Raw genomic sequence first — 248,709 nt, 5'->3', positions numbered from 1 at the left:
AAATAAAGAAAGAAGAGAAGTGAATGGGAGAATGAAACCAAAAACAAGGAGAAGGAATCAAAGGCATAATAGCCAAAATGTGAAGGAACCTGAGAGTCCAAACTTACCATTTTATTAATTTTATTGTTTTGTGGGGGTACTGGGGATTGAACCCAGGGATGCTTTACCACTGAGGTATATGCCAAGCCCGTTTTATATTTTATTTTGAAACAGGGTCTCACTAAGTTGCTGAGGGTGGACTTGAACTTGGGATCCTCCTGTCTTAGCCTCCCAAACACTGGAAGAGGTTTGTAGGTGTGTGCCACTGTGCCCAGCACAAACTTATCATTTTTTAAAAGGAGGGAAAGAGAAAACCATGAAGAAAGAATGAGGAAACCTGGCACAGTAGTACATGACTGTAATCCCAGCAACTTGGGAGGCTGAAACAGGAATATCACAAATTCAAGGCCAGCCTCAACAATCTGGCAAGGCTCTAAGCAATTTAGTGAGACCCTGTCTCAAAATTAAAAGGGCTGAGGATATAGCTCAGTGGTAAAGTACACCTGGATTCAATCCCCAATTTAAAAAAAAAAAAGAATGAAAAAAATATTGGTTCTATTATGTGCCAGGTGCTTTATTTACAATACACTTTTTTTTAGTTGTTGATGGACCTTCATTTTATTCATTTATTTATATGTGGTGCTAAGAATCAAACCCAGTGTCTCACACATGCTAGGCAAGGGCTCTACACTGAGCCACAACCCCAGCCCTACAATACACTTTTTATTGTCTTTTTTTTTTTTAACATCAATAAGGAAGGTGGGGAGAATAGAAGTTCATTGGATTAGACAAAGGGGAATAAAGGGAGGGGAGGGGGGATGAGGGGGTCGAGAAAATAAAAATTAAATTTAATTCTTTTTTCTAATGTGTTCTTTTTAGTTATACATGACAGTAGAATGCATTTTGACATATTATACATACATGGAGTATAATTTCCTATTGTGTTTGTACATGATTTGGAGTTATGCTGGTTGTGCATTCATATATGAACATAGGAAAGTTATGTCCATTGCATTCTACCATCTTTCATATTCTCGACCCCCTCATCCCCCCTCCCCTCCCTGTATTCCCCTTTGTCTAATCCAATGAACTTCTATTCTCCCCACCTTCCTTATTGTGTGTTAGCATCACATATCAGAGAGAACATTCAGCCTTTGGTTTTTGGGGACTGGCTTATTTATTCAGTCTTTACAGCAACATTTTGAGGTGCATATTAATATTTCAGTTAACATGTGAAGACACTAATAATCACAGAGGTTAAAATGCTTTTAACTTTACTTATTTTCTTGTATATGATTTTGTATATAATTTTAATTATTTATTTTTGGGGATTGAACCCAGGGTCTTAAGCCTGAGTGCTCTGCCACTGAGCTACATTCCCAGCCCTAAATTATTTGTCAAAAGTCGCCAGTATAAGTGGTAGAACTGAGATCCAAGTTTATGTTTATTTGATTCCAACACTGTGTTTAGAAGAAAAAAAAAGAAGAAAGGAAAGAGAAAAGAGGAGGGAGAAATAGATTATCTAGGACCTACTACTGATTTGCCTTAAACTAGCTGTGACCCTAAAGCAAATTATGCCATCTTGTGGTACTTCCTCTTATGTATTGACCAAATGAGAGATTAAATGTAAAGTCAAGTCTGGCTTTGATGATTTATGGTTCTATAACAAAGAGGAATTAGAGGGGGACATGAGAAAAAATTTGTAAGTAGAAAAACAGATTTTGAAGAAAGAAAGGGAAGGAAATGAATTGGTGCTGGGAGCCATTAGCCAAGTAGGTATGACAATTTCCTTGCCAGCGTACCCCATGTTGCTGACATGTTGCAGTGACATTGAATGTAAGTGACCTTGCTCAAGGACCAAGGCAGATTAGGGTGTTCCCGGTTTTAAGATAATCGTGTTTAGGGCGTTCCCAGTTTAGGTTCCAGGTTTAAGGTTTAAGATTATTCCTGCTGGGAATAGGGCGTATCCTGCTGCCTGATTTCCCCTTGAGTTCTCACGGGATTCAGACAATATATTTTGGAGATAGAAGCCCAGTGGAGGTGGATTTGGGCAGAGAACGTGGATTTGGGAAGAGAACGTGGATTTCCCCAGAACGTGATTGTAGACGGCTGGTGTGAGTTCGGGAATAAAGAGTTGCTGTTTGAATCTACAAGCTGTGTGGTGGCTCGTGATTGTGTGCCCAGCCAGACATTGGCATTTGGTGGCCCGTACGGGGAACTTCTGAAGCTTAGAGGTAAGTGAAATTTCTCACCCTTGAGGAAGAGAGAAAGAATGGGTGACCAATTCAAAAAACAATGTGTTCTCGTTTTGATATATTTTGTTTTTATTTCAAGTTGCCTGTTCCTAGAACTTTCTCAGGCAAACTGGGGAAAATGGTTGACTCAAGGTTTGAAGTTATTGGCCTCCGAGCAAAAGAAATTGTTAGAGGAAGGAGGCACCCCAGTGAGACCAAGAACAATTAGGGCATATGTTGATACAATACAAAAATGTAGCCCATGGCTTTTTAAAGACAAATTATTAAGTATATCAATGGGACCATCATGGTATCCTGTAGAAGAATTTTTCCTCAACAAGAAAGAGATGGCTAGTTCTGTTTACTACATTTGTCTAAGATCTTGGTTTTTACAGACATCTGATTAATTTACAAAGCTAAAGTGTTAAAATATCAACCACTAAATATGAAATCAAGTACTCTTTACTTATTAAGTCCCATAAGGTAATATATTTAAACATTATGTGTGTTTTCATAAATTGGTAAATGGAAAAATGTTTAATATTGCTTTGTGTCTGTGTCTTTGCTAAAACAAGGTTACTAAGAGTTAAGATTCTATCATGTGTAATTTATATACAAAGAGTAGAAAAATTTTCAGTTGGGTTTCAATTATAGTATTATAGTATCATAAAAAACATGAAAGTCTTTCATCTTATTAAAGTGGAGTAATTTGTCCAAATCAGAAATTTTATAAGAGTTGTCTCAAAATGTGAATTTATAAAAAGGGTTAACGGTTAAAAAAGATAGAAAAAGATTCAAGATGTGGAAATATATTTTAATATAAAAGGTTAAAGGAAAAAAATGTTTTTAGATGAGATAATCTCTGTGTGGTAAAGTAAAAAGTTGTAAAATGCCATTTAAAAAAATTTTGAGGAAACTAGACTTACTTTAAAAGCTTGAGAAAAGAAGAAATAAAAAAAAGATTTGTACATGACAGATTGAGACAAAGCTTCTCAATGGAGTTAAAAAAAAAAGGCCTTTGGTTGAAGGGCAGCCATGTAAACTAACATTAAAGCGATTTAAACAGAATCTAAGCCTCGTTTAAAAGAGTGAAGTTGTAGGTGGTGAAAAAGTACATTTAAAAGTACAGTATAGATGATAATTAAAAGACTTTAAAAGGTTAAATTAAAGGTGGTTAAAATGCCTTCATGATGGAGGAAAGAAGCTTAATCTTAAAGGCATTACTTTAAAAAAATTGGAAGATAATAGGATAAAAGATATTTAGATAAAGAAGATTAAAAATTTAAAGTGAAAAACTTTAAAGACAGAAGTATAGAAAGTTAAAAAGAAAAAGATAAACAAGATGTAGAAAGATTAAAAAATGTAGGAAGACAAGAATTTTAAACCCACAAAATAGGAAGAAAAAAAACTAGGAGGAAAAAAAAGCAACTAAGGGTGAATGTACTAACCTTAAAGGAAAACTAGAAGATGATCTTTAAGGGGTATATATGCCCCAAAGATAAACTTAAAATAACCCTTTTTACACTAAACTTTTTAAATTTGGATTCATAAGGGCTTAGTGCTGTGGAAAGACATATGTATCCAAAAAATGTACATAAGCCTAAGGTACTTTGGAAAGATATTCTAACAGGACAATGGAAAGGTCCTGACCCAGTGATTGTCTGGAGTCAGGGTTTTGTTTGTGTGTTTCTACAGGGAGAACAGCAGCCGATTTGGATTCCAGAGAGATTAACTAAAACAATTTCTACAGATCGAAAAGAAGATGATTTGACTCAAATCCATAACAGCCGATATCCAGAACTCCAGCTTGGCCATTCTTACATCTGCGACAGTGATTAACCAGTGATGCAATTTTTATTTCCTTGCCAGCGCACCCCATGTTAATTGTGGTAGTGCTGGCATATCTTTGCTGATGGTGTCACCAGTGATGCAATTTTTCCCAAGGAGCCGTCAATTGGCTTGGTGTCGTGGCATTTCTGTATCCTCCTCCCTTCTGCTAGTGATGGTCTAAAATTTGGGGGCCAATGGCGTATGCTGGACCGGTAGTCAGTGACGGGTATGATCCAATTGCAGTGGTATCAACCTAAGACAGGAGGCTGACGCCTAAAGGTCAGTTTTCCGATGACGGGTAAGAACCATATGTTGAATTGGACAACCTACCAGGCACGGTCCATAAGCCACATTAACCTCACTCCCCCACTGGCACCAAGGCCAAATTTGGGGGCCAACAGAGGTGAGGCAAAGAACCTCACCCCCCCACTGGTGCATAGACCTATCCACAAGTATGGCTGTATGCTGGACCGGTAGTCAGTGACGGGTATGATTCAATTGCAGTGGTATCAACCTAAGACAGGAGGCTGACGCCTAAAGGTCAGTTTTCCGATGACGGGTAAGAACCATATGTTGAATTGGACAACCTACCAGGCACGGTCCTTAAGCCACATTGCTTGTTGTTTAATTAATCAGAAGGGGGGAGATGCTGGGAGCCATTAGCCAAGTAGGTATGACAATTTCCTTGCCAGCGTACCCCATGTTGCTGACATGTTGCAGTGACATTGAATGTAAGTGACCTTGCTCAAGGACCAAGGCAGATTAGGGTGTTCCCGGTTTTAAGATAATTGTGTTTAGGGCGTTCCCAGTTTAGGTTCCAGGTTTAAGGTTTAAGATTATTCCTGCTGGGAATAGGGCGTATCCTGCTGCCTGATTTCCCCTTGAGTTCTCACGGGATTCAGACAATATATTTTGGAGATAGAAGCCCAGTGGAGGTGGATTTGGGCAGAGAACGTGGATTTGGGAAGAGAACGTGGATTTCCCCAGAACGTGATTGTAGACGGCTGGTGTGAGTTCGGGAATAAAGAGTTGCTGTTTGAATCTACAAGCTGTGTGGTGGCTCGTGATTGTGTGCCCAGCCAGACTGCGGCATTTGTGCCCAGCCAGACTGCGGCAAATTGGGAAAAAAAAGATTTTTAAGAACAAAGAGAAAGAAGGAGCAGATGTGAGAAAGAAGAGAAAGGAATAGAAATGGGAAAAGAAGAGGGGAAAGTGGAAAGAAAAATAAAGGTCTCCATTAGGAGAATTGGGATCCTAGCCAAAGCAAGAAGATGTACCCACAGAACAAAATACTTTGTAAAAAGAAGTAAAAGCTGTGACCATGTGTAGAAAATATGATATCATAGGGTTGGGGATGTAGCTTAGTGGTAGAGCACTTGCCTAGCATGTGCAAACCCTGGGTTCAATCCTCAGTACTGGGAAAACAAAAGCATAGAGAAAATTTTAAAGAATCTACAAACAAATTATTAGAGTTTAATAAAGTCATTAGAAAAATTTGCAAAAATCAACATATAAGGCAACAAAAAATAAGAAATATAAATATGTGTGTGTATATAGTTTTTAATTTTTATTTTTTCAGTGCTGGAGATGAAACCCAGGGTGTTCTGCATGCTAGGCAACCACTCTATTTCAAGTCTAGAGGAATAATTCAAAATATAATTCCAAAATATAATTTAAAAATAATTATCACTTGAGAAGTGTGAAAAATATCAAATACTGAGGTATAAATATAACAAAACATGTATAAATTCTGTATGAAGTAAATTATAATTTACTGAGTCACTGAAGACCTAACATAAATGCAGAGATAGATCATGTTTATAGACTAGAAGACTCAAAACCATAAAGAAGTCAATTATCCCTAAAATGATTTATTGATTCAGTACAATTCTAATCAAAACCTCAACAAACTTTTTAGTAAGCATATGGAATTGACACACAGACATTTCAAAATTACATGGAAATTCAAAAGACCAAGAATAGCCTTTTGAAAAGGAATAAGGTGGAAAGACTCACTTTATCAGATATCTATTCATAATTAGAAGACCATAATAATTAAGATCATATAGAGTATTAGGGTTGTAGCTCAGTGGTAGTATGCAAGAGGACCAGCATTCAATTACAGCACCAAAAGCAAAGCAAAACAAACAAAACTGTATCGTATTGGCACAGATAATACTGCAACATAATCCAGAGTCCCAAAACAGATTCACACATATATGACACTTGATTTATGATAGAATTTTCACTTTTCAACAAAAGAGAAATGACACATATTTCATTGATGCTGTGACAATCGGATATTTATAAGAAAAACATAAAACTAAACATCAGTTACATGCCTGTAATCCCAGCAACTCAGGAATATCACAAGTTTGAGGCCAACTTCAGTAACTTAACAAGGTCCTAAGCAATTTAGACCCTGTCTCAAAAAAAAAAAAAAAAAAAAAAAATATATATATATATATATATATATATATATATGTATATATATAAAGGGCTGGGGATGTGGTGCCTTTTGGGTGCTAAGAAATCTGTTTTTCTACTTACAAATTAAGTGCTGTGGGTTCAATCCCTGGTACCAAAAAACAATGTTTTTTTTTCGTTTGTTCTTTTTGATAACAGGGATTGAACCCAGGGGCACTTAACCACTGAACCATATCCCCATCCCTTCTTATTTTGAGACAGGGTCTGGCTAAATTGCTGAGGCAGGCTTTGAACTTGCAATCTTACTGTCTTAGCCTCCATACCCTATGGGATTACAGGCATGCACTACCATGCCTGATTTGAGATTTAAGCTAACACTTCACAAAAGAGGAAATCCACAAGGTCAACAACAACAACAAAAATTTTGCTCATCCTTATTGGTAATCAGAGGAATGCAAATTAAAGCCATGATGAATATCATGTATACATCAGAATTGCTAAAATTAATGTATGAAAATATCAACTGTTGACAGGAATATGAAGCAAAGAAACTCTCATGAACAGGTAATGAGAATACAACTGGATAAAACACAAGGTGAAAGCAATTCACTCTCATGTATATAGCAAATACATACAATACTATTATATTTGTATCTTCAAAAGCAAAAAATTATATTATTAATGAATGTATACTGATCTGGGAAAACTAATAAGAAAGATAAGGAAGTAATTGCCATAAAAATAAGAATACTACTTACCTCTGATAAGGAAGGAATAGTGTATGATTGGGGAAGGACAGACAGATCCTCTGGGAAGGACAGACAGATCCATCGAGGCTGTGTAACCACCACACAGCCTCGATGGTGGTTATTCCATTTATTAGTATTTCTGTAAGTATGCATTATACTTTGATTTGTTGCACTTACCTTTGAGTATATTATATTTCACAGTAACAGAGATTTTAAAGAGCATTTAACTTGCCAGACCTGGTTGCACAACTATAATCCCAGCAACTGAGGAGGGGTGAGGCAGGAGGATTACAAGTTTGAGGTCAGCCTGGGCAACTTAGTGAGACCATCTCAAAATTAAAAAAAAAAAAAAAAAATAACAAGGGCTGATGGTGTAGTTCAGTGGTAGAGTGTACCTGAGTTCAATCCCCAGTCTCTCTCTCTCCTCTCCCCACCTCTCTCTCTTTCTCTCTCTCTCTCTCACACACACACAGACACACACACACATACACTCACACACACATACAGCATTTAATTCAACACCCATACATAACAAAACTCTTAGTAAACTAGGACTAGAAGGGGGCTTCCTTAACTTGTAAAATAAAGTTATTCAAACATACAAACAATGGCTGGAGATACAGATCAGTTGATAAAGTGCTTGCCTCACTTGCACAAGGCCCTGGGTTCAATCCCCAGCACCACAAAAACAAAACAAAAACAAACAAACAAACAACAACAACCCCACCACAACAAAAAACAATATAGCAAATACTAATAATTAATTAATTTAGTAGTGCTGAGGATCAAATCTAAGGCTTCATGCTGCAAGCACAATGCTTACTGGGAAAATATGGAAGCACTTCCTTTAAATAGGGGAGAAAAAAAAAGAGAGAGAAGAGAAAAACCAGGAACAGAAACAAGCTTATTACTGCTTGTATTCAACATTATACTAAAGGTCTGGGATAGCACAAGAAAAGGAAATTAGAGGCATAACATTGGAAAAGGAAAGGCAAACTGCTATCTTTTGCAGATGATGTGATTGCTTTTATAGAAAATTCAGTCTACAGAAAAATTATTAGAAGAGAGAGCTTATCAAGGTTGTTGACTCTAAAATCAATATTGCCAATCAACTTCATTTCTACATACCAGCAAAAAGCACTTTGAAAATGTAATCTTGAAAAAAATAACACTAACCATAATAAAAAATCAAAATAGTACCTAGGAATAAATGAAAGAGAAGATGTGTATTATCTGGATGCAGAAAATTATACTTCACTGAAAGATATTTAAGAAGACCTAAATATGGGCTGAGGCTGTATCTCAGTGGTAGAGTACTTGCCTAGCACAGGTGAAGCCCTGGGTTTGATCCTTAGCACCCACATAAAAATGAAATAAAGATATTGTGTCCACCACCTACAACTAAAAAAATTTTTTTTAAATATATATAACAATTTATCTTAAATGGATTTTGGGTTTAATGTAATTCCAATCAAAATTCTGTGTAACTTGACAAGTTGATTCTCGTATAGAGCAAGGAATAAGAAGTGACAGGAGGCCGGGCGTGATGGTGCAGGCCTGTAATCCCAGCATCTTGGGAGGCTGAGACAGGAGGATTGCTAGTTCAAAGCCAGTCTCAGCAAAAGTGAAGTGCTAAGCAACTCAGTGAGACCTGTCTCTAAATAAAATTCAAAATAGGGCTGGGGATGTGGCTCAGTGGTCGAGTGCCCCTGGATTCAATCCCCAGTACCCACTAAAATAAAAAAAAGAAATGACATGAGTATATTGGCACAGTGGTATACTATGGGAAATATCTATATCTATTTTAAAACTATAGAAATTTTGTTTGTGTTTGGTTTGGTTTGGTGCTGGCAATTGAACTTGGGGCCTGTCACATGCTAAATCACATACACTGCACCAAGCTACACTCTAGCTTACTCTATAAAATTAAAGAAAGTGCAAACTTTTAACAGGTAACCAATGGAATAGATTAGATTATCCAGAAATAGACTCTCTGTACATATGGACCTTGGACCCATAACAGAGAGAGCAAAGCAGGTCAGGCAGAAGAAAGGGACTGGTTAATAAATCGGGCTTGGATAATTGATTTTCTAATATTAAAAAATGAGAAATACACACACAAAAAAACCAATTCTATATGGATTTAGGACTAAAGTATGGAGAGCAAAAGCTTAAAGTCTTTTAGAATTTCTGATAATTTAAATAGATATCGTGTAAAAATTGGAAGTTCCCAAATATCTTCACAAAGGAGCTGATTATTTGCAACATATATAACTGTTAAGAGATTAGTATCCAGCAAACCTGGTGACACATGCCTAAAATCCCAACTACACCAGAGGCTGAGGCAGGAGAATCACAAGTTGGAGGCTAGCCTCAGAAATTCATTTTGAGACCCTGTCTTAAATTTAAAAAAAAAAAAAAGGACTTAGGATATAGCTCAGCAGTAGAGCACTTGCCTAGCATGTGTAAAGGACCTGGGTTCAATCTCCAGTATACACACACACACACACACACACACACAAAGTGTCTGGAATATATTTTAAAACCACAAACCAATAAGGAAAAACAAAAACAAAAGAAAAAAGAAAAACCCAAATGACCAGGCATTTCCCAGGAAAAATTTAAAGCTAATAAGCATATAAAAAGAGGCTCAACTGCATTAGTAATTAGAGAAATGATCAACAAAACCAAAATGATAGACTATTATATATTTACTGGACTGATAAAATAAAAATAAGTAGTCTAAAAATACAAGTGTTGGAGAGAATGTAGGTCAATGAGGATTCAATGATTGATGGAAGGAGAGTAAGTGGAAAACAATTTGGCACTCTCTCTCAAGATTATTATTCTTATACTTCACTTAGCAGTCCCACTCTAGAAAAACTCTTGCATATGTGCAGGAGAAAAATGCAATGATGTCCATAATAACATAAAAGGAAATAATTTATAAATCTACAATAGAAGAATAAATTATGTCTGGTATAAGCATACAGGTGACATATTTTATTTCAGTCCATGAACTCTAGATAGATGCAAAAATATGAATAAATCTTGGAAACATATTAAGTGAAAAAACAAGTAAATATTCCGTAAGACTACATATAACGCAATGTCATTTAAAAAAATTTTTTTAGCTGTTGATGGACCTTTATTTTATTTATTTATATGCAGTGCTGAGAATCAAACCCAATGCCTCACATGTGTGAAGCAAGCGCTCTACCACTGAGCCACAACCCCAGTCCCAATATTTTTTATAGAACTTGAAAGTAAGACTGAACAACATATTGTTTAAGCTTGTATCAATTTGTGAGAAAATTATATTATTAAAACAACAAAATAAGACTGGGGGGAGTGCCATCATCTCTCTGGAGAGTAAGCCTTTGTGAGCCACCTCCAATCCCTTGCCTGGAGCATCTGGAAGCCCCAGGTCTGCCCTAGGGGGTTGCAGTCTGCCCCCTTCCTGACAGACTGGAGGGGATGGGGGGATCCCAGCAGTAGGATGGCATTCCCTTCACCCTAGTTGCCAAACAGTACCCCCACCCTCTGGACTTTCCTCCTCCCTCCATCCCAGAGGGCTCTGCACTTCTCAAACTCTTTTGATCTTCTGATTCCTCTTGGGTTGAAACAGACCAAGTCTTCCCCCAGGCATCCAGTTTGGGGGTGAGGGGGTGCTGTATTTTTTTGACACGCTTACCTCCCACCTGTTCTTCCCCCATCCCATGCTGCCAACTTCTAACCCCAATAGTGACTCTGTGCTTGTCTGTTTAGTTCTGTGTATAAATGGAATATTGTGGAGATGATCCCTCTCTGTGCCAGCTGGTTTCCCTCCCCTCCTTTTTAAAAAAAATTTTTTTTTTAGTTGTAGAGGGACATAATATCTTTATTTTTTATTTATTTTTATGTGGTGCTGAGGATCTAACTCAGTGCCTCAGAAGCAGTAAGGGGCCTTTGATTAAAAACAAAAAACAACAAACATACAAACAAAAAACTATTAAAAAGACAATAAAAAGTCTTTTTTTTTTAAGAATTCAAGGCCAGCCTCAGCAAGTAGTGAGACCCCCCAGCAATTTATTTATTTATTTATTTTTAAGTTTTCGGCAGACACAACATCTTTGGTTGTATGTGGTGCTGAGGATCAAACCCTGGCTGCACGCATGCCAGGCGAGCGCGCTACCGCTTGAGCCACATCCCCAGCCCCAATAAAAAGTCTTAAAATAACAAAATGGTAAAAAAAAAAAAGTTTGGGGATAGTAATTATAGAAAGAAAATAGGGGATGGGAGGATGAAGGAATCCTATGGATGAAAGTCACTGGCAAACTTAGTCCTTGAATTAGGCAGTGATCAAAATCATAGAGCCAGATAATAGAATGGTGGTTGCCAGAGGCTGAGGAGAGTACAGCAGTACTGGAGAGTTATTGTTTAATGAGTATGGAGGGGTTTTTTTTTGTGGTGCTAGGGATTGAACCCAGGGCCTAGTGCATGTATGCAAGGCAAGCACTCTACCAACTGAGCTATATCCCCAGCCCTGGAGTTTTAGTTTTATAAAATGAAAAGAGTTGTGGAGATGATGGTGATGTCTTTACATTATGAATGTATTTAATACCACTGAACTGTACACTTAAAATTGGTTAAAATGAGCTGGGTGTGGTGATGCATACCTGCAATCCTAGCAACTTGGGAAGCTGAGGGAGGAGGATTGCAAGTTCGAGGCCAACCTCAGCAACTTAGTGAGACCCTGTCACAAAATAAAAAACAAAAAGGGCTGGGATCTAACTTAAGGTAAAGCACCCCTTGGTTCAACCTCCAATGCTGCATATAAAAAAGAAAAAAGAGAGGGGGAGAGAAAATTTATATTGCTATTTGCTTTATGTATACATAAAGAAACTCTGGAAGAATACATAGAAATGAGCCACATTGAGATCAGGGATGAGAATTGGAAGGGAACTGGGTGGGGTGAAAACTTTCACTCTATACCTTTCTATATATTTAAAGCTTACTTTAAACATGCCAATGTGTTACCAGTTATTACCAAAATAATGAATTTTGAAAATTAAACTGTTTATATTTGAGTTGACCAGAGAGAAAGTGAAGGAATGGTGGGGAGGAAATGTAGAGAGGGCAAATGGAAGCCATCTTCTGAGAAAGCTTTGCTGTAATGGGAAGCAAAGCAGTGCAGATGCTGGAGGCAAACACATAGCTGAGGAGGATTTTTTTTTCCAAGTATTTATTTTTTAGCCGTAGTTGGACACAATACCTTTATTTTACTTATTTATATGTGGTGCTGAGGATTGAACCCAGGGCCCCGCATGTGTGAGGCAAGGATTCCACCACTGAGCCATGACCCCAGCCCGAGGATTTGTTTTAAGGTGGGAGAAATTACAGCATGCTTGCATGCTGCTGGCAATAATCAAGTCAGGAAGAGAAAAGTGGTGCTGCAGAAGAGGGAGGGACAGTCACTGAAGTAATATATTTGAGTGGGTGACAGGGTCTAGAATTCACATAGAAGGAGCAACAGGGCTGGGAGGTGGTGGTAGAAGTGGAAAAGATTTTCTCTGCTTTTTTCTATTTTTTTCAGAAAAGAAGCAAGCAAGATTAGCTGAAAGGGAGAAGAGTTCAGGACATTGGACATTGAAGACAGAAAACAGAAATTCAACTTGACAGATACTAAGATCCATACCTGAGTCCAGAGGTGATGATAATGATACCATAGAGGGCTGGGGTTGTGGCTCATCAGTAGAGCACTTGCCTAGCACATGCAAGGCCCTGGGTTTGATCCTCAGCACCACATAAAAATAAATAAATAAAATAAAGGTATTGTGTTCAATTACAACTAAAAAAATCTTAAAAAAAAAAAGATACCATAGAGTCAGAGGACTACCGGGGATTGGACCCAGGGCCACTCTACCACTAAGCCATGCCCCAGCCTATCACTCTATATTTATCTCCCTAACTAAATAATAAACTCTACAAAGGCAGTGGTGCCTTTTTTTTAAAATTTAGGGGTGGTGGGGGGGTACCAGGGATTGAACCCAGAGGCTGAACCACATCTCCAGACCTTCTTATTTTTATTTTTTAAATTTTGAGACAGGGTTCTCACTAAATTACTTAGGGCCTCGATAAATTGCTGAGGCTAGCTAGGACTGAAGTCCTCCTGCTCTGGCCTCCCAAGCTGTTGGGATTACAAGTATGTGCCATCATGCCCAGCTGTAAAAGGTGTTTATACTAAAGTGACTATTCATCTGATAAATGTGACTGGTCCACATCAGTCATACAATGAGTTCACTGAAAGCATATCCTCAGGATGCACTAGGTTCACTGGACCAAGATGTGGCAGATTTCACACAAAACTACCTCACATGGCTCCATGGTCCCATTCCCATCTAATGTGCCACTGGGAGACACTGAGAGGATGGCTCACTCATTTGGTATTTGACCTCAAAAGAAGGGCTGTCAGGGACAGGCAAGGAGGAGGACAGTCATTGCAGATGCTGGTCAGAATAGCAGGCTTCCTTCCGGGAGGCAGCAGTGCCAGGCTAATGATGGTAATAATGCAGCATAGGAAGGGGGAGAGCCTGGAGGGGTGTGCATGTCAGCAAAGACTCAACTGAAGCTGTAGGCAGAGATCAGGGAGAGCAGGCAGATAGACAGGAAATTCAAGATAAGAGCAGAGGAGAAAAGGAAAAGAGTTTAGAGTAGGCAAGGGTCCTAGAAGGAGTTCACTAAGCAATAAATATTGAGTATCTGCCATGTGGCATGGTACTGTAGTTGGTAGTATAGGGTGTAGTTGGGATCTAGGGTGAACAAGAAAAATGAAGTCTTTGATCTCAAGCATATGTGGGAACAGACATTAAAGAGATATAAGATCATTCCAGAAAGCAATGGGTCTGAAAGACAATGAAACAATGATGAAGCAGAATTTGGGGACCACGTTAGATTTTTTTTTATGTGTGTGTGTGTGTTGTGGTGTTGGGCATTAAACTCGGGGCCTTGTGCATGCTAGACAAATGCTTTATTACTGAGATATGCCCCCAGCCCCCCACTTTAGATTTGGAGTAGAGATCTGAATGGCAAGAAGAAGTCAATCAGGTAAAGATGGAGAAAGGGGTAGCAAAATATTTCAGGAAAAGGGACTCAAAGTGCAGGGTTGTTAAGAAGATAATTTCTGATGTTCTAGAACAGTAAGAAATCTGATTTGAGTCAGGTGTGGTAGCCCAGGCCTGTAAACCTAGGTAATTGGAAGGTTGAGATGGGAGAATCACAAGTTCGATTCCAGTTTGGGGTACTTAATGAGACTATTTCAAAATAAAAAAAATAAAAGAGCTGAGGCTGTAGTGCAGTGGTAGAGTGCTTGCCCAGTATATATAAGGCTCTGGGTTGATTCTTACTACTTGTCCCCAGCCCACACAAAGAAGTCTGATTTGTCTTTGTGTATGAATGGGAGTACAAGTTGGTGGGCTTCTCCTCACAAGGTGTTCAGATTTATTCTAAGTATAATAAAAAGCCACTTGAACTTTTAAACAAATAAAAGCATGATATGATTTAGATTTTTGAAGTATTACTAATATTGTGAAGACTAGTTTGTAAAGGATAAGGGCAGAAATGAGGGACCAGTAAAGAAGCTACTGTGATATTCCACATGAAAGTTGATAGCTTGGATCAGGACTATAGCAACAAAGATGAAGAAAAGGGCATGAATTTAGGACATATGTTGGATGCAGAGCCCATAGAACTTGCTGGGGAACTAAACTAAAGGAAGAAATCAGTGAAAAAAAAAAAAAAAAACCATCCTAGGTTTTTAACCTTAACTAGGAATTGTCATGTCCCCGCATAGGGAACACTGGGAGAGCAATGGATTGTGGGTGGGAGCATTCAAGACATCTATTCCAGTCACATTAGTTTTTCATGGCTATTAGACATCCAAGTGAAGATGTCAAGTAGGCTGTTGGATAAATGTGTCTGGTGCTCCGGATATAAATTTAGAACTCACTGACATTTACATAGTATTTAAGCCCTGGGACTGGATGAGATCACTGGACAGAGAATGTAGAAAGAGAAGGCCAAGCCCTAGAAGGCTCCAACGTTTAGAGGCCAGAGCTGAGGAAGACTAAGAAAGAACAGCCAGTGGATGGCAACTAGGAAGAGTGCAGGATCCTAGAAATGCAACAAAGACAAACAGGGTAACATAAAAGAAGAGTATGGGGCATGATAGGTTGGGAGTAGGGCTAGGGAAGTCTACATTTGGTAGAGAGTTTAGGGAAGGCCTGCCAGAAAACACTGGAGCTAAATGAAACTGGAATAAAAAAGGTGAGTCATTGTGAAATGTCAAGGAAAAGTATTCCAGATAGTGGGAACAGCAAACGTAAAAGCTCTGAGGTAGATTCAGTTTGTCTTCTAGATCAGATCCACTGAGGCTGAGACATAGAGATCTTTAGGGAAGAAAATCAGATACACCCAGGGACCAGTTTTATGCGGCCCTGTAAGTCGCAGTAGGGAGTTTGGATATTGTGAGTACTGGAAAAGCCAAGTAGAGTAATTGGGACCTGATCCACTTATTTTAAAGATCATTTGGGTTGCTTCAGGGAGAATGCCTTGTAGCAGAGTCAGCGATAAATAGGAGATACGCTGTTGAGATACTCCAATGATGTTGTAGGGTCTTTTCCTCAATCCCTCTCTGCACTATATCCCCACAGCCTTGAGCTCGGCCCTTCTCTACCAGGGGAAACATAGAGTTGAGTACTCAGGAATATTGGGTGACTCAGAATCTCAGAACTACCTGGGGCAATCGTGTGTGTCTTTGGAGTTCGGTGAGGGGCGGGAAGCCCACCATCAGAACCCGAAGAACTGGAAGTCGTTCCCCTTCAAACCCTCGCTGCCTTCTCCAGTCCTCCACCCTGAAAACTCTGGTCTCCACTTCTGCAGCGCGGCAGCAGGAGGGTTAACCCGTGAGTGGCCTTACAGACAGGAGGGGGAGAGGCGGAGACCGAGCCGTAAAAGCCGCGCCGAGCACAGCCGAGCTGAGTCGAACCCAGCCGAGGAGAGCATCTCCTGCCGCCACCGCCCAGCGCCCCGGGCGCCCGCCCCCCTCCGGCTCCAGCGCCTTGCAGCGGGCCAAACCTCCCGACCATGCCTCGTGCCCCACCTGCTTCTACGACCCCCCAGTCCGGCGTAAACTCGAATACCTGCAGTCGTCTTATCTCCGCACTAGGCATGCAGGTGAGTGAAGGGGACCCTCACGTCCCCACACGGAGGGAGCCCAGCCCTACCCTTCCAGGCCCTTTTGCACGACCCTCGTCGCGCCCAAGCTCCAACCCCCAAGAGCTGGCTCTCCACCTTGCCCTCCATTCCTTTGCTGTCCGGACTCCATCCTGCTCTCCCTGGTGCAGCAGTCATCGTCCTCGCGGCTGCTTCCATTCAGCCTTTGGCTCTGCCCGCGGGCTCCGGGCATCTTTCTGCCTTGGGTCCCCTTTTCGCTTACGGCACTCCCTCCCTTTGCCGACCACCTTTTTCCTGGTTTTCCCCACTCCCACCGCTTTCCAGCCCTGTCCGGGAGCGGGAGCCCGTAGGATGGGCGGGATTAGGTGCAATGCTGGGGATGGGGACCGGCTCCCGCACCCCAAGGCTCCCGCCCCACCCCCAGCTCCTCTCTTGCGCACAACAGGTCGGTGAGGAGCAGGAGAGTGTGGGGGTGGTGCGCCAGCCGGGGTACTGCGGCCTTCCTGGAGGGGGTGACCAAAGGGGTATGGGGTGCTGGCACTGGAGTTGACTGTGGTAGGGAATGCATCAGGCGGAGGGACAACTGGGTCCTGGAGTCAGGTGGCCACAGATGAGCCCTTCTCCGCTCCACTGGTTTCCTCTACCATTGCTCCCTTCCCTCCTCTAGCCTCATTCTCCCCACCATGGACCCAGTCCTCTCACTTCTATTCCTTATCCCTTTTCACCATGCCCCAGCCCTGTCTCCATATCCCCTTAAATTCGAAGAAACAATTTCCAACTCCTCCATCTTTGCTGTTCCCTGTTTCTCTGTCCCCCAGTCCCTTCCTCATTATGTCTTCTGTATTCAGTTTTCTCTCCTCTCTCACTTATTTCTCTCTATCCCTGATCTATCCATCTTTCTCTCTCCCTTCCCCTTCTACTCTCACTTCTCTGACTGTTTTACCTGGACCCTTCCTCTTCCTCTTCCTGCCCCTTGCCTCTTTGCTCTGTTTCCCCTCCCTGACCTTTTATCCTATCCTTTTCTCCCTTTAGCTTCCTCAGCATTTCTGGTCTTGTGTACCCACTCTCTCCACTTCTCTCCCCAGTCTATTCCTTTTTAGGGCTGCTTGCTCTCCCTTACCCTGCACTCAACCTAGGCTTAACTTCCTTTTTGTCTCTCTCCTCTCTTTCCACTCTTGACCAGCCTTCCCTCTCCCAGCCCTTCACCCACTTCCCATCTCTCCCCACTGTCCATTACCCCATTCCCTTGCCCATACTTGCTTATCTTATTCCCTTGCTGTTCTCCGAGGGTATTCAATGTCCATATTTTAAAACACATATATCATATCTTTATTCACTCTGGGGAGGCTGCCCCCTGGATCTAACACCCTCAGCTCTGAGAACATGCCCCTCTTTCAAAACCAACCATCCAGATTCTCCGAAGACTCTACCCAGGAGAGCTACATTTGAGGGGGTGGCTTCTTCTCAACTCAACCTCTCTTTAGAGGGTACCTATGCATTTGGATGATTAAACATTAAGAGCAAAATTATATTCTGTAGTTTTTCTCCCACCCACCTCTCTTTCCTTCTATTTCTCCCTCTCTTCCTCTTTCTCTCCTGAAGATGCAGATGACTCCCAGGGCAGATCATAAGAAAAATGCCTGGGACTACAAGTGGGGTGGGAGGGTTGGAAGGCTCTCCTGTGCAAACACACGCACATATTTGCTGGGATTGCCTTCCCTTCCCTCCCCCAACCCTGAGACTCCCTCCCTAGCGGTAGGTGCTCAAGGAATCACAAGGTTCTTGGCTCTAAATTAAGATCCAAGAAAAGCCTAAGCTGTGGGCAGAGGAAGTGAGAAGGAAGGAAGCCAGAGAAGAAAGAGTAGACCTTGGGGCAGGGAGGTAACAGGGACCTGGGAAGTTGTGGATGGGGCTAGGGGCTAGTGAGGGAACCACTTTGGAAGGTTCTCCACCCCCACCCCCCCCAAACGAATGTTAAGCATCAGCGGATCCTGGAAGTCAGAAGCATGTCTTGCAGCCATTCACCCTGGGAGGGGAGATGGGAATAGAACTGGTAGATGAATGAGCTGGGGAAGTAGGGCTGTGGTGTGACCACCCTTTTTTCCCCCAGTAAAGGCTGAAAATCTGGGTCACAGCTGAGGAAGACCTCAGACATGGAGTCCAGGATGTGGTAAGTTTGGCCCAGCAGGGGGAGCTTGGAGACCACTTTCCCTGGGGGCCTGTCCCTTTCCTACCTAGGCCCATCCATGGCCTTCCATCCTGGGACCTAGCCCCTAAGACAAAAGGGAAAAGAGGCTAGAGTTTTTCCAAGGCCTGCCTGCTCTCAGAGAAACCTGGAGGGAGGCAGCCTGGGATTTCTAGTGTGAGCATGTCCTCACCCCTACACTGGCCTGTGTCTCACCCATTTTTCTCTCCCTTCTTGTAGGCCTGCTCTGCTGCTGTCCCATGTCCTTCCTCTCTGGCCACTGCTGTTACTGCCCCTCCCACCGCCTGCTCAGGGCTCCTCCTCCTCCCCTCGAACCCCACCAGCCCCTGCCCGCCCCCCATGTGCCCGGGGTGGCCCCTCAGCTCCACGACATGTGTGCATTTGGGAGCGGGCACCTCCACCAAGTCGGTCCCCTCGGGTACCAAGATTACGTCGGCAAATTCTGCCAGGCACTGCGCCCCCTGCCACCCCATCAGGCTTTGAGGAGGGACCTCCCTCATCTCAGTATCCCTGGGCTATTGTGTGGGGCCCCACAGTGTCTCGAGAGGATGGGGGGGACCCCAACTCAGTCAATCCTGGATTTTTGCCCCTGGACTATGGTTTTGCAGCCCCCCATGGGCTGGCTACTCCACATCCCAACTCAGACTCCATGCGGGATGATGGAGATGGGCTCATCCTTGGAGAAACACCTGCTACCCTGAGGCCATTCCTGTGGGGGCATGGAGAAGGTGAGGAGGCAAGAATAGTGGGGATATGAGGGGTGGGGAAGCTGGTTGAAGACTCTAAGGGAGGCCTTATCTAAGTTTTTTCAGTGAATGTGTCAGGCTGTATCCTGGCATGGATGCAGAGATGAAGATGTTTTCTGAGCCCTCAAGGAATGCAGGTCCATTGAAGACAGATGTGTAAATACTCAGGGATGAGTCAACATAATAAATGCTCTAACAGAGGCAGAAACAGCCTGTTGTTAGGAAAATAGAGAAGTAAGAGAATACATATGCCAGGGGATTAGGACACCTTCAGAGAATTGACATCTGAGCTGGACCTTGACACAGGGGGAGTATCCAGATAGAAGTACACCACAGTGAAAAAGAACGAAAAGAGTGATATCTTGGCTCAGGGAGTGCCAGTAGAGGGATGGGGCCAGTGGTATAGGGTCAGGAGAGGGCAGAGACTAGGACACCTCCACCCCCTAATTTCTATGCAGAGAGGTAAGTTCTCTCTGATATTGGTTCCTCATCCTAATCACATATACATGTAATGTTAGGTGAAATACATTTGGGAAAGTGGAAAATAGCTGAGAACTTGGGAAAGTTGGTGATAAGAATAAAGAGGGAGGCTTCAGAGAAGCAGAAAGAGTTGAGCAATGTGGGTTCATACGTCAATACTCCTTAGTCTAACCCCACCCCAACTGCCTCTTGGCTCCTACCTCCTCAGGCCTCCCTACAACTTTCTCCCCACCCCAATCAGGTGTGGACCCCCAGCTCTATGTCACAATCACAATCTCCATCATCATTGTTCTTGTGGCTACTGGCATCATCTTCAAGTTTTGGTAAGCTGGCGGGGAGAAGGTTGATGGTGGACGGGGACTGAATGTTTGCAAATACTTGGAGGCTGGAACAGGGAGGGGACAAGAGCAGCAATTTTGCTGGGGTTGGGGTAGGAAATAGTAAATGAAGGCAAGACCTTGGGAAAGGTAGTGATTTGAGTAGGAGAAAACAGTGAATCAGTGAAGATTCTTTCTTACAGAGAAGTTCAAGGATATTGGGAGGAAAGGGGCATTATTTATGTGTACTGGGGGCTTTGAGGGGACATTTCTCCAAGACACAAAAAAGTGATCCAGGCTACAAGGCTCTTTCTTAGGGCTACCAGGCAGGAGGAAGAAAATCTGGAGCTTTCTTTGCACGTATTTAATATTGGGTCACTCAGTCCTTCACACTTTACTGAGAGAATCATTAGACTCAGGTGTCCATGTCATTAGCTGACTTTGAACTAGAACTAAATGTGCCACATGCTGTGGAGAAGAGAAATTGCTTTTCTCGCCATGTATGGGGGAGTGGGCAAATTTAGGGTGTTCTGTGTTAGTGGGGAAAAGGATACTAATCTTGTGGATCCGGATCAGTTTGGGAGCATGATCTACATTCCTGAGCCCCCTGGGAATGGTTTTATGGGCCTATAGTTCCAGGAGATTTAGTATAGGGAACTGTCAGAGGCCAGTTTCTTTACTGTAGGATGTTGGAAGTCCCTGGAGAGGCTAGGGTGACCTCTACAGGCCCAGAATGGGGGCTACTTGAGTGTGTGAGAGGACCTCTTTTCTTCCCATGCACCAGCTGGGACCGCAGCCAGAAGCGGCGCAGACCTTCCGGGCAGCAAGGTGCCCTAAGGCAGGAGGAGAGCCAGCAGCCACTGACGGACCTGTCCCCAGCTGGAGTCACTGTGCTGGGGGCCTTCGGGGATTCGCCCACCCCCACCCCTGACCATGAGGAGCCCCGAGGGGGACCCCGGCTTGGGATGCCCCAGCCCAAGGGGGCTCCAGCCTTCCAGTTGAACCGGTGAGGGCAGGGGCAATGGGATGGGAGGGTGAGGAGGGAAGGCAACTTAGGCTTCCAGAGCTGGGATGGGGGTGTTCCCTAGGTGGGTAGCCTGGTCTTTCACAGCCCTTGGCTCTCTTTCTTAGTCTGGTCCAGGCCTTCCTAAGGGGGACCAGGCCAGCTCCTCTCTAGGGCGGGCCCTTCCTTCTCCCACTTTCTCAGGCTCTGTGTCCTATTCTCATGCTGACCTTTAATTCCTACTCTGCCCTCTTAACCCTGAGCCCCTTTTCTGTCTTGAACTTCCCCTTCAATTGTGGCCTACCTCTTGGTTCCTGACTGTGCCCTTTCCCTCTTCCTCTCAGGATTCCCCTGGTGAATCTGTGATGCCCCCCGCATGTTGGGGTGCTGCCAAGCAGGAGGCCAAGGGGCCTGCATAGCCGCCATCCACTGAGGGTGGGGCAGCTGGGGCCACAGGGGCTCCGGGCTCCTGCCCTTGCACACCACCTGGAACACTCACTGGCCCTATGGGCAAGCATACCTGCCCACCCTCCTGCAGTTGGGGGTTTCACATACTTGTGACTTTGGGTCCCCCATCCCTACTCTCGCACACTCACATGAAAGCCTTGCACATTCACCTCCACCCTCATAGGCCACTGCACATACTCATGCTCCTTATGGCCACTCTTCTGTACCCTCTCCCCATCCACATCTCTTTGCTCAGCTGACTGCTCACACTCTCCCTCTTGTTTCACATTTTCTCTCTCCCTCCTTGGCTCAGTCACTGCTGAGTCCATGTTTCATGCACACCTCACCTCTCCTGAGCATTTCTGGCCCAATGTTGTGGCTTAGTGTTGCGTACTCACTCTCTGCTCATGCCCACTGGTCTAGTTTTTGTGGCCCCTGCATGCTGCCCAAGAGGTGGGTGGGAAGTGAGCTGGGGGCTCCTCATGCCCTCATCTGTCATGGCCCCATCCCATTCCATGTAATGAGTTTCACTGTCTTCTCATACCACTCCAAGGGCGCTGGTATTACCCGGAGGGCTCCCCTACAGGAAAGTGGGTAGTGAAGCCCCACTGCTAATTCTGTTATCTGAGAGATGGATTTTGGGGAGTTGCCTGCTGCACTACATGAGAAAGGGACTCCCAGTTGCCCTTCCCTCCCTCCCAAGTCCCTTTTGTCTTGTCTGTCCTGGCTCTGTGTGTGTGTGTGTGTGTGCATGCGCGCGCGCACGCGCATGTGCCTCTCTGAAATTCAGAGCCCCAGAGCCAGTTCTCCACTTCCCAGCCTCTCATAGGGCCTCCCTCACTCCACCTAGGCTGCCAGGGACTGGAGCCAGCTGGTTCAAGGCCATCCGGAGCTCTGCCTCCACATCTACCCTTTCCTCTCCTTTCCTCCCTCCTTCATTTTTCTCCTTTTACCTTCTGCCCTCTCCCTCTCCTCAGGTCCTTCCCTACTTCCACCAGTTTTTCCATCTACCTTCTTCCCCTCTTACCTGGCTCCTATGCTGTGATATATATTTTTGTATTATCTCTTTCTTCTTGTGGTGATAATCTTGAATTCTTGTGGGATGTAAGTTTCAAAATTTTCAAATAAAGCCTTTGCAAGATACTTGAATCCCCTGGTTCTGCCTTATCACCGCTGCAGAGAGGAGGAGAAGGGGGTGGGCAGGAAAGAAGAGTGAAAATAAGGATGAGGTGGAAAATTCTTCCAGGCTGGATGTGATATGGCCTGCCTACCTAGAGCAGGGGACGGATGAGGGTTTTAACTTGGGACAGAATGAAAGGAAGGGAAAAGGAACTGAAGGGAAAAGTCCTCAGGAGCACCAGTGGAAGAGAAAAACTAGAATCAGAAGCGTGGCTTGCTTGTTCCTTGTCAGTGAAGGTCAGGAGACACCAAGAGAAAGGAGAGAGAAAAGGGCAAAAATTATGTAGGAGGAAAGGCAATGGACTAATCCAGAAAAGGAAGAGAGAGCTTCTAAGAAAGATGGAGGGAAAGGATGAAAGGAAAAGAAAAATGGAGCAAAGGAAAAGGAATGTAACTGAGCCATAGGAAATATAACTGCCCTGCTTCTTTTATTTTCAGTTTTGCTCCCTAACCTGCCCCCACCCATAGCTGCCCCCCAAAAGCTGTGCAGCATTAGAAGCCCTGTGGTTAGCTCATTAGCTTTCCCTACTCTGCCCTCTCTGAGAAAGAGGGACTGCTGGGGTGTGGGGGTGGAATCAAGGGGTGTGTTTGGGGGAGGGAACACAGGCTGCCCAGCTGGGATCAGTCACCTCTGAGGCCCCAATTCTAGGTTTGGCTCTTGTAACAATCCTATGAGAGCCCACACATCATCTTCTCAGCTGTTGCTAGGCTCTGTTGCCATGGTAACCACCCAGGTCCCATTCCCCACCCCCATCTGTGCCCCACCTGCTCCCTGGAAATAGGGTAGCCCCAGGGAGGTTAGGAGATAGTGTAGTATACAAGAGGACAGTGTGGGCTGCCTAGGACTGTACCTGCCTCCATGTGTTTATCTTTGACACTAGAATTGGGAATGCATATGTTAGTAGGTATGTGCTTTAGGTGTTAGAGAGCCTCCCTGAGTCCCTGCAGCATATAACAGTGATTGTGAGGAGGAAGAAGTCTGTTTCTCCGGACTGGAGCAGAATGTATGTTAGGGCATCAAACTCCCTCAAAAAAGACTGCTACAGGGAAAAGAAGCAAACAGGGGCCTGCACTGATGAAGCAGAGGTGCAAGGCAAACAACCTTCTGAGGAGGGCTGCATCAACCCAACCCCCCACCCCCACCCCAAAAGATCACAACATGCAGCTAATGGAAGAGAGAGGGCTGGATGGAACCTGAGGGTACAGGTTGAGGTGCTGATGGGATGTGAGGAATCTGAGGAGGCTGGGAAAGTTACACCTATGAACCTTTTCTGCTTTCCCCATAGGAATCCAGTTCTTGGGGAGTGGAGGGAAGAGCACTGGCACAGAAAAATACTTGTCTCAAGTGCCTGGAGAGCTTACTGGGCTCTCACCTTCAGCAACTGTCTCCCTTCAAAGGGACAGTGTGACCCTGAAGCTCATCCATATGCAAAAGGCACACATGAAGGCCCCTAATGATGAGGGAATTAATTATCCCCTGATTAGACTGCTGTTTCCCTAAATTTAAATAAATTAAAATATACCAGCAAGACACTGGAAATTCTTACCTGTTCCCTCTCCCTAAATGCTACCTTACCCATGGAAAGTCACATGGCTGGAAAGAGAGAAGGAGACATCCTAGATTTCTAGATTGTTCTAGAAGAATTAACTCAGACTAAGTCACATTGTCATGCTAACCATGAAAAGGCATGAGGTGCCGGGCACTACCATGCATGCCTGTAATCCCATCAATTTAGGAGGCTGAGGGAGGAGGACAGTAAGTTCAAGTTCAGCCTGGGAAACCTAATGAGACCCTGTTTCAAGATAAAAAATAAATAGGGCTGGGGATATAATCCAGTGACAAAGTGTCCTGGGTTCAATTCTCAGTACAGCAAAAAAAAAAAAAAAAAAAAAGCAAGAAAGAAATGACATGAAGTATGAAGTCCTGGGGAACAGACCCTAACAATTCTCTCCTGTAATTGAAACAGACTATGGGGCCTTGGGAGGACCTCAGAAGGCTGCAAGTAATAGAAGATTCACAAAACAAGAGCCATATGGCTTTTTGGGGAATTGAAAGGTTCTTAAGGCCACACAAGAGAGGAACCACTGGAAAAAGCATCTCATCACCATGCTTTCTTTGCCTCCTGGGCCATAGATCAAAGGACTTAGCCAGGTTTCTCCTAAGCATGTTTCTGGAATGCTCACCATTGTGGCTCAGACCTAACCAGGGAATGGGGAAGCCCCCAAGAGGAGGAATCTCTCAGAGCTCAGGGTGTGGAAGTGACTCAAGATGGAAAGAGTGTGCCAGCTGGAGAACCCATGGCTAAAATTAACAGCCCTTCTCCCCCATGCCCATTTATTGCTCTAAAGCTTTGCTCTAAGGAGTTAAAAGCACTTAAAACTTGCTTCTTAACAACAAGGGCAGGAGCAGGGTTGACAAAGGCATTTAGGTTCTGAAGTAGCTAGCTAATTATGTACACAGAAAAACAGGAGAACCAGAACTTACTGAGATTACTATTATTTTTCCACTTTTTTTTTTTTTATTTTTTTTTTTATTTTAGTTTTCGGCGGACACAACATCTTTGTTTGTATGTGGTGCTGAGGATCGAACCCGGGCCGCACGCATGCCAGGCGAGCACGCTACCGCTTGAGCCACATCCCCAGCCCATTTTTCCACTTTTTTAAATGTAATTAACCATTAGAAAGAAATTAATTTTGATACATGCTACAACATGGATGAATCTTGAATACATGCTATGTAAAAAGTCAGACACAAAAGATCACATATTGTTTGATTCTTTTCATATGAAATGGCCCCAAATAGGCAAACCCATAGAGAGAAAGTAGATTACTGATTGCCAGGGGATGGGGAAAGGGAGAAATTGAGAGTGACTGCTAATGGGTAAAGGATTCTTTTTGGAGAGAGAGGGAAATGATCAGTATTAGTGCAGATGGTTGCACAAAATTGTGAATATACAGAAACCACCGAATTGTACACTTTAAAATTGCTGAAATGGTGAATTTGATAATTTAAAAAACAAAGATGCTGTGGGAGCATTTAAAACATTATGATGAAATATTGATGGGCTGGGGGAGGGGCTAGGGTTGTGGCTCAGCGGTAGAGTGCTAGTCTCTCACGCACGGGACCCTGAGTTCGATCCTCAGCATCACTTAAAAAATAATTGAGTGAAATAAAGGTATTGTGTCCAATTACAAAATAAATATTTTAAAAAATATATTAACAGGCGTGGTAGCCCATGCCTGTAATCCCAGCAGCTTGGAAGGGTGAGGCAGGAGGATTGCTGAGTTCAAAACCAGCCTCAGCAAGAGTGAGCTGTTATTTCTTCCACTTTTTTATACCAGCCCAAAAGTCAAAGTTTCGTGAATCAGTCATCAATAACCCATTTAGCAGCCAGGCATGGTGGTACATGCCTATAATCCAAGCTACTGCAGAGGCTAAGGCAAGAGGACTGCAAGTTTGGGGCTAGGCTAGGCAATAAAGAATGTTTCAAAATAAAAAGGACTAGGAGGGTAGCTCAGTGGTAGAGTGCCTGCTTAGCATGTTCAAGTTCATGGGTTCAGTACCGAATAATAATAAAACCCAGGCAGGACACACCTGACCCTTTAAGTCCTCCATCTTACCAACTGTTGCTAATTAACAGACACTCGGTCCTGAGCCTAAAAAAATGTGATAAAGGGAGTAGACACCTTTAAAAAGATTCAAACTACAATTATAAACTAAAGATATACATCATCTATTTAAATATTTAAATGTTTAAAAGCATCCTTTGCTGCTGCTTATGATTGGGGTTGGCGGACAGGAATCACTTAAATCTTCAATCTTGTTTTTTGTAAAATGGGCATTATAATTATTTGTTAGGGTTTTTTTTTTTTTTTTTAAAGTCAGAAAGGGCTCATTACTGTTAATAGGGTGGACCTCAATTCTGCTTCAGCTAAAACAAAGCTGAACCCAGAGGGATTCTGAGCAGATCATGGTACAAGCTTGTGGTAACGCTCATTTACTAAAGTAATATTTATTCAGCATCTATTATTCTACTCTTCGTTCAGCAAAGTGTAGTTTCTTCCCTGGGGAGTTGACAATCTTGTTTGAGAATCACGTACAAAAACCAATTAAGATAGCATTAAAACTAAATGCTGTGGGCTGGGGATGTGGCTCAAGCGGTAACGCGCTCACCTGGCATGAGCGGGGCGTGGGTTCGATCCTCAGCACCACATAAAATAAGATTTAAAAAAAAAAAAACCAACAACTAAATGCTGTGGGAATTCACCTTTTTTGCGGGGGGAGTGCAATCAGGGGAGTTCATGTTAGATTTTCATAATGAACTGTAACTCACTTTGCAACAAACGTTTACTAACTGCTTAGTGTCAGAATCTGAGGCTAGAGCAGTCCACAATTTGAAGTCCTTGCCCTCACGGCCCTGGTACCTTAGTGGGCAAACACTTATAGCAAAGAGTGTTACATTTAAAAGAAAAATGGGGTTAAGGGATCAGATGTTGGGGAAGGCAAAGAGAAGACCAAAGCAGAGTAAGGAGTGTGGTCAGAGAGAATGGGTCAGATTTCTATGGGCCTAAGTAGGTACCGTGGACAACTGACACATCCTTATCCTTTCTCAAAGCATTAAGACTATCTTGAGGATATTGGGCTACTAATCCACCCTGAGGGAAAGGAATCGGGACCCTTTTAAGAAGCTATATCTCCTCTCATACCTTGATGCATAATTCATGAACCTGTCGTGTTTCCACCCTCCCACTTCCCCAGAAGTCCCTTCCGGAAGCCTGGTACCGCAATTCTGAATGTTCAGCTTCTGCCCTTAACAGGACCCGCCTTCACTTCCGTTATGGCGTCACATTCACTGAGGGCTCTGTTCCTGGGCAGAAGCCACTTCCGCCCCTACTTGTCGTAACTTCCGCCCCGAGTATCCTGGAGCGCAATCAGCGCAGGATGTATTCGGGACGCTCCCGGAAGTGACTCGGACTTTACACTCCCCCCCCCCCTTTCCTCATTGCCGCTCCCCCTACCTAGCTATTTCCCTCCCTCCCCCCTTTTTCGTTTCCGGCGCTCCCGCCTTCTCTCCGCTGCTACTCCTCTCTAAGCCTGTGGGGGGAGGGAGGGGGGCGTGTAGGAATTGGAGTTCCCGGGAGCACGAGCTGCAGCACCACTTCCGGGTAAGTGTTAGGGAGGGAGGGGGGCCACCCACTGCCTCGCGCCCCCGCCCTGCGGGTGTCTCGCGCGCATTCCGTGCGTGTGAGTGTGTGGGTCTGTCTCGCGCTTGAAGTGCGTGCCCGCGCGCTCCGCCTCGCGTTCACCCTCCTCCTTTGCCCCTACTGATCCTCCCACCCCACTCGGCTCCCTCCTTTCCCAGCAAACGCCGCCCCTCCTGCGCTCTGGCTCAGGCTCTGGCGCCGCCGCAGCCGTCGCCGCCGGGTGAGTCTCGCGCCGCTACAGCCGGCGCGCGCCTAGCTCCCTGCTCCTCCCCCTCCCCTTTTCCTTTGGGGGGGTGGGGGGGTCCACGGTGTGACTGTACGTGTGTCCGTCCCGGAACCGGAAGTGGTTATGGAGGAGCGGGCGATGGGGAGAAATGGGGGGGCTTAGGGGGCGGGTGCCTGTCTGGTGGGTGGCAGAGTTCAGCTCCCTGGAGGGGAAGGAGGGACGTCCCAAGGAAGGGTCTTTGAGGAAGGAGTGGGGGGTGACATCAGGAGAAAGCTCCCAGGGGCTGTCTCAGGGGAGCGAGGGTTTGTGGGGCACAACTGAGGTCTCCAGTAGATAGACCACTGTGCAGGCTGAAGGAGGTACCTCTTGGCACAAGGCCTTTGGGTAGGCAGGGGGCGAAGTCCTCGTAGCCCAAGTGGGGGAGGCTAGAGGAAGTGGCTGGGCCTGAACTTGGCCCTGTGCCTGACACAAGGGCTTGTGCATCCCCCAGCCCTCAGCTTTGCCTTCTGAAGCCACTTCTCAGGGGCAGGAATCCTCCTTCTTTCCCAACTCTTCTGTTTTCTGACCCCTGATTATTTGTGGTCCTAAACGAAGAAGAATCAGCGTCTGAGTCTAGGAGGAACCCAGATGCTGGTGATAAGAGTTCATCTAGGTTCCTGGGAATTAGATTTATTACCCTTGTATCCACTTAGTAGGGGGTGGCACTGAACTCCTGTTACTCTGTCCTTCCATCATTTAATTGTTGGTTGTGGGGTTGGCCTGCCTTCCATACTGACTACTTACAGTCAAAAGAGTTCCTGAGGTTCTTCACAGTTCTGCACCCTTACTGGCTCCTGTAACCTAGACAATTTGTTTACAGAAAGTTCAGGAGCCCTGGAAAGGAGAAAGAATAAGACGACAGGAGGAAGAGAGAGAGAGGGTAAGAAAATTTTGGGTTAATGACTTTTCTCGTTTAGGGGGAGGAGTCATAATTTGGAGGAACAATGTGACAGATTTCTTTAAATAATAGCAATTTGTAATACTGGTGTTTGGTGGGAGAGAGATCAGTTATTTCTTGAGGGTGCCCAAGAAGTTTCAGTGTAAAAAGTTGGCACTTACCCCGGTTACCTTCCATTGCCACTAGTACTCAGCTGGAATGAACTATGAAATTGTTCAAGTGAAACTACTGAATAGTGTTGCATTCTGTCCAAAGGAGAAATTTATTCTGCTTTAGGGACACAAGAGCCCTAATTGCCAATATAGTCTTATGGTATAGCTTATGGAATTGCTTTCCTGTATTTGGAACACGCAGAGCTGAGGTTAGAGTGGAGTTCCTATCCTTAATATTCCAGTGGCGTGTTTGAAGTGAATCTGTTGAGTAATTAAAATTTGTGACATAGGGTTATTTGAATATGGTGTGGCAGAGTAAAGTTTTCAGGAAAAAAGCTGCTGCTTGGGTAGTTTGAAGTAAAATGGGTAAAACTGTATGAAGTAGACTCCAGAAATAAACCTGGGAGAATTCATTGTATGAGACCTGATGGTAATAGAATTTTAGGTATACTGAAAATGGCAATGTATGGACTCTGAGTTTTGAGTTAAGAGTTTATAAAATTAGAGGGTTGTGGGTTTTTTTTTTTTCTTTTTTCTTTTTTATTTTTTGAGGTGCTGGGATTAAACCCAGGGCCTCAAACATGTTAGGCAAGTGCTTTACCACTGAGCTACATCCCAAGCCCTTTTTTAAATTCTGTTTTTGAGACAGACTGTAAGTTGCCAGGCTGAACTTGGGGTTCTTCTGCCTCGGCCTCTGAGTAGCTAGGATTTGAAGTCTTTGCCACTGTGCCCAGGCAAGCAATTGATGTCTCAAGAACTAATTCCAAGCTATTTTATAATATTTATTTTATTTATTTATTTTTTAAATATTTTTTTAGTTGTCAGTGGTCCTTTATTTTACTTATTTATATGTGGTGCTGAGAATCGAACCCAGTGCCTCACACATGCTAGGCAAGCACTCTACCACTGAGCCACGACCCCAGCCCCAAGCTTTACGCATTTTTAAAACTTTGTTTTATTTATTTATTTTTGGTGCTTGGGATTGGACCCAGGACCTTGGGCATGCTAATCACAAGCTCAACCGCTGAACTTCCCACCCCACCCAGTCTTGTATTTTGTTTTCTCACATTTCCCACATCTGTCATTTAGAGTATAATAGGCACAAGGAGAGGACCACAGTATTGTCCCTCCTACAATGGTTCATTGGTACCCTGGGTAGATGCTGCTGGCTGAGATTGCCAGCCATGTGGTGGTTGTGTTTGTGTATTATGGTATGGTGGTCTTTCCAAGTGAAATTGGGCTAAAGGCATTCCAAGTTATTTTGTAATTGAAAATGTGCACCGAGTAATAGTAGAAAAGCCTAAAGTCTACTAGGATGATCTCCCCATTTTTTTTCTTTTTGTATTTCTGGGAATAGAACCTAGGACCTTGGGCATGCTAGTCTAACTAAGCTACACCCCTATCTCTGCAGTGGCCCTTCTTGAATGTCTTTAGAACCTTAGAGAGAGATTCTGTTTCCTTATTGAGAAGAAAATGATCCTGAGCTAATATTGTAAACTTGGTGCAGTTGTATATTTTGATATTGTTTTTCTTAATAGAGTGTCTAAGTTTTTTCTGGAGTTGAATTAAAGTTGATTTGTTTTTGAGTTGTCTTGATACATCTTGTAGATGATTACTAAGCTGGAGGCTATAGATCTGTTATTTTTGGTAGTTCCTTTGTAATTATATGGTCTTTATGTAATTTTCACTAATTGTTATTAACAGTCTTCATCAAGTGAAAGTATTTCTCTGATTCTCTTCATGAGTTTTTCAAGGTTACATTTGTTAAGAGAATGTTATTTTCTTGGGGGAAAAAAAATCACGCTTTACTTTTAAAACAGTGAAAAACAGAAGTAAGTAGTGGGAAAGAGATGGTGATCTTCACAGTATCTGCCAAAACCACATGCTGGAGGCCTTGACACCTTTATTCCTTGATGATTGGCACTGTGGAAGGATATGATCAAATGGACAAAACTCTGATGCAAGATACAAGTCCTACTCTGTGTTTCATGGATATTACTTAATAATGTCTCTCTTTCACCTCCGTAGTTCTTCCAAGATTTCTTTTGAGATTGGAAAACTAGGAAGAGAAGTACTAACTTAATTATAATAGGCCTTCTTATTAATTGAATAGTTGAGGCTTAGATACAGTAGTGAAATTGAAATTAGAACTCAGATTTTCTGTGCAGCACTCTTCTTTTTTCCATCTATTAGAATAGTTTTCCTTTGTTCTGTGGAATGGTAAGAGAAGCTTTCCTCTTCCTTCCTGGTCTAGGGTAAATTAGATCTTTTTTTTTTTTTTTTTTTATGGTAGATTAGGCATGGTGGTACATGCCTGTAATCCCAGTGATACGGAGGCAGAGGCAGAAGGATTACAAGTTTGAGGCCAGCTTTTGCAATTTTGACCCTATATCAAAATCAAAATAAGGGCTGGGGATAGCTCAATTGGTAGAGTGCTTGCCTCACATTTATAAGGTCCTGGGTTTAATCCCCAGAATAATAAATAAATAAATAAATCTTAGATATATCTTAGGGGGAAATACTTCTGAGTTCAATCCCCAGTATGGGGGGGGGGGTTGGGATTATCATCAAAACTGGCACTCTGAGGCTGAGTATGATGGTGCCCCAGGTATTTGGGAGGCTGAGGCAGGAGAGTCACAAGTTCAAGGCCATCCTGGGTACTTTAGTGAAACCCTGTCTCAAAAAAAGGGAGGGGGTGGGGGATGTAGGTCATTGGTAGAGCACTTGCCTAGCATATGAAAAGCTTTGGGTTCAATCCCCAGTAACGCTATAAACAAAAATTACAAACAAACTGACACTTTGTGTGGAGGTGAATTTTTCCTTAAATAAATGGACTTAAGGTTGTAAGAATATTGATGTGTACTTGTTTACATATTAGGATGGTTTGATGAAATTTTCTCCATGAAAGAATAAAAGGATAAGAAGCGGGCTGGGGATGTGGCTCAAGCGGTAGCGCGCTCGCCTGGCATGCGTGCGGCCCAGGTTCGATACTCAGCACCACATACCAACAAAGATGTTGTGTCCGCCGAGAACTAAAAATAAATAAAAAAAAAAGGATAAGAAGCAAAATGTACAGTAAACAGATATTAGGTGATCTAGCCCCAAAGCATCCTTTTATACAATTCCGGGGAACACCATTTACATTGTATTCTAGCAACAGTCTTCATTCTTGGCTCTATTGCTGATTTCATTTTAAGGTTTACTCTATAGTTAAGTCAATTCTATCGATAGAATGGTAATGTAGTGTTTTGCGTTATCATTTTGTAGTAATTATTGCTTGTAGTTGGGAGAGCAGTACTGTTCATGTGTCCCCTTTGGGGCTGTCCTATATATTAGAAGTCCCTTAAATCCATGGTCTTATCTTGTCCCAGGACCAACTCTGGTTGTGACCTTCAGCTTCGTTCTCTTTAGAACCCAAACAGAAATAGACTGGGTATTCAAGAAATACAGGAGCCTTTGCGGGCTGGGGTTGTGGCTCAGTGGTAGAGTACTTACCTAGCATGCACAAGGCACTGGATTCAATTCTCAGCACCATTTATTTATAAATGTAAAATGAAGATATTGTGTCCACCTAAAACTAAGAAATAAATATTTAAAAAAAAGAAATACAGAGGCCTTTTATTTTTCTAGTGAAAGTCTGGATTTTTATTTATTATTTTATTTATTTTTATGTGGTGCTGAGGATTGAATCCAGTGCCCTGCATGCCTAGGCAAGCGTGCTCTACCCCTGAGCCACAACCCCAGCCCATCTTTCTTTCTTTTTTGGTTGAAGATACACATAATGCCTGCAATACCTGTATTTATTTATTTATTTTTTATGTGGTGATGTACTGCTGAGGCTTGAACCCAGTGCCCTGCACGTGCTAGGCAAGCACTCTACCACCAAGCTACAACTGCATCCCCGAGTCTGGACTTTTTTTTTGCACTGGGGATTGAACCCAGGAGCACTTGACCACTGATCCACATCCCCAGCTCTGTTGTGTATTTTTTTAGAGACAGAGTCTCACTGAGTTGCTTAGCACCTTGCCATTGTTAAGGCTAGCTTTGAACTTGCTATTTTCCTGTCTTAGCCTCCTGAGCCACTGGGATTACAGGTATGCACCACTGAGCCCATTATTTTAATATAAAGTCTGGACTTTTTATTCAGACTACATTATTCCAAAATGAGTTATGTTGGTAGCCAAGTGAGGTTTCACAAGATGTAGACAGAACATGATCTTGAACTGCACGTCATTTTACTGTTAACAAAAACTTAAATCTTAAAAACATTTATTAAGAACTGCCTGAATAATATTCATTCATTCATTCATTTAGTCATTTTGGGCTTACAGGATTGAACTCAGGGACATTTGACCACTGAGCCGTATCCCCAACCCTGTTTTGTATTTTATTTAGCAACAAGGTCTTACAACAAGGTCTTTAGTGCCTCACTTTTTGCAGAGGCTGGCTTTGACTTGTGATCCTCCTGCCTCACCCTCATGAGCCACTGGGATTACAGGTGTGCGCCACTGTGCCCAGCCTGAAAAATATAATTTATTTCTGGAAAGATTCTAAATTTTAGTTTCTGAATTAAGCCTCAACACTGCAATGTATACTTCAGTTATATGGTTTTGATACCTTGCAGAACCCCTTTCCTTACCTAATCTTGGATGCCTGTGTTCAGATCCCTGCTCTGCTATTTACTGTTTGATTCTGTGCCTCTAGTTTCCTCATTTGAAAAATCAGGGTTGTAGTACCTTCCTTATAGAATTAAGGAGATTAAATAATGTTAAGAGTTGTAAGGTGCTTCAAACACTACATTGGATACAATAAGCATTTAATGAATATTATTGATGATGACCATGGTGGTGATATTGTCTCCCACATCACTTTGTATGCCCTGTTTATAAGAGCTTACAGGGTTCCCTTCAAAACTCAGAGGAACCCTCAGAAACTCTGCTTGACCTGAGCTACCTAAAGGGCAATACAAATGAATGTAATCTTTGGGAGGAGGGGCTTGTTCATAGGAGTTCTGTATAGGTACATTCTTATTTTCAGGCTTTCAGTTTCTCCCTCCTAAATTTTCACATCTTTAATGCTTTTACTTACTTGATTGATTGATTGATTGATTTTTTTAAGGTAGGGTCTCACTATATTGCTTAGGCTAGCTTAGAACTTTTGATCCTCCTGCCTCAGCTCTCAAGTACCTGGAATTACAGGTGTGAACCACCACACTTGGCTACTTCCTTGATTTTTTTTTTTTTTTTTAAATCAAGAAGAAATTATAGGGGCTGGGGATATAGCTCAGTGGGCAAAGTGCTTGCCTCGCATGCACAAGGCCCTGGGTTCAATCCCCAGCACCACAAAAAAAAAAAGAAGAAATTATATATCAGACCTTTCTTTTACTCTGTAGCCCAATTCTCTACTTCATTCCTTCTGTTCATTACCACTGTTGCCTCTTATCCATTTAATTTTTCTCAGCTAAAAGCAGCATTAAACAGGGATTTGTGGGTTAAGGTTTGTGTCTCTAGTGTCGTTGTCAAAACCTATATGTATAGAGTCCACTGATATTCAAGTCATTAAATATTATAATTGCACCTGGTTGATGAATCCTATATCAGGGACAATTAGGAGACACAAATGTAGAATATGTGATCTTTCCAAAAAGTTTTGCAAGATTGGACCCTTAAACTGTGATTAGATTGAGTACCCTTTAAAGCTAGGCTTGGAAGTTGTAGGATATCACCTGTATGGGAAACTGTTCAGTTTTGTTCTTCAGTTGGCCCTTGGTATTTGTATTCATCTAAAAATGTTATGTTGTTGCTGACATGCACTATACAGTTAGGCCTAAGAAGATGTGTTTGTATTATAAACACACAGCCTTATTTTTCTTGTCATTATTCCCTAAACAATATAGTGTAACTACTATTTACATAGTATTTATATTGCATTAGGTGTGCATTCTGCCAACCTAGGTTATATGCAAATATTATACTATTTTACAAAAGGGACTTGAATGTCTGTGGATTTGAGTATTCATAGGGCTTTGAAACCAATATCCTGGGAGTACTTTAGAAAATTGGTACTTTATAAAGTTGTTCTTTATTTTATAACTAAGGAAACAGGATTTGCCTATAGCCCATCCTCTGTCATTTAATGTTGAGCCTTATTTGTGTGAAACTGTTTCATATTTGATGCATTCCTCTCTGTTGCTACATTTTAGAAAAAGTTGGCTGAACCAGGCTTAACTGGCAGTGTGTCAGTCAAGAACAGTTTGAACATAGTGATACATGCCTGTAATTCCAGCTATTCAGGAGACTGAGGCAGGAGGATCATAAATTCCAAACCAACCTGGTCAACTCTTTGAGGCCCTGTCTTAAAATAAAAAATTAATAGGGCTGGGGTAAAGCACTTGTGGGTTCAATCTCCAATACAAAAAAAAAGAAAAGAAAAGAAAAAGTATACTGAAATAGAGTTCTTTTCTTTGTATTTATTTTTATATAAATGTTTTGTATGAAAAATGAGGGTGCTAATAAGAGCAAAAATTGTGATCATCCTTCTGGAGAAGGATAAAGAACCAAGCTATGTTTAGAGCAATATTCTTTTGGCTTTGACTTCTTTGTTGGAGGTCCTTCCAGTTACCTTACTACTTGAAACTCAGTTTCTATGCCTGTCTCCCTTGTATCTCTTCATCTTTTTTACATAACTTCACTGTATCCTCAGTCATTGCAGTGTATGTCACACATCTTCCTTCCCCTTCTGAACTTTGATTGCTCTTGGCTCAGTGTAGTGGAATGGTGATAATTTTTTTAATTGACATTGTACATATTTATAGGGTACAGTGTGATAATCAAATACCTGTACATAATATGTGATCAAATCAAACCTGGTATTTCCCTCTCCTTAAGATTGATCATTTCTTTGGTTGATAAAGTATACTTTATGTACATATATACACACACACACACACACACTTGGGATTGAACCTGGGGGCGTTTAACCACTGAGCCACATTTCCAGCCCCTTTTATTTTTTATTTTGCATCAGGGCTTGCTAAGTTGCTGAGGCTGGCTTTGAACTAGCAATCCTCCTGCTTTAACCTCCTGAGCCACAGGTCTGTGCCTTTGCGCCTAGCAATAACATTTTATTTACTCCTGCTGTTCCTCACTTCTTTATTCCACCAATCTCATACTCTCTCCTAACTTGCCTCTTGTGAGATTGCACCTTTTCTGGTCCAGGATTTTGGGAAACTGTTCTTGACTGACACACTGCCAGTTAAGCTTTCCTAGAGAAAGTGATCAGAGAGAAAATAGGTGGTGGGATGCCTGGATTCTCTCTCCATCTGTGACTTGACAGTGTAATTCTAAGGGATTATTTTCCCTGCTTTTTCTTAGTGTTTTAAGCTTAATCATCACCTGCATACAGAGAAGAATTTGAAATACAAATAGTAGTCTAAATCTCCTTAGGTGGAAATCTGTGTTTTACTGCTCTCACCAGAACTTTTTAAAACTGGTAGTTCTTTGGTTCACACTGCTCAGCTCAGATTGTTTTATATCCAGTGAAACACCACAGATGTCGTTTAACTTTGGGGGGATCAGTGTGATGGTGTCCCTATATAGCCTGATAACTCAAAAAAGTACCTTGGTTCTGATTTCTGCCATTTAACTCGTGTAGTTTCTTGGATATGTTGTGTTCTTGTCTAAAAACTTTTTAAGCTGAGCAGAACTCTATATTGATTAGAAATCTTAAAATTTTTATTTCAAAGGATTTGGATGTAAGGGAAAAGGGGAACAGTGGTAGGTTCCTTGGCTATTTTCAAGCCAGTCAGTGGTTTGCTTTTTGTGACCTTTCCCTCTCTGACTTCATTTCTCTTCTTGTCAACAAAGGAAAATAATTCCAATTCTGTGTCTTTGGGGCTTGGCAAACATTCTGTCATTCAGTGGATGTGTTTAAGTTTTGTCACAAGCATTAACCAAGATAGCCTCTTTTGGGTGGGGATATAAAGCTGAGTAGCTCCAACCAAGGCAACTAGTATTTTAGACACTAATGTCTTGATTGCTAATTACCAGCCAGGTGATCAGGTGTCAAAGAAGAGACTACTCTTCTCAACTACTACTCCTCAACTCTCTTCTATTGGTAAGCTTCTGCAGATTTATTCCAGGGAATAATATGGTCTCTCTCTCTTTCTTCAGGTAGAATGGAAGAATCTCATTTCAATTCTAACCCATACTTCTGGCCTTCTATCCCCACAGTCTCAGGACAGGTAAGTGATGTTTTCTGCTGCCCCTCATTAAGTACTTTTTTTCAACTAATGAGTAAAGTTCTGTTACTGAGTAAGTAGGTTCTATTACTGTGGAGACTGAAGCAAGACAAGTCACATGCTGTTTCACTGCATCCTCAGTCACTGAGAATTATATACTGTTTCTCTTTTGGCTGCTGTCTGGAAGCACAAAGATATTAACTTCTTATTCCTTGATCTCTAAGGAGGAATGAGACTGAAAAGTGTTTATGGAACAGGCAAAATTTAGACTCTCAGTCTGAAGAGGGTGCTCCTCTCCCCTCTCCTTTCCTTTCAGATTGAGAACACAATGTTCATCAACAAGATGAAGGATCAGCTGTTGCCAGAGAAGGGCTGTGGGCTGGCTCCACCCCATTACCCCACCTTGTTGACAGTGCCTGCCTCAGTGTCCCTGCCCTCAGGCATCAGCATGGACACAGAGTCCAAGTCAGACCAGCTGACCCCACACAGCCAGGCATCCGTTACTCAGAATATTACGGTGGTCCCTGTGCCGTCTACAGGACTGATGACTGCTGGTGAGCACCTCTGCTCTTCTCCAATCTGAGGTGTTGATCTTCCATGATCAGTACCCCAGGCTGGAGGGCTCCGAGGACATGGGGAGTGGGATATGTGTTTGATTACTCAATCAAATTTTTATTAAGTGCCTACTGTGTGCCTAGCAATGTGCTAGGCATTGTGGGGGATACAAAGAAGTAGAAGATGCGGTCCCTGCCTTTGAGGAGGTGACATTCTTTCCTTCTCTGAATCAAGGAGTCTCCTGTTCTCAGAGGTGGAGAAGAGAAGGGAGTCAATCAAGGGGTAAATCTCACTGTTACCAGGGGGGTGGGGACAGGGGTTAGGAGACCATTATTCTTCAATAGGGTTTGGGGTTTCCTGTATGTACTATGGGATGGGGTGGTGGTGGTGAGGGGTTAATAAGACAACAATTTGGGGGGATAATATGAAATAGGATTAGGATTAGTACTGAACAACATGACACCATCTTCTTTTTTCCCCCCCAATCTTAGGTCCTGGTTTGGTAATCACATCCCCCTCAGGCTCTCTCGTGACCACAGCCTCATCAGCTCAGACCTTCCCCATTTCGGCTCCTATGATTGTCTCAGCTCTTCCCCCTGGCTCACAAGCCCTGCAGGTGGTCCCTGACCTCTCCAAGAAGGTAGCATCAACCCTAACTGAGGAAGGAGGCGGAGGTGGTGGTGGAGGTGGCAATGTGGCTCCCAAGCCCCCCCGGGGCCGCAAGAAGAAGCGGATGCTGGAATCAGGACTGCCTGAGATGAATGACCCTTATGTCCTCTCCCCTGAGGATGAAGATGACCATCAGAAAGACGGCAAGACCTACAGGTAGGAATCAGAGCCAGGAGCAAGATGGGGTGAGGGTCATTGTCTCAGCTTCCCCTATGTCTTGCTCTGATCAGGCTCTATACTCTTTGACAGCTTTACTCCTCAGAGTCACTTGCATGTCAGATGTTCTGTCGTGGGGTAGGAAGGCAGAGCTGCTGGCACTGCTCTAGTGGCTCTTCCCCCAGGATGCAGACCTCTTTTCCCCCTTCCTTTTTAACTCTGGTTATGGTAGTCATCAGCCTTGACTGATTTTTGAGTAACAGGAGAGTTTATCTCTTGTACTAATGCTTTAGACTGGGTTTGAGACTCTGCAGGGGATTTTTGGGGTTTTTTTTTTTTTTTTTTTTGGCCTTCTACATTCCCCATTTCTATTTTTCCAAACAAACAAATCAACAAATCCTTTTTGGTAAGCACCTAACCTAACCTGTGTACCATCCACCAGCTCCTGTACCATGTTTGAGCACTTGAGTCCACCTGTTCCTGCATGGTTAGGATGATGGGAGGGGTCTACATAAAAAGGTGGGAGGAATAGGAAGCCTCCCCCTTTTGAAACATATGTTTATAAAATGACTGTTTGCTTGTTTTTTAATTTTGGACGTAATTTAATCCTCTACTTTCCCTTAAGTTGTCCATTACCAAAAAGCTTTATATTCATATTTGCATGTGGTACTATGCAAAAATAATTACATAAGTAAACTCCCTGCCCTTTGAAAGTTGAAAATCTGTTAATACTCTGAGAGCTATCAGGGTCCCTAGTGGGTTTGGGGAGTTTGGTTCCAATATGCAGAGTGGGATAACCACTATCAGAGCTTTGATGCAGACAGGGGCATATGTGCATGGCTGGGAGATTGGGTCTGTCCTTAGTGTACCGAGATGGGCAATGTTGTTCCCATTTTAGGAGCGAAGGGAACTGCGGCACAGGAAATGGACAGAGCCTTGGGCTCATGGATTCAGTTCCCGGCTCCACCACGAACTTGCTGTGTGACCCTGGGCAAGTCCTTTTCCCCTCTCTGGGCCTCAGTTTCCTCATCTGTAAAATGGGGAGAATTCTGTTTATAACTCCCATTTGTTTGGGAGTATATATCAGATAAGCTATGAAATGTTGGGAGCTTCAATAGAAAGATAAGAAATAGTCATTATTTAGCATTTATTTTTATTGTATTGTATAATTTTACTATGGAGAGTAGCCACAACTACAGTGTTTAATTTCCTTTTTATGCATGGAAATGAGAGGAGTGTTGCTATGCAGAAAGTATTGAGCACTGCAGAATTCCAGCTCATAATCTGAAAGTTCATTGCAGCTTTATTATTACAGGTGTATCCCACTTTATACAATAAAAGTGTTCCTGGAAAATGTTTACATCATATCATATTATAAAGGTACCTGACAAGTTTGATTCATTTAAAGGCATTTTATATCACTTCATTAAATGAAAAATCCCTTTTATCATGTAGAAATTCAGATTTTTGTGTTTATTTAAAATGAGGGCATTATGACATGGAGATGAATCTATATAAAATGTAGGAATAATGGGAAGCACTTCTGACAGATTGGAATCCTCTGATTCTGATACAGTTCCTATGTTTGTTAGTTTTTTGGACCCACATTAAAGCTATCTCTGAACTTCCCAAACTCTATATATTAAAAGAAATGTGAATATATAGTTGGAAGGAAGCCTGTTAGGACTTTGTGTACCCTCAGAGATTTTCTAGAAAGACCCTACACCCAATTGACTAAAGAGAACTCTGAAGAATGATTGTATCCTTGGTAAACAAAATTAATTCAGAATCTTAGAACTCTGAAGTTGCAAAGAACTCTTCTTAATCACAAAGAATCCCAATTTTGATGCAGCTGTGGGTCAACTACCTCCATTCCAGTGATCAGTAGCGTTTGACTGGATACTGATGGAATTAGGTTCTGTTACTCTGGGCTAGACAACTTATCTTTGTTGTCATCTGTTAAATGGGAAAATTAGTCACACCCTTATTTATCATATGCAAATGTTTTGAGGGAAAAATAGAGTATTTGAAATTATTTTGAGCATCTTGGGATGAGAATTCAGAGTAGTTACTGTAACCAAGGCATTGTATGCTCCAAGGACATCATTCTTACTGTGATGGGTGTGAATAGTGCCCCTTGGAGCACCCTGTGATGTTGAGTGCTGGCGTTTCCATCCTCTGCCATCTGCTCTCCTGAATCAGATTTCTTTTCAGTCACCCAACACCCTGCCTCAGAGGATCTTTACCCTTTTATTTGGCTTCATAAAATTTTAGAGTTGGAAATAAGAGGTTGAATATCCTTATCCAAAATTCTTAGGACCAGAAGTGTTTAGATTTTTATTTTTTTAGATTTTAGAATATTTACATATATATGATGAGATATCTTGGGGATGGACCCAAGTCTTAACATGAAATTTATTTGTGTTTCTTATGTACCTTATTTGCAGAGCCTGAAAGTAATTTTATACAGTATTTTCAGCCCACATTTTGACTGTGACTTGTTACCTGAGGGTGGATTTGGAAATTTCTATTTGTGATGTCACATGAGTGCTCAGAAAGTTTTTGATTTTGGAGCATTTCAGATGTTTGGATTAGGGATGCTCAGTATATACTTTAGTAGTCACGTGGGCCAGTCCCTTCACCAGGCAGATGATTGTCTAGCCTCTGCTTGAGTTTTTAGTGTCAGGAATCTTGTCTTAGGTCAGCATCATGGCTTTGTAGTGAGTAACTGCCTCTTTACAAATTACTTGCTTTCTGAAACTATGTAAAACAGGGGTACTATTTGCCAGGTGTTTGTGAAGAATAGAAACAATGTGTCTGAATTATAGTATCAGGGATAACACCAAATGGCAAATATTATAATCATCATCATTATATATAGTACCTTTGAGATTGTTCACTCTGTGCCCAGTCCATTATTTAATTTTTTCAGATTCTTCTCTAATTGGGAACTTCAATGAAGGGCGATATTTTCTTCTTTATAATTAACTTTTAGGGCTGGGGTTTTGTCCATGAGGCACTGGGTTCGATGCTCAGCACCACATAAATGTAAAATAAAGATATTGTGTCCACCTAAAACTAAAATATAAATATAAAAAATTAACTTTTACACTAAGAGTACAGTTGTGTGTTGAATACCTTCACACAAATTAATGAGATACTTTACTTGAATTAAAATGAACATATTGGCTGGGAATGTAGCTCACGCAGTGCCATGGGTCCGTCTGGGGTGGGGGGTGGGGACATGCTGTTCTACCTGACTTGAGAAATTTTAGCAGTCAAGGGAAATTATCTTGCAACTTTAGTACTGTTACTCCAAGTGACACTGTGCCCATTTGCTAACCTCAGTTTTAGTGAAATACTTTGTAGCATAAGCTCATTCATCAGCACTGGGGCTGTTAGCATTAATGCCATTTTATTACAACTTTGACTATACTGGGTGTTTGCTGGTCCTTCTAGCAGCAAAAACTAAATCCCTGCATTTTGCAGACCAGAAAATTGAGGTCTAGCTGGAGATGGTGGTGCACACCTGTAATCCCAACAACTTGGGAGCCTGAGGCAGGAAGATTGCAAGTTCAAGGCCAGCCTCAGCAACTTAGTGAAGGCCTAAACAATTTGGCAAGACCCTGTTTCAAAATAAAAATGTCTGGGAATGTAGCTCAGTGGTAAAGTGCTCCTGGGTTAAATCCCCAGTAATAAAAACTATTGTCTATGCCCTGTAGACCATGATGATTATAAACAGAACTTTCCCCCTTCTCGTGAAGTGATTGAGCTTTTCAGATTAATAAACTAAAAAGTCAGATTTCTTTCAGAGTTACCAAGTAAGTAGAAGAAAGGACATTGGGCATTAATTATTGGAATTTTAGTAAAATCCTTACTATAAGGACTAAACTAACAGTGATAAAAATTTTTGTCTGTGAAACTTGATGTTCTTATCTCAGTTATCCTCTAAGAAATTCTGAAATGGGAAAAAAAATGCAGCAATCATCACCCCACCTCATCCCAAACCCCTCTTGGGCTCTAGCTCAATGGTAGAGTGCTTGCCTGCAGGCATGAGGCACTGGGTTTCATCCTCAGCAACACATTAAAAATAAATAAATAAAATAAAGGTATTGTGAAGATACTGGAATGAATAAGTAAATAAATAAATGTAAGGTGGGGAGTACCCTGAGAAGAGAGCTTGCCCTAGTCACCTGGCTTCCCAAGCCACCCTTCTTCCTGCTAGCTCAACTTTGGGCACTAGTGAGTTTTATACAGAAATAACAGGGTTCCATATATCCTTATTTGATACTTTTGGACAGTGTCAGAGGAAGAGAAGGATCACCAATTCCGGTTGATGATGAGTGAAAGCACACTGGGTACTGTTGATGTTACTCAAAGTACAGACATTAGCTTCATGTGCTAGGAAAGAAGAAAGGTTTAGCATGGGAAAATCTGTTTTGCAGACTTCTTCTCCTAAAGACTTGAGGAGTACAACCTATTCCCAACAGTTAACTTATTGCAAAAGTGGTTCTTGCTTGATTGCCAGGAGGCTGGATGCAGGGGATAGATGATTGATGGAATGTCAACTACAGGGTAAAGGCCGGACATTATATGGTTTGGAAAAGCCCTCCAAATAATTACTATACATCCCCACCCTTATCCCTCTAGGAATCACTGCCCAAAAGGAAGTAGGAAAAATCTGAGGGAAGATAATTATCTGTGAAGACAGGCTAGAATCTAGTCAGTTGTTCTCTTCATTTCCATCTAGATGGGTTGAGGAATAATGAAGGACAGACATTAAATTAAAAATGGAGAAGTTGGGGAAAGGAGTTCATTTAAAGCTTGAAATCAAATGACCTGATATTTCTGGTCCAGTGAAATTCACATTCACCCAAATCCTATAATAGTTTTTTTGTCTTACTAGGATTGAATTCTATTTTTTGTACAGTCAGGAGTCCAGTCATTCAGGAAACATTTACTGAATATTTATAATCTGATGGATACTATTAGAAGCTTAGGCTATAAAGATGAATAATAACAAGCTCCTACTCTCAAGGGTCTCACAGATACAGTTGGAATGTAAGATTAGATAGGTGGGCTTCTCTTGGAAGTTAAGGGGAGGGTTCAGCAATGGCCTCTTGGTGGGGAGGATTCTTTCTAACCATTGCCCTCATTTGGCCCAGGTGCCGGATGTGCTCACTGACATTCTACTCAAAGTCGGAGATGCAGATCCACTCCAAGTCACACACCGAGACCAAGCCCCACAAGTGCCCACATTGTTCCAAGACCTTCGCCAACAGCTCCTACCTGGCCCAGCACATCCGTATACACTCAGGCGCTAAGCCCTATAGTTGTAACTTCTGTGAGAAATCTTTCCGCCAGCTCTCTCACCTTCAGCAGCACACCCGGTAAGGCTGCTATTGCTTTTACTCCACCACCTGGCTGTGAACTTGTCCCCAAGGCCATATTGCTTGAACTGATTACTCTTTCCATGTGTTTTTTTCTTTTTTAACCTTTCCCTTTGAAATATTTAAGTCTCTCCTGTTATTGTCTATGAAAAATGAGCTACATGTCTTAGCAGTGTGGGGGTTCTCAAAATTTGTGGTCTCCAATTCCAAAGTCTGGAACAATTTTTGTGGTTTCTCTCTATGTCTGTGTTTGGAAATCTTCTGCAGAGAAGGCCCTGCTTTTACTATATGCTTCAGTTCAGAACCAAGGTGTGCATTCAACTTCAGGTCCATGGGGAACAGGCGATATTGGTCTTTGTTCAGATTACTATTTGGAAGCAGGGTATCTGTGGTGAGTGTGTAAACTTAGGAGAAAGCCAAGGGTTTTGAGACTGACTTGTTTTAAGGTTACCAGGAGCCATGGGTTGCTCTTCATCATCTCACTGCCATTTTAGCCACCGACTTAGGATCAGCAGCAACCTAGATTTGGGTTTCCTCTTCATTAGCTTCTCCAGGCCGGAGCGTGTTTGGGAGGAGGGAGGAGGGGGTGCTTTCATCCGTCAAGCAACATCATTTCACCCAGCAGAGAGCTGAGCCCGAGGTGTCGAACTGCTTCCTCCTCCCCCTTCCCTCCTCTCCTCTCCGGCAGGATCCACTCCAAGATGCACACGGAGACCATCAAGCCCCACAAGTGCCCGCACTGCTCCAAGACCTTCGCCAACACCTCCTACCTGGCCCAGCACCTCCGTATCCACTCGGGGGCCAAGCCCTACAACTGTTCCTACTGCCAGAAGGCCTTCCGCCAGCTCTCCCACCTCCAGCAGCACACACGGTAAGGGAGAGTGGCGGGCTACTGACCCCGCCCCGCTGGCATGCCCTCCCCACCCCCGCCCCGGACACACACAACAACCCGCATGCGGGGGGCGGGGGAGAGACCTTCCTGGAGGAGAACATGACTGGAGGACATGGCTGGCATCTGAAAGAAAGAAGACCAAGCGGCAACATTGGAGACTCAAGTGGATGTTAAGCAAACCTTTCTGGGGCAAGGGCTATGCTGGGGAGATACATTGACTATATGATATTCCCTAATTGATGGGATGAAGAGACACACCTGGAGCAGAAACAACTTTTCTTTCCTTTATTTCCCTCTGAGAAAAATACCCCTGCGTGGATCTTGCAAGATTTCCTCCTTGATGCCAAAGCAGAGGCATTTGATTGGAGAAGAGCATACCTCTAGCCCTCAGGGCATCAATTATGAATGGGAGATATAATCAGACATTATCTGGCACCAGCCTGTGACACCCACAGCAACAAGCAAGGCTCCAAGGAATACCAGGAGTAAAGAACAAAACATGTACTAAATATTACACAGAAATGGCACACAGAAAATGAAAAGGCTCCTACTTCATAAGGATACGCACTGTTTATCTCGTGAATCTGGATTTAGAAGGAGATCTGCCAACTGGAAGAGCTGATGGTCTCCTTCGGTGATATCTCAAGTTGAACTGCAGTCCAGACTTAACTGGCCATAGTCCATCTCACTGGCTTCTTTAGATGTGATATTCCCATCTTATAATGATATCTTGCTTTGAGGAGTCAGGCTTTCTTCATTAGAGACATATTCTGTGATATTTTTGAGGTTTTTATACCAGAGGTCCAGAAAAGCGCCTGGTCATAGGGATGGTTATGAAGTCCCTGATAAGGAGCAGGTGTCAGTATCCTCAAGTCCTGGGCTCATCTTAGCAAAGGATCCTGTGGCATTTGAGGAAGAGGTCAAATTGCTACTAGCCTAGGTATTTCCTGACATCAGTGGGCTAGCCAGGGGAAAGTCCCTAGGAGTTTCCGTAAGTTTTCATTAATACTACTGTTGCTTTCTACAATCAGCTTAACTGCTTTTCTTTGATACCAGAACTTCTTTGGAAGTGATACTGAAGTCTGAAGAGTTTCTGGCTGTAGAGTTGGGGCCAAAGAAGTATTATAATGTTTTTCTTTGCTATTGATTTTGCCTTGTTTCTAAATATTTATTAGGACAGTTACTGTAGGAGCTGAAATGTATGCGAAATTATGAACTACCTGTTTTCGGGGAGCCAAGGCCTTAGTCCCTGCTGCCCCAGCAGAAAGGGGGCTACCTTGAGCTGAATGATGTAGGCAGTGCCTGGGAATCAGGCATTGCAATCTGTTCCTGTTAGAGAGGAACTAAGGCTGCTGCCTCCTGCAGGCTCATCTGATGCGCTTCCTCAGGAGGGAACCTAATTTATGCTTGGAGGATGTCTTTCTCTAAGTGGCCTTGCTGATATCCATTTCTTTCTTTTCTCATTCTGTACAGAATCCACACCGGTGATAGACCATACAAATGTGCACACCCAGGCTGTGAGAAAGCCTTCACACAACTCTCCAATCTGCAGGTAAATGTTCTTATCTCCATGTAAGACCTTGAGTGTGAGATTAGGGTCAGAGCACCATTTAACTAATACAATGGTTCTCCAACTTTTCAGAACTGTTTTACTCTAAAGAACTATTTAGAGGGCTGGAGTTGTGGCTTAGTGGTAGAGTGCTCGCCTAGCAAGCATGAAGCAATGGGTTTGATCCTCAGCACCACATAAATGTAAAATAAAGATATTAAAAAAAAAAAAAAAGAACTACTTAGAGCTGGGGCTGCAGTTGTAGCTCAGTGGTAGGCACCTCAGCACAACATAAAAATAAATAAAGGGTATAAAAAAAAAACATTAAAAGAAAGAAGCTTTCATGTTTCTTTCTTTTAAAAAACAAAACAGAACTACTTAGGGGCTTGGTGTGGCCCAGTGGTGGAGCATTTGTCTAGGATGCTCAAGGCCCCAGCACTGCGGCAGCTGCGGGGGGGGGGGATTTAAAATTACCGAAAAACCCAAAGAACTTTGGTTTATGTGGGCAATAGCTATATATGTAAATATGAAACCTAGAAACTTGAAAAATATTTATTAATCCTTTTTTTAAAAAGTATATAAACTTGGGGCTGGGGATGTGGCTCAAGCGGTAGCACGCCTGCCTGGCATGCGTGCGGCCCAGGTTCGATCCTCAGCACCACATACAAACAAAGATGTTGTGTCTGCCGAAAAAAACTAAAATAAATAAATAAATATTAAAAAAAAAAGTGTATAAACTCATTGCATGTCAACATAAACACTATTCCAAAATCCTTCAGAAGGAACTTTGTGGGAATAATGGCTTTGTTTTACATTTTTGCAAGTTCCTTTAATGCCTGGCTTAACTGAAGCTGGGAATGTATGTTCACATCTGCTGCATGCAGTCTGTTGCAATGTTATACATCATGTAATCTCTGTACAGTCATGAGAGAACAAGAGTGAAAAGACACTATTTTGATACTAAGGGCTCCTGAAAAGGTCCTTGTGTTCCATAGAGATCCCCATATCTCACTTTAAGAACTGCTGTAAGAGGAAGAACAGGTATAAGCCATCATTCTAACTTGCAAATTCTGATACGTGCTGTACGAAGGTATGCTTCTGCCCTGAGCCTCTAGCTTGAGAAGTTCTATTTGAAGCAATTTCCATTGCCTTCATGTGGAAAGTGAAGTTGGAAGCCTGGTACCCACCTCACAGTTTTCCATTCAAGTTAAGGAGGCAGGAGGGAAGAGCACAATACACTCATTACCCATCTGGTTTCTTCTAATTTTTCTCAGTCCCACAGACGGCAGCACAACAAAGATAAACCCTTCAAGTGCCACAACTGTCATCGGGCGTACACAGATGCAGCCTCACTAGAGGTGCACCTATCTACGCATACGGTGAAGCACGCCAAGGTGTACACCTGCACTATCTGTAGTCGGGCATATACATCGGTGAGTGCTGTCTCTTCCCTTGACTTACCCATAGCCCTGTAAGACATCAGTTCACTCTACTTCTTCTTTCTGGCCAAAAATCTGTTCCAACAAATGTAATTCAGAAATAATTAGACCCATACGTGAGGATATAGGGGACGCCTGATCCCCTAAACCTATAAAGAGTAATAAACAATGATTCTTCATTTACTTACACATTAGGTAAAATAAAGCCAATTGAAATGTTAAGAGAAAGATTTAGGTAGGTATTTTCCATTAGACTCCAGAAAAAGGTTGTGAAGTTGCTTGATTGAAACATATTTGAGAAAAATGGCAACTTTTCCCTCTTCCAGTTGAATGTCCACAGTGACTTTTAAAGGCGCCCTTCCTTTTTACATAGCAGTGTGCACTGAAAGTGCCTGTTCCCAGCTCCAGAATATCTCTGTATAAAGGTACTCTTCTGAACAGAGTAAGAGCCCAGGATGCTTGTTAACAAGTAATCTCTCTTCCCTTTTCATCCCTCAATTTTTTACCATTTCCCTCAGGAAACATACCTTATGAAACATATGCGCAAACACAACCCTCCTGATCTCCAGCAACAAGTACAGGCAGCGGCAGCAGCAGCAGCAGTGGCCCAAGCTCAAGCTCAAGCTCAGGCCCAGGCCCAGGCCCAGGCCCAAGCCCAAGCCCAAGCCCAAGCCTCCCAGGCATCACAGCAGCAGCAACAGCAGCCACAGCAGCCACAGCCACCACACTTCCAGTCCCCTGGGGCAGCCCCCCAGGGTGGGGGTGGTGGGGACAGCAACCCCAACCCTCCACCCCAGTGTTCCTTTGACCTGACCCCTTATAAGACGGCGGAGCATCATAAGGACATCTGTCTCACTGTCACCACCAGCACCATCCAGGTGGAGCACCTGGCCAGCTCTTAGAGATCCGTGCTGCCACCCATTGGGAATAGGAGAAAGAAGTTCTGGTCTCTTTCTCCAACTCCTCTTGGGAAAAGTCCTTTTCTTCCGTGACAAGCCTTGGCCACCATCTCCTTGGGCCTCAGGCACAGCTTTCCTTTACAAGATACCATCATTATTTTCAACTCTTCTTCAAAAGGAACATCAGCCCTCCTGATTTGCAAAGGATTCTGAGCTGATTGTGTCATCCAGCAGCCCCCCTCCCAAGCAAAGCTTTTAAAATTGGGGGTTGGTGCTCAAGGGAAGGATTTGCTGTGACCTCACAGAAACTTGTCTGGTGTGGGCACTTACCCTCTCCCTCATCCTCCAAGTTCAGGCTAAAAGAAGACTAGAGGCTGGTTCTCCAGATAACAAAGAGAAGGGAGCTCCAGATGCAACCAGCCTCCTGTCCTATGCTTGCCTGCAAAAGAATAGAGGTGTTTTTTTGTTTGTTTGTTTGTTTTGTGTGCCCCAACCCCTGAGAGCCATTTTCTTCTACATGATCTCACTTCACTTCCTACCTACTGCTGGTAGAAGATGATTTGGGTGGGGATTAGACCTCCTTTTATTTGTAAGGGGGCAAGGGCTTAGATGTGATCCCCAAGGACCAGAGATTTCCCAGGTGGTCAAGGATGGCTTAGAAGTATGGGTTATGGTTTTCCTCAGAACCTCTCGCCCCATACTCTGTCAACCAAGGCCCTGTACTCTGTCTCCCTATCTGATCCCCCAAGGAGCTATGAGAACTTAGTGTTCTCTGTGAAACCCCCAGAACAAATGTGTTGCAGAGAAGGGAGTGTTCAGGGTAGACAAAAGGACTGGACTTAGCTCCCTAGGTGCCACGGTCAGACGCCAGACATGGATTTATATATAAATATATATATATAAATATATATATACCCGCTCATCACGGCCATCTTTGTTGTAACCATTTCTGTGTTTATAAATGCATTATCTCTGAGAATTTTCATATTTGATGTTTTGTTTATTTTTGTCTTTTTTTTCCCCCTCCACCCTGTCCTCTGGCCACAGCATTTTTATTTTCATTTAATTTTTTTTTTTTTAAATCATGACAGATTTCAGAAAGAACACTTAAGAAATCAGGAAACCAGTTGTTATAAAGCAATTTAAAAATGAAAAAAAAAAAAAAAAAACCTTGTGTACAAACCAAGGGATGTTTTTAGAACATTGTATAGAAATAAATTCATGTAAAAGGATCAGAGGCAGTGAGTGGAGCTACTGGTGTGAGCGAGCGAGTATGAAAAAAGTATTTGGGGAGTTGTTCAAGGGCAGTACTAAGGATTTACTCCATAGTGTGTGAAAAATGAATACTTGTGTGCTGAGGCTCCATGTGTGTGATTCCACTGCTTCAGAAAGTTTTGGTTCTATTCAAGTGGAATCTTTGCTTATGAAGATCTGTCATGGGGATTGTATCCTCTAAATAGACAAAAACAAGATTTCAGTTATGTGTTAACATCTCTGTTCCCTGTCTAAAAAAAATGGAAGCAGACTTTGAAAGGACCTATAACTGCCTGAGTCTCCCCAGTTGCTCTGTTCTAAGACTTGTGACACCAAAAACCAGAGGTTTGCAGTAGTGGGAACCATAACAAGTTAATGGGTATATATGATGAACAGTATAAAACACAATTGAGTGTCCATAATGTAGTGGTTATCAATACACCTCACAATGCAGGATGGTTAATAGCATTGGGGAGTAGGAAATCATCTGGACTTCCCTCACAGACTCTACTATTGACCAGTATTGAGTTAGATAACTTTCAAGAATACTTTCTGAAAACGTTTTAGTTTCCTTTACTGAAAAAATGACCAAGCTCCCATGTCTGAGAACCGGTGGTGTCTGTGTCTGCTGGCCCACAGTACTCATTACGTACTGGGATATAAATAAATAATCCCCACTTAACTTTGGGATTGGGCATTCAAGATAGTGTCTCAATATGCAGATTGACACTAATGAATGTTTTACATACAACCAAACATGCCACTGTTTATTAGCTTCCTGAGTATTATTTTTTTCTTTCCCACCAACTTTAGAGAAGCTCCTGACAGCCCTATTTTCACGAGTATTGGAACTAGAATCTACTCTAAAAGCTCCTATCCCTCACCCACTCTTTGCAATGACCGGATGAAGTAGGTACTATGGCATTGTATAGAGAAGTAAGTAGGCACAGAGATTAAATTATTGAAGAGCATGACAGAATGACGTATTTAGATTGCTGTTAACTTAGTGCCTGCTCACTAGTAAATCTCACCCTTCACATTTGGTCTAAGTTGTGTGGCTGAAAATCGTCATATTAAAAGCCTGCCGCGCTGGATGCAATGGCACACACCTGTAATCCCAGCAGCTCGAGGCTGAGGCAGGAGGATTGCGAGTTCAAAGCCAGCCTCAGCAAAAGTGCGCTCTAAGCAACTCAGTGAGACCCTGTCTCTAAATACAAGAGGGCTGGGGATATGGCTCAGAGGCTGAGTGCCCCTGACTTCAACCCCCCTACGCCCCGCTGCAAAAGAAAAAAAAAAACCTGCCGTGTAATGTCGGGGTGACACCTATGTCTAAGATACTACCTTACACAACTTAGCATATGGGCTTTGAATTTTGACTCCTCAGTGTGATAGCAGCCTGTCATGCCCTCTAGATTGCTTTTGTTGCGATGAAAATTGTGTTCTTTATAGTTAGCTGACTAGGACGGCTGCCATCTGAGTTGTAATCGAACTCTGTTTCCCAATCCCTTAATAATTACTATGTAGAAATTAAAATGAAAGGGAAATTAGGGGCTGGGGTTGTGGCTCATTGGTAGAATATTTGCTTACCATGTGCAAAGCACTGGGCTTGAATCCTACCATCACCCAAAACGGGGGCGGGGGGAACAACAAAAATAGGGATCTCCCCAATTGAAAAAGTGGCAAGAGAGCCCTGACAAAAAGTGTACAGAATTATAGCTTTATTTGTAATTACTGAATCTTTCTCAACTAAAAAATGCAGATATAGCTCAGCGGTAAAGCACCTGCTTAGCATGTGCGAAGCCCTGGGTTCCGTGCCCGGCGCCACGATAACAATAACCTAAAAGATGATATTCATGTAAATGAACAGGAATGCAGAGGGTTTAAATCATACAAGACCTGATGACTCCTCCATAGCTTCTTAAGAAATGCACTGCCTTGGAAAAAATCTTGGAAACTGCTTTGGTCACCAGATTCGTAATCTGCAAAAGTAAAATAAGTTGAACTTCCCCAGCTGCTGAAAAGATATATATAGAATACGATCCTAAAGAGAACCGTCTTTTCCCCCCATTACCACACATTCTCGTTTTGGAGGGAAAATAAAAAGTTTGCTAGAAAATGCAAAATGGCGATCTCCCATGACGTCATACTGTCTCGGTCGCGCACCCGAGTCTCAGGGCGGAAGTGAACTACAGCAGCCTCGCTGTGGGCGGTCGTGACTCCCCACGCAAAAGGAAAAGTTTCAACGTCAGGCGGATATGTCCTCTCGGGTAAGGGCGGAAGTTGTTTTAAGGACGGAAAGTTTCTTAAACCAAGATTAGCGGCAGCGCCTGTCGCGTTTCAGTCACTTCCGGGGCGGATCGGAAGTTGCTTTGTTTTGCTTCAAGATGGCTGCGGGGATGTATTTGGAACATTATCTGGACAGTAAGAGCAGTCTGGAGGAGGGGGTCAGGGGTCATAGAGTGGTGGGGGGATCAGGGCTGAGAGAATCTATGGCCCCGAAGTCCTGATGGCGAGGTCGTCACAATTATGAAGGGGATCTGTGGGAGGAAATATTGGAGGGTCTGAAGAAAGAGGGGGCGGGGCAGTAGACTCGAGGCCTCGCTGTTGGGTGTAGACCTGGGAGGGGCTGCGCGATGGGACCCAAGGTCGTGAGTCTTGAAGGGCTTGTAGGCATAGCAGGGAAATTTTTTGGTACCCCTATTTTTCAGGGTCTCAAATCTCAGGGTAGGGTTTTAACGCCGAAGTCGTTCAGAATCGGTATTACCATTGTCATTTGGGGTAGCGGCAAAGACTTTGCTTAAATCTTATGCAGTCTGTTCTTTCTCAGAAGTAGCATCTCATAGGGGGGTGGGCATGAGCGACCACTATCTGATGATAAACTGGACCGCTTCTTCTCACTGAGTACAAATCCAATTCCTATCAAATGAAAATCTGATGGTGTTTACCCCATTTGTGTAAGCTATGCTTTCACAAATCCTGTCACCCTGTGTAATTAACGTTTTAGTGTTGAGAGTCATTCATTCAACAAATTTATTGAGAAACATAATGCTTTGACAATGGGGATATAAGAAAATAGGTAAGAAACATTCCCGTGCCCTCAAGAAGCTCACAAACTAGTAAGAAACAGATTCTGCAAATAAATAATTTTAAAAGTTTGACAAGCGAAATATTGGGGGTACATTTAAAGGACAGTTGGCAACCTGAGAGAGGGGCTGATTACCTGGGGATATAGGTAAAGCTTTACTGACATATATTGATAGGGTCTTAAGGATAAGTGCTTACTTGCCTGTGTGGAAAGAGAAAGGGAGTTCCAGGTTGGGGAAAGCATCAGCACAGGTGTTGTGATAGGTTTGTGACTAGGTTAGGTAAACTGAGTTCATAATATTTGATATATATGACTTTAAGGTGAGAGATAAGGAAGTGAAACTGGAGAGACACTGGTGCTAGACTGGACAAAGTCTTTTTATTTTGTACTGGTGATTGAATCAAGGTTCGCTTAACCACTGACCACATCCCCAGCCCTTTTTTTTTTTTGTATTTTATTTTGAGACAGGGTCTTGCTAAGTAAGTTGCTTAGGGCCTCTCTAAGTTGCTGAGGCTGGCTTTGAACTTGTAATGCCCCACCTCAGCCTCCTGAGCCACTGGGATTACAGGTGTGTGCCTCTGTCCCAGCTGGACAAAGACTTTTAAGGAAAGCTAACAAGTTTGCATTTTAAAGTAGTGTATGGCCAAGCATGGTGATACATGCCTGTAATCTCAATGACTTGGGGGGCTGGGGCAAGAGGATCTCAAGTTTGAGTCCAGCCTCAGCAATTTAGAGAGGCCTTAAGCAACTTAGCAAGACTCTGTCTCAAAAAGGGAAACAAATTTTTTAAAGGGCTGGGGATGTAACTCAGTGGTACAGAACTTGCCTAGCACGAATAAGCTCCTGGGTTTGATCCCCAGCATGGGAAAAAAAAAAGTTTAGATGGAGTCATGGGAAGAGATTTTTCTTGTATGGGAAAGGCTTAAATATTTTCATTCATTTATTCAAGAATTCACTGAGTACCTTTTGTATTCAAGTTATACTTGTAAACGCTAGGGAAATGGAAGAAAATAAGATACATGTTTTCATCCTCTTGAAGGGCTAAGGAGACAGACACCAAATAACTAATTACAGAATTATTTAATTACAGTTGGATAAGCACTAAAAAAGATGGGCTACCTTTATAGCCTATATATCGGGCACTTGTCAAAAGTCTAGGAAAGTTAGGTTTGAGCCGAGTTTAGAAAAACTTACAAATTCAGTAGGCAAAGAGATGAAGTGGAATGAGGAAGACTGGCATTCCAGGGAAAGAAGATACTTTTGGAATGCTGCTGGCTAGTTTGAGGCTCTCAGAAAAGCCCAATATGATTGGAGCAGAAGAGAAAACTGACATGACTGGTGTGAGTTAAGCAGGGGCTAGAAAGTGTAGAACATCCAACCAGCAATGGGAAGTTCCTGCAAGGTTGCCAGGTGTGGTACACATGCCTATATCCCATTGTCTCAGGAGGCTAAGTCAGAACAATCCACAGGTTCAAGGCTAGCCTCAGCAACTTGGAGAGACCCTATCTCAAAATAAAAAGAGCTTGGGATGTAGCTCAGTGGTAAAAGTATCCCTGGGTTCAGTCCCCAGTACCAAAAAATAAAGGAAGTTACTGGAAGGTTATAAGCAGGAGAGTGACTTGATTGGGTTTGCTTTTCTTTAAAGATGGAATCTCACTATTTTGCCCAGGTGGCCTCAAATTCTTGGTCCTCCTACCTCCACTTCTTATGTAGCTGGGATTACAGACATGCACTGGTTTGCTTTTTTAATTTTTATTTTATTTTTGCAGTGCTGGGAATGAAAACCAGGACCTCATGCATACTAGCTAAGCACTCTATCACTGGTTTCTATTCTTTAAAAGAACATTTGGTCTACCCTTTAGAAAATTGATTGGATATCTGTGATGAGTAGTAGAGAATATCATGATGTTATTTGTAAGTTGAGGGCAAGATGCTTGGAGACAGAGATTAAAAAATAGAGGAAAGGGAAAGGCTGATTTGTAAAGTCACTGAAGAGAAGCGTGGGATAGTTGTGCAGAGGTGGAGAAATAGTTGGGAGGAGAGAGAAGTGAATATGACTCTTGAAAGAAAGGAACTATGAATGCTGTCACAAATCCAGAAGTTCAAATTAGGGAAGATGGAATTGCACTTTAAAAAGATGTATATAAAGGGCTGAGGTTGTGGCATAGTGGTAAGAATTACATGCTTAATATGTCCAAAACACAGGATTCCATCCCCATCCCCATACATGTAAACATAAACACACACAAATTGTAAATATGGGGGCTAGGGGTGTGGCTCAGTGGTAGAGCTCTTGCCAAGATCTCTGCATAGTCCAGTAATTATGTTTCTCTCTATTCTCTAGGTATTGAAAACCTCCCATTTGAATTACAGAGAAACTTTCAACTTATGAGGGACCTTGACCAAAGAACAGAGGGTAAGTAAAGAGTAAGCAGTTCTTATGTATGATGAGTGTATGTAATCATTTATTTTCCTACTTGCTATTACCACGTCATCTGGTGTGATTTGGAGAACTATGAGTTTTTTTTTAAGACTCTCTTGGAATTCTTAAAAGAGGTTATTGATCCTCATTTCTATATCACTTTTCCATAACAAATTAAGTATTGAGACAAGGCCTCAAGAACTCAAGAGATGCTATGTTCTTTATATCTACCTCAAGAAGAATTCAAGAAACCAAAATTGATTCTAGCATCACTTCTGCTGTATGTGTCCAATATACTTATAGGATAACTATAGTGTTTCTGCTTCCCTGTTAATGTTATTCTCACAAAATTTACATTGGTTTTAGATTACATTTCATGTCTGTAGACAGGAGCTCTGTTGTATGAGAAATTCTTAAAAGGAGAGTGAAAGACAAAAGAGAAGAAGCAATTAACATCAGGATGCTACACTGTATTCTTCAATCTTACAGAAGCAATAGATAACATCTTCAGCCTTGACATTGAGGATATTTGGCTATATTGAGGCAGTTACTGGAGCCTGAGGGAAGCTACATTACAGTTATCAAGTTGGTCTCTTCAAGATCCAAGATGTCTATTGGAGCTATCGCCATACCCATTGAAGGATATATAGCTTTTACCTTCCATCCTTTGTATTCATGCTCAAAGCTGGTGTTAGGTTACGTGGAGCTGTGTTTTAAATTGCTTTGCTAAGTTTACTCATGAAAATGTGAGCATCATCTAAAATCTTGGACATCAACCTGTGAGAACTGCCTGCCAAATGATGAGAATCTAATTTATACAGTTCTGACTCTTCAGTTCATGCAAAAACCAGCTGGAGATTATGGAACTATATGCTTTTTTTTAAGCTGCTTTCAAAGGCCTGGAATGAAGTGGAACATAATTATAGCGTGTTTGCAGATCTTCCCCGTTACCTGTGTTAACACAGCTATATGGTGTTAAAGTCAGACTTTTTTCTGAGCCCTATCATACATTAGGGAGTAGACATCTTCAGTTAGTGTCCTGGGATATCACTACCTTTTCAAACTGTTTGGAGAAATATCTAAGATGGACAAACAGAAACAAAGTGATGGAAAATATAAGCAAGTTGCAAATGATCAGCAAAATATGTGGATAATAAGCAAGCAGAAGAGAGAAGGCCTAATTTTAAATTGTGAGACCTAAAAGCCAGAGCAACAGATGACCTAGCCTAGTTTGCTACTGTCAGAGCTTCTGAGGGATGCTTGTGAGACAAGAAACAAGGCAGTCTTTGGAATGACATTCATGGATCAAGAAGCAGCAAGCTCTGCAAAGAAGCATGTACAAACATCAACAAAAATATACTTCATATTAATGTGGTATGCAAAGAATCCCCCAATATATTGCAATAATTTAAGTTCCAACTATGCTAGCAATGTTGTCAACACCTTGAAGGCATCTTTAAAACAAATAGTGTTGATATGAGTACATGGCACAGTTCCTGTGAACATTCAGTAGGTTTTATTTCAAAGGTCATGATGGTCAATGGAAAAAGTCCAAGGAACAAGAGCAAGAAGTGTGTTTCATCTAGCCGCCCAGGAGCCATTGTGACCAGGCCTCTGTCTCTGTTGTAGACCTGAAGGCTGAAATTGACAAGTTGGCCACTGAATATATGAGTAGCGCCCGCAACCTGAGCTCCGAGGAAAAATTGGCTCTTCTCAGACAGATCCAGGAAGCCTATGGCAAGTGCAAGGAATTTGGTGACGACAAGGTGCAGCTTGCCATGCAGACCTATGAGATGGTATGGCCCTGTTCATGGCTCCCCACTACCTCCCATCTAATCTTTGGGGTCTTAGACCCCTCCTTCAGCTGTCAGAATCTGTTTTGGATCTGGGAGATCCATAGATTTTACCATAGCCTGTTTTCCTTTAATTAGAACCAGGCTTATATCTCTCCCTTCTCCTTCCTTCTCTCCCAGGTTGACAAACACATTCGGCGACTGGACACAGACCTGGCCCGTTTTGAGGCTGATTTGAAGGAGAAACAGATCGAGTCAAGTGACTATGACAGCTCTTCTAGCAAAGGCAAAAAGAGTGAGGAGGGGGGCGGGGCTGTGAGAGTGGGTGAGGACTCTGAGGGAGAAGAGATCTGCTCTTCACCTATGAGGGAGGAATACCAAGTTGCAAAGAAGAGGAAGAAAGAGGACTTAACCCATCTTTCTATCTCCCTGCCTTCTGGCTTTCCCCCTCTTCCCTAGAAGGCCGGACTCAAAAGGAGAAGAAAGCTGCCCGTGCACGTTCCAAAGGGAAAAACTCAGATGAAGAAGCACCCAAGGCTGCCCAGAAGAAGTTAAAACTTGTGCGCACGTGAGTGTTTCAGATGACATACTCTTCGACAAGTAACATCCTCTTCTCTCCTGACATCCCACTCTCACCCTACACTGCACTGCCCTTTGCCGCTTTTCCTATTTTCTGTTAATAACTCTTCTCATCACTTTGGTGTCTGCTGGATGGAGAGGAGAAGCCCCACCAGGATTTCCTTCTACCGCCTCAGAGCCTTAGGTCCTAGCTTCCCTTCCTGCAAATGACAATTTCTCTTCCTCTTGGCATACAGAAGTCCTGAGTATGGGATGCCCTCAGTGACCTTTGGCAGTGTCCATCCCTCTGATGTGTTGGATATGCCTGTGGATCCCAACGAACCCACCTATTGCCTTTGTCACCAGGTCTCCTATGGAGAGATGATTGGCTGTGACAACCCTGATGTGAGAACCTTTTACCTCAGGATGTGGGGTTCTGAGGGACATGAAAGGAGTGGGTTTAAAATGGGGGAGCCATGATTGAAGAATGGGACTTCAAAATGAAGGACAATGGCTGAAAGTAGGACATTTCGGATGCATCTGTAATCCTAGCTACTTAGGAGGCTGAAGCACGAGGATCACTTGAGCCCAGGAGTTCAGGGATTGCCTGGGCAACACAGTAAGACCCAGTCTCAAAAACAAAAACAAAAAACGAGGGGCTGGGATTGTGGCTCAGCGGTAGAGTGCTCACCTAGCACATGCGAGGCCCTGGGTTCAAACTTCAGCACCACATAAAAAAAAATAAAGATATTGTGTCCAACTACAACTAAAAAGTAAATATTTAAAAACAAAAAACAATGGATATGGGTAGCCTTGTGCCTTCCAGAAAGTCTCCAAAGGGATGGGATATATGTACACTCCTAAAGAATCTTTATGAGGGCTTTCTTTCCACCATCCAGGCTCCTAACTACTGCATCTTCCTTTTCCAGTGTTCCATTGAGTGGTTCCACTTCGCCTGTGTGGGACTGACAACCAAGCCTCGGGGGAAATGGTAAGTTGCAGCCTAACTGGACTATTGCAAAGCTAGATGGCATAGGGTACTTTCCCCTTCACTCACTTTCCCCCCACCCATCTCTTTGTTTTTGCTTTCTAGGTTTTGCCCACGCTGCTCCCAAGAACGAAAGAAGAAATAGATACGGGCCTTGGATTCCAACACAGTTTCTTCCACATCCCCTGATCTGGGCTAGTGGGCAGAGGAATGCCTGTATTGGGGCCAGGGGGTTCAGGGAGAAGTGGATGGTGCAGTATCGTCATCCCTTCTCCTCCCCTTCCCCATTCCCGGTGCTGAGGCTGCATTCAAACCCTGGTAGGGAGGGGTGCCGCAACCACTAACGGTATGTGTTCTCATTCTGCCCTCCCCCTGGTTGGGAAGTAAGCTTGCCCACTGTCCTTTTGCCTCCATGCTGAGGTTGGTGCTGTATTTCAGAGGAAGGGTCCTCTTGATTTCCCTTGCTTTGTATTTGAGGACTGGGGAAGTAGCATAGGGCACTCCTCTGACTCCCTTAATCCTCCTCCGGCTACCCTGTGGGGAGCTAGGTATGAACTCTCTTCTCCATTCTCTTCCTGTTTTTTCATGATGGGGATGCCCTGGATCATTTGGGCTGTGGCCCTCATTGAAGGGGCACCCCATCCTCTATGCCAAGGGGATTCATCCTGACCTTGAATGGGAGAGGGGGCAAGGTGGAATGCAGATAACTCACATGTAAAAGGAGCCTGGATAGGTAAATAAAAGCTATACATGTTGGCCTGCTGTGTTTATTGTAGAGACACTATTTCAGTACATGTGCTAAGCATTCTTTTTGCACCCTTTGGGTTGGATGAGAGATGGGAGGATGACATCCCAGAATTAGGACAAGAAACCTGAATAATATTGTGCACCAGCATCTACAGCTTCTCAACCTGGGGAAGGCAACACTGGCTGGAGGGTGTGACTCAGAACTTTGTAAATCGTGCATCTTTTCTCCATAAGACATCTTTTTACTTAATTTCCAATAAATGATGTATTTGTGTTATACTTGTGTACTACTATAGTAAATATTAGCTTGATTTCTTATTTTAAACATTGAGCAGACAGATATTTTCCTCCCATACCTTAATGGATTGTGTTGCTCATGTCCCTCTTGGCATCCATTTCCTAGAGCTTCATAGACATCTTTATACCCGAGCACTCCCTCCTGTGAACCCTTCTCTTATTTTCCCTTTTGACCTATATCTTACCTGGAGGCATCCTCTGTCTCCTACCCTTTGTTTTGGACATTCCATCATTGCCAGCCACAGAACCCTGCCTATGCTCACATCTAGGTCTCTCCACCATCTGGACAAATTGCTTCTCTAAACCCTGATTTCCCTGCATGTAAAATAAGGATCATAATAGATCCACCTTCTGGGATTACTGTGGAGATTAAATGAGGTAATCAAGAACAACAGGCCTCATCGAAGATAGAACATGAATGGTGGCCTTCGCTGTTCTGCTGGATTTGCCCTGACCTGAGCGATGCCCTCCAGCCACTTGGCCATTTGGGTTCTTGGCTCCGCCCCTGGGCCCCTGCGGCGGCCCCGCCTTTGTGACGTAGGGCCTCACCTGCACTCTTGCGCGCCAGCCCGTGCCACCACCGCTGTCTGTGGCTTGGCCGGTTAGAGGCCAGGAAACACGGTCGGATCTTCCGGGGCCATGACAAAACTGTCTGATGGCCTCCTTCTCTCTCTCCTGAAGGGTGAGAGGTTCCCACCTGTTCTAATAGCGTGGTCCTCCCTGAGCTCAGCCCTCACCCTCTACTGCCTGAGAGTCATTTTTTTTATGATTTCTGAGATGCTTTATCATGGTGATTTGAGTCCGCTCCCTTGCTTCTGACATCCTTCCTGATCTCCCCCCTGTCTCTAGAATTTCCTTAACCTTCTCCGTGGGGACCACCCGCAGGAACATCCCGGTTCCTAATTTTGCCTGGGTCTGGAGCGGGTTTGGGGTTGCTGTGTGTCCAACGATGTTACCCTACTCCTCAGTGCTGCTCCTGCCTCTGGCACCTGCCCCAGCCCAGGAGTCAACTTCAGCCTCTACTCCAGGCAGTCCTCTCTCCCCCAGCGAATATGAACGCTTCTTTGCTCTGCTGACCCCAACCTGGAAGGCAGAGACTACCTGCCGTCTTCGTGCGACCCATGGCTGCCGAAACCCCACTCTGGTCCAGCTGGATCAATATGAAAACCACGGCTTGGTGCCGGATGGTGAGGGGAAACCAAGGCACCCAGAATTCACCCAAACCCAGGACAGAAGTCCTGTGCTCACGTGAGATAGGGGAAACCAAGACACCCAGAATTCACCCAAGCACAGGGCAGAAGTCCTGTGCTCATGTGAGATAGAGGGAGGGTATGGCCAGCCTCTAACCCAGAGTCTCATACTGTACTCTACCCAGGCCTTCCCCAGGGGGCCTTCCCTCTGTGTGTTCACCTTCTCCACTCCTGCCCCTTCTCAGGCGCGGTCTGCTCCGACCTTCCTTATGCCTCCTGGTTTGAGTCGTTCTGCCAGTTTACTCAGTATCGCTGCTCCAACCATGTCTACTATGCCAAGGTGAGGCCCAGGAGAAAGGTTGGATATGATAACTCCAGGGCCAAGGGAGTGGAAATGGGGAGTTGAGGAAGGGTTCCAACACATCCTATCCTCCTTAGATCCTTCCTCTCTGCCATTTTGCCAGTCATTTGCTCAGATTATATATGAATAGTCTCACCTGGACATTCATACTGTCTAAAAACCCTGTTACTTCAAGAAAAGTAGGGAAGAGGGATGGGAAGAGGCAGAGACAAGCCCTTCCATTTCTTCTAATAGGTCAGTGATTTTATTCTAATCAACAGCAGAAGAGTGAGGCAGGAGTATGACCCAGACAAAAAGACTATCTTCCAGAGAGACCCTTTCTCAGGACTAGAGGGTTCCAGCAAAGATCATGTTCCTTCATCCTTTCCCAGGATCTATGAGGGATGAGCCATCCTGGGAAAGGGACTGAACAATTCACTAGAACAGAAGTCTGCCCTTGGGAAAGGCTTTCCCATTTTCCTTCTCTCCCTGCAGAGAGTTCGGTGTTCCCAGCCAGTATCCATTCTCTCACCTAATACTTACAAGGAGGTAGAGGTTGCAGCAGAAGTCGCACCCACCACCATGACCTCCCCATTTTTATCTCATATCACAGGTGAGACCCTATCACAACTTCCAGAGCCAGGATGTAGGTCACTGGTAATAGGGAAGGGGAAGAATGTTGAACAGGGAGAATAGGAATTTATGAATACAGATATGGCTCTTCTGCCCAAGAATATCTTCTGCCATTATTTACAATCCTACCCTGAATCCATTTTTCCTAGTTTCCAGCATTGGAACTTCTCTGGACCTTTTATAATCTAACATCTTCATTTTAGAAAGGATTAGGACTGGGGGTGTAACTCAGTGGTAGAGCATGTGCTTAGCACGCATGAGGCTCTGTGTTCAATTCCCAGCGCCAGTAGAAAGCATTAGTTTCTAGCTACTTGGAATATTTTTTGTTCCCTAGGGAGAGAGAAAAAAAAGTTGCATTTGAGGTGGGAGGTAGGGAAGAAGAGAGGTATGAGAGGTATGACACATACCACCAACACAACATTTGCCATGGAAATATATTTCATTTTGATATTCATATTCGTTTTTTGTTTTTTATACTTAACTATGTAGGTAAATGTAATTTTAGTCTACATTTACTGTCCTTGTGTTTATGTGTGAACATACACTTAGGTGCCAAAAGCCTGTCTCTTTCTCTTCTCTTTTTTGGTTCCTCCCAAACCCTGTGGTAGCCACAGAACGGCAGGCCTTCCAGCCCTGGCCTGAGCGGCTGAACAACAATGTGGAGGAGCTGCTCCAATCCTCCTTGTCCCTGGGAGGCCAAGAGCAACTGCCTGATCACAAGCAGGAACACAGACTGGAGCAACACAAAAAAGAGCAAATGCAAGAACAAAAGCAGGAGGAAGAGCAGGAGCAAGAAGAGCAAGAGGAGGAACAAGAGGAGGAGGGAAAGCAGGAAGAGGAGCAGGGGACAGAAGAGGGACTTGAGACAGTGTCTAGTTTGCAGGCTAATGCAGAGGCTAAGTTTCTGTCTGAATCTTTGTCTTCCAACCCTTCCTCCTTTACTCCCCGAGTCCGAGAAGCAGAACCTGCTCCTGTCATGGAGAACACCCAAGAGGTCACTCAATCAGCACAAGAAATAGATGAAATGAATGAAATATATGATGAGGATGTCTACTGGAGCAGAAGTCAAAACCCTGGCAGGTACAGGAAGTTTTGACTCCCTCATGGGCCCTGACATCCCTGCTGCTTTCTTTGGAAACAAGAAGCTCACTTTTCCGACCTGCAAACCCACTCAGACCTACTTGCGCTTCAGGCACAACTAGCAACTGCTATGCCTATCCTTGGCTTAATCCCTGACCTAGGTGCTCATTCTCTACATGATGTGGGACAATGAGCCCTGAATCTGGAGCTAACAGGCTTGGGTTTGGGTCTTGTCTCTGACCCTAATAGCATTCTAACAGTGAGAAAGTTATTCCTCCATTCTGAACCTCAGTTTCTCATTTGTAAAAGGAGGCAATTGACCCGAGGCATCTCAGACCCCATACTAAAGGCCCCATGATAAGCATGCTGAAGGTATATGATAAAGGACAACTGTGCTGGGCATGTGGTTCATGCCTGTAATCCCAGCAACTCGGGAGGTTGAGACAGGAGGATGGCCAGTGAAATCCTGTCTCAAAAAAATAAAAAGGGCTAGAGATGTAGCTCAGTGATAGAAAGCCTATGGGTTCAATCCCTAGTACAAAAAAAAAAAAAATAGATGCTCAGGGGAGGGCAAGAGAGTAGATATGTCTTTCTGCTCCAGCCTTCCAGCTCATCCCCACCAGTCAGTACTGTCTTCTTGCAGCCTCCTGCAACTACCCCACGCAGAGTCCTTGCTGATATTGTGCTATTCAATTGTGGAGAATACCTGCATCATGACCCCCACAGCCAAGGCCTGGAAGTACCTAGAGGAGGAGATCCTTGGTTTCGGGAAGACGGTATGCCTACCATGCTGTTTAATGGATATGTGCCACTAGGCATCCTTGGGTCTGGCACTACATGAGGCCATGGGAGAGAGGAATGAGCAAGGAAAACATGAGGCATAGTAGTGGAGATTCTATCCAAGTGGGACTTCCTCCTTTGGAAGCATGTCAGTCCATCTTCAAGGAGGAAGGCTTTGGTCCTAGATGGAATTCATCTTCCAGCCCACTAACTTGTTAGGCTCTGAGTCATCTCTTCATCCTGTTCACCATTTTCAGTACCTAGTTGCACCTAGCTGATGCAGCTCTCCTTTCCAAAAGGTTCATAGAATCTATTCCAGGGAATCTGTAAAAGGATTATAGTATCAAAATATTTTCCAAATACAGCAAGTCTAGGCCTGGGGATATAGCTCAGTTGATAGAGTGCTTGCCTTGCATACACAAAGCCCTGGGTTTAATTACCAGCACAAAAAAACACAAACAAAAAACTCAAATGCAGCAAGTTTGTTCCCAGGAAATATACTTTAGGTTTTCCTTTCTTTCAAGATGAAATTGTTCAGGCTAGTCTGAAACTCCTGAGCTCAAGTGATCCTCCCACCTCAGCCTCCTGAGTATCTGACTATATGTGCATGCAATTGCACTCAGCTCCTAGATTGAGCCATCTTTTTTTCTTAAATACTGGAGACTGAACTTGAAGTAGGGGCTTTGACACTGAGCTACTCCCCTGCCCTTTATTTATTTATTTATTTTTATTTTGAGCCTAATTGCCAAGGCTGGCCTTGAACTTGCCATCCTCCTACCTCAGCCTTTGGAGTAGCTGGTATTACAGGCATGTACCACCACACCTGGCACTACTGTTTTCAAATAATACAACTTAGCATTCATGCATTCATCCATTTGTTTAACAAATACTGACTGGGCACCAACTCTATTAGGTAATTGAGGTGCAGTAGATCCAATGCTTTGTCTTCTTAGAATCTAGTAGGAAAGAGAGATGAGGAAACAGGCAGGCTAGACATCAGTAATAGGCATAAGAACAAAGTGCAGAGAACAGATGGGATGGAGGGACAGATTCTCCATGTTTGGAAGGATTAGAGAGTACTTTTTCAGAGGAACAGATGTTAATCTGATTAACATCTGTTCCTCTGAGACTTGGGTATAAGAGAAGTTAACCAGGCAAAGAAGGAGCTCCAGGGAAGGTTCCTGGTAGATGGTATAGTATGAGTAAAGGCTCTGAGGCAACTAGAAATCTCCAGACTCAGAATGAGCATACAGTTTCTTCTTTTAAGAGGCTGAGAACCCAGGAAGGAGATTCGTCCTATAGAAGGAGGGTGCAAGGAGTTAGAGGTTTTTAAAAACTTGTCAGAAATTCAGGGGGAAGCCAAGCACAGTGGTGCACACCTGTAATCCCAGCTACTTCAGAGGCTGAGGAGGAGGATTGCAAGTTCAAGGCCAGCCTTGGCAACTTGGTGAGACCCTGTCTCAAAAAATAAAAAAGACTAGGGATATAGCTTAGTGATGGAATTCCCCTGGCTTTATTACCCAGTAGCAGCCTGGCGGGATTGCAAGGGGATTGGAAAGTTCAGAGTCATGAAAGAAACTCTCTGAAGGAGTTGGATAAGAGTGCAGCAGAGTGCATTTTACTTGCAGCAGAGCAAAGGAAGACACATGTTAAAAGTCTTAAATGGCAGTCTTAGCATTTGTATTTAATTTTGTAGGCAGAGGGAATTTAATGCAGATTTTGGGTCAGGGACTTGATGCTGCCCTTATGTGCTTCTGTAAAGAGTAAGCAGGTGATATAAGAAATTCCATACACCTTTACAAGCTGTACCCACTGGTGAGAAAGGAGGATGATGGAATTGACTGAAGATACTGCTTAGCAAGATCCCTCTGTAGTGATGAGGAAGCTCAATCAGGATAGAGTCCAGCTAGGAGATGGGTAACTCCACTTTGAGAAGATCTTCCAAAAACCTGAAGGTTTCAAACCTAGGTGTTTTGTAGAGCATAGGTTATAGAGTTAGAAGGACCTAGATCCATGTCCCAACTTCATCTTTTGTTAGACATGTGGCTTTGAACAATGTACTGAATCTAACAATTACTTATAAAGAAAGCCTCAGTTTCTTATCAGTGAATGAGAAATAGTATTGGTACTTCTGTTGTTGTTACAGGGTTCTTCAGAAGACAAATGAGACTATATAGATAGTACCAAAACACTGTCACCTCTCTGCAAATATTAGCATTATCATTAGCAGAGAATGGAAGATGGTTATGGGTTCTTCTCAGATAAGATAAATTAGGGGCAATTGGCAGTTCTCCAATGTACTTGACAATGAAAATTTTGAGTTCAGGGAAAAGATTAGAGCTGGTGATAAACATTTGGGTATCAGTCAAGCCCAGTGGAACACACCTGTAATCCCAGTGACTCAGGAGGCTGAGGCAGGAAGATCACAAGTTTGAGGCCATCCTCAGCAAATTAGTGAGAGCCTCTCAAAAAGAGCTGGGAACGTAGCTCAGTGGTAGAGCACCCCTGGGTTCAATCCCTATTAGCACAAAAAAATTTGTGGAGTATCACCTGCACATAGATGAAAATTACCCAAGAATAGAAACCATCCACATCCACGTCCAGGAAAAGGGTGAAGAAATAGCTGAGGCAAGGTCCTTGGGGAGAAAATCCAGAGAAGCTATCAGAAGAGCCTTAAAGCAAAAACATTCTGTGGGCCGCTCTGGAGGGCTGAGGTTGGGGAAAAGGCAAGCCACCAAGTCCCAGCTTCAGCTTTTCACTCATACTCCTGCCTCAGGTCTGTGACAGTCTTGGGCGGCGACATACATCTATCTGTCCCCTCTGTGCCTTCTGCTCCCTGAAGCTGGAGCAGTGCTACTCAGAGAACAACCTGCGGCGGCAAGAATGTGACACTTCCCACAAGACACCCTTCCTCAGCCCCTTGCTCACAGCCCAGGGCGTGTCTGTCGGCACCCAGGTACCTGGCCAGGCAAGTTGTAGTGGGGAGGCCTGTAGGAGGGCAAGGGATGTGCACCTCTTGCCTGTCTCCTGTGCCACAGGTAGGGTCCCCAGAAGCAGGCCGCTTTTATGGGCTGGAATTGTATGGTGGGCTCCGCATGGACTTCTGGTGTGCCCGGCTTGCCACAAAGGGCTGTGAAGATGTCAGAGTCTCCAGCTGGCTCCAGACTGAGTTCCTTAGCTTCCATGATGGGGATTTCCCCACCAAGGTCAGACCCTTACCCCAAAGCTTAGCCCACTCCTCCCTTTGCCCTAGTTCCTTGTAAGTATGTGCTCTAGGATGTGGAAGGGGGCTTGAGTTCCTCACAGAACCTCCTACCTGATTCCAACAGACCATAGCACACCTCCCCAAAAGATTAAGATTGTTTTTGTCAAAGCAGTAGGAACCCAGCCAGATGAGAAAGCACAGGACTGGGAGGCAAGAGACAGAAATAGGGGATCCAGTCAAAGTTATACTCATCTCTATGATAAAAGACTAGGTGACATGGAGGATACTGCCTGGCCCTGTGATCCCTGCCTTAGCCTGCCAGACTCCTTCCCTGACACTTCCAGTGCATTCCCTGCTTAGTGACAGCAATTTGGCTCCCCTCTCTCCAAAGTTACTTCTTAACAGGATTGTCAGTAGTTGCTGAGACTCCCTCCTGTGGTTTGACAGGAAAAACCCAGACAAGGAAAAATAGGACCATCTTAGGAAACGGCTGGTAGGGGTTAGGAGTATAACTCAGTGGTGGAATGCTTGCCTGGCATGCACAAGGCTCTGGATTTCATCCACAGCAACTGGGGGTGGTGGGTGGTGGGGAGAAAAGGCTGGTGCTGAGCTTCAGGGCAGTGCCTAGCTTTTGTCCCTGAACCTCTAGATCTGGAAGGAGTCTCAGAAATCATCTCAGTTGCTCCCTGAATTTATAGATGGGAGGCAAGTTCCAAAGAGGAAAGTTATTGACCCACTGTCACACAACAGTTTCTTCTACCATCCTCTTCACTCATCACCATCACCAGAAGGATCCCTGATATTTTGACCACTATTTGGGTCCCCTTTCCCATGTTCTGAACAACTTCTTGCTGTTGTTGCTGGGGGTGGAACACAGGGCCTCATAAACACTAAGTAAGTAGTCTACCACTGACCTACATCCCTAGCCCATATTCTTGACCCTGAACCACCCACCTGTCCAATCCTATTCCTCAGTCAGTTTCCCAGCAAGCTGACCAGTAGGGCAGCCAATTCTGTTTCTCCAAGCTCCTGAATGCTGTTTAGCAATCTGTGACTGAGGGTGAGAGGGAAAGGGCAGAGGAACCAGAGGCTTATTCCTCAGAAAGCACAATGAGATGCATCCCAGGTATGCAAGGTCTGGTTGTCAAAAGCCACACCCCTGCCCCTGGTTCTGCCATTGCCAGTATCCCCTGGAGTTTGATGTTCTGTTAGGCTTCTTATATTCCCCTCTCTTGCTCCTGGCTTAGGTTTGTGACACAGACTATGTCCAGTATCCAAACTACTGTTCCTTCAAAAGCCAGCAATGTCTGATGAGAAACCAGAATCGGAAGGTGAGCACCCCAACCTGCCCCCACCTCCTCCTGCCAGCCCTTCAGTCACCCATACCATGTATGTGTATTCTGAGTTCCCCTCTTCCAGAAGTTGAGCTATGGGGAGCCAGTTCTCTACTTGCATCTATAGGTCAGGGACCTCTTCAGGGTGCTTCCTCCAGGCCTCTGGTCCTGGATTAAGCAAGTCCCTCCTCCCACGCACAAGGGTTCAAGAGGAAGATGGTGCAGATAAGGGGAGGACACTGAGGACATCACACCTAGGCTAGAAATTGGATGTTGAGTTTTAATCTGGCTTCCTTACTTACTAGGTAGCCTAGGATAAGTCAAGTGCCCCTCTGTGCTTCAGATTCCTGATTTCCAAAAGAAGGGGTTTGAGCCACTTGGTATTTTCTCCATCATACAGAAAAAAAAAATTATTTTTTTAGTTTCCTCTTCTCTTTTACTGCCCACCTCTGTTTCTTGTGATGCTTCTGACACCTCCTCACCTGCACATTCCTGGCACCTGGCTCTGTGTCACAGATTATATATGCACAATCCCCATGTAGGTATCCCGCACAAGATGTCTGCAGAATGAAACTTACACTGTTTTATCCCTGACCAAAAGTGAGGACCTTGTGCTTCGATGGAGCCAGGAGTTCAGCACCTTGACTCTAGGCCAAGTTGGATGAGCTGGAATCCATTCTGGCCCCACTCCAGCCTGACAGGTCCACTTTCTTTATCTGTCAGTTTGCTTTCAGGCTGCCTCTCATGGGTCTCTTACCTAGTCCCTAGTAACACTCTCCTTGGGTTGGGGTAGCAGTCCCAGAGAGGTCCACAATGGGAGTTCCATCTGCCTTAGGAGAATGTCTTTATATAAAGTGTTTATTTTCAGCCTGTGTGCCCTTTTTTGGTTTGATCTTCATCCTCAGCACTGCCACCTTGCCCTTGGGAATCAACCTCTAACCTCCCAATTTTATGGATCCAGCTGCAGATGAGAGAACCTCATGGGAATGGTACTCAGGGAAGCAGCCATCTGTCAGAGAAGCAGAAGACCTAAGCAGTCAGGGAATTGGATTGAAGAAGGCTATGGCCAGGGTCTTAGGGATTATGTGTACTATGAGGGCATGTGTCTCTTCATTTCTGAAGCTCTGGGTCCTGTGATCTTAGAAGTGAGTGTAGGATTGTCCCTCTAAAGGATAAGGGTCAGAGCCTGAGATCATGTCCACGGGGATCAGCTCTGGACAAGTAGGGCATAGCTTACACTTTTTCAAGAGAGGAGAAACACATATTGAGTTTCTTCCTCTACTATAGGCTCACAGTAGTCAACAGTATTTTTTTTTTCTTGCAGTGCTGGGGATTGAACCCAGGGCCTTGCACATGCTCCGCAAGTGTTCTACCACTGAGCTCATCCCCAGCCCATTAACAGAATTTCTAAAAAACTTATTATGGAAAATTTCAAAAATGCACAAAAATAGTATAATGTGCTGGGTATGATGGCACATGCCTGTAATTCCTACTGGGGAGGCTGAGGCAGGAGGCCAGCCTGGGCAACTTAACAAGAAGCTGTCAGAAAGAAAGGAAGGGAGGGAGGGAGAGAAAAGAGCTGGGGATGTGGATCAGTGGAGAGCACTGCTGGGTTCATTTCCCAGTTCCAAGAAAAACAAAACAAAAAAACAGTATTATGAACCTTCGTGTACCCTTCACCCCGCCCTATATGACCTATCATTCAACAGAATAGAATGTTAAAGGTCCTGCAAAGCTTCATAATAAAGAAATTTTAACCTAATGTTTTCCAAACTCATTTGACCACAAATGAGTACTACTTGCCATTTGAAAACTTATGCTTATGTTTTCTGAGGGGCTGTGCTCAGCTGCAGGATACAGAGGCGAGGGTATGTCATCTGAGCTTTCTGCCCTTCTGAAACTCCAAGCCTGGGGAAATAGACCTGAGTAAAGAGGAAGCATCCAGCCTGGCATTGTTGGAGGAGCTGGGTGTGTACTGGAAGGGAGAGAGGAAGAGACAGAGGGCCTTGCAGAACACTGGTATGCAGAGAGAACCCTGGGCAGGGGAAGGTACAAGCAGAATTGCATGGGGTAAACCACCTGGCCGACCTAAGAGAGGAAGAGACACACAGGGGAGCGTATGAGTGAGAACAGTGAGCAGCAGTGGGTTAGTCATCGGGCATCAGTGGTGGGTGTGCCAGTAAGAGTTCCCGGAAGCTGCTTGAGTGTGTGAGGGATGGGTGGGGGAGGTAGGTGGTAAATTAGGGCTGGATTAAGTGTCATTAGCTGCTGGAGTGGGGGGTTTCTTCTCTAGTCCATGAAGGCCTCTGAGGTCAATGCTTCCTCTTCTCTTTCTCCTTGGCCCTGTGGGGTTGGGTGAGTGCAAAGAGCTGGGAGGGATGTGCTGAGAACTGCTGGGGTGGGTGTGTCACCACCCGCCCAGGAGCAGGTCCTACCAGCCCAACCCAGCACAGAACAGGCAGCGGAAGCCAGCTTGGGGCAGCCACAGAGCGACAAAGGGAGCACAGGTATGGGGGTGTGACAGGTGGGGTTGAACTGCCCAGGGGGGGACAAGGGGCAGGACCCCTCTTGTGGAAATGGGAGACATAGGTGGGGATGTAGATGAGGGTGGGACTTGGGCCCTGGAAAACCTTTTTGAATACAGTAAAAAGCCCAAAGGGGCTGCCTTAGCCAACAGATCTTCTCAGAGCTGCTGGATGAAGCAGCCAACATGTCTGACACACCCAGGAGTGCCCCTCTGAAGGGGATCCCAAGGGATCCCAAGCTTCCACCCCAGGGCATCCCAAGGGTCCTCCCCTTCACCCTGGAGGTCCCCCCTCTCATGTTTAACTTGAGCTTCCAAAGGGAGGGGGCCTCTGGGAATGCTTCCAATATTTTCCAGGCTTTCTAATATACGACAATGAGCTAATCTGATTAAACTCTGCTAATGGGTTCACTGGCGCAGATGTGTTTTTATTTATTGCTATCCTTCTCAGGTAACCAAGGTGTATTTTACATATATTTTTTTATTTTTTGCGGTGCTGGATATGGAACCTAAGGCTCCAAGGATGCTAGGCAAGCTTTCTACCACTAAGCCCTAGCCTCATCCCCCAAAGGCATATTTTAATGCACTCTCAAGGAAGAATGGCCTCCACCCAAAGGGCTCATCTTTTTTTTTTTTTTTAAGAAAGCCTTCTCTTATTTATTTTTTTGAGAGAGAGAGATAATTTTTTTTAATATTTATTTTTTAGTTTTCGGCAGACACAACATCTTTGTTTGTATGTGGTACTGAGTATCGAACCCTGGCCACACCCACGCATGCCAGGCCAGGCACTACCACTTGAGCCACATCCCCAGCTCCTGGGCTCATCTATATAAAGGGATTGGGCTAGATGGTCTCTAATGTCCCCAAGGTGCTGACAATGTGGCATGAAAGGAAGGAAATTTCAGATATTAAGCCCAGGTGGAGGGACTGTGTGTTTCTGGGACCAATGAGGGCTGTTGCCTATCTGTAACCTATGTTTATGGAAGTCTCTATAACAAGAAGGGGATCATATCAGATTGTTATTTTGTTATTTCCAAAACTTTTTTTTTTTGTACCAGGTATTGAATTCAGAAGTGCTTTACCACTGAGCCACAGCCTCAGCCTTTTTTTTTAAATATTGTTTTTAGTTGTAGATGGACACAATACTTTTATTTTATTTTATTTTTTATGTGGTGCTGAGGATCAAACCAGTGCCTCACGTGTGCTGGGCAAGCGCTCTACCACTGAGCCACAACCTCAGCCCTCCCCAGCCATTTTTAAAAAATTTGAAACAGGGTGTCTCTAAGTTGCTGGCTTTGAACTCTCGTGATCCTCTAGACTCATCCTCCCAAGCCGCTGGAATCACAGGTGTGTGCCACTGCACCCGGCTGCAAAACTCTTTTTCCCGGGAGATGGAGGTAGTGATTGAGGGGAAGTGGAAACTTAATTCTGTATTTATGTATGTGTGTGTGTGTGTGTGTGTGTGTGTGTGTGAGAGCATGCTTGCTCATCTCCCCAGCCACCCAGAGACAGAAGATCCCAGCTCCATCTGTGCTGCCTGATGTCATCAGCTCTCCCCACTCTGCTAACCTCAATCTTTATCCCAGAGACATTTAATGCCCAGGAGTATTAAAAAAGAGAAAAAAGTTGGTATAGTTAAAAATTGAACTTAGGGCTAGGGTTGTGGCTCAGTGGCAGAGCACTTGCCTAGCACAGGTGAGGCATTGGGTTCAATCCTCAGCATCACATTTAAAAAAATGAACAAATAAAAGTATTATGTAAAAAAATTTAACTTGTCAATTTTAACATTGCTGTTACTTCTGAAATAAATGTGATATTCTGGTTTAAAAAAAAAAGAAAATGAAGGGGAAAAAGTAAAAAAAAAAAAAAAAGATAGCTAAAAGGGTGAGAGTTGAAGGGGCTGTGGGTGTGGTGAGCACTTACTTAGCATGTGTGAGGCCCTGGGTCCCCAGCACTGGTGGCAGGGAAAGGGGGGCTGAAGCCAATGGTACACACTAACAGCAAGAGCAAGGTGAGGGAGGCTGAAAACCTTCAGGAGATTGTCTAGAAGAGGACCTGCCAGGCCTAAAGTAAGAATAAGATGCACATGGGGCACAGGTCATCAGGGGCTGAACCTGTTGCAGTGACTTTTTGGCTGGGATTTATTATCTTCCACTCTTGAAAGCAGGGTGGAGGGAGATGTGCAGGTGGTGTGGTGTCATCCACATATCAGGGAAACTAATTGAACTTTGGGCTGCCTTTGCTTTCTGCCTTTTCCCAGGAGAATGTTTGGAGAGATTAGTGTCTCTAAGTTGCTTAAGTTCTCTCTAAGTTGCCAAGGCTGGCACCCAGGAAGGGAGAAGACATGGCTAAGGATGATGTTGGAAAGGCTGAAGGAGAAAGGCTATTGTGGGATGGGGTGTGGTAGAAGAGACTGGAGTAGGAAGTTTGGCTGAGGAAATGGGGAGGAGAGGGAAGACAGTGATAAGACAACACCACTCCAGCCTGAGCCCAAGAGACCCCACTTTTAGGCAAGATTGTGATCTCTGAGGCAGAAAGGAGCCTCCTCACTCATCTTGGAGCTCAGACTATCTCCATATCCCAGGCCTTCCCATCTCATTCCTACTACACCTGAGACCCAAGATAAACTGATAAACAGGATTTGTTTGTACTCCCAAAGAAGTCACGGGACCAAGATTTTCACAAAGATGTAAGACTGGGTGAAGCTTCTGAAGGCTCAGACCAGCTGGATCTGTTTGCAGAGACTGAATATACTAATTCGAAGGGATGTTTATAATTAACCCTGTCTGAGAGGAAAGTGTGCACCCGCCCCCAACACTGCCTGAACACAGAAGCAAGGAAGTGGGTCTAGCTAATTTAACTAGCAGGTTAGAACTTTTACCAAAGGGGTATTTCCTGTGTCTGTATGAAACACCGGTTGGGTGTTTAAAGAGGTTGGAGCTATCCCAGAGCTGATCTTAAGGGACAAGGAGAGTCCTTTTCAAACTTTTGACCTCGGGGAGAAGGCAGAAGGATATGAATAAAAACAGAAGGCAAAGAGAGAACAAGGCATTTGGTGCATGCGCGGGAGGGCCAGGGGGAACAGCACAGAGATGGTGCCACACAGAAGTTGGACATTGAAGAGGTATTTCTGTTCCCCTTCCTGTCCCTATCATCGTCCTAAATCACCTAGTCCTTTGTCTTTAGCTCCCCTCTGCATTATTGGCCAGTTGCCAAATAACATGGCTACTGAGGGCAGGGGTGTGGAGAACAGTGAGGGAATGATCATGATCTAGCCTCCTGCTCACTCTTACTCCCTCATTCTTACTTCCTGCCTGTGGCAGAAAATAGCCCTGCCCTTCTGGCTTATCTCAGCCAAGAGCAGCACCCAGCCCAGCTCAGAGGGCAATGGGACAGATCCCAGAGGCCCTGAGGAGGTAATAAACCTGGACCCTGAAGGTGCAGAAAGGAAGCTGAAGGACAGATGCCGTGAGCAGCAGGTGGCGGCACATGCTCTGGTGTGTGAGTGGTAATGGTGGGGTGGGATGGTGGTGAGAAGAACAGTTCCCATAGCCTCCGTGTATATGGTGGATTCTTTGTACCTTGCTGCCTTGCAGTTGAGATTTGTTTGTTGGTGTCTGCATGGAAACATGCTTGTGAAAGTGCCTGATTGTATAGTCTTGTCTGTGTAATAGGATATAATCCCTAAGGCAGGGGCTATGTCTCCTCTTCCGGCTGTGGCCCATCATCTGTGTACATGCTTGTATATTACCCTGTGTGTGTAAACATTGATTTGTATGTTACTGGGGATCTGTATGCACATCTCTTTTTTCTTTAATTTATATATAAAAAAAAATTTTAGACGTTGATGGACCTTTATTTTATTCATTTATTTATATGTGGTCCTGAGAATCAAACCCAGTGCTTCACACATGCTAGGCAAGTGCTCTACCACTGAGCTACAATCCCAGCATCAAGCACCTCTCTTACTGTATGAATGTAAAGCATCTCCATGTCTGTGAACAGACATGTGTATAATGGTGTGCCTATATTTCCACATCAGTTTGTGTCCATGTTACTGGACTTATGTAGGCCTCCACGTCCCTCCTCCTTCCTGGTGAAATGAAACCCCAGAGTTCCTTCTCTCTGAGGCAGCTGCTGTTTCTTTGATTCCTACATTTCCCCAACAACCTGACTTCTTCCTCAAGGCAGGACTAGGGGAGAGGGTCTGTGCTGCCCCTCCCCCATGCCTACATCCCATCTTCCATTTCCTGTTTGCCTCCTTTTTGGCAGTTTTTTCCATCTTTGCCATCTGGCCTGGCACTGTGCCCATACAGCTACACAGATAGGAGCCTCAGGGCTCAGGGAAGCAGGGGAATAGGGTTGCGCCAAAGCAGGGGCCTGGCAGCTTTCAATGCTCAGTTTGACCTTTCTGAATGATAGAAAGAGGTAGCTTCCCCAGCTCCACTGCTCCCTGGTACTGGGGATGGAACCCAGGGCCTCCTGCATGCTCGGCAAGCACCCTGCCACTGAGCTACTTTCCCAGACCTGAGACAGGATCTCACTAAGTTACATAGACTGGAACTTGTGATCCTCCTGCATCATCCTCCTTGAGTTGCTGGGATTATAGGAATGCACCATTATGCCCAGCAAGTGGTGGCTTTTTGACAAAGAAACTAGGGACTTCTCTTCTTTGGAATAGGGTAATAGAATCATCATGATTTCCTTTACTATAGGATTCCTAACCTTTCCTTTGAGTAGTAGCTTTGGTCTATGTAACTTTGCAACTTTTTAAACAGAACAACTGGGGATTCTTGGAAAATAATTCATTTGTTCAGTTTCTAATGTGTGTTTCCTAATTATAAGGAGCTACTATATGGTTCTCAAGTAATGGTTAAGAATGATAAAGCATGGGGGCTGGGGTTGTGGCTCAGTGGTAGAGTACTCGCCTGGCATGTGTAAGGCACTGGGTTCGATCCTCAGCACCACATAAAACTAAATAAACAAAATAAAGGTATTGTGTCCATCTACAAAAAAAAAAAAGAATGATAAAGCATGGGCTGTGGATGTAGTTCAGTGGTAGAGCCCTTGCCTATCACTCAGAGGCCCTGGTTCAATCCCCAGCATCAATCAATCAATAAAGTGTAACTTTATTGAATTATAGAATAAACTATTATTGAAATCTTAATATGAGATGTTTCCAAACAGTCCTTTTAAAAGACATGGTTTCATACTAAGTCGGTTATACATGCGGAACCAGATAGGAATGTGAAAAGAAGTGGTTAGGTGCCTGGGTTTTTTTTTTTTTTTCCTCCAGTGCAATGGATTGAAACAGGGGTGCTCTTAATTGAACTACACCCCCAGTCCTTTTTATTTTTTATTGAGACAGGGTATCACTAAATTGCTAAGGTTGACCTTGAACTTGTGATCCTCCTGCCTCAGCCACCCAAGTAGCTGATATTACAGGTGTGTGCCACCATGCCCAGCCGGTGATTGGATTTTGACACAAGAGATGTTATAACAGGATTATGAGTGGGCTAACATGTTGAGTGGGGAGTAGATTTCCTGCCAGGCAGCCAATAAGTGTCACTCAGGTCTGCGAAGTGCAAGGATTGAAGTGTACATCTGCAGGGTGTGGTCCCCACCCCAGGGCCTTACCATCAACATGAACCAATGTGCATAAAACAACTGAGGGGATCAAAGCAGCAAATTAAGTGTTTGAGTACTTTCTCTCTCTCTTTTTTTTTTTTTTGTATGTGGTGCTGAGGATCGAACCCAAGCCGCACGCATGCCAGGCGAGTGCGCTACCGCTTGAGCCACATCCCTAGCCCTCTTTTTTTTTTTTTTTCTTTTTTTGCTAACAGGGACTAAATTCACTGAGCCACATCCACATCCCTTTTTCATATTTTATTTAGAGACAGGGTCTTGCTAAGTTGCTTAAGGACTCACTAATTTGCTGAGGCTGGCTTTGGACTTGGGATTCTTCTGCCTCATCCTCCCAGCTGCTGAGGTTACAGGCATGAGCCACTGTGCCCAGCTTAACTGTTTAAGTACTTTTTTTTTTTTAATTTTCTGAGAAGGGGAGCTACAATGTTGCCCAGGCTAGCTTGGAACTCCTGAGCTTAAGCAATCCTTCTCAGCCACCTGAGTAGTTGGAACTACAGGCATGTACCACTGTGTCCAGCTCAAATATTTAAGTACTTATGGGAAATTATAAGGAGGCACATATGCGTGTTTGTGTAAAGAAAGATGAGTTTGTTACCAATGTTTGAAGTTGGAAATAAAAAGGAAGTGGTGTTTTGTTTTTTCAGTACAGGGGATTGAACCCAGGTCCTTGCACAGGCTAAAGCACTCCACACTGAACCACAACGCCAGTAGGAATTTGGTTATTAAAATGTATATCAATTGGACAAATGATGAAGTAAAATAAGTTACCCCTGAGCACAGATTTCATATAGTTAACTATAGAAGACTAGGTGCTCTATCCAGCATCTATCCACTTATTGAATCATCCATTCTGGTTGGAAGCAACACAGTATATCTTGGACTTTGGAACTGGGCAGTCCTGGGTTTTATCCTCAACTCATTCCTTGGTGATCAGCTCTTGGGCTCCTGTTTCCTTTCCTATAAAAATGAGGACAGGGCTGGGGATGTGGCTCAAGTGGTAGAGCACTCGCCTGGCATGCGTGCGGCCGGGGTTCGATCCTCAGCACCACATACAAACAAAGATGTTGTGCCCGCTGAAAAACTAAAAAATAAATATTAAAAAAAAATTCTCTCTCTCTCTCTTTAAAAAAAAAAAATGAGGACAAACACCTACCTCGAAGGATGGTTGGAAGGATTAGAAATTAAGTATGAAACATACCCTGGAATATGGTTACTATTATTTTTCAGTCTACATTTATTGAGGTAGGTGCTGGGGATACAAAGATGAATAAGCCATAGTCCACAGTCCCTCCCTCAAGGAGCTCACAGTCTAATGGGAGAGGCTGATTAAGAATAATTAATTACAGGGCTGGGGATGTGGCTCAAGTGGTAGCGTGCTCGCCTGGCATGCGTGTGGCCTGGGTTCCATCCTCAGCACCACATACAAACAAAGATGTTGTATCCGCCAAAAACTAAAAAATAAATATTAAAATTCTCTCTCTCAAAAAAAAAAAAAAAGGATAATTACTATACACATGGGAATAGCTGATAGACCTGTGCCTCCCTCCACCCTGGAAAGCACAAGGCTGAAGGGACAACATCTTCCCTGTGGGGGAGGCAGATCACCGGGTCCTGAGAAATGACCCAATTTGCCAGTTGGAGAATGAGAGGAAACAATACAAAGGCAGAGGTCTGAAAACAAAGGAACATGGGTGAAAGTGGGGATGTCTACCCAGAAACAAGTCTGATTTTATTTGCTTTTCAGCATTTTAAGTCCCATTTGGTATTATAGTCATCCCTTGGCATCCCTGAGAGATTGGTTTTAGGAATCCCCCTTGGATACCCTAACCTATGGATGCACAAGGCCCTTAAGTAAAATGGTATAATATTTTCAAATAATCTAGACATATTATCTTATATACTTTAAATCATCTCTAGATTATTTATAATGCCTAATACAATATAAAAGCTATGTAAACAAGTTACACTATATTGTTTGGGGGATAACAACAAGAAAAAGGTTGTATATATTTAGTATAATTTTTTTAAATTTATTTTTTGTGGTGCTTGGGATTTGAACTCAGGGATACTTTACCACTGAACCCCCCACTCCTTTTAATTTTTTTTTTTTTTTTTGATTTAAGACAGGGTCTTGCTAAGGTGCTGAGTCTGGCTTCAAATTTGTGATCCTCCTGCCTCAGTCTCCTGAGTAGCTGGGATTACTTGCAATTGGTTGAATCCATGGATGTGAAACCTGTGGTTATGGAGGGATAACTGTATTCTCATTGTCAAATTGGCACTTTACAGGAGAAATGTTTATTTCCTTAAACTGTTCCTCAACATCTCTCGCTAGTCTCAAGCTACTAGTGGTGATGATTGGTGAGAGAATAAATAAATAATCTGGTATTTTCAGGTTTACAATTTAATTTTCTGCAAGAGTTTATCTATTTTGTAGTGCTAGGGACTATAGGGGGACCTTCAGCATGCTAAGCCACATACACACTGAGCCACGTCCTCAGTGCAATAGGCAAAATTAGATTGCTTCTTTTGGATGGAACCAGCTTCATTCATGTCTTGGGATACTTGCTCAAGGTCTGAGACAACTTCTCTCCCTAAGATGTGGCCAACAGTATTGCTTAATGGCTATAGAGTTGTTGTTTGAGATGATGAAAAAAATTCTATTTCTGGTAATCATTATTGGTGAGGATTATGTATCATTTTAAATGTACTTCATGACATGGAATAGTACACTTAACAATGATGTTAGAAGCTGGATATGGTGGTGCATGCTATAATCCCAGCTACTTGGGAAACGGAGGCAGGATTGTAAATTTAAGGCCAATCTGGATAATTTACCAAGATCCTGTCTCAAAACAAAAAGTTTTAAAAAGGTCTGAGGAGCTAGGTGCCATGATGTATGCCTATAATCCTAGCTACTCTGGAACCTGAGCCAAGATCACAAGTTCAAGACCAGCCCCAACAACTTAGTGAGACCCTATCTCTCAGCTCAGAGGTGAAGATAGAGTGCTTGCTTGTTAGGCATGAGGCCCTGGGTTCCACTGCCCAGTACGTAGAGCTGGGCCTACTGGCATATTCCCTCCCGTACCCTGTAGTTCCAGTTATTCAGGAGGTTGACGCAAGAGGATCACTCGAGCCCAGCAACTTGAGGCCAGTCTGGACAGCATAGTGAGATTCTGTCTCAAACAAACAAACAAACAACAACAAAAAAAACTAATTGGCCTTAGGGAGTTGAGGAAGTTGGGACACTCAGATCACATCCTATTCTTTGGCTTGTCTGCCTCTTGGCTGCGTCCTTGATCAGCCAACTTTGCCTGAGGACTGAAGTTGCTGCAGCCTGCTCTTTAATGGCAGCTGAAACCATACTACTCCTTACCTTCACCCTCTCTGGGTCCCTTATGTGTCTTCACTATCAAACCACTGTGTTCCCTATCACAGAGCTAACTTCCTCTTGGAAGCTCTTTTGGTAGACCCTCAAGGGGGAACACCCAGAAAAAGCCCAAGGTACTCTTTTTTTTTTTTTTTTTAAGTGAATAGACTTTTTTTTTTTTAAAGAGAGAGAGAGAGAATTTTTTAATATTTATTTTTCAGTTCTCGGCCGACACAACATCTTTGTTTGTATGTGGTGCTGAGGATCGAACCCGGGCCGCATGCATGCCAGGTGAGCGTGCTACCGCTTGAGCCACATCCCCAGTCCCCCAAGGTACTCTTAACATGTCTCTGCCCAAAGCAGCTGGGCAATTGGCCTATAAGGTACCAATACATTCTTATTTCCATTTTACAGATGAAGAAACAGCATTAGGGAAGTCAATCAGGATGAACCCATATTGCTCTGACATCAAATATCAGAAGGGTGGATGTGATGAGTGAGGCTGGGATTTTGTACAGGACTTGGGAGTCTGAACTTTAGATAATGGGGAGCCAGCCTAGCACCTGGCCTGGAGAGGTGCTTCATACTATTTCTCCCACATGATGGACCTATTTAAGTGGACTTCTTTGTTATCTGCCTCCTTCCAGTGGAATGTAAAGTAGGTGGGGGGCGGGGGGGAATGCCTATGTTTTGCTCACTACCCTGAACATGCCTGGAATCTTTTAAAGACTTAGTAAGCATTTGAGGTAGGGAGAGTTCTTTTAAGACAACAGCAACCTAAGCATTTTATGTACATGATTTTATTTAATCTCTAAACAACTTCATGAATTAAAGCCTTCATGAGCTTTTTTTTTTTTTTTTTTAAATACTGGGAATTGAAACCAGGTTTGATTTGCCACTGGGCTAAATCCCCAGGCCTTTTTATTTTTATTTTGAGACAGGGTCTCGCTAAGTTGTTTAGGGCCTTGCTAAATCTCTAAGGCTGGTCTTGAACTTTTGATGGTCCTGCCTTGGCCTCTGGAGTCTCTGGATTACAGGCCTGTGCCTCCACACCTGTCTAGTAAAGATCACTTTTAACATGCTATGCCACCCCCATTCAAGGTTAAATAAGATGAAGTTTAGAGAGGTTAACTTTTCTGAGGTCACAAGGTGGCAAAGCCATGATTTAAACCTAAACGTTTAGTCTGGGGCTAGGGATGTAGCTCAAAGTAGAGTACTTGCCTACCTGGGTTGAATCCCCAGCACCACCCAAAGAACAACAAAACAAACCAGACAGTCTGGAGTCCCTGACTCCAGAAAGAGGGCATTTAATACTGTACAGTACAGTCCTGGTATAGATGCTATTTTGGACTGGGTGCAAAGAGGTGCAAGATGAGGCTGAGAAAAGTCATGAGGCCAGCCAGTTTAAATAGCTAAACATTTGTGTCTGCTGCCCTGTCCCTGCATAACTTTGATTTTTGATTTGCCTCTCCATTCCAGGTCTCCATTGCTGATGAGGCTGTGACTAAAAGCTTCCAATCCTTTACAGCCATCGGACCCTGCAGCCATAGCACATATTTCCATGACCTGCTTCTCCTTGCTTTTGGTCGGTCTCTGCACAGCCTCCAGGTCCCTGTACAACCTCCAGGCTGCCACCCTGGAGGTAAAAGGGATGCCTGGATCTTGATGTGTCTCATGATGTATCCAGCCTAGCTCCCCCTCCCACTTTTTCACGATGTTGACCAACTCCTCCCTGTTGGCCAACTGCTCTGCCAACGCCTCTTCTACCAACAGCTCTATTCCTCCGTGCCCTGACTATAGGGCCACCCATCGCCTGCACATGGTGGTCTACAGCTTGGTGCTGGCGGCCGGGCTCCCCCTTAATGCGCTGGCCCTCTGGATCTTCTTGCGCGTTCTGCGCGTACACTCGGTGGTGAGTGTGTACATGTGCAATCTGGCAGCCAGCGACTTGCTTTTCACCCTCTCACTGCCCGTGCGCATCTCCTACTACGCACTGCACTACTGGCCCTTCCCCGACCTCCTGTGTCAGACGTCGGGCGCTATCTTCCAGATGAACATGTATGGCAGCTGCATCTTCTTGATGCTCATCAACTTGGACCGCTATGCCGCCATCGTGCACCCCCTGCGTCTACGTCATATGCGGCGGTCCCGCGTGGCGAGGCGGCTCTGTCTGGGTGTGTGGGCACTCATCTTGGTGTTTGCTGTGCCCGCCGCCCGCGTGCACAGGCCCTCGCCTTGCAGCTACCGGGGCATCGAGGTACGTCTGTGCTTCGAAAGCTTCAGTGATGAGCTATGGAAGGGCCGGCTGCTGCCCCTTGTGCTGCTGGCCGAGGCCCTGGGCTTTCTGTTGCCCCTGGCAGCCGTCCTCTATTCATCTGGGCGGGTCTTTTGGACTCTAGCGCGGCCGGACGCCACGCAGAGCCAACGGAGGCGGAAAACCGTGCGCCTTCTGCTGGCCAACCTCGTCATCTTCCTGCTGTGCTTCGTGCCCTACAACTCCACTCTGGCTGTCTATGGGCTGCTGCGGGGCAACCTGGTGGTGGCCAGCCAGGAGGCCCGCGATCAAGTGCGCGGGGTGTTGATGGTAATGGTTCTGCTGGCCGGCGCCAACTGCGTGCTGGACCCGCTGGTGTACTACTTCAGCGCCGAGGGTTTCCGTAACACCCTGCGTGGCCTGGGTACTCCACTCCAGGCCCGGACCTTGGCCACCAATGGGGATAGAGGAGCGAGTGCAGAAAGATCCTCAGAGGCCATCCACACCACTGGAGTGGATGCCACCAGTCAGGAGCTACTCCAGCCACCTAAACCCAGAATGCCCTTCACCGAGTGTCCCCAGGATTCCACCCTCTGAACGCATATCGCGCAATAGTGCAGTCTGGTACCTCTCTCATAGGCTTCTGGATCCATGTCCATGAGGGAGGTGCACTGAGCGCTTGGATTTCAGAGTGGAACTCCAGTTCTTGAATGCAGATGAGAACAAAGTGTGGAAACAAGGTCACAGGAAAGAAAGATTGTTACTAGCCATGGCTTCTTTAAGTTGGTGGTAGTAGGCAAAGGACTCTTTCTCCAATCGGTGGGAAGTGATGCAATGAACCTGACCACAGCTAAGAGCTAAGATGGAAAGGAAAGTGGATACCCTGGATTTTGCCACAGGACCACAGGGCCAAGAGCTGAAGAGCCCCAAACCTTGGTAGATCAAGCTACTGAGAAGTTGGTGCCATCTGTTGAGTTCTGTGCTGATCTCAGGGCCATGGACACCACCATTCTCACTTCCACCTGGCCTCCTGCTACTTAGCAGGAAGCGTACAAGTGTTTATTTGATATGGAGAGAACTGGGTTCCTTATTATTGATTTCTAATGGTTTCAGCTAGGACACCCAACATGGGATGGTAGGGGCAGGCAAAACTGTGAATTAAATTGTGATACACACTGCCCCCCTCCCCAAAATCCTAGTTTTTGTCCCTTGTCTAGGTCATCGCTTCTCCTGCCATTGTTTTTAGGGCCTCCTCCTTTCTAGGTCCTTAATATCATCTCTGTCTTCCTGCTTTGTCAAAAGAAAGGAGAACAGTCTTTGTATTAAAGCATTGGTTCTCAAACTTCTTGGTCTCAGATCCCTTTACACTCATAGAAATTGAGGACCCCAAGAGCTTTTGCTTATTCTTTGTTGTTTTAATATTTACTGTAATGGGAATTAAAGCTAATAAGTTTTTAAAACAGAAATACACAAGCACACAATCTATTAGCCGTGAGAGTGGTAATGTCATCACATTTCTTGAAGCCTCTGGAAAACTACATTGTATACTGGTGAAGAGAGTGAAAAACATAAATAATATCTTAGTAGTATTATGAAGATAATTTTGACTTCATGGACTTCCTCAAAGAACTGGTCCCTGGATCACACTTTGAGAACCATACTTGTGCTAAGGTATTAGAGTTCACATTACCATCTTCCCAGGGCATTATATAATAGTTTTTTGTTTGTTTGTTTTGTTTTGTTTTTATGACTGTAAGGAGTGTGGTGCTCAACAAATTAATTGCTAATAATAGTGCTTAAGGCTTGGGGCTTCCTGGAGGCAGGCAGGAGTTTGTACACCAAATGGAATACCACCTTGGGCTTATAAGGGCAGCAGCCTTGGGGGGTCAGGGGTGGAATCAGACACACACACACTCCGGAGGAGGAGAGGGCGAGACGTCTCTAGTGGTTAGAAAGGAACTGTGCCATAGCCAGGAGAGAAGAGTATACAGGGAAGTAAGAGTGAGATGAGAGGATAGGAATAGCCCGACTGTTCTTAGCAAACTAAATGGTTTCCTTCCGTCTTGATCCAAGTAGGGGGCTGGGAGGGCTGCAGAGTTAGCACCTTGACATCTTTAGACCTTGGCAGTAAGAGTTGTTGCTATGTGTGTCCAGTATGCATTTCCATCCCTATGTCTCAGTACTGTATTTTTCTCTCCCTCTCTCTGTATGTGTGTGTGTGTGTGTGGGGGGGGAGTGTGTGTGAGACAGTGTTAGGGTTTTCCTGTATCTGTGTTTCGAGTTCAGAGTCAGTCTTTTGTGTGTCTTTATGTGAGCTCTCCAGTTGGTGATTTACAGGGGTAAAATGACCTCTGGTGGCCAAACCAGGTAACTGACCCAGATTTCTCAAGATAGCCTTGAAGTCCCAGCCTTCATCTGGGTAGAGGTTAGAGCCCAGGACCAGCTCCTTACCCAGTTGCTCTTAAGGCTTGTTTGTTAGCATCCACCCCATCTGGCTTCACCTTCAGAATTCCAGACCTGTTTGTGCCTGTCCTGATCTGAAGGCACAAGCCTCACCAAATCTCTTAGTCCAACTCTGAGAACTTTAACACAAACTGAACTGAACACAATTTAAAAAAATAAAATGAAGGGGCGAGGTGCAGTGGTGCGAACCTGTAATTCCAGTGGCTAGGAGGCTGAGGCAGGAGGATCACAAGTTCAAAGCCAGCCTCAGCAACTTAGTGAGGCCCTAAGCAACTTAGTGAGACCTGTCTCTAAATAAAATATTTTTTTAAAGGGTGGGGTGTGGCTCTGTGGTTAAGTGCCCCTGGGCTCTATCCCTGATACCCTCCCCCAAAAAAACAATAATAATTTGAAAGGGAAGAGGGCATACTTAACATTCACAAGGCCCTGAGTTTGGTTCCTTGTAATACACAACTAAATGAATGAACAAATAAAAATTTTAAAAATACTTGAGTACTTTTATAAGCAGGTACATGAGTGAATTCTAAAGTAATTAAAACACATATATAATCTGCTTATTTATTTTTCCTAATTTTTATGTTTATTGGATGTCTCCTTCCTAGATAGAATGTAAGCTCCATGGGGGCAGGCTTTGGTTCTCTTATATATTCACTAACATCTAAAATAGGGCCTGGCACAGGAGAAGTGCTCAATAAATATTTGTTGAATGGATGAACAGTCAGATCTTGTTGTGAAGTATTTTACTACTTAGTGGGGAATACAGAACAATAACTATAATGCAAGATAGAAGATGCAGGAATACAGGGCAAAGTGTTGGCAATTTATTTAGAACCCTGAAGGTTCTCAGGTTTGGCTCACATGGACATATTGTGTAAGATAGCCTGTAGGGAAATGAAGTGAAGGAAAATCCAAGGAAAAGAGCGATTTGGGACCTACTACAATAGTTGGGAAGAAGTGTGGTTATGGTTTGTGGAAGAATTCTCACCAGGCTATCACTTCCAGATGGAAATGGGTTGTTTGCAGTGTGACATGTCTGGTGTTAAAGTCCTGGTGGACTGTTAAAGGCCCATCCAAAGGGTTTCTACCATGAGAACACAGAAGAATAGATTAAGGAGCTATTGCAGACAGAGGGGAATGAATAGAACCTAACACATTAACAGGCTGTGGAAGTTTAAGAAAACTTGTAGCTAGGCATGGTGGCACTTGCCTGTAATACCAGCAACTCAGGAGATTGAGAAGTAGAAGAATCCCCAATTCACGGCCAGCCTCAGCAACTTAGCAAGATCCTTCTCAAAATAAAAAATAAAAAAGGCTAGGGATATGGCTCAGTGTTTAAGCACCCCTGATTCAATCCCTGATACCAAAGGGGAACAAAACAAAACCAAAAAACTTGTAGCCACTGGCACTTTCACAGGATTCCCAATTATTTTGTAAGTAATAAGATGGAGTCAAGATGTGGGAAATCTAGAGCACACACCCATACTTTGGGGCTGTCCCATTTAAGGTCTAGAAAAATCCAAAGAGGAGGAAGAGAAAAAGCAAGAGTGTTACAGGTTTTTAAAATATTCTCATGGCCAGCCAGGTGCTGTGGCACATGCCTGTAATCCCAGTGGCTTCAGAGGCTGAGGCAGAAGGAGGACCACTTGAACCCAGGAGTTTGGAGCCAGCCTGAGCAACATAATGACATCGTGAGACCTTGTCTCCAAAAATTTATATTATGCTAAGCGAAGTAAGCCAATCCCAGAAAACTAAAGGCTGAATGTTTTATCTGATTGGTGGATGCTGATCTATAATACGGGGATAGGAGGAGTGGAGGAACTTTGGATTGGGCAAAGGGAAGGGTGGGGAGAGGTTATGAAGATAGGAAAGATGGTGGAATGAGATGGACATTATTATCCTAGGTACATGTATGATTGCATGAATGGTGCGTCTCTATACCGTGTACAACCAGAGAATTGAAATGTTGCACTCCATTTGTGTACAATGAATTGAAATGCATTCCATTGTCAGGATGATGATTATCCCTACTGTACAGATGAAACAACAAAACACTGGGGAGAATTTGAAGTCTTAAAGTTACACAATCTGGAAATGGCTGACTCTCTATTTGGCTCCTAAACTACTCCTTGCAGCACATCCTGTTCCCCTTTCCTCTCCAACCCTGGCTCTATTACATGCATCCTTGGTATCCTTGCCTCTCTTCACCTGATAAAAGTCATCTCTCTCAATTGTTTTTCTCACCTCGAATCTGTGGTGTCATCTTTGCCCTGATCTTCCTCCATGTTCCCTGTGCACACTGCCCTTCCCTTTACACAATCCTCAGTACCCCCAGGACACAGTGCAACTGGGTAAGGTCTAAGAACCAGGCTCACCCACGGTATCAATTGTGTTAGGTCCTAAACACACCATATCGAGGACCCGGGAAGGAATAGCCTGTCCGTGACACACACAGTCAGGACAGTTTAGACTTAATGCGGTGGGTATGACTCCCTCCCCAGGCCTGGGATTAAAAAAAGCAGCACTTTTTTTTTTTTTTTGGGGGGGGGACTGGGGATTGAACCCAGAGGCACTTAACTACTGAGCAACATCTCCAGTCCATTTTTATTCTTATTTTGAGACAGTGTCTCTCTAAGTTGCTTAGTCTCACTAAATTGCTGAGACTGGCTTTGAACTTGCGATGCTCCTGTCTCAGTCTCTGGAGCTGCTGATATTATAGGAATAAGCCACCTGGTCTGGCATACAGCAGCACTGTTAATTGTTCATCAACTCAACGGAGAAGGATACCATCTCTTGGTTCTCAAAACCTCCTCTATAGGATGCCTTCGAATGGTGATTCTAGTTGGGGGAGAGTATCAATCAATGGTCTGGCAATACAACAAAGTCAGGAGAATCAGGACAGAGGTAAGGATTCTACAGGAAGGCAGAGATGCTACATTCTTGGTCTTGACCATCTTAAGGAGAATCCTTATGATCTTGCTTGCCTTCTGGGATCCCAAGTAAGAAATGGGGAAGGGAAGGTAAATCTCACACCAGACATTCCTTCTCTATTCTTTCAGGAGGCCCTGGAGACAAAGAGAGGCTGGAGGTAATTCTCATCAGAGGACCTGAAAGAACTGGAAAGTGAAGTTTCTCACACTAGGTTTGGGGAAAACCAAAGACTCTCAGAACCTTGGAATCAAACAAACCTGGATACTGATTTCAGCTTTGTCATTTCTTGGCAATGTATCTTTGGTCAATTAACCTCTCTGAGCCTCTGTTCAATGGAGCTCATAATATCTGCTTTTTGGGTGGTGGTGAGGGTCAATGAGATGAAGGACCTTTGAAAGGCATTTTAGAAGCTTCATAAATGGGAGCTGTCTTTCAAATAAGAGTATGGAGCTCAGATGCTGCTTGTGATGCCCTTGCTTCTGGAAGCAGCAAGGGTTCCAGGTGAATCGTCACCAGACAGAGCTCTGCCAGCAATCAGAGCTAGGGCCAAGGGAACTGGAGAGGAGGCAGGCTGGGCACGTTTCCATGGTGCTGGGTCAAGCAGGCAGTCTTCAGGGGCAGTGACTGGTCCATTGCCCTCTGGGGGCACTCTCTCCCCATGAGGCTGATGTCCATCCCACAAACTAAGGAATAGGTGGAGAAGCGCATGAAAGGAAGAGGAGGGGGATAGGACGAAGACCCAGGATTTGGAGAAAGGGCGAGTGAGGAGGCTGGAGGGCCAGGCAGGCACAGGGTGGGGCCAGGAGAGGGGCCCAGGGCAGGAGGGCGGGAGACAGCCTGGGAGGGAAAGCGCCGACCGAGGGAGGGAGGAGGGACAGGGAGGGAGACCGGCGGCGCTGACACAGCCTCGATATGTGGAACGGGCTGGGGTTTGGCCCACAGGTCAGGCGTCTGGCAGTATTATGGGATGCAGAGGCCTTAGGAGACAGGGAGAGTATTATGGGCTGGAACAGCCTTAGGAGACTGGGGAATATTATGGGCTGGTGAGGCCCGGCTCCAACTGGAGGCGGGAGGAAGGGGTGCGGGGCGGGAAGGGGGGGTGGTGGTGGAAAGGAGTATTATGGGCTGGAGGCCTCCTGCGACCAGAGGCAAGAGTATTATGGGCTGGCAAGGCCTTCGGTGGCCAGAGGGGGGAGCAGCGGGGGATGGCACCGGCTGCATGTGACTGAGGGGGGGCCAAGTTGGGGGGGTGGTGAATGGGGGTGGGGGAGCTTATTATGGGATAGCTCTTTGTACCTACTGCGGGGACTGCTTCTCCAGAAGATATTATGGGATGTCGTGTGTGGGAGGGGGAGTGGGGCTGGGGGGATTATTATGGGATGGTGGTGCAGAATGGGGAGGGCTTGAGGAGCTCTTCTCCAGCCCCCCTTACCCCTTAGTCTCTCACCATCTTAAGGTCAGCCTCCTATCTCCAAAAGCCCATGAGGAACACCTGAAATCCATCTCCCTACACACACACTTTGGGCACCTCAACCCATCCTAGGCATCTTCTCTAACTAGCAGCCACCTCCCTCCAGAGTGCGGAGGAAAAAAGGTAGCCCCTGAGGAATGGAATAGAGACTCATAGCAGGGTCGTGATGGTCAGTGACTTCCAACTCCCACCTGCACAACGTCATCTTTTGCTTCCTAACCCCTTATGCCACTCTTTCTCCTCTCCCTCTCTCCCACAAAGTGGGGGCCCTTCATCCTCTTCCCCTCCCCCTCCCCTCCATTTCCTCTCCAGCTCCCTCCACAGCCGTAACCAGTAAAACAGGCGGCCAACTATTATGGGATGGCTGCTCCCAGCAGCTCTGCAGGGAGGGGGCGGTCACCGCGGAATGTCTCTTGTGGGTGGCTATTATGGGATGGCCGCCTCTCTTTTTTTGGGGGGGGTAGGGGGCTACTGAGGAGGATTATTATGGGATGTGCCCAGCACAGCTGGGTGGGGCTGTCCTAGGTAGGTAAAGCTCTTGGGAGGGGGGATGGTAAAGGAAAGGAAGGAAGAGGGAGGGAAGGAGCAGGGAGGGTGGGGTGAGCCCTGGAGCCAGACCTGAGGCCTGGCAGGAGTAACTGGCTGGAGAAGTTTCTTTGGTGACAGCTGATTGAAGGGGCCCCTGGGGCGAGCTGCACCTAGCCAAATCTGAACCCTGGACACCTGAGTTCTTCCCCCAGTTTGTGAGCTACAGGAATACCAAGTCCAGGGGCAGAAGTGAGAACTCCCAGGTCCTGGCTGGGTGCACACCAAAGAGTAGTGTTTCTGGTGACCACAGTACTCAGCTACTCTATTCCATCTTCCTCTTCCTGGGTTTGAACCTTGGGATCATAGCTCGCAGAAGAGGGGTCCAGCACTGGAATGCAGTCACACCCAAAGAACAGATGCTGGCTTGGCTCCTGACAGACAAAAGTCATTCCTTATGCCCTGAATGGTCTGCATCATGTCTAGCCATCACAGTGCATTGTCACTATGGCCTTTCTTCCCTCTGTTGTTTTCCCAAATTGTCTTTCCTGACAGAGCAGAACACTGTGGCCCCTTGGACCCGATGAGCAGTTTTTCAGGTTTACAGAGAACAGAGGTGTAAGAAGAGGCATTATAGAGTGCATGTTGAAAACTCCAGGACAACCCCCTCCCACCGAGTGTTAGTCTAAGTTCATCAGTACCATGGGATGGAAACAGAACTCTAAGGTAACTGGATAGAGAGGTTGCCCCCCTGGGTGCCTTAATTAGAAGATTATGCCACCCTTAGTCTCCATGGGCCAATCATGCTAGTGGCTCTAATGGTTTATTTATAATTTGTCTGGGAGGGTAGCATGGGGCCAGAGTAAGGAGCAGGAGGCACAGAAGCATAAAGACCACAAAAGCAACACACAAACATACATCTTGACCCTCTCTAAAGCTCAAGGAGAGAGGCAGGGACTTAACTTTTTCCTTGTGGTGTTATCAGGGAGAGGCAGGAAGTAGGAGAAGCAAGTGAATGTGTGAGTAGAACTGCAGGGATAGAGTCAGAGGGAGTGTGGTGGACAGAGGGTATAAGTATTTTGAGCCACAGTCAAAAGGCTGTGACTAAGTACTTATAAACTCTCTGACTGGTTCATATTCATCATTTACCGTGATAATGTGGTGTGTGTATATGTATATTCATATATATACACACATACATATATATATATATATATATATATATATGTATGTATGTATATGTATATGGAAGGATCTGGGGCAAATGGGGATACTTCAGAAGGGAATTTGAGGCCCAGAGACAGGCTGAATTCCCTAGAGAAATGGGGATAGAAGAAGAAGGCCTTACAAGTATCTGGCAACTGTAGAAAGGAGAAACTTCCTGGAAAAGAGGTATACCCACATTATGTTATCTTAAAAACAGCTGCCACCTCCCTGACATGGACCACAAATTTCATCAGAATGACCAAGGGGAAGGTTTGGATAAGTGAATGGGACCCCATCTTTTTATTTTATTTTATTTTTGGCAGAACTGGGGGTTGAACCCAGGGGTGTTCTACTCTACCACTGAGCTACATCCATAACTCTTCTTTATTTTTGAGTCAGGATCTCCCTAAGTTGCCTAGACTGAGCCTCCTGCCTCTACCTTCCCTCCCAAGTAGCTATGATTACAGGTGTGCATCACTGCACCTGGTGAATGGGGCCCAATTTTGATATCAAGAGAATTGAATGAGGGAGACTATGGAAGCCTGCAGAATGGGGGAAATGGCTAGCATACCACAATGAACACAGCAAAAGGATGGTCCAGGGAGATGAAGTGAATATTGGAAAAAGAAAACATGAACTTCAAAGGTGACAATGGGAGCTTTTGGCCAGGCTTGAGGTTTTTGATGCTGAAAAATCTAGTTTCAATGCTGGTGGTTACATAGAGTCAGGCAGAAGCTAGTGAGAAGACTTGTTAGTATTACTGGGACCCTGCTTGGGTGCAAGGGACTGTTGTTTCCCAGCTTTCTTCACTCTCTTGAACTCAGTTTTCTTTGCCAGTTTGCTAGTCCCTTGGATCCCAGAAAGGGGAGAGTCATCTGGCCAGTCCCTTTCTTTAGGGAAGTGAGACAAACAGTGCAATGCAGAGATTGTGTGGTCCTTCCTATTTACTTCTGATCAGGAAGGGGCCTTCCTACAAGGACATTTCAGTTTCTTTTCAACCTGTCCTATTTCCATAGGTCTTGAGACTGTATGAAAAAGGTAGATGAGAATAGAGGGAGACAGTCTCTGACTTGGGGGTCAGGGCAGCAAGGTGGTGGTGTGGGAACATTGGGCCTAATTCTCTGGGGCTTAGGAAGAGGGAAAGGTGACAGGCTGATGGTGCCAGATCCTCTGCGGGCCAAAGAGTTCTAAGATTGAGTTCCTTTAACTTTCTAGGGCCAATTTCCTGGATGGCTGGAAGAAAGGTGCATTTAGGGTTGGAGATGGTATATGTTGGAAGGCCTCCTCTTGGTATAACTGAGTAAGGAAGTCTTCCTGAAATGTTGACCAGTACATGTGCAGGAGAAAATGGTGAGCATTACACCACTAAGGTTTTAGTTTTTGTTGTTTTAAGATGGACAAGAGGGCCTAAAACAGGATGAGGATGAGGGCAGTTGGAGGTATTATGAGAATTCAGGTTATGAAATGGGAAACTGAAAAATATGGGATATTGAGGGGGAGCAGAATTTGGTGTTCAAGAATGAGGGTAGTAGCTGGGTGCGGTGGCACATGACTGTAATCCCAGCACTCAGGAGGCTGAGGCAGAAAGATCAAGAGTTCAAAGCCAACCTCACCAAAAGTGAGGTGCTAAGCAACTCAGTGAGACCCTGTCTCTAAATAAAATATAAAATAAGGCTGGGGATGTGGCTCAGTGGTTGAAGTCTCTTGAGCTAAATCCTCAGCACACCCCCTCCCAAAAAAAAAAAAAAAAAAGAAAAAGAAAAAGAGAGTGAGTAAAGAATGAAGGAGTAGCAACAACAAAGAATTAAAAAAAAAAAAAGAAAAAGAATGAGGATAACAATTGTGGCATATTTCTGAGTCAAGAAGGAAGGTTATGATGATATTTCAGTATTAGGAATACTGGATTGATGAACATGGCTTGCCAATAAAAATCCCTTAGAATGTAGGAAACCAGAGATTATTTTGACCTGACATTTATTCCTGTAAATCCTTTTGGAATACTTACCAGCATCTAGAAGGACTACTAAGAACCCTACTGGGATGTGATCTCTCCTGAGACAAGTTAGGATTTCTTTTATTCTCTGTGACAGGACACTGGGAAATGACACTCAGTAGTTCTCCCTTGTCATCAGACATTCTATCATGCATCATAGTTTTCTAGGTTGTTTATGCTTCCTGAAGGGAGGCACCAGTGTTTTCTTTGCATTCTCCACAGTGCCCAGCTCTGTGCTTTGCTAGGTACTCTGTCAACATGTGTTGAAATGAACGTGAGCAGTGGCAAGTAGAGGAAGAGCATGGTTGAGCTCCTGATGTGCATATAACAGGATCCTCAGTTAAGGTCATGATGGGATAGCCATCCTAAGAGTAGCCTGGAGGTATTGATGAATGGTTCCCGACTTGAGGGAGGGTGTGGGACTACTGGGGAGAGGACTATTGGAATGTTGAGAAATAGTCTTTGGATGGAAGTTTGTAATTATTATGGGATGCTCTGGGATAATTTAAACTTTATGCAAATGTTTCATCTGGTTAACATGGTATTTGGTTGGTCTTACTCAAAATTTAAGAGCATCTGGAATATACCTGGATTTTGGTGGGATTGAGTGGTACCCCAGGTCTCAGCTCCTGAGTGTCTGGAAATGATGAAATGATGGAACCTAGCATCTTGGACTTCAAGAAACTTTAGGCCAGGATACTGCTTTGGCCCAGAAAGGAATATTAGGTGTGTCCAAGTGGGGGCAGGGACAGGGCAGTGTGGGTCGCCTGCCCCACCCTGTCTGTTCTGGGTGTTGGAACAGACAGCTTCTGGAGATGGGGGAGGTATGAATATGAATATTATGGGATGCCTGACTGGAAGGCTGCTAGAGTGGAGATAAAATATTATGGGATGTAACACTGGGTTGTGCTGGATGTAGTACAGTATATGTCTGGTTGACTATGGGCTCCTTGAAATTATGGGATTTCAGGGTGTGGATGATAGAGTAAAATTATTATGGGATATTTTCCCAGTGTTTAGGGGTAAGAAGATTTAGGTGTCCATCTGTGGGATGACTATAGGACTACTGTAGGGGTTATCTCTTTGATAGGGAAGGAGTGGTTATTATGGGCCATGGAGCTAGAAGGAAAAGCTGGGGGTAGTGTTGTGAGCATCTAGACCCTAGCCTGCAGGAATAGAGGGCAGTTCTAGGGGGGTGGTTATTATGGGATGTAAGTACAGAAAGTGGGAGACTGATTATTACTGGATGTGTGTGGGAGGAGGCCGAGTGTCCGTTGTTGTAGTATGTGTGTGTGTGTGTGTGTGTGGGGGGGTGAGTTTCTGACTATTATGGGATATCAAACTGGGGGTGGATGAAGGGTGGTTATTATGGGATGTCTGTGGGGGATGGGATGAGTATTATGGGATATGAGGCTCAAGTGCTGGGAGGGGTGCTTATTATGGGATGGCCGGGGGAGGGAGGGGTGACGAATTATTATGGGATGTTAGCATTAGGGCCAAGAGTGAAGAAGTTGGCAGAGGATGGTTATTATGGGATGTCAGGGGTGGAGAGGTTAGGTGCCAAAGGTCTGCAATATTATGGTAGCAGCCCCCCTAGCATACATGTGTATGGAATGGGGGGCGCCGGGAGTGTGTATGTGGGGTGTCCGTGTGTATTATGGGATGGCCAGGAGGTGGGCGGTTGCCCGGGTGACACGCGCGCGCGCGCTCGAAGGGGGCGTGGCCAATGGTTGCCTGAGCGACGAGGGGGCGGGGGTTGCCCGGGAGACCTAGGGAGGAGGGTGGCGGTAGTGGAGGGGGGGTTGGAGTTGGTTGAGGTTATTATGGGCTGTCCGTGGGGGGGCGGGGCCTGTGCGGTGGGATTTCCCGGCCGGTGTTTCGGGCCCTTTAAGAGGCGACGCCGGAGCCGGAGCCATTTTCCCCCCTTCGGCCGCTGCGAGGAGGAGCCGGAGCGGGAGTGACACCGGGCCGGACCCAGGCGACCTGCTGCGGCTCTGGGGTGAGGCGAGCGTGGGGTTTCCAGAGAGACGCCCCTCACAGCCCGGCAAGCCCCGAGGGTCATTCCTTCACCTGTCCAGTCTTCAGGCGTCCTCTGACCCGTGGACCGTCCCTTGCTCGGAGGAGCGGACCCTTCCTTTTCCTTCCCTGTAGGGTGCCCGGCCTCCTTCCTAGCCCCCGCCTTATCCCTGCCCGAGTCTTGCTCCCCGCGACCCCCACCTCGGCCTTAGTGTCCCACAATACCTGGCGCCCGCCCCCTCGCCCTTTGCTCAATTGCCCCCCGGGACACTTGCCCCCCGGGACACGTGGCCCAGCCCCCTTCCCCAGTGGGAGCTCTCTTGCCCCCGCGTCCCTGTCTCGGGACCCCCGGAGTGCCCGAGCCTCCACGCCCCCTGGTCTCCGCGGTTCCGGACGAGAACCTGAGTTGTCCCGGAGGACAGCCTTTGGAGAGCTGCCCTGTCTGGGGACTGGCCCCTCCCCGGGCGCAGGGAGGCGCCCCCCCACCCCCAAGTGACCTTGTGTCCCCGAGCGCCTTGCTGCCTGCCGCCTCCCCTGGCCCTCCCGGGCCGCGGCCATTCGGACCCCCTCCCCCCGTCACACCCTGTTCGGTCCAGCCCAGTTTCTCCTCCCCACGCCTGCACCAGCCTGCCCTCGGGACCCTAGCTCCCTCTCTTCGTGGGGGCTCCTTTTGGGGAGCTGGCTTCCGGGCTGCCCCCGAGGAGTGTGGAACTAAGTTCAGCCTGAGTGGTTCGGGTGCCCTGCTAGGGTGACTGGGGTGGGGGGCGGAAAGAGCGGGTGGGTGTGGGGGAGGGGGACAGTGCGCGTCACTGACTGTTCTCTTTCTCTCCCCCCTCCCCCGCACAGTGACTCGGGCCAGTGTAGAGGGCCCCAGGCCGCAGGCAGGAGCAGCTGGGCCAATTCCCTGGCCGGGAGCGGAAGAGGATGGCGTCGGGCCTGGGCTCCCCGTCCCCCTGCTCAGCGGGCAGTGAGGAGGAGGATATGGATGCACTTTTGAACAACAGTCTGCCCCCACCCCACCCAGGTAACATCTTTCCCAAGGGCCCAGGGCAGGAAGGAGGTATTGGGCTCTCCCTAGTGACTTGATATGAGGAAGGGTTGTGTTGCTTGCCCAGCTCTGTGCACAGCCCGAGGTGGAGGGCATCCGAAGGGAGTGGTTCCCTTCTGCGGAGCTCTTGTGGGAGGGGGGTGGAAGCCATGTGCCTCCTGGGCACCGCGGACCCAGATGCAAGCTGGCTGCACTGGTCTGTCTTCAGGAATGCTCTACAGTTCCTATTTGAGGGAGCTCTCTAGGCCGGCAAGCATTACCTAGAGCGGGTCCTAGGAGGATCCCAGGTAGTTCGAACCCCTGGAGGCTATTTGGGGGTGGTAGGGGAGTTTAGGATTTCTGTTGGAGGAGCCCAGCCTGGCATCCATGCTAGTTGGATCCTGTGGTTGCTGCAGTGTGGAAAGGAAAGAGTACTGGTTACTCTCTGATTATTTTTAGCTTCTGATCAGTTACCGATTTTCTGTGCAGTTTCAACTGTGTGAAGTTTGAATCGCTCTCCTTAGCGGATCTAGAGCGCTTTTAGGCAGGCAGATTGCTGGAACCTTTTGAGTGGGGAAGTGATGGGGGCTAAGGGAGATTGTAATATAATAGCCTAGTAAGGCTGGGTAGAAGAAGGGAGAGCACCCCCTCTTTCCCTGGTGAGTGGACATAATTCTGGCTTCTTTTCCTGGAGGCTTCTTTCTGCCTCTGTGTGCCTTTGGTTTGGGTTGGTGGTGTGATGGGTTTGTGTAGGTGTGTTAAGGACTGTGATAGGTTTTGGGGTGGCTCTGAGGACTGGCCAAACCCGTATGGTTGTAACCATCCCGTCTGATTGGAGTAGCCCTGTATGTCCTCAAATGATGGTTGATGTCATACTTGCAAGTGAATGTCTCTCTCTGGCTTCTTTCCTTACTCGGAGCCCCTTAGCTAACTCACCAAGTCTCCTATTTGTTTCCTTGACCTTTTTCTTCCTAGTTGCTAGCTTTTTTTTAAAATTTTTTTTTTTGTATATGCCATATTTTAATCCTCTCTGTTGCTACTTTTCTTATCATTCTGGAGCCTGCTGGTCCTGTTTTTGTTTCTCATCAAATGTCTTTCACTTCTGCCTTCTCTCTTAGCTCCTGTTGGAAGTTGAGGTGGTCTGGGAGAAATGCTTTCATATTTGACTTTTTCTAACTTGGAATTTTTCATTTCAACCTGAGACCATTTAAGAGAGCCATCAGTCTTGATGCTGAGCCTTCAGCTGTTGGGATAAGGAACTTAGTCTTGTCTCATCACTCACTGTCAGGGGTAGGGTGGCGGATTTCTGTGCCCTAACCTGAGGTGGAGTCAGGGTGGTCGTGGTGGTGGTAAGGGGAAGGCTTACTTTCCTATTATTCTTTCTGTGAGGGGCATTAGAATTAGTTGTGCTATCCAGCCAATGTTGGTTCCCCATCTTGGCCTCCCATTAACCTCTTGATTTAGGGTTGTCCCCCTACCCTCTTGTTGACTGGGAGCTATGCTAGCTCCAAGCTATAGCATGACCCAGTTTTTTCCATTTCCTACACCCATTCCTGCCCCTTTCCCAAATCTTCCTCTATATCTCAGCTAATTTGCTGCTTACCATATCAGGACATTATTTTTCTGAGAGGTTGTATGTGAGTGAAAGGTGTCCCTCTTTACCTCCATGGGTTTGTCCTTGTCTCTGCTTCTAGCTTTTATGGAGATGAAGAGGAAGATCTGATTGGAGGATGGCATGGGGATTACTAGGAAGAAGCCCTTATGATTCTTTCTGGTGAGATCCAGGCTGGTGTTCCATTCCCAAGGGAATGGGAGGGGCTTTCTTGTGCCTGGCCTGATCCTGGGCTAAGTGAGAAGGGGGAGGCTGATGGTGCTTTGTCCAGCATAATGTCTCATGTTCCCTAAATCTGTGTAGCCCAGGAAGGGTAGAGCTAGAGGCATTTTAGGGATAGTTCTTGGGGTCAGGAGCTAAGAGTATGTGTGGAACTGAAGGAAACATCATTTTCCATCATTATCTAGGTACTGTTACTTTTTGGTGTGGATGTGATTTCCATATGTTGGAAAGGACTTTTATGAATGGAGGTGATGAAACCAAGCCTAGAGATTTCTTGTGGGCTCCCAGTCCTCAAGATAATTCTTTTGGGTATCTTCAATTTGGGGAGAAGGCTGTATGCTCTGAACATAGCTCCACTGAACTTTTGTTAAATCTTAGTACTGATGATTTGAAAAAGTAATCGTTATTGAGGGAGTAACATAGTCCCTGATGTAGTATTACCCTTCACATTTGTCTTGGTTTCCTTGCCGAGGAGTTAGGTGACCTCTTGTGAACTGTGTCATCCCAGAGTAAGTGTTAGAGAGACATTGGTGGCATTTGGACCTTGGGCCAGGTAATAATTTGGCATCTTCTATAAGGGCTGTCTTTCCCCGCTACCTCTGTCAACCCCGCCCCCCTCCCTGCCACTTCCTGTCTGTCCTATGTTGGCAGCTGGGTGCCCTGGGCTGGCTTCTGCGGTCAGGAGCCATTTTCCCTCTCCTCAGTGGGTGAGGCACTCCCTTCTTCTCTCCACTCCCTTCTCCACACCCCCTCCCCTTGGGCGGGGGTGGCTTGGGAAGAGGGAGAGAGAAGAGGGAGGAGGGAGCTGGTGTGCTGGTGTGAATGTCTGTTACAAAGGAAGCTGCCTTGTGGCCTTCTCCCCCTCTGTGCCCCTTCCCACCTATCCCTGCCCAGGAGCTCTCAGTGTTACCCTGGGCTTTGTGTGTACTTCCAGCCAGGGGAGGAGGTGGAGCCAGATGGGAGGAGGATTGGGAGGGAGGGAGATGGTGACAGCTGGGCTGATTTGGGCCCCTAGGGAGAAGAGACTCCTGACCCAGGAGAAGCTGGGAAGGAACCATAGGCTGGATGGGGAAAGGAAATTGTGTTTGGGAGTGGGTATGAGGTTGAGCTGGCAAGTGAACCTAGAGTTTGGAGGTTCTGATTGTTTTGAGCAGTGATGACCCCAAAGGGATTAGAAAAGGGTGTTGTTTCTGGGATCCCCGAACCTGGCATTGTTCTGGTAACAGGGTGAGGATATATTCTGTGATTGTTGCCTTCTGGGCAGGACCTTCCATTCTCATCCTCTGGATTATAGGCTTGTTGGTGGACAGTTGCAGGAGGCCTGGATCTAGTTCTCTTACTTGGTGAATGTTAGGCTGCTTGATTCAGCTATGCTGGCTGCTGAACATCTAGAGGGCTGTTGGAGGAGTGGGGAGAGGAGGTAGGGGCCTGGACAGCTGCCCGAGGTGGGCCTGGTCTGGCCTGGCAGGCCTATTTCGGGTATATACAGCTTTCTTTGTCTGTTTTTGTCCTGGGTATCAGCTTCCTTCTGTAGAGAGTATAGCAGTTCTCTTCAGAGGAATCTGGGACAAGAGGTGGGGAATAAAATCTAAGCCCTCAGGATTAGGCCCTAACCTTTTGTTATTGATCTTTTCCCTGCTGACCACTCTTTGGCAAAATGTAGAAAATGAAGAGGACCCAGAGGAGGATTTGTCAGAAGCAGAGACTCCAAAGCTCAAGAAGAAGAAAAAGCCTAAGAAACCTCGGGACCCTAAAATCCCTAAGAGCAAGCGCCAAAAAAAGGAGGTGAGTGGGTGACTGTTATGGGGAATGAGAGGAAGAAGGGAGGAGCTCTGAGAAGGGCTAAAGGGCGGAGGGCGTTTATTTCTTTCTCTGGAGTGGTGGACCAGATCCTGGGGATGAGCCTTATTAGGGCTGTCCTGAGGTCAGCATGTGTGTAGCATGTGTGTGTCTGTCTCCCTTTCCCCCCCTTCCCTGCTCCAGCGTTTGCTCTTATGCCGGCAGCTGGGGGACAGCTCTGGGGAGGGGCCAGAGTTTGTGGAGGAGGAGGAAGAGGTGGCTCTGCGATCAGACAGTGAGGGCAGCGACTATACCCCTGGCAAGAAAAAGAAGAAGAAGCTTGGACCTAAGAAAGAGAAAAAGAGCAAATCCAAGCGGAAGGAAGAGGAGGAGGAGGATGATGACGATGATGATTCAAAGGTGCCTGGACTTCCATTCTGTTTTCTGTACTGTTATCTTCAGTCATTGGTTTCAGAGACACTCTGTTGCCTCTTAGAGTATTTTCTTTCCACCTCTTTCTAATCATTTTCTTTTGGCTCTCTTACCCTGGTCTTGCAAGCTATAGTTTCAGCTCTAATTCCCTTAGCAAATGTGGGCTTTAGGTGACAGACCCTTTGCTATTCTCTCTCTACAGGAGCCTAAGTCTTCTGCTCAGCTCCTGGAAGATTGGGGCATGGAAGACATTGACCATGTGTTTTCAGAGGAGGATTATCGCACCCTCACCAACTACAAGGCTTTCAGCCAGTTTGTCCGGTAAGCCAGGAGGGTCTTGGGGGTGGGGGAAGAGAGTCATTTTATAATCTCTTCCTGCCTATCTTTCTAATTCTTAAATATTTTTTTCTCTGTCGTCCATTTCTGCACCAGACCCCTCATTGCTGCCAAAAACCCCAAGATTGCTGTTTCCAAGATGATGATGGTTTTGGGTGCAAAGTGGCGGGAGTTCAGTACCAACAATCCCTTCAAAGGCAGTTCTGGGGCCTCAGTGGCAGCAGCAGCAGCAGCAGCTGTGGCTGTGGTGGAGAGCATGGTGACAGCCACTGAGGTTGCACCACCACCTCCCCCTGTGGAGGTGCCTATTCGCAAGGCCAAGACCAAGGAGGGCAAAGGTGAAATGTAGTGCTGTGGGAGGGAGGAGCTAGTGTGGGTTTAGGAAGTCAAAGACAAGAGAAAGCTTGGGAATGCTGTTATGTTATCCCTAAGGTAGGAGACAGGAGGGAGGAATTAGTCTTGGATTTAGGAGGGAGATTTGGGAGGCTGGACATGTTGAAGTAAACTTAAATTAAAATTTTATTTTCCCCATAATATAATTTGCCCTATGAGATATATTTAGGTCTATCCTGATTTTAGGTCCCAATGCTCGGAGGAAGCCCAAGGGCAGCCCTCGTGTACCTGATGCAAAGAAGCCTAAACCCAAGAAAGTAGCTCCCCTGAAGATCAAGCTCGGGGGTTTTGGTTCCAAGCGTAAGAGATCCTCGGTGAGAACCTGGACCATCCCTTTGGGCGGGAAGAGCTGCGTGTAATAGAAAAGATATTACTCTCTGTTCGTCTTTTCCATAGAGTAGGAACATAAGAATGTGGGGAGTTGGCCTCAGGCAGACTCTTCACATAGTCCTTGCTGGGATTCTGGTATTCCCAGTAATGGCAGTGAGGCTCTCTCCACCACTCTTTCCCCTTGGCTTGAACTTTTAACCTTATTCCTTTTGGTTCTGCCAGAGTGAGGATGACGACTTAGATGTGGAATCTGACTTCGATGATGCCAGTATCAATAGCTATTCTGTTTCCGATGGTTCCACCAGCCGCAGCAGCCGTAGCCGCAAGAAACTCCGAACCACTAAAAAGAAAAAGAAAGGTGTGTTTCTTTTCTGTTTTATGTGGGTGATAGGATGAGGTGGAATGGTTGGGAAAAAGAATCTCCCTTAGGAGATAGGGGTTGGGTGGGGGGAGGTAGTTTTTTTCTAATAACTGGGCTTTCCCTCTTCCTTGCCCAGGCGAGGAGGAGGTGACTGCTGTGGATGGTTATGAGACAGACCACCAGGACTATTGCGAGGTGTGCCAGCAAGGCGGTGAGATCATCCTGTGTGATACCTGTCCCCGAGCCTACCACATGGTGTGCCTGGATCCGGATATGGAGAAGGCCCCCGAGGGCAAGTGGAGCTGCCCACACTGCGTGAGTACCTGACCACTGTGGCTCCTGGGCTCCCACAAGGGGAATGGTAGGAAGATAAAGCTCCTTTGGGCCTGGGTGGAAATAGAAATGATGGTGGTTTGGTTGTGAGCTTTGGGAAGCATCCAGAGGAACCATGGGCCGTGAATTCTGACTTCAGGGGTGGCGGGGTGGGGAGGTAATAATCTGAATCTGTATCCTTTACTGCAGGAGAAAGAAGGCATCCAGTGGGAGGCTAAAGAAGACAATTCAGAGGGTGAGGAGATACTAGAAGAGGTTGGGGGAGATCCTGAAGAGGAGGATGATCACCATATGGAATTCTGTCGTGTCTGCAAGGATGGGGGGGAGCTGCTGTGCTGTGACACCTGCCCTTCTTCTTACCACATCCACTGCCTGAACCCTCCACTGCCAGAGATCCCCAATGGTGAATGGCTGTGTCCCCGATGTACGGTGAGTAACCTGTGTATGTAGCAGAAGTGTAACACTGTCATGTGCAGGTATTGGGAGGCTGAGGTACAGTAGAGGTCATTGAAGAATTATGAACTTTTTAGCTCCAAGACCTTCTTCATATAGTTTAGGGACACCTTTTCCTAGGAAAAAACAGGAATAACTTTGAACAGAGGAGTTGATGTCTTGCCATCTCTCTTAGGAGGGATGTAATAGTATTAGAACATCTGTCCTTGTCTTGATGCCCTGCCTTATGGACTTGGTAGCTTAGAATGTTTAATAGGACTACTTACTGCTTTTAGATTACTTAAGAGAGAAATGCTAGGCTATTGGTCTGTGGATTTTCTATGCCTAATTGTTCTGGATTATTGTTAAAGTCTAGCTACTGACTCTGTTAAGCAGATAGGAATGATGATGTCACACAAATCTTGGAGGAAGTTCAGAAAAAGCAGAGAAAATTCTATTATTCCTTACCTACAAGGGTCTTGGGATTTCGTCTTACTTGAAATGGGATTTTAATAATCCTTTGATAAGATTGAGGCTGTGAGCTGTACCATCTCCTTCCCATGGTTATGAATTGGGTTTATCATCACTTTTTCTCTCAGTGTCCAGCTCTGAAGGGCAAAGTGCAGAAGATTCTAATCTGGAAGTGGGGTCAGCCACCATCTCCCACACCAGTGCCTAGGCCTCCAGATGCCGATCCCAATACTCCCTCCCCCAAACCCTTGGAAGGGCGGCCAGAGCGACAATTCTTTGTTAAATGGCAAGGCATGTCTTACTGGCACTGCTCCTGGGTGTCTGAACTGCAGGTAAGTCTGGGACAGCCTAGAGATGTGGGGGCTACAATTAAAAAGATAGTGGGAAAATAGTGTTGTGAATAGAGAGGGTGGATGCAGCTCTTCCATGGTTTGTTTTCTCTTTCTGCTCTTAGTTGGAGCTGCATTGTCAGGTAATGTTTCGAAACTATCAGCGGAAGAATGATATGGATGAGCCACCTTCTGGGGACTTTGGTGGTGATGAAGAGAAGAGCCGAAAGCGAAAGAACAAGGACCCTAAATTTGCAGAGATGGAAGAACGCTTTTATCGCTACGGGATAAAACCTGAGTGGATGATGATCCACCGAATCCTCAACCACAGGTACCAGCTGGGCCCAATGGAGGTAGGCAGTATATCCACGGGAGACTCCTGCTAAAGGGAAAAAGAAGATGGAGATTGCCAGTAACTTACATTTGGAGGACATTCTATATTTTAAATAAATGACTGAATTCTGGAATTTGAGCTATAGATTAAGAGATAATGTTTGGTCCAAAGATAGGTATAATAGAGGCTCTGGATACATGTGGGGTTTGTGGAACTTTTAAAGTGGTTAAGAACATAAATTATTGTCACTTTCTGAGAGCAAGGCAAACCAGGAGACCAGGCAAGAAGCTCAAGAAGGTAAAGCTAAGGACTTGGGAAGAGAAGAAGGCTGTTTTCTAACTCTGAGGGTTTTCTCTCTTGACCTTACAGTGTAGACAAGAAGGGCCATGTCCACTACCTGATTAAGTGGCGGGACTTACCCTATGATCAGGCGTCTTGGGAGAGTGAGGATGTGGAAATACAGGACTATGATTTGTTCAAGCAGAGCTATTGGAATCACAGGTAGGTGATTTGGGGAGAGGAGAAGAGTTGCTTCCTTTTGAAAAGGATCTTAGGCAGCTGTGGAATGTTTTCCTTTTTTTAGGGAGTTAATGAGGGGTGAGGAAGGGCGACCAGGCAAGAAGCTCAAGAAGGTAAAGCTAAGGAAGTTGGAGAGGCCTCCTGAGACTCCAACAGTAGATGTGAGTTTGGGGCAGAAGAGGGAAGGGTGGGCATATTTTGTCTCCTCCACTGTATGAATTGTGCTCTAAGTAACAACCTGCAAATAATAATGTTGCTGTCAGTGTTTCATATCATCCACTTCCCCACATCTCTCTAATCAGAAAATACTAGGATTACTTTTCCTTTTTTTTTTTTTTTGAATTTATTTTTTTTTTTAGTTTTCGGCGGACACAACATCTTTATTTGTATGTGGTGCTGAGGATCGAACCCAGGCCGCACGCATGCCAGGCGAGCGCGCTACTACTTGAGCCACATCCCCAGCCCTACTTTTCCTTTTTGTCATCATAAAAAACCTAGGTATATTTTGTATGATTGAGGAAGTGTTATTTAGGGAGTGGTCATGTGGCCAAGCTTTTGTGAAAAATATTGGAACCTGACTTTTTTTTTTTTAATATTTATTTTTAGTTGTAGTTGCACATGATACCTGTATTTCACTTATTTATTTTTATATGGTGCTGAGGATCAAACCCAGGGTCTCGCATGTGCAAGGCCAGCGCTCTACTGTTGAGCCACAACCCCAACCCCAAGGAAACTGACTCTTAATTATATGGTTCAATTCCTTTAGATCTTGTTTATGTACCCTGAGGGCAGTTAAGTTGAAGAGAATTTGGGACTAGGGGATGTAGCTCAGTGGTAAAGTGTGTGTGAGGCCCTGGGATTGAGGGAGGGGAAGACAAGAAATTTATTCTAGAAAGGGTATGTGATTATTTATGTGTTGGTTCTGGAGATTGAATCCAAGACCTTGTGCTTTATGACTGAGCTGTACTCCCAGCGTGCCACCACCCCCTCCCCAACAAATTTTTCATGATTTTCAAGCAGGATCTAGTGAGGATAAGTAAGGAAGGAAGCAGCTGCTCTCTAATGGGGCAAAGGGAATTGCTTGCCAACTCTCGACTTTTCTATTTTATCCTTCAGCCAACTGTGAAATATGAGCGACAGCCAGAGTACCTGGATGCTACAGGTGGAACCCTGCACCCTTACCAAATGGAGGGCTTGAACTGGTTGCGCTTTTCCTGGGCTCAGGGCACTGATACTATCTTGGCTGATGAGATGGGTCTTGGAAAAACTGTACAGACAGCGGTCTTCCTCTATTCTCTCTATAAGGAGGTGAGGAAAGCAGGGACTTTTAGTTTTTGGTGTGGGTATCTTGTGTTCAGTCTTCTCTTACACTCCAAGGGAAAAAAGGGGAAGAAAGAATTTGGTCTCTGACTTTGAGTAACACTGCTGAGTGATAGTGAGATAGATATATATCCACAGGGAAAGACTTGAGGGAGTGGAGCTATGGGTATTAGCTGTGGGTACCTGAACCTTAATCCTAGGGGAATAGATGTATGTCAGTTTAGCAGAATTGTGGATGGAATTAGTAGGAAAAGACTTAATAGAACAGGTAGGAGTTTTAGCACTCTATTAAGGTGGGTCATGGCTTATTGCAAAGAGCAGGTAGGGCTTTTTTGTAGATGAGGAGGTGAGGGTAGAGGCAGCAGTATAGATGGCTAGTCAGCGCCAGCTTTGTTCTAAGGATAGAGGGACAGGTAGATGCTGGAGTGTGGTGTCATGGGGTCCTCAGTCCTGACTCTGCCTCTTTTCTTTCTCCAAGGGTCATTCCAAAGGCCCCTTCCTAGTGAGTGCCCCACTTTCTACCATCATCAACTGGGAACGGGAGTTTGAAATGTGGGCTCCAGATATGTATGTGGTAACCTATGTGGGTGATAAGGACAGCCGTGCCATCATTCGTGAAAATGAGTTCTCCTTTGAAGACAATGCCATCCGGGGTGGCAAGAAGGCATCCCGCATGAAGGTATCTCATGGTAGGGGGGGCACCCTAGAGAGGAAGTTTTTGCTTTGGGTTTAGTTTGCCTCCTGTGGCCTGGTCCCTGGGTGAGGCAAAAGAATACCTGGGAGGGGAGAAATAACCTTAGCTGTGCTTAGGAGGAGTGGACTAGTAGTGATGAGGTTGTCTTCATGTGCAGAAAGAGGCATCTGTGAAATTCCACGTGCTGCTGACATCCTATGAGTTGATCACCATTGATATGGCTATCTTGGGTTCTATTGATTGGGCCTGCCTCATCGTGGATGAAGCCCATCGACTGAAGAACAATCAGTCTAAGGTGAGGATACAGGGAGGGAGCTTATGGTTCCGTTTTAGTCTTTTGGTACCATCTACTCATTAAGAGAAAACCCAAGAGAAGAAAAGGAAAAATTGATAGCTCCTGGTAGCCAGGCCTTTAGAAAGTTTGCTTAGCATGTGTAAGGCTCCTGCTTCAATCCCCAGCACCAAAAAACAGACATAAAGGCTGAGGTTATAGCTCAGTGGTAGAGTGTGCTTAGCATGCAGAAGGCCCTGGGTTCTATCTGTAGCACTAAAAATAAATAAAAATAAAAAGTATGATGATGGGGTGGGAGGCAATGAAATATATAGACTTCTGCAGAGATATACTACAATCCTTGTTGTATTGAGTATGACATCTCCATCTGCTTCACCAGTTCTTCCGGGTCTTGAATGGTTACTCACTCCAGCACAAGCTGTTGCTGACTGGGACTCCATTGCAAAACAATCTTGAAGAATTATTTCATCTGCTCAACTTTCTCACCCCGGAGAGGTTTCAGTAAGTGTGTTTATCCATAATTGCCTCATAATTTTGCTTCTAATTGGTCTTCTTATTGCCCGTTTCCTCTATCACTTTCCCTTATCCTTTCTCCTTCTCCAACAAATTTCTTCCTTTTCTTTCTGAAGCAATTTGGAAGGCTTCTTGGAGGAGTTCGCTGACATTGCCAAAGAAGACCAGATTAAAAAACTGCATGACATGCTGGGTCCTCACATGTTACGGCGGCTTAAAGCTGATGTGTTCAAGAATATGCCCTCTAAGACAGAACTGATTGTGCGTGTGGAGCTGAGCCCTATGCAAAAGTGAGTTGAGGCAGAAGCATTGGCTCCATTTTGCAAGTACAGTTAGACATTTTCTAGTCTGTAAAGTGTTTCTCATCCCTCCTTCCAATCAGCTTCAAGGCATTTGGTGACAGGAGCTAACAGGACCTAAAGAAACTTGATGCCACAGAACTGGAGCATTCAGTTCTTAATTATACCTTCCCTTTTTTAACATGATGATGATGGTTCTGGTGCTGTTAAGTTTCCGTAGCTGTGAAGTGAGATATGTTGAAAACAAGTTATCAGGCTGTGGGACTACATTATATCATTAAAGGCTCTTGAATCTGACCTATCTTTCTGCCTTGCCCATGAAGGAAGTACTACAAGTATATTCTCACTCGAAATTTTGAAGCACTCAATGCACGAGGTGGTGGCAACCAGGTCTCTCTGCTAAATGTGGTGATGGATCTCAAGAAGTGCTGCAACCACCCCTACCTCTTCCCTGTGGCAGCAATGGTAAGTCATGCTACCTCTTGGTCCTCCCTGGGTTGCAACTCCTCCCTGTGGTCTTTCAATATTGTTTTTTCTTTTTTTCCTTAGGAAGCCCCTAAGATGCCTAATGGCATGTATGATGGCAGTGCCCTAATCAGAGCATCTGGGAAACTACTGCTGCTGCAGAAGATGCTTAAGAACCTTAAGGAGGGTGGGCATCGAGTACTCATCTTTTCCCAGGTATTAATGTGGACTGGGCTTTGAGCTTTAGGGGACAGGAGTAGATAGCCTTCAGTGACTTGAGGAACTATCTTATCCCTGGACTCCTTCATAACTGCTCCTTTTGCAGATGACCAAGATGCTGGACCTGTTAGAGGATTTCTTAGAACATGAAGGTTATAAATATGAACGTATTGATGGTGGAATCACTGGGAACATGCGTCAAGAGGCCATTGACCGATTCAATGGTAAGAGAGGAGGGGTTTTAGTCCCAGCATCCTGATTCACTTTTATCTTTGGACAGATCACTTGTTTTAATGTATCTCTTTTTCTGTATAGTTTTTTTGGGTCTTCATCAATTGATAATGGAAGAGGAGAGCTTTCGAATGTCTCTATTGGAAGAATGTATTGGACTATTCCTATGAGTTGTTTTTTTTTTCTTTTGGAGTCTTTGTTTTTTCTGCTAGAAAAAAGAACTTTTTTTTTTTTTTTTGTCTAATTCCCCCTTCTTCAGCCTTGAGGCCAAAAGGGATCGGATTTGCTCAAGTTTAACTGCTAAGTTGGGACAGACTTCTTTATCTAAGTAGACTCTACTACATCTTTTTTTTTCAATTTACTTATTTTGAAGTAATTTTGATTTCAAGGAAAAGCTACAAAATAGTACAGAGTTCATGTATACCTACTTTATCCTGCTTGTCTTTTTTTTTTTAAGTTGTTGATCGATCTTTATTTTTTATTATTTTTTTAATATTTATTTTTTAGTTTTAGGTGGACACAATATCTTTATTTTATTTATTTATTTATCTATCTATCTATTTATTTATTTGGTAAAGATGGCACCAGGAGCGCTTCTCTCTCTTTTTTTTTTTTTTAAACATTTATTTTTTTTTAAGTTTTCGGTGGATACAACATCTTTTGTCTGTATGTGGTGCTGAGGATTGAACCTGGGCCGCACGCATGCCAGGCGAGCGCGCTACCGCTTGAGCCACATCCCCAGCCCTCTTTATTTTATTTATATGTGGTGTTGAGGATCGAACCTAGCGCCCTGCGCATGCCAGGCAAGTGCACTACCGCTTGAGCCACATCCCCAGCCCCTTTATTTTTATGTGGTGCTGAGAATCAAACCCAGACCCTCACACATGCTAGGCAAGTACTGTACCACTGAGTCACAACCCAGCCCTCTTGTTTGTCTTCATAACTGTAGTACAGTGATCAAAACCAGGAAATTAACTCTGGGATTTATCTGAACTATAGACTTTAATTGAATGTCATCAGTTTTTCCCTATAATGTCCTTTTTCCATTTTAGGATTCTACCCCAGGTCCCACATTGCATTGTGCCTCTTCCTATCTATGACATTGCTTAATTTTTCCCCATTGTCTTTCGTTATGTTGATACTTCTTTTTAAAAAAATATTCTTTGAGAATGTTTACAATACCTTTATTTTGTTTCGATTTTTTTTAAACGTGGTGCTGGGGACCGAACCCAGTGCCTCACGTTTGCTAGGCAAGCACTCTACAACTGAGTCACATCCCAAGCCCTATGTTGATACTTCTGATGAGTACTCATTAGTTGTTTTGTATAATGTCTCTTGAGTTTGGGTATGTCTGATGATTACTCTTGATTTTTTTTTTTTTTTTTTATTTATACATGGGCACATTATCTTTATTTTGTTTATTTATTTTTATGTGGTGCTGAGGATCGAACCCAGGGTCTCACATGTGCGAGGCGAGCACTCTACCGCTGAACCACAACCCTAGCCCCTTGCTCTTGATTTGATTAGACATTTTTGGCAAGAATACCACAGAGGTGATGCTGTGTCCTTTTCAGTGCATCATAATGGGGTGGATATGATGTTCATGTGTCCCATTTCTGGTAATAACTGATGATTTAGTAAAGTGGTGTCTGCTGAGATTCTCCACTGTGAAATTACTTTTTTCCCATTGTATTTATTATATGGTAAAATCCTTTGTGTCCCTAAATTTTCAGAGTGATTTCAGTATCAATTGGGGGACCTTGTTTACAGTTGTTACTATGGCGTTTGCCTATGAGCTTTATGTTTCTGACATTTATTAATTGTAATTTAGAATACACCTCTTTTTTTAAAATATTTTTTTAGTTATAGTTGGACACAATATTTTTATGTTGTGTTGAGGATTGAACCCAGCGTCTCACATGTGCTAGGTGAGTGCTTTACTGATGAGCCACAACCGCAGCCCCTAGAATACACCTCTAACAGTGTTTTTGGTTCCTTTCTTAGCACCTGGAGCTCAACAATTCTGCTTCTTGCTTTCCACTCGAGCTGGGGGCCTTGGGATCAATCTGGCTACTGCTGACACAGTTATTATATATGACTCTGACTGGAATCCCCATAATGATATCCAGGTAAGCAGAAGTAGTAGCCTTTAGAGAGCAACTTACTGAAGATGCACAGTATTCTCTATGCGGGCGGCTCTACCTTCTGGAATTAGTTGTCTGGGAAATAATAGGTTCTTCCCCCACCCCCCAGTACCAGGATTGAACTCTGGGGCACTTGACCACTGAGCCATATTCCCCAGCCCTATTTTGCATTTAGTTATTTAGAGATAGGGTTTCACTGAGTTGCTTAGCACCTTGCTTTTGCTGAGGCTGTCTTTGAACTCACGATCCTCCTGCCTCAGCTTCCCCAGCCATTGGGATTACAGGTGTGCACCACTGCACCCAGCAAGAGTCTTTTTATATCATCTAACTTACTATAAACTAGAGTTTGAGTTAGTGATGGTGGTGTCTGGGGGACAAGAGTGTGAAAGGAGTTTCATATGAAGACAAGTTGTGGCCCTTGTCTCATACTAGATTTAACTTATATGAAAGTCAAGGCCGGTGTGGCAGCTGGAAAACATGGGTTCTGACTTTATTTTCTGCTAAATTTCAGGCTTTTAGCAGAGCTCACCGCATTGGGCAAAATAAGAAAGTGATGATTTACCGGTTTGTGACCCGTGCATCAGTGGAGGAGCGCATCACGCAGGTGGCAAAGAAAAAAATGATGCTCACACATCTAGTGGTGCGGCCTGGACTGGGCTCCAAGACTGGATCTATGTCTAAACAGGAGCTTGATGATATCCTCAAATTTGGCACTGAGGAGCTATTCAAGGATGAGGCCACAGATGGAGGTGAGCTAGGGGGAACTTAAGTTTTGGCGGGTAGGACTTCTTTCAAAGGGTAGGAAATACCTTTGATACCCAGGGTCCTGTGGGATCTGCTTTTTCCATTGCAGCTGCTGAAGTTGACTTTGGGTTATGGGCCCCTGATTCTTTATAGGAGGAGACAACAAAGAGGGAGAAGATAGCAGTGTTATCCATTATGATGATAAGGCCATTGAACGACTACTGGACCGTAACCAGGATGAGACAGAAGACACAGAATTGCAGGGCATGAATGAATATTTGAGCTCATTCAAAGTGGCCCAGTATGTGGTGCGGGAAGAAGAAATGGGGGTGAGTATGAATCAGGGCAGTGCTATGCTTGCTGATTGGCCTGAAAATTAGACTTGAAACTAAGATGGTATTTGAGCAAAGTGAAAAACATCTGTAGATAAATTAGTACATTGATAATTGATAACACCTCTTCCTTTGAAAACAAAGAACATGACTAATCACATTCTCATCTTTGCCTTGGTGTTGGAAAATATATAGTTGCTTTTACTCCTAATAGATATTGCCTCTTAACCTGGATCTCTCTTTTTTAAGTAGATTTTGTTAATTCTACACAAATGCTACCTCAGGTCTCTTTGGAAGAAAGGATATGAAATACATATCTGGATAAACTATTTTCCTTTTTTGGGGGGGGGGCGTAGGGGATTGAACCAGGGGTGGTTAATCACTGAGCCACATCCCCTAACCCTTTATATTTATTTATTTTTTGAGATAGGATTTTGCTAATATGCTGAGGCTAGCCTTGAACTTTTGATATTCCTACCTCAGCCTCCTGAGTTGCTGGGATTATAGGTGTGTGCTACCATGCCTGGCCTCCTGATATATTTTAAAAGGTTAGAATTACTTGCCTTAAAAAATTTTTTTTTTTTTTTTTTGTATGTGGAGGGTATCTGCTATAGTAAAAAACTAAACTGGATAGGCATGGTCTGTTGTAATATTATTCTCTCCCAAATGATAGAAAAATATATGAAAAATATGAGAGAGTATATGTGTTCATGTGTATGAAAAATAAAATGTACTTTCTCTGTTGGTCCCCTTTAAATCAGATGGCTCAAGGTTCTTTGAATTGATATAGATTGTTGGTGGTCTTTGCTTTCTTATTTTTTTTTTTAATACTTTATTATTAATTGACATAGCAATTATACATATTTATGGGGTACAATGGACATTTCAATACAAATATGTAATGTGTAATGATCAGTTTAGGGTAGTTGTTATGTCTGCCACTCAGACATTTACCATTTCTTTGTACCGCATTTAATTCTTACAACAAATCTGGAAATTTGAAATCATAAACTCCATTTTTTTTTTTTTTCAGTGCTGGGGATTGAACCCAGGGGTGCTCTACCATTGAGCTACATTCCCAGCCCCCCCCGCCTTTTAAATATATGTGTATATATTTTTTAGTGGTTGATGGACCTCTTTATTCATTTATTTATATGTGGTGTTAAGAATCGAACCCAGTGCCTCACACATGCTAGGCAAATACTCTACCACTGAGCCACAACCCCAGCCCCTGCCATCTTTTCTTATCCTTCTAACTCAGGACGATCTTCTTGATGTACTTGTCATAACATTGCTTTTATTTATTTATTTAAATTCTTGAAGGTGATGTTTCTAATTACAGTTTATGTGTAACTGGCTGAGAATTCTGGTGTAGGCTTCTAGATCACAAATATTCAAAAACTGCTCTCCTGTTAGGAGATCCTATTGTTTTCAGTAGCAGTGTTACTTAGAAGTGATTGGCTGGGACAGCTTGTGCTAAGTGAATAATCTGTGCTAGTGACTACACAAATGTACAAGTTGTCCTCTGATTAGTGACTGCAGCTGCTGTTTACTTTTTTTCATATTTGTGTCTGTGTGCACACCCGCATGTTCATGTGCTGGGGATTGAACCCAGGGCCTCATATGTGTTAGAAGCACTCTATCACTGAGCTACATCCTTAACCCAAGTTTTTTGTTGTTGTTTGGGTACTGGAGATTGAACCCAGAGGTGCATTTACCACTGAACCACATTCCCAGCTCTTATTTTTTATTTTAAGACACAGTCTTAGTTGCTGATGCTGGCCTTGAACTTGTGATCCTCTACCTCAGCCTCCTGAGTTGCTGGGATTACAGGCCAATGCCACCACACCTGGCCCATGTTTTATTTTTTTGAACACATGGAATTTATTTTTCAGTTTTACTTTTCTTTTTTAGTAGTAGGAATTGAACCCAGGGACATTTAACGACAGAACTACAACCCCAGCCTTTTTAACATTTTACTTTGAGAACAGCGTCTCACTAAGTTGCTTAGGGCCTCGCTAAATTGCTGAGGCTGGCTTTGAACTAGGCAGTCCTCCTGCTTCAGCCTGCCTAGCTGCTGGGATTACAGGTGTAAAGCTTGGCTCAGCTTTTCTATACTATAACAAAATACATTAGACAACTTAAAAACAGGAAAGTCTGACCAAGCGTGATGGTGCATGTCTGTAATCCCAGTCATTTGGGAGGCTGAGGCAGGAGGAATTCAAATTCAGGAAAAACCTGTCTCAAAAAATAAAGGACTAGGCATGTAGCAAAGTGGTATAACAGTTGCTTACCATCTGAGGGTTTGATCATTGGTACTGAATGGAGGAAAAAAAGGCAAAAAATGAGGAAAGGCTTATTTTGGCTCATGGTTTTAGAAGTTCCATTCCATAGTTAATAGGTTCTGTTGCTTTTGGACCTGTGACAAGGCAGCTTATTACGGTGAGGAGTATGTGGTAGAGGAAGCTGCTCACCTCAGGGCAGCAAGGAAGGAAAAAGAAAGGGGTGGGGTCCCAAAATCCTTTTCAAGGGTGTTTCCCCAGTGACCTAACTTCCTCTCACTAGGTCCCTGCTCTTACCTCCCAGTAGTACCATAGGTTGGTGACCAAGATTGTAGCATATGGGCCTTTAGGGAATGTTTATCCAGACCATATCATGGTTCAAAATTCCAAAGATAGGAAGATCTCTCTTCTAAAACCTTTAACCTAGTGGGCATGGTGGTGCATGCCTATAGTCCTAGGGACCTGGGAGGCTGAGGCAGGAGGATTTCAACTTTGAGGCCAGCAATGGCAATTTAGCAAGACCCTAAGCAATTTGGTGAGATTTAGTCTCAAATAAAAATGAGAAGGACTGGGAATGGGAATGCATTTTAGTGGTAGTGCCTCTGGGTTCAATCCCCAGTACCCCAAAACCCCCCAAAAACAAACCAAAAAAAAACCCCTTCTCTAATTGCTTAATTTCCTTTCTGGGGCAACTAATGTTTTTAGTTTATTGTATATCTTTCCAAATATATTTTATATGCATATGAATTATACATGTGTGCATATATGTATACATTACATACACAATCCATATGCACACCTTTTAAAACACAAAAGTTTATTATACATAAAGTTATCTACCTTTTCTTTTTTTATTTTAGTGGGTACTGGGGATTGAACTCAGGAACACTTAATCACTGAGCCACAATGCCAGTCCTATTTTGTATTTTATTTAGAGACAGGATCTCTCTGAGTTGCTTAGTGCCTCCCTTTTTTTCAGAGGCTTGCTTTGAATTCTTGATCCTCCTGCCTGAGCCTCCCAAACTTCTGGGATTACAGGTGTACAACACCACGCCCAGCATCTATATTGCTTTTATATCTACTTGATGTATCTTGGAGATACAATCCAAATCAAAACATAAAGTCTCCCTCCATTTTCTCCCTTTATAATATGTCCTTGTTGGGCTGGGTGCAATCCCCAGTACCCCCCAAAATTCTATAACATGTTCTTGGGAAGTAAAGGTTGAGTATTGCTTATCTGAAATGCTTGGGACCAGAAGGGTTAGATTTGACAGTTTTATGAATTTTGGGATATTTGCATAAATTTGACTGGTTTGAACATCACTAATTCAAAAATTTGAAGCCCAAAACTTTTGAGGGCTGACATTATGCTCAAAGTCATTTTTTCTTGAGGGCCAGGGGTCTAGGGGTTGAACCCAGGGGTGCTTTATCACTGGTTTACATCCCCAGTGCACCTCCCCTATGCCTCTTGAGACAGGACCTCACTAAGTTGCTGAGGTTGACCTTGAATTTGCAATCCTGTTGTCTTAGGCCTTCCAAGTCTCTGGGATTATAGAAGGTACACCACCATGCCTGGCTCTCAAAGTCATGTCTTGATATTTAGAGCATTTTGGATTTCAGATTCTTTAGACTAGGGATGCTTAACCTGTATTGTAATTTATTTAATTAGTGGCATAATAATGGGTATTTAATCATTAAATGTTTCTGCTATTAATGCTATTAGCAGTGGTTTAGTTCTACTATGAAGGATTTGAATTCAATCAGTGGTTTTGAAATATTTTAGAAAAACACATAAGACTTTCAGAGGAGCATAATCATTATTGGGACATAGGAGATATATATGTGAGTGTATATATGTTTTTATATATGTATATACACCTATGTATATGTAATTTATTTTTTTCTTTCCTTTGCAGACAGTTGGTAAATTTTTATGAGTTTGCGAAGACCAGAAGGACTATTCTGGCTTATTTTATCTTAATGAAGATTATTTGCAGTGTTTCAGAAATCCCTCTTTCTGTTTGCTAAAGCTCTAATCTTTTTCTTCTTTTAATATTCTCCCAATTGGATATGTACTGGTAGAGTTAGAAGAAAGGAAGAAAGTGTGTTTTCTCTTCATCTTCTCCTGTGATAACTTCAGTCCAGATTTTTCTTTAGTAATCTACACATACTTGAGGATCCATGTCCTGTTAAATACGTTCTAAGTTTGTAGGTACAAGCAGGCATACCAAGTATTCAAGAGTCCAGTCATGCAAAGGAGCTAGCAGAATGGGAACTGCGAGGACCCAGGGGTAACTGGTGGTGTTGACTTCAGCACCCCTGAGTTCTGGCCCTCCCTATGTCCCAGGAGGAAGAGGAGGTAGAACGGGAAATCATAAAACAGGAAGAAAGTGTGGATCCTGACTACTGGGAGAAATTGCTGCGGCACCATTATGAGCAGCAGCAAGAAGATCTAGCCCGAAATCTGGGCAAAGGAAAAAGAATCCGTAAACAGGTCAACTACAATGATGGCTCCCAGGAGGACCGAGGTGTGTGTGGCCGGCCCCGCCCCCCACCCATGGGCCGTTCCACTAGAGCAGTGGGCCCCGCTCATCTGCCCTCTCTCCCTCCAGATTGGCAGGACGACCAGTCCGACAACCAGTCCGATTACTCAGTGGCTTCAGAGGAAGGTGATGAAGACTTTGATGAACGTTCAGAAGGTAAGAACTGTGCCTTTTTGCTGGTCTTTGAGATATTGCTTTGTTTTCTACCTTATCAGTGTCACTCATTCATCCTTTCCTTCTTGCAGCTCCCCGCAGGCCCAGTCGTAAGGGCCTGCGGAATGATAAAGATAAGCCATTGCCTCCTCTGTTGGCCCGTGTTGGTGGGAATATTGAAGTAAGTGTTACATGATTATGGTGTAGGGTGGTTGAATGCTAGATACTAAGTCTTTGGTGAAGTGAGACCTGCTCCCTCTCACCTAGGTTTCTTTTTCCCCTAGGTTCTTGGTTTTAATGCTCGTCAGCGAAAAGCCTTTCTTAATGCAATTATGCGATATGGGATGCCACCTCAGGATGCTTTTACCACCCAGTGGCTTGTGAGAGATCTGCGAGGCAAGTCAGAGAAAGAGTTCAAGTAAGTTTATAGGGCTGGGGTGACTGATCTAGAACATGGGCTTTACTGTGTGGCCATTCCAGTGTTAGTCCAGGCTATGCAGGGAAATGGCTGTTTCTTCTGCCGAAGATGGTAGGAGAAGCTGGTAGTAATATGGGTTGTGTTCTTAACTGCCCTCAAACAGAACCTGGATTGTGGTGTGGGATCTGGAGATTGACCCTCTAGTGCAGTGGGCTTTACCTCCAGGCAGAGCCATAGTCATTCCCCGCGGTAATGCCTAAGGGGTGGGAAAGAATCTGATGTAGGAGTCAGCATGGTGTCTCTTTTAACTCATTGTTCTCCCTTCTTTGCCACAGGGCTTATGTCTCTCTGTTCATGCGGCATTTATGTGAGCCAGGGGCAGATGGAGCTGAGACTTTTGCTGATGGTGTCCCCCGAGAAGGCCTGTCTCGCCAGCATGTCCTTACTAGGATTGGTGTCATGTCCTTGATTCGCAAAAAGGTGAATCCTGAGCCTCTGTACATTTTTAAAGGCTTCTAGGGAAATGAGGGTCCAGTAGGAAAGGAGCTCATAGCTGGAACTAGATCTTCAACTTCTTGTCCTTTGCTATAGGTTCAGGAGTTTGAACATGTTAATGGGCGCTGGAGCATGCCTGAACTGGCTGAGGTGGAGGAAAACAAGAAAATGTCCCAGCCAGGGTCACCCTCTCCAAAGACTCCTACACCTTCTACTCCAGGAGACACACAACCAAATACTCCTGCACCTGCTCCACCTGCTGGTAAATCTGCCTGTCCTGTCAAATTTCTTTCTGTCTCTTTTTGTCCTGGCCTGTGCTTTTTTTGCTCCCTGTGCTCAGCTCTAACAGGGTAGTCTGGCAGGACACACAGCAGTTTCCCTCTCAGTTTAGGAGAGCCATCCTAAGAATAGGGCTGGCTCTTAAAGGCACGAGAGGACAATTTAAGATGAAAAATTAGGAAAGCATAACCTTTTCTCTGATCTGGTACTTTTTTCCTAATTGATTATCTCCTATTGGCCTGCAGAGGATGGGATAAAAATAGAGGAAAATAACCTCAAAGAAGAAGAGAGCCCAGAAGGAGAAAAGGAGGTTAAATCTACAGCTCCTGAGGCTACTGTTGAGGTAAGAGATGGGTGAGGTAAGATGCCATACTCAAAGCAAACACATAAGGCCAGTCTTCCTTTTAAGTGTTAGCTTGTCTGCTTTATCATCTTTTTTTCCTTTGAAGTGTACACAGCCTCCTGCCCCTGCTTCGGAGGATGAAAAAGTCCTTGTTGAACCCACAGAGGGAGAGGAGAAAGTGGAAAAGGCAGAAGTAAAGGAGAGAACAGAGGAACCCATGGAGACAGAGCCCAAAGGTATCCACATTTTCAAACACTAAAGATCCCTGGGTGAATCATAGGCACTCGTGGACTTAAAACCAGGTGTAGAGGTGTCAGGAGGAAGTGATTTTGAAGAATCCTGTACCCTTCTAAATTACAGTCCCCGAGACATCCTTTGTGACTTTAATTATAGAAATTTAGATGAGGGACTATTCCAATTGGATAATTGTGTGGAACAGAGGAGGAAACTCTTGCTTTAGGTATATATATTCTCAGTGCTTTTTTTTCTCTCAGGTGTTACTGATGTGGAGAAGGTGGAAGAGAAGTCAGCAATAGATCTGACCCCTATTGTGGTGGAGGACAAAGGTTGGTGTTTGAAGAAGCTGATTATGGTTTGGAAGAACTCTAAAACCAGAAGCATTATCTGCTCCTGCCTTACTATCCCATATCCATATATTTTATCCCAAAATAAAAGATTCCACCTGTCCTCGATTTAGTTGGGCTGGGCTGGTGGCACCTTTTTCCTCCGCTCAGGAGACACCTGGGTGGAAATAGGTAGGGAAGTGGATGGATATTTTACAGCATGTATACTCTGGGGAAGGGCCATAGTACTGGACTTGTCCAGTGTTGATATTTTTCTTCCATGTATCCCGTAGAAGAGAAGAAAGAGGAAGATGAGAAAAAGGAGGTGATGCTTCAGAATGGAGAGACCCCCAAGGACCTGAGTGATGAGAAGCAGAAGAAAAATATCAAACAGCGTTTCATGTTTAATATTGCAGATGGTGGTTTTACTGGTACGAAGATGTGGGACTCACTGGGGGTTAAAAGGATCTGAAGTGAAATTGGGGTTCTCATTAGAAACCAGGGTACAAAGACTTTACCTTTGCTGGATGAGGGAATGCAAGCTGATTGTGTCCTCCTCTATATTCTGTTAGTGAGAGGCAAACCATAATAAGATGGAGTGGGGGACAAGAATAAATGGCTTTTCTGAATTCTCACAGATGTTTGCTGTTTTTCCTGTTTCTCCAACCTTCCCTAAATTCCTCCTCAGAGTTGCATTCCCTTTGGCAGAATGAGGAGCGGGCAGCCACAGTCACCAAGAAGACTTATGAGATCTGGCATCGACGGCATGACTACTGGCTGTTAGCTGGCATCATAAAGTATCCTTTGCCTGAGTCTGGACTAGGGTTCTTGGTGCAGGGTTCTGAAGGGCCTTTAGTTTGAGGTTCTTGTTTTCCTTGTTTTATTTTTCCTGAGCATTTTCCCAATAGCCATGGTTATGCTCGGTGGCAGGACATCCAGAATGACCCACGCTATGCCATCCTCAATGAGCCTTTTAAGGGTGAAATGAACCGAGGCAATTTCTTAGAGATCAAGAATAAGTTTCTAGCTCGAAGGTTCAAGGTAAGCAGGATGGGTAAGGAAAATATGGCATTTAAGTGGTGACAGACTGGAAGTCCAGAAGGTTCTTGCAAAGGAAGGAGTCCATTTCATTCAGCCATACTGTTTTTGACTCCCTAGTGACTTTAGTATTAGAGATCAGGACATATAGACTTGAAACTAATCAGCTGTACAAGAGCTGATGGTGACCGTGTGCCTAAGGAGTGACACAAACTAGTGCAGTGAGTTTGATGGGGGAAACAGTGTAGGCTGGAGTGTTCAGGAAAGATGGGTGGGATTGAATTGAATCCCTGAGGAAGGGGGGTGCTGTGAATGGGCTGGTGGTCATTTTTTCTGAGAGAGAACTTGTGAGATAAAGGTAGAGTGGCTGCAAAGAGGAGATACAAATACAAGTAGAGCCTCTTAAAATCACTGAGCCCACTGGGAGGGTCTCCTCCAATTTAGCAGATGAGCTGGATACAGTGGCATATGCCTGTTGATCCCAGCAACTCTGGGGGCTGAATGAGGCAGGAGAATTGCAAGTTCTAGGCCAGCCTGGACAACTTAATGAAAGTATCTCAAAATAAAAAATAAAAAGGGCTGGGGCTATAGCTCAGTGGGTCAACCAGGCAAAACAACAACAACAACAACAAAAAAAAAAAAAACGGGATTCAGCACATATTTATTGAGGGTTTCTTGTGTGCAGAGCAGAGTATTAAATAGGATACCATGAAATGGCTCTTTCAAGTTTAGTAATAACAAACATGCTAACAAGCCTTGAGATGTTATGTACCAAGCAGTGACTGACACAGGGATACAAAGGTGAAACAAGGTGCCTGTTATCAAGGAGCTTTGAGTTTCAAGCAAAGCATATGTGTTATGAAGTGAATTCTGTTCTGTACAGTAGGAGGAAGACTGCTAAGTGCCCTAAGAAAGTTGTCCAGAGAGAACCAGAGGAGCAGGGAGCTAGCATGGAAATTAAGCTTTGATGAATGCACTAGATAGTTGGGTAGTTATAGGGACATTAAATTGGGCAAAGACAAACAGCAAAGCTTAGAGTGTTTGGAATTAGCAAATAGCCCAGGTGAGTTATAGAAAACATGTGTTGGGTAATGGTGGGAGGTAGTTTGGAAAGACATAAGGGCTAAAGGTCAGTAGGCAAAGATAAGAGAATTTGGATTTTATTCCGTAGTTAACAGGTAGCCACTTAAAGGTTGTGAACAGAGTTTTGATAGGACCAAGGGAAATGGAAACATCATTTATGAAATGTCACACATTAGTGAGATATCAAGGGCCTGGGCTCTGGTTGCTGCTTGTGGATAAAGGAAATATTTATAGGACTTAATGATTTACTGTAGAGCTCAGCAAATCTTTTCTGTTACAGAGCCAGGTAATATTTTATGCTCAAACTCTGTCATTATTGTGTGAAAGCAGTCATAGGTGATATATAAACAAATGTATATATATTTGGATGTATTCCAAAAAGATTTTATTTATGTACACTAAAACTTGAGTTTGTATAATTTTCATGAAATGGCATGCAATAATCTTATTCTGGCTCTTTTCCCCAGCCATTTAAAGTTATAAAATACATTCCTACCTCTTGGGCCACACAAAAACTGACTATAGTTTAGACCAGATTTGGGCCCAGGGCATAGTTTGCTAACTCCTGATTTTAAGTGTATTTGATGTGTAAAGAAGTGAGACTCCCAGGATGACTGCTATTTCAGGTCTAAGTCACTGAAAAAATTAAGTGATCATTTTAGAGGAGACAATAGTTTATAGAAAAGAATGATAAATTAAGTTTTAGACAAGTTTCTTGGTGTTTCTCACAAGTCAACACCTCTTTCAATGCCTGCTCCATAACCATACACAGTGGGATCAGAACCATCAGTGTTTGACATGTGTTTTGGGGAAGATCAAATCACCTACTTAGTGATGTGGGCTGACACGAAGATAAGATAAATCTCATGGGAAAAATGCCTTATTTTAAAAAATTTTAAAAGTTTTTAAAAATTTGTTCTTTTTAGTTATACATGACAAGAATGTATTTTGCATATTATACATACATGGAGTAGTATAACTTCCCATTCTTTTGGTTGTACATGATGTGGAGTTACAGTGGTCATGTAAGGATGATGTTTTAAAAAGACAGAAATGAGCCAAGGCCACACCCGCAGAGTGCTTATATTTGGGGCAAGAAAGGGTATTGGTGAAGAATATATAGATTGAAAAGAAGATGGTTGGTCTGTTTGGGGATAAATTAGGCCAGGTCTTATGAGAGAAACAACAGCCCATTTTAATTTTTTTTTGTGTATGTGTGTGTATGTGTTTGTGTGTTAGTGGATCAAACTTAGGGTGCTCTATCACTGAGCTATATCTCCAGCCCTTTATTTTTTAAAAATTTTGAGACAGGGTCTTGCTAAGGTGTTGAGGCTGGCCTCAATTGGAATCTTCCTGCCTCATCCTACCAGATAGATGGGATTATAGGCACGTATCACCCTGCCTGACTCATACTGTCTTCTTAATGAATCTACTGTCTTTAACCAGTGGATACTTACAGTAACTCAGGAACCAACATTCTGCCTCTTGAAATGTATTTCAAACAAACTTTTACACAGCTCCATCAGGCAGCAAGCACAAGTGTTCCAACACAGTATGAGTTTTTGGTGGAAGAGGCCTAGAGACAACCTTAATGTTCCACATTGGGAGAATGGATAGGTAAAAGCGCATACTCATGCAACAGAAGCAAAAAAAAAAAAAAAATGTGCATGTACCAACATATATGAAACTTTTAACAAGTAAGAAAAGTAAGAAAAAGCATTTTATATATACAGAAACCAATATGAAAATGAGCAATAACACCTGGACTTTAACAGCACAGAAAAAAGGCAAAGTACATATATTAGAGAGTTGCCCTTTGGAGGAGGAAGGAATGGGAATGAGATATGGAGATAAAAGGAAATAAACAACAACAAAAATGTGTATTCTCTGGGGATCAAACTTAGTGCCGTGTGTACTAATAAACACATATTCTACCACTGAGCTATACTTCTGTAGTCCGACAAAACTTTTAGTTTTTATTTATTGAGACAGGATCTCACCAAATTGCTGAAGTCGGCATCAAACTTGGAATTCTACTGCTTCAGCCTCCTGAGTTGCTGGGATTATAGGCATGCAACCACCGTGCTCCTAACAAAAATATTTTTAGGAGCAGAAGAACCTAAATGATATGGCAGATAAATCTATAGGATGGATTGCCGGGTTTCTGTTCTCGCGACTAAAAGGCTCAGGGGTCACTCTAGTTAAACTGGGCTAACTGGGCTGCATGAAATAACCACACAAGAGACACAAATACCTTTTTCTTTGGGGTTGCTGTGACGGCTCCTCTGACCTTAAGGGTCCACAGAAAGAGAGAGAGCACGCGCTGACCCCTTTTATTGAGGAGAAGCTATTCAAATGAGGCAAGGGGTCAGGTTTCAGGGGGCTGAGTCTATCTTCATGATGTCCATTGTCAGCAGGTTGACTGACACCTGGGTAGGCCACACACAAGGCACTTCCATGGAAGATTCTATCCTAAACAGGGCAAGGGGTTATATTACAAAGGAACAGGTGAGCATAGCTTCACCCATGGGGCTGTAGCAAGACCCACCCATTTCTGTGACTGAGCGCCTCAGCACCCAGCTGGGGAGTGTAACTCAGTCACCCGCAAGGTTGGCCTCCCACAACGGATTACCATGCAACCATTAAAAAATTCTTTTTACTAGGCACCACTAGTGGATTGTGCTTGTAGTCCAGGTTATTCCCAGATAGGGAGGCTGAGGTAGGAGGATCCAGATTCTAGGCCAGCTGGGACAACTTAGACCCTATCTCAATAAATAAACTGGGCTGGATAAACATAGCTCAATGATAAATTGCCCTCTAGGTTTAATCCTCAGTACTGCCCCCCCCACCCCCCCGCAAAGTGGTTAATGATAAAGGAAGATGCTCACATGGATGTGTATATAATATAACCCTAATTACATAAAAAAGGAATACATAGAAAAATCCTGAAAGAAAAACACCAGAATGTTAGTTTCTTATACATTCTGTATTTTTTTAAATATTTATTTTTTAGTTGTAGTTGGACACAATACTTTTATTTATTTATTGTATGTGGTGCTGAGGATCGAACCCAGGGCCTTGCATGTGCTAGGTGAGCACTCTACCACTAAACCACAACCCCAGCCCCATTCTGTATTTTTTTAAATTGAGTTTTAAAAATTTTTTTAAAATCATTTTTGCATAAGACAATCTAAAGAGTTGGTAAAAACATGGCTCTTCAGTGGGGAAGAAAAAGACAATATAATGTTGAACTGCTTGAGTGTGAGGAATGGTGTTGAGGAGCCATCCCTGAAGGTCTTTGTAGGTTCTCATTACCTATAGGAAGAGGTGAGCTGAGAGGCCCATTAGAAATGAACAAAATGTAAGTTAACTCCCATCTCCTGTTTGTCCCTGTTCAGCTCTTAGAACAAGCCCTGGTGATTGAGGAGCAGCTGCGTCGGGCGGCTTACCTGAACATGTCAGAGGACCCTTCTCACCCTTCCATGGCCCTAAATACCCGCTTTGCAGAGGTGGAGTGTTTGGCGGAAAGTCACCAGCACCTGTCCAAGGAGTCGATGGCAGGAAACAAGCCAGCCAATGCAGTCCTGCACAAAGGTAGTCAGTGGCTCTCCTGCCTCCTATTGATTGAGTCTCCCCTCTCCACTAAGTCCTCCCCAAATCCATATGCTTCTTGTTCCCAAACCTTTTTCAGAACCTGCTTGTCAGGGAGCTTAGGATATGTTGAGGTTCTTTGCCTTAGAGATAGTCAAGGACAGTAATTCTTTGCCTCATTTAATATATTCATTATTCTTGAGATAGCAAAGCAGAATATAATAGAGTATCATCTGGGATACTTTAGAGGTAATTTCAGGTGATTTGAAATGCCATCAAATTCTAAACCCCTTTCAACATTTTTTTTAAATATATTTTTTTAGTTGTCGTGAACACAATACCTTTATTTATTTATTTATATGTGGTGCTGAGGATCATACCCAGGGCCTTGCACGTGCTAGGCAAGTGCTCTACCGCTGAGCCACAATCCCAGCCCCTCAACATTTATTTCTAATTAACGTAAAACATTATGAGGAGGTAGAGGGTGAAGTGAGGAAAAGAAGGTTGTTTATAAAGGAAGTAGGAGAAGGTAGAGAGATGAGTGTGAAGATGAAACAGTAAGAATAAGCTTTTTTCAAGAAGTGGAGAAAATACAGACAATAGAAAGCAACGGACAATGAATGTTAGGTGACTTAAAAGAAGCAGAGGATCAGCCAGACACAGTGGTACACTTGTAATCCCAGAGATTTAGGAGGTGGGACACTGAGGCAAATTTGAATCCAGCCTGGACAATGTAGCAAGATCCTATCTCAAGACTATAAAGGGTTGGGGGTGTAGCTCAGTGATAGAGCAAATCCCCAGTACAAAAACAAACAAAAACCAGAATCATGGACAAAATGGAACCTAGTGTGTGAGGAGTAGGAAATTTGAGCGTGGTTGGTGGTCAGGTCAGGTGATTCAACAAAAGACAGCAACACATTACAGTCACTTGGTCATTGTGTGTGGTCTGGTTCACTAGGGTAGAAGGATCTTCATGTTGACCACCACAGCTCACCACTTCTTTATTCCCTCTGCAGTTCTAAAACAATTGGAAGAACTGCTAAGTGACATGAAAGCTGATGTGACTCGACTCCCAGCTACCATTGCCCGAATTCCCCCAGTTGCTGTGAGGTTACAGATGTCAGAGCGTAACATTCTCAGCCGCCTGGCGAATCGGGCACCAGAACCTCCCCCACAGCAGGTAGGAAAATTTCTACCCTACCAGCTCTTCTCACAGAACCATTCTGGAAATTTTAACTTTATTTTTATTTATTTATTTTTAGATTTTTTTAAATATTTATTTTTTAGTTTTCCGCAGACACAATATCTTTGTATGTGGTGCTGAGGATTGAACCCGGGTACCGCTTGAGCCACATCCCCAGCCCCTGGAAATTTTAACTTTAGTCTTTGTTCCTACCTTTACTTCTGGGCTGTCAAAGTGAGCTCCCTTGCTATCTGGTGGATTCAAATTCTGACTCTTGGCTCTCTTTCACTATAGGTAGCCCAGCAACAGTGAAGATCTGGATTGAGGATACCGCCTCCACCGCTGAGCAGTGACCTTCCTCACTTTCTCTTGTCCCAGCTTCTCCCTTGGGGGCCTGAGAGACTCTTGACCTTCTGCCCATCTTCATGTTGTAAAGGAACAGCCCCCATGTACTGGGGGAGGGGAGGGAGTGAGGGGCAGTGGTGCCCTTCCTGCTGGAGAGACAAGCAGCAGTAGCGCCGGCGCCATCTGCAGGGAGCTGGCTGGCTGGCCTTCTTTTGGACCCTGGCTTCTTCCCACTGTAACGTCTGTTACACACAAACTGTTGTGGGTTCCTGCCAGGCTTGAAGAAAATGATCTGAATTTCTTCCTCCTTTTGGTTTTATTTTGTTGGTTTATTTTTGAGTTTTCTTTTCTCCCTTTTTGGGGTATTCAGAGTGGGCCGGGCCCCTGGGGTGAGACACAGCTACCTCTGTTGGCATCTTTTTAATACCAGGAACCCAGCGGCTCCAGCCACTGAGCAGCTAAAATAAAGTGGAAAAAAAAAAAAAAAGGAAAAAGAACCAAAAGCATAAAAAAAAAAAACCACAGCAAATTTCTTCATGAAAATCGAAAATAAAAGTTTCCTTGTATTTTAGTGCTCTGGTTCAGTGTGGGTGTAGGTGCAGGTAGAAGAAAGAAGAGTGTGTCCATACAGTAGGAGGCCCAGGAACTATGTAGTTGAAAAGTAAGGGTTGCTTCATCCCTGAAGAGCCTTTGGTGTGTGTGTCCGTGTCCGTCCATCCGTCCGTGTGCCCCCTATGCTCAGAACTAAGAATAACCACCTGTAGAAATCGAGGCTGTAAATCTGCCTACACCACTTCATGGCTCTTTGACCTTGAACAGGTGGTTTTAACTTCCCTGGGCCAAGATTTTGTATCTAAATATACCTACCTTATAGGATGTGAAGATTAAACTAATAAGGTGCTTGGAATGGCATTTAAAAAAATGCAGGGGATTGAACCCAGGGCCTCCTGCATGCTATGCAAGTGGCTCTACTCCTGAGCTATATTACCCCAGCATTAAAAATTTCTAAAATCTAGTATACTCGTTAATTTGAAGGAAGGCCGAGTAGATTTTTTTTTTCATGTTGAGTGACACGTGGCTGAAGTCTCCTCCCTGACCTGATGTGAACCCAGGTTGAGGGTTAAGTCTTACCTGGGACGGGGAATTCTGGCGTGCACAAGGAAAAGGGCTTCCTAGTCAAAGGGTTTAGAGTTGGAAGAAAGTGGCATGGGATTCCATAATCTTAAGGCTGGATGTAGGGCAAAGGATGTCAGGGCGGGCTCACTGTTGTTCCCTGGTTTGAGAGGGAGGGGAGCTTTCAGGGAATCAGCTTTCCCGAATGCAATCCGGCGTGTAGCAAAAAACCAAAAAGGCGAGGGAGAGGATGTCACGCCGGGAAACTGTCAAGTAACCCTATGCGTGGAGGAAACCTACACCAGTCCGCCAGTCCGCACGCTCCCAGGCGGACACCAGTTCCGGTGCTTTGGCCGGAAGGGGCGGAGCCGCACAAATGCCCCGCGCGCCTGCGTGAGACGCTTCCGCAGCTGGTGGATAAGAACGCCTCCCGGGTTGCACGTGGAGCGGCGCAGCGCTGGGAGATTGCGTTTTGGGCTTGAATCTACCTCTCAGTAAACCAAAGCTTCAGGTGCTTTTCCTGTAGGTGAATTTACTGTAGGAATTCAGGGAACGAAGGGTGGATTTTCCGACATGAACGTGGGCTGGGTCCTGGAGAGAGCGCAGGGTCGGGGGCTGATAAGGGGTGATTTGTTGCGGCCTGGAGGAGGCCGTCGGATTGCCCTTACCCACTCTCGCATCGCCAGGCCTATGTCCCTGATCCTTTTTCATTGTGCGTAATTCCGCCTTCTTCCTTTTTTGTTCAGTACCATGGGGCGCAAGTTGGATCCTACGAAGGAGAAGCGTGGTCCAGGCCGAAAGGCTAGAAAACAAAAAGGTGCTGAGACAGAACTGGTCAGGTTCTTGCCTGCAGGTAAGTGTCATCGACCCTTGGTTCCCCGGCTTTTGAATTATTCTGTATTTTAATCCTTTCCCTTTTAAATCTGCATTCATTCTCTGTTCAGGTCCGACATTCTTGTATGAGTTATTAGGAAATAAGTATGAACGGAACACTGTCATCAGTGTTTAGAAGATGCAACAGGGATACAAGTACTCACGCAAGGAGAGGTGTTGTTTAACATTGTGAAAGTTCATAGGAAGCGGGATCTTCTGAATAATTTAGGTTTTTGTTAACTGGATTTTGAAAAATAGGTAACATAGCTGGGTGGCACAGGCCTGTAATCCCAGTGACTCAAGAAGCTGAGACAGGAGGATTGTAAATGTGAGGTCAGTCTCAGCAACTTAGACCTGTCTCAAAATAAAAATACATTAAAAGGGCTGGGGATGTGGCTCCTGGGTAAAGAGCCTCGGGGTTCAATTCCCAGTATGCCCCCACCCCCCAAAAAAAATTTTAGCAAGTGGGAGTTGGGGAGGGGAATGGCCCAGTCATTGAATTGCCTGATGGAAGGGACAGAAATGGGAAAGCATGGGTGATTCTGACTTGTTGAGTAGTCTATTATGGAGGACTGGTGGAAGAGACCGCTGCACAGGTAATTTCTGTCATCTCTTAGGTAAAAGATGGAGTATATTGAGGTATTAACAAATTCTAGGCACTGCTCTGAACTCTTTGGATACACGGTATCAATTCATTATCTTAAAGTCCTGTGAGAGAGGCACTGTTAAAGAAGTGCATGCTGAGAAGTTAAGTGATTTCCACACTGAAATTTGTGCCTTTTAAATCTTGGGAGAATATGTAAAAAGAAAAAAAGCATTAATGAAGTTAAAAGGCACCGTAGTTGGTAACTGAATAAACTGAGAGTAAAGAATAGGGCAGAAGAAAAGATAAATTTTAAACCATCAGGATGGTGATGTGATGCTGTTATTGAAACCTGGAGGAAGGCCCAGTTTAGATTTGGTTACTGAATGATCACATGATGCTTCATCTCCCATCACTGTTTGTGTTTGTGTGGTGGTGGGGATGGAATCAATGGTGTGTGCTCAGCACATGCTTTACCGCTGAATTGTACTTTAACCCCTCATTTACATCTTTTATCCAGTGCCTAGGAAAGTTCTATGAAGTGAGTTAAGCTATTTTATTTACTTATTTATCTTGCCATGCTGAGGATCTAACCTAGCACTTCTAACATGCTAAGTATGTGTGCTATTCATGGAGCCACACACCCAGCCATCTCCTTAGTGTACTAATCTTTTATGCTTTTAGTTTTGCTCCCATTTCTTTCTTTTTTTCTGTAACCTTCTATTTGCCTTTTTTTAACAGCTGGTGATGAAAATTCCAAGAGGCTGTCTAGTCGTGCTCGAAAGAGGTAAGTGTAGATGTCCAAACTTACAGAGATTAAATTGGGGCTGCTTGTCTTTAGCCACTTGGAATAGGTTGAGGGAGAGGGCTAATTGTGAACAGTTAAATTTCCCTGTAATGGGAGGTGGTAGAGTCTGGAGATGTTTCCATTTACTTACTTGTTATATCTTTTCAGAGCAGCCAAGAGGAGGTTTGGGTCTGTTGAAGTCCTTAAGACTTATAAGTCTTCTGGGGCCAAACCATTGTCTGGAAAGCTACCAAAAGGTCAGTGAAAATAGAAGCTTGGTGCCATATCAAGAGTCTTTGGGGTCTTTGGTTGAGAGGTACTTGCTGAGCATTTTTGGAATGAGAGGAATAGCCAAAAGACATTCTGTGGGTAAAAAGTACTGAGTTCAGGTTGTGGGCAGGGGAGTGTGGTTGCCATTAGACCAGGATTCTTTAAACCCTTGGGCATCTTTGCAGGAGTGGTCCAGACACCTGATAAGAAGGGTGCTCAGTCCTTATTTAATGTTGGTCGAGGCAAGAAACGCCTAGCACCAGACCATAGTAGTGATGAGGAAGAGGATGAGGAAGACCCTGAAGAAGATGGTGTTGTGAACCAGGGGAACCTCTGGGACTCTGAGGACAGTGATACTGATATGGTAGATGACTATGGAGCTGACTCCAACTCAGAGGATGAAGGTGAAAAGGTGAGATTCACTTTTTTTTTCTGTGTATTCAGAAAAAAAGTTTTACCTTTCAGTTTCTTTCCAGATTCTTGAGACTGTTCTTCAATGACAAGGACAACCTGACTAAAGGGATGTAGTGCTCCTTAGATTCTAGTTTCCCTCCTGCTTTATGTTCTCTCTCAATGCATGCACAAGTTTGAAAGAGTTGTAAAACAGAGTTTTTTTTTTTTCTTTCTTTCTTTTCTTTTCTTTTTTTTTTTTTTTTTAAGGTACCAGGGATTGAACTCAGGGGCACTCAACCACTTAGAGACAGGGTCTCACTGAATTGCTTAGTGCTTTGCTTTTGCTGAGGCTGGCTTTGAACTTGTTGATCATGTTGCCTCAGCCTCTCAAGCCGCTGGGATTACAGATGCGTGCTACTGCACCCAGCCTACAGAGCATTTTTTAAAAATGAGAATGTTCATTGCTGGTGAGCATGTACCATTTATGGGACTAGACATGCACATACTTTTTAAATTTATTTTTATTTCTTTAGTTGTATTTGAACATGATACCTTTATTTTATTTACTTATTTTTATGTGGTGCTGAGGGTGGAACCCAGCGTCTCACATGCGCTAGGTGAACATTCTACCGCTGAGCCACAACCCCAGTCCTATACATAAATTTCTTTTTTTTTTTTTTTTTCCCAAATGGAATATTTTATTAACATGGTAGTTGTCTTTGTAACATGGTGCACACACACACTCTCACACTTAGAATGATCTTCCTGGGGAAAAAAGGCTAAGGGGAAAATGAAAAATAAAAAAATTCCTGTTTTCATTATTGTAGGCAATTATGTCCACATCACTTACAAAGCTATTGCCAAATCTGTCCAAGGAAGCAGAGTTTGAAAGGGGAAGAGGGAGATCTTGGGATAAATTCCACAATGGCATAGCAGAGCTCTCAATATGAGAAAGCTTACATAATGTGGAATTTTGCTGTGAATTTTCTCTTTGCAAAATATGGGAAGAAGTTTATCAATGGGCAGAAAATAAGAGAAGGCAGTGTGAAGTAGGCTTTTGCAGTCAAATTTTCCTCACAGTATTGTGCAGGGTCATCAAGGAAATGTAATCTTTCTCGGGAACCAGTTTCAGAACTTTTCCAATTGTAGTAGTCTTACCCTCATCTCTTAAATGAAAACGACCCATTTGAGGGAAGTCTTTAAAGGTCTCAAGGCAGACGGTTTCTGCTGTCCTTAAGCGGGCAATGCAAACTTGATCTTGTTTCAGAAAACAGGGTCGAGTCTTACTTTTTTTTTTTTTTTCCCTGATTTTTTTTGTCATCTACCAAGCAGATTAAGGCTGTTATTTCAACTTCCTCAATACAGGTATGAATATGCAGCACCGCATTATACCCTGGGCAGATGATGGATTTGTGCTTTATAATCACTATCTGGGTGTCAAATGCCGTCCATACATTTTTAATAAAACAATTGTTACCTGAGAATTTTAAAACGTTTTTTTGAGGCTGGGTACGGTGGTGTATGCCCGTAGTTTCAGAGGCAGGAGGATCACTTAGATCCAATAGTTAGAAACCAGCCTGGTTAACATAATGAGACTGTGTCTCAGTATTTTAAAAAAAAGTTTCTTTCTTCTGACCTAGTACTTCCCTGTTTTAAAAAGTACTCAAAAAAAAAAAGTACTCCAAATGTAGGCAAAGGTTTTTTTTTTTTTTTTTTTTTTTTAATATTTTTTAGCTGTACATGGACACAATATCTTTACTTTGTTTATTCATTTTTATGTGGTGCTGAGGATCGAACCCAGTGCCTCACATGTGCAAGGAAAGCGCTCTACCACTGAACCACAACTCCAGCCCTTGCAAAGGTGTTTTTATGAGGTGCAAGAAGTTAAGGGCTGGGGATGTGGCTCAAGCGGTAGCGCGCTCGCCTGGCATGCCTGCATCCTGGGTTCGATCCTTAGCACCACATACAAACAAAGATGTGTCTGCCGAAAACTAAAAAATAAATATTAAAAAAATTCTCTCTCTCTTAAAAAAAAAAAAGAAGTTAACTTACACAATTAGTATATATTAGAAAAACTTGATAGAGAATTGCTAGAATAAAAAAGAGAGGCTTTTGCATTCTATCCCACAGCCCTCTTTTGTCTGCAGTTATTATCAGGTTTGTAAGTGCCACGTGGATCACAATGCCCCAAACTCTGGAAACTTCTAAAATATTCAGTGGATTATGGTTTATGTATATGGTTAATTAAATTAGTGGTTATGTCTATGAATATACTTGTGATCTAACTAAGTTTAAAAATTAAATTTGAAAATGCATTGTGATTTGAGCTATGTGAAAGATGTAGAGTAAATCTGGAAGAAAATATGGCAAAATGGTACCCAAGGGCAGTTTTTGTTCCTGTTTATACACATGGCTATTTATTGACTAGGGATGGAACCCCGGGGTGCTTAACCACTGAGCCACATCCCCTGCCTTTTTTTTTTTTTTTGTGAGATAGGGTTGCTTAGGGCCTCGTTAAGTTATTGAGACTGGTTTTGAACTTGCTATCCATCCTGCCTCAGCCTCCCTGGGATTACATGTGTGTGCCAGCTTCAAATTTTTTCTTAATCAAAAAGAGAAACACATGGGGCTGGGGCTGTACCTCAGTTGCTCAACATATGTGAGGCACTGGGTTCAATCCTCAGCGTCACATAAAAATAAATAAATGAAAAAAGGTATGTGTCTATCTACAACCAAAAAAATTTTTTTTTAAAGGGAAATAAACAAAAGTAGGAAGAAAAGTGTAATGAGCCCTTTTAATTCGTTGTTTAAAATGACTTGTGTCATGTCAAATCTGTCCATCCATTCTTTTTTTTTAAAGAGAGAAGAGAGAGAATTTTTTTTTTTTTTTTTAGAGAGAGAATTTTAATATTTATTTTTCAGTTTTCGGTGGACACAACATCATTGTTTTATGTGGTGCTGAGGATCGAACCCAGTGCTGCGCGCATGCCAGGCGAGCGCGCTACCGCTTGAGCCACATCCCCAGCCTTGTCCATCCATTCTTTACGTTCCTTCCTTCCTCCTTCCCTCTTTTCGTTCTTTCTTTCCAAGCACTCTTATCACTGATCTATACCCAGCCCCTATGTTAAATCTTATTCTTCAGTCTGTATATTTGTTTCTGAGAGCAAGTGTTAGGTTTACATTTTTTTTAATATGTATTTTTTTAGTTGTAGGTGAACATAATACCTTTATTTTATTTTTATATGGTGCTGAGGATCAAACTTAGTGTCTCACCGTGCCAGGTGAGTGCTCTACCAGAGTCCCAGCCCCAACTCTGGGTTTATATTTAGTGAAAAGTAAAATAACATGGGATGTTGGAAGAGGTGGTATGGGCTTGTGTTACCAGCTCCTCATCTCTCTTTTTAGTTGCTGCCCATTGAAAGAGCTGCTGAGAAGCAGAAGGCTCAGGAAGCTGCTGTTGGGTGAGTTTTGGAAACTGTTAGGATGGAGGATAGGCAGCAGCTGGGGTGGAGGAGGCTATGAGGAAGGAGGAGGTGTCTGTTTTGGTCTCTGAATCACTGTTTCTGGACCTCTTTCTAGGGGCCAGTGGAGTGAGGAGACTGATGAAGAGGAAGAGGGGGAAGTGTCCCCTCTATCAGGCCCCACAAAGGATGAGGAGGCAGATGGGGGCCTGCAGATCAATGTGGATGGGGAAGAGCCATTTGTGCTGCCCCCTGCTGGGGATATGGAGCAGGATATCCTTCCAGTGCTGGGTGAGGGTAGGAGGAAGGTGCTTGGGAGAGGGGGGTTTTCCCAGCCCTAGGACTTCATGAAGCAGTTCCTTAACAGGCCCACATGCCCATGCTCCAGACTTACAACGAGTTCACAAGCGGATTCAGGATATAGTGGGAGTGTTGCGGGATTTTGGGGCTCAGCGGGAAGAAGGTCGGTCTCGTTCTGAATATCTGAATCGGCTTCAGAAGGATCTGGCCACGTATTACTCCTATGGAGACTTCCTTCTTGGCAAGCTCATGGAACTCTTCCCTCTGTCTGAGGTGCTGAGACAATCTAATGCCTCTTCTCTTTTTTTTTTTTAACCTTCTTACCTTGTGTGAATAGGACATTTGGGGAGATGTCCTGTTTGCTCTCTTGGTCTGTTTCTTGGCTAGCCTTAGTCCTTAATATCTTGTCTTCCAACCTAGCTGATAGAGTTTTTAGAAGCTAATGAGGTGCCTCGGCCCATCACCCTCCGGACCAATACCTTGAAAACCCGGCGTAGAGACCTTGCTCAGGTGAGGGTTTGTATATCTCAGGGAGGGACCAACCTTTGCTAATTGTGGGGCTTCCCTATTGCATCCTGACTGGGTGGATTCTTTGGACCTAAGTGTATCTTTTTTTTTTTTTTGTGGTGCTGGGGATTGAACCCAGGGCAAGGCAGGCACTGTACCAACTAAGCTATCTCCCCAGCCCAGGACCTAAGTGTATCTTAATGTAAACACAATCCCAGGAAGCAAACCTAGTGACTGACAGGCTGAGGGCCTGGACCTCTGAAATGGAGAATTCATCCTTCTAAACTCTCTCCCTGTGACTCAGATGAGACATCTGCATCAGGGTAAATGATTGCCTTCTAAGGAAATCGGAAGAAGATTATTGAGAAGCTGAAGAAATATACTTGTTCTCAGAAAAAGGCATACATACACATTGATATTAATTGTTCATGTATTTGTTACAGTACTGGGAATTGAAACCAGGGACACTTGATCACTGAGCCACATTTCCAGTCTTTTTTATTTATTTATTTCGGGACAGGGTCTTGCTAAGTTGCCGAGGCAGGTCTCAAACTTGTGACCCCTGCCTTGGCCTTCTGAGGTGCAGGTATAATAGATATGTGCCACCATGCTTGGTCCTTTCTTTATTTTGAGACAAGGTACCACTAAGTTGACCAAGGTGGCCTTGAACTTGCTATCCTTCTGCCCTAGCCTCTTAGGTAGCTGGGATTACAAGTATTCACCACTGCATGTGGTATAAAATGTTTTAAACTATTTCCAAGGATTTGGAGATCCCAGATTAAAGCCTCCTGTATTAAAGCTTGGTCTCGTGAATTGTGTGTCTCCTGGTGGAAAGATAACCCAGTAACTATCTTTAATATTCTGTAAACAGTAACATTAAATTTTAGTGTGGGAAGGGTCTACACCTTTTGGAAAATCAGAGTCCACTTCTCAGAAGTGAAGGAACAGGAGATAATAGTGTGCTGCATTGGGATGGAGTTCAGACCTTGAGTTAGGAGCCTGAGGTTAAGAAAAAAGTACAGGGGGACTTGGGTTTGGCTCAGCAGTGGAGCGCTTGCCTAGCACGTGCGAGGCCCTGGGTTTGATCCTCAGCACCACATAAAAATAAATAAAATAAAGGTATATATATATAAAAAATGCAGGGGCCAGAATTAGCCTAGTGGTAGAGCACTTGCCTAGCATGTACAAGGTCCTGGGTCATTCTTTATCACTCTAAGAACAAAAAGAAAGTAAAAGAAAAATGGGCATCATGGGATAGGATGAGGGGAAGAAGCTACCCTGTAAGTCTTTGTTGGCTCTCACGAGTGAGCATTATAGGAATTGTGCCATGAACCTATTGGTAGGACCAGGTTTTCATATTTTTCTTTTCTGAGTAGAGTAGCCTGTGAAGTCTTAAAATATTCATCCTTTTTATTTTTAGGCACTGATCAATCGTGGGATTAACTTGGATCCTTTGGGCAAGTGGTCAAAGACTGGACTCGTTATATATGATTCTTCAGTGCCCATTGGTAGGTGTCCCCTGCCCAATAGCCCTTCTGCTCTTGTCCTTGTCCCAGCATATCACAAGATGGTCCTCCTCCACAGGTGCTACTCCTGAATACCTGGCTGGACACTACATGTTGCAGGGAGCCTCCAGCATGTTGCCTGTCATGGCCTTGGCGCCACAGGAACATGAGCGGATCTTGGACATGTGTTGTGCCCCTGGAGGAAAGACCAGTTACATAGGTACGAGAATGGTAGTTTGGGATGAACTTTATCTAATTCTTTTGAAAGTAGGATTGGTGATTTACCTAGTGCTCATGGAACTCAGTGTACAGGCAGCTAGCAGAGGTGAGAAGCAGTTTCTGGAGTGGGCTTGGGCCCCAATGTCAGTTGTGCCACTTAAAACCCATCTGACTTAGGGCAAGCTTTTGATTCTCTAGCTATTCATAAAATGATTTTTAATTGTGCTTGGGTTGGTCATTGTATTATCCTTGTGTTGCAAAGGTTGAAGTGATGCATTTTGAAGTCCTCAGCACAGTATTTAGTGTGTGGAAAACAGTCACAACCATTAGATTGAGCTATATCACGTAACAGAAGTAATTTAGTCTGTAGGGACAGAAAGATGTTCAGTAAAAGAGGAAAACTGTATTGGTAGGCTTCCTCGGCACCAGAAGCCGGTACAGGTTGGGTAGAACTATCTGGTAGGCAGTTGGGAACTGTTCTTGTTGAGAGGGGAGTTTGCCTTGAAGTAGTGATATTTCACCTGTGGGTTTCTAGTCTGGAGGGTGGGTACCAAGTGTGGAAGCAAAGGAGCTGGCTCCTCAGCACTGGGGTCCTCTCTTTTATAGCCCAACTGATGAAAAACACTGGTGTGATCCTTGCCAATGATGCCAATGCTGTGCGGCTGAAGAGTGTTGTGGGTAACCTGCACCGGCTGGGAGTCACTAACACCATCATTAGCCATTATGATGGACGCCAGTTCCCCAAGGTGGGATTCTCCTTCTGTGTGTCTTTCCTGAGGCTTCTAATTTACCTTCCTCTTCTTGACAATGTTTAGACCCATCCTTGGGAAATAAATGGTACACTGCAAGTTGCAAAATACATCTAATTTACTCCCTCTTTTGTCTAGGTGGTCGGGGGCTTTGACCGAGTATTGCTGGATGCTCCCTGTAGTGGCACTGGGGTCATCTCTAAGGATCCAGCTGTGAAGACTAACAAGGTGAGAAGTTGGGTAATTTTAGAGAGGAGTACAATGTCAAGGAGCACCCTAGGCAGGTAGTATCTCACTTTTCTTGATAGCCTTATGAAATTCCCTCAACCCTGGGTCTTTTTGGGACAGGATGAGAAGGACATCCTACGCTGTGCTCACCTTCAGAAAGAGTTACTCCTGAGTGCTATTGACTCTGTCAATGCCACTTCTAAGACAGGAGGCTACCTCGTCTACTGCACCTGTTCTATTATGGTGAGGCCTCTGCTGCGGCAGAGCAAGGGAGGGCAAGGGCTGGGAGTTTGTATGGCCCTAAGAGCTCCCTTCAGCTCCAGCTCTGTTTATTCCTTCTTGCTGACTTTCTGTCTTCCCCACACGTCCAGGTGGAAGAGAATGAGTGGGTAGTAGACTATGCCCTGAAAAAGAGAAATGTGAGGCTTGTGCCCACCGGCCTGGACTTTGGCCAGGAAGGTTTTACCCGTTTTCGAGAAAGGCGTTTCCATCCCACTCTGCGTTCCACCCGACGATTTTACCCTCATACCCACAATATGGATGGTTTCTTTATTGCCAAGTTCAAGAAATTCTCCAATTGTATCCCTCAGTCCCAAACAGGTAAATGATCTGTTCTTTGTCCAGTTCTTTCCTGCTTTTGCTCTTTCTACCTTTCTGGAAGCCTTCTGGTGTGACTGCAGGGAAGGGAAAGATTGAGGCTTGCTTATCTCAGTCTTTGCATGCTTGGATTTGGAACCACATTTTGATGGGCTTTGGTGTTCACATAGACGGGGAACTTTTCCTTTATTCTACCAAGTGGCTACAGTGGTTCAGCACTAATGCATTCCAGTTTCAGGTTGTGGTTTTTCTTTTTTTCTTGGCCCAAGGTTGACTTGTGTTAATGTATCTCTGCTGCTCTAGCATTCTCAGCACTGGTTTGGCACAGGACTCTACAGAACTATCAGCATTTCTCTGAGCCTATCCCACTAATTGCAGATTGTTTCCTCAGCCATCTGAAGGAGGCTGCCTGCATCTCAAGGGGAAGGGTGGGGTTTTATTTTTGAAACAGGCTTGAGAGCTCTGCATGCTGGGATATAACCCTGAGTTTATTTGGAAGATATAAGAGCTTCTTCGAATAAAAATTGATTTGAATTGATATCCGCTACACCCCCAGACCTCTTTTTTTTTTTTTTTTTTAATCCTTTTAAATAATGCCTCTTGCCAGGCAAGGTGGCACATATCTGTAATCCCAGCAATTTGGAGGCTGAGGTAGGAGGATCACAAGTTCAAAGCCAGACTTGGAAATTTAGCGAGGACCTAAGCAATTTAGTGAGACACTGTCTCAAAATAAAAAAGACTAGGGATCTGGCTCAGTGGTTAAGCACTCCTGGGTTCAATTCCCAGTGCCCAAACCAAAAATAAATAAATAAAGTCTCTTGCAAAACTCTCATCAGAATGTCAACATAGCCTGGCATGGTGGTACAATCTTGTACTCCCAGTGAGTTCGAAGGCTGAGACAGGAAGATCCTGAGTTTGAGGCTAGCCTTGGCAACTTAGTGAGAATCCTGCCTCAAAGTAAAAAGCAAGGTTGCCGGGTGCAGTGGTGCACACCTTTAATCCCAAGGGCTTGGTCAGAGGATTGTAAATTCAAAACCACCTTCAACAGCTTAGTGAGACCCTGTCTCAAAAATAAAAAGGACTGGGATATATAGCTCAGTTGGTAAAATGCTTGCCTTGTAGATATAATATAAATATATATATATATGTACAAGGTCCTGGGTTCAATCCCCAGTACTGAAAAATAGGGGTGGTTATAGTGCTAGGATGTGGCTCAGTGGTTAAGAGTCCTTGGGTTCAAGCCCTAATACTGCAAAAAACCAAAACATTAATAACAACTTTTGTTGTAACTTAAGTGTATTTTTAATATGTCTTTGTGCTGTCTTACTAGCTTGTTTCTTGTTGTGTGGGTGTAGCTTATTTTCTGCCATTTCATCAAAATCCACATTGATTATTATTATTTTTTTTCCTGGGATTAAAAAAGCCTAGGGCTTCTGGTTTATCTGAATCTGGAGATCCTGGGACTCATCACCACATCAGGATGTCTTGTTACCTGCTGTCCTCAAGGGGTCACAGCTTCTTATAAAAAATCTTTAGCCTAAGGATAGGCTTCTCTTTTTCTTTTTAAAAATATTTATTTTTTAGTTGTAAGTGGATACAGTACCTTTATTTTATTCATTTTTATGCAGTGCCGAGAATCGAACCCAGTGCCTCACACATTCCCAGCAAGTGCGCTACCGCTGAGCCATAGCCCAAGCCCTTTTTAAAAATTATTTATTTTTTAGTTGTAGGTGGATACAATACTTTTATTTATTTATTTATTTATTTTTATGTGGTGCTGAGGATTGAACCCAGGGCCTCGTACGTGCTAGGTGAGCACTCTACCACTGAGTCACAACCCCACCCCCTAGGATAGGTTTCTCTTAATACAAGGTTCATGTAGGACTTGAGTAAGGATGATGTGAATCTAAGTAGTCAGTTCTTAGGCACCATCCCTAACTGTGGCTCCACATTGACCAAGAGTTGGCAATCTCTATGTTTTAATAACTTGTTCTTATTTTTATTTTATTTTTGGCATTAGGGGTTGAAACCAGGGGTTCAACCACTGAATCCCAGACCTTTTTTTTTTTCCCCTAAATTTTGAGGTGAGCTCTGGCTAAATTGCCTAGGGGTAAGTTGCTGGGCTGGCATGAAACTCACAATCCTGCCTTATCCTCCGGAGCTGCTGAGATAACAGGCATGTGCCACCATGCCCATCTCTACTCTTTACTTCTTTCTTTCTTTTTTTTAAATATTTTTTTTAGGTGTAGATAGACACAACACAATGCCTTTATTTTTATGTGGTTTTGAGGATCGAACCCACGTCCCGCCCATGCGAGGCGAGTGCTCTACTCTGAGCCACAATCCCAGCCCTACTCTTTACTTCTTAAATGACCAATATCATTTAAGATGAGGCCCATTTTCTCAACCTGTCTGTTTAATTTAACCCCAGGAAATTCTGCAACAGCCACTCCTACAGACCTAGACTTGCCTGACCCAAAGGGTCAGGTCACTCCCAAGTCTGAGAACAACAGCCAACCAGCCAAGAAAGCCAAAAGGGCTGCAAAGGCAAAGCAGTTCCAGAAACGGCAGCATCCCAAGAATGCCTCTGTACAGAAGCTGAATGGCATCACCAAAGGCACAGTCTCAGAAGTGTCCACTGTATCTTCTGTCACAAAGGCCCAAGCTTCCTCCAGGCTCCCAGATAGTACTCAGCCTGCTGGAAAAGTTGAAGTGATCAGGAAACCAAAGGTGATTGGGAGGCTAAGGCAACAGGCACCTAAATTGCACTCCTCTAAGAAAGCTGCCTTCCTGAAGCAGAATGCCCCTCCCAAAAGCATGGACACCGAATCACCTGTTGCGCTGTCCCTTTCTCAGACTCAGGCTACTCCCAGGCTTAAGGACACTGATCAGCCCCTTGGAAAAGTAAAAGGGGCTGAGACGGTAAAGCAGCCTTTCAAGAAAGCTACCTTTCAGAAGGAGAATGGCACCCCCAAGGGATCTCAGATCCCCACTGTGACTCCCCTCAATTCTGTCCAGCCCCCACCAGCAAAGAAGAGGAAAACTGCCTAAGGGCAATAGCCAGCCACTGCTGGCTTAGGTGGATGTTGAAGACTGGACTGGGCTTGGCTCACTGGCATTGCCAGTGGTTGGAACTGTTTGTCTACAAGGATGCTTGCACATTGTGCCATTTTTGTCCATACACGTGAAATTTAATATACATTTTACCACCTCTGACTCCGGTTGCTTTTTTTGTGTGTGTGTTTTTGAGGGGACTGGTTATGGCAGCTGGAGGGAGGCTGGGTCTGGGATCCAAAGGGAAAAAAACAGTTTGTAGAGATTAGTTAAGATACCAGGTCAGTTTTGGGATCCTGCTCTTTTCATCCTAACAGGGAAGGAGAGCTTTGGAGTCAAGAACTAGGGTATTTGAGGAGAGGAGAGCAACAGGGTTGTAGGAAAGATGTACTTCCTGCCACCAGAACTCAGGAAATATTGACTATCCTGAGCTCTAAGCACCTCCTGCCTGAATTTCAGTGAGGGAAGAGCTGGTCCACAAGCTTCAGACCCGGAATGGTCCTCGGGCTCATCTTCCAGTGTGAGGCATTCATTGGCTTCTTTTGTGCCCGCCCCCTCGACCTCTGCTCCCTTGCCGTGCCGTCTGATTGGTCGCCTGTGTTCCGCAGGCGCTTCATTGGCTCTTCTCGCTCGCTCTCCATCCCAGCCCCTGCACAGGTTTCCATCTCCCAGCAGAAGGCGCAGCCATGAATCCGTTATTCGGCCCCAACCTCTTCCTTCTACAGCAGGAGCAGCAGGGCCTGGCTGGGCCCCTGGGGGATCCCCTTGGAAGTGACCACTTCACCGGGGGAGGGGACTTGCCCACAGCGCCGCTTGCCCCCGCTGGCCCCTCAGCCTACTCGCCGCCGGGCCCTGCCCCGGGCCCGTCACCCCCCGCCGCCATGGCACTCCGCAACGACTTGGGCTCCAACATCAACGTGCTCAAGACCCTGAACCTCCGGTTCCGATGTTTCCTGGCCAAGGTGCATGAGCTGGAGCGCCGGAACCGGCTGCTGGAGAAGCAGCTGCAGCAGGCGTTGGAGGAGGGTAAGCAGGGCCGTCGGGGCCTGGCTCGCCGCGACCAGGCCGTACAAACTGGCTTCATCAGTCCCATCCGGCCTCTGGGTCTGCCCCTGGGCGCCCGGCCGGCCGCGGTCTGCCCCCCGTCGGCGCGAGTGCTGGGCTCGCCCGCGCGCTCACCAGCCGGTCCCCTCGCGCCCTCCTCGGCCTGCCACTTGTCGCCCTCCACCTCCACCTCCACTGCCTTCTCCTCGTCAGCCCGCTTCATGCCCGGCACAATCTGGTCCTTCTCGCACGCCCGCCGGCTGGGGCCAGGACTGGAGCCCACGCTGGTGCAAGGGCCTGGCCTGTCGTGGGTGCACCCTGATGGGGTGGGCGTCCAGATCGACACCATCACCCCGGAGATCCGCGCACTCTACAACGTGTTGGCCAAAGTGAAGCGGGAGCGGGATGAGTACAAGAGGAGGTAGGGACCGGGAAGGTGGGGATAGGGCTCAGTGTCATGACACTTACAAGGGGTATGTGAATTGTGGGTTCCCAGACCAGGGCAATGGAGGCCCAAGAATCACTGTGAATAGCATAACAGTAGTTTATTGTCTTGTAATGAGGAGCTTTGGAAGGAATTGGATTCAGTGAGCCTAGAATCCACAGAGAATGCAGAAGTCAGACTCGTGACAAGAAGCATACTAGGAACAGAACACTGGAAAATTCATATTTTTCTCCTGGCATATCTCCCTGTCTCATGCAGGCTACAGTTGGTTCAGATGACTGTGTTAATTATAAAGGTTTTTGAGATACTACCGGGCACCATTTGAGAGGGTATTGCATGTGGGGTCTGATTGCCTTACAATCTTCAGTCCTTGAGTTGGAAGATAAATTCCACCCACTGATCAAAAGTAGGAGGCAAAGAATATAGCTTTAAATTGGTAGGTTAATTTAAGTGAAATTGGAAGGGCAGAGGCTCACTGAGGGAAGGTCTGCACCCTTCATTGGTGATCCTGTTACTATCCAGGGTTTCCCCAAGGAATGTTCATGGAAACCAGGTTCCATACAAAAGGTTCCTAAGACCCCAAGGCATTGCTTGGAGCAGGTTAAAAAAAAAATGGGAAAAGGAAGAGTAAAGGGAATTCCATAAGGTTAGGGCAAGGGATTGGTAGTTGCCATAGGGCTGGTGGTGAACTCTGGTGAAGGAAGTATGAGCAGAGTAAGCAAAGGGACTGAGTAAGGAAAAGTTAGAATATGGACACACCCTACAGCTGTTAAGACAACTCAGGGCACGCCTAGTGTGTTCTGAAGATGAAGATTTGGCTTTCTGAGAGGAACCCTGCCCCAGTAGGGTAGCACAGGGATGAGGGGAAGGGAGGTGATGCCACAGTGTTGGCTGTATACTAGTTGGATTCCTTAGATGGTTGGTAACCAGGCTGATGCAACAGGAGCATAGGCTGAGCCAGTACTTTGGTTGAGGAAGAAAGATACTAGGGTCAGAAAGAGGCCTTGGTTGGGGACTCCACTCCCTTCTGAGCTATTGGGGCTCCTTGTGGGCAGGTTGGGGGACTACCTTTGTTGCCCAGTGTAGCAGGAATTGACATATGGTTTAGGTCTGGGTAAGGAGTGGCTGAATGTTCTGGGAAATTACCTTTGGGTCTGGGACTGACTTTCAGGGACTGGGAACTTGCTGGAGTCTACCATATCACAGATCAGCAGACTTTCTGAGGTTGTCCTGCTTCATGTTGGCTTCATTAGTTGTTGTTCATGTTATTATTGTCCTTGGGGGTTTCAGTTGTCCTAAACCCATCATCCAGGTGCCACCCAGAACAAGCCTGCCCCTGCCCTTGTAGGAGTTAATTAACACAGTCACCCATCAGTGGAACATGGACAGTTCTGGATTACATCCATAACCACAGAACAACTGCTCTTCTCAGGGGCGTATTTTTTTTTTTTATAACTGAAAAAGTATTTGTCCTTGGTCCAGCTGTCCAGGGCAGCAAAGAGTTATACCTTGGGGATTGATTAGCTCATCATTTTGCAGCGTGTTGTTGTGCAGAGGGCCTCATAGCTGGAATTGTATGGTACGTGACATGGGCAGTACTCATTCTTCCACCCCAGATCCCCTGCCCTCATTCTGGTCTCTTTATAGCAACACTATACCTCCTGTCTTTAGTGCAGAAGGCATGGGGATAGCTTTAGTATTAAACTGGGATGAAGCCAAGGCCTCCTGGGCTCTATTTTCAGTTCCCCTGCCTTATTTGATCTTTCTCTTGGGCCTCAGTTTTTCCAATACAGGAATGCCCCCTGCTTCAGATCAAGGCTACAGTCTATTTGTAGGAGAAATATGTGATAAATGCAGAATACACAAAAATTGCTCCGATCCTACCCACAGTAAGAGAAGCTTGTAAAAGATATTTGAATGGAGGTCAAAAAGTCTGGCTCAAAAGCAAATAGAATCCTAGCAAGCTTCTAGATGATTCATTTTTCAGACTTCTTACCCTTTAAGACTTCATTAATCTTCATCTTTTTTTGTTTATTAATTTATTTATTTTTATGTGGTGCTAAGGATCGAACTTAGTGCCTCACATATGGTAGGCAAACGCTCCACCACTGAGCTGCAGCCCCAGCCCCTAATCTTCACCTTTAATTAACTTCTTTACTTGTTTCCACCTGAGTTTTTTGGATTCACTGTCAAACAGTACATTTTGTCCTCCTTGATATATTCTGTCCAGGGTTGCTGGTCCCTGTAAATCTTGCTAGCTTTCTCTAGGGATTCATGGATGCCAGGCACATAAGGGTGCTATCTCCCATGCCTTCATGTTGCAAATGAAGAATCCAGAAAAGATAAGGGTCTTATATAAGAAAATAAATAGCCTGATGTTATCAGGGCTCTTCAATGCCAGAGCAAAAGGAGAAGGACATGTGAGGGGCTAGCGAGGAAAGCCAGGAGCTGGGCTGCATGGTGAACCAGCAGGGTGGTGGCCAGGCTGACTGCCTATTCTGCCAACTCAACTGGGAGGGGCAGCCGAGGTGATGCAGGAGTTATTATTAGGCATACTGCAGTGCGGCGATGATGTGGAACACAGGCAAGCAAGGAGACACGGGACCAGAGAGGGCAAGAAAGCAGAAACGATGGAGGGAAGGGATAGGAAGGGCTCACTCCTGACTACAGAAATAGTTCTCTGGGATTTCAGTGTCCTTGCTGTCCTCTTGGCTGCTTCCTCACCTTCTTCTTTTCTTCTTCTTCTTTTTTTTTTAAATATATTTTTAGTTGATGATGGACCTTTATTTTATTTATTTATATGTGGTCCTGAGAATTGAACCCAGTGCCTCACACGTGCCAGGCAGGCTCTCTACCACTGAACTACAACCCCAGCTCATTACCTCCTTTCTTATGTTGAGGTTTTTCTCAGTGCAGTTTGCCACCTTTCTCAGACTAAAAGAAGGCTTTTCAGATTGTGTCAAGAAGTAATGAGTTTATATGAACAGGATTTGAGATATGTTGGTATTCCAACCAATTCTGTGGGGTTTTGAACTGACAGGGCCAAATCCTAGTACTGGCCTCCATTCCACTTCTGTCTCTGTGATGGAATAAGACATGTAGTCCTGGGAAGTGCCTTCATGCCCTGCCCTGTGGCCAGGAGTGTCTTCCACCCTCCTTATGGTCTTCCTCTGACTTCTGGGTAATGAGAGGTGCTACTTCTGGCTTTCATCCCCCCACTGCCGAGGTACAAGTTTGGGTGTATGGTAATCATTGACTTCTCACATCCACTGCTTGTGTGCTACTGGGGGACTTTGAGCTTCAGGGCCAGCCCTGTCATCTCTCTGTGGCTTCCTTCCAGGGGTTTTGGGTGGGGGAAGAACTTGAGTGTCTCCCACCAGGCTCCTGAGCAGCTCTGTTGATATAGCCTGTGTCCTGCAGATGCTTTCACAGGGTTAAATGGTCCCACAGGAGGCAGGGCAGCGGGCTAGACGAGCTCTGTTCTGGTGCGGGCAGGAGGCAGGAGACCGGATCTGTGCCACTGAAGGTGGGAGACAGGGCTGGGTGGGCCTGGTTGTCTGGTGTGGGCAGGAGGTGGGTGATGAGGCTGGCCAGACAGCTGGGGGAGCTGGGGCCCCCTGGGGATCGCCCTGCAAGGAGTCAGAGCAGGGGCAGATACTCTTAACCATAGTTTCTGGTGTGCGGCCTGGAGGTTCTGGGAAGGCAGCTGGTGAGCTTGGTCCTTGCCAAGGAAATGTGGAGCTGCCTGACAGCTGCAGCTGGCCACCAACTGACTGGCTACACATTCCTGTAAATCCCCATGTAGGGGTCCAGACCTGGGGTCTGAGCCAGAGAGGCTGGGAGAGGGAACTGTAGGGGCAGGAGGGACTCTGAACCTACGTTTTCTGTCTCTTCCCAATATCTGTCAGGTGGGAAGAGGAATACACAGTGCGGATACAGCTGCAGGAGCGAGTTTCTGAGCTCCAGGAGGTGAGGGTGGCTACCCAACTGCTACTGCTTCCCTCAACCTGGTGCCATTTCCTTGTCCCTTCTTATTGTCTTTACCCTTTTCTCTTATTGGCAGTACACTAATATTCAGTGTTTCCTCTCTTCCATAGGAAGCCCAAGAGGCTGATGCCTGCCAAGAGGAGCTAGCCATGAAGGTGGAACAGTTGAAAGCTGAGTTGGTCGTTTTCAAGGGGCTCATGAGTAATGTGAGTTCAGCCTGTCACATTTGGGCCCTGCTGGGATACTCAGGCAGCTGGAACCAGGAAGGGTGACCTTACTGGCCTGTTGCTGCCCCGTCTGCCATTCCTCCCCTCACTTTGCTGTCCCTCTGGCTTTCCCGGGCCTTGATACCCTCTAATTAGATACAAAGATACAAAGAAGGAACAAAAGCCTTACATCCTGTCAGAGAGGCAGGATGGCCTGGTCATTTCTGGAGTTTGTTGGTAGTAAGTGTGAGCACAGCCTCTGGAGCCAGCTTGTCTGGGTTCTGATGCTGGCTGTACAGCTTTCCAGTGGTATGTCTGTGAGTCAGTTCCTTTACCTCCAAGTCCTCCTCAGCCTCCATAGCCTCATCCGTGGAATGGAGAAAATAAAGGTGTGTGCTTTGCAGGATTATCATAAAGATTTCAGTGTATTTGGAACAGTATCTGGCACATGCTTAAATGCTAAATGAGCATAGCTGTTATTACAGTACTTTCTCCACTCCACCCTTTATTTCTTTATTTATTTTTTCAGTATTAATGATTGAACCCAGGATCTTGTACATGTTATTCAAGTGTTCTACCACTGAGTTACATCTTAGCCCTTTTTGTTTTTATTTTGAGATGGGTCTTGCTAAGTTGCCCAGGCTGGCCTCAAACTTATTTGAACCCATGGCCCTGTATATGCCTGGCAAGTGCTCTACCACTGAGCTATATCCTCAGCCGGTCAAACTTGTGGTTCTCTTGCCTAGGCCTCCTGGGATTGCAGGTGTGTGCCACCATGCTTGGCACCTTCTTTACTTATAATTCCCAGTGGTCTCCTTTCCCTCTGGTAATGTAAGTTCCAGGAGGGTTAGGACTATGATTGGTTTCAGGGAATCCCTGTCTGTACCAGACTCTGGGCCATGCCCTTCAGAGAGCTCATTTGACCAGAGAGCCAGTCACATGGTGGTCCCAGTGTATGCTATGAGGAGGGGCCCCCTGGAAAAGAGTGTTCTGCCCAGGGGTTAAGAACTTCATGGACAAGGTATGATGAGAAGGGTGAGGCTTTTGCCAAGCCACTAGGGGTACTTGCTACCTCCTCACTGTTCTTTATGTTCTCTGGACAGAACCTGTCAGAGCTGGACACCAAAATCCAGGAAAAGGCCATGAAGGTAGATATGGACATCTGCCGCCGCATTGACATCACCGCCAAACTGTGTGATGTGGCTCAGCAGCGCAACTGTGAGGACATGATTCAGATGTTCCAGGTGAGGGGCCAGGCTATCATCAGCCAGTAGGATGGGGCGGGCAGATGAAGGAGCTTCCATTGTGGCTGGCCTGTAGCTCAGGCTCTGCCCCTTTCCTGGGGAGCCTTGTCCTAGTACCAGGGCCCTCAGTGGGACTAAGCTGGGGGGCAAGGGACAGCCTCAGGAGAGGTTTTGGAAGCTGTCTCTAACGCCATCTCCCCCCTCCCTCTCTCTCTCCTCTGTCTGCTTCTCTCCTCTCTCTTCCTTTCATCTTCTTTCTTGCTTTCTCCATAGAAGAAGCTGGTTAGTTTGCTTTCATGCAAGTTTATTAATGTCCCAGTCCCAGTCTCTGAACCACACAGGTCCTTTGGCCATTGATTTTGACCTAATAGGCTCTTCAGCACAGATTTCTTCTTCCCTTTCTGTTTTCCTTGCTCTTCTCGTTTTCAATCTCTTTTTCTCTTTACTTCATTTCTTTCTCTCCTTTTTCCCACTGGCCTTCTAGATCTGGATGCAAGTCAAGTTCTCCTTTGTAAATACTAAATCCTCATCCTCCTTGCAGCTTAAATCTTTATTTTTATTTGTTTATTTTGTAGTACTGGGGATTACACCCATATACCCCGCCCCCAGACCAAAACTTTTTTTTTATTTGAGTCATTTCATCAGGAAGTTTTTAGTTTTTAGAAAAAAAAAATAGTTCCTCTTTAGCCATTAGACACATTTCTGTCCTTATCTTACTGCTCTATTTTCTCTATTTCTTCTTTTTCCTTCTCAGTCTTCAGGCTTGCCCCATCTGTGTGTGTCTGCCTGTCTCTTGGCGACTCTCTGTTTCTGTTCCTGTCATTGTAACTGTGTCTTTTCTCTCTGTCTGCCCCACCCTTCCTTTCCTGCTGGTTCATGCTGCTCCTCCTGTCCCACCCGCTGCCCGCTGCCTGGCCTCCCCCTCCTGCCCTTTCTCCTCATGCACCCGGCCTCGTCTCTGTAGTCTCTGCACTTGTCTCCCATTAAGGTCCCATCCATGGGGGGGCGGAAGCGGGAGCGCAAGGCTGCTGTCGAGGAGGACACCTCCCTGTTGGAGAGTGATGGGCCCCGCCAGCCCGATGGGGATGAGGAGGAAAGCACAGCCCTCAGCATCAACGAGGAGATGCAGCGCATGCTCAACCAGCTGTGAGTCCTGCAGGCCTGTCCTTATCCTTGCCCCCACACCAGAACCATCCTGAGGCCGGAGCTCCCCACAGTCTCCTTTTCTGGACAAGGCCCCACTGCCCTTGACACACGGGTTCCCTGTCTCTAGGAGGGAGTATGATTTTGAGGACGACTGTGACAGCCTGACTTGGGAGGAGACTGAGGAGACCCTGCTGCTGTGGGAGGATTTCTCAGGCTATGCCATGGCAGCCGCAGAGGCCCAGGGAGAGGTAACCACCCCTCCCGGCCTCAGGGCCCCTCAGCTGTACCTTTCCAGCCTGATGCCCTGCCTCTTCCTTTCCTCATTCCTCGCTCTACTCCCTTTGTGGCCTTCATCCTTTCCCTGTGTCTCCCCTCTTCCTTTATCCTTTTCTTTCCTCTTTCCAGTTTCCTCTAACCTGACTTTCTCTCTCTCCCTGCCTTGACCCTGTGGAATGCTCTTCATCCCGTCCTTACCTGTTTGGCCTCCCCTTGCTTCCCCTTTTCCTCCAGCAGCAGGAAGACAGCCTGGAGAAGGTGATTAAAGATACTGAGTCCTTGTTTAAAACACGGGAAAAAGAATATCAGGAAACCATTGACCAGATAGAGGTAAGGACATGCAGGGCCTGTGCTCCAGGGATTTGCAGGGCTGCAGGTGTGTGGGGGGGTCCCTCAATGTGGGCCTTAGAGTCCAGAAACTTCACTTTCTGTTATCTCTTGGCTGTGGTACCTCTGGTGGGTCCTTGAGATCTCATGCTCTGGAGGCGGACATGTGGGTTCAAACCTTGGCTCTATCACTTTTTAACCACTCAACTTTGAACAAGATACTTGTTCTCTTTGAGCCTGTTTTCCTTGTCAAATGGGGATCCAAATAATCCCACCCCCACAGGGTGGTTTGGTAGAATAAATGAAGCAGTTAATCCACACATGGAACTCAGGGCAGGATCTGCTGTCCTGAGGACACCACAATGGCCTTTGTTTGATTTGGTTATCATCAGCACTGTCAATGCCGCAGCACTCAGGGATGGCCCTTCTGCCTCCTCCTCCATCATTCCATAGCCCTGGGGACCCCTGTAGAGATGGTTGTTGAAGCTGGTGCTTTAAGTAAGATTCCAAGTTTCAAGATGGATTGTGGTGCCACAGGATGGAGGTTGCCATTCTGTAGAGAAGAATGATTGGATGGGACTCCCACGAGCGTCCTGTCTAAGTGTGTAATGGCCCTTGCCTGGATACTGCGGTGAGGCAAAACAGGTAGACTTCCAGCTCAACCTCTCTTCAAGTCCTTGTAGCATGTCATTCCTGTTGTGCTCACTCTGCCTGCATTTTGAGAAGGAAGTTGAGAAATTCTTTTCCTACATCCTCATTCTCTCACTACACATCAAACAGTCCTGATTCTTGAAGTAAAAAAAAATGTTTTTTTCAGCTTTTGTTTTTGGCCTAGGCAGAAAAATGCTGCTTGAAAGTCACAGCCAGAGTTTTGCTACTAGCTAAGGCCATGGTGGGGAGAACTGATCTCCACTCTTCTGAGTATGCCTTGTTATTTCTTCCTTCTCTCCCTACCTCTTTTGGATGATAGGCTTCAGCATATCCAACCAGGCAGGGGTCTTATTGCAGTGATCTGCAGCTGCCATCTGTTTGGCGGGACACTTAACCAGAAGTGTCTAGTTGAAAATATGACCTAGTAAGAAAGAGAAGAATATCCTCAAGAGAAGCATGCCTTTTAAGCTGTTCCTGAGTCATCTTACAGCAGAAGGACAGGAGGGGCAAGTCTGGGGAAGCTGACATGGTGGCTTTGGTTGCAACGTTGCCCCTGGTGATCCACCTAGAGCTTCTGAAGTGCCTTTATCTTTGCAACCTTTGATCTCAGGGCCAGTTTCATTATTTGATGGTAAAGCCAGGGCCCAGGATGGTAGGTAGGAGGGAGTTTTTTCTTCTGTACCCTCTGGCTTTCTCCATCTGTCTCATCCTTACCACCCCTACCACCCTGCCTCTGGTCACCCACACCTATTCTGGAGATTGATATTTATTTATTTATTTATTATTTTTAGTTGCCGAGGGACATACAAAAATGTAGAAACTACTTCTAGCAGTACTAGACTTGTATTTTGGTAGAATATTTTTGTTTTACCTCCTTCTTCCTTGTTCCCTTCCCTTCCTTCTTCCCTCCCTTTCCTGTGATGGATTTTAGCCTCTGCCTCGGCTTCCTGAGGAGGAAGGGCTGGGTAGAGGTGGCAGCTGATCTGAAGGAGAGTTTCAGCATCATGTTTTCCTCCTAGGTGGAATAGTTAGTACATCTTGCTCCTCTTGGTACTGTGCCTTTCATGCCATCCTCACTAGGGCTTCCAATCCACCAGCCACCATCTCACCCCAGATGGCACTCTCTGCTGTCCCTTTTGTCTGGCCCTATGACCCATTTCCTCCTTTCTTCCAGTTCTCATCCTCTTTTCATCCAACTCAGATTAGTATGGGTGGCTTCTGCTCTGTGCAAATCACATTCTTCACGGGCCCTTTCCTTCTCTTTCTCTTTGCTCTCCAACAGTCAAGCCAATCACCTCCAAGAAGTTTGATTCTTGTCCCCTTCTGGCCCCCTGGCCTTTGTACCCCAAACAAAGGCAGCCAGATTGTCTCTGGCCCAGATCCTTCTCTGCTTGGCCCCACCTCTCACTCTGTCTCACAGTCAGATTCTGTCTGCAGATTTGAGTTCTGGGAAGAAGACCATCTTCCCTTGATTCCAAGCCTCTCATTTTCCCACATAGAATGATTCTGAAGTCAGGTTATATCTTATAATTGGTAGGACATTCAGTGTGGCAGTCTTTCTTTTCAGTGTCTGGAAATGACTTATAAGCGAGAAATAAAGTAAGGAGGAGAAAATGGTAAGAGAATTGAGACTCTTTGAATAAATAGAACAGTCAGGTTTTCCTCCTATTTGTTGTGAATCTTACAGATACTTCACTGAGTTGATTAATTCTCATTGAGGGAGTGCTGGACACACAGACATGAGTAAGACCCTTGAAAGCCCTCAAAGGAGCTACAAGTTAGTAAGGGAGGTTGGCTAGAGCCAGCATCACACAGGAAATGTGGGATGAGCTGAGCCCTGTGGGAACCCCAGGGAGGGAACAAGGGCATTCACAGGTGGCTGCCCCAAGAAGTTTAGAATGTTGATCTCCATTCCTGCCCATGTTGACATTCCTTTTCTCTTTGCTCATGTCTATCTTTTAAAAGCATGGAGGCCTGGCTGAGGTTGTGGCTCAGTGGTAGAGTGCTTGCTTCACATGTGTGAGGCACTGGGTTTGATTCTCAGCACTGCATATAAACAAATGAATAAAATAAAGTTCATCAACAACTAAAAAAAAAAAAAAAAGAAGAAGAACGTAGGCCTACAACAGATACCCTTGTGTTTTTCTGTAAGCAGAGATTCCTGAGAAAAGGATTGTTTGGTGGGGGTGGGTGGAATACTGTTTGGTGATAAGAGCACTTGCCTAGCATTTGTGTGTGAGGCCCTGGGTTCCATCTCCTGCACCATGGAAAAAAAAAAAAAAAGAAAAAAGTTCTGAGGAAACTATTGTATAGTTTGGTGCTTTCTGTCTCCATCTGATTTTTAATTTTTTAAAAGTGATTGAATCATTCTCTGTCTTTAAAAAAAATTTTTTTTGTAGTTGTAGATGGAAGAATGCCTTTATTTTATTTGTTTTTATGTGGTGCTGAGGATTGAACCCAGTGCCTCATGTATGCCAGGCAAGCGCTCTGCCACTGCGCTACAGCTACAGCCCCATCTGATTTCTTTTTAAATCTGAGCCTTCAACCATGGCTTCCTGGATCCCTGGTCCAGCTGGTGCTCTTGGCATGTTAGCCTCCTGATCAAGGGAGCAGAGGTACTATTGCCCTGGGCCTGCTAACTCTGGTGGCCCTGTCCTGCCCCATCACAGCTGGAGTTGGCCACAGCGAAGAACGACATGAACCGGCACCTGCATGAGTACATGGAGATGTGCAGCATGAAGCGGGGCCTGGATGTGCAGATGGAGACCTGCCGCCGTCTCATCACCCAGTCTGGAGACCGGTAAGGGCCTGCTTGGAGTGTAGGGCCTGCCTGCTCTTCTGAGTACCTGCCTTCCAGGGTGATGCAGGAAAGGAGTGGGGGAGCAGAGCCTTCTAACCAGCAGGCCCTAAATACCCTTGGGTAGTACCTACTTTTTTTTTTTTTTTAAATACCTTTATTTATTTATTTTTATGTGGTGTTGATTATCAAACCCAGTGTCTCACATATGCTAGGCAAGTGCTTTACCACTGATCTACAATTGCAGCCCAGTATCTGGTTACTTTTGATGTGGGGCTGTCTTTTGCGAGTCTCCTGGTATGTCTGGCCCAGATGGACAGCTTTTTCTTCCTCCCTTCAGTACCATCACCTCTAGGGGTTTTATTGGTTAGACATAGCTTAAAAACTAGCAAGGAACACAGAGGGATGTGGGGTGGCAGATTTTTATCTAAGGTCAAAGCCACGATTTGTGCATTTGATTGACCCTGTCTGTATAAGTTATGCCTTACAAAAGAGTAAATTTTACAAACCATAAAAATTCTACAAATAATCTGGGTGCACTGGTGTTTATCTGTAGTCCCAGTGACTCCAGAGACTGAGGTAGAAGATTGCTTGAACCTAGGAGTTTGAGGACAGTTTGGGCAACATAGTAAGACACTGTCTCAAAAAAACAAAAACAAAAATGTCAAATTACAGGGCTAGGGATGTGGCTTAGTAGAACACTTGCCCAGCATGCATGAGACTTTGGGTTGAATTCTCAGCACAACAAAAACAAAACAAATTACATATATACATAAAGCGGGGTACCTAAGGTTAGTATACTCAGTTGGCATCTCTTATTTTTTTTAAGGTTTGAATTATATGCATACATATATATCTCAGGTGACATCTCTTATGCTGTGACTTCAGACATTTCTGACTGCTGAAACTCTCAGAGCCCGTAAGATAAAAAGCAGGGACCATTTCCCTCATCAGGGCAGTGTGGGAGAGGATTCTTTCTCTCCTCCCCGCATCCCTCGCCCTGACTCCATCCTTAACCCAATGGTCCCCTGCCCTCACCAAAGTGTTTCTCCTACCTGCTAAAGGATAAATCCCTGGGAAGAGGCATGCCAGCCCCATCAGGCCTTCTGTTTGCCCCAAGATAACAACTGGCGTTTTCTTCTAGAAAGTCTCCTGCTTTCACTGCGGTCCCGCTTAGCGACCCGCCGCCACCGCCAAGCGAGACTGAGGACTCCGATCGCGATGTCTCATCTGATAGCTCCATGAGATAGGGACCACCTCCATCTTGGCTCCCCTGTGCCCCATCCTGCCCAAAGCTGGGGGTTCATGGAGGGGAAAACCATTTGTACTACCACACCAAACCTGGCCCTGGGGCCTGTGTTGCTCCTCTCTCGGGCTTCCTCCCTTGGTTCTTGGCCTCCCTAGAGTTCTGGGATGTCGGGGGCTAGGCTTGGCCCTGCCCTTCCTGGGCAGCTCCCACTGCAAATGGGGCTCTCCTGCCTTCATGCGTGGTGTCTGCTACTTCCCCATCTTTAAAAGGCCAAGAGTGCTCATGGCCTTTCACCTTTTCTATTGTGTAAGGAATGTGAATGTGGGACCTCCAACTCTGGGACCTAGAGCCCCCTGTCTTTGATTTTGTACTGGTGCTAACTGGCCCAGGCACTGGTATGAAGTGGATTCAGCTAGAAGTTCCCTAAAGGATTGTATAACACATGCAGTTGGACAGGACTTCCCTTCCTGGTATGGATAGAGGGAGGTGGTACTGGATAGGTATGCTGTCCTGCTGTCCATGTTCTCATGGCTGTCCACCTGCCAACTGTAGTGTATGTGACTGTAACCTTCCCTCACAGAGGGAGGCACCGTGCATTAAAGGGGCCTTTATGCCCTGGACTGGGTGAATTACCCTGAAGGATGATAGCTCTTATCTCCTGGTCTCTGCTGAGTGACAGGAAAAAAAAAAAAAAAAAGTGAAGCAGCTCTGTCTATGTGCCTGCGTTCAGGGTCTGTTTCAAGTGTTGGCTGAAGATGTGGCTCTTCCTTGTCTCATTCACCAAAACCAACAGGCTGATATGTCTGACTTGGAAAAGCTTGAGAAGTGGAGAGATTCAATTCTGAATACCTCAGAGGCTGTGCTGGCATTTGAATGGAGTCTTTAATAATAATCAAAGTGGAGAATATTTATTGAACACTTTTGTGTCACCGATTCAAGCCTTTTAACTATAGAATCTGAGTTCTGTATTGTTTTTTCATCTCCATTTCACAAAATGATGTACAGAAGTTACAAGTAACTTGCCCAAATAGAGCCTCCAAGTGGCAGAGCTAGTTCACCAGCTCCCAGCCTGTGCTACTACCTACTAGAAGCTAGAAGAGGTAAAACCTTGTTTTACTGACATTTTAATCATGTTTAGTCTTACCTAATTTAAAGACCTAAGCTGCAGGATGCAATCATAGCCTCATCTTGCAGTTATTCACACATGAAGGTATGAGTGGAAGAACTAGAATTGCATGCGGGAGTCTCCATGCAGCCTACTACATACTTCACAAGCCTGTCAACCAGTCAGGCTCATATACACAACTCCAAAGTCCTGACATAAATATTACCTTTCCTAAGGGTACCTGAAAGAATAACTGAGGGCTGGGGGTGCCTAGCATGGGTAAGGCCAAGTTCAATCCCCAGCACCACCAAAAAAAGAAAAGTAAAAATAACTTTGTGACAGAGGTAGCAGGTGAAGGGCCTTTCAATATTCAGTTTGCTTCATGTAGCACCCAGAGGGAAAATGTAAATGAGGAAGGCATATATATGTAATAGTAAGGATAGCTGGCACCTGTAATTGCTATGACCCTGAGGGCTAAGATAGGAGGATTGGGAGTTCAAAGCCAGCCTCAGGAAAAGTGAGGCTGCTAAGCAACTCAATTTCTAAATAAAATACAAAACAGGGCTGGGAATATGGCTCAGTGGTTGAATGTGTGCTTGAGTTCAATCTCAGGCACTTCCCCACCCCCACCAACCCAAAGGATAAAGGTCAGGTCCCACTCCACACACATTCCCATCTTCTCATTCCCTTGACCACAGAACAGACAGGTGGCTGGGTGCAGTGAACTTTATTGATGGTATGTGACAATAAGGCTCCCTAAGCCCCTCCCCTTCTTCAGGGGATCTAGGATGGAAATTGGGAAGGGGGGAGATTCTCAGTGAGTTGAGGGACTGAGTTAGGGGCAGGGACTCCCCAGCAGCTGAGGGCCTCTCTCTTCCTGTGTTCTTGCTGGGGCAGGTGGTCCAGGGGCTCTTACTCCTTGGAGGCCATGTGGACCATAAGGTCCACCACCCTGTTGCTGTAGCCAAATTCATTATCATACCTAGAAGGTGAATAAGTTGTTAAGAGCCATATTTCTGAGCCAGCCACCAGGTGTGTTCCCCCCACCCAGGTTACATACCAGGAAATGAGCTTAACAAAGTGGTCGTTGAGGGCAATGCCGGCCCCAGCATCAAAAGTGGAAGAGTGGGTATCACTATTAAAGTCGCAGGAGACAACCTGGGGAAGGAAGAGAGTTAAGTATGGGAATCCACCTCTGTTTAATAGGGCAATTCCCTGTCCTATCAGACCAGTACCTGGTCCTCCGTGTAGCCCAAGATGCCCTTGAGGGGGCCCTCTGATGCCTGCTTCACCACCTTCTTGATGTCATCGTATTTGGCCTAATGAGGTAAAAATAAGATGGATGTTCATTTTCCAAAATCACTGTTTTACCAGACAAAATCTCAGTCCACCACGTTTCCAACCCAAACATACAGCTTTCTCCAGGCGGCAGGTCAGATCCACAACTGACACATTGGGAGTGGGCACACGGAAAGCCATGCCAGTGAGCTTCCTGTAGACAGGGGGAAGCACTGTCAGCTCCAGGTGCTCCTGACCCCCTCCCCTCTATTCCCCCAGGTACAGCAAAGCCTTACCCATTCAGTTCAGGGATGACCTTGCCCACAGCCTTGGCAGCACCAGTGGATGCAGGGATGATATTCTGGGCAGCCCCACGGCCATCACGCCACAGTTTCCCAGAGGGGCCATCCACAGTCTTCTGAGTAGCAGTGATGGCATGGACTGTGGTCTGGAAAAATGGGAGCGCTAATGAGGCCCCTCCGAGTATCCATCACACCAGCCCTCACTCAGCCTCCTTCCTCCCCCTTGGGAGGGATTGAGGGATAGATTTGAGCCAGTCCCTTAAAACCCCTAGTCCTGGAGCAGGAACTAAGTATGGAGAAGGATCCAGCGATCCAGCCCTGGGTGAGAATTAATCAGCTCAGATCTCATTTCCCACCATCTACATACCATGAGTCCTTCCACAATGCCAAAGTTGTCATGGATGACCTTGGCCAGGGGGGCTAAGCAGTTGGTGGTACAGGAGGCATTGCTGGGAAGAGAGGAAAAGTCAGGGAAGGCATGCACACAGCCTTACTCTCAGCACTGCCTGCCATTTCCCCAATGCCCTCTGCTGTCCTTACCTGACAATCTTGAGGGAGTTGTCATACTTCTCATGGTTCACGCCCATCACAAACATGGGGGCATCAGCAGAAGGTGCAGAAATGATGACCCTTTTGGCACCACCCTTCAAATGAGCCTATAATCGAAGGGGTTGGTTACAAATGTATGTTCTGCTTTTTTTTTTTTTTCCTGGTTAAGTCGGATTCCCTCTTGCTTCTAGCTACAAATTCAGGGTCAACTCTCCTCCTATTTAGCCTTCTATCCACTTACCCCGGCTTTCTCCATGGTAGTGAAGACACCAGTGGACTCCACAACATATTCAGCACCAGCATCACCCCATTTGATGTTGGCGGGATCTCGCCTAGGAGAGAGGTAATAGGACGAAGTTCAGGCATGTGATGTACCATGTACCTGAGGTAGGTACTCTATCCCCAAAGCAAAATCCCCTGATCCTGCTCTGTGCAAAATAGGCAAGGAAACAAAATATAATCTCGTTTTGTCTTCCACACTTACTCCTGGAAGATGGAGATGGACTTTCCATTGATAACAAGCTTCCCGTTCTCAGCCTTGACTGTGCCATGGAATTTACCATGGGTAGAATCGTACTGGAACATGTAGACCTGGGGAACAAGTTGAGGGCATTAATACAGTTGCCTTAAGTACGCTGCTCCTCCCACCACCTGCAAGGGCAGCACCCACCATGTAGTTGAGGTCAATGAAGGGGTCATTGATAGCGACAATATCCACTTTGCCAGAGTTGAAAGCAGCCCTGGTGACCAGGCGCCCAATACGGCCAAATCTGAGGTGAGAAGCAAGAAAGTATGAGTAGGGAATTATTGTGGATAGGGAATAGATATGCTGATTCATCCTCTTCCAGAAAAAATAGTTATCCGTAGGTATGTATGGGGAATTGATTCTGGAAAAGGATCCTCCCCCCATATCAAGATCTGTGGATGCTCAAATCCTTTACATAGAATGATGCAGTATTTGCATATAATCTGCAATCCTCCTACATACTTTAAATCACCCCTAGGTTAACTTTTAATACCTGAACAATACCTACACATAATTTCATTTATGTGGATTCAGTATAGTACTCAGTAGACAGGAATTTCAAGTTTTGTTCTTTGGAACTTTTATCTAATTATTTCCCCTGCGTTCTTTTCCATCAAGTTGGTTGATGTGGAACCCTCAGACATGAGCAGCCAACTGTACATAATTCCATCCCCCATCCCCCCAAATACTAAGACGTCTAATTTTATCTTCCTTGAGCAAGTCTGCCAGGCTGATCTGGTTTTCCAGCATGGTCATAAAGTGAAGGCTCCTTTCCTGCCCAGGAGATAACTAGGCTTGAAGACTTGCCCACCCCCCAGTCATCTCAAATCCTTCAAGAAGTACTAATGTAGGACAATGCCACCCACAGCATGGCCACAAGCTTGGCACATGGTATTTATCATTCCGGCTTCCCATTCCCTGGGAAGGCTTATTTCTGCCTGGCCTGGATTCAGGCTACACCCTCTGTGCAGAAAAGACTTTTATACTCAGCATCACCAAGCTCAAAGGGCAAGAGTAAAGGTCAGACAGAATCTAACTGGACACGGTATAAGTCCACCCCTTCTCCAAGTCCCTCCTACAAAAGGGCGAGGTTAAGGTAAAGATATGGAGAAAACCAGTTGGTCTTCAGCACTCTAATCCCAAGTCTCTAATTTGCTAAACTACCTGCCCTTCGTAGCTAAAATCAGCAGTGGGAGCAACAGATGTGTGGGTAGTGGAAGGGGGTGGAGGAGAGCAGAAGCCCAGGCTCCTACCTACAGAAAGGTCAGGCAGCTATATTTAACTTCAGATCAGGGTGGAGTGGGGAGATCTAGTTTCTGGAAGATGGAATGGGAAGAAGGGCAGGATTCTCAAGACCCACAGACACCTAATACCCCCCAGTGACCTTTATAGTGGCCTTTAGGGTTAGGGTAGCAGCTAGGCTGCCAGAGCAAAAAAGGCGGTGAGAATGAGCGCTGAGCCAGTGCAAGGGAAGGGGCTGCTGCTATGGGAGCCATTTTGTGGTGTAAATTTTCTTTTCTAACCACGGTGACTCAGCTCCCCCAGTGTGGCACTAAGCCATAGCTACCACACCTCTGGGGTAGGGAGGACAACAGGGTCTCCATGAACCCACTTCTTTGATTCATCAGAGAATTGTCTAGAAGCAGCATCAGGCCTGAGAAGAAATTTGGCTTGATGCTTGAGGGCTGCGTTGTGAGGCTCCGTTCTTTTTGAGAGCCAAGAAAGGGGGAAAGCCTTGCATCACCTGGTTTACCGGATAAAGGAGACTCCACCCTACTAAGGGAGGAGTGAGAGGTTAGTCACAGGCAAGGGCGGACAGAGTAGCCAAGGAAGGTTTCCTAACGGTGGTTCATTCATTTCCTTCCCCGTTGCAACATGGCGGGCCGGTGGCCACAAGTAAAACTGATGATGCGCAAGCCTTGCAGCTAGCATCCCAGGGTGGCAGGCGGGAGGGAGAAGGACGTGGGGGGAGGGGCTCTTCCCCGACACGTGACCCACAGGGCGCGAAAGGAAAGAAAAGAAGCCCCAGCCAGGGGATTAGGGGATGGGTCCCGAGTGAGAACAGGAAAGCCTCCCATTTGCCCGAGGTGGTGGAGGGAAAGGTAAAGGTTCCCCAGCTACAAGCTGGGGACAGGAGCCCCTGCCCGAGCCTACACTCGGTCTGCGCGCTGACCTTGAGCTCTCCTTGGGGTGAGGGCGCTACCCACCCACCTCGCCACGCGATTTCAAAGCCCCTGGCCTCGGCCAGACTTGCAGATGCAATTTCTGTGGGGGCGGCTGCAGCCCGGGGCCCCACCCTAGCCTAGCCTCTAACTTACCCGTTCACTCCGACCTTCACCATCGTGTCTCAGAGATGCGACTGCGAGGGGAAGAAAGGAAAGCATCAGCGCAGTCCACGCGGCGCCAGGTTCCGGGCCGCTGACCCTCCCTCCCCTCCCCCCAGGGCCTCCATGTCCACATCGCGCCTCCTCACGTCCTCCTGCCCCTGCAATGCGGAGGCCCCACCCGACCCAGCTCGGTTCCGCCCCACATCAAAGCTGCTAAAACCTTGGACCGCACACACTCCCTCTCCCGGGTTCTGATCATCCCAAGCCGCTAGTAGCTGCTTTTCGTTTTCACCTGGCACTGCACGAGACGGGAAGAAGTGGCTGCCTGTCGAACGGGGAGGAGCAGAGAGCGCCGGCGGAGGTTGCAGTCCCCCTTTATAGGAACGGAGTGGGGGGTGGGAGCTGGTGACGCGAGCCCCGCCCCCCGCCCGCTGGCCCAGTCGCTGCCAAAGGGCGCTGAGGCCTGAGCTACGTGCGCCCGTAAAACCAAGAGTAGCCGGGCCTCTTCCCCCCCCCCGCTTTTTTTTATCGGCCCGCCCCGTTCTTGAAACATGCACGCACCGAACGTATGGGCTCCGGACAGAGAGGGGGAAGGGACTGAGATTGACCCGTTCGGGAGGTGACCTGTGATTGATTCTCAGGATGGGACTGAGGGTATGTAGATGACAGTGGACTTGAGGACGCTGGCTCTAGTGCTCGCGGAGCATATCTAGGAGTCAGGGATGTTAAAGTTGCGGCACAGTCGAAACGGGAGGACTTTGGGAACTCGTAGGGAGGGGAATTAAAGCCGGAGCTCGGGAGTGCTCGCGGCTGTCCCTTTCTCATTCTTTCAAAGGCTGTGAGGCGGGAAATTGAGGATCTTCTTCTCTAGGCTCTTCGGTAATGATACAGGAACAGCTGAAAACAAGGCCCTGGAGGGGCGCAGGCGCCTCCTGTGGGGTGGGGGTGGGGGTGGGGGTGGGGGGGCTTCCTAGGCTCCACTTCCCCCTCCCCATCTCTTGGCTCGCGGCCTCTCTGGATTGGGGGCCTGGGCTGGGGACAAGGCAGTAGGGGCCTGGAGAGGGAGGAGGATGAGGGGGAGGTTCCTGCACAGAAGGTCACTACGTCCTGAGGCCCTGGCAGCCTGGAAACCTGATAATTGGGGCAGACAAACCAGTCTCTGTCTGCACCAGCTTCTCTCACCAGGCCTGGGTTGGGGCCCCAGGGGGAGGACAGCATCACTGGGGCAGGGCTGGAGGAGACTCAGAGACCTCCCACAGAGCTGCTCCTGGGAACCTGAGGGCTGCGCCACCCACACTAGCAGACAGTGCTCCTTTCACCCACAGCAGCCCAGGGCAGAAGAGCAGAACATGAGGGCGGAAGTCCCTCCCCTATCTTAGTACGTGCTGGCCGGCCAGGGAGGCAGGAACTCCCTCCACTGGCTGCCCCTGCGGATGTTGGGGGCAGGGTGAGTCCAGAGAGGTAGGGGTGTGTGGGAGAAGGGGTCTCAGGCACGTGGTAGGACAGGTGCCTAGCCCCTTCCCACAAACGGGAGGGAATGATAGGAATCCATTTTTCTCTTAGAAGGGTAGAGATCCTGGACATGGCCAGGTTTGTGAACTGTGTAAGGCTGGAAGGAATGAGGACTGGAAGGGGGTGGGGTGGGATGGGCGCGGCTCATCAGCTGGTGCAGGGCAGGGGGATCCAGGGTGGCTTTGCTAGGCCAGCGAAATCTGAGACCAGCCCCCTGCCCTTCTAGCTAAAAGCCTGTGGCTAAGTTTAGCTAGCCCAATGATAACCTTTGCTTAAAAGGCAGGGAGCATGCAGTGCTGCACCCCGACTCCAGCCCCAGCTCCTTGCCTTTCTGGGAGGGCCCTCCCTTCTTGAGGCCCCAGAGCCAAGGCTGTGTCCATGCCTGGCAGCCACCTGCATGGCCAGTGCCCAGGCTTTTCATGAGCAGCAAGAGCAGGCCAAGTGGGCACAGGATGAGGAGGGGTGGGAGGAGGCTGCAGTGCCTGAGTGGTGGGGGAAGCAGCCCACAGCACCCCTGAGGAGACTGCTTCCTTCCAGCAGAGGCCCACAAAGGAACGTTAACCCTTTCCCCTCCAAAGGCCTCAGAGTCCTTCCATGCTTCTGTCCAAAGTGTGATTGTGAAGTATCATCTTCCCTTTTGCCTCATGTTTGTCATTTCTCATTACTGTTCCCTGCACCCCACCCCAAAAAAGGTAGAGAGCTCAGTGCCGGTGGAGTGCTACTGGTGCACTGTGCTGTTGTCATGACAGCAAAGACAGGAATGTGGTCATGACAACAGGCTCACTGCCTCTGGTTCCAGATGACTCAGCAGAAATAAGACTTGGGGAGCTAGAGAAGAATGGGCAGGCTTCAAGGACACCATGAATAGTGTGGCCTCCACCTAAAGGGCTAGACCAACTGCACACCTGGTAACATAGTAAGGAACCCCTGGTAGGCACACCTTGTCTCTATAGAGCTGGAGGGGATCATGATCAACCAGGCCAGGCCAGTAGCTAGTCTTCAGGGATGGGAAAGGGAATGGGGCAGGGCAGGGAATATGGAGGAAATCAACCTTTAGTCTAGAGCAGGGTTTCTCAGCCTGAGCACTATTGACATTTTAGGTCAAATAAATCTGTCTTTGGGATTCCACCTCTTGGGTCCCCTTCTTCCTCCGGGAGAAGTCTTTTCTGCTGTCCTTTAATAAACTTCTAATTTCTACTCTGAAAAAAAAAAAATAAATAAATCTGTCTTTTGGGCTGTACCATGTTTACCAACATCCCTGGTCTCTACTCATTGGATGCTGGCATTTCCCCTCAGGCTGTGACAAAGTCTCTAGGCATTATCAAACTTCTGTTGTTCCCCACGCCCCATGCTGAGAAGCACTGATTTAGAGCCCAGAAACTGCATAATTCTCCACAGTGGGGCCATCTTGTCACTTGTGCAGGTGAAACTGGTGAAGGGGAGCATGAAGCTTATCAGAGATTTGGAGACCAGCACCAGATTACCTGAATCTGGGTTAATGTGAAAGATGAAACAAAGACAAGGGTTGGGGTTGTGGCTCAGCGGTATAGAGTGCTCACCTAGCCCATGTGAGGCCCTGGGATCGATCCTCGGCACCACATAAAAATAAATAAAATAAAAGTATTGTGTCCAACTTAAAAAAAAAAAAACAAAGACAAGTTTAGGACAGAAATGTCTAAAAAGTATGTAAAAGCATTTATTCATTAGGAAACAAGGAGACTGGCAAACATCTATTGCAAAGTGAAAGCAGCTCAACCCAATTCAGGCAGGCTAGTTTAGAGAAATGCCTTGAATTTTAAAGATCATTTATGTATTAAAAAAAACAAGGTGACAGGCAAACAATACTATACAGAGATAAGAGAACTGGAATTCAAGATCATCCCAGAGGATACCCTGCACAGCAGGGATGAGAACAGGTAATTTGACTTCTTAGGATCTGTGCCTGAGAGTGGATGCTCTGTGGAGGGGGGTTGTTTTCTTGGGTGTCTCATCTTCTGTCATCTCTGCTGAAAGCTCTATTCAAAGGATTGGAGGAATAAAAAGAGCTGAATCACAAAGATGGTGAAAAATAGATCTCAGAGGACAAATATGACAGCTCCACACCACACTGTAGAGATAAATCCAAACTGCAGAGAGGAAGACATCATGGGGCAGTGGGGCAAAGATAATCTATACTCAGTTGTGCCCTACAACAGGGATCCCATCAAAAGTAGCCATCCAAGATGGGGCATCATACCTTCCTCACTGGACTCATCGCTTGAAAAGACAACCTTGGGTTTCTTTTTCGAAGTGCGCTGCTGAGTTTTTGGAAGTTGGCGAGTAGTTCGCCGAGGCTTGGGTGTTACAAAGTCATTGTCCGAGGAGGCAGAGGCCAAGCGCTGCTTCCTAGGGACTAAAAGACAAGGAGATGTGATTAAAAGAAAGGTAACTGCTGCTTGTGGGCTTCCCACTGTGAGGCTGTGTCCCATACCAGAAGATTGGTTCCTGGCTGATGGGGCTCTCTGGCTACCTCCTTGGCCAATCTCAAGCTCCTCTATTCCATCTGATCCTTTGGTGTGATAGGCCCGAAGCTTCTGCTCAAATTCATCTATTATAGCCTGGCAAGGAAAAAAGGAGATAAACAGCAAGTCTGGAGACATTGTTATTCTATGATTGAAAAGACAGAGCGATGAAAGATATGGAAAAATGGCAAATTTTTACTGCCAAGCTAAAGAAGTCAATTTGAAAAGGCTACATGCTATTTGACTCCAACTTTTTGACATTCTAGAAAAGGCAAAACCATGGAGGACATAAAAAGATCAGTGCTTGCTAGGAATTGGGAGGGAGGAGGGGGAATAGATAGAACACAGGAAATGTTCAGGGCAAACTATTCTAATGTAATAGTGGGCACGTGTCATTATATTTAGTAATGCTAATCTAAACTATGAACTTTGGGTGATGATCTGTTAATGTGGTCACTAATTCAACACTCATTTATGTCAATATAGACTGTAACAAATGTACCACTCTGGTGCAGGAAATTGAGAATGGGGAAAGGTTGTGTGTGTGGAGATGGGTATATGGGAACTCTGACTCACTGTTCAGTTTTGCTTTGAATTTAAAACTACTCTAAAAAAGAAAGTCTATTATAAAAAAGAAGAAAAGAAAGAAAAAGAAGAATTGAAGACAGAAAGATTGGATCTTAACCTATCGTGGTAATACATCCTTAACCCCAATGACTTGGTAGGCTGAGACAGGAGGATCACAAGTTTGAGGCCAATCTGGGCAAATTAATAAGCCCGTGTGTCAAAATAAAATAAAAATAATTGGGAATATAGCTCAGTACTAGATTGCCCTTGGATTCAATCCCTAGTTTCAAAAAAATAAAACAAAATTAAAAAAAAGTCTATTCTCAAATCACCTTGGTAACATAGTTATAGTGAAGCTGGGGATAAGTCATACAATAGTGTGAGCACAAGAGCCTCAGAACACTGCCTAGGGAGAGCAACCCCTATTAAACTGTGCTGCTTACCTTGCCCTCTGGCTTGGCCCCTCGCCGCAATTTGCCCACAATGGACAAAAGAGCTCCGAAGATGGACTCATCTGACAATTTATCTCCAAAGCAGTCAAAATTGTCCATCATCTTGCGTAGGCCTCGCTCTGTGATGGGAAGCTGTGACATGCAGTAGGCCAGGTCCCGGTACTGTCGCTCAGTTCTGCAGATGGGAAAGGCTTTGTGAGCAATAGCTCACAAAGGGTTATCCTTCATAGGTCTCCCTTGGTCCCAGGTATATCACTGGGGAGTTCTTTCCCCCATGTGGCTGTTGTCAACACAAAAGATCTTTCAGGAAAGGCAATGTACCGAGCTGTGCGGAACCGCTGACATAGCTTCTCTACCAAGCTCTCGGTCTGCTTGTCCTTGGTGATGTAGGAAAGAAGCTGCCTGCAGAAGGGGAAGTGAGGATGTGGGATCAGCCAAGAGCACCTCCAACCTCATCCTCTAAGACCTATGCTGGACCCTCACCTAGCACCAGACTTCTCTGTCTTTGCTCAATAGAAGAATGTTCTTGGTCATGGCCCTCTAATTGCCTCACTGCTTCTCTTGTCTTCTCCCAGACATTAAGAGAACCCACCCCCCAGGAATTTTTATTGTGAATAGAAATGAACAAGAAAAGTTGTCATTTGTGAGTACTAATATGTGCCTTCCACAATATTAAGAATAGTAGATTATTCAATATTCTCAAGAACTATGAGAAATTTTTGGAGGAGAAAATAGAGAGAAGTCAAATTATTGCTGAAGGTCATACAGCTAAAAAGCAGCAGGTCTAGGGTAGAGGTGTAGCTCAGTAGCTGAGGGCTGGCCAGGGATGTGAGACCATGGGTTCATCCTCAAGTGCTGCCAAATGAATGAATGAATAAAACTGAAATGGAATTCAAATTTAAGTATGTCTGATTCCTAAGCCTATGTGCTAGTGAAAAATGTGCTCCAAGGCCCATGGAACAGTACTTCATGATGGTGTGGAAAGGCTCTTCCTCCACTCCACCCTCAGGGTCTGACAGGCGGCTGATGATATCTGGAAGGAGATTATAGATGGCGTTGCCCTATAGAGGAGAAAGAATCGTGCTAAAGGGATGAGGTAACCTACATACTCCCTCTGCAGCCCCAAGTTGCCTCTCCACTTCTCACCTTGTGAGAAAGCTCATTGAAGAAGTTCTTGGCCAAGGCAGCAATCTGAGGCTCACGGTCAATGAGTAGCACAGCCATCTCGCTCACCTGCCCCTTCACTTTCACCATGTCCTTTAAGATCAAGTGTGTCATCACCAGGCCTGCTGTCTTCCGCACGTGTGGAGCTGGGTCCCTGAGGCTAGGAATGAAATCTCAAGTCATTGGGACCCAGACCTCTGAGCTATACCCTAAAATCAGTAGGAAAGCTTCTCAGCAGGGATCCATTACCCTCAGAATGCCATGCTAGAAGCAGTTAGAATGCTGTCTACAATTGAAAACTGTAGTTAGGGCAAAAGGCAAAACTTGTAGCCAAAGCATTGCATTGAAGCCTCAATTCCCTTAGAGTCACACTTAGCCAGGGGCCTGTACAGGTTAAGTATCAAGTAGAAGGTAATGTCAAAGACTAGGGAAATACAGTCTTAGTGACTCTCACACTAGCATATCGGACTCCAGGAACAAGCAGGGACTACTCAAAGGTGAGAGATTTCTTACCGAGCATATAGATGAGGTGTCCAAGGATCCACCAAGTTGGGAAAGCGGATGGCCAGATCCCCAGTAGCAATCATGAGGTTAGACCGGACAATGGGGAGTGAAGACTTTTCTAGCATGGTGAACAGAAGACGAAGCTGGGAGTCACAGAAAGTAGCGCTAGTGGCAAGGAGAAGAACATCAGAGAAGCCATCTCATCTCCATCCTCTTTGAGGCAGTATCAACTCAGGGCCTACCTGATCATGCAGAACTTGCCAAGGGCAAGTGAAGCAGCTGCAGAAAGGTCTGGATTGCCATAGAGACCAGGGTTGTTGCAGACTTTAAGCAAAAGTGGAACAAAGGCAGCCAGGATCTGTTTGCCTGTTGGAAGAATACTCTATGTTTCGGATGGGTTATTTTTTATTATTTTTTGATACTGGGGATTGAACTCAGGGGCACTCAACCATTGAGCCACATCCCCAGCCTTATTTTGTATTTTATTTAAACACAGGATCTCACTGAATTGCTTAGCGCCTTGCTGTTGCTGAGGCTGGCTTTCAACTTGTGATCCTCCTGTCTCAGCCTCCAGAGCTGCTGGGCTTACAGGCATGTGCCATGGTGCCTGGCAAGGGATGGGTTATCTTAACTGGGGAGATCACCTAGCAATTTTTCTTACCGTCCAACAGTTCCATCTCACAGATGCTACGGATTAACTCTGCCTCTGTATCATCAGCGGTGGCACCCACCAATCCCAGCTCCTCCTCCATGGTGGTCTCAGAGCTTGAATTCTAAAGGGAAAGATCATGGTGATCTGATCATGGGTGACCAAAGACATCATATTATAGTTAACATTTCATTTTGCATGAACAGATCTGAGGAAAGGTGATGTCTACAAAACCATTCATAGAATTGCCAAATGTTTGTGTATGTAAAGATAAAGCTTTTCTTTTTTTGTATCGGGGATTGAACACAGGGACACTTAACCACTGAACCACATCCCCAGCCCTATTTTTTGTATTTTATTTAGAGACTGGGTCTCGCTGAGTTGTTTACTGCCTAAGCTGCTAAGGCTGGCTTTGAATTCACGATCCTCCTGCCTTAGCCTCCTAAGTGACTGGGATTACAGGCATGCGCCACCATGCCTGGCTGAGAAAAAATTCTATTTCTTTGTTTGTTTATTTTTTAGTTTTAGGTGGATACAATATCTTTATCTTATTTTTATGTGGTGCTGAGGATCGAACCTAGTGCCTCACAGGTGCTAAGCGAGCACTCTACCACTTGAGCCACAACCCCAGCTCCAAGAATTCTTAAATAAGGAAAAAACTAGGTCCTCTGAATTTGTTTTTAAGCTGTTAATCAGATTTCTATACTTTTTCTTAATTAATTCTCACAGAAGATGTAGTTATTGTATATGGAAAACAAATGGATCATGCCAAACAATGGTTCAAGGTCAAAGAGAAGGTCAGACTGTTCTAAGGCAGTCTTATTTGTTCGCAAAAAAAGCTGCCTTTAGTGGAAAAGACATGAGGTCCTCCTATGTGCTAGGCCAGTAGTGAAAGCTGATGGGCAGGGGGTTGGGTTCATGATGTTCTAACAAACATTGCCTCAGGTAGAGCCTAAATCTTATGCTGAGTTGCCTAGCTCTGTAGTCTGTATTTATCTAATACTCTTCCTTCCTGGTGTGCACAGACAGACTGTTCAACCTTTGTTTACACTAATCTTTCCCAGGTTATTAGCAACAAAGAGGCAGAGAATCTTCACTTAATAGAGAAGCAGAGATCCCCAGAAGGAAATGTTCTGACCCAAGGTCATGAAATAACTCAGGAAATGCTGGGGACAGGAACTCATCACCTAGGTGCTCGCTTACCTTCTCCTTGGGGTCTTTGGATTTGTGTTCCTGTTCTTCCCGAAGAACTCGGCGCCTACAGAGCTCTCCACTCACGGCCTGTTCCAAATGTACCAACTGCTGCAGGGCCACATCCCCAGCCAGTGACAGCAGGTTCATCAATAGAAAAGTGGGGAGCATTGGAACAGTTTCCTCTAGAGGAAGGGAGAGGAAAAGGCAGGGAAAAAGATATGGTCAAATTCCATCAAACTTATTGTTTCAACTTCAATTTGGACAAAAACGAGACATTGTGGACTGAGAGGTTGTAGAAAGGGGTGGTAGCAGTAGCTTTTGGCCCTGTAGGGAAAAGAGCAGAAGCTGGTGGCCCACCCCAAGGCCCAGCAAATCTCTGCCCACTTACTGGGATCCTCCTGACTGGTGCTCTTTTCCTCCAGCTTCTCTAGGGCCTGCTTTGCACAGCCCTGCAACATCTGGGCACAGATCACCTCAGGGCCCTCTGCCAGTTGGTAAGTGAGGGTTACTGCTACCTCTTTGAATGGGATCCAGAGTGGGTCTGGGTGGGCAAAGCCTAAATCAGAGAAGGGACAAGCTGTTCACTGTAGACAAAGGTTCCCAGTTTTGCCAAAGCCCTTCTGGATAGCTCACCTTTAGTAACCATCTCCTGAAGTCGCTCAAACAACCTATGTTCATGAGGCAGTCGGAAGGGAGGGTGACGTTTGCCCAGAGAAGGCTGTGGAAACAAGGAAAACAGAGTGCAAGTGTGTATAGAGGATGTAAAAGAGGATCTCTACTTTCCTTAGTTCGGCATAACCACTCCACATACCTTTCTCCTATCAGAAATGTTCGCGATGGTAAGGCACACCTGCTGGGCCAGCCTATAGTCCTGTGGGAACTTCTCATCCAGCCCTATGCTCACCAGCGTGTCTAAGTTGCTTCCCACAATTTCTGGTTTTCCTCTAGGGGAAGGAAGCCATAAAAGTTAAAGGTAGTCTTGGACAAGACTCTGGGGGACAATGCCAATAGGTAGGCACCAGCGCCCAGCATGGGGTTTCCAGAGCCTTGGAACTAGTGAGGCTGACACAGGGCTGACCCCTTGGATCCCTCTGGTTCTAGTGAATCTATTTTTACTAGACAGAAGGATTTAGGTAGCCAACTCCCAGCAGAGCTCAGCTGCGTCTGATTGCTACTACCAAAGGAGAAGGAACCTTCTCAGAACCTTTCTTTTCTCTCCCACCCTACTGCTTACTAGAGCTGGGCCTCACCGTGCCATCATGCCAAGAAGCATGACTGAGGAACAGCGCTCCAGAGCAGAGCAGGGGACCTTCTCAGTAGCCCGCTCCCATAGCAGTTGGATCACTGCAGGTTTCAACTCATCCTTCTGCACAAACTCACAGAGCTGAGGAGAGAAGAAAGAAGGCTCAGGCCAAAAAACAAATCCCTTTGGCCCACTTCTCTGAAGATAAGACTGAGAACCTTAAGTGGGTAAAACCAATATTTTGGAATGGAAAAGGAAGAAGGATACTCAATATGTAAAATAGGTGCTTTTGTATCAATTTTCTATACTCATGCCTTCAAAACTACACTTGTTAAAGTGATACATCAGCACTGATTTTTTCCAAGTTCCATGTGGATCCATAGTTCTGACTACATTCTAGAGATTTCTAGGTTTTCTTGCTATTGCCACAAACTCAGCCTGTATAAAATGTAAGCTATCATTCTTTCCTGCCTCTTCATTTTGCCAATAGTACCAATTCTCTCTTAATTACACATACTTAAAATTTCAGTCACCGAATTTTATGAATTAGTCCTACCTATCTTTCCTTTAATATTTGTCTTCTGGTATGTCCAATTCTGTAGCTATTCCTCCAGGTCAGAGTCTTACCCCTTGTACACCTATAGTAGCCTCCAGTAACCTTCCTGTACTGTACCTAACCCCTCTCCAACCACCTTGTATGTGGTTGCTGGGTCAGTCTCACCAAACATCTGTTTCCTCCTGTCACAGTTCTATTATTTATTACTTTGAATCAGCACTCTGCCTACCACACAGTCTCCTGACTACTTACCAGCCTGGGAGATCTCAGGCCACTTGCCACCACCAGGGTAGCTCCCAGGGAAGAGAAAAATATAACAGGCAGCAGTGCTGCTCCCAGTGGAAGCTAGAGGTCAGTACTACCTTCACTGTTTGTTTCCACAATGCAAATATTTCATAGGAGGTTTGCCTCATTAAAATGCTGGGGTCCTTGCCTAACATGAAATCCTAGACTTTGAAAGGTATTCAGGACCTTCACAATTTAGTTTCAAACTACATTCCCAATTTTACCTTCTGTTCTAGATAATTTTGAGCCAGAATACAATATTCCTTATTCTACAACACAGCTTGTCTCCTTGGGTTTCTATCTGACATGCTTTCCCTCTAGTCTCTAACTCTTTATATTCTACTTCTCCTTCAAGACCTAACTTAAGTCCTATTACCTTTTCACAGCTTCCCTTGACCATTCTACCACAAACAGCTCTCATTCCCACTCCATATTCCTCATGCCTTCAAAACTACACTTGTTAAAGTGATACATCACCACTGATTTTTTCCAAGTTCCATGTGGATCCATGAACAGCACAGAAGTTAAGTATGTTTTCTGGAGTTCTCATAGCCTGTCACTAACTAGCTGTAACTAGCCAAGTTCCTTAACCTCCTACTAAGACTCACAGATTTCTCATTTAAAAAAACAAAGAAAACTTCCTTACAGAGTTGTGGAACATGAAATATCATTTAAGTGTTGTTATTTTATTATTATTGCTATTTTAATCATTACCTGCTATTTTAATCATTGTCACTTATCATAACAATTATCAACTTGCTGCATTATTCTAAAAATGTTTTGTGTTTTTGACTATCAACTAGATTATTGTTTCTTTTACAGTTGAAAATGTCAAAGTTAATAATCTTACACTTCTTTATGGGCCGAGTAAACTGCTGAACACATATTTGCTAATATTTGTTGAATGAATAAAAAGAGAGAAAGTGAGATGACTTACAATTTCCTCAAGACACTGAATGGTCCCAACGGAGGCATCCACTAGCAACAAAGAGAGATTCTGAATCAAAGCCTGGGCCTTGGCTCTGTGGGAACAGTAGAGATTGGTGTCATTGAAAGACTGGTGAGTTGAACTTGGCAGATAGGTTATTAGGATTTTCCTATCATATTGTCAAATAATTGTTTAGGATAGGCTTCACTGGAAATGAACTCTATTATAAATCTACTAAACATGCAAAAAAAAAAAAAAAAATCTGCGTATGGATTTGAAACTCCTGTGGGGGAAGGATGGCCCTCTAACTTTAGCAGACTAGAAAAATCCTGTGAGAAGGTAACCTCAGAAAGACAAAAGAAGTCCATGTACCTGGTAGAATCCCCTTTGGGTTTGAGGTAGATTTGGCGGTAGGCATTAAGTACAGCTTCCCGGACACCAGGCTCCTTAGACCAGATGAGTGGCAGCATGCGGCGTACCCCAAACAGGGCCTGGGGTACCCCAAATTGGAATACCATCACAAAGAATTCTATTATCTCCTGTACCACTGAAAGGACAGATACAAATGTCACCCATCTACTTGACAAAACTCCTCCAATATACAGAAAAAACTCTTCTTAATATAGTAACATCCAAGTGGAGATCTTCCTCATTTTCCTGGAGAATGTCAACTTCTCTTATAATGCTTTATCACAAAATTCTATATATATTAAGATATATAAGCTGTACAAAGCAAATGGAAGGAAAGAACAGTTGTCATTTAAAGGAGCAGGGAGAATTCAATAAAATATAGATGGGACAAGTTTCCAATTTGAAGAGGCAGTCCTTTCTGTATGAGACCCTGGCCTACCTGTAGTCGTGTTTTCATACATCATCTTGCTGATGATGCCAATGGCCTCTGTAATCTTCCTGGAAAAGCTGTAAGCATCCTGCAGATATTGCACCAGCATCTCCTGCTTCACCAACTCATCATTCTGCTCAGATCTCATAGGTTCTGATACACTGGGAGTGTCTTTACAGTTAGTTTGTCCTAGAACCACATTCTTATCAGACTCCTGGGAATTGTTCTTTGTGGAAGCTACTGGGCCTAGAGTTAGAGAAGTACAGGACAGTTTTTAAGGGAATATGGGGAATCCAACAGCTATCACCATCCCTGGATTTTTTTTCCCCACAATGTGAAGGTATGAAATTAAAACCTATTCTAAGCTGGGCGCAGTGGTATACGCCTGTAATCCCAGTGGTTTGGGAGGCTGAGACAGAAGGATTATGAGTTCAAAGCCAGCCTCAGCAATGGTGAGGCGCTAAGCAACTCAGTGAGACCCTCTCTCTAATAGGACTGGGGATATGGCTCAGTAGCTGAGTGCCCCTGAGTTCAAACCCTGGTATACCCCCCCCCCAAAAAAAAGAATAAAATAAATAACTTGTCTCAACTATTTAAAATAAATAAAACCTAAGATATTTTGGTGGTTCATTTCTCAAAAAAAGATTCCTGGATAGTCACCCTGCAACAAGGCTATTCCCATTCCAGAGCAGAAGCCTTGCCAACTCCCCTCTGGCCTCTTTTAGGCACCAGATTCTGTTAGCCAGGACAGTATCTGTCATAAAGTAAATGCTCAATACATACTAGTTGGATTGTTTGTTTGTTGAATGAAGAAGAAAAAGGATAACCTTTGAAGATAACTCCTAAGAGATTTAGAAACCTGGTCTCCTCTGACTCCTCTGGGTCTGCATAACTAAAGAGTTCAGACTCCTGGAAGTGGCCTGTGGCTTCTTGAGCAAGAATGATGGCCTGCCTGAAAGAACACAAACCCGTTACCAGTTCATCACCCAAAAGAGTGTTGCTATGGTCTTTTGTAAGGAAGCCTACCTCATGTTTCCATCAAGCCCCCGGGCCTAGTACCCCAAAGAAAAGGAATACACCTCAGATTAAGCACATGTTCCACCATTGAGCAACATTATTAGCCCTTGCCTAATTTTTAAAAAATTAGATTTCTGCTAGAAAAAAAAAAAAAAAGGTTTTTTTAAAAAGTAATTTAATTTGTGCCTACCCAGGGATTTAAAAAAAAAAGCCATTTAAAAAATTTTTATTCTAAGCAGCAGTGGTGACCAACACCTGTAATCCCAGCTGCTCAGGAAGCTGAGGCAGAAGGATCACAGGTTCAAAGCCAGCCTCAGCAACTTAGCAAGGCTGTAAGAACCTAGTGATACCCTGTCTCAAAAAAGATAAGTAAATAAAAAATTAAAATTGCTAGGGATGTGGCTCAGTGGTTAATCACCCTTGAGTTTAATCCACCAGGAAAAAAAAAAGTTTTGTTCTAATATATGTTTAAATTTGTAACTGGAAGAAAAACAACTCTGGATTCGTACTCTGAAGAGTTAGACTCACTTTGCTATTTACTAGCTGTGTGTGATGATCAAAAGTCACCTAACCGACCTCTATTTCTGTATTTTTTTTAATATTTATTATTTAGTTGTAGTTTGACACATTATCTTTATTTAATTATTTTTATATGTGGTGCTGAGGATCAAACCCAGAGCCTTGCACGTGCTAGGCAAGCACTCTACTGAGCTACAACCCCAGCTCTATTTCTATATTTGTAATATGGGTAGATAATCTGACGATATCAGCTACTTAAAACATCATGGGCAAGCCAGGCTTGGTGGAGCATGCCTATAATTCCAGTGGTTTGAGTGGCTGAGGCAGGAGGATCACGAGTTCAAAGCCAGCCTCAGCAAAAGCGAGGCACTAAGCAATTCAGTGAGATCCTGTCTGTAAATAAAATACAAAAAATAGGGCTGGGGATGTGGCTCAGTGGTTGAGAGCCCCTGAGTTCAAACCCTGGAACCTTAAAAAAAAAAAAAAAAAAAAAAAGGACAGGGCTGGGGTTGTAGCTGGTACAGCACTTGAGTGAGGCACTGGGTTCAATCCTCAGTACCACATAAAAATAAATAAAATAAAGGTATTATTGTCTATCTACAACTAAAAAATATATTTAAAAAAAATTTAAAGCAGACTATATAAAAAGCAGAGAGGAAAAATTGCTGGTTGTTAGGCTAAAATGTCAATTAGGAATTTGACCCAGCATCTCCTGCTAAGAATTTGTGAAGGGTGTGGGGGGTGACATTAGCAACATGAGAAGAAACCTTCTGATTGATAGGAGAAAATACTAGAGTGCTTAGAGGTTGACAGAAGCAGTTATAAAACTACAACTTTTACTTATGCTTCTGTAAAATAGAGATAGAGATGTTAGAGGGCAAACTAGTCACCCTCTTTTTTTGGAACATTAATTAAGAAAGAAATTAAATAATCAATGTGCAGTGGAAATTTAAGAATACATATTGGCAGTTATAAGGGCTTTTATATATCTGAGCTGCTCTGAAGTTCTAGAATCACCAAAACACTGGGAGAAATCTTTTCTCTAAGAGATTCAGACTAGGTTGATTACTAAAATAATTTTAAGCAAATTTGATATTTAGAATTAGAAAGTCATTAGAGGGCTGAGGTGTAGCTCAGCAGTCGAGTGCTTGCCTAGCACACATGAGGCACTGGGTTCGATCCTCAGCACTACATAACAAATAAAATAAAGGTATTGTGTTCATCTACAACTAAAAAAATACTTTAAAAATACAATGATATTAATTAAAAAAGAAAGTCATTAGAGATCATATGATCTACTCAATTTCTTATTTTAGAGATAATAAAACCGAGTTAAGCAATTTATATAAGATTATACAATTAAAATTGTACTTATAGACATTCTTCAAATTGATGAGGATTTGTTTAATTTTTTCAGAGATTAACTTTAAACCCAAACAGATCATTGGAAATCTCATTCTTTAACATACTTGTAACTAGCTTTGGCAAGTAGTTGATAGATGCGTCCTTTCACCCCTTCTGTGGTCTCTGTATGAGCAATTTGCTTAGGAATCTCTTCCTTTTCCTGGGGAAGCTTTAGAAGCTGCTGAAGGGTAGACTTCAATTCTGGCAGCATGGCTTCCCACTCCTCCTCTGGGTCTACTGCTGCAGCTGAATGAGAATTTCACTTAGTCTCTTTCAAGGGAGTTTCTGACCACAGAAGAAGGCTGTATGGGGTGATTACTCTTCTTCACAGTAATTACTCACAAGCAGTGGCAGTTTGCCTCTGGGCTCTCATCTCTTGTAATTTCTGCATCTCCTTCTGTAGTGGTCCAGCAAGGTCAGTATCACTAAGCTATCAAGGTAAAGGGAGTATCAAGTCACTAAGTGACATAATTTTGTCCCTGTTTCCATTTCATTCCTTCTCTTTTGAATGGACCAAGTCTACTTACCTTGCAGGAAAAGGGATTATTGGCTAAAAAGCTGGCCAGCAGCTGGATGGCACTTTTACATACTAGCACTGACTTGTCTGCCAGACGTCCCACTGCTAAGACCACCACTGCCTGGAAACGTGTCAGAGGAAGGGCCTAGGTGGGTGAGAAGAGAAGGATCAGCTCACATCCCACATCATCAATTCTGATCTTTTTTGGGGTACTGGGGATTGAACTCAGGGGCACTCAACCACTGAGCCACATCCCCAGCCCTATTTTGTATTTTATTTAGAGACAGGGTCTCACTGAGTTCCTTAGTGCCTCACCGTTGCTGAGGCTGGCTGTGAACTTGCAATCCTCCTGCCTTAGCCTCCCAAGCTGTTGGGATTACAGGTGTGCACCACTGTGCCCGGACAAGATGATCTTAAAGTATACTCTAACCTAAGCTATCCACTAATTCTCAAGAAAACTTCTCATGGGATATAAAATATGTAAGCAGTCTTCTCTGTGTTGAGTAAGACACATTACGGTCTTAACTAGAGTCAGACATCCTTGTCCTTAGTAGAGAAAGAACTTTATTACTGGTAATAAAATTCCAAATTCTAGACTCTTCTTTGAGGCAGATATTCCTCTTTACTTTGGCCTATCTATAGAGGAATACCATATGTATTTATCACACAGAAGATTGCTTACTTTCTGCTGAACAATTCGAGTGAAGAGCTGTAAAACACGGCTCCGGACAAAAGAGTTGACATCATGGCCATGGGCTTGCAAGGTATCCAAAAACTGATCTCTGGTTTCTCGGCCTGCTTTTTCCAGTTGATCACCATTCAGAACTTGCAGTATCATCTCTGCCATGGCTGCTAGCACAGCATTGCGCATCATGTAATTCTAGGAGGGAGAAATAAAGTTGGTATGGCCCTCTGTATTTCCATAGTAATTCCACCCTCTCTAACCTTGTAGGCCCATCCAGGCACAAAGGGGAAGCAAGGATTTTAGTCAAAGTTAAGATTATTTGTGCTGAGCTGTGATTTTTCTGGTCAACTGCCTAGGTGTTCACTCCTAAAGTTATGGGGAAAAGCTAAATCCCAAAGGGGACTTGTTTGCTCAGAGGAGAATGTAGAAATACAATAAACAAGAGACAACCAATTTTGTCCCATAAGGCTCACCCAGGGAAGCATGGTGATATAAGCTTAAATATCTCTTATCTGAAGTGGTTGGGCAGAAGTGTTTCAGATGTTTTTTTCTTTAACTATCTGATATTCATAATGAGGTAACTTGGGATGGAACCCAAGTCTAAACATGAAATTCATCTGTGTTTCAGATATACATACACACACACACTGAAGGTAATCTTATACAATATTTCAAATGTGTACATGAAAATAAGTGGAATCTCCCACTTGTTGTATCATGTTGGTGCTCAAAAAGTTTCACATTTTAGAGTAATTCAGATTTTGGATTAGGGATGCTCAACCTAGTTGAGCATTTAACCTAGTTAAATGTGAAATTGTATCCACCCACCTACACACATTTGAAAAGCATTTGTTACTGTCTTTCATCTGAGGTCTCAAAGCCTTTGATTCTTAACAAATAATCACCCTCTTCCCTCCATCTCACATTTTATTGACAGAAAGACCCAGGAAAGCAGAAATAAGCTCTGGTGTCAAGCAAGTCTATTATAGAATCTGGTAAAAATAGGGTTTGGGAATTTTGCCAGGCCATGAACAACAGAATAGATCCCTTTCCTCTCTTATACCCAGTTCTGGGGATTAAACTCAGGGGCACTCTATCACTGAATTACATCTCTAGCCCTTTTTTATTTTGAGACAAGGTCTTGCTAAATTGCCCAGGTTGGCCTCAAATTTGTAATCCTGCTGCATCATCCTCCCAAGTAGCTAGGATTACAATTACAAGTGTACATCACCACACATGGCCAAGATAGAATCTTTTACAAGAAATTAAAGTAAATTTGATGATAACTGGATTATATTTGTCCTCGACATTCACCTAGTCATGCCCAACATCAGTTTGGGAAGCAGCCAGATTAGCATCCAAGGATGAGAGAGAGATGTAAGAAATATGGGTTTATTTGAAAAAGCTCATTTTTTTAAAGAAAGCAAATCAAGCCAAAAGGTAAGAAGTGCCTTCATCCTGAGGAATGGATGGGTCTCAGAATTAAATCTGAGTCATTCTCACTAGACTTAAGCTGTGGACCATACCAGTCAAGAAACAATATTTTGGGCTGGGGGTGTAGCTCAGTCACAGAGTATATGCTTAGCATGTGAAAAGCCTTGGGTTTAAACCCTCAGAACCACGTTTAAATAAAAGAAAAAGAAGAAGGGGAGGGGGGAAGAGAAGTACCTTTTAACAATAGACTTAAAACCCCTAGGAAAAATCTCAGAGATCTCCAGTGGACCACATACCTCTCCATCCAGATGGTCTAGCAAAATGCACATGCTGGACATCAGAATAGCTGGGACCCGTTCTGCAAGTTCTGTCAGGAAGGCTGCAAAGCCCTTTGCCCCTAAAGGGTCCCGACTTAGCTCCTGGGGACACTTCTGTCCAATCTCTCTATACAAGGAAAAAAACAGCCAAGGCTAGATTGCTCAATTACTCAGTTCCCAGTGAGGGAAGATAAGACTAGTATCTAATACCTGAAAGAATCTTTTGTTGCCCAGAGAATATATTTCCCCTTTCTTTATCCCCTCCCAAAAGAAAAAAAGAATTAGAAACTTTTGAGAAGAAAGAATCACCTTACAATCTCTCCCACTATGCTCTTCATTCCATAATCAGTTGCCCACAGACTCACAGCTGCTACCAGTACAGGTGCCAGGTGTTCAAAATGCTGCAGCATCTGTATAATCTTCACAGTGGCACCTGTGGAAGTACCAATCATGAAAAATTATGGGCAAAATGACAAAGTTAGGGCAAAATGGAGGAGAACTTACTGAGCATATGGTTATAACGTGTCAAGGCTACTCCAAGCAGTTGTGTTATGGCTTCCCGGGTGGGACGGTTCTTTTGATGACTAATGGTGGGATTCTCTAAAAGGCGGTAGCAACAGCCAGTAACCAAACTAAGAAAGGAAGAGATGGAAATGATGAGATCAGCTTCTGGAGTCAAACATATTGAGGGCCCTGCCTCATTCATTTTATCCCTATTGCCCCCAAAGTTAAGGACTTCTAGGGTTGGTTTTTTTTTTCTTTCTTTCTGTCACCTTCCATACCAATTTGATTTGCTCTTTTAACTCCAAATAGGTATTCTTTCTTCCAAGATTAGTGACTTTCAACCAGTTACCATGGAAAAAAGATATACACATAAGAGATAGGACAAAGTCACCGATGACTTCTCATTGTCAAATATAATGGCCAATTCAATCCTTATCAAAACAAACCTTCCTTTACCTTACACTTGATACAGTGATCACTTACTTTTTCCATGGAACATATATTTCATTTGGCTTCTGGGACAGTTTCCTTTCTCTATTTCTTTGGTTTCTCTTCATTTCGCCCTCTTAATGGTAAGCATAACTGAATTATGTCCTTAAGCATTGGAAGCGCCCCAAGGAGTCCTTGGATTTCTGCTCTTTTTTGTTACACTTATTGATTTAGTGACCTCACTTAGTTTCAAGGATTTAAATACCACTATTTTCCCAAATGTATACCTTTAGCTCAGACCTCTGTATTGAACTCCAGATTTGTATAATAGCTGAATGTGACAACTTTACTAACATGTCTAATAAGCACCTCAAACTTTATATATTACAAACAGAACTTCTGATTTCCTCTCCAAAACAATCCTTTTTTACGCCAGTTAACCAGCAACCCTATTCTTCCATATGCTCAGGCAAAGACTCTGGGAGAGTTATCTTTGGCTGTACCCTTCCCTTATACCTCATGCCCAATCTGTAAGTAAATCCTATAAGCTCTACCTTAAGAAAAAAGTACAGAATCCAACCAGTTATTTTCATCTCCAATGAAACTCCATGATCCTGCTTGAGTGACTCGAATAACCTCATAAATGATTTCTTACTTCCCCCCTTTTCCTCTATGGTCTGTTTCAATCCAACAACCAGGATGACTGTGAAAAAATGTGAGTCAGATCACCTCACTGCCCTACTTGAGACTGGTAGCATCTCACTCTGAGAAGTCATCATGATAGCCTATAAGAATCTGTAGTTTGGCTTCTCACTGTGTCACAGCCTACCACTTCCACCTTCTCTCAGCTGCTGTCTTTCAGGCCTTCTTGCTATTACTCACACATGCTGGATGCATTCCCTCCTCAGGGTCTCAGTATTTACTGTTCCTTTTTCTTGCCCTTGCTATTCCTCCAGATATTCTCATAGCTCTCATTCATGTCTTCTGGCTCTTTACTCAAATGTTATTACCTCAAAGAGCCATTTTTTTTTTTTTAACCCAGAGAGTGAACCCAGGAGCTCTTAACCACTAAGTCACATCCCCAGCCCTTGTTTTATTTATTTATTTATTTATTTTTGAGACAGGGTCTTGATAAGTTGCTTAGGGCTTTGCTAAGTTGCTGAGGCTGGCTTTGAACTCATGTTCCTCCTGCCTTAGCCTCCTGAGCTACTGGGATTATAGGCATGCACTACTGTGCCCAGCAAAAAGGTCTTGTTTGAACAGCTGATTTAAAAATCACAACTCCTTTCTGTCAACTTCCTATCCCCTACCTCTATTTTGCTCCATAATAATAAACCATAGAAATACTATATGTGTTAATTGTCTTCTAGTCTATAATATAAATTCCAAAAGGGCAAAAACTTTGTTTCCAGTGTCTATTATAATAATGCTGGCAATGGGCATTACAGAAATTCACATCACTTCTAAAATTTATTATCTCCTTCTTCTCATTATTCTTTTTTTTGTGTGTGTGTGGTGCTGGGGATTGAACCCATGGCCTTGTGCATGCCAGTCAAGCACTCTACAAACTGAGCTATATCCCCAGCCCTATTATCTCCTTCTTAACAACTCCATATTATGATTATATTTTTATGTATTACAGATAGAATGGAAGTATGAAATGAAGTATTTCAAAGGAACATCTAGCAGTAGAATCCTATTCCTCACAGCTTGGTATTATTGATAGCCAAAAACTACCCACCTGACAAATTCCTCTTCAATTATTGAGTGGTTCCATAGGTGACGAATGTCCAATTGGAGTAGCTGTGTTAAAAGCTGAAGAATTGGTTGTCTTTCTTCTTCCCAGTCAAAGCCATGAGCTGCTTTGGTTCGGGCTTTCTTACCCTAAAAGAAACAAATATGGTCAAGATCTGCCAGTTTGTGTACCTAAACCATCCAGTATAAAGACAAGGTAGAAGGTAATATAGAAGCAAAGTGTAGAAGAATTACTTATCAGGAAAGACATTATGGCACTTTTGAGTACTTCTTCTTAAACATACAGAAGGACAGAAGGCATTTGCAGAATCATAGGATTCCCTTCTTTCCCATCAAGTTCCCCATCTCCCATTTTAAGTAAGACAGAGACTCCAAATTACCTTCCCACATTGATCCAGATCCATAAGACTTGTCTGGCTGGCCATGGTCTCAAAGGATTCCAAAAGGCGTATCAAAGCATAGCAGTTCATTTTGAGCACATTTAAATGGGCGCTTCTATCTGATACACTCAAAGTTGCATCATCCAGGATGGCTGGAAGCTCCTGGGAGTGGTGGTTTACTACTGTGAGAGGCAGAATATGGGAGTTGGTTTCATTCACTTTCTTCATCTATCCCAACTTCAAAATACCCATCACTGCAGCCATCAGATTACCAAAGATCTGTGTTTCATCTCTCAGTGGTCAAAACATAGCTAAGTCCTTTGAAACCCCTGACCCTGATATCGCAAACATGCCCTGTTTCTACCCTCACTCCAGTTACCACAATTTCTCTCTGGCAACTGGAAGAATCACCCCTATTAAAAAGAGGTGGTTCAAAAGTAGGAGAAAGTTCTTGTTGGTCTGCCCTTACAGTGAATGCACATAACTCTGTATCACCCACCAAGATTACAGACCATAATAGGTCAAAGGTTCCCGGGCTTAGCCAAACCAACTGAATCACAACAGCCTTGATATCATCATGTGGCTGATAAAATATAGGAAACAATAAACACACAAACAAATAACAACAAACCTTCCATCCCCTACCCCCTGACCCATAAACACCTTTTATCAGGAATTCCAGAGTATCTTCTTTGAGGCCAGGATCTATACTTCGAAAGTGACTATGAGGGAAAGAAAGTGTGGAGGTGAGAACCTGCAGAGCCATTCTAACAGATCAGATCTAACCTAAGGAATCTAATGCTTGAAAAAAATCATGAAATTGCTCAACTATAATAAATATGATGGTGAGCTGGGCAGAGATGCTTATTAGTAGAGATATCAGCATCCAGAACCATTTATCAGTGAACCTACAATTTGGAATTTCAGAATGAATATGCAAAATTAGGGCAAATAGCTACCAGTTCTTTTTAAAGTACTGCCAGAGAATTTTACTTACTGTAAAATGCTGTAGATAGTATCGAAGTGCTCCAGCATAGCAAGGGGCCCTTGAGCTCGAAAAGCAGACTGAAATACTATAAAGATGAAAGAAATTGATCAATGTGGAGGGGAGAGGCCTCTTTGGTAAATTCTATCCACAATGCCTTTAGTTGACATGTCTCCTTAGTCTTTCCCAATTTTCCTCTTTCATGATCTTGACTTTTTTTAAAAAAGTGTTGCCCAGTTATTTTGCTTGATGTTTCCTCATGATTATACTGAAGTTATACATTTTTGGCAAGTCAACCACAAAAGGAAGGTCTGGGTCCTTCTCGTCTGTTTTATCAAAAGATACCTGATGGCAGACTAGGGAAAAGGCTTAGTGGTCAAGTGCTTCTCTACAATGCATAAGCCCCTGAGGTCAATCCCCAAGCACCACAAAAAAGAAAAGGAACATGATGGCAATGTCTTATTACTGGTGATATTTTGATCACTTGGTATCATTTGCCACATTTCTTCCCTGTAAAGTTATATTCCCCTTTACAATTTAATAAGTATTTGACATGTACCAAATAATGATGTTTCAGTCAACCATGGACTGCATATATGACAGTGGTCCCATAAGATTATATCACCTAGTGATATAGCAGCTATCTTTGTATGTGTAAGTATATTCAATGATGTTCAATGACAAAATTGCTTCTCTTCACCATCTACACTCACCCCAATCTCATGATTGAATGCAATGTGATTGTATATGTACATAAATTTATTTTTTTTGCTGGGGTACCAGGGATTGAACTCGGGGGCACTCAAACACTGAGCCAGGTCCCTAGCCCTATTTTATATTTTATTTAGAGACAGGGTCTCACTGAATTGCTTAGCGCCTTGCTTCTGCTGAGCCTGGCTTTGAACTCACAATCCTCCTGCTTCAGCTTCCTGAGCCAGTGGGATTACAGGAATGCACCACTATGCCTGGCCTGTACATACAAATCTCTCTCTCTATATATCTATATATGTATATATACAATCTTACTCTATATACATATACATATATATTTAAATATTTATTTTTAGTCGTATTTGGACACAATAATCTTTATTTTATTTATTTTTATGTGGTACTGAGGATAGAACCCAGGGCCTCATACATGCTACGCGAGCACTCTACCACTGAGCCACAACCCCAACCCCAAATCTATATCTTTTTTATTTTTTAAGAGAGAGAGAGAGAGAGAGAGAGAGAGAGAGAGAGAGAGAGAATTTTAAAATTTATTTTTAGTTATCGGCAGACACAACATCTTTGTTTGTATTGGTGGTAAGGATCGAACCCGGGCCGCACGCATGCCAGGCGAGCGCGCTACCACTTGAGCCACATCCCCAGCCCAAATCTATATCTTTATTAGCATCTCTCCCTTGATCTGATGTCCAGAAGTAGAATAAAATTTTTTTCTGGCTTATACTTTTTATTCTTTTAAAAACGTTATCAGAAGCTTCCCAACAGACTTAGTCAAAATTGTATCATGTGCTTGTTTTTCTAATTACTAGTGATGGAAACAGAATTACTCAAGATTGGTAAAACCGATCAAGATTACTATCTAGGAGCCTCTCTAAATCTGGAAAATCATCATTTAAACCAACAAGGAACAAAGTGGAGTGTGGAGAATGACTGATGGGTAGTTAACATCAACAGTGTCCATAGATAGACCATTCTATCTATATTGTGTGGGTATATACAGCTGTACACTATAGCAAATTATTCTTGAGTTATTATAGTGCATGTATATGTATATATTTTTAAATGAATGGTCATTCTTTTTAAGGGTTATTTTAGCATGACTTTTGTAGGGCTCACAATTGAACCCAGGGCCTTACATATACTACACAAGTACTCTATCACCAGCTAAGAATTTCTTTTCTTTTTTTAACGTGTTGCTGGGGATTGAACCTAGGGCTTTATGCATACAAGGCAAGCACTCTACAAACTGAGCTATATCCTCAGTGCCCCCCTCCCCCTTTTTAAGAAGAGGTATCATTATGTTTCCTAAGCTGGTCTCAAACCATGAAACATATGGGTATTCCTCCCACCTCAATCTCCCAGGTACCTGGTACTATAGGTATGTACCACCACACCCAGCTGGGAGTCCATTTTAGAAAAATTGTATGGCTATTATGATTTTTGGTGTTTAGAATCTAAACATGACTTCTATTATAAACACCAAAGATCAAATCATTTAATTAATTGAGCAAGTATTAACTGATATGTTATTTGTCGGCATTGTTAAGCACTTAGGGTTATAACAATAAACAACTAGACAAAATAACAAGAGTTCTTTCTCTCAAGGAATCTCAATAAGTAATAAATAAGAAAATTTGGAATATGTCAAATAGTTATAAGGACCAAGGAGAAAACATAAAATAATGAGATAGGGTATGCCAGAGTACAGGCAGATAATTTATATTAAATGATTACAGAAGGCTAGGTGATAGACGACTTTTTTTTTTTTTTTGGTACTGGGGATTGAACTCAGGGGCACTCAACCACTGAGCCACATTTCCAGCTCTATTTTGTATTTTATTTAGAGACAGGGTCTCACTGAGTTGCTGGCTTTGAACTTATGACCCTCTTGCCTCAGCCTCCAGAGCCGCTGGGATTATAGGTGTGCACCACTATGCCCGGCTGATAAAGGATATTTGAGCAGAGACCTTAAGGAAATAAAGAGATGATTTATGCAGACCCTTAGGAAGGGCATTCCAAGCAGAGAAAAACTAATTCGAAAGCCCAGAAATTGGAAAATGCCAATATAGGTGGAATGGAATGAGCTGGAAAAAAAGGTCAGATGAGAAATGGTATAGGTTATGCTAGGGTCTTGCTCCTCAAAATGTGGTGTTGGGCTGGGATTGTGGCTCAGTGGTAGAGCGCTTGCCTAACATATGTGAGGCACTGGGTTCGATTCTCAGTACCACATACAAATAAATAAATAAAATAAAAAATTTCATCATCTATTAATAAAAATATTTTTTTAAAATGTGGTCTTTAATTCAGCAGCATTAGCATCATGATCTGGGAGCTTTCTAGAAATGCAGGATAAAAAGGCCTATTGAGAGCTATTCAATCTGAAAAATTCAGAATGATTCTAGCCTATCTCCGCTTGGCATTTGAATCATGGTTGTCATATAATCAAGCTGCTGCATTAACCTATCCTTTCTGTTTAGCAGACAATAAAGGAAGCAGATTATTATCCCTATCTTTATAGATGAGGAAGCAGAGGCATAGAGAAAATTAAGTAACTTGCCCAAGGTCAGCTTCAAATCTGGGCAGTCTGGCTCCAAAGTCTTTATTCAATGTACCTCTCCAAAGCAACCTGACATAAAGCAATTTCAAGAGGTACGGTGACGTTATGGGGTCTTCTTGGCAAAACACAAGTTATTTTTGGTCATTTATAGGTTTCTGTAGGCAACAACACCATACATACAATCAGCATACAACATTTCAGTCAATGACAGACAACATATATACATCATGGTGGTCCTATAAGTCCCCTAGTGGTGCTGTAGTCACTGTAATATTGTTACCCAAGGCATTATTCAAATGTTTGTGGTTATGTTGGTGTGAACAAGCTTATTGTACTGCACATGTACAGTACATGTAAAATACATCAAATACAATTATATATAATACTTGATAACAAATGACTATGCTACTGGTTTATGTGTTTACTATACTTTTGTTATTTTAGAATGTATTCCTACTTATATTAAAAAAATAGTTTACTGTAGCTGGGCACGATGGCATATGTGTTTACTGTACTGTACTTTTGTTATTTTAGAGTGTATTCCTACTTATATGAAAAAAATAGTTTACTGTAGCTGGGCACTATGTCACACTCCTGTAATCTCAGTGACTTGGGAGGCTGAGGCAGGAGGATTCCAAGTTTGAAGCCAGCCTCAGCAACTTAGTAGGCTCTAAGCAAGTGAGTGAGACCCTAGATCCAAATAAAAAATAAAAAGGGCTGGGGATAGAGCTCAGTACAGTGTAATTACTCATGAAATAGTTTTTGTTTTGAAATATGGAATGCTTCACAAATTTGCATGTCATCCTTATGCAAGGGCCAGCTAGTCTTCTTTGCATCATTCCAATTTTAGTATATGTGCTGCCTAAGCAGGCATGGAATGATTGTTATGAAGTGCTGGGTACAATGACAGCTGTGAAGTCTTACCTCTAAGCTGGGATGGCAAATTTCTGATGGACAGTACCTCTTGCACAACATAGTGATTCACACCTCCACTTTTCAACAACTCCTCAGGAGATAAAGGCAGATGGAACTCATACAGTTGGGGAGACATATTCTTCCACTGGCTAACAAGGCTAGAAACCAAACAGCAAAAATATCAGGGGCTAAGACCTGTCTTTTCATTTGTTTCAATTATTTCCCCATCTCCAACATAAAATATTCTTTAGTTTTACAACCAGCTTATAACATTAGGATGTAAGATCAACCCTGAACTAGAATCTAATTCTTATCATGACTCTAACACTTGGTCACCTCACTTAATCCCGTCTGTCTCATCTGTAAACCGGAGGTTACTAATTTCTGATTACATCTCAAAGTTGCTCTGAGGAGGGAATAAACCAAAGGCTATAGAAGTGTTTAAGGAATTGCAAAGTGGCATACTAATGCATAAAGTGAGCATTATACTTCCATTTTGATGCGCAAAGTTCCTTAAGTATAAGACAATGTCCATCAGAGACCAGAACAGTGGCCGACCATGGGTTAGAGGCTTCAGAATGTGAGAATCTGCAGTAACATTTTTATTTATATCAGATTTTTTTTAGACTATCCGAATAAATCATACACGATTTTACTCTCCTAATGGCAATCCCACAGAGGGCATGATAATACAATTTACTGTACAGATTGGGAAATTAAGGTTATGCGATTTGCACAAACTACACACAGACTGGATCTGTCACAGTTTCTACCACATCGCACCCCAAGGATATGTCTACTATACCTTCCTGCCTATTGCATATTGTTTTTTTTTTTTTTTAAATCAAAGACAGGTATCAATTTATTTATTTATTTTTAAGTTTTGGGCGGACACAACATCTTTGTACGTGGTGCTGAGGATCGAACCCGGGCCGCACGCATGCCAGGCAAGCGCGCTATCACTTGAGCCACATCCCCAGCCCCGCATATTGTTAAAGACTGCGTTATACCGCGCCCTGTAGCTGATTTTCTCAACCCCACATAATTCCACATCTCACCTGTGAACCTTACACGCGACTCCTCGGATTCGGGTAGTTGAGTTGAAATGGCAGGAAAAAAACACGAGTACAGAAAACGCACCAATCAGAAAGTCAGTTTTCAAGCTGGCGGAGAACCCGACCAATCCACAGCAGGCTGAGACAAAGACCCGCCTTTGAGCCCCGCGCCGCGCGGGCAAAGCCGCTAAGATCGAGTTCAAATACCAACGGCTGCAAGGGGGCCAATCACGACGCTCGCTGGAGCGGCGGCCAATCACAAAGCAGTTCCCTGAGCGCGTGCCTGAACCATCCACAAAGGGGATGGGCTTAGACCCAGGTTCCACGCCCTGCGCGCGGTGAGGCTTCCTCCTGCTGTACACGGTCCCCTTCGGCTCGGTTGTTGGGAGGAGGCTCTAGGAGCGCCTGCCAGAGATGTCGCATTCCTTGATGGACAGTGATACAGCCTTTGGAATAGTGACCCACTCAGTCACCCCCAGGATGAGAGGCAAATCCGAGTTGCGAGTTAGAAGCCTTGGGCTCTAATTCAAGTTTCTGCCATTCCTCCGCTATGTGATGTCCAGCAAGTCACTGAGCCTCAAATTTCTCCTTCTGTAAAATGAGGGTAGTATACAGCTACAGCCCAAGACTGTTATGATGCACAGAGAAAAGGGCTCGGTCTTTTAATACTCCCAAAGCTCTGGGTTCCAGGTTCTGATCCTTCATCTCCTTCACAGTTGAAGGACGCTGAAAGAAACGGGAATGGGTGAATTTTCTTGCAATTTCAATTTTCAGAATCTCTACAGAGCGAACCGTAACCTCCCTTGGCTGTAGCGCTCCAAAATTTCCGGTGGATAGGCCGGAAGTACTAGGCTGGGTGGGTAGTCCAGGCCTCTGTCGGCCCGAACTCGGAGGGTGGGGCTTGTGTGATTGGGAGAGGCGGGGACTGCGCCCAAAGCTGCCTGGGTAAGGGCCAAGATGGCCGCCTCCTGCCTGGTACCTGTGTGAGGCCAGTGGAGACGGTGCCATCTCTTTTGAGGTCACGTCTGGCCCTCATACTGGGACTTTTTTGGTATGCCGTTGAGAGACAGTCTAGAGTAATGGCAGGGGTTCTCTCTTGGGCAGGTAGAAGCTTGTGGGGCTGGATGCCCTACGCATGCAGAAGCTTCTCTATGGGTAAGTAGCTAATGTAGAAAGGTGCTTGGAGAACTGCTTTTTAATAGGCAGCTCAGATTCATTCCTTTTCTTCCCCATCTTAAGGTGTTCCGCGATTGACCATCCGTATAAGGCTCACCCTCCCGCCCCCCAAAGTGGTTGATCGGTGGAACGAGAAGAGGGCCTTGTTCGGAGTATATGACAACATCGGGATCCTGGGTAAGACTCGATGCTTTACGTGGTACGAATTTCAGAAGGGCTACTACACAGTAACTACCGTCTTTTTCACCTGTGTAGAGAATCATCGTATGACTGTTTTCATATTTTTCTGAGTGCCCTACATGAATTAATACACTTAATCTTCATAATCTTTCCGTTTTACAGGTGAGAAAACTGAGGAACTGCAAGGTTAAGTAATTTTTTTAAAGCTAGTAAAAAAATTTGAACCCCAAGCATTCTGACTCCAAAGTCTGTGCTCTTGATGCTGTACCATAATATGTCTTGTTTAAAGGTGCTGCTCAAGAAGATGCAACTTTGGGTTGAAGGCTTAGCTGGTCTAGGCCTGGTTCTATTGTCTTGGTACTAATATGTTCTTTCACATTACACAGGGAACTTTGAAAAGCACCCCAAACAACTAATCAAGGGCCCCATATGGCTTCGAGGCTGGAAGGGGAACGAATTGCAGCGTTGTATCCGGAAGAAGAAAATGGTTGGAAATAGAATGTTCTTTGATGACTTGCATAACCTTAACAAACGTATCAGCTATCTCTATAAGCACTTTAACCGACATGGGAAGTATCGGTAGATCGGAAAGCTGGGAACTGTGGAAGAGGCATCCATCTGTAGCACTCTGAAGAAGGGGAACAGAACTTTTCCTTATGAGGAAAGGATTTTGTTTTCTCTCTGTAATAATAAAATGTGGCTTCTTTGGAATCTGATTTCCACATAGTTTATTTTTTTCTTCATGTAAACTATAAAGTATGTCCCTAAATTTTTGTTTTTTTTGGTGGTACTGGGAACAAACTGGGGGCACTGCTCTATGAGTGAGCTATATCCCCAACCCCACCCTTTTTTATTTAGTTGTAGTTGGACACAATACCTTTATTTTATTTATTTTTATGTGGTGCTGAGGATTGAACCCAGTGCCCTGCACATGCTAGGCGAGTGTTCTACTGTTGAGCCACAACCCCAGCCTTCCCCAGCCCTTTTTATTGTTCAACGGTCTTGCCAGGTTGCAAGGCTGAACTTGAATTTAGGATTCTCCTGCTTTTGTCTCCCAGATGGTTGCAATTATGGGTGTGTGCCATCATGGCTGGCTTGTCCTTGTGGTGTAGGGTCTTAGGTTTGCACTTCACTACTTACCCTTACAATCTATAACTGTGGCCTTCAAAAAAGAAAATTTGAGCACAGCATGGTAGCACAAGCCTGTAATCCCAGTGATTTGGGAGACTGAAGCAGGAGAAGCACAGGTTCAAAGCCAGCCTTAGCAAGTTAGTGAGGCTCTAAGCAATTTAGTGAGACCCTGTCTCAAAACATAAATAAATAGGAGTTGGGGATGTGGCTCAGTGGTTAAGCATCCCTGGGTTCAATCTCTGGATACTCTCCACACCAATAAAAGAAAAGTTGGTGAGACAAGTTTATTGTTAGTGCAGAGCCAATATTGAAAGTGTTTGTGTGTGTGTGTGTGTGTGTGTGTGTGTTGCTGGGGATTAAACTCAGGAACTTGTAGATGCTAAGCTATATTCCTAGCCCCTTGAAAGTGATAATTTTTAATTGTTCAACAATGCCAAGAATTTGAAAAGTGTTTCTAAAATGAAATATAATAGAAAAGTGGAATATAGTTCTGCATTACTCTCATCAAAAATTATTTACTAGGTAACCTCTCTAGGAATTATAAGAAAACAAACAAACAAAAAAAGTGAAGGTGTGAAGTATCCTCCCTATTTTTATCTGAGTCATTAAGTACCATGTAAGTAGTGTAGATAGGTGATACAAATCTTGACTGATCATCAGAATCATCTGTGTAGTTTAACATTTCAAAAGCCTGGTCCCAGGTTTGAAGTATTGCTCAGTGGTGAAGTACTTACCTAGCATGCATGAGACCCTGGGTTTGATTCTCAGCACCACAAAAACATACAAACAAACAAAAAAGAAAGCCTGGTTCCAACCCCTAGAGAGTTTGATCAGTAGAGATGAGATGAAAGTCCTGGGCATCCATGTGGGTTTTTAAAAAAAATAATTTTGTTTTTTACAGGATTGAACCCAGGGTCTCATGCATGCCAGGCAAGTGCTCCACTGCTAAGTTATATCCCCAACCCTGTTTTTAATTAAAAAAAAAAAAAAAAAAAAGATCTAGCCAGGCTTGGTGGTGCATGCCTATAATCTCAGGAGCTCAGGAGGCTGAGGCTGGAGGATCACAAGTTCAAAGCCAGCCTCAGCAATTTATCGAGGCCCTAAGCAACTTTGTGAGACCCTTTCTCTAAATAAAATACAAAAAAGGGCTAGGGATGTTGCTCAGTGGTTGAGTGCCCCTGAGTTCAATCCCCAGTACCCCCAACCCTGCCCCCCAAAAAGATCTATCCATAGAATGTAAAATTTAAAAATTACAAATGGTAATCAAATGGAAAGTTTTCTTGCAAACTACCCCCCCCCCCTTGAAGGACAACCATTCAAGTGCCTCTTTAATGCTCTGACATTTACTGGGCATACATAAGCTTATATTACCTAGCTTTTAAAAAGTGGGATTTCAACAGGTACAGTTGCGCCTACCTGTAATCCCAGCTGCTTAAGAGACTGAGGTGGGAGGATAAATTCAATTTCAGCCTGGGCAACTTAGCAAGACCTTGTCTCAATATCAAGTTTAAAAAAATGGCTGGAGATGTAGCTCACTCATAGAGTGCTTGTCTAGCATGTGCAGTGGCCTGGGTTCAGTCCCTAGAACTGCCTCCTCCTGCCACACACAAGGTAGAATTTCACAGATATGTACCTTGATTTTTCACTTAATATAAATTGGAGATTGTTTCATATACTCACATCATTTACCATATTGACTTAACCAGTCCTAATTTGATATTTATTTAGATTGCTTTTAGTCTTACTTTTTCAAAGTGTAACTTCTAATTTTAGGTCTTTTTAATTTTAATATCCCTCAAGTGATATTATTTTTTAGTTTTATTTTTTTCCTCAGCTGATTTTAATTAGCCATGTTTGGAAATCACTGATGTGGATTGTAAGTGACCTGGATAAGAGAATATGTCTGACTGGCATAATCAAAAGAGGCTTCTTAGATGAGGTTGGATTTTGGAAAGCAGAGAGGGAGGACATAGAACATTTCAAGTGGATAAGAGAAGAATGACCAATAGTATATGATTGAGAGAATATAAATTTGATAGGAGATGGTGAGGTGGACCAAACTATTGAAAGCACACTCTGACACATCTCTTCTTTATCCTTTGATATTATTTGGCTGTGAAACAAGTTAAATAACTTTTGACAATACTGCATTGAAGGGGAAAATGTTGTTACACTTTCTAGAGCCATATATAATATGGTTAAATTTTTCAGTATGTCTCCAGTTAGTGAGACTGTCAACAAATATATGCCAAATGAAATAAAGCATTTGATGTATTGCTTTTTTTTTTTTTTTAACATCTCCAACAGATTTATTTTTCAAAGGAATGGATTTAGAGAAAAAACATGGGGCACAGAAGTACGGGATAGAAAATAAATAGAAATGTAAGCTATTTTGCTAATTGTTTTATAATCACAACAAACTGGTACAGGGAATGCCCTATAAAAACACAATAAATTATTTTTAAAAATAAAATCAATTACATAATTTTAAAAAAACACAATAAATGTTCCAAGATCAAGCTATTCCCTTAGCAAGGCTGAAGATTTCAGTCTGTGGTATTTGGGATTTAGGCTTTAGTTCTTATTTTTGGATGGATCACTGGGTGTATGGCACAATCCATGCTTTTAACCAGATTTGAGAGAAGAATGGCCACTTGGCTCAGGTAGAATTAGATGAAGTGTTTGGTTTCATGTGTCACATAACTACTGAAGTTCCCACAATGCAGTGTCAGGTGGGGTTGTACTTCTTGTTAAACTCCTTCTTAATGTGGGCTGCAATATCCTTTTCTGTTATATTTCTCTAATGTCTGAGTAGCACACTTCACAGGATCCTGTTGCATCTCTTCCCACATGTCCGCATTTTTTATCAGTGCCTTTCAGTTGTACATGGTTACCATTGGGCAGTGGCTGGGTGGCTGCAAGTGTCTCCTGAAGAAGGTGCTGGTGTAGCTCGAACCCAGAGGAAGTTGCTATTACTATTGAGGCCTTGGAGCATCTAGACTGATGTATTGCTTTTAAAGAAGTCTTTTATGTGGGCCAAAGAGCTATTGGTGTTCTTCAGCAAGGTTTTTATAAGGTTGATATGAGCAAATCTGTAATATAAACTTAATTAAGAAAATAGGCTTTGGGGGCTGGAGTAAGTTGGTAGTGGAGTGCTTGCCTAGGGTGTGCAAGGCCCTAGGTTCTATCCCCAGCATTGCAAACAACAATAGCAATAACAACAAAATAGGATTTAAAGTTGGACAGGTCTGGGTTTGAATTCAAGCTCTACCTCTCTTTGACCCTAAATAAAGTAGTTAACTTCTGAGCCTTAGTTTTATTTTTCAGCTCGTTGAATAGGAATAATACAGACCTTTCCCTCCTAGAATTATGCTAGGAATAAATAAAATTATGCAGGTAAAAATTTTAATAACAGAGTTTGGCAAATGTACACAGTAATGACATTCCTCTGGAATGAGTGTAGTGGTCAACAATTTTACAAATCTGAACAACTGAATGAATATGTTTTTAAATTATTTAAAAAATAAAAGGAGTACTGAAAACTAAAGAACATGAATTACTTGTAGATACAATTTGGGATTTAAAGGTAGATTAAGTTCTTTATTTGATCCATATACTTTAAAGTTAAAAGTATTTATGTCAATCCACCCTGAAAACAACAATTCTTTAATTCATATTCTCAGGTTATCTAGGCTCAGCTGGTTAATTCTTTCCATTTGTTGTGGGTTGGAGTGGATTACACAATTGTATTTAGCTTTGAACTTGTTTTAGTTTAGCAGGTCCAAAATGTCTTCACTTGTGTTTGCTTCCTCTGTGGAGTAGCTGAAATTCTTTTTACACATGGTCTTATTGTTCAGGTATTTAGCCCAGACTTCTTTATAGGCTTGATGCTAGGGCAAAAATAGAAGTTGCAAGGCTTCTTAGACAAAAGTCAAGAAGTCCTAGTGTCACTTGTGCCACATTCTGTTAGTCAAAGTGTCATAGGCCAGCCCATATTCAACCTGGTGAGGAAATGAATTCTGTGTTTTGATCAGAGAAGCAGCATATGGTGACAGGGAAGTGAGAAAGTATTGGCATATATATATATATATATATATATATATACACACACACACACACACACACACACACACAGACGCGCGGGGGGGCGCGTGCGCGCACAATCAAAACATTTAGTGTCTTTTTGGAACTTTTTCTTCTCAATAAAAGAGCTCAATAAATATGAAGTTAGATTTATACGTATTTGTTAAATAGACTTGGGGGAAATGAATTGATGTGTTTATATGAAAATATATTGTGGGGGGCATGGTGGTCTGTAATCCCAGTGATTTTGGAGCCTGAGGCAGGAGGATTGCAAGTTTGAAGTCAATCTCAGCAACCTAATAAGACCCTTTCTCAGTAAAAAATAAAAGGACTGTGGATATAGCCCAGGGGAAAAGTACCTTTGGGTCCAATCCCCAGTTTTAAAAAGAATATACAAGAGTGAGGTTTTTAGTGGGGTGACTAGAAAGGATTTTGTGGAAATAGAATGGAGAAAATCAAATATCTGAGGCTGTTAAGTGTAATGAATGCTAAATACATGTTTTGATAGAGTATGTGATTGTTAGTGAAGAGAAAATTAATAGTTAATTTAATAGGTATTTATAAAATACTTCCTGCTGCAAAGATAGAAAAGATCTTGTTTTCAAAGACAGAACAATTTTATTTTTGATAGGAAGCAGTATTTAACATTTTCCTTCAATAAACACTGAACTATAATGTACAAGGATATTTGGAGAAACATAAATCACTAAGCTGATTGGGTTCCTGCTTCCAAGTAGACTTCATTTTACTCAGAAGGTATATAATATATAAACAAAATATGGATTTGAATATGATAACTATATGAAAAGTTCTCTGAGAGGTTTTTTTTGGGGGAAAGTCAGAAAATCGTTGAAGATGTAGCTCTTGAAGTAAATCTTGGACAATTTCAGCTGCGAGACGTAGGAAATCAAGTATGTAGGTGTACAGAGGAAGGACACCTGTCTCACTGCATTCCCTGGGAGCAGGAATGCAGACAGGGGAGGGCTTTCTGGAGGAGGTAATAACCACTGAGTTGTCTTAAGGGAGTGGAAGCTAGCAGGCTTTCCAGGCAGATGAAGCAAAAACAAAGGCCAAGTAAAGTGGTGCAGCCACTTTGGAAAATCCACAGTTCCCCATAAAAGTTAAATGTAGCATTATCAATGGCCCAGTAATTTCCCTCCTATGTTTATACCCCAAAGAACTGAAAAATAATGTCTATAAAACACTTGTGCACAAATATTTGTAGCAGCATTATTCATATAGCCAAAAGAGGAAATGAACCCAAAGAGGAATCAACCCAATGCCCATCAGCTGATGAATGGGTAACCAAAATGTGTTATATCCATTCAATAGAATATCAGCAGTCATTGAAATGAATGAAGTATAGCTATATGCTACAACATGGATAAACCTTGAAGACATTATGCTGAATGAAAGAAGCTAATCACAAAAGCCTACATATCATATGATTCCATTTATATGAAATGTTCAGAATAGACAAATCCACAAAAACTAGATTAGTTTATTCTAGGGATGGAATAAGGCGTGAAGAATGGGGAATCACTTCTCATATGTACAGAGTCTCTTTTGTGGTAATATAAATATTCTAGAAGGTGACAGGGTGGGAAGATGTTGGTCAGAGATACAAAGTTTCACTTGGGAATCAAGAGATCTATTGTACAATATGGTATAGTTAACAACAATGCATTGTATGCTTGAAAATTGAATTGCTAAGGGTAGATTTTACTTTTTTTTATTATTATTACTGGGGATTGAACCCAGGGGTGATACACCACTGAGTTACATTCCCAGTCATTTTGTATTTTTTTATTTTGAGGCAGGGTCTTGCTAAATTGCCCAGACTGACTTTAGATTTATGAACCTTCTACTTTCAGCCTCTTGAATTGCTGGGATTACAGGCATACTCCACCACAACTGTCAGATTTTGCATTCTTACCACAAAAAATGAAAAGTATTTGAGGTAGTGCATATGTCAATTGGCTCAATTTAGTCATTGTACAATGTATATATACCTTGAAACATAATGTTGTACACCATAAGCATATACAATTTTTGTTAATATAAAAAATTTCACCTGGACATGGCTGTGCATGCCTGTAATCTGAGAGACTGGAGGCTGAGGCAGAAGGATCACAAGTTCAAAGTCAGCCTCAGCAATTTAGCAAGGCTCTAAGAAACCTAGTGAGAACCTATTTCAAAATAAAAAAATAAATAAGAAGGACTGGGGATGTGACTCAGTGATTAAGCACCTATAGGTTAATTTCTGTACCTAAATAAATAAATAGATAGATAAAATGTGAAATTAGTGGTGATTGTTGTATATAATCTTTTGAAAAAATAAAAATCATTTGTATATTAAATGATTGGATTGTATGGCATGTGAACGGAACAAAACAATGGGGTGGAAGACAAAGATTTTGATTTTTGAATATTTTCTTATTTATTTTTGTGGTGCTGGGATTGGACTCAGCTATACCTTTGAGCTACATCCCCAGCCCTTTTTATTTTATTTTATTTTTTGGGTACCGGGGATTGAACTCGGGGGCACTTGACCACTGAGCCACATCCCCAGCCCTATTTTGTGTTTATTTAGAGACAGGGTCTCACTGAGTTGCTTAGTGCCTTGCTTTTTGTTGAGGCTGGCTTTGAACTCTCGATCCTCCTGTCTTAGTCTCTCAAGCCACTGGGATTACAGGCAACCGCCATGCCACCTGGCCTCTATTTTATTTTTGAGACAGGGTCTCCCTGGCCTCTAACTTGGAATCCATACTGTCTCAGCCACCAGAGTCACTGGGATTAGAGGCATGTACCATCACACCAGGGCAAACATTTGTTTCTAAATTAACTTACACTTTACAAATCAAAGCAATACATACATATAGTTAATCTAAACAAAGGACAAGTTATATTGTTATATGTAGCAGCAATCCTCTCCTTCCACCCCAGCCTACCCTCTAGACTAACTTTTCAGAATAGACTTTCACTTTATTTTTAGCTATTTTTATGGTATTTATCATCATAATTTGAAATAATACACTCAACTGCTCTTGATGGCTTATTGGTTTTAGACATCTACTAACTTCCTGTTGTGGAAATGAGTGTTTAGCTCTCCATGCTTACCTCATTCAGTGTAGAAAAGAAAAAAATAAAAATTCAACTTCTATTTAGGAATTTTTTAAAAAGCTGGGCACAATGGCACATGCCAATCCCAGATACTTGGGAGGCTGGAGAGGATTGCAAGTTTGAAGCTAACCTCAGCAACTTAATGAGATCCTGTCTCAAAAAATAAAAATGGTTGAGCTTGGTGATAAAGCATTCGTGGGTTCAATACCCAATAACAGCAGCAGCAACAACAACAAAAGAACTTGTTTCAAAATGAAAAAAAAAGGGGTGTGGTTCAGTGGTAGAGAATAAATGGGTTAAGTCCTCAGTACCACAAATAAATAAATGAAATAAAAAATAAAAAAATTAAGTGAGAAACAGAAGGAAATTTCCTTAACTTGGTAAGGGTTCCATACTAGAGATTGACAGCATATATTTAAGAATATGTACTCTTTAAAATCAGGAACAGACAATAATGCCAACTATAACTGCAGTGGTTTGATATAGCACTATTTAGTACTATTTACTTTTCAGAGGTTTTTTTTTTTTTTAAAGATTTTAAGAAATGGAAGCAAAGATATCAAAATTGTGATCATTTTCAGATGGTATGATTTTCATTGTCTAAAACAAACATTTTAAAAACAACACAAAGTGGAAAAAAGAAAGTAAAATTTGAAAAAATACTCATGCAAACTAAAAATACATTCAGGAACAATGCACACTTGCCAAACAAAACAATGATTATCAATTTAGAATGTTTTCTATAGTAGGAAAGGGAAATGGGGAAAAGAGAATAAGCAAAGGAAATGAGGGAGAGTCCTTCCAAAGATAAGTGAGATAATGCGTCATGAATTGAAGAGCATCACTAACTCTATCTTCTGCATTTGTGGTGTTTCAGAAAAACAGTGTTTTATTTTTCTCCATAAGGGCAATTAATAAGAAACACTTGTATTTATGGGTTGGGCATGGTGGCATAGGCCTGTAATCTCAGTGCTTTGGAAGCTGAGGCAGGAGGATTACAAATTCAAGGCCAGCCTCAACAACTTAGGCTCTAAGCAAGTTGTCAAGACCCTATCTCAAAAATAAAAGGTAAAAAGAGCAGGAGGATGTGGCTCAGGGGTAAAGTGCCCCTGGGTTCAATTCCTGGTACCAAAACAACAACAACAACAACAAAACACCTGTATTTCTTTACTCCTGTGGTTTCTTAATCTATTTCTATAAGTCAAACACTTTAGCATACTTGCAGGGCCCTTTGATATGTCTACCACCTATCACACATATGTGTGTAATGTATGTATGTATATATATATATATATATATATATATATATATATATATATATGTAATGTTTGTTAGGTTTTGGTATATGACATATATGCTAGTTCAAGAGAGTTGAATTAGGTTGCTAATAAAGGATCACAAATTGGATAGTTTAAACAACAGAAACTTATTGTCTCATAGTTCCAGAGTCTAGAAGTCAGAGATCAAGGGGTTAGCAAGGTTGGTGCTTTCTGAGGGCTATGAGGCAGAATTTATTCATGCCTCTGTCCTAGCATTTGGTGGTTTGCTGGCAGTATTGGAGTTCCTGGGCTTGTATCTGCCACGTGACCAGCACAAGCTTCATAAAAGAAGGTTCAATGCATAAAAAATTGCTAGTGAGTTTTAAAATTAAAGAGAGACTCTCATTTACCTTTATTTCCCAGCTCTGAGAAGGCTTCTCCTAGCTCCCGCCTCCAGCCACCTAATGCGGTGGTGAGGTTCGCAGAAGAGGCTAGCGAGAGAGAACGCATGCCAGGGAGTGAGCTTTTATTGGGGAACAAAAAATTCAAGGGAAAATCTCATCCAATGAAGGTTAAGGGGGACAGCATCTCAAGGTCAGGGCCAGCGACTGGGTCTTCAGGTCAGTGGCCAGGCACACCTCTGTAAGGACAAGCCCTTGTACCTGGGAAAGGGTGGGGAAGGCTCTGACACTGCTGTGTCTAAGCGCCTCTCACCCAGCCAGAGAGGTAACTCAAATCACGTGCGAGGATGGCCTCCCACACTTGTAGATACATCATTTTGATCTCTGCTTTCATGTTCACATGTCATTTTTCCTGTGCTTGTGTGTCCAAATTTCCCCATTTTATAGTGGATACCAGTCATGATCTCAATTTAACTAATGACATCCAAATAAGGTTACATTCTGAAATACTGGGGTTTAGGGCTATAACATAAGAATCTTTGGAGGACACAATTTGACCCATAGCAATAGCCTTCAGTCTTTTCAAGGAGTTTGGTTTATTTTGTTGTTGTTATTTTTTCCTGGAGACTGAACCCAGGAGCACTCTGCCACTCAGTAAGTTGCTGACGCTGGCCTTGAACTTGTGATCCTCCTGTCTCAGCCTCCAGTGTCACTGGAATTACAGGCACGTGCCACCATGCCCAGCTTCTCAGGGATGGAGATATATATTCATTTAGTTGTAGTTTGACACAATATCTTTAATTAATTAATTGATTTTTGTGCTAGGTGAGCACTCTACCACTGAGCCACAACCCCAGCTCCCTCAGGGCATTCTTACACTTTTGTTGTTAGTTCTTGAAATTCATGATTCCTTATATCTTCTATATGATCTCTGTTTGTTTTTTTTTTTTAGTTGTATATGGACACAATACTTTTATTTTATTTGTTTATTTATTTATTTTTTATGTGGTGCCAGGGATTGAACCTAGTGTCTCATGCATGCTAGGCAAGTGTTCTACTACTGAGCTACACCCCCCGCCCCCCAGTTTTGATCTTGAGAAAGAGAGCCAGCGACCTGTATTAGCTAGTCATTTTTTTTTAAGCTAGTCATCTTGTCAGGAGAATTTATACCCCTCTCCCCTCTTTTTTCTTACACCCCACCACTATATCACCTTTATCACTTCATTATACCACCATTTAAAATCATCAGATAGTTTATATTAGGAATTTATACATATTATTTATTACTGAGCCACATGATATGCAGTGATATAACATATTTTTATAAAATTCTTTATATCTTTATTGGGATATAATTTTTCATATCAGACAGTTCACCAATTTCAATGAGTTTTAGTATATTCACATAGTTTTGCATTCATCACCACAATCAATTTAGAAAAATTTCATCATTACCCTAAAATAAAATCCAACATCCCTTAGCCATCAACTCCAATTACCCCTCCTTTCTAGTTTTAGGCAACTAATCCATTTCCTGTTCTTATGTATTCTGGATATTTCATATAAATTGTACCATATAATATGTGACTCTTTGGACTGACTTCTTTCACTTAGTAGTTTCAAAGTTTACCTATGTTGTACCATGTATTAGTACTTCATTTGTCTTTGATCAAAATAATATTCTTATTGTATGGATATACCACATTAAACTTATCCATAAGTTGATGAACATTTGGGTTATTTCCACTTTTTGGTTATTTGATTTTGAGAAAGAGAGCCAGCAAATGTTCATACTGCTATGGACATTCATGTACAAGGTTTTGACTTCATTTCTGTTAGGTGTATACCTAAAAGTGGAATTGTGGATCATATGGTAATTCTATGTTTGTTTGAACAACTGACAGACTCTTTTTAAAATTTTTTTCTTTTTCTTTTTAGATACACATGACAGGAGAGTATATTTTGACATAGACCCTTTTTAAAATTGAAAACCCCAAATGCCCCAATTTTGCATTTCCACCAGCATTGTATGAGGACTCCAGTTTCCCCATGTCCTTGGCAACACTAGTTATTATCTTAAAATTTTTTCTTTTATGTCCTAAGTGTAAATTGATATTTCATTGTGATTTCTATATGCTTTTCCCAGGTGGTTGGTGATATGGAGTATCTTTTCTTGTGCTTTTTTGCCATTTGTATATCTTCTTTGGAAATATGTCTAGGTAGATTCTTTTTCTATTTTCTAATTGGTTGATGATGATGATGATGATGATGATGATGATGATGATGTTGCAAGAGTTATTTATGTATTCCAGATACAAGTTCCTTGTCAGATACACGATTTGCAAATATTTTGTCCCATTCAGTAGGTTTTTTAACTTTCTGGATTCATGTTCTTTGAAACACCAACATTTAAAATTTTAATGATGCCTTATTTATTTTTTCTTTTGTTGTCATATCTAAGAAACCATTATCTAACTCATAAAGACATACACCTGTTTTTTAAAAAATGTTTTATAAGGGGCTGGGGCTGTAGCTCAGCGGTAGAGCACCTGCCTTGCACATGTGAGGCACTGGGTTCAATCCTCAGCAACTCATAAAAATAAATAAATAAAGATATTAAAAAAAAGAATTAAGGAAACTAAAAAAAGTTTTATAGTGTTAGTTAACACATTTAGTTGTTTGTTTGTTTGTTTGATGATGGATCAAACTCAGGGCAAGTACTCTAAGACTGGGCTACATTCCCTGCCTGACATTTAGGTCTTTGATACATTTTGTATTAATGTTTGCATATGGAAAGATCCAACTTCATTCTTTTCCAGGTGGATGTCTCATTGTCCTAGCATCATCTGTTTTAATGGTCTTGGCACCCTTGTCAAAATTCAATTGACATGGGCTAGGGTTGTAGTTTACAGAGCACTTGCCTTGCGTGTGTGGGGTACCAGTTCGATCCTTAGCACAACATAACCACATAAAAATAAATAAATAAAATAAAGGTATTGTGTTCAACTACAACTAAAAAATAAATATTAAAATAAATAAATAAAATGAATGTATTGTGTCCATGTACAACTAAAAAACTTAATGCTAATGTTTAAAAAAATCAATTGACATGTGAAGTAACTCCTATTTCCTACCCAACTTTTTGTTTTTCCTTAACAGTTACCTCATTTTCTTTTTTATGTATCTAGTTCTGGCTTGAATCTATTTATTTATTTATTTATTTTAAATTTTTTGTAGTTGTAGATGGACAGCATGTCTTTATTTTATCTATCTATCTATCTATTTGTTTTTGGTACCAGGGATTGAACTCAGGGGCACTTAACCACTGAGCCATATCCCCAGCCCATTATTTGTTTATCTTTATGTGGTGCTAAGGATCACACCCTGTGCCTCACACATGCTAGGCAAGCACTCCACCACTGTGCTACAGCACTTTAATTTATTTTATAATTAATCTCACATACATTCTTTTCCTTTCTTTCACATTTCCTGTTTTCTACTTTGAGATTCTTTACTATTCACACATTTAATTATTTAGCTTGACTTTCTAATTTTTTAAAAATTTCCTGTCTCTATCACCACTGGTTCTTACTTTGGTATCTTGTTCCTTGTTTGCAATTTTTGATTGCAATTTATTTCTCTTGGGACTGTATCTGTGGAAATTCCCAAGACCTAAATTGAAGATGAGTTCATCTGGGGAGGACTGGCATTGCTTCTGTCAGGTGCTTGGTAGTACTGTCAACCTGAAAACACTTTCAATCCTCTAGGATATCTTTTTGGTACTAGGGATTGAACCCAGGGGTGCTTAACCACTGGGGGCACATCCCCAGCCTCTTTTTTTTGTATTTTATTTAGAGACAGGGTCTCACGGTGTTGCTTAGAGCCTTGTTAAGTTGCTGAGGCTGGCTTTCAACTCGAGATCCTCCTGCCTCAGTCTCCTAAACCACTGGGATTACAGGCATGCCCACCAAGCCCACCTCCTTTAGAATATTTTTTTTAAGTTTTTTTTTTTTGTAGTTGTAGATGGACAGCATGTCTTTATTTTATGTGCTTATTTTTGTATGTGGTGCTAAGGATGGCCTCACCCATGCTAGGCAAGCACTCGATCACTGAGTGCCCAAGCCCCTAGAATATGTTTAATACACTTTTACATGAGGCTATAGTCCTTCGGGGTTCCAGATTTATGGGAAATGCCGTAAGCTTTGACTTTTATGCCACAGTGGCACCCTGTAAAGCCACCATACTTATGTTCAAATTTTTTTAATCTTTTTTTTTTTTTTTTTAGTTGTAGCTGACACAATACTTTATTTCACTTATTTATTTGTATGTGGTGCCGAGGATCAAACCCAGGGTCTCGCACATGCAAAGTGAGTGCTCTATCGCTGAGCCACAACCTCAGCCCCATGTTCAAATTTTTTAATCTACCTCTTTGGGTACCAGCTTCCACTTGGTTTTTAGACAGTTTTTGTTTTCTTTCAGCTCATTAGTATATTTTTAAATGCTTTTTAGGCAAAGGACCTAGAATAGCTAAAACAATTTTGAAAAAGGAGAATAAAATGGGAGAAATAATTCTACTTAATGTTAAGTTACAGTAATCAAGCTACAGTAATCAAGATTGTGATATTGGCAGAAGGATAAACACAGAGGTCATTGCAACTGATATCAGACAGGAACATTTGATTTGGTGATGGTATAAACAAAATTGAGTTGATCACGAATATATGGGCAAGGCTTTAATTGGTGCTGTAGCAAAAGGGGCTTACTGGGACTTCAGTTAAAGGGAGATAGCACTGATTGAGGTATCAGGATGCTCCCTGGGGTGGGAAAGTCTGGTAATTCTCCATTGACCAGGGGCATAGTTAAGAAAAAAAAAAAGTTTCTTATTGCACAAGACTTAGACAATGAGCAGTAGTGGTTGATTTGTTCTGGGACTCTTGTAGCTGGTGCCATTATGCTATTCAAACATCCTGGCTTTGTGGCTCCATCTGGGCCTTACAACAGGGCTGATAGGCTTTGTATGCTTGGACTTTTATAGGGCTGAAAAAGCACAAGGATAGAAGAAAACACACAGCACCTCCAATGGGTAGTCAATAGTTTAGGTGTAGAACTGAGAAGAATTTGACCCAAAAGTTAAGGCAGTAAAGAGGACAAACATAATTGAAGACAGATCCCATTCCAGTCATCCATTAGACATATGCAGGACCAAGTGAATATTTAGTGTTTCTCAACAAAAGTGGCCTTCAAGTTCCTGAAAAGTAATCTAGGCAACTGTTGTCATCATAACACACACATCAGAGGTGTTCTTTTTTTTCTGATTTTTAGAAATATATATTTTTATTTTTAGTCAACACATATACATATTTATGGGGTAAGGTGTGACATTTCAATACTTGTATACAATGTGTAATGGTCAGATCTGGGTAACTGGGGTATCTATCACCTCAGACACTTTATCATTTCTTTGTGTTCAAAAGAACTCAAAAATGTGTTCTTCAAAAGAACCCAAAGGATTAAAAATCCTACTAGTTTATTTGAAACATCCAATTATTGCAAACTCTAGTTATGTTACTGTATTATAAAATATTAGAAGTGATTCCTCCTATCCACTGTACCAGTTCTTGCTCCATGTCCTCCTCCCTCACACTCTTCACAGGCATCAGAAGTGTTATCTACAGCAAAGCGAATGAGAGACTAATAACATAATGCCCAGCTGTGTGGCCTCCAAAATTAGTGATTTTTAAGTTGACTAAAAATAAGTGAAGCTAGGAGGTTTATTTAGGTTTGTCCCTGGGAACAATTTTGTCTTATGCAGATGTTCCACTTCTGTGATTTTAATAGTTCTCATGACTTTTTTTTTTAAAGAGCACAAGGGTAGAGAAGCAATGTACCATGCTACAAAGGGTACATTTACTCTGCCTAGGGGTTTATTTTATTGTCCCAGTCTTTGCCCCACCATCATAGTCTCTGTCTCAGAACTGAATAAAGAACCCCCCCCAAAATAGACATGTACAAATGTACCTGATTTTTGACAAAGGTACAAAAGCAATCTGTCAGCAGATAAATAGTTAAACAAAGTGGAATAATACTCAGCAGTGAAGATTACTGATCTACTAAATTGGGTGGATCTCAAGGGCATTATATTGAGTGAGGAAAGAAAAGCCAATCTCACAGGTTACACACATACAGCCACAAAAATGAAAAGTTATACTCCATGTATGTATGATATGTTATACTCCATGTAAGTATCAAAATACATTCTACAGGGCTGAGGTTAAGATTCAGTGGTAGCACGTGTGAGGCATTGGGTTCGATCCTCAGCACCACATAAAAATAAATAAATAAAATAAAGGTATTGTGTCCATCTACAACTAAAAAAAATTAAAAAAATACATTCTATTGTCGTGTATAACTACAAAGAGCCAGTAAACTTTTTATTTTATTGGTTACATACTATATGATTACATTTACATATGTTCTTGAAATAAAGTTATAGAAATGGAAAAGAAAATTAGTGTTGCTAAGGGTTAGGAATAGGCGTGGGTGGCTATAAACAGGTAGCACAAGGGAGCCTTATGGTAATGTAATAGTTTTGTATCCTGATTGTGGTAGTGGCTATAAGAATCTATATATGATAAAATTGCATGCACACACACACACACACACACCAAAGGGGGGGAAAACCCTCCACAATTGAGTATATACAAAACTGGTGAATTTTGAATGAACTGTATGGATTGCAGCAATGTCAATTTCCTGGTTTTAATAATAAAAAGTATTTATACAAGGTGTTACCATTGGGGGAACTGAGTTAGGGGCAGAGAGGAAATTCCTTGATTTCTTTTTTTTTTTCTGGATATCTCATGTTAATTATTTGAGAATAATAAAATAAATAAAATAAAATAATAAAAATAAGTGAAGCTAGAGGGTTTATTTATTTTAAAATAATAAAAAGTGCTTTTATTTTTTTTAATATAGTGTTAATTTTTTTTTTTCTGGGAGAGTTGGAAAGGATACTTAGAGGTTGTGATGTGTTTTTTTTGGTAACAGGGATTGAATCCAGGGGCCCTTTACCATTGAGCAACATCCCTAGTCCTTTTTATTTTTTATTTTTCCGGGGGTGGGGGCAGTACCGGGGATTGAACTCTGGGGCACTCAACCACTGAGCCACATCCGCAGCCCTATTTTGTATTTGATTTTAGAATAGGGGTGTCACAGAGTTGCTTAGCACCTTGCTTTTGCTGGGGCTGGCTTTGAACTCGCCATCCTCTTATCTCAGTGTCCCATTGGGATTACAGGCATTTGTCACTGCCACTGGCCAAGTTTTTATTTTGAGTCTAGGGCCTCACTAAGTTGCTTAGGGTCTCGCTAAATTGCTGAGGCTGGCCTGAGGCTGGCCTTGAATTTGTGATCCTCCTGGTTCAGCCTCCCCAGTTGCAGGAATTTTTTGAGGTTGTTGTTTTGATGTGGTTTCACAAAGAGGATGGGATAAACACCTATGATTGATACACTGTGTTTTAAAAAATTTTTAGTTGTAGATGAACACAATAACTTTATTTATTTATTTTTATGTGGTGCTGAGGATTGAACCCGATGCCTCCCACGTGCTAGGCAAATACTCTACATTGTGTGTGTGTGTGTGTGGTTTTTTTTTTTTTTGTGGTGGGGCTGGGGATTGAACCCAGGGCAAGCACTCTACCAACTGAGCTATATCCCCAGCCCCAATATGTTGTGTTTTTAAGAGTAATTGTTTCAGGGTTTTAAGCAGGATGGTGATATTTGGTTAGATCACCTTGATGGCTTTATAGAATGGCTATGAGGCAGAGCAAGATTGGAAGCAGAATATTCTATTTCATTAATTCCAGGAGGTACTTTGTTTTTATTTTCTCTTTCTTTTGGCATTTTAACAGGTCTTAAATTGGAACGTTTCACTATAGCTATTACTCAGACAGCAGTTGTACTGAATTTATCATAGATGCTCATGAGCATCAAAACTTGCAAAAAGGGTGTCTGAGGCTTGGAAGACAGAAGAGGAACAGGAAATGCTGTGTTACCTGTCTTTCATGGCATGCACACAGGACTACGTCGTGCAGAAACATCTACAACTGAGTCAAAAACATGATTTATTAAGAACTTCTGTGGCCGGGCGCAGTGACGCACGCCTGTAATCCCAGCGGCTTGGGAGGCTGAGGCAGGAGGATCGCTAGTTCAAAACCAGCCAAAGAAATGGTGAGGCACTAAGCAAATCAGTGAGACCCTGTCTCTAAATAAAATACAAAATAGGGCTGGGGATGTGGGAAAAAAAAAAAAAGAAAAGTTTATGTGAAGTAGATAACTTTATCTTATTAGTTTCTATTTTCCTTTTTATGTAAACATTAGTGAAATATGATAAAATCTATATGCATATGAACCTACACTTTCAATAAATGTAAAAAATTCTAAGTGGTGAGAAACACAGTCATAATGGTGAGGTTTATAATTGATGCCCAGGAAAGGGATAATAGAGAATTCTTTAAGCATTAAGGGAAAAAAATGACTGACTTGGTGAATTTCCTTTGGAGGAGGGGTTAATATGAAAAGGGAGGGAATCTAGGATGGCTTCAGGTTTCCGGTCTGCACAATTAAATCGACGTGGTAACCTACCCGGAGGAAGCAGAGAAGCAAAGTTGGGAGGCGAGGCGGGGCGGTTCAATTTGGATAGGCTATATTGAAAGAAGCAGAACGAAGCCTTTCGTATTAGATTTGGTCTGACTGAATCTCGGAATTTGGCTCCGGGAGCCGATGGCTCTGTCTGTTGCGTTCTGCGACTTCAGGGCTGTTGGTCAGAAGCCGGCGGCTGGGGTGGAACGCGGAGTAGGTCTGGACTCCAGGGATGTGCACACACAGCTGAACCTCCACCTGCTTTAGGGACTCCAGCGTCCGGGCTCCGAGGATGGGCGGGCCCGCGACTGTCAGCGCGAGCGGCCTGATTGGCTGGAGCGGCCCAGACCCTGGTCAGCGATTGGTTGGGAGGCACGAAAAAGGCCTATCGCAAACTGTTAAGGCCGCCCTCCAGAGGGCTGGACCATATTTCCACCCCTCCCTATTACTGAGCCCGACAGGTAAGCAAACTACTGTTGTATTGGTCAGTGAAAATCCTGACCGCAACCGCTCCTTTTCGAAGTCGGTACGAGAGGAGAGTTTTGATTGGCAAATCTGAAGGGACAGGGCGGGCTAGAACGGCTGTACTTGGAGACGACTCTAGGCGTGGATTGGACTGGATGTTGTTATCGGTATCCGGGAGGCGTGGCCAGCACTAATAAAGCTGGGCTCCGGCGCGGCAGCTGCAGTAAGTTGCACCGCAGCTAGACCGCCTGGTGGTCAGTGGGAGGCGGAGCTCCACAGTTCCGTCCGATTCAGCCGCAGCGTTTCTCCGCCGGGTGTCTCGCCGCAGCCTCCATAGAGGAGTTGGACTCTCACTCCAGTCAGAAAAATGTGAGTTGACTCTGTTGTGGGGGGCTCCAGACCTCCTTGCCAACTCTCACCCCCAGCGCCCTACTCTGCGGGACTGAAAATGGCGCATTGCAGCAGCTGCAGCGACGCGGGAACCTCCACCGCGCACCGCCCCCAGACCGCCCCCACCCCCGGAGGGGGACAGCCCCCCATTCCTGCATGAGCCACAGCTAGTCCCCACGGGCGGGGCAGGGGTCCCACATTCATTGCACCCTGTCTTCTCTTTTGAGTGGCACTTTATTCTAGTCTCCGTATAGTGAAATCCCAGAGAGGGCGAAGGCGGGTATGGAGAAAGGTAGGGAATTTGAAAACCCTATCATGTCGTCTGAATCTGTACTTAGAGCGTTTGGAAACACAGTCATGGGTGCACCGGCCGGTGAGTAATTCGGCTTGCCTGAGGTCTCTGGATTTGTGTGTGCCCCTTACCCAAAGTGTGATGTACCGCGTCCTCAAGGCCATAATTAAAGCTCCAGAAACTTATCTGCCAGTCTCCTTTCTGAACTGCATGCACACCTGGCCCCAGGTGTGCAGTTCAGAAAGTCCCAAGGGGCATGTGATCCCATGCCATCCTAAGGCCACCCTTATAGGAGACGCTTTTCTGTCACCAAGTCCTAGCCAAGTATTTGGAGGAGAAATAGGGAGAACTGATCAATCTCCTCTTTCTCTGACATGCAGAGTTTAGTCTCCAACCATCTTCAACATCATCCCCTTCCCAAGATCTTGAAGGAGAGCTATGGCTAGACCAATTAAGTTCTTCCCTCTCAGGACCACAATATGTTTTAATTTAATTTTTTTTTTTCTGATACTGCCTGGAGTCCTGTCCTAATCCCAGGTGTATTTGTATTCCTTCTCATAGGGACTTAAAAAAGGGAAAGATTTACTTATATTACATAAGAGTTATAACTCTTTCTGGATGTGGTACTGCTGAGTGTTCTACTTAATTCCCAACAAGTAGTAAGTGAAGTCAGTCCCCCAAAGGCTCTATAGCCGTTTCAGTTTTTCCTCTTTGATTTCTGCAGTTTTAACTATAGATAATATTCTCTGCATTTTGGACAAGCCCTAAGACATCAATTATTTTCATTTTGGGGAGGGGGATCCTTCTCAGCTGACTGGTTCTAGATATTATCCATGTGGGATGAAAAGAAGGAATGGAGAAAGCATGGTGGCTACCAGGGAATCACAAGGTCTTTGACCTTAATCTTGTCATTGGTGCCACCATCCTGGACTACTTCCAACACCGGCTGCTACTTACTAATTGAAATTTCTGCCTTCAGTCTAGAATCAGATTGCTTAAATATCTCAGTACCAGCATAAGAGTCTTAAGGCTCCCAGGGCTTTGTATCTTTCTTTCCTTTGCCCTCTTTGTGACTTGGAGGGAAATACAAAAATGATCCCTTAAATGAGGAATAATCTCCTAGTATAGCCTCTCTAACTGTCTTTTTTTATTTTTAGACTGAAAGAAATTCAGTTAAGAAAGAGGAGCTTCTAGGTATTAGTTCTGTTGTGATTAATCAAGGAATTTCCTTTTTGGTGACTTTGTGATGCATTTATTCTTGGACTCCTCTGGTGAAGTATGTTTTTTGAGGTTCTCCCTCTCTATGAGCTGTGGAAATTTGTATTCTTCTTCAAATTTTAGAGATCTTTACCCACCTGTGGTTTTTTCCTTGGCAGAGAAAATCTCAATCTTTAGGTTAGACTACTTGGAATTCCTTAGCAGGTGAATTTAGTCTCCATGTGTTGGGACTGTGAAAGAAGTTTATCTTGAAGACCTCACTGGATTATTCCCTCCAAAGGCTAAGGTATGTCTTAGCCTCAATTGGTAATGAAGAGAAACAGTTTCCATGGGTAAGGTAGTATAAACCAAGATTTCTTTTTGGGACACAGGAGACTAGGCCAGTCTCCTGAGACTCTGCCAAATCTACAAAAGGAAGGTACAGAATGTCTGTGGTGCATGTACATCGAGAACTATTTCTAGCATTATTTTTGTTTCCTGTCTATGCTCTTGGAACAGTTTCCACAACTAATGCAATTGCTTTGTGCCCCAGATTCAATCTAAATGAAACCCCTATCTTCTCTGCCAAAAACAATGCAAACAAACAATCCTGACTCATTCTACCTACACAGACTTTGCCTTTGGCGATACTCCAAGTTGTCCTTGTAGCAGCACAGATATACTAATCACCATGTGAAACATAATCAATAACTGGATCACTATAAGCAGAGTTAGTCAGCTTGCCTTTCCTTTTATGTTCAAACTTTGCATGTCCTGAGGGATTTGTGTTTTTCACAAATGTCTCCTATCTGTATTGAGTTTTTCCATTTGTCTTCATGCGAAGGCATTTGACAGCCTGGGAAATGCCATTTAGGCCAAGGCTGGCACATTTGTCCCTGAAGCCATTGTATCAGAAGATGGGCTTGAATTTGAGTCAGAGGTTAGCCCAAAACAAGATCTCTTATATTGTTACTGGCTCTTTCATCTTTTGTTCCTTGCCTGTATGCTGCATCTCCCTACTTGATATTGCCAAGGAGCTAGAATCCCTTCCATTTGCTATAACCTAATCATGGTTACTGGGGTGGAATTAGGTGAGAATGCATATGATTCCTTTCTTGTCTTTGTTATTTTGTGTACTCTCTCCACTTCTCTCCACAGGTCTGCTCCAGCTCAGCCACCCACTGAAGGGACAGAAGGGACTGCCCCTGGTGGAGGTCCCCCTGGCCCTCCTCCTAACATGACCAGTAATAGACGACTACAGCAAACCCAGGCACAGGTGGAGGAGGTAGGTGGATTCCCATCTCTCTGAGAGTTTCCAAATCATAGAAGTTTAGAAACAAGGGAACCTCTTGTCCACCATAGAAGTTTAGAAACAGAAGGGAACCTCTTGTCCATTCTCTGTTTTTTTTTGTTTTTTTTTTTTACAGGGGGTTAGTTAAAGACTCTGAGAGGCAAAGCATCTCTTAGATGGGACCAGACTTGCAATTCCCAAGTTGTTGTTCTTTCTCCTATCTCTATTGGGAAGCTTAGCAGCCTTGTTTTTGCACTCCTCTTAGGTGGTGGACATCATGCGTGTGAATGTGGACAAGGTCCTGGAGAGGGACCAGAAACTATCAGAACTGGATGACCGAGCTGATGCCTTACAGGCGGGAGCATCGCAATTTGAGAGCAGTGCTGCCAAGCTAAAGAGGAAGTATTGGTGGAAAAACTGCAAGGTGAATTTCCTTGTCCTCTCTCCCTTCTTTTCTTGTGCTTCCACTTGTAGAAGACAAGAAAACTCTCAGCTTCTACATTCCCTCTTACTACTGGTGCCAGGTCTCTGCCTTGCAGGATTCTTAGGAGGAAAATCTGAATACCTTCTCCTTGAGATGAGTTACATGTATTAGCCACCAGGGTAGGCTAGAGTATTCAGAACCACTTACTGAGAAAGTGAAAGTGCTACCCTGGGGCGTTTAGAATATTTAAGTACCTTTTTCCCATAGGAGTCTCAGGCAAAAAATTTTAACTGGAAGTTTCTCTGACACAACCAACAGCAACACAGTGATTCAGGTGTAGATACTCCTGAAAATTTTTGGAAATGCACTACACATTTCACAATGAAAACCAAACTAACTGAATATAAAGATCTAAAGCCTGCTTCTTCATTGGAATTCCCTTTAAAGCCCCCAGGCAACAGGAACTAAGCCAAAAAGGAGTGAATTGCAGATCTTGTGCTGTTTCTGAAAAACTACAGACATGGTCGTGGGATTATGATCCTATGGGAAGCAAAGGGTTAGGCCTGAAAGGCATGCTCATGTCTGGGTGATGAGTGGTTTCTTCCACTGCACAAAGAATAGAGGAAATTCTGTTCCCAAATCTCTGGTCCAGCTTTTTTCCTTCTTCCCCAAGTCCAAAGGCTCATGTTTTGTCCATGTTTCTTCAGATGATGATCATGCTGGGAGTTATCTGTGCCATCATCGTGGTAATTATTGTAAGTAAGTATCGCTGAGGTTGCTGATGGGGTGAAGAGGTGGGAAGGTCCCGGAATCTTCTCCCAGCCCTGCCTGCCTGCCTGCCTGCCTGGGGAGTGGGGCTGCTCTGACTGAGGTATGGAGACTGCTGCTGGGGATCATACCTGGTTTGGGAGGGAGGAAGGGTAAAGACAAGGAATTTCCTTGGTAGACAAGCCTTCTCCTTGTAAGGCATTGTGGGGAGATGGCCCCTTCTGTTCTGAGGAAGTGGGGCTATGCTGTTTGTCACTGGCTTGGGTCAGAGGGAGACCTTGGGGCTGGGGCACCTGCAACTGAGAGACTTGAACATCTAGTAACTTGATGTAATTTGCCCTCTTGTTTTCTCCTGTCTCTTTTTCTTCTCCATCTGGGACCTCCTGATTCCTGTGTCCAGTCTACTTTTTTACTTGAGAATGTGCCACCCCTTCCCTGTTCTCCATTGCCATTCAAGCTCATGTCCTTCTCCCTCTGTTTGCTCTCTCAACAAACTTCCCCATCTGCCTTTCTCCATCCCAGCCCAGGCTTCTCCATCATCCATTCTTCCTTTTTTGTTGTATTCATTTGCATTCTGTCCCTCAATACTAGAAATGCTGCTCGTGGTACAGTCTTGAAGTCACTACCTAAAGATCAACAGCTGACGCCTCCTTCCTTTCTCCTTCTCATGTACTCTTATGTTCCCCCATACCCTAAAGGAGTTGGCTGCCAAGGGGAGGGAGAATAACTGAGGTGAAGTGCCCAAGAAGCTGGTAAGGTTTTGGGGAGAAGAAGGGTATTGGTGTCCATGAGTGTCTCCTAGAAAGGCCAGGTCTCTGGCAGGAGGGGACCATGAATAGTTGGGAAGTAGTGGCTTGCTCAGTGCTGCACTTGCTAGCTTTTCTCCTGTGCCAGGCCTTTAGAGAGCCCTGGGGTTCTGTCCAAAGGCCAATCTGGTCCTAGTGCAGTACCCTTTTAGAAAATCAAATCTGTTTTTTGCAGTTATTGCTAATCTTTCAGCCCAAGATTTTCTATGTCTTTCAGGAATCTTATAGTCTTTTACTTTGTTCTCTATTAGCCTGGAAAACAAGCACTTGTTGATTACAAAACTACCAGGAGACTCTCATTTCCATCCTAGAAGCAGACCTATTTGCTTCTAACTGGAAGGAGCTATCTCTCTTTGATGTTTTCTGCAGCATTCTATATTGTTCATGAGAGCATCAAATAATTGCAACTAGCCAGAGTTTGGTGCTTGTGATTTATTTTAATTACTGGAATAAAGAGAGAATACCTGTTATAGAGAAACAGTAAGTAAAGGGCCTAATTTGAGAATAACAGGCTTTCAGGAAGCCACTTCTTGCCCTCTCTTTAAAGAAGGTCCCGTTCCTCCCTTCCTGTTGATAAAGAAATGTGAGGCTGCTAGAGGTAAGGTCCTAGACTCCCATAGAATTCTTTTCTCCACACCATCCCTGTGAGCCCTGGTTGATTATAAAGATTTAGAGAAGTCCAGTAGGTCCACTAACTCAGTGGGAGGAGTGGGAGGGTTGAGAGTCTGTGACAGGTGTATTTTTATATTGTTATACTATCATGGGCCCCTTGCATCTGGAGCCACCTCTCTGTTCTTTCTGCAGTATGCTCCCCTTCTGAACTGCCCTCACCCATCTGAATCCCACATTGCTTCCTGTCTTTCTCCTCTTTGCTTGCTTTGTGTGCATAGACAGTGGAACCTGAGGATGGGAGCTGCTTAGCCTATCTTGGGGACTACTGCTGAACTTCAGGATAGCATGTTACATGGGATAAAACTGAGGTGCTAGGGGAGGAGGGAAGGCTGGGAACAGGAAGGGGAAGACCCATAGCAGTGTTTCCCTCTGTCCTCTGGTCCACAATCAGAAAGAGTCTGAGGCCATGCTGGGCTGGGTCTGAATGCCCGCTTTCCATGCAGCAGCATTTCATTGTGCAAAACCATTCTTCCTTTCTTTTTGCCCCCTTTCCCATATTTCCTTCGTCCTGCCTAGGGCAGGACTGAAGAGCTGGAAGAAAGCAGTCAGTGTACCCTCCCAGCGTTCCCCTCGAAGGTCTCCACTCTCCTCTGGGCTCCTCCTTGCCTAATGCAGGGGGTCACCGCTGGAGAAGAACCACCACTGTCCAAGATGTGTCCCCAAGCCTGGAGCAAATTCACCCTCTTGGCCCACCCAACCCTATCATGGGAATTATTTTCTGGGTTTCTGTCCCTCTTAAGGCTCACCAAGTATAGTTGGCTTTGCTCTTTTGTGGGTAATATCCCTTCTTTCTTTCTCATCCCACCCTGAATCCTCTTCTGTGTCTTTGCTCTCCCACTTCCCTCCCACCACCCATGTGCATGAGCAAATATGCAACTAAACCCCGGGACTCTGCAGTCAAATGAAGCCGAGTTTCCCACATCCCTTTCTTCAGTTTGCCATGAGATGATGTGGGGTTACCACTGTGTGTCTGTCATTACCTTTTTGTCTTTTTTCCAAACCTCAATCTCATACTTGTATAGAGTAATAACAGTTGTACTTCACCAAAGGCATGTGGCATATTTACCAATTTCATGTATTCTGAACAAAGGCAAAAAATACAACTAATTCCTACCACTAAACTGGCTTGGTTGTTGTTTGGGTTGGAATAACTGGTGGGGTAGGGGTGTCATTTCTTTCTACCAGTCTGATGTTGCTAAAGGACAAAGGGCAGCATATGTGTCTGAATGGTTTTCATGGAGATTAAAGGTTTGTGTGTTGGCAGAGGAAGTGGTCTGTGCTCTCAGCATTTAATACCTAAAACAGCTTGACTCTTGCAGGTGCTGGTGAGAGGAAGTGACAACAGGAAGTTGAGTAGGCACATCACGCTGGCAAACAATTACGGGTTTTGGGCCTCCCCATCTGCCTCCTTCCTAGTCCCTCTAGTCCCTGGCCTGCCTTTCCTATCCCTGGGGACATGTTCACATGTGACCTCCACCATATACCTTCTCCTCCGATTATCCTCATGCAGTTTTCTTTTGCCGAGTTCCATTGTACTGACCAGACACATTGTAGCAATGAACAACAGGAAAAATCACTTCCTCACAGCTGATGGAGTGAGAGTTTGTAGGTATTCTGAAATTCCTGGCAATTGTCTGAAAGATCAAAACCTTAGTTGCAGTTCAGGGTTACTAACACAAAGCAGCAGAGATGAAGCCTTTGTTTCACACCTTTAAATATTTTGCAAGTTGGAGTAGTTTTGGGGACAGGGCTTAATTGGATTCAACTCAAAGAAAGACAAGAAAATGGAAAAGCTTTGTCTCAGTGGTCACAAAGGGCTTTTATTTTTGACAATTCGAAATTGTGTGTGGCGGCCTAACCCCCACCCCCTTATTCCATTGTCTTTTACTTGCTCCTTTCTCTATTTCTTCCTATTTTTCTTTCCTACCACCTCAACTCAAATATGGCCCTTTGGTGTTAACCTCCACACAAACATTCTTCCTCCCTTCTTTCTGTTGTTTCTCTTGACACATCAGCCTGGGGCACACAGTGAAGGAAGGCAGAGCCCTGTGTAGAGCCAGGGCCATTACCTGTCCTGTCTGTCCTCCTACCTCCAGACCTGGATCCCCCTTCAGGCTTTTCTCTGCTTTGTGATTCATTGTGAGGTCCTTCTGAGACAATATGACTACTCCATCTTTATAATTGGGGCAAAAGAGTATTTACTCAGAATGCTTCAGAATCTTGGCAGACTTTGGTGAGGAAGCTAGGAGAAAACAGAGGGAACAAGATTAGTTACCAAAAGCAGGAGGCTGTCTGAGGTGGGAGAGGCAGCTGGAATTCAGGAAGTCTGGGCTCCACCCCTGGTCTAGGTGGGGAGGTGCTCAGAGTGGGTTGATTACAAGCAGGTTGGGTCAGGGACCAGAGCTGAGGGGGACCAGGCACTTACCTTGCTGTCTCTGAAGCCCCAGGAACAGTAGTGCAAGAAGGAAAAGACTGCTGGCCAAGATGACTTCAAAGGCCATTCTCTGCTCTGTAGGTGAGAGAATATGGGCAGGAATCATCTCTTGTGCTGAGCCCTTGCTGCCATTATTCCCGCCAGGGAAGAGAAGCACAGGCGTGTGTGTTTGTTACTCTCCAATGAAAGAGCTGGAAATTGTGCATACAGCAGCTTCTGTATTTGTTCAGTACTGTCTGGTGTTTACATGTTACTCCACACAGAATTCTCTTCCTCTTTCTACCTCAGTGCAACATTTAAAAAGTTGTTATTTTGTGAAGGAGATTTAGGTTAGTCATTGACTGTTAAACTGAGATTTTGTAAATAGCTGAGAAATGGCATGAACTGAGATAAGACCCCAGTTTTTTTGGGAAGCCCATAATCTAGTAAGCAATCAAATAATGTCCCATGCTCCTAATGTTTGTGTTTCAAGGCGTAGATTCTTTCCTGTCCCTTATCTGTTTAAGACCTTTCACCAACATTCTTTGACTTTCAGGATGAAATTCCAGTTTGAAGGACCATGGAGATTGCAAGGTTTAAGTCTGTAAGGGGAGTCAGCCTGCCTGTTTTTCACATTTTTATTAATAGGTGACATTGGGAAAATAACATCTGCAATTGCCAGCTTACACATCTATAAAATGGGTGTTGTGCGGGCATGGTGGCAGGAGGATCACTTAAGCCCAGGAGTTCCAGCCCAGCCTGGGCAACATAGTGAGATCCCATTTCAATAAATAAATAAGTCAATAAAACAACAGTTATAATACATGAGATCATACTTAAAATTTAAGTGCTTCACACAGTGTTTGATTCATGTAAATGCTCAATAAATAGAATTCCCTCTAGTTTCACAGCCATTTCCCCCTTTTCCCGTATACCTTTGGCTCTGGCTGTACTAAACTACTTACAGTTCCCAAAGTTTTCAGTAGGATGTTTTATAATTGTATCTTCACATGTACCATTCTCTCTGTCTTGTGTGTTCTCTTCCCCTTAAGCTAGCTGACTGGGCTCAAGTGTCTTCTCCGGCTCACCTTCCCAGTCTACCTAGTCTTGTCTCTCCAGCTGTACTAAGCTTCTAGAGGGCAGGATCAGGAATCCTTTAACCTTGCTCTGCAATCCAAGCACATTGCCTGGTTCCCTGGAGGCTGAGATGGAACAAAATCCCAGGTGATGTGTGGCAGAAGCTGTAGAGGCTACTACCTTAGGAAAGACAAAGCCTGGGGCAGAGGCAGGAGTGTGAAAAAGCTGGGATGGAACAAAGCATAGGGGCAGGAGAGCCATGAGCCCAAGTGTGGTAGTGGGGAAAAGAGGATACCCTTAGTACCTGTGTGTGGGGCAACCCTGGTGCTGGCCTTAAGGGGCTCCTCCAGGGAGATGTGAGTGACCTGGCAGGTATAAGTGGCACCTTCAGGGCCAGGTTCAGCCATCAGGGACGAGGAGATGCTATAGGTGCCAGCCATGCTTTGCCTGAGGCTGGAAAAGAAGGCACCAGACACCTCAGCTGGGGCTCCACCCAGCTCCTCTCGGATCCACGTCACCACCACGTCCAGAGGATAATAGCCAGCGACATTGCAGATGAGAGTGGGCGGCAGCACTTCATTTGCCAAGCTCAGTCGAATTTTGGGGGAAGCTGAGGAAACAATGAGGAATAAGATTCCAGAGGAATCCAACTGGGGCCAGAAGAGGAACCTGAAGCCTTTTTGTTCCTGTTGAGAATGAGAGTAGGTAGCGGAGGCTGAAGTTTCTTCCTCAGTGGTATTCCAAGGAAGGGGGGCTTGAGGAGTCCACCTGAATGTAGGCCATAAGGGGGCACATTTTCTAGAAAAGCAATAGTAAAGCCAATTAAAATTTGGCTGGCTGGCTTCCTTTTTTTAATAGTGATTGAACCCAGGGCCTCACAATGCTAGGCAAGTGCTCTATCACTGAGCTATACCCCCAGTCCCTTTGGTTTGCTTTACATTGTTACTACAAGTCAGCAATTTTAAAGACTATCAGTGGCAAAATACTCTTTCCTGGTCAGAACCATTCCCTCCACCCCTCCTTAGTTTGCTACTGCCCCTCCTTAGGATGTGGTCCAAAAGGACCAGGGTGATTGCAGATGGCCCACCAGGGCAGGGGAGCAGGATCCTGGGCTGGATATTTCTTGCTGGATTTATCTTGGAGTCTAGTGGGACACCTTATCCGATGCCATCTGTGCTTATAGGTTGAAGGCAGCATTAGGTTGTAGTAATACAGTCTGCCTCTCAGGAAATTGCCTTTGTGTTTGGATCCCAATCTGGAAAACACTCCCTAGAGGCATATTCCTCTGTCCAGGATAACTGGGTCCTAGCCTTACCTTGGATATTGAGCTGGATGATTTGTTGAGCTTGGTACTGAGAGGTGGTGATCTGGCAAATGTAGGTCCCCTCATCTTTTAGAGAGAGGCTGGGGAGGGTGAGAGAGGCATCCCCGGCCATAAGTAGTTCCTCAGGCTTCAGGGTAGCACCCTGCCGCTTGGCCTGCCCCTGCCCTTGCCCTTGCCCTGTCATCCAACTGTACACCAGCTGACCACTGCCCTTATACTGCAACCGCCACTCCACACTGATGAGATCCAGGCTTGGAGCCATGGAAAAGCCACAGTGAAGGGAGGCTGAGGATCCCAGCAGGAAATTCAGGGATTGGGTCAGTGTTGTCACCTGGAATTCCACTGTGGAGAGAAAAGGAGATGATTTGTGGATTGCTTCCTCCTTGAGGTTACCTGGTCTATGAGTTGTGGACATACATCTGCCCCATCCTGCCCTGGGCAATGAACCCACTTGAGCTCCTTTCCCATCAAAAATAACCAAAAATGGGACTCTGGAATTGGCAACATGGTATACATGGAGTTCTGAACCATTTTGATGTCACACTTTAGATGATCTGATGAAAGCTATGGACCTCTCACCAGAAAAAATGTACATGCAAAATTATGAGTTGCTGTTGACTTTCAGGTAAGAATTATCAGAGTAGAACAAACAAACAAGCAAACAAAAAAAAAAACCACACAAAAACTCCAACAATAATAAACCTGTGGAAATCTGGTTCTTCCATGTACTAGTTATAAGTCCCTCAGTATTGATAAGCTCATCTGTTTAAGTGGGGTTGCTATGAAGACTAGGAATAAGAGTTTTTAAAAAAGCATACTAGTACCTTATATTTTTGGCACTAGGATTGGAGTCCAGAGGCCTTTTACCCCTGACCTATATCCCCAGCCCTTTTTATTTTGAAACAGTTTTGCTGACATGCTTAGCGCCTCACTAAGTTGTCCAGGCTGGCCTGGAACTTTGTGATCCTCCTGCCTCAGCCACCTGAGTTGCTATAGGCATCTACCACTGCACCCCACCCCAAACCTTTTTATTTTCTGAGACAGGATTTCGCTAAATTTGTAATTCTTCTGCCTCAGCCTCCAGAGTTGCTATAATTATCTTGAAGCACTAGATCAGCCTAGATTTTCACTGGAGGAAACTGAGGCTATTTTTTTTTTTTTTTAGTTGTAGATGGACATAATACTTTTATTTATTTATTTATTATGTGGTGCTGAGGATTGAACCCAGTGCCACACACATGCCAGATGAGCGCTCTTCCACTGAAACCACAATCCCATACCGGGGCTATTCTTAATATGACTTAATATGAAATGGACAGTATACATGAATAGAATAGTCTCATGTGTCCTGTTTCCCCACAGATAAAAATTGTCTCCAGTTTTGAGATAGTACATAGGTTTTCTTAGTGCTTGGACTCACTTGAGTGCTCACCTCAAGTAGGTGCCTCCCAGCATTCTCTTAGGGACCCATGAGTTTTTAGAAAGAAAGGACCGCCAAGGCCTAGGAGGTACCCTGAGATGCTGCCATGGGAGATGGAAGTGGACTTGTTCTCTTCCTTCTATCTTCCCATCACTCACCACTTTAAAAAAGCAAAATTTCCTTTGTGCCTCTTGTATTTTATTTTCTTTCTTTCATTTTTTTTTTTTGGGTGGGGGTGGTTCTGGGGATTGAACCCAGGGTCTTGTGCAAGCACTTTGCCAACTGAGCTATATCCCCAGTTCCTCTTGTGTTTCATTTTCTTACCTGCAGTTCGCACAGTCCCCTGGAGGCTTTGGGGTAGATTCAGCATAGGTTGCCAGACAGCTCCATTCTCACCATCCCCAAGAGTTTTCATTACCATGGAGACACTGGGTCCCCCTCTAGATATTTGCACGTTGATGATGAACCAAGCTGCCTTCTCAACAGTGGCTTCCTGTCTGACTTGGAGAAAATAGCGGGAAATTTCACAGGTCATCTCTTTACCATTGCAGTCAGCATGGAGCAGGTCCTCGGCCTGGGGTATCTGTACCAGGTCCACTGGGGAGAAGGGTAGCACACAGGTCAGTTTGGCTGGATAATACAAAAGCTAATGGGAGGCATGTATAAGAGTATAATCAGAAACTGGGCTGCGCCAGGAGGGCTGTCCCAGCAGGGCCAAGAACACACGGTGGAAGGAGGGATTTTACCTGAGGCCTCAAATATAACAGGTTGGTCATCTTTGTCCACTGCACCATTTTGGAAATCAGTGAAGCCTTCCAGGGAGCCATCATCCAGCACTGGCACCTGCTTCAGCACAAGCAAGGCCTTCTCCCTATTCCCACTGCTGGCAAAAGCCCTTTGGTGCCCACCTTCCATCACCAAGAAGCAGTCTAAGATAACGTCCACTGCTCGCCATTGCCTTTCTGTTGCCTGGGGTTCTGCAGAGAAAAAGCTAGGGTGAGAACCCTCTTGCCCAGAAAGTCATTCCACACTTGTTGCCCATCTCCCAAACTATGGACTTATCAAGGGGTAAAAATTGTCTCCAGGTCCTAGCTGTCTGTTTGTCTCTATTCTTACATCATATACAAAACCAGGTTTCTGGGAGGCACCTGCTACTCTACGTAAATACTTTCTGGTGTGAATTATTTCAAGTCCTGGATCTGCCTTGCTTAGAGGGGTTTATATTTTTACTCTTATTTCTAACTATGAAATGAAAGACTGTCTTCCATCAAAGAAATTCTTAGCAGAAACAAATCAATGAGCAAATACTGCCAACAGAAGAGAGCTGGGTCAGTCGCTGTTGCTAGGGGTAACACCAGCCAACCTCTAAAGTTTTCCAAGCAGCCTTCTAAGTCTGCTCTGCTTTTCGCCATTAGTGTGACTTCCCCTCCCCCACCAGTGATCGCCTCCCAAGCGATTTCCTAGCCCAGGGAACCCCCTTCTTCCTCTAAAGTGTCAGCTTCCAGGCCAGTGCACTCTCTCCAAAGAACAGTGGCTCTCCTGACACTTTCACAAACGGACCCCTTTTTTCTTTACCCTTTTCCCAGCTGAGTTCTCTGCTCCTCCCCCTTCTCCCTTCGATATAATTGATGTCAGCTGCTAAGCCTTTAAACTATTGGGCTTAGAAGGTGATAGGAAAAATTCCTGGCCTCTTTGCCCTTCTAGAATCTTGTGGCTACCTGGGCCCAGCATTTCCCGGAGAGTGCCCCCAACTCACCAGTTCTTGCTGCTCCGGACAGAGCCAAGCAGAGCAGCAGACACCACCCCGCCTTCGTGTCCATGGAGGCTGCTCTCAGGCCCCTCTTCGCCCACTGCCTTTCTCACTGCCTCCCCACCCCCCCACCCCACCCCCACCCCGCTTGCAAGCCTGGGCTGAAGAAGAGGGGTTCTCCAAGTACCCCTTGCTTGGCCAATCGCCCGCTCCTGCCCGTGTGTTTCTTCTGTCTTCACTTCTCTTTCGCTTTCACTTAGAGGAAGTGTCACCGTGACTGACTTTGCCTCTAGGTGAAGCCATTTGTAGCAGCTGCCAGAGCTCTGCCGGCTGTTCTCCTTTCTCCACCCACACACCCCCAAAAACCCAGGTGATTTCAAGATCTGGCATCACTGTACTCTTTTGCTTCCCATCTGACTTAAGAAAGTGGAGCTCTAACTGTGGAAACGGGGAGGGGCAATGGAACCAGAAGCCGGCTCCACTGTAGCCTATCTGTGCCACACCCACTGTGGCCCCACCACGCTCAGACTGGCCACACACTACACAACAGGCTGCACTGGAGAAAGCTCCCTCCCCCTCAGATCCCTGATTTGACAGATGAGCCTGGGACTGGCCTTGGTTGTGGAATTGGAATTTCAGAGAGAAAGCTGGAGAGCAGCAACGTGGGAGTCTGTCATTTTTATTTTGCCCATTTTGGGGGTCAGGGCTATAGCGTGTGGGGCTTTTGCAGCCAGAAGTGTGTTTTACAGCTAAAGTTTGGGCCTTCCCGTAGTACCAGGGCCAAGCTTGCTTAATCCGTCTCCTGTTCATTCAGTCTCAGTCTCAATTCGTGCCAGTCTCAGCAAGGCACTTTGTCAAGTGTACATAGGAAAGGATCCCGATAAGAGGATGGTACTGAAGTAAGGGCTGCCAGGTCTGGCTCTCTGGACAGCCAGTGAGGTGGAAAGGAGGCTAGAGCTTTATTTCCACCATGACCTTCCCTTCCGTCCTCCACCCCCACCCAACGCTGGCTCAAGGGTAGGAAGCAGGCTCTGGTTTTCGGTAGTCCTCTTGGATGGGTATGGTGCTGCCCTCCTCCTCCCTGGGGCAGCTATAAGAACAAGACTCAGCAGGCTCCAGTGGGCTTTCATTTTTGTCTGCAGAAGAAGAATTAGATGAGAGGCTTGGACAGCAGTGGGGCAAGGGAGTGAGGGAAAAAGAGATAAGCAAGGGAGGGTCAGCTTGGGGAGGGCTGCCAGGAAGGTGCCAGTGAAGAGGAAAGAGTTAGGAGCCAGGTTGGTGCAGATGGGGTTGGGGAGGTTTCAGTGAGGTTCAAGGCATGGACAGCTGGGCTAAGATGGGTGTGGGTGCAGGGGCAGAACTGGAGGCTCATATTCTGTCTCTTACTTGATCCATATTTTCTTTGTTGGAGGAACAGGGCTCCTCCCAGGGCGAAAACAAGAAACATTCCAGAGAAGATCACAAAGACGCGGATACAGTCTGAGCTACACAGGGACCTTTGAGCTGTGAAAGGCAGGGTCATATGGTTTTGGGGGGTGAGGTGGTCTAGCCCCTCAGTCCTCAACCCAGGCCTCCTGTTACCCCTGACTTTTTCCTTTCCCTACTTTCTATCCCCTTGCCCCAGGAGACCAGTCCTCTTCTAATTGAGAAACTCTGTCTACCCCTCCTTTTCTCATCCTTAGTCCTAGGAACTTCCGGGCTGGCTTCCCTCCTGGCCTCTCCAGTAAGCATTCTCTCTGGGGGTGGGGATTAGGGCGAAAACTCACATGGCAAGTGGGTGGGGAGAGTTGGGTCAGGCAGCTGCCTGAAATCAGCCGGAGTCTGCACATGATTGACTGTCCCGGTCTCTGGCATCTCTGGAAAAAACAGAGACAGAATGAGTAGCAGCAGGGAACCCCAGAGGGCACTTGGGTCTGAAGGCCTATGGCACAATGCCGCCACAGGATGAGATGGGAAGGCTGTACAGGCTGGCCAGGAGGAGCTTGTCTGGGGGTTGGTGCAGTAGAGGGGAGTGCTGGTTGGAGTGTCTCCCCTACCCTCAAGTGACTGGACAAAGGGTGGCCTGGAACTTACTTTTGGTGTAAGGTAAGTGGGTGGGTGGTGGGTATGGGCCCAGGGCTTCAGATGGATGAATGGTCAGAGAGGGGTTTGGAGAAGGATCGCACTCTGTACACTCTTTGTCCCTGCACTGCCAGTCCTTGGGGCAGCCACACTCTGTATTGGCAGTGATGGTGCAGTTACTAAGGAGAAGACCTGAGGAAAGAGGAGGGTTGGGGGAACAAAGGACATACAGATGACTTGTGGGGTACACTAGCTTAATACCCCTGACTCCCATCTCAGGCCCACCTCTAGGGACATGAATCCCTTTCCATTCCCACTGTTTCATCTATCCCCGACAAGGGCCTAGCCTTCCCTCAATGTGGCCTAGTTTCTTTACTATTATTATTATTTTTATTAAAGAAGAAAATTGGACATTTTGGAAAATTCATAGGCTCAGAAATAGAAACAATGAAAGCAGAAAGAACCTACATAATTTTCTCTTGTGCTCACTAATACTTTAATAACTTTTTATTGAAGTATAACATAGACAAGGACACATATCATAAGTATGAATCTTAAACAGTGCAAATTAGACCCATAGGTGTGACCAGCAGCATGTCAAGAAACCAAAAATGACTAGCACTGTTCTTTTCTAATCACTAACCCCCCAATGCTAGCTATTCTCCTGACTTCCTAATACCACAAATCAGTTGTGCCTGTTTTTGTACTGTATGGGTGGAATCATGCAATCTGGACTCATTTCTGTGTGGCTTCTTTTGCTTAGTCCTACATGAAATTCATCCATGTTGCAGATCATTCATTCTTATTGTTGTATATTACTCCATTTTATGAATGTCATTGTATATTCATCCATTCTACAATTAGCAGAAGGTAATTTGGAGGGTTTCCAGTATTTAGCAATTAGTAATAGTACTTATATATATTTATTAATATATTATTAATTAATAAATATATATATTTATTCTGGGGATTGAACCCAGAGGCACTTAACCACTGAGTCACATCCTCAGCCCTTTTTATATTTTATTTGTAGACAAGGTCTCCCTGAGTTGCTTAGGACCTTGCTAAATTGCTAAGGCTGGCTTTGAACTCACAATCCTCCTGCCTGAGCCTGCTGAGCCAGTGGGATTACAGGTGTGCACCACTGTGCCCAGTCCCCGATATGTTTTTAACTTTACTAGAGAATTACTTGATTACAGACATCCTTTGCCTTTAAAAATATAAATTTTGCTCGAGTGTAGGGGTCAAGTGCTGGTGGCTGCTACTCAGCTATACCATGGATGGGCAGTTTTGCCCTGGGCTGGGCTTGCAGGTATTTGTGGTTGAGAGGGAGGGGGTGATTTGGAGGAAGACAATAACATTTGGAAGTGTATTAGGCTTGGTCAAGGGGCCTGGTGAGGACCCCGGAGCAGCACACTTGTGGGGACCTGGGTAGTCCTAGGAGCCCTGACAGATGAAAGAGGAGTGCAGAAAAGGAGGATGCCAAAGACTCTGTCAACTCTAACAGTTTTCTTTTGCTTATGCTTTTTGTCAGGGTAGGAAGAGAGAGACATTCCTTCTTCTCATCTTTATGGTTCTATGACCTCTTTTCGGAATTCTGGCTGTGAGTTGCTACTAGAATTTGGTTTCTTTGTGGCTTACCAGGAATTGTGAGCCAGCCTGTTCAAAGATCTGCAAGGGAAGAGTAAGAGCAGCCTAGGACAGTGATGAGGGGAGGACAGTGGTGATGGTCGTTGTGGGGATCATGAGGACATCTGCTCAAAGGGAAAGGAAATATTTAAAGAATGGTTTGAGGCTGCTTAAAAATGGATGAGGTACCATTGTTTTTTCTTTTTACCCCTGAGGTTGAACCCAGGGATACTTTACCACTGAGCTACATTCCGAGCCCTTTTTATTTTTTATTCTGAGACAGGGTCTTGCTAAGTTGCTTAGGGTCTTGCTAAATTGTCAAGGCCGGCCTCCAACTTGTGATCTTCCTGCCTCAGTCTCCTGAGACACTGGGATTATGGGAGTAATCCACTGCATCTGGCAGAAGTGCCATTATTTTCATTGATGAGTATCCAGAGAGTTGGGGGTTCTATTTACCATGTCTAATCTATGGGGGGAAAAATCCAGGCTAATTTCAGGCACTTCCTCATCTTACAGGTGCAAACACTGAGATCCAGAGAAGGCCAGACTCACTCAGCCTCCTTCCGATCACTTATTCTGGATATAGTCTCTCTGTACCTGGGTGTTGCCTGAGTACTGTGGAATCTATAAACTGTGTCTTACAGTGAAGGATCATGGATTGAGCCATCCTGCAGCAAAGTAAAGGGACCGAAGATCAGCTCAATATTTAGAAAATGCCTCTGTTGGGGCCTACAGAGTGAGTGGGGGAGGCTCTGACAAAAAAATTTCAACCCTGCTGAGGTTGCTGGCAAGGAGAGAAAAGCATCTATTAACAGTCATATTTTTAAGTTGACTGAGGGATATTTTGTGTATTAAAAATGTTGCTTTTTTTTTTTTAATGTGATTCTGAAGATTGCACCTAGGGCCTTGTCCATGCTAGGCAAGCACTCTACCACAGAGCTATAGAATGTTGCTCTTTGACTGATTTACAATGGTAAAACCTATTTTTTTTTTTAAGAATATAGTATTAAAAGACGTAGTGAGACCAAATACATTTGATAGTTAAGTAGTTTAGTAGTGACAGTTAAGTAGTCCTCCAAAGTGTCTTGTTGAAGAACATTAGTTTAAAGGGGCAACTTTAAAGTCTGCTATTCTAGTGTTTATGGACACATAGTATCTGGATTTCTAACGAAGAAGGAAAAATAATAATACAGTTCATAAGCACAGTTGCATATATTATATCTTAATTTTTAAATGAGTTTTCCTAAATATTTTTTGTGCAAAAATGTTACTGTCTGGCTTATATTGTTATTTCCTCAGAAAGACACATTCCAAGTTCTAAATAACCAACCTACAAATACGCACTCTGAGAACACAGCTAATTCACTGGTTGGGAGTTTCCTGTTGAAATCTGGGGTTCTAGAGCCACTTTGTTCTTTTTTTATGTCTTTCTTTTCTTTTTTTCTTTTTCTTTTCTTTCTTTTTTTTTTTAAAGATAGCATCTCACTATGTTTCCCAGGCTGGCTTCAAACTCATTCCTCTATTATTGTATTGATCCTATCCATAGACCCCTTCTTGCCAGTCCTTCAAATTCTGCTTACCTTCTTCCCTGGAATACTAGATATCTCCTCACATTAATATATACCCTGCCTAGGGCTCCCCATTTTTCAGCATTGACCCCATTTCCTTTGAGCCTTGAAGTAGATGAAATTCTGACTCCTGTTCTCCTTGTTTCTCCATATCCAGCTCTGCCCTCTGGCCTTGCTCCCCCAAATGCTCACTCAGTGTCACTCCCTGCATACCCTTACCCATCTCACCAAAGTTACAGTGCCGACAGCTCTCACAATGGGGCCGGGTGTGGTGGTCTGGAGAGAAGGAGACCCCTGGTATACATGGATCACACCGAGCAGCCTTTCTGTGCTGGTCACAATCCTTCACAAGGAATGTTCCTGAGAGCAGAAGGTTCAGGATCAAGGCCTAACAAAGGTCATTTCTCTTCCTCTTCAAGTTAACACCTGCAGTTTACTGCAGGATACCTCTCATTGCTTGAGCTCAGTTTTGTCCAATGCTTCCCTTCATCTTAAACCCAGTCCCATTTTCCCACTTACCTGGCCACTGCCGAGGCCTGCTCTTACCTGGCTCACACATTTGACAGCATAGTCCTCCCTGAGCCCAGTAGTGCTTCTCTGGACACCTTTTGGGGGCTGGAGTAGCTGAGATCCCTGCTAGGGTCCCCAGAATGAAGAGCCAGCAGGGGGGTGGCCATGCCATGGCTCCTGCCCAGAGATATCTTTTTGTGCTCTCGTTGCTGACCACTGAGTACAGGTGCCTCGTCTTTGTACCTGCTGGGCAGTGGCCACAGTTTCTCTCTTGAGTTTCCCTGCTTCAGGTACCAAGCCAACCTTTGATGGCAATAAAAGCTCTACTGTGGTTGGTTTTTTCTTTTCTCATAGCAGCAACCTCAACCTCCTCCCCCCCTTTCCGCATGCTGAGGGAAACTCTCAGACTTGCTGTTCTTCAAAGATATCTCCTCTCCTTTCCTCTCCTTGGCTTGGCCTGCCTGCCTACTCTCTCCCTCTCTCCTCTTTCCCTCACTTTCTCCCTCCCTCTCTCCCTCCCTCATATGAAGCATTTAATTAATCTACACCCGCTGCTTTTACAAAGGGGGTTGGATATACACAGTTTCTCTTCTTTCCTATTCTGAGACTTGGACATCAAGATCCACACAGGGGACCCCACATCAGTCCCCTGCCCAGTTTATAAGCTAATCCACATGCCCATCTCTCTCATACTTCTATTCTTTCTTTCGCAGAGATGCTCAATTTTAAAAAGGAAAAGGAGCCAGACTTGCTACAGATCTGCAGACTTTTCTCTGAACTCTTCAGGTCAGATTAATTTCAGAATTCAGAATATTTAAGAGTTAGAAGAAAACTAGCATCATAAAACACCCTCCTGAAGCTGGGGTAGAACTCAAAATTAAACACACCTATGCTGCAAACTATTGAATGTTTACACTAAATGGGAGGTGTAATGACTATAACTAGCTTTGTATCGATTGAGCTTCTGTTTTATGGCTGAAAGAAAGAGTTATCTAGAGCATTGTTCAGAGTTGAAGACAAGGGACTTAACCTTGTGTCTCTTCTTATCACCCTCTGTGCTAGGAGGTCAAATATGCTCTCTTTTAATCTTTATGCCACCTGTGATACAGGCATCATATGCTGCCCATCAGACCCTTGCTCACCTTCCTCCTCACCCTAGTACCATCTTTATCCTCTTCAACCCTGAGATTAGTAGTGTCCTGAGGCACCTGGGGATTCTGGCTCTGGGCACTTAGGATTAAAGGTGAGTTCCTGTGTAGGTGATCTCTTTCCTGTTTTCTCAGTTCTCTTGGGAAGACTTATTTGGATATATTGGACTCTTTGTATCCTGGGAACATGGGCTGGGTGGGCTCTCCTCATTCTTTCCCCAGTGAACATGATGTGGGATGGCTTATTTCTCTAGGGCACTTCTCATTTAGGGGCTTTACAGTTGTTTTGACACTGTTCATGAAATGTCACAGCCCTGTGGTTGCACCTGGTAGATCTGTTAGATCTGTTCTATCTAACTCTTCAGTTTCCTTTCTCTTCATTTTTTCCACCCTCTGCCTTTCCCCAGCCTCCTCTACAGCGCCTCAGGAGGGTCCATTCAAGAAGAAGCCACACATGGTTGTGATTTCAAGTTTTTCATGGAAAATCATCCTTCTCACTAAGAGTGCCTATAATCCCAGCGATTTGGGGGGCTGAGGCAGGAGGATTACAAGTTCTATGCCAGCCTGGGCAACTTAGCAAGATCTTGTCTCAAAAAATAGAAGAGTTGGGGTTGTAGCTCAGTGGTAAGTGAACCCAGGGTTCAGTCCCCGGTATATAGAGAGGAGAGGAGAGGAAAAGAGAGGAAGAGGGAGAGGGAGTGGTGAGGGAGAAGTGAGGGAGAGGAGAAGAAAGAAAGCCATTTTTCTTACTATTTGGCAGGGACCACAGAAAATAATAACTGTGGGACCTGAAGACTTTTCTCTCACTAATAATCCTACCCCATTCCCAGGTCACTATTAAATCTTAAACCTCAAGGCAGGTGTTGGGAGGTGGGCTGACCAGCTAACAATAGGACCTTTGGGAACCAGTGAGATCTGAGAGGAATCATGAGGCATTAGGGAGAAACTTGATGAAGCAGGGCTTGGAGTGCACTGAGAACTTACCACCTTGGCTAGACTATGAACTTCTCACTCACCTAAGGCCTCCATTCTCTGGGACAAAGCCCATCTTCCTCTTGTACTTACTAGTTCTCCACAGGGATCAGAGCAGGAGCAGGGGCTTTCTGGTTTTCCAGGAGTACCCTGATCAGGAGGAGGAAAGCCAATTTTTTTTAATATCCTTATTTTATTTATTTATTTTTATGTGGTGCTGAGGATCAAACCCAGGGCCTCACATGTGCTAGGCGAGTGCTCTACCACTGAGCCACAACCCCAGCCTGGAAAGCCAATTTTCTGGACCTTATTCTTTTCTGGGCAAATGGAATGACCTCATCTCTGGCCCACTGTGATCTTTGCATCAACTTCTCGTGAGCCTTGCCCTGTTCTAGGCTGGCTCCCTTCATGGTACCTTTCTCTTGTGCACAGGCCCTGGAAATGCAGCCTGCTCACATTTGCCTTGAAATTATCCACTATCATGTTCTCTTTTGGGGCAAATCTGTCCCCATGTCTGGCTGGGGAAGAGATATATGGTCTCTTCCCCGAAATTCTCTGCTTTTCTTACATCTGCAAATATAGGTCAACAGAAGTTCTTCTCTTTTTTTTAATATTTATTTTTTAGTTGTAGTTGGACACAACACCTTTGTTTTATTTATTTTTATGTGGTGCTGAGGATTGAACCCAGGGCCTCGCACATACTAGGTGATCGCTCTACTGCTAAGCCACAACTTCAGCCCAAGAGTCCTTCTCGTTTGAGCACTTTGATCACTTTTGAAAGTTTCTGACCAAACCCTCATGTTGTATCTGTGTGACATAGATCTTAGCTGGAGTCACACTGCTCTGTAATATCCAGAAAACATACTCCTTGATTTCCATTCAGGGAAAGTCTTGGACAGGATAGGAAAGAGGTGGGGCCGTCTACAACACAAATTCCAGGGCTAAAGTTATGTGAGGTTGTAGGTGTGAGGTGGTATCTCACTTTAGTTTTGATTCTTACTTCCCTAATGATTAGAGATGTTGAACATCTTTTCATGAGCTTATAGGCCATTTGTATATCTTTGGAGAAGTATCTAGTAAGTCTTTGGTTAATTTTTTAAAATTAGCTTTTTTTTTTTTTTTGGTTATTGAGTTTAGGAGTTCTCTATGTATTCTAGATATTAATCCATTAGCAGAAAGATGACTTGCAAATATTTTCTCCCATTTCATGGTTTGCTTTTTTACTCTTAATATTTGTGGGGTGAGGGGAATGAGAATTGTTCTAGGGATAGAATACAGGGCCTTGTGCATGCTAGACAAGTGCTCTACCATTAAGCCTCCCACACTAGGGATTGAACCAAGGGACTTTCTACTACTGAGCTACATCTCCAGCCCTTTTTATTTTTTATTTTGAGATAGGTAAATTGCCAATGCTGGCCTTGAACTTATGATCCTCCTGCCTCAGCCTTGTGAGTAGCTAGGATCTATATTGTTTTTTTTTTTTTTAAAGAGAGAGAGAGAGAGAATTTTAATATTTATTATTTTTTTTAGTTTTTGGCGGACACAACATCTTTGTTTGTATGTGGTGCTGAGGATCGAACCCAGGCTGCACGCATGCCAGGCGAGCGCGCTACCGCTTGAGCCACATCCCCAGCCCCTCTATATTGTTTTTTGATGCACATAAATTTAATATTTGTATAAAGTCCAGTCTGTTATTTTTTTGTTGCTGTGCCTTTGGTGTCATATCCAAGAAATTATTGCCAAATCCAATGTTATGAAGCTTTTGCTTTTTTTTTTTCTTAGGGTTTTATAGTTTTGAGTCTTATATTTTGGTCTTTGATCCATTTTGAGTTAATTAAAAAAATTTTTTTTTCTTTTTGCAGTGTTGGGGATCAAACCTAGGGCTTTGTACATGCCATGCAAATGTTCTACCATTGGGCTACATCCCTAGCCCTTTTTCTCTGAGTAACTTTTTATATTTAGTGTTAGATAAGGGTACAACTTCATTCTTTTGCATATAGATATCCAGTTTTTCCAGCATCATTTATTGAAAAGACTATTCTTTCCTCATTGAATGAAGTATCTTAGCACCAATATAAAATTTTATTTGACTATGTTTGTGAGAGTTTATTTCTAGGCTCCCCATTCTACTCTGTCCATCTATATACCTGTCTTTTTGCCAGTACCACACTGTTTTGATTGCTGTAGCGGTGTAGTAACTTTGAAAACAGGAAGTGTGTGTCCTCCAAATTTATCTTTTTCAAGGTTATTTTTGCTATTTGAGGTCCCCTGAGGTTCCTTATACATTTTGGGATTTTTTTTTCTATTTCTGCAAAAATATCATTGGGATTTTGATAGGGGTTGTATTGAATCTGTAAATCATTTTTGAGTTAACGTTGATATCTTTTTTTTAAATTATTTTTTAGTTATAAGTGGACACAATATCTTTATTTTATTTGTATATGGTGCTGGGGATTGAACCCAGTGCTTCACGCATGGTAGGTGAGCACTCTACCTCTGAGCCACAGCCCCAACCTGCATTGATATCTTTAAAAAAATTTTCTTTTTAGTTGTAGTTGGACACAATACCTTTATTTTATTTATTTTTATGTGGTGCTGAGGATCGAACCCAGTGCTTCACATACGCTAGGCAAGCACTCTACTGCTGAGCCACAACCCCAGCCCCAGCATTGAAATCTTAATATTAAATTTTATGATATACACACATGGTATGTGTTTCTTTTTATTTATATTTCCTTTAAAATTTTAGTTTTCATTGTACAAGTCTTTTACTCCCTTGGCTAAGTTAATTCCTTAAATGTTTTATTTATAATGCTATTGCAAATGAAATTATTTTTCTAGTGTTTTCAGATTATTCATTTTGTATAGAAATGCAACTGATTTTTGTATATTGACTTTGTATCCTGCTACTTTGCTGAATTTATGTACTAGCTCTAACAGTTTGTTTTTTTTTTTTTTTTTTTTTTTTTTGGGTGTGTGAGAGAGAGAGAGAGAGAGAGAGAGAGAGAGAGAGAGAGAGAGAGAATGAGAATGTATATGTGTAATCTTTAGGATTTTCTATGCATAAGAGAATATCAAAGATATTCTGAACAGAGATAAATGTACTTCTTTCTTTCCAATTTAAATGTTTGATACAATTCATCCAGGAAACTATCAGGCCCAAAGATTTCCTTCCTTCCTTCCCTCCCTCCTTCCTTCCTTCCTTCCTTGCTTCTTCATATAAATATCCAGTTTTTCCAGCTTTCTTTCTTTCCTTTTCTTTTCTTTCTTTCTTTCGCTGAGGATTGAACCTGGGGCCTAGCACATGCTAGGCTCTACCACTGAGCTACAACTCCAGCCTCCAAAGATTTTGTTTGTTGGGAGATATTTGATTCCTCATTCAGTCTCCTTACTAGTTATAGGCATATTCAGATTTTCTTCTTTCTTGTTATTTAATCTTAGTAGATTTTGTGTTTCTAGTAACTTTCCCATTTTATTTATATTTCCAATTTGTTGGTATACAATTGTTACAGTTATTTTCATTATCCTTTTCATTTTTGTAGAATTTGTAGTAAGACTTCCATTTTAATTTCATTTTTTCCCCCAAATCATTCTGATTTCATTTTCTTTTTCCTAACCCATCTAGCTAAAGGGTTGTCAACTTTGTTGATCTTTTTAAAGAACCGCCTTTTGGTGTGATTGATTTTTTTCTATTGTTTTTCTGTTCTCATATATTTCATGTATTGCTGCTCTACTTTTTAAAAAAAATATTTATTTTTTAGTTTAGGTGGACACAAAATCTTTATTTTATTTTTATGTGGTGCAGAGGATTGACCCAGTGCCTCATGCATGCCTTGAGCACTCTACCACTGAGCCACAACCCCAGCCCTCTGTGTTCTAATTTTAATTACTTCCTTCCTTCTGCTAGTTTTGGGTTTTATTTGTTCTTTTTCTAGTTCCCTAAGTATATAGTCATGTTGGTGATTTGAAATATTTCCTATTTTTAAAATTTTTTTTTAGTTGTTGATAGACCTTTATTTTATTTATTTATTTATATGTGGTACCAAGAATCAAACCCAGTGCCTCATACATGCCAGGCAAATGTGCTACCACTGAGCCACAACCCCAGCTTCCTATTTTTTTTTAAATAAAAGTATTGATAGCCATAAATTTTTCCTTTTCTGTGTCCCCCTATGTTTTGATATGTTATGTTTTGTTTTTATTTGTATCCAAGTATTTTCTAATTTCCCTTCTGCTTGCTTCTTTGATTCAGTGCCTGTTTAAGAGTATGTTACTTAATTTCTACAAATTTGTGAATTTTCACTTTTGTGTGTCTATTATTATTATTGATAGTGGGGATTTGACCAAGAGACAGTTTAACACTGAGCTACATTCCCAGCCTTTTTTATTTCATTATTATTATTATTATTGGTACTAGGAATTGAACCCAGGGGCACTTAACCATTGAGTCACATCATCAGACCTCCCAGCCCTTTTTTTTTTTTTCTTTTTGAGATAGGGTCTTGCTAAGTTGTTTAGGGCTAAGTTGCTGAGGCTGACTTTGAACTTGTTGTCCTCATGCCTCAGTCTCCTGATTTGCTGGGATTATAGGTGTGTTGCCTGGCCCTATTATTAATTTCTAACTTCGTTCTATTGTGGTTGGAGAAGATCCTTTGTATCTTTTAATAATCTTTAGAGGCTTAATTTTGGCTGAACATATGGTCTGTCCTGGAAATGCTCCTGTGTACTCTAGAAAAATGTGTATGCTGATGCTGTTGAATAGAGTATTCTATATGTATCTGTCAGATCTAGTTGCTTTGTTGTATTAAGTCCTCTGTTTTCTTACTTACCTTTTGTCTGCTTCTTGTACCTATTATTAATAGTGGAGTACTATGGAAGTCTCCAAAACTATCGTTGCAAAACCATTTTAATTCTTCTTTCAATTCTGTCAGTTTTTGTGACATATATTTCTTTCTTGTAATTGAGATTTTATTGGTTGTATTGAGGATCAGCACCCAGATATTTTACTTGTACACAGTTCTTAATGCATGTACCCAAATCTGAAAAGCCTTATGCCATGATTCTTTTTCAGTTATTTCATTGACTTTCCAGCTTCAAATTTGGAGGTAAATTTTCCTTGAGATGACTTCCAAGTACCAATATCTTCAAATGCTACTAAGCTGTTACATAGGTCTCACCAATTCACAACTTTGTCATATATACTACATACTCAAATTTTCTATCTTTCACAGCATATTAAAAAAAATTAACTGGACATGGTGGTGCATGCCTGTAATCCTAGCAGTTTGGGAGATTGAGGCAGGAAGATTGCAAGTTCAAAGCCAATCTCAGCAATTTAGTGATGCCCTAAGCAACTTATTAAGATCCTGTCTCAGAGTAAAATAAAAAAAGGGCTGAGGATGTGGCTCAGTGGTTAAGCACCCCTGGGTTCAATTCCTGGCACCAAAAATAAATAAAAATAAAAAAATATGTGTGTGTGTGTGTGTGTGTGTGTATGTATGTATATATATAATGTTTTTAGTGCTACTAAAAATCTGCATTTATAAAATAGTTGTAAAAATTTTCCTCTGGATTGTATGAGAATGGAGACTAAGACATGGTATATGATTAATCAGACTTGGCTTCTTTCTCTTCTGCTTCATCAGAGATTGGACTCTCCTTGTTTTTAGTTTCTCTGTTTTCTGCAAGTGAATCTTTTTTAGTTTCTTGGTTAGCCATTTAAGTTTGTTTTCCTTTTTGTTTGGACTCCCCCCCCACCCCAAGGTATCCTTTCCCACCACTTTCTTGGGCTTTGTGTCCATTTTTGCAGTAGCAACTGTAACTGTGGGAGCATAATTAATTCCTTGAACATTTCTTGCAGAACAGGTCCACTGGTAAGACTCCCTCAGTTTTGTTTATCTGAAAATGTTTTAATTTCTCCCTGTCTTTGATATTTTTCTGAATATAGGATTCTTAGTAGTTTTGTTTGTTTCTCTCTCTCTCTCTCTTTGGTACTGGGGATTGAACCCACAGGCACCAGACTACACCCCCAACCCTTAAAATTTTTTTTTTCCCTTTTGGTTTTAGGGATTGAACCCAGAGGCGCTCTACCACTGAACTACCTTCCCAGCTCTTTTTATTTTTTATTTTGAATTAGGGTCTCAAGTTGTTTATGGCCTCCTGCCTCCCTGAATTGCTGGGATTACAGGAATATGCCACCAATGCCCAGAGATGGTTTTGTTTTGTTTTCTTGTTTGTTTGTTTTAGCACTTTGAATATATTGGTCCACAGCCTCTGGTCTCCAGAGTTTCTGTTGAGAAATGCTGATAATCTCATTGAGGATTTCTTGTATGTGATGGGTCAATTCTCTTCTGCTATGTTCAAGATTCTTTTTTTGTTTGGGCTTTTGAAAGCTTGACTATCATGTGCAGGTCTCTTTTAGTTTATCTTATTTGGAGTTCATTGAACTGCTTGAATGTCTTTTGTTAAATTTGGGGAGTTTTTGGACATTATTTCTTCAACTATTCTCTCTACCTCTTTCTCCTCGTCTGTAACTACCCACAATGCACATATTATTCCACTTGATGATTGTCTGCAGGTCTCTTGGATTCTGTTCACTTCTCTTGCAATAGTTTTTTTCCTGTTCTCTGACTCATTAATTTCCATTGTTCTATCTTCAAATTTGCCAATTCTTTCTTCTGCCTGCTCATATTAACCTTTCAATCCTCCTAGTGAATATTTTATTTCAGTTATTGTACTTTTCAACTCTAGTATTCTCTTTTAGTTTTTTTTTTAGGTTTTCTAAAAGTATTCTCTTTTAGTTTCTTTTTTAGGTTTTATTGATATTTTAATTTTGTTCATGTATCATTTTTTTAACCTTATCTACATCTTTCTTTACTTCTTTGAACATTTTTTATAATAGTTGTTTTAAAGTCTCTGTCCTGTATACCTGCCATCACATATTTTCAGTGAATTTCTGTTGATTTGGGCTATACTGCCCTATTTCCTTGTATGCATTTTGTTGTTGTTGTTGTTAAAAACTGGACTTTTGAATTTACTAATAGAGTAGCTTGAGAAAGCATGTTTTCCTCTTTCCCAGGGTTTGCTGTTTTTTTTTTTTTTTTTTTTTTAATATTTTTAGTTGTAGGTGGACACAATACCTGTATTTTTTTTTTTTTTAATTTATATGTGGTGCTGAGGATCAAACTCAGTAACTCACATGTGCTAGGCAAGCACTCTACCACTGAATTATAACCCCAGCCCTGCTGCTGTTGTGTTTTCAAATCATCAGCTTGCTTTATTGATTGTTGTAAGCTATCTCTGTGTCAAAAATCAGCCTGAGGTGTAAACTTAAAGATTTTTCAGGTCTTTTCTGAGACTTTCCCTGAGCATGCATGATCACTTTGTAATTTTCCTTGTATGTATAGTTATTTGCTTATTTGGGCAGTACTGGGGATTGAACCCAGGGTCTTGTGCATAGCAAGGCAGGCACTCTGCCACTGTTTGGCTCGCAAGAAAGGAGGAAAAGAGGAAAATGAAGAGGGGGGAAAAGGTTACTGTTCTTTAAACCCCCTGAACAATATCTTCAGCTGGGAGGTGAGGGCTTGCCCTCTGTGATCAAAAAAACAATCAGCCATCATAGCATAGATCCTCAGTGTTTGAAGGACAGGAACCTTTTGGTCCACTCTGGCTCCCACAAGCTTTTAGCAAGCTGCTTCAGAACACATGCAAATGGTTGATGGATGAGAAATGGTAGTTGCTACTGAACTAAGAAACAAAATTAACTGCAGTGTACCATCCAAGCTGTCCCTTGGAATTTGCAAGCCTTCAATAGACTCCAGAATTCCAAAATAAGTTCATTAGACCGATTTCGCCAGTGCAATTGTTGTCTAGGTGGGGAAACAGTTTCCTGGTGCTTCCTACTCTGCCATCTTCCCAGAATCCTCTTTTCAGAATTTTTACTGAAACTTTATATGTCACAAGGAAACAATTTAAAATTGTGTTTTAGACATTGTTCTTAATGGTCCTTCCTTTTTTTTTTTTTTCTACCCTAGAGAATTAGCAATGGTCAAGCTACTCCACAAAGCAATAAGGGCGTTTTTTTTTTCCAAATTCCTGACATTCCTCTCCTCTCCTTTTTTTCTGACTGTCTGGCCTTTCAAAAATCTTCTGTCGGGGCTGGGGATGTGGCTCAAGCGGTTGCGCACTCGCCTGGCATGCGTGCGGCCCGGGTTCGATCCTCAGCACCACATACAAACAAAGATGTTGTGTCCGCCGATAACTAAAAAATAAATATTAAAATTCTCTCTCTCTCTCTCTCTCTCTCTCTCTCTCTTAAAAAAAAAAAATCTTCTGTCAGAGCTGGGGGTGTAGTTCAGGGGTAGAGTACTTGCCTACCACATGTAAGGGCCTGGTTTCAATCCTCAGCACCGCATAGCAATAAATAAATAAAATAAAGGTATTGTGTTCATCTACAACTAAAAAAAAAAAAAAAATCTGTCAGTTGGGCATGGTAATATGCATCTGTAATACTAGCCACCTGGGAGCTAGTATTAAATTAAAGCCAGCCTCAGCTATTTTATAAGACTCTGTCTTAAAATAAAAAAATAAAAAGGGCTGGGGATGTAGCTCGGTGGTCAAGCACTCCTGGGTTCAATTACCATTAGTTTAAAAAAAAAAAAAAAAAAATATATATATATATATATATATATATATATCTCCCAATGTTCAGTATATGTTATATATATGTGTCAGTCAGCATACTTGGTTTCTCTTTAGTCCCTAATCCCCAAATCAGTTCTTCCCTTTTCCATTACCAGTTGAAATGCTCAGCAGAATCAAGCTGTCCACAAGATCACTGTTAGACCACGACGCAAGAAAAGACCACTGACTCCAATTAAAATCAAATTAAAGCAAGCTTATTATTTCAACCAGCCGGGCTGCCTTGCCCATCAAAATCGTGGGAGCCAAGGACAGCAGCGAGGCTGTTTTATAGCCCAAAAAGTTACACAAAGGGGGGTTACAGATAACAACACTCTGAGGAGCATAACACAAGTTTACATTTTTGCTGGCCCCGGCATCAGAATTTATGGAGATCTTAGAGACTCAGAGAGGGTCGTTATCCGGCCAGGGAAGGCCAGAATTTATGAGGCGTCACTAAGGTTTAGGAAAGGGTTGTTATCTGGTCAGGGAAAACCGGACATGGGTGAGTTCAGGGCACGGGCAGGCATTCCAATCAGCTTTACAACATCAACTAATCACCAGGCCATACAGACATCCTAATATTTTTACAGAAAACAGAAATGAATCCTTCATAACTTGTGACAAGCTGGCTTCTGATCTAATGAAAGAACTAGGCTAGGTATATCATCACTCCTTAGAAGGAACTTCTGTTATATTACAGATGTCAGAAATCATTGTTCCAGGAACTGAGGATGTGGCTCACTGGTAGGGTGTTTGCCTAGCATGTGTGAGGCCCTGTGTTTGATCTTCAGCACTAAAAACAGAAAAACAATCCCTCTTCCTGATTTTTCTTTCTTTTTTTATTTGAGATAGGGTCTCACTAAGTTGCCCAGGCCCTGAACAATGATCCTCCTGCCTCAGCCAGGATTATACGCATTGACCACTACACCCAACTAGTGTTTTTGGTTCTTATCAACCAAACACCTTATTTTTTCTAGCCCACTTTATCTCTTCCCACTCCATTCCTTCTCCCCCTCTCCTGTTTTATTTGGTGACTGCCATCAAAACACCCGCCCCCATCTCTTTGGATCCTTCTTCCCAGCAGGGCTTTGAGAGACTAATGATGGTCTGGGTACCCCTATCCTAGTTTTAATTGTATCCCTGATACTCCTCAGTCTGGGTGATATGGGGAACTGAAGAAATGTGAGCATTTGTTCCATCCTCTGGTCACTTTTTAGAATCCCAGCCCCAGCTCTTAGTGTCTCCTTACTCATAAGGCACTAACTAAATATTCGATTGTCCAGCCTTGGCTTTGTTCCCTTGCAGCTCTGTTCATAATTATCACATTGAAATTTCATGGGGCACAAGGTCATAGACTTCCTAAATTCCACTTCCCATTCATTTAACAAGTATTTATTTGTTGCACATCCATTTTGTGTCAGGTACCTGCTAATAGGCTATGAAGATGAAAACAGTTACCAAATGGTTTCTGCCTTTGTAGAGTTGACACACCAGTGAGAGAGTCAGACATTAATCAAGTAATCTCAAGGACACGTCAGGGCTGGGGTTGTAGCTCAGATATATATAATATAATATAATATAATATAATATAATATAATATAATATAATATAATATAATATAAATATCCATATACATGGATATATATATATAAAGAAAAGACACATTATACTGACCATTAGTAATGGTCATTATTGCAGTGCTATGAAGGGGAAAGTCAAGATGCAAGATAAGGACTAAGGGGTGCTTCGATATGGAAGCAAAGTTTGAGACCTTTGAAAGCTCTCTATCTGCTTGAGGATTGTGTCTTCCTTTGAGTACTCTATGATTTTTTTTTCCTTACATGCAGATTATATAAAATAGGTATAATTTCTTTCTCAAAGGCTTAGTAGAATTTGCTTGTATGTGTATGTGTTTTGAATGCAGTTATTTCTTTCACTGTTGATTTAATTCACATTTTCAGTTTCTTTTGGAGTCAGTTTTGGTAGATTGTATTTTTCTAGCAGATTGTTTATTTAATCTGATTAAAGATTTATAAATTATAAGTTTCAGATTTGTTGTCAGAAATGTTTAAAATCTCCACTAGGTTTAAGATTATTTACTTTTTTGATTTCCAATGTTGCTTATATGTAATTTCTCAGTTTTTCTTGATTCACATTCCCAGAAATTCATCTAACTTATTAATTGCTTCAAAGAACTGCCTTTGATTTCTGTTTTCTATTTCATTTTATATTCTGATCTAATCTTAAAGTTATTTCCCTCATTTGATTTTCTTTAGGTTTATATTACTGTTCTTCTTCTACCTTCTTGAATTGGGTACCTGATTCATTAATTTAAAATTTTCTTCTTTTCTAATATATGCATTTGAAGCAATAAACTTCCCCTAAGATATTTTGCTATGTCTCAAGTTTTGCTATATTGCTTTTTCATTATTGTAAGTTTAAATTTTTCCCATTATTACTTACTTTTTACCATATTTTATTTATAAATACATTTAAATTTTTTTTAGTTGTAGATGGACATAGTACTTTATTTTATTTGTTTTTATTTAATATTTTTATGTCGTGCCAGGGATCGAACCCAGTGCCTCATGCATGCTAAGCAAGCACTCTACCACTAAGCCACAACCCTGGCCTTATAAATACATTTTTAAAATTTCAGATTTTGGGAGCTTAAATTATTTTAAATTTTATTTTATTGTGGTCAGAGAATGTAGTCTAAATGTGTAATATAGTAGATAGAATATTGGCCTATGATGTCTACATTCCTAAAACCAAATATTTTGTTGTACAACAAAGGTTAATTAAGGTGACAGATGGAATCAAGGTTGCTAGTCAGTTGACCTTGAGATGCAGTGATTATCTTGCATTATTAGGTAGACCCAATTTAATCACAGGGATTCTTTTTTTTTCTTTTTTCTTTGTGGTGCTGGGATTTACCTGGGCCTTGTGCATGTGAGGCAAGTACTCTGCCAACTGAGCTACATTCCCATCCCTCACTGGGGTTCTTGTAAGTGGAAGAGAGAGGTAGTAGAAAGAGAACGAGAGAGTTGACAGCTTGAGGAGTCTACCTGATAGCTGCTGCCTTGGAAGATGGAAGATGAGGGCAGTGAACCTTGGAAAAGGGGTTGAGGCAGTGGGGAGCCTCTGGAAGCTGAAAAGGACAAGGAGACTGATTCTCCCCTGGAGCCTGCAGAAAGGATTGCAGCCCCACAACACTAGCTGAGTGAGCCCCTTTCATTTCAGTATTGGGGATTGAACTAGCATACCTCCATGCATGCTAGGCAAGTGCTCTACCACAGAGCTATACCTCCAGCCCCCTATTTTGCTTTGTTTTGTAGCTAGGGACTTAATTCCAGGCCTCCAGTATGCTAGGCAAGGCCTCTACCACTGAGCTACATCTTCAGCCCATTTTGGACTTTTGACCTTTAGAACTAAGATAATAAATCTGAGTTATTTTCAAAGTTTAAGTGTAGGATAATTTGTTGCATCAGCTGTAGAAACACATATAAATTCTCTGGCTTTTGTTTGAGATTTGCTCTGTGGTATAGTGTGTGGCTATAAATGTTCCATGTGTCGAAAAAAATGTGTATTTTTGGGCTGGGGTTGTAGTTCAGTGATAGTGCTTACCTGGCATATGTGAAGCACTGGGTTCGATTCTCAGCACCAGATATAAATAAATAAATTAAATAAATGTTCATCATCGACAATTAAATATATATATACTTTTAAAAAATATGGATTTCTAATTCAGTGGTCTCAAACTTTTTTGATTTTTTTTTTTTTTTTTGATATCAGGGATTGAACTCTGGGGTACTCTTCAACCACTGAGCCACATCCCCAGCCCTGTTTTGTATTTTATTTAGAGACAGGGTCTCACTGAATTGCTTAGCACCTTGCTATTGCTGAGGCTGGCTTTGAACTTGCGATCCTCCTGTCTCAGCCTCCCAAGCCACTGGAATTATAGGTATGAGCCCAGCACTTTATCTTGTACTCCATCAATAAAATTGCTTTCAATATGTATCCCCAAAATATATAATTTTAAAATACATTATATTCATAGATTTGTATGTTCAAATATGTTATGTGTGAGTATATTTAGACGTTAAAAGAATGAGATAAAATTATACAGGAACATGAAAAAATAAAAAGAATGAGATAAAGATGGGAAAAATAGTATTTAACATTTATGCTTATTTGTAACATAAAAGATCTGCTTGCTCTCACTAAAATGTTAATATCTAACAATTTTATACAAAATGCTAAAAAATTAAACTTAATGTATTTAGTAAGAACAATATGACTTAATGTTTTTCATTATTTTAAAAAAATCTTGCCTTGATACTTTCTATATAGTGACTAGTAGGTCTGGGTGTCAGGGCATATGTTTGATTTTAATGACTGACTTAGATGAAAAAGGTGCTTTAGGTCACAAGGTTTCAAGTATGTTTTCTAATTTGAATCAAGAGTGCATCTCCCCAATGGCTTGGGAGTTTAAAGCAGGAGGATTGCAAGTTCAAAGTCAACCTCAGTAACTTGGTGAGGCCCTGAGAACTTAGTAAGATTCTGTCTCAAAATAAAATATAAAAAAGGGCCGGGGATGTGACTTAGTGGTTAAATGTCTTTGAGTTTAATCTCTGGTGCGCGCGCATACACACACACACACACACACACACACACGAGTATAGCATCTCCAACAAGGCCTTTTCTGTGAGCCCTTGGTGGCCTTGTTTGAGGACATGTCCTTTCCAAGAAGTTTTGTATTTGCTTTTGTCAGACACTAGAGGAATGTTACTGGCCTGAGACCAATTTCTGTGTTATTTTGTTGGGGTGGTGGGCACAGTCAATTTCTAAGCCTTTTGGAGAATTTAAATGTGACCCCCAAATCTAGATGAGCACAGGTCTACAGTTAAAAATTTTAAGACAGTTTTTTTTTTTTTCCTCTACCCAGAAGGCAGACAGAGGCAGACAAACTTCCTTGTTGAGGTTCTGTATTGGTGAGTAGATTTTTCTAGATTTCCTTTAAGGTTCCTATACTTATGTAGGAGGGTATCTTCTTCAGTTCTTTTCCAGTGTCCTGTGTGGTGGGTCCCAAGGTCTTCTCTTCCAGACCCAAGTGGGCATCAAGGCCTTAGCCCTAGGTGACCCATGCTGACAGCCCTCCAGCTATTTATGCATTCACTCTAGCAATTTCAGTTTTCTCCATTTTTCCAGCACCTGACATTTCCCTTTATTTGTGAAGAACTGAGCTCCATATGTGAAAGAATGTTATGTAGCATTTAAAAAAAATATTTAGTTTTTAGTGTAGTTGGACACAATACCTATGTTTCACTTATTTATTTTTATGTGGTACTGAGGATCGAACCCAGGGTCTAGCATGGCAAGGCAAGCGCTCTACCACTGAGCCATGACCCCAGCCCTGTTATGTAGCATTTTAAGGTATTGTGGAAACTGGAAGTTACATCTTCTAGGGTACTGTAGGTATCGATATGACTTACCTTCCTCAATACTCTTTCTTTTTCATGGCTTGTTGATGCTCAGGACTTTACGTGATATATGGTTTAGAGAATTAATTCTGATCTGAAGTAAAGCTAATTTCTGAAATCAGGTGTTATGTGAATTGATGTAAGGTTTGAGTGCTGGCTATTGATGTTTTTAGTCTATGAAGCTAAGAAAAGGCAAGACCAGTATAAGAAAATTCTTGAAGGGGTGAAATAGTGAGGGGAATATGTAGCTATAAGGGGACAGTATTGACCAGGAACTGAGGGGTGGTCCTAGGACTCAAAATTCTGAGTCAGAAGGATCCTAGGGTTGGTAGAGAGAAGCTGACTTTCAGAACCAGACAGATTGGTTGTCCAAATGCATCTCTGCTAGTTATTACCTGGATCATCTCTGGCATGTCCCAGAACATCTTTGAATTGAGGCTTGATCTGCTTGAGGATAGTGTCCCATACCATGCAGCAGGTTGGGCCTATTAAGCATAACGATGAAAATAAAATGCCTTGCCTTGTTGCATACTCAGTAAATGTTCATTCTTTCTCTCATTTGTTTTTGAGGCTGAAAATCTCAAGAAATGGGATTGAAGGAATAGCCAATTAACCAGAGAGCTAAATCAATGAAATGTGAAAGAAACAGAAAGCTCACAATGGTGAACAATCTGTGAAGATGCAGTGTGCCTGCTCCATGTATTATTCATACTCAGAGATTTCTTTTTCTTTTTCCTTTTTCTTTCTTTCTTTTGTGTGTGTGTGTGTGTGTGTGTGTGTGTGCTGGGGATAGAACCCAGGGCCTTGTGCATGCAAGGCAAGCACTCTTTCATCTGAGCTATATCCCCAGCCCCTTCAGAGATTTCTTTATAATGTGGAAAAGTGATTTTGCAGGGAGGTGGGGGGATAATTACCCTTATAATGGGCTCCTGGCATTTTCTACTTGCTCTATTTCTGGATGATTTATCTAGCCTACCAGATGAGTGCAGGCTGCACCCACAGCCAGTCTAATGAGTGCCCTAATTCCTCTCACTTTTTTTTTTTTACACAATATCTTTATTTTTTATTTATTTGTTTTTACGTGGTTCTGAGGATTGAATCCAGGGCCTCATGTGTGCAAGGCAAGCGCTCTACCACTGAGCCACAACCCTAGCCCCTCCTTCCCAACTTTTGTTGAGTCTAAAGCAACCATGAGTCCCATGAATAACTTGATGTCTTCATTCCCTCTTCTGGCCTTGGGTGTGTCATCTGAGTTTTACCTCTTAGGGTTAGTTCATTTCCCAGAGATGCACTGGAGCCAGCTGGTACTGCCTAGCCAAAGCCAGATTGTTAAATTTTCAGGAATTTTGTAAGCCAGTTATACATTGTTAGCTTGAAATTGGCAAAGTGGCCATGGTCGGGATTTTACAACCATGTAAATCAGCCAGTGCTACAAATCAAGGCCTTTTCACCCAGGGAACTGGCACTGATATTATCTGATATTAACTGATATTATCATCAACTTATTTGGATGAGGCCAGTTATTGCCTTTAGTTTTTTTTTTTTTTTTCTTTTTTTAGTACCAGGGATTAAACTCAGGGGTATTCAACCACTGAGCCACATCCTCAGCCATATTTTATATTTTATTTAGAAGGGGTCACACTGAGTTGCTTAGCACCTCAATTTTGCTGAGGTTGGCTTTGAACTTGAGATCTTCCTGCCTCAGCCTCCTGAGCCCCGGGGATTACAGCCATGTGCCATTGCACCTAGCCTTTAGTTTTTTTTTGGATGCTGGAGAGACAGAGTTCTCTTGTTTCCAGATTCCAGAGCTCTCATTTTGGCTTCTAACTAGAACTACTTGTGGTAAGCTCCTGTCTGCATACTCCAACCAGTTTAGCATCCCAAACTATCAGAGCTGGGAGGAGGGATTCTGACCCTTGGGTTTACCACCTCATTTTACAGGTATCAGAACCACTGGCTGGAGGCTAAATGACTTGCTTTTTGTGGCAGAGAACCCAGGTCTCCTGGATCCTAGTCCACTGCTGAATAACCCATACAAAATAGATACTCTCAGATACTCAATATGTGTGTTGAACTGACTTTATGCTAGAGGGTGCTCAACGTGTCTTAGCTGCTCTTCCTGTCCCTTTCTGCTTTCTGTCTCAGACACTGTTCCCCTGCCCTTTGCTCTATGAAACCATCCCAACTTCTTTTCTTTTGTTGAATTGAAATTTAATTATATAAGTAATACATTTATTTATATCACATTCTTATAGAAAATTAAACTTATAGACTGGATGAGGAGTGCACACCTGTAATCCCAGTGACTCTGAACGCAAGTTTGAGGCCAGCCTAGATAACTTAGCAAGACTCTCTCAAAATAAAAAATAATAATAAGAGGCTGGGGTTGTGGCTCAGCGGTAGAGCAATCGCCTTGCACATGTGAGACCTGGGTTGGATCCTCAGCACCACATAAAAATAAATAAGTGAAATAAAGGTAAAAAAAATAATAATAATACAAAGGGCCAGGGAATGTAGCTAAGTGGTAGGTTCTCTTGAGTTTAATTGCCAGTACTAGGAAAAGAAAAAAGAAATTAAACTTACAGTAAAATCCATCAATTTCACACCTATGAATATGTACTAAGAATTTTTGCATATATGCCCTAGGAGACATGTGTAAGAACATTTGAACATTGTTGTTTATAATAGCAAAAGAAAAAGAAAGAAAAGTAGTTTGACTAATAAATTATAATATATATACCCATGGAAATATTCATACAATGAAACACTTGTGAGGAAAAAGAAAGACTTAAATACATCCTCATTTGGGTGACTTTCAAAAATACAATATTGTACAACATTGTGGATGTATTTCATGTCCTGAATTGTACATTTAAAATGGTTAAAGTGGTAAATTTTATGTATATTTACCACAATAAAAATAAATAAAATTGGGCACTATGGCACATGCCTCTAATCCCAGCAACTCTGGAGGCTAAGGCAGGAGCATTGGGAGTTTGAGGCGAGACTCAGCAATTTAGTGAGGTCTTCAGAAACTTAGGGAGAACCTGTCTCAAAATAAAAAGGGCTGGGTTGTAGCTCAGTGGTAGAGTACCCCTGGCTTCAATCCTTAGAAGGTCAGTAAATAAATAAATTTAAAAATTAATTGGTTGAAAAACATAGTGTCAGCCAGGAGCCATTGTGCAGCACAACTGTAATTCCAGTGGCTCCGGAGGCTGAGGCAGGAGGATCACAAGTTCAAAGCCAGCCTCAGTAAAAGCAAGATGCCAAGCAACTCAGTGAAACCCTGTCTCTAAACAAAATACAAAATAGGGCTGGGGATGTGGCTCAGTGGTTGAGTGCCCCTGAGTTCAATCCCCAGTACATGACCTCCCCCCACCCCTACAAAAAAAAAAAAAGAGATTGAATGAAAGAAGGAAGCCACTGAGAAGTACATGTGTAAGATTCCATATATATGAAGTTCACAGACAGATGAAGCTAAATAGTTTGTTCTTTAGGGGTGCACACATAGATGGTGGAAAGAAAAATGGGGGATGATGGATACAACCCAGGGCTGGTTCTACCTGGCTTAGAAGAGAATTAGGGAATCAGTGTGATTAGGGAACTTCTAAGGTTCTCAAAATGATTTGGCTTTATGGGTTTTTGTATTGCTATTTCTATATACTATTTTTTATATATGGCATAGTTCATGACAAAAATTTTAAATTACATTACAAATTGAAGGTGAAACTGAAAAAAAAAAGTCAAATAATTACAGATAAGCCTCAGTTCCCTTTTGTCAGTCTCCTCTCCCCAGCCCTGGTTCTCCCCTTGCCTCCATAGAGGTGGACCCTGATTCAGATTAGTGAATATTCTTCCAGAACTTTTCTAGACAGATAAGTAAATTATGTGTATACATTTAAAAAATTCTTTTAGGAGCATTTATGTCTAAAAAAGAAGCCAACTTCTTCTCTTATTAAACTGTACATTAATAAACAGCTTCTTTTATATAACAGGGAATAAAAATCAGAATCCTTAGAGACACCTATCTGTCAGCAAAAAATCAGATGGGTTTTCCCAGCAAAGTCCCTTTTAATTTTTGTTTATTTTGTTTTGCAGTGCTGGAAATTGAACCAGGGCCTTATGCATGTTGGGGAAGCACTCTACCACTGAGCTATGCCCCCAGCCTCACTTTTATTTACTACTTGAAGTATTATTTAGCAGTAATCAAATATCTTTCACTCTGATTTCTCATCCCCTTTGTTGCTGAGGGTCTTCTGCTTGAATTTTTCAGAAGAAAGACAATTCTGTCTTTGGGAGTTGGGGGAAGCCATGTATATCTCTGGTCACTACCTTTCCCTGTCAAGGGGCTTGCCTCTCTTTTTATTCGTGAGATAAAAGAGAGGCTGAAAGTGATGACATTTAACTTTTCCTTTCTCATTTGGGGCATAACAGATTACCTCTAAACGAAATATACGAGGCTGCACTAAATAAAGCCTAAGGAACAAGGCTTGCATTGATTTCCTCCACTGGTTAGAAACCTCTCTGGGAAACGAAACAACTTAAGCCAGGCATTTCCATGTTCTCATGTTGCTTTATAAAGTTCATCTTTTTCCAGATAAAGAAAGGAACAATCCTTTCTTTATTGGTCTAGTGTCACAGCCTGCCAAGGCAGAACCCGCCAAGGGCTCCAGGGCACTTGCATTTTTGTTTGTGTTTGATTTTTCTTGAATGATGTACATTGTGTATCTTTCTAGGATTTGTTTTTTTTTTCTTTTTTAATTCAATTATATGTCTCAGAGATCATTTCATTTCCTATACATAGAACGAGTCATTCTGTTAAGTAGAGAATGAATGTACAGAGCCTTTTCAGTCATTCTCCTACTCACGAGTACTTATGGTGCTCCCAGCATTCCACTGTTGCAAATGAGGTTGTATAAAGCATC

The 248,709-nt window shown here is 43.5% G+C and overlaps 14 protein-coding genes, 1 long non-coding RNA gene, 3 other non-coding genes and 1 pseudogene across 54 annotated transcripts; 12 read left to right on the top strand and 7 right to left on the bottom strand.

Annotated features, from left to right (window-relative positions):
- Positions 1-16,266: 16,266 nt before the first annotated feature.
- Positions 16,267-22,840, top strand: Pianp (PILR alpha associated neural protein). 2 transcript variants are annotated; one of them, XM_058572542.1, is made up of 6 exons: positions 16,267-16,492; positions 18,603-18,662; positions 18,918-19,426; positions 20,133-20,247; positions 21,026-21,247; positions 21,589-22,840. In XM_058572542.1, exons 2-6 carry the CDS (start codon positions 18,646-18,648, stop codon positions 21,608-21,610), a joined length of 885 nt encoding a protein of 294 aa, XP_058428525.1. In that variant the 5' UTR covers positions 16,267-16,492; positions 18,603-18,645; the 3' UTR covers positions 21,611-22,840. The 2 variants fall into 2 exon arrangements, with proteins under 2 accessions (XP_058428525.1, XP_046280098.1); XM_046424142.2 differs by having other exon boundaries at positions 16,273-16,492; positions 20,166-20,247.
- A 5,025-nt stretch (positions 22,841-27,865) lies between these two features.
- Znf384 (zinc finger protein 384) lies at positions 27,866-50,163 on the top strand. 12 transcript variants are annotated; one of them, XM_046424053.2, is made up of 13 exons: positions 27,866-28,036; positions 28,234-28,295; positions 29,161-29,220; positions 37,562-37,632; positions 37,946-38,183; positions 38,419-38,466; positions 38,676-39,009; positions 39,908-40,000; positions 44,175-44,399; positions 45,088-45,270; positions 46,765-46,843; positions 48,115-48,273; positions 48,798-50,163. In XM_046424053.2, the coding sequence occupies exons 4-13, from the start codon at positions 37,567-37,569 to the stop codon at positions 49,179-49,181; spliced, it is 1,809 nt and encodes a 602-aa protein (XP_046280009.1). In that variant the 5' UTR covers positions 27,866-28,036; positions 28,234-28,295; positions 29,161-29,220; positions 37,562-37,566; the 3' UTR covers positions 49,182-50,163. The 12 variants fall into 12 exon arrangements, with proteins under 12 accessions (XP_046280009.1, XP_046280010.1, XP_046280008.1 ...); XM_046424054.2 differs by lacking the exon at positions 28,234-28,295; XM_046424052.2 differs by lacking the exon at positions 27,866-28,036 and having other exon boundaries at positions 28,048-28,295.
- A 2,569-nt stretch (positions 50,164-52,732) lies between these two features.
- On the top strand, positions 52,733-60,034 carry Ing4 (inhibitor of growth family member 4). 4 transcript variants are annotated; one of them, XM_046424051.2, is made up of 8 exons: positions 52,733-52,853; positions 55,862-55,933; positions 57,569-57,735; positions 57,913-58,018; positions 58,195-58,300; positions 58,548-58,695; positions 59,220-59,281; positions 59,384-60,034. In XM_046424051.2, the coding sequence occupies exons 1-8, from the start codon at positions 52,817-52,819 to the stop codon at positions 59,421-59,423; spliced, it is 738 nt and encodes a 245-aa protein (XP_046280007.1). In that variant the 5' UTR covers positions 52,733-52,816; the 3' UTR covers positions 59,424-60,034. The 4 variants fall into 4 exon arrangements, with proteins under 4 accessions (XP_046280007.1, XP_046280006.1, XP_046280005.1 ...); XM_046424050.2 differs by having other exon boundaries at positions 58,192-58,300; XM_046424049.2 differs by having other exon boundaries at positions 57,913-58,027.
- Positions 60,035-60,179: 145 nt separating this feature from the next.
- Positions 60,180-69,553, top strand: Acrbp (acrosin binding protein). The gene is made up of 9 exons (XM_046424045.2): positions 60,180-61,509; positions 61,758-61,852; positions 62,348-62,465; positions 63,094-63,565; positions 64,209-64,341; positions 67,122-67,301; positions 67,384-67,551; positions 68,798-68,881; positions 69,427-69,553. The coding sequence occupies exons 1-9, from the start codon at positions 61,272-61,274 to the stop codon at positions 69,547-69,549; spliced, it is 1,611 nt and encodes a 536-aa protein (XP_046280001.1). The 5' UTR covers positions 60,180-61,271; the 3' UTR covers positions 69,550-69,553.
- Positions 69,554-82,132: 12,579 nt separating this feature from the next.
- Lpar5 (lysophosphatidic acid receptor 5) lies at positions 82,133-85,859 on the top strand. The gene has a single exon (XM_046424090.2). The coding sequence runs from the start codon at positions 82,136-82,138 to the stop codon at positions 83,270-83,272; it is 1,137 nt and encodes a 378-aa protein (XP_046280046.1). The 5' UTR covers positions 82,133-82,135; the 3' UTR covers positions 83,273-85,859.
- A 9,243-nt stretch (positions 85,860-95,102) lies between these two features.
- Chd4 (chromodomain helicase DNA binding protein 4) lies at positions 95,103-126,063 on the top strand. Of its 12 annotated transcripts, none has more exons than XM_058572538.1 (40): positions 95,103-95,260; positions 96,124-96,301; positions 99,802-99,923; positions 100,143-100,337; positions 100,552-100,670; positions 100,782-101,023; positions 101,265-101,392; positions 101,631-101,766; positions 101,945-102,084; positions 102,292-102,531; positions 103,134-103,337; positions 103,460-103,665; positions 104,038-104,169; positions 104,252-104,348; positions 105,304-105,495; positions 105,986-106,186; positions 106,359-106,496; positions 106,873-106,994; positions 107,123-107,296; positions 107,629-107,770; positions 107,855-107,986; positions 108,096-108,213; positions 110,225-110,349; positions 110,876-111,113; positions 111,262-111,437; positions 116,070-116,250; positions 116,335-116,421; positions 116,511-116,599; positions 116,703-116,836; positions 117,172-117,316; positions 117,428-117,593; positions 117,856-117,953; positions 118,060-118,189; positions 118,448-118,519; positions 118,810-118,947; positions 119,205-119,313; positions 119,425-119,557; positions 124,036-124,231; positions 125,245-125,408; positions 125,706-126,063. In XM_058572538.1, exons 2-40 carry the CDS (start codon positions 96,202-96,204, stop codon positions 125,721-125,723), a joined length of 5,679 nt encoding a protein of 1,892 aa, XP_058428521.1. In that variant the 5' UTR covers positions 95,103-95,260; positions 96,124-96,201; the 3' UTR covers positions 125,724-126,063. The 12 variants fall into 12 exon arrangements, with proteins under 12 accessions (XP_058428521.1, XP_058428520.1, XP_058428517.1 ...); XM_058572537.1 differs by having other exon boundaries at positions 124,036-124,234; XM_058572534.1 differs by having other exon boundaries at positions 101,906-102,084; positions 116,073-116,250.
- On the top strand, positions 117,634-117,772 carry LOC124079031 (small Cajal body-specific RNA 11). The gene has a single exon (XR_006847122.1). It is a non-coding gene; the product is annotated as a small Cajal body-specific RNA 11 (non-coding RNA).
- A 1,179-nt stretch (positions 126,064-127,242) lies between the features above and the next one.
- Nop2 (NOP2 nucleolar protein) lies at positions 127,243-140,557 on the top strand. Of its 3 annotated transcripts, none has more exons than XM_058572539.1 (16): positions 127,243-127,391; positions 127,616-127,722; positions 129,067-129,112; positions 129,281-129,369; positions 129,568-129,794; positions 133,181-133,236; positions 133,355-133,511; positions 133,612-133,809; positions 133,957-134,046; positions 135,464-135,551; positions 135,628-135,768; positions 136,374-136,513; positions 136,655-136,744; positions 136,865-136,987; positions 137,116-137,344; positions 139,773-140,557. In XM_058572539.1, exons 2-16 carry the CDS (start codon positions 127,620-127,622, stop codon positions 140,390-140,392), a joined length of 2,397 nt encoding a protein of 798 aa, XP_058428522.1. In that variant the 5' UTR covers positions 127,243-127,391; positions 127,616-127,619; the 3' UTR covers positions 140,393-140,557. The 3 variants fall into 3 exon arrangements, with proteins under 3 accessions (XP_058428522.1, XP_058428523.1, XP_058428524.1); XM_058572540.1 differs by having other exon boundaries at positions 127,264-127,380; XM_058572541.1 differs by having other exon boundaries at positions 127,350-127,391; positions 129,286-129,369.
- A 485-nt stretch (positions 140,558-141,042) lies between these two features.
- Positions 141,043-154,683, top strand: Iffo1 (intermediate filament family orphan 1). Of its 5 annotated transcripts, none has more exons than XM_058572533.1 (10): positions 141,043-141,860; positions 145,793-145,853; positions 145,982-146,077; positions 147,181-147,321; positions 148,310-148,467; positions 148,595-148,715; positions 148,978-149,073; positions 152,391-152,521; positions 153,348-153,437; positions 153,663-154,683. In XM_058572533.1, exons 1-9 carry the CDS (start codon positions 141,082-141,084, stop codon positions 153,421-153,423), a joined length of 1,659 nt encoding a protein of 552 aa, XP_058428516.1. In that variant the 5' UTR covers positions 141,043-141,081; the 3' UTR covers positions 153,424-153,437; positions 153,663-154,683. The 5 variants fall into 5 exon arrangements, with proteins under 5 accessions (XP_058428516.1, XP_046280030.1, XP_046280028.1 ...); XM_046424074.2 differs by lacking the exon at positions 153,348-153,437 and adding an exon at positions 147,595-147,603 and having other exon boundaries at positions 148,286-148,467; XM_046424072.2 differs by lacking the exon at positions 153,348-153,437 and having other exon boundaries at positions 148,981-149,073.
- An 897-nt stretch (positions 154,684-155,580) lies between these two features.
- Gapdh (glyceraldehyde-3-phosphate dehydrogenase) lies at positions 155,581-159,889 on the bottom strand. The gene is made up of 11 exons (XM_046424075.2): positions 159,846-159,889; positions 157,672-157,771; positions 157,486-157,592; positions 157,243-157,333; positions 156,993-157,108; positions 156,820-156,901; positions 156,447-156,598; positions 156,286-156,364; positions 156,108-156,191; positions 155,933-156,030; positions 155,581-155,854 (listed from the first exon to the last, which is right to left on the bottom strand). Exons 1-11 carry the CDS (start codon positions 159,866-159,868, stop codon positions 155,785-155,787), a joined length of 1,002 nt encoding a protein of 333 aa, XP_046280031.1. The 5' UTR covers positions 159,869-159,889; the 3' UTR covers positions 155,581-155,784.
- Positions 159,890-160,376: 487 nt separating this feature from the next.
- Positions 160,377-169,767, top strand: LOC124078953 (uncharacterized). Its single transcript, XR_006847112.2, has 3 exons — positions 160,377-160,508; positions 168,820-168,891; positions 169,635-169,767. It is a non-coding gene; the product is annotated as an uncharacterized LOC124078953 (long non-coding RNA).
- Ncapd2 (non-SMC condensin I complex subunit D2) lies at positions 163,039-188,293 on the bottom strand. Its single transcript, XM_046424065.1, has 32 exons — positions 187,456-188,293; positions 186,407-186,555; positions 182,209-182,284; positions 181,875-181,933; positions 181,212-181,393; positions 180,818-180,960; positions 178,648-178,775; positions 178,453-178,576; positions 178,123-178,270; positions 176,390-176,587; positions 175,718-175,852; positions 175,533-175,620; positions 175,256-175,436; positions 173,078-173,202; positions 172,260-172,496; positions 171,782-171,956; positions 171,419-171,503; positions 169,648-169,781; positions 169,209-169,341; positions 169,031-169,115; positions 168,786-168,953; positions 168,407-168,579; positions 167,216-167,327; positions 166,797-166,920; positions 166,564-166,719; positions 166,033-166,210; positions 165,853-165,947; positions 165,208-165,288; positions 164,878-165,061; positions 163,837-163,963; positions 163,603-163,758; positions 163,039-163,381 (listed from the first exon to the last, which is right to left on the bottom strand). The coding sequence occupies exons 2-32, from the start codon at positions 186,531-186,533 to the stop codon at positions 163,296-163,298; spliced, it is 4,203 nt and encodes a 1,400-aa protein (XP_046280021.1). The 5' UTR covers positions 186,534-186,555; positions 187,456-188,293; the 3' UTR covers positions 163,039-163,295.
- On the bottom strand, positions 181,470-181,795 carry LOC124079033 (small nucleolar RNA U85). Its single transcript, XR_006847124.1, has one exon. It is a non-coding gene; the product is annotated as a small nucleolar RNA U85 (small nucleolar RNA).
- LOC124079034 (U6 spliceosomal RNA) lies at positions 186,251-186,352 on the bottom strand. Its single transcript, XR_006847125.1, has one exon. It is a non-coding gene; the product is annotated as a U6 spliceosomal RNA (small nuclear RNA).
- Positions 188,294-188,376: 83 nt separating the features above from the next.
- On the top strand, positions 188,377-189,524 carry Mrpl51 (mitochondrial ribosomal protein L51). The gene is made up of 3 exons (XM_046424076.2): positions 188,377-188,607; positions 188,692-188,805; positions 189,195-189,524. Exons 1-3 carry the CDS (start codon positions 188,532-188,534, stop codon positions 189,389-189,391), a joined length of 387 nt encoding a protein of 128 aa, XP_046280032.1. The 5' UTR covers positions 188,377-188,531; the 3' UTR covers positions 189,392-189,524.
- Positions 189,525-192,506: 2,982 nt separating this feature from the next.
- On the bottom strand, positions 192,507-192,827 carry LOC124078994 (dynein light chain 1, cytoplasmic-like; annotated as a pseudogene).
- Positions 192,828-208,106: 15,279 nt separating this feature from the next.
- Vamp1 (vesicle associated membrane protein 1) lies at positions 208,107-214,868 on the top strand. 2 transcript variants are annotated; one of them, XM_058572531.1, is made up of 5 exons: positions 208,107-208,276; positions 210,945-211,071; positions 211,343-211,501; positions 212,209-212,260; positions 214,264-214,868. In XM_058572531.1, coding segments are annotated over exons 1-5 (351 nt in total). In that variant the 5' UTR covers positions 208,107-208,274; the 3' UTR covers positions 214,275-214,868. The 2 variants fall into 2 exon arrangements, with proteins under 2 accessions (XP_058428514.1, XP_058428513.1); XM_058572530.1 differs by having other exon boundaries at positions 212,670-214,868.
- Positions 214,869-215,660: 792 nt separating this feature from the next.
- Positions 215,661-221,855, bottom strand: Tapbpl (TAP binding protein like). 2 transcript variants are annotated; one of them, XM_046424091.2, is made up of 7 exons: positions 221,738-221,855; positions 220,728-220,958; positions 220,306-220,578; positions 218,553-218,903; positions 217,542-217,847; positions 216,173-216,256; positions 215,661-215,989 (listed from the first exon to the last, which is right to left on the bottom strand). In XM_046424091.2, the coding sequence occupies exons 1-7, from the start codon at positions 221,799-221,801 to the stop codon at positions 215,946-215,948; spliced, it is 1,353 nt and encodes a 450-aa protein (XP_046280047.1). In that variant the 5' UTR covers positions 221,802-221,855; the 3' UTR covers positions 215,661-215,945. The 2 variants fall into 2 exon arrangements, with proteins under 2 accessions (XP_046280047.1, XP_058428512.1); XM_058572529.1 differs by lacking the exons at positions 215,661-215,989; positions 216,173-216,256 and having other exon boundaries at positions 217,714-218,035.
- Positions 221,856-222,394: 539 nt separating this feature from the next.
- On the bottom strand, positions 222,395-227,835 carry Cd27 (CD27 molecule). 3 transcript variants are annotated; one of them, XM_046424092.2, is made up of 6 exons: positions 227,536-227,835; positions 227,209-227,349; positions 223,805-223,984; positions 223,498-223,587; positions 223,118-223,234; positions 222,395-222,867 (listed from the first exon to the last, which is right to left on the bottom strand). In XM_046424092.2, the coding sequence occupies exons 1-6, from the start codon at positions 227,669-227,671 to the stop codon at positions 222,743-222,745; spliced, it is 789 nt and encodes a 262-aa protein (XP_046280048.1). In that variant the 5' UTR covers positions 227,672-227,835; the 3' UTR covers positions 222,395-222,742. The 3 variants fall into 3 exon arrangements, with proteins under 3 accessions (XP_046280048.1, XP_046280049.1, XP_046280050.1); XM_046424093.2 differs by having other exon boundaries at positions 227,218-227,349; positions 227,536-227,832; XM_046424094.2 differs by lacking the exon at positions 227,209-227,349 and having other exon boundaries at positions 227,536-227,833.
- Between the last annotated feature and the right edge of the window lie 20,874 nt (positions 227,836-248,709).

The sequence above is a fragment of the Marmota monax genome, unplaced genomic scaffold, assembly GCF_021218885.2.
Source record: "Marmota monax isolate L192 unplaced genomic scaffold, Marmota_monax_Labrador192_F-V1.1 WCK01_AAM20220418_F8-fsc00186, whole genome shotgun sequence".
In the NCBI taxonomy this organism is placed as follows: Eukaryota; Metazoa; Chordata; class Mammalia; order Rodentia; family Sciuridae; genus Marmota; species Marmota monax.
Note: the sequence above shows the minus strand (reverse complement) of the source record. Positions and strands in the feature narration are given on the sequence as shown.

Excerpts from the sequence above, each read along its gene's own strand:
- Iffo1 (XM_046424074.2), top strand. The coding sequence starts at position 141,082 with ATGAATCCGTTATTCGGCCCCAACCTCTTCCTTCTACAGCAGGAGCAG. Across the intron at positions 146,078-147,180 it reads TCAAGGGGCTCATGAGTAAT|AACCTGTCAGAGCTGGACAC; the intron begins GTGAGTTCAGCC and ends TTCTCTGGACAG. Across the intron at positions 149,074-152,390 it reads AAACCATTGACCAGATAGAG|CTGGAGTTGGCCACAGCGAA; the intron begins GTAAGGACATGC and ends GCCCCATCACAG.
- Cd27 (XM_046424092.2), bottom strand. The coding sequence starts at position 227,671 with ATGGCATGGCCACCCCCCTGCTGGCTCTTCATTCTGGGGACCCTAGCA. Across the intron at positions 227,350-227,535 it reads CTGTCAAATGTGTGAGCCAG|GAACATTCCTTGTGAAGGAT; the intron begins GTAAGAGCAGGC and ends TTCTGCTCTCAG. Across the intron at positions 223,235-223,497 it reads TCTCCCCACCCACTTGCCAT|CTCAAAGGTCCCTGTGTAGC; the intron begins GTGAGTTTTCGC and ends TGCCTTTCACAG.
- Pianp (XM_058572542.1), top strand. Across the intron at positions 19,427-20,132 it reads CCTGTGGGGGCATGGAGAAG|GCCTCCCTACAACTTTCTCC; the intron begins GTGAGGAGGCAA and ends CTACCTCCTCAG. Across the intron at positions 20,248-21,025 it reads GGCATCATCTTCAAGTTTTG|CTGGGACCGCAGCCAGAAGC; the intron begins GTAAGCTGGCGG and ends CCCATGCACCAG.
- Chd4 (XM_046424077.2), top strand. The coding sequence starts at position 96,202 with ATGGCGTCGGGCCTGGGCTCCCCGTCCCCCTGCTCAGCGGGCAGTGAG. Across the intron at positions 103,338-103,459 it reads CCTGGGTGTCTGAACTGCAG|TTGGAGCTGCATTGTCAGGT; the intron begins GTAAGTCTGGGA and ends TTCTGCTCTTAG. Across the intron at positions 106,187-106,358 it reads AGAAGGCATCCCGCATGAAG|AAAGAGGCATCTGTGAAATT; the intron begins GTATCTCATGGT and ends CTTCATGTGCAG.
- Mrpl51 (XM_046424076.2), top strand. The coding sequence starts at position 188,532 with ATGGCAGGGGTTCTCTCTTGGGCAGGTAGAAGCTTGTGGGGCTGGATG. Across the intron at positions 188,608-188,691 it reads ATGCAGAAGCTTCTCTATGG|GTGTTCCGCGATTGACCATC; the intron begins GTAAGTAGCTAA and ends CCCCATCTTAAG. Across the intron at positions 188,806-189,194 it reads TGACAACATCGGGATCCTGG|GGAACTTTGAAAAGCACCCC; the intron begins GTAAGACTCGAT and ends CACATTACACAG.
- Ing4 (XM_046424048.2), top strand. The coding sequence starts at position 52,817 with ATGGCTGCGGGGATGTATTTGGAACATTATCTGGACA. Across the intron at positions 52,854-55,861 it reads TTTGGAACATTATCTGGACA|GTATTGAAAACCTCCCATTT; the intron begins GTAAGAGCAGTC and ends TCTATTCTCTAG. Across the intron at positions 58,696-59,219 it reads TTGGCTGTGACAACCCTGAT|TGTTCCATTGAGTGGTTCCA; the intron begins GTGAGAACCTTT and ends TTCCTTTTCCAG.
- Vamp1 (XM_058572530.1), top strand. Across the intron at positions 211,072-211,342 it reads CCCAGGCACAGGTGGAGGAG|GTGGTGGACATCATGCGTGT; the intron begins GTAGGTGGATTC and ends CACTCCTCTTAG. Across the intron at positions 211,502-212,208 it reads ATTGGTGGAAAAACTGCAAG|ATGATGATCATGCTGGGAGT; the intron begins GTGAATTTCCTT and ends ATGTTTCTTCAG.
- Acrbp (XM_046424045.2), top strand. The coding sequence starts at position 61,272 with ATGTTACCCTACTCCTCAGTGCTGCTCCTGCCTCTGGCACCTGCCCCA. Across the intron at positions 62,466-63,093 it reads ATTTTTATCTCATATCACAG|CCACAGAACGGCAGGCCTTC; the intron begins GTGAGACCCTAT and ends ACCCTGTGGTAG. Across the intron at positions 68,882-69,426 it reads TGAGAAACCAGAATCGGAAG|GTATCCCGCACAAGATGTCT; the intron begins GTGAGCACCCCA and ends ATCCCCATGTAG.
- Gapdh (XM_046424075.2), bottom strand. The coding sequence starts at position 159,868 with ATGGTGAAGGTCGGAGTGAACGG. Across the intron at positions 157,772-159,845 it reads GTGAAGGTCGGAGTGAACGG|ATTTGGCCGTATTGGGCGCC; the intron begins GTAAGTTAGAGG and ends TTCTCACCTCAG. Across the intron at positions 156,365-156,446 it reads GTCATCCCTGAACTGAATGG|GAAGCTCACTGGCATGGCTT; the intron begins GTAAGGCTTTGC and ends CCCTGTCTACAG.
- Tapbpl (XM_046424091.2), bottom strand. The coding sequence starts at position 221,801 with ATGGACACGAAGGCGGGGTGGTGTCTGCTGCTCTGCTTGGCTCTGTCC. Across the intron at positions 220,959-221,737 it reads GTCCGGAGCAGCAAGAACTG|AACCCCAGGCAACAGAAAGG; the intron begins GTGAGTTGGGGG and ends TTTTCTCTGCAG. Across the intron at positions 215,990-216,172 it reads GGGGCTTCAGAGACAGCAAG|CTTCCTCACCAAAGTCTGCC; the intron begins GTAAGTGCCTGG and ends GTTTTCTCCTAG.
- Znf384 (XM_046424054.2), top strand. The coding sequence starts at position 37,567 with ATGGAAGAATCTCATTTCAATTCTAACCCATACTTCTGGCCTTCTATC. Across the intron at positions 38,467-38,675 it reads AGAAGGGAGTCAATCAAGGG|GTCCTGGTTTGGTAATCACA; the intron begins GTAAATCTCACT and ends CCCCAATCTTAG. Across the intron at positions 46,844-48,114 it reads CACAACTCTCCAATCTGCAG|TCCCACAGACGGCAGCACAA; the intron begins GTAAATGTTCTT and ends AATTTTTCTCAG.
- Lpar5 (XM_046424090.2), top strand. The coding sequence starts at position 82,136 with ATGTTGACCAACTCCTCCCTGTTGGCCAACTGCTCTGCCAACGCCTCT.
- Ncapd2 (XM_046424065.1), bottom strand. The coding sequence starts at position 186,533 with ATGTCTCCCCAACTGTATGAGTTCCATCTGCCTTTATCTCCTGAGGAG. Across the intron at positions 169,782-171,418 it reads TTCAGTGTCTTGAGGAAATT|CTCTGTGAGTTTGTGCAGAA; the intron begins GTAAGTCATCTC and ends TTCTCTCCTCAG. Across the intron at positions 165,289-165,852 it reads CCTTTCCACACCATCATGAA|GCAGCTTCTTTCCTACATCA; the intron begins GTACTGTTCCAT and ends CCCCTTCTGCAG.
- Nop2 (XM_058572539.1), top strand. The coding sequence starts at position 127,620 with ATGGGGCGCAAGTTGGATCCTACGAAGGAGAAGCGTGGTCCAGGCCGA. Across the intron at positions 127,723-129,066 it reads GGTCAGGTTCTTGCCTGCAG|CTGGTGATGAAAATTCCAAG; the intron begins GTAAGTGTCATC and ends TTTTTTTAACAG. Across the intron at positions 135,769-136,373 it reads AGGAAAGACCAGTTACATAG|CCCAACTGATGAAAAACACT; the intron begins GTACGAGAATGG and ends TCTCTTTTATAG.